Source organism: Rhea pennata, chromosome 13 (genome assembly GCF_028389875.1).
Source record: "Rhea pennata isolate bPtePen1 chromosome 13, bPtePen1.pri, whole genome shotgun sequence".
Classification (NCBI taxonomy): Eukaryota; Metazoa; Chordata; class Aves; order Rheiformes; family Rheidae; genus Rhea; species Rhea pennata.
The window spans coordinates 18,917,930-19,206,287 of record NC_084675.1 but is presented as its reverse complement, the minus strand read 5'-3'; the positions used below and the strand labels follow the sequence as shown (position 1 = coordinate 19,206,287).

General features: G+C 39.7%; 4 protein-coding genes across 5 annotated transcripts; 1 reads left to right on the top strand and 3 right to left on the bottom strand.

The window, feature by feature from the left end:
• Window positions 1-67: 67 nt before the first annotated feature.
• On the bottom strand, window positions 68-10,860 carry HSD17B2 (hydroxysteroid 17-beta dehydrogenase 2). Its single transcript, XM_062586859.1, has 5 exons — window positions 10,620-10,860; window positions 5,914-6,126; window positions 5,388-5,573; window positions 1,547-1,684; window positions 68-426 (listed from the first exon to the last, which is right to left on the bottom strand). The coding sequence occupies exons 1-5, from the start codon at window positions 10,858-10,860 to the stop codon at window positions 68-70; spliced, it is 1,137 nt and encodes a 378-aa protein (XP_062442843.1).
• A 20,544-nt stretch (window positions 10,861-31,404) lies between these two features.
• On the top strand, window positions 31,405-34,111 carry SDR42E1 (short chain dehydrogenase/reductase family 42E, member 1). Its single transcript, XM_062586331.1, has 3 exons — window positions 31,405-31,440; window positions 31,555-31,656; window positions 32,517-34,111. Exons 2-3 carry the CDS (start codon window positions 31,604-31,606, stop codon window positions 33,622-33,624), a joined length of 1,161 nt encoding a protein of 386 aa, XP_062442315.1. The 5' UTR covers window positions 31,405-31,440; window positions 31,555-31,603; the 3' UTR covers window positions 33,625-34,111.
• A 5,699-nt stretch (window positions 34,112-39,810) lies between these two features.
• PLCG2 (phospholipase C gamma 2) lies at window positions 39,811-106,123 on the bottom strand. The gene is made up of 33 exons (XM_062586529.1): window positions 106,043-106,123; window positions 100,431-100,662; window positions 84,899-85,039; window positions 80,660-80,753; window positions 79,414-79,461; window positions 76,140-76,224; window positions 75,349-75,432; window positions 73,849-73,892; window positions 72,547-72,619; window positions 71,290-71,391; window positions 70,999-71,117; window positions 70,581-70,666; window positions 68,845-68,965; window positions 67,453-67,621; window positions 64,868-64,972; window positions 64,565-64,654; window positions 63,358-63,536; window positions 62,356-62,556; window positions 60,947-61,066; window positions 59,431-59,611; window positions 57,981-58,049; window positions 56,712-56,821; window positions 55,836-55,932; window positions 54,862-54,928; window positions 54,429-54,586; window positions 51,730-51,832; window positions 50,283-50,492; window positions 48,695-48,840; window positions 47,515-47,629; window positions 45,605-45,772; window positions 44,798-44,886; window positions 41,385-41,569; window positions 39,811-40,551 (listed from the first exon to the last, which is right to left on the bottom strand). Exons 2-33 carry the CDS (start codon window positions 100,624-100,626, stop codon window positions 40,509-40,511), a joined length of 3,798 nt encoding a protein of 1,265 aa, XP_062442513.1. The 5' UTR covers window positions 100,627-100,662; window positions 106,043-106,123; the 3' UTR covers window positions 39,811-40,508.
• A 34,908-nt stretch (window positions 106,124-141,031) lies between these two features.
• On the bottom strand, window positions 141,032-280,431 carry CMIP (c-Maf inducing protein). Of its 2 annotated transcripts, XM_062586544.1 has the most exons (21): window positions 279,503-280,431; window positions 206,812-206,937; window positions 195,973-196,023; window positions 178,160-178,321; window positions 176,915-176,956; window positions 174,012-174,074; window positions 172,862-172,942; window positions 169,439-169,542; window positions 168,773-168,877; window positions 167,130-167,483; window positions 157,680-157,745; window positions 156,578-156,604; window positions 156,082-156,130; window positions 154,540-154,647; window positions 151,999-152,115; window positions 150,475-150,615; window positions 149,503-149,550; window positions 148,578-148,724; window positions 146,956-147,061; window positions 145,714-145,784; window positions 141,032-142,980 (listed from the first exon to the last, which is right to left on the bottom strand). In XM_062586544.1, the coding sequence occupies exons 1-21, from the start codon at window positions 279,797-279,799 to the stop codon at window positions 142,927-142,929; spliced, it is 2,319 nt and encodes a 772-aa protein (XP_062442528.1). In that variant the 5' UTR covers window positions 279,800-280,431; the 3' UTR covers window positions 141,032-142,926. The 2 variants fall into 2 exon arrangements, with proteins under 2 accessions (XP_062442528.1, XP_062442529.1); XM_062586545.1 differs by lacking the exons at window positions 141,032-142,980; window positions 146,956-147,061 and having other exon boundaries at window positions 145,713-145,784.
• Window positions 280,432-288,358: the final 7,927 nt, after the last annotated feature.

The window sequence follows — 288,358 nt, the reverse complement described above, 5'->3', positions numbered from 1 at the left end:
TAGCAGTGTCTTAAAATAGTGTTTTTCTCAGCTATCTCACCACTCAAGATAAATGCTGATGGACACCTCAGAGGTTCTTGTTTCTAGCTTCTGATGTTCTCAGCGCCCTTGGGACAGGCTCGATACTTAGTGACTTACTAATAAAAAAGTCATACAACCAGAGAGGAAAGTAGCAAAAGATGCAGAGAGGCACATATGCCCCTTTGCCGGGAGTATACAAGCCACGCGGCCTCTTGGCCAGTAAAGCATGCAGAATGTCATTTAGCACGGGGGAGAGGTCAGAGTCACAATACGCAGGCATGCGCAGGAGGTAGCTCTTCAGCTCCAGGAGGTAGTCTTCTCCATAATCTCTCCTCACGCCTGCTGGGAGATTCTCCATTAGGTCCTTTTCTTGTTTATCCCACAGTTCAGACGTGCCTTGTATACCTGCAATAGCAGTCATCACAAGAGAGCAAATGGGTTTGAGGCTGAACTAAAATATTCATCTATAACAAATAGCCAAGAAGGTAATTCTCCATCTCTCATTCCTCAATTTACATAGTTGTCATAAACCCTGTCAATGCAGAAACAAAATATATGCAGGTAGTTACAACTGTTTCTACTGGGGGTAGGAAGGAGGAAAAGAAATCATGAAGCATAGACTATATGAAAAGCACATGGTTTATGCACAGTTCTGTTACCACTTATAACCAAAAAAGCTTTCTCACAGCTAGCCTTTTCCCCTTGCCATTCTGTCCTTATTCCTTTTGCTGCTATTTCTAGTTAATACTCATTAAGAGAAATATGATTGAAAGGTGCAGCAGCAGATCAGCTTGTAACCCGAAGGGACTTCAGAGAAATGTTTATAGAGGTGGGAGGAGGAGAATTTGGATCAGAAGGCAGCAGAAGCACATGGGAGAGGAAGCGAAGATGAAGTCTTAGAGGTTACGTATAGTAACGTCAACAGCTAGTAAGCATGATGAAAAGTATTACTGCAAATATTTTGATACAGGATACAATTTAATAAAGAGAACTGATACTGAGGAGGGTAGGACTTTATAGACTGGAAGCGAGTCCTGAAGTTCTCATGCAGGAAAAGCAAGCCATAAAACTCAAGTCAAACATAAAACAATGCCTGCTTTTTCAATTCCACAAGGCTGGAGAAGGGGGAAGGTACTGGCTCTACTACGGGGAATAGCTCAGCAAATGATTTTTAAGACAAACTGTGACCCACTGCACAAAAGGTATAACAAGGTTTTCAGTATTCGTCAGTGGGGACATTTCCCTAAGTTTTGCTTCATCTCAAAGCAAAAGGAGCTCTCTACTCTGCCCAGGAAAAAGGATGCACTAGTAAACTAGAAGCAGGCAGTGTGGAGAGCTGAAGAGGGTAGTTCTCTTTTTTCAAGAAAAAAAAATGCAGGTCTTAATTTCAGTAATGAAAGTGAAGAAAGAGGGGAAAAGAAAAAAGTATGACTGCTGAGGATTATTCCTAGCTCCGTTTGAAGACGCTGGACTACAAGAAAGATGCAAGGAAGAAACAGAACCATCTGAAATGTCAAATACCAACCTGTTCTGAAGCCTGATGGATGAATTGCAGCAACTTTAATTCCCCATTTAGAAAGCTCTTGCCTCATTACTCCAGAAAACATGGACAGAGCTGCTTTTGATGCACCGTACGCAGCATACTTCGGTAGTGGAATGCCTCCTGCAGGAGCAATATAAACATGATAAAGCTCAACTCCAGCTCTTCCCAGCTTTTACTTCAGTGATTTAGAAGGATGATTATACTGAAACCAAAATTATGCAGCTCTCGCTGAGGTTAAAGACAAGTCAGTGAAGGAATCATTTCTTCCTGGAAGTAACAAAAAGAGTACTCTAAATTAGCAGCTGGTTATCACAATTATGTTCAGTAACACCTGATAAGATACCTTGTAATGCCAAAAGAATAAACTGTATTGCATTTGAGAGTAAAAACTGCTGAGAATTGAAATGACAGTTGGTTTTAGAAACACAGATAATGTTTTAGTTCAAATAAATAGTGAAGTGATAGTTTAATACTGCTGGGCTTTTTGTCACTGCAACAGACTTCAAGCTCCCAAATAAAGCATAGTTCCAAAAGGATACATAATCTCAAATCTAGCTTCACAAAGCCTACTGGTGTTCAGTTTTTCCAGCTAAAATCAGAAAGACCAGAGGTAACAGGACAAGTGTGAGGAAGACCTTTGTGGACAAACCAAAGTTTGTCTAGCTGGAATCACGCCACTGGTGTGCTAGGAATTCCGCACATCCAACTCAGAAGCAGAACCTCTATGGAGAGTTATATCCCCTCCTCTTTGATCTCAGCGGCATTTGTTCAGACGGAAAAGAAAAAAAACAGTATGCATTTTAGTTGAATTTAAATTAAATCCACATGTTTAAAAAACAAAACTTTCCAGAAAAAGAATAAATATTTTCCAGGTATGGAGATTTACTTAGCCTGTTCTTAAAGCTGAAAAACTCATCACTGTTTCAATCTCAGAAAAAAAAAATGTTTTAGGTTGAGCAGCTTTTAATTTGTTCAGTCTCCTTTTAGAAACACAGCCCGTTTTGTCACTGCACAGAAGATTGCTGCCCAGTTCAGAGGGCCTTGCAGGTGTCCCAGGCCAGGGCTTGCACAGTGAGGAGGAGGGATCAGACTACCTAAGTCTTCCCCTCCCCAGGGCACCTCGTTTCTCCTCCAGCCTGCAGCAGTGGTTGGGCTGACACATCCTCTGATATAGCCTTCAATGGGACAGTATTACACATTTGTCTCAATACATTTTTAATCTTTTAAAAGAAAATACTTCGATAATGGCAATCTTTCAGGTAGGCCACTGGTGCTGTTTATTCACTTTTGTACTGCAACGACCAAGATGTATCAGGAGCTTCACGTACAGAATCAGGCCAATTGCACTTTTCTGCTATATGCATATGAATAAGTTTGAATTTCAATTGGTTTGAACCAATTGAATCACATATTCTTCCCCTCTGAGGTCAGGCTAATCTCAAATTCAGTTAAATTAGCTGTACACAGGCAGGAATAGACTTGGCATAATGAGGCATCTCCAACTTTTTTGCTAATGTTTTACCGAAGGACCCTCAGACCCCGCGTTAAGAGGAAGCTATCTACCAGTACCGGCCTGTGTGTAAGAACACTAATGTGAACAGTTATAGTTTAAGCAGGGTCATTATTGATTCCAGTAATGCCAAATTATTCAGGTTAGGGAATCTCTCCATTTATCCCTCCAAGGCAGCTTCGGTATTCATGCTAAGAATGTAAACATCTGCCCAAACACACCTGAACAGACAGATTTCATTAAAACGTTGGCACTGAACCATAAACATAGGTGTGCAGATACAAAACATATCTTTAATAAAAGGAAAAAACCTAAAAACAAAAGATAATATCAAAGTGAGACGGATGCCATATCCTCAAGGTAAGCCATGAACAGAAGGTGATGCCTGCACAAGTCCCCTAGGCAGCACAACAGGATTCAGGTGGGTACAAACATGCCAAAATGAGAATCCAAGCAGACAAGGCAGACAACAATTTTTAAAAGCAGACCATATGACAAATCCTTAAGATTTATCAGATAATTCCTTAAGATAAATCATAGAACCAAAATACCTTCGAGTATCATGACATCCTACCTCTAACAGGTCTCATTTTCAAATGAGTTTTCTTGCTCCTCAGCTGCTGGCTATTATTATGATGATCATTATTGCTTCTGTTTCTATATCTTAGCATTTCATATGTGCTCCTAGAATAGAAGGTTATGTCCTAAAGGCACTGGGGGTTTTTTTGCTGCAAATACAGGATTTCCAATTAATGGGAAATCTGAAAAACACATACCTTTTTTTTTTTTTAAAAAAAAAAAAAAAGTGATTTTATTCAGGAAAAAACTTACCACTTTCCTAGTAAGTTAGAATAAAGTATTTTTCTAAGATAATGACAAAAATATTTCAAAAGAAATATAAATAAATACACACATTCTTCTCTTCCCAGGTTATTAACAGACCAGGCTCTAGGACAGGATAGGCACATTATGCTTCTTGGCTATAAAAATACAAACAGTTTTATCTGTTGCTCAGTATATTGGACTGAGAATAAATGTAGGCTCCTTTTTACTTAATCAAGATCCTTTTTATTTTTTAATTTAAATTTTTTGACTTTTATTAATTTTTTAAATTTATTTTTAATTTCATCTGTGAAGCCCTCATTTATAGAAACCTGCCTTCTTTAGAAGAAACCCAGACCTGTGAGTTCAGGGACTAGCATGCAAAAAGATCTCCAGCTACACAGAAAACTTGTCTTTAAGAACTTTGTTTCCTCTCATTTACTAACTTTCCTTTTTTCATATATTTCATTAACATATCTTGTTTAAAAAAAAAAAAAAAGAAAGAAAGAAAGAAAGGGGAAAAAATGTGAAATGCAACATCACTACCTACATAAGATCCTTCTCCTTTTAAGCCTGGGAGACAAAGAATGATTTTATAAAGTTTTGCTATCCTGTCATCCAAGCAACTGAAGATACACAGATGGCTGATATTTCAATTTTCCCCTGCCATACTCAGCAACTGATTTAGAGCAGCAGCCTGAAAGAAAGCACATGACGCTATCCCTTCCTTTGGAAGCAGGAGATGGCCGTAGCAGACCTGAGCAGAAGGATAGAGTGAAAAATAAAGCTGGTTTTTGTTCTCCAAGAATTAGGTTTTTCTCTTCAGCTGTTTTATCGTTGCACTTTACCACTCTAACTACAGTCTTTGAGCCCTATAAGAATAGCAAAGTGGAGCTGCCCAGCTGAAATATCTACCTAACATTTGTTATAGACAGTTATAAATGGCCTCTGGTTTACAAGTTGCAAAAGTCTCGAAATTGCATGAAAGATATTTATATTCCAATCTGAACCCAAATTATTAAAAAAAAAAAAAAAAAAAAAAAAGTGTTGAGCTGAGCCCTCCGCTGTAACCATCCCAATGGAATACCTGTTTCTGCACAAGACAAACCTCGGACATCTCCACAGTGGACAGGATGTTTCAACAACTCTCAAAGTGAGGCAGTTGCAGTCTTCTGCTAGAACATGTTCTAAAACACCTGTGTTTTAGCTCCAGTCTTTACAGAGCATAAGGCTACCCCTCACAGCATCTATAACACAAGATCTGAATTTTATAATCCTTTCTATTTAATAGTATTTAAAAATAGATTAATCTCTTGTTCTTTAAGGACTGGTTACTAAAAACAGTGTCTCATATAAAAGAAAAAAAATGTACTTACTATCTAGATATAAATTTTGTAGGCATATTGACAGGTAAGACCGACCAACACCTTCATCCACATCTATGCCACAGAAGTTAGTCCTTATTGCACCTGGGGCTTTGTCTCAGCTTACCTGCCATACTTGATATGTTAACAAGCCTTCCCTGGGATCTCCGAAGTAACGGTAAGAAGGTTTTGGACACCTCCACGGCCCCAAAGAAATTCACATCCATGCACTGCCTGTACGTGCTCATGGGGAGCAGCTCACCATCTGCGGGAAAGCCCAGGATGCCAGCGTTGTTCACAACTCCCCAGAGCCCTGAGAGGAAGAGAAAACACAGGGTTGCTATAAGGCAGGAAACTGGCTCCACAGAGATTAAACTGCTGAGCCTGGTGGTCCCTGCAGATCAAAGCTGAGATGCTGTGTAGCTACACACATACAACATGCCCTCTCTGGGATGCCATCACTATTTTCTGTATCCCAGCAAGCAGGAGTCATCAATATAAATACCTCGACTGCCTACAGACAGGAGGTGGGGAAGACCTACACACCTAAGCCATGACACAACTAACAGGTAAGAGATGCACCTAGCATCTCTAGGTACACTAATATCCCAAGGTACACTAGTACACCCATTTTAATGGGGTAAAAGCTATACCTGTATTTTGCACTCTCTCTGAAACATTGAGATAGGCTTCCTTGACTTGGGTAGGATTGGTTATATCCAGCTGCAGGAGGGAAAGTCTCTCAGAACAGGTCCTTCTCAGTTCTTCAGCTCCAGGTCCATCTTTATTCAGAACCCCAGCAAATACAATAAAACCTAAGTTATCCAAGTATTTAGCCAGGGCATGTCCAATCCCAGTGTCACTTCCTGAAAGTATCAACAAAAAAAAATTTTTTTTGAGTTAGAAAGTGAGTCTGTCCTGAACGACTACCTTCTGAAAAGTGAGAGGCGCTTAATGGAAACACTTGCAAAGATAACCAAATAGAGGATGAAATGAAGTCACTCAAATACAGCCACAATAGTAGAAGACAGGTACAGATTTAAGAGGAACTGGACCTTTGCATAGTCAGCAAAGCACTGCTGATAGATTATTTCCTCTTTGCTTTACAAAGGGAATTGAGGACATCTGTCCATGCTCTCCCACTGAGGTATTCCAAGATTTACTTCATACATACAAAGGGAATAAAACCCTGGAATGATTTCATGCAAATATTCAGACTGAAATCTGATAACAAAATTTTTTAGGAAAGACAAGAGAAAAAAAAAAGTATTTTAATTTGAAACATCAGGTGAACAAAGCAGTTATAGGGCACTGGAATTAAAAAAAAAAATCACCAGGTAGTATTTCCTAATCCAAGGAGGCATTATTTTATTCATATCTCTACCATCAGGATCATTCTGTTGTACACTTCTTTGGCCACAGGCTCCTATGAAGCCAAAGCTAAGTAGCATTTCTTTAACTGTAAAGGAGCTCATTGCTTTCAAGCCCTAAGAATTCTTCAGAAGGGCGTTTTTAGACTAAGACAAACAACAGCAGCTACTTAATTTATGCAGACTTGCATCAGAATTTCTCTTATCTTCTCCAGCATCAGACTTATTCCCAAACTTTGTACATACAATGTAATGAACTACCAAACACAGCAAACACCATTAAAGCAGCGCACTTACAACAATCTTCATGGTTATGATTGTGCAATTTCCCCCACCAGTTAAGAACTATGTGTACTTAACAAATCAACTGATTTGCAAGTCTCTGTTCAACACCATATTTTGCTGTCACTATCTTAAGATACTTTTAAGTGTTCTCTCTTCTGAATTCCTCCATCTGTCCATCTACAAAGAAACTTCTTAGCAAAGGAGGAAACATCTCACTTATCTGCAAAGAAATGACACAAGACTCTACCAGAGAGAGAAAAAGGGGTTACAGAGAGTGCTGCAGGAGTTGTGTCAAGTAAGCACCAATGACAACACCAGGAGGAAAACAAGGAATTTAAGAAATGAGTGCTGCTCTTTTGCATCATTAAACAGATGCATAAGCACGCTGCACAACATTGCACTGTAGACTCTATTTTAACTGCTGCAAAAAAAGCTCTTGTATGCTGATGTGCACAGAAATCTGTGAAGCTATCCCAGATTTGGCTTCCTCTTGTAATACCAATTTGTTCTGTAAATGCTCAGCTTCCAAACCATTCTGCAGCATGGCTGGAAACCTAAATGCAGGACAAAGGGCTGGGACTCCTGCCAGCTTTTCACCATTTCCTCGTTTGTGAAAGGCTGCAATACTCCTCACTTACCCTTACTAGAAATCTTCAAGGGTTAATCTGTGATTTCAGCACACAGAGGATATTACAATTGTTATTAATGGGCCTGTTCCTGCACCCTAAATCCTTAGTCAGCAGAATTTGATTACCAGATGGGTTCATCTTAGTTAATGCTAGGTTTCCAATTCTGGGCGTTGTCTTCTAACTGGAGTTTTATTCCTGAAAGACGGAAAAAAATAATTTCCAGGTGATTTGAAAAAAATGTGTACTAAATGCCTATATCAGTCTGTGCAAGATACTGGGGAAAAAATGATTCATGATGTACTTTAAAAAATCACTTTTTGGCATTTCTGAAATCTGCAGTTTGTTGAAAGTGCAGACCACCATATATCATACCTAACTTCTTCCCTCCCCTCTGACCTGAAAGAGAAGGGAAGAGAAAAACATACATTCTTAGGATTCCCTGGAGAAAAATGAAAAGGCCTCCAAGTATTCTGAAGACATAACAGATTTGTAGATTTAGGGTGGGGTTTCTTTTCTTATTTCTTTTTTCATGAAAATCTTATTTCTGGGTCAAATCCTTTCCAGCAAGTACATACATGTAGAGCTACACATCACTTAACCGAAAGTTTTACAGTACAGCTTTAACTTTGGAAGTTGAAAAGTGCATAAGAACTAGGGAAAGCTGTAGCAATTCTGAAAAGGAAATACAGTGTTCATGAGTGCCTACTGCTGGGCTTATCCAAAATTTTAAACACACACAATCTGAGTTTTTCCACTGAAGCCCAGAGAAACCTCTCAACACAACATTTAAATAGTACAAGTTTCCTTCAGCCTTAGTTTGGTCTTCTGTATAGAACAGCTAGAGCATTTCCCTCCCTTACTCCCATATCAAAAATAGACGAACAGTTAAGAGATTTCTTTTAAGAAAGGCAGTCAGTATGACTGTAGCTGAATCATTACACAGAACTCATTATTATTATTATGAACTCATTTGGGGCATCAGAAACACCAAGTCAAACACTAAGACTGAAAAGATGAAATTGCCTGAAAAAAAATTCATCTCACTGAACATGAAGTAATCGAAGCAAGAGTTTTCCAACTCCTTGTACTTTGGATATTCACAACAATTTAATTCCTGGAGATGCTGGATATTGAGTCTATCAGACTACAGAAAAGATTTCCTATAACATTGTCAATGTGTTCATACACCCTGGAGTTGCTGTCTGAATACACCTGAAGCACTCACGCACAGAGAGGATCAGTAGAAATGGGTTATCCACGACTTCAAGACTGCTCACATGCCTGCAGTTATTCATGTGAAAAAGCTTCTGAAAACGGGCAGTTTTCCCTTATTGCGGTGCTGCAGTGTATTGTTGGCTTAAATTAGTAACACACACTACAGCACCATGCAACAGCCAGCCAAAGAGGACCAGAGCAGCATCCGACAAAACCCAGATGAAAAACCAGACGAAACTCCATCCTCTGTTAAAATGCAGCTATCTCCAGAGAGATATTCGGCAGCTCTTTAGAGGAGCACAGCAGTACTCCTCACCATTTCCCATGAAATACCTGCCTCAGGTCTTGTCTAAATTGGAGAGAGTGACACCAAAATTGATTGAAAGGCACCTTGCTATTCTGTACACGCTCACAGGCAAATCCTAGTTAGTAAGGGAAAAGAGTACCGCAGTCAGAGCAGTTTAACCCAGAAAAGCCTTGAGTAAAACTGTTGTTTCAGTTGATTGAGGTTTGATTGATTGCATACCAGTTTGGATTCAAATAAACAACTGAGAAGAGCCTCCTCAGCAGCGTCAGCTGTGAGAGATGTCCAAACTTGCATTTCTTCAGGACAGTTCCACTACAGTTACAAAGAAAACATGTTCAATTGCTGGAATACAATCAAGCATTCTTCACTCATCTATATTGTTCTAACTCAAATTCTCTAGAGCAGATAAGTTCTGAAAGAGCATTTTCTTACTGAAGAAACACTACACTGCATTCTTACAAAAAGCAGCTCAGTCCCCTGCTTCTGCAGGGGAGGGGTGGAGGAGTGCTCTCTTTTCCCTGCTCCTGATACCCATCTGCATTCAATACACCTGCACAAATAAAGCTAGCCAGTACACAGCTGCTAAACTGAGAGGTGAGAACTTACTGCTCATCTTGTCCTCTCTTTCATCTTTGGTATTTAATCCCTCTGTTAATGCTTGTTAGCAAAAAATAAATTGAATTAATTTATGGAACTCCCTATAGAAGGGAATGAAACTCTGAACTAAATAGTTCTATAATCCAAAGACACTTAATTCAGCTTTCTAGAGACAAAAATAAAAAAATGAAAGAAAAAAGAAGTTACCAGAAGTTAGCTTAAAAAATAGGTAGTACTCCGATCTAAATATATGGTTAACACAGACAAACAGCTGTATTCACAGTATTTAGAATAAGCAGGAGAAAAAAAATAAAAAAGAAAAACCCTAGAACTACAGAAATGACATCCCTGCAAACCAAAAGTGGGTTTTAAATAGAGCAGAGTGTTAATACGGGGATTGAGCTTACTGCTTATGAACTTTCACTGCTGGTGAAGAAAACTACTCACTCCTGAACGACTTCATACAGTGTTTCAAAGAACAGACACCAAACCAGTATCTTGAAATATATACACGATATTCAGAGTACGTACTACACATACAGGCATATCAAAAGATAACTGTACATCAGTATCCGTTTAATAAATTGTGATAAACAAGAGTAACAGTAGTATTCTGAAGGCCTCCAAAACTTAAAGTTTGTCCTAAAAGATCAGACCATCGTAAGTATTCTCATGCTTTTTTCACCAGTTAACTTCACAAGCATGTCTAAAAAGCTAATCATGAAAATTAAATAAGGCCCTAAAAATAGCATCCATTAAATTCCTTTCCACTTAATTTCAGAACATTTATCTACCTAGGGGAAAAAAAAAGCTCTGGAAAAGCAGATGAGCAAGAATAGAAGAGAAACCAGCACGCAGCGCCTTTCCTAGATGCTTAACCTGACCACACAAAGTTTTACAGCACACCTGAGAGAGAAGGCAGCCCTTACTTCCCAAAGCCTGGAGCGGTGCCTTACCTGTGATGAGCACAGCCCTGTCGCCCACGGGCAGCAGCGCCCCGGCACCCCGGCACGCGGAGGAGACGAGACACGCTGCCAAAAACACAAGCAGCCCCCCGCAAGCGCCCAGCGCGGCGGAGCACAGCAGCCCCAGCGAGGCCGGCAGCAGAGCCCGCGCGAGCACGGTCCCCGCGGCCGCCTGGCCCCTCTTGGCCGCGTAGAGCCACCCAAGGGAGCCGCCGGCGCCGAGGGCATCCATCCGCACAGGCGAAGCAAGCAGGCGCGCGCGAACCCCGCGGCCGGCAGCGCAAACGCAGGTGTTGCTGAACGCAGCATGAGTTATATAGGGGCAGGGTGAGGGGGTGGGGCAGAGGAAGGGGACTCCGCTCAGAGGGTTGACACAAGTTGCAAAGCCAACAGCCACAAAGCATGATCCCACTCGCCGTTGACACCAGCAATAAACAGGAGAAGCCTTTCTCTTCTTACCTTTTATTTCTTCTGCCTGACAGCTCCACCTCCTGAACAGTATGCTGGCTGGATAATGATTGACAGCAGTGGGAATGGATATGATGTAGCAAGCTCTGGCTCCAGGGCAAATTTAATTGCTATATGTTTTATGTTTATAGTACATTCCCCTGGATAATAATAAAAAACGTAGTATTTCCTTTATGGAAAGTATTTGGAATTTCCTGCCTAAAAAGTGCATCTAGTTTCAGTGGCCTTAATTTTGATGGGCAGTGACAAAAACGAGTCACTGTATTTATTCTCAATAGCACAAGCTCCGTGGCGAGCTTTGTATCTTATCACGTGCGCCACTCCCGGTCCACCCTTCTGCTTCTTCAAAAGGCCAAGAGATACCTTCCCCGCTTTAGCACATACCTTGGGCTAGTTACCTATTCCACACTCCTGGCAATGCTATACTAACCCAAACACGAAGGGGCTGGTACGATCCGGAGAGGCTGGGCTGAGGATGAGAACGGACTTTTGGCAGGAGGCAGTTTGTTTCCACGGGCATTTTGTAAAGAGAACAACACCTGAGATCGAATCTTCAATTGATCTCCAGTGATGACATTAACCTTAGCTTTGACAGGAATCATTGGTTCAAAACCCAGAGCAAGTTGAAAAAAAAATATATTCAATCAATTAACGGTGTTCTCTGAAAGTTATTTTAGCAATAAGAAAACAATGCTTTAAAATCAATCTAGACAGCTTAGACACATTTAACTCTTGTTTAAAAATCCCTGCTAATCAGTTTGAGGTGAACCTAAGTTATCACATAACCAGCTAACATGATTCAGCTATTTTTTAGAAAGAAAATGTACTGTTGACCTATTTGATCTTTAGATAGACATTGAAGGATTAAACTGCAGGGCGTAAACTTAACATGAGATACAAGTACATTTCCATTCCATTATTCCTTTGGGGTTTTATGGGATGGTAAATCTGTTGACTATAAATTTTTATAGCCAGTAAAAATGTTTACCTACCTCTGTATGTAGTTTACATTAGAGATGAGGTCACTTTTTTAAAGGAACATTTTCCTAAAGGTCTGTTTTCTGTTCATTATTACTGCGAACAACTCTCATTCATTCATCCTTGCATGGCAATACTAATGCACAGTGTGTGGACTAATTATTTTCATTTCGCTTTGTTATTTGCTGCTGCTGCTTTTAGTAAGATTATAAGGAGCAATTATACTTGAGGTCAATTATGCGCTGTCCTTGGTTAAAGCTTCTTCTTAAAGATTTCTCTTGGAGACCTTTGTTTTTCCTGGCTGATTGGTCATTATCACATGCTTTCAGCGATCACTGACGTGTTGGCATTTAAAGGGTCACTTCTCACACCGGAGGATACTGCGCGCTGGAGTTTTTGCACAGTGGGAAAAGGAGCGGACTGAGCCACCTCCACCCCGACACCCACCCCGGCCTGCCCTCTGCACACGGGGAGGGCGAGGAGGCGGGTGAGTGCCAGGTCTCCATGCAGCCGTCCCCACGGGAGCGTCTGCCTGCTCCCCGCACAGCCCCACCACGTGCCCTGGCTCCCACCCACCTGCACACGTGCGTGCTCACCCTCCGGCACGCACAAGCCCTCCACACCCCATAGCCACTGCCCCTTCAGCCCGTATTTGCATCATCATCTTCTAGCAACGCTACTGCCCAATCTCCATTTCGCAGAAATACGTTTGAAGCGCACATACGCACACCTCTCTCCCACACGCAGAGCCGGACGGTCGGGCAGATGTACCGCTGGGGATGCTACGTGCACACGCTGCACATGCGCCTGCTGCTGCGCGCTCCCACAACACGTGTCGGCACCCACGCAAGCGCAGAACAACTGAGGAAAGTCTGGTGGAGGCTGATCTGCATCTGAATTCCTACCAAACTCATATTTTGAAAATGAAATGTAAGCACTGAAGGCATGGGGGGGTGCCGGTAAGTAGCGGACCATGTGTGCACCCTGCAGTGTGTGAATAAAATTACATATAAATCCATATATGGTATACACCAGGAGAGAGGTTACTATAGAAAAGGAGAGTATGACCTAAAAACTGTTGAGACGCATTAATTTGGAGTACCCACCTCCTGTAACCTCAGCCCAGCCATTACTCTCAGACTCCAACACAGACAGGTTGCTAGTTGAGGATTTTTCAGTACAATTTTGCAGTGAGACAAGTTTTAATCATTTCATTTCTACTGTCCATCTTTAAAAAAGCATCTACTTTTTATGTCTACCATTTTGGTATATCCCTAGTTCTCACTGCTGTACATTAACACAAGATTGCAATTGAGTTTGCATTATTTCCTGTTTCTTTATAACATGCCTGTTCATGTTATGAATATGCATCCTGATCTCACTTCCATCTTGATAGCTAGGCTGGCAAAGAGGGGGATCCTCCAAATTATCATCCTTTCCAGATGTTTTTTGCTTTGTAATAGGATATTGCTTCAACATGACATCTGAGTTTCAAGCAGGATTGATTTGGGCTAATTGATTTTGAGCTAAGCTTGACCTTCTATTTGTGCTAGGATATTTGTCTTTCTAGCTAGCTTTTCAGAGACATCACACAGTAACTCAGTGCCCTGTCCTTTTATACCCTAGTCACCTACATACTCTACACAAGAGGCTGAACACTGCTTACACAGTCAGGCTATGACAATGCCAAACAGCAGGAGAGAAATGACTCAGACCAACCTCCTGGCTAAGCTGCTCTGTTGTCTGATTACTTACCCTCGGAAAACACTTTGATCTCTGTGCACTGTTTCGATAGTGTTAAGGGCTTTGACTGGGATTCTGCAGAACTCAGGTATGCTTCACAGTCTAAGTCTCTTCACACTAAAAGATATCTTTTGAAAATCAATTAAAGCAATGATGAAAGAACGTGCCTTTCCTGAAGAGCAAGCTTTTCATGGTACTCTGCAGCATGAATATCTAGTCTCTACATGATCTCTTGAGTCTGAATCACAACTTCTTGAAATGCACAGCCAACCTCTTTTTCCTGGCAAGGAGCATTCTTCTGTCTTTGCTTTTCACACCTCCAGTTTGAGTTCCAAACCTTTCCTGCTGGGGTTTATTCATTTAGTGCATGCTTCTGTGGCTTTCTAGAATAGGAGCAGCATCCAGCTCCGCAACTAGGTTGTCCACATGTCTATTATCTTTCCTTGTATCACTTTTCACTTCTTTGGCCAAGCTTCTCTTTTCTTTTTCCAGTAATTTATCAGTCCGTATTTTTCCTTTCAGTATCTTCCCTTCATCCAAAGGTACCATGTGTAACATCCAATACCTATCCAATATGCTTTATGTTGATATTCTTCTGTCCCTGCTGCAACATGAATCACATTATCTGCAAGCACTAAGCATTTTTCTTCATGTCCAATTTCTATCTCAGCTTCCTCTGCCCTTGACATCACAGATTTGTTTTTCAGTTTAAGCTGGAATTTCTCACAGAACTCTTAGTTTTCGATTTTGCTCTATTTTCTTTGCTGATTCAGTCTTCTTCTGTTTCAGTTGTGCGATGCAATGACTGTCACTCCTGACAACCTCTGCTTCGTGTGTGTTTGCAGTTTGAGTAGGGGATCTGCATTTCAGGCTCTGTGGGGAGGTTCTTGGCTTTGAGACTTTTCTTGGAAAATAAAAACAGTAGAAAATAGGTCAGAATTTATTTCAGCAAATAGATCATTAACCAAGTTAGGAAAATGATTCTTAGGAAAAAATATATGTATAAGCAGAAAAAACATATGAAACAATTTACTTGGATTGACTACAGCTTCTGAGAGTGCATGCACAACCTCACACATTTGGATTTTGGCAGGCTTGAGGGCTACACAAACAGTTTTCAGGATATAAGTCCTAGATGCAGAAGTTACTGAACTTGCATACACAAAACTCATTTAGTCAAATAGACTTTGCACTTACAAATAATACTGAACTTTCATACAAGAGTTGAGACAATCCTCTGCCTTCAGACTTATCTATTCATGCACTTAACCTGAAGCACATGAATTGTCCCAGTAAAGGCAATAAAACTATTTATCTGCCTAAAGTTAGGAATGTAGCCAAGTACCTTTGTGAATTAAGTTCTCTGAGCACACAGACCTGTACTGAATAAAGGCAAAAAAAAAAGAGAATATGTGCAACTGAAAATAAAGCTGTGTAACCTCTCCTTTTCTTCAGAGTATACACTTAGGGAAAATAATTCCTGTAGAATCAAGAACATCTCCATTAAGAAAAAGTAAGAAAATATATTTTACCTCTCAGTTATTGGGGATTTTGCCTTTAGAAATATAGTAACAGATGGTAAATTCAGTGATGGGCAATAAATTGTGAAGACCACTTGGCACTGAAGAAATACCTATTGCTCACCTTTTGTCAGTATTCAATTCTGTTAAAATAATAATAGCAATAATAATAATAACAGCAACTACTACTACTACTTCCTCGGCTAAAACTCCTGTCACATTTTCAAGTGTTACAACCTCAGAACGGAGAACATCAGTACTGATGGTCAAACTGGACATATAAATCTTTTGGCAGCTATCCTATACAATAAACATATTAGCATTATACAACCTTCAAAAAAAAAATTTTGCAACTTCCATTTCCCACCTGAATGCAATGCCTGCAGTAGCTGTATTTGTGAAGCAGTAGGCCTCATGTTTACATGCCGTACGAAATAAAGCCATGAGCCATAAGTTATGCGTTGCTATTCACATGAACTCTAATCACCCTTTGTAAATTTTCTGCAATAGACAAAACATCTTAAATCAGAAAAATCATTAAGATTATGAGCACGCCTATCTGCAAGAGATGTTTTCTTCTGTAACTCCACAGATGTCTATGCTTCCCTGAGCTTTCAAGAACAGTTAAAAGTGGACTGCACTCTTTCCAAAATAAGTCATTTTTTATCAACCCAATTGTCACTATCCTCCAAGAAGAGGATAAAATCAAAAAAACTAAAGGTAATTAGTTACTCTTTAGAAAGTTGACCAGGAATCATCTGTAGGCTATTCTCATGAGAAGTGACACTTGCTGCCTTTCTTGTGTCATTTGATAACATGAAACAGCTTTCACAGAACCATCAGTGCTAGAAGAAAAGGCATCAGTTTATATTAGCCCACTTCTAATAGCAATAAACTCTTCCCTGAAGTTTTCTTTGGTACTTTCAACCCTCGTAAAATTCCAGCCCTGCCTGAAACTAGGTTGTAGTGTAGCGGTACCCTAATAATAAGAGAAATAAAGATGTAACTATACATTGGCTGGAACGTTAGTTTGTTTTTCCAACTAGATTTTTATTAGATGAACTCTCATCTCCTTTCCTTTCCCTCGCCTGCAAATTTAACTCTCTGAAGCTGATGGTAGCACCTAAGTGCCCAGAAAACAAATGATTTCCACACTTCCTAGCCCCCAGTCTACACGTTTCTTTGCAGGTGCTTCCTGAAATGCAACAGTGATTTTCCTTGCTTTACTTTTAGATGGCTTCTCCTAACCACATCTTGTACAGACTGTATCTACATCAGTAAAAAAACACTCTTCTGCATCTTATTTCTGTTACTTTTCCTTTAAACAATGGCAGACCTTTCCAAGTAAGCTAGACATGGACCCATATTGTTCAAAGCAAGATTTTGACAAAAGAAATCCTCAGCTCCCAGTCTCTCTGCATTTTGCTCTGTTCCTTGCCAAAAATAATGCCCTTCAAAGGGGGGGGAGGGGATAGACTACATCACCAACATTCATCATTCATTGTGGGTAGTGACAACAATAAAATCAAATCATACACAACTTTGAGCCCCACAGCACTGAGCATGGAGCTCTGCAATGGGGATGAAAGAAAATTAATGGTAGCATCTCCCTATCATCACCTGAGTTATTAAATATGCACGTCTGTGACATGCCTTCCCTTCCATCTGCAAATTCATATAAATGTTTCTGCATCTCATAAACAAAATTCACTTATTTTTAGATTTTCCTCACAGTTATACCAGCCAGAACCTTTGATATGAAAGCTGAAATGAAATGAGATGAAAAATGAAAGATGATTCAAAAAGAATTATCAACCATGACAAAGTGTCACCTGCTCTAAACACATTCTGTTTTCCATGACTTGAAGGACAAGTCCCTCGCTTCTGAAATGTGAGGTCATGTACTCTCCTTGTTGAAGAAGCATGGCTATCCACACACCTAAAGCTAGACAGACGATTTAACACCCTGATGAATGAGGGCTCAGACACCCAATAGGTCAATTCCACAGACACTTACATACATTCTTATGAATAAGCATAGGTATTCACACACAAGTAAACAACAAAATGTTCATATATATGTTTTTAAACGTGTGCATACCTGCAGAATTAGACCCTATCTCAAAGACCCCCCATACCTGTGTTTGAGACTTCTATATGTTAATAGAGTCATCCAAATGACTCCATATCACAAAACTATTTACCTAGCTGCCTAGGACACAAATTTCAAGTGCAATTTTTATGAAATTCTCCAGGTTTTACCATCAGCATTAATATGTTACTAAACACCGGGGGGGGGGGGGGAGAAGGGGGTTATATACAGATAGGCAAAGTTTCTATGGATATATGTATGCACATGCACTTCAAACAAATGACCCTTGAAGGGGATTCTTTCCCGAACTGTGCATAGCTTATAATTTCTTTTACTAATGCTAAACTATCACTTTCAATTTTCATTTCACAACTGCTTTCTAACAACATATACAACAGCCCAAGGCAAGCTTCCGTCTTGGATGTTCATGTGCAAACTTCACTGGAATCACTGAGGGCTACGCACGTGTAGCTTCAAAGGCAGATTGGGACCTATAACTTTAATTCGCCCACCAAATGGAGCTCCAGAATCCATTAAGGAAAAATAACTAGTAACCGTCTGTCTTTATTCATCATGCCGAGAGCAGTTAATCAAACCTAGTGGACATTTTTACTTTCTTCTTTCTCTTTCAACAGCTTTGAACACAGATGCAGCCTTTCCATAATTAAACTGAGCATAGTAGCTCCTAGACAGATTAATTCTGGAGAGCTTGTCAAAAATGTCAGATGGCATACAGGTTCTGTGTCTTGTCGCTGGGATTTATATGTATATATATATATATATATATATATATATATATATATATAAATTAAATTCAGTGGCTGAATTAACTCATGAAAAGCAATGTCAGAGTACAGCTACGGCCTACAGCCTCTCGTTTTAGGGACTCTCCAGTCATTGTAAACTGGTTCACATTTCCAAAATAAGTGAAGCTTCACACTTTTCACTTTATTTCTGAGGGGCAAGAGTTTACTTAACATCACTACCTAAATTTTCTGCAGAACAAAGGGCAGATTCTGGATTCAAATAGTAAAATTAAGAGCTAGGGATAGCCCATACTCTCTACCCTATCGCAATGACAGCAGTGTTAGATAATCCATTCTCTGTAATAAGGTTTCTGCTAAGGTTGCAACTCAGGATATCACTTCTACAGTGAAAAAGTATCTCTAGCAACTGAACTGAAATACAGAATGCAAATGGCCAACAGAAGGCAGCTACTTTTACTGATTGCTGAACGACATTTTTGCTAGTGACTGGAGGGTAAAAAGATCCATAAACTCATTGACAGACTTCAGAATCACCCTGAAGGTGCTCCAAGTACAGAAGTTACATTATAAGAAGCTGGAATAAAATTAAGTACTTTATGCGTAACAATTATTCCAGATCCATGTTTCTCTTAGATATATGAATATTTATTCTATTAATTTTAAGAGGATAAGCATGACTATCCAAGGCTGGTTTTAGAGCTTAATTACTATTAATAATGAGCTCATATGTGTTTTCCATTTCCCCTTTTCTAAATTATAACATTTTAAAGTAGAGAGTATCTGCAATTCTTACGGTTTTTATGTTGCTTGTTAAATATTCTGGTTTTTCAATTTAACTTTACAGTCAAATTTATGGTCTGAAACTAGAATTTAAAAGTGCCAGCCTAGGAGCAATTTTAGCTTCCCTTAAACTGGGTTTTTATTTTATTTTTAAATAAAGGAAAAGCTCAGGTCAAATATATCCTTGTGCCATTAAATTAGAGTTTCAATGCTACATAAAAGTTTAAGTTCTTATCTTTATATCTGGTTACAAAGAAGAGTTGATTAGTATTACATTTGATTAAACAATGAAAATCTGAAAAGAACTCAGGCAAAATAAGAAGAGAATGTCCCAGAGAATGTCATTCAATGACTCTATAAAAGAGAATGGCAGTGTGCTTTCAAATCAGTCACGGAAACTGGACCACATTAAGTATTGACAGAGATTAGCAGATACTGGCAAAACACTATGAGTCAAGTTCTGCCCACGGAATCCGTTTGTGCAGTTGAGGGTATAATTTTGCCTCCACATGTTTAATTGCTAATAACCGGCTCATCTCTCAGTCTTCTATCCCCAGAGATAATTTCAAAATTACAAATGGAAATCAGATATCCAACTATACTTGGAGAAGTAGGTAAGTATTGAGTATCTGTAGTACCCCTAGAAATCAGACAGAACAGCAGAAAACAGATATGAAAGAGTTATGGTGAAGAGAAACTATACTGGCATAATCTCTCTTTAAACGGTATCTTTCCCTCAGGAACGTTTAAGCACTTAGCTATCATAAATACTCCAAGAGGCAAGACAGAATTCCTCCTCCCTCAGTACAGACGAATGAACTGAGGCAAAGAGAGGTCATCTTCTAATTACTCAGAAAATCATAGATGAAAACTCCAGAGTCATGGCACTCAGTCCCGGACCCCGCTGCCTGAATATGCTGCCTTCCCTTTTAATGGCTTTTTTTACACTTCCCGGAATGCCAGTTGTTAATTGCTCTACAGGACCTAGATATCCTACCCACAGAACAAGTCCCGCTGTACTAAAGCCATTCAAGTAAGGAACAAAAAAGACAGTTTCTTCCCCAAAAAAACATTACCAGTTAATTTAAAGCAAAGTACAACTGTCAAAGGTACAGAAGTATACACTGAGAAAACAGTGATCAATCTGATCGGAAGTACTCGTTGAGTACGAGTAACCTAAGGACAATCATATTATGTTTTACAGACAGCATAACAGAGGTTTAAGGTCAGCAGTGAATCACACGGTAGATGCTTACAAACCATTCTTCCAAAAAATGAAGGGAACATGAGAAAAAATAGGAGGATGCCTAGCTGAAATGCAAAAGGTGGGTGCTGGAGACTAGAACTGCAGGCTCATCAGAAGAGGGAATTACCATCTCTATGCTGAATCAGAGATGAGTGTAGGAGATGAAGACATACAGACACAAGTGAAGAAAAATTGCTTTCGTGAAGATGGCCAAGAAAAAAACGTGTTACTACTCCAAGGACATTATGCCAAAGGCCTGAATAAAAAATGTTATTGTATAAAGATATTGCCCATGGGCAACTGCTGATTATGACACACCTGTGTCATTATGGCACACTAGTGTGCTTCACAGACATGTTTTCTGCAGCTACAGACTTCATTCCACAATGAAATACAAGCAATATACTCCTCCTATTTAGTTTTTCTGACATTATCATTCCCACTCACTCACATGTGCTACTTCTACTTTATCACAAACTAAGTTTCAGTTTTGCTGAACCCAAGCGTAATTAATCAAAATTAAAAAAGAGATAAAAAATTACGGGAGTCTAAAAATTGTAAATGTGAGGATCTTACTATTTACTCCTCTGTTTCTGAAAGCATAGGATATTGAGATGTGCTCCAATTTATCAGCAGAACAAGTCTCAAATCCTAGAGCTTCACTCGGGCACAAACGTTACCAACATTCCAGCAGAGCCAGGTACACCTAGAATCTGTGGAAGAAGTACCAGTGAGATGCTAAGCCACTTTAATTTTTTACAAGCTGCCACTTTGCAGAACTGCTACAGGTCCAAACACCATCTTTTAAAACTGATCCTGAGCACTGCTGCACTGTTCGGTACTCTGGTAGGAACAGTTTATGCCCCGCTCTCATCTTTTTTATTTACCTTCCATATGTCTCCCTTGAAGAATCCACTGCTTCTCTAAAGCACCTTACATGTGAACATTCAGTTCTTTGCTTATAAGGCTATAAGCAAAGACAGATTGTAACTCAACTTCCCTTGGCCCTCTCTGCTGTCTATCTGCTGGGCCATGCCAAACAACAGTTCATCTTTTCAAATTTTTCTCCTCAACCAAGAGAGCTAAAAACTGGAAAGTATTAATCAACCATAGGAAGAGCTAGCCTCAGTACTGGGTGTCAGGCATGGAAGACTTTCAAAGTAGAAGAGCATGTTTCAGTGTAGGATGAGAAGGAGCACAGAACTGGCTTCATTTGAGGACAGAAGTCCAGTTAGAAGAAGCTGAGGGGGACTCCTGCCACTCACAGTGTCCTTCACGGAAAAGGATGCCTCATGCAAAATTCTTTGGTTTTACCCAATACAGGTCAGAGAGCAGGTACTCTCTAGAAGGGGAAAGTACAGTCAGACCCAAGTCCCAGCTCAGGCAGGTGAGTATCTTTAAGTGCTGAGGACTAAGCAAAGATTACATGAAACATATGAGACATATGGGAAACTTTAAATCTGGAACTTTAAACTCTTCCAAATCTTGGCAGCATGTTAAATAGCTACTGCAACCTGATGAAAAGGCTAAACCACAGCCAAGAGGGTATACCAGTATATACCAGGGCTAAAATTTACAACTTGTCCTTTAAAATGAAAGTTCAAGCTCACAGTAATGCAAGCCAGAATGCTAAGAGCAAATACCAAGATTTGTAATCAAATTGTGAGAATTGGCAACAATCACTTTCATCCATCCCTTTGAATGCAATTGTATCCTTTTATGTTGTGTTGTTATAAAGAAGTCTCTTTGCACAAATAAAGTTCTATTTTAGTAAAACATCAGAGAACATGTAAAGCTTTTATAAAAATCAGTACTTACAGTAAAAGAACATGAAGACTGATCTGAACAATATCTAATGTTTATACTTGGTACTTTGCCTACAGGCCTACAGCTCAACTACTAATAGATACAAAATTGGACAGCTCCATCACCCAACAGCTTACAAGGGAGTGTAACTTGTTATCATGACCGTCACAACTCGAAGGCTACAAACGCAGCCACAGGATACAAGGAATGGAATTAAAAATAGCACTGTCAGCCTTCCTTGTGCAGACCTCTGGCATGACGCAGAAACAGGCTACAGCCCACTATACAAGAATATTCTGTAGTGTTTATCTGTATTACCCTTAACTTTTGTATTAAATATTCCCCTTTTTATTCCATAAAAGGAGAAAGTAAATTACAAGGTCATACTCATTAGCATCTTCATCCCAGGGTATCTGATTGTGATACCAACTTCAGCTATTACAGCCAGAAGCATCCAGGGGTCAACTTTTTAAAGGAATTTAATAATTCTAATAATCTAATAATCCTAATTTTAAGAAGTCTAAATTATGGAACACAATAATGAGTGCTATTACATCAAAATAAACCATAAAAGCTCAAAACACCAGGGAGATGTTCATTAGGACCCCTTCTTAAAGCTACAGGAATAGGCAGCCTGCTTCTGTATTCAGTCCTGGTTGCATTGCCTTATTTCTTGTTTGATCTTACCAGAGCTACTATGGGGAACAGGTTTGATTTCTAAATGGGAGGAGCGCTTGTAGCATACTTCCACAAGGGCCATGCCAACTTTGAAATTCTTTCCCAAATTAACGATCTTCAAGACATTATGAGAAGTCTATCACTGACAAAAAGCTTACTGAAAAGGCATAAACAGTATGATTCTTTCACAGACAGGACACACAGAGAGTTTGGCTGCCTAATATATCTCATTAACAGTTACAAATTATGAGTCAGTGTGGCTTTTTTAATTATAATTATGAAAGGCATTTTTTCATAATCAGATAAAACATCACAGAACGGGGAACGATTATGTCTGGTGAATTCATAACGTGCATGCTTCGTTAAGTGTGGTTAACTGCCTGCTTTGGTTGATGCCTGTTCCTAGGACAGATTAGCTTTTTTGAGGGGGTAAGGAAAGGAATAGGGATCAAAACCATAGAGGAAGTGCAGAAAGCGAGGTCTGTTTGGCTTTTCTGTTATTAATTTGTCACTCAAGGAATTCTTACTGACCATTCAAACTGCTTCCCTATACAATGGAACTAGAGCAGTGTCAGTAACAGACCTGCACAAAGTATTATACTAGATTGAGTCTTTTCTTGGAAAAGGCTTCAAAGACAACTGCTAAAACAGACATTCTTATGACAATAATGATTGTGAGTTGTTAAAGCTGAATACGTAAATTGATTAAGCAAGTAATTTTCCTTTATATCACTTTAGTCAGCTAAATTATAAAGAACTCCTTAAGTATACAATTATTCTTTTTATAACTTGGAAGATTACGTGTAAGAATTGAGACACTTTCATTATACAAGAAACCCAGTTACTAGAACATGCCGTTCTTCTAAATCATTTAGAAAACATTTCACTTTATATACCTTGTCCTTAATGCGTTTGATGTTCAATTTTTCCACATTCCTAGGATGATGGAAGAATTAAGCTGATGTATGTCCTGGAATTAATCCAGCATTTTTAACTAGAACAAATCCTGTTACGATGGGCTGGATAGTCTCAAAAAGATAAAGAAGTACTTAAATGCAAACTCAGTCACAATTCTTTTACTCCAAGAATCAAACAAAAGAGTCGTATATTTAACTCCCACAGTTATTCAGATCTTGCTTCTCCCTCAAAAGTAGCAAAAACACAGAATTAGTTATAACCAGATGCTGCACCACAACTTCTGCTGAGCTGAATGAAAATTAAGAGCAAGAATAATTTGAAGTAAATTAAGTTACAGCACTTGCACACTCTCAGTTGAGTAGTTCCTACTTTGAACATGTCCTTCATATTACTGTTCCAGGACAAAACACGTCCAAGTAAGATTTTTGAACAGAAGATAAATGTCTGTTTATAATCATCCCTTCTTTGTAACTTCAGTAACTTTGACACCTTGTAGTGTTAACAGATTTATTTTGTTTTGATAAATACCTTTCACCTTCAAAATTTTTGGTCCTGAGCATATCCATTTCGAAAGAAAACTCAGTTTTGTGCCAGAACCACTTGAGTTGAAATGGCTCAGAATTAAGACATACATTAGGCCATAAAATCTTTATGAATTCTGAATTCTACAGTCAAACATTAATTTCCTGGAGTACATAAGCCGTATCACAGATACATAAGAAAATACCAAGATGTCATTAAGTATGTCTTCAGGGTCATTTATTTTAAACACGTACGAAGCAAGAAAGAGCTTGTATCCTTTTCTTGAAGTTGTTTTCTTCTACTTATATGTTCTATTTCTCAGCTACTCCTTCCTCTGCAAAACTAAGTAATTTTTGCTATGTTTTCAAGGTAACAATAGAACTAAAATGCGCAGTACCATTTTTCAGACAGTGTGTGTTCTCCTTTCTTGCTGTTATAAGCACCTGAAAATGGAAGACCACTGCCTAGACCGTGAACACACTGGATCACGAATATGAAAATAGCAGAAGTAAGTCTGAAGATGGAAAAAGTTTGTATGTTTCTTTTCTACCTCAGCAAATACAGCTTTCACTTTGAATCCCATAGAAATGCTACAAGAAATTCAGGCTTCAGTGTTCCTGCTGACACATCTCTTCTCATCCTCAGCACCAGTAGCTGCCGATTTCTTATTCACAGACCAAATATTAACACAGTACAAAATACAGATTAAAGAAAAATTTTTTCCTCAAGTTTATTCAACAAATTGTATAGCATCTGCTGCTTGTGAAGCCAAAAGGTCCTTTAGATCTTTCCAGATGATCAAAGTAGTACATCTCCAACCATCAGTTAGACAATCAATTATTAGAATCAGCAATTCATAGTAGACTGATCTCATCTTGTTTTCACTAGCTAAAAGCAGAAGATCTCTGGAAAACTAGGGATAGCTGAATTCATTTATCAATAACTATGAGAAGCCATTCCTCATTATCAGTTTGGTAAATCAGAACAGTTGGATGCACATCAATCACACTTGAAATCCAACTAGATAATAACTGAAATGTAAGTATATATAATTCCATTCCAAAATAGTTGGCTACTTAACTAATGAGAAGACTAGCTCCAAGTGACTCAGTCAAAGACATTCAGAATTGCATTACAAAAAGTATTCTCCTTCACTTTAAGAAAAACATGCATGAAAGGCTTTTCAAGAATATTTTGCTAGTCTTTCTTAGGATAGCTGAACATACTGACTTTTAAGGCATATAATCCTTTCAGGCACAAAGGGCTCAACAGCTTAGCCCCTGTAGTCTTGTGTAGCTGCTCTGCATTATTGGAATTATTCATGAAATAAAGCAACAGGATTGGATAAAATTTGGCTTTTTAACTATAAAGCACCACAACAGCATTGGATAACATGCACTTTTATACTGTAAGTACTAATATTTGCAACATATTTTACAAACAGATACTAGCAACTAACATCAGGTAGCATATCAGGTCAAATGACAACTTAAAAAAAAATCTAGGCTTAAGGGAGCTTAAAGTCAATATTTTTAAAGAAACCACTTACTTCAGATGCCTAGACTGAAAGGCTTATAAGTAGCTGTTAAGAAGACTTCTTTTGTCTCGATGGAGGTTATGAACGTTAACATCTGCTCATTCTGAAAACTCGGTTATCTATGTATTCTGTAGGGTACCCAAAGAGATGCAGAGTATGAAGAATTATTTTGTTATCAAAATAAAAAGACATAACACAGATTATTCTCTATCCAGTCTTCCAACCACTAACTTGCCCTAAAATATGTAAACTTTCTTTCTTTTCTTCCTTCTAGGGTAAATAAGTAAATGTCACTTCTCTAAGTATGATAATCTGTATTTCTGAGGCACTGCAGAAGGGAAAAGAAGTTAATTTCTGATGACTTCACAGAATGTATGTATCACTTCTCATTTCTGAATAGAACTCAGAATCAAGTTTGGGATTTAAGAATCACAAAGCCATTTCAGAGCCTTTTATAACAATGATTTTTCAGAAATAAAGCACTAAGGATAACCATAGCAAAACCATACCATAAAATTGAAGATAGTCAGGGGAAGCTACCTAGCTTAAGTTGTTCCATCCTGCGAAGAACCACCTGGAAGGAAAGCTGACTTCTGTCATTCCACTTTTTTCCATGTTTACTGATAAAGTACGCATATGCTGCATGAAATGGCTGGTAACCGAGCTGCAAGAACTGACACCATGATACTATGACATATTAACGGCGCTACGTGAGACAGCTGTGTTGCATCAATTCTATGATACAACAGCACCCTTGCTCAGGTCATGATAAAAAATACATAACTGCAAAAAGAATCATACAGACATTTTAAGCAACTGGTTGAGCTGGCAACTGCTAGATATTTCCATCCTACCTGATCCTTCTTCATAAGAGGGACAAAAACCTTTGGGGATTTTGTACCTTCTGAATAGCCAACTTCATCCTTCTGTGCCCAACCACATCACAGGCCAGAGCTGCTGCAGCCAAGTGAGAGGAGGCTATGAAAGGCTCCTGACTGTGCAGAACTTTGAGCCAGATTGCCTCATCCGAACCAGGGGAGAGAGAAACGGATCAGCAAGGCCCTGCACTGCTGCTGCCAACATCACATCTGAGTGACTACACAGGTACTTTGCTGGACCTTTCTGCTAGTCACATATGAAAAGGAACTTGGTAACTACAGGTGAACAGCTATCCCAAAATCTGTATCCACATCCAAAAGGAAGCTAGAACTAAAATGACACCGGTACTTATTTGTTGTTTAATACGTATATGAAGAATTATATAAAGAAGCCAACATATCTTCAGTGCAACATATACCTAACCTCTTCCTTCACAAAAGGATCTCAAAACACTCTGCAAATAGCTTGAGGCGTTGCAAGAATTGTGTTGATTTTACTTTCTATTTTGTGAATTCATTTTTGATAGAGAATCTAATTCTCTAGCCTCCTACCTGCATCTCTTTTTAGTCAGTACCAGAAATATAAACTCGTATCTCCTAAAATGAGAGAACACAGAACAGTTAGATACGGAAAAAGGCATAAGGCAAATGTTTGGCTGAACAAATATCAAGATATTTTAATTATTCCTGACAAACAGTGAATAATATTAATATCAAAATTGTTTTCCTTTCTCAACACAGAAGAGAGAGCATAAGTTTTTCTATTATTGGAACTAACATGAAAAAAACTGTTAAGTATTATGGCTTGTAACTTTTATATCACCAAATGTATAACACTTTCAATAAGCAATATTCTACAGTGAACAGGTATCCTAAGAAGTCAATGCTAACATTTTCAGACAGTGCAATATGCATATTTGCCAAAAATCTGTAAGTCCCCTATATCCGACTTGTTGCTCCATTAATATTTGTATAGCACCTCCAATCTGAGCTTCCAAAATATAAATGAAACAAGCACCACGATAGCCTCATGCAGTGAAGAAGTGTAATGTCACCTGTGTTAGGGAACAGAAATTGATTTGCTCAAGGTCACTCAGGAAGCTTCTGTCAGAGCCAAGAATAAAACTCAAACTAGCATTTTTATTCCTAACCTTGTTCTTCTCCTTTAAAAATATTTCATTTTAAAAAGATTAAATGCTTGATTCCGATTTCAGACATTACAGTTCTCTCTACTTCTCACACCATAGCTGCCATTTTCACTTCTTTAGTACTATTCTAACTAATTGCCTTTATGTTTTTGTAAGTCCACTGGGCGGTTGGTTCTGACCTAGTTTTTAGCCTTGTTCTCTTCTCCCATCCCATTTGTTCAATGAAAAAAAGAAAAGCACAATTAAATAATACTAAAAAGAAATCAATCAATCAACACAAAAGCATTAGAGTAAGATTTATTTCCCTAGCTGAAACATTGCCTTGCTTCCTGAGACAATACTGTTGGTACACTTTCTATTTGCTAGATCACAGAATCACATTTGAGACAAAAATTGATTTTAATAGTTAAGTATTTTAAATCGCAAAGGGAACCAGACGAAGTAACATACTATGAAAGGAGAACTAATGATTTTATTGTTCATTCTTTCTAACTTGTATTGCTCGCTACAACTGCTTATTTAGCTCCATTTATTTGCTAATTTAAGGATTACTTTGCAGACAATTTCAGGTTCATTTCAACTCAGGCTGTGACAGATAACATACCATTTATACTGCAGATATTTCTATCTTGGCACTTTTTGCCCTAGCCTGCAATTCCAGGTTTCAATTCAATTACTTAAAGTGACTATAACAGTTTGATTCTCTGCATGTTGGGATATATGCAAAGCATGCCACAGTATGGCAGAGGTACTGAAATGCTTAGTTCTTTAAGTGCAAAATGCTAGTGCAGACCAGGATTATACATAAAGCAGACTGAAAAAAAAATCCAAGGACAAGTATTCATTATATATAAAGTAAAACTTGAAGTCCATTTCTTTGATGACAATATACAATTTATGGCACATTCAGAAGTGTCTATAAAGTCTTAGGAAGGTCAGGGTCTTACACTGAAATGAAAGAGACAGCATAAACAAACAGATTGTGCAAAACGATGGGATTTGAGAGCATCAAGTTTTAAAGTTGGATACGTCACTGTAAAATGAAGACAATATTTACACACAACTTTCACACAAATGTCACCATTTTAAAGGCACGAATGTTTGCTACTATGCTTTGAAGACAAAAAGGACTATTTTTTATAATGAGAAATAAACTGTTTAAGAACCAAAGCTTTACAGTATCTTAACTACAGCTTTCTTATATTCATACAGCTTCCTTACATTCATTTACTCTGTGAGACAATCTGACAATTTCTTTCAGTGTATGTAACATACCAGACAGAAAGTAAGAAAAAGAAGAATGCAGAAGAAGAGACAGTTCTCAATCCTGCAAACTATGCTGCATGGATAGATCACAAAGCCAAGAGGGAAAAATGCCATACAGCGGTTAACAGAGATCTGTTCAAATACAAGGATTTACCCACACAACACAGAATGCAAGGTCAGCGACACAGTTAAGGTTGCAGAAAGCTGCATGAGCTGCTACAGGAGAGTGCCTGAGCCTGTTGTAGAGTCTCCATCCTTGGAGATTCTCAAAACCTGACTGGACACAATCCTGTGCAACCTGCTCTAGCTGACCCTGCTTTGACCAGAGGGGTTGGACCAGCCACTCTCGAGGTCTCTTCCAACCTCAAACATTCCAGGATTCTGTGGTAGCAGATCTCAGTGAAAATTCAGGACTCTTTTGTACTTTCCAGATGATTACATACTTGAGAAAATCCTGTAAAGATCTTCAGAAAGCGGACTGAGGTTTGAGCATACATTTAGAAGCTACAGGCACAGCTACGGAATACTCATGTTCAATGTTCAGGGTTACAAAAGTGATTTTTCTGCTTCTGAGCTAGAATTCTCACAGCTGTATGAACAAACTGTTGATAATACATGTCTGGAAAGCATTTTAAGAGATGATCGAGAGCTGCCTCAGGACTTTCTCTTCTACCTATGCAGACAGCAGACAGGGAAATGAAGTGTCAGCTGTGATTGAAGTATGAAGTATTGAAGTATGCCGTCCACATCTCTACGTAGACAGAGCAGCTAGGCAGAGTCAGGTTGTTCACACGGTGACCACAACAGCCTCATGCATGCAACTTTCAGGAAGCACGCTCTGCTTCTACACAGCATATGCTCTATGCTTGAGATTTCTATTTAAGAGCCACAGAGGTCCATTGGCAATAAATAATTGCCAGAAATATTATTTAAAGTTTATAGTACTCTTTGTAGAAAATCTGCCTCACTTTAATTCTTGCCAGCTGCCAATCAAACTAAAAATCTGTTTTACCTATTTCTGTCAAGATTTTGCAAACTTGAAACTTCCATAATTTAAGTAGTTTTGACACCAAATTCTTTCTGAGTTCTGAGATTCCCCGAGTGACTCACATTCCTCGGAAGAGTAAAGATACCACAAAACAGACACTGATAGTGTCATCCCACACTGTTTCCCTGTTACTACTCCCTCTCTAGGCACCTTGCACTGGATTGTACGATGCTTAACTCAGGAGAAATCCTCCTGAAATCAGTCCCTGCCATGCATCATTTTCCTACCGTCACTAACACTTTAGCCTCTACATGAGTGGGATGTAATGAACTCTTCCGTTAGCATGCTACATGGTATAGGCTGATAAATGGGCATTAAAGTAACTACATATATATTAAAGATTATTTAGCCTTTGGGGAGACATGGATTGTACTGTTATAATTTAGGATAATTAGTGCAGTGTCAGCTTGCTCTATTTCATATACAGCTCTAATTGTAATAAAGCTTTTCCAGATATGCAACAGTTTAATGATAATCAGAATCAAACAATGTGCTCCAGAGAAAACTGTGACTTAGTTACCAAATTTCTGTTCTCCAACAGAATCATCTTAAACTTACTCACTAGCTGTAGAACTGATCGAATATAATGCACCATATTTATAGAGAACCATTTAAGTTATTTAAATCCTGGAAATTGTTGTATTATTCTCTAACAACCAGCCAGGAGAGGCTCCGCTTACCTCCGGTCACAAAACGGGTTTAACCCGCTCCAAAGCCAGCTCCAGAGCCGAGCAAAGCGCTTGCCGGCATGGCCACTTCCCCCAGCAGCTGGCTACCTTTCTGCCTCGGGGCACAGAAAGAGGCCGCCTCAAAAGTCTCCTGCACACCTAAAAAATGCAGGATTAAAGAGTTCTCCAGGCACAAGCACTCGCTCCGATGTCTCTGCAGAGGTGGGATAGCCAATGCGGGCACTGCACCAGGGGAAATAACCATGAATAAAACAGCAAAACTGCCTATGTTTTTAAAGCCTGCTAATCTATTTGAATATATGATGCCATGCTCTGTCACTCAATGAGGAAGACGACAGGTTCAGCAGAGCTTTTCCAGACTTCCAGGGGTGGAGAAGGGCGGGCTCCTAGTGAGGCTGTAACAACAGTCCATGCTGAATCAGGGAAAAGCAAATGGCTTTTTACAAAACCAGGGCCCAAAATAAAGAGACAACCAGAATATCAGGAAAGAAAAGAGTATTTTTTTATCGTAGTTCCCAAGCACAAACACCGGGACCTGCCAACCTCCCCCCTCTCATGCCTCGATGCCAACCTCCCCTCCATCATGGCGCCGCTTCCCGCCCAAAGCCGCCGCCATTTTGCTGCGCGGCCGCCGCGTGGGCGGGGGGAGGGGACGGACTTCATTTCCCGTGAAGCCTGGCGGCAGCGTCGCCGCCGCGCAGGGGAGGCGGTGGCGGCCGGGAGAGCGGGTGCGGGCGCGGGCGCGGGCGCGGGGCGGCCGTGGCGTGAAGCGAAGTTTGGCCGCGCGGAGCGTTAAAGCTCGTAGTGCTTCTCATCGTGCGTTTTTACTGTGCGTTTTATAGGGCGACTTCCTCACGTAGTGCCAGAGGGAAGAGGACGGAAGCAGGAAATATGGCCAAGGGAACAGTCGTGGTTACTGGAGGAGGCGGTTATTTCGGCTTCCGGTTAGTGCACTAAATAGCAGAGGCATGTAGGAGCGAGCGTGGTAAATGTGGTGCGGGTCCGTGCTGCTGCGAGGCCTGATGTAGTTCGCCCCGTTTTCTGATTGTTCGTGTTGGGTCCCAGCTTCTGGCACGAGTTCTGGAGGCTGCAGTCATGACAGAAGCAGAAAAAAAAAATCTTTTTTTGACTTCAGTTTACTTTCTCCACTGCCCCTCTTCAAGCATTGTGGAAATACTTCAGTTGTAGGAAAGAAAGGGGAGGATTGTCATTTGATTTATCTGTTGTGTAAATAAATACCTGCATTTATGCCTGTGACTTAAGAGTAGAATTTGGGCATATGGCAAAGTATTCATTCCAGTTAACTTAGAAGTATCTCACCTGATACTCTTCATAAATTTCAGGCACAACAGTGAAGACTAATTGCTGTCAGATTTGGAGTGGCACAAAAAGTAATCAGATATGCTTTTTCGTTTCTTTTTTTTTTTTTTTTTTTTTTAATATAGTTGGCTAAGGGTTTTTAACTAAAGGTTTCATACTGCTGATTTGTAGGAGACAGAAGAAATAGATGGGATCTTACAAAAAACAACTGAAAGCACTTCCATTTTTTTGTCCTCTGAATTGCCACCTATCTCCCCCCACCCAGCTTTTCTTTTTAAGTTATACCTGGAGCCTGAAAGAACTGGTTCAGTGCCTTAAGTTTCACAATTGAACCTTCCCTATAGTAAATATTTAAATATTTTTAAAACTGTTTAGCAAAAAAATTGGTACTAAAATAGTTAACAGGCTTCTCTTACCTCCAGGTAAAATGTTTCATACATCATTATGCTATGTATCCTAACATATGGTTTCTATCATGTTTTAGTTTAGGTTGTGCCATGTATGAAAAGGGAGTCGATGTGATTCTGTTTGATGTCGTGAAGCCAATTCAAACTCTACCGGAGGGAGTAAAGTTCATGCAGGGGGATGTTTGTTGTCTCTCTGAAGTGGAAGAGGCTCTTAAAGATGTAATCTGCGTATTCCATATTGCTTCCTATGGAATGTCTGGCAGGGAGCAGCTGAACCGAAAACTCATAGAAGATGTTAATGTGAAAGGCACAGAAAATGTCATCCAAGCCTGCAAGAGCACAGGAGTGTCAAGTCTGGTTTATACAAGTACATATAATGTGATATTTGGGGGCCAGGTTATAGAAAATGGGAACGAATCTCTGCCTTACCTACCTCTTCACCTTCATCCAGATCACTACTCCCGGACCAAATCTTTAGCTGAAATGAAGGTGCTGGAGGCAAATGGTGCTGAGCTTAGAGATGGGAAAGGTGTATTAAGGACTTGTGCTCTCCGACCAGCAGGCATCTATGGGCCTGGAGAGCAAAGACACCTTCCAAGAATAGTTAGTTACATTGAAAGGGGACTATTTAAATTTGTGTATGGCGATCCTCTTAGTTTAGTAGAATTTGTACATGTAGATAATCTAGTTCAGGCTCATATCCTTGCATCAGAGGCCCTCAAAGCCAACAAAGGGCACATAGCTGCAGGCCAAGCCTATTTTATCTCAGATGGCAGGCCAATAAATAACTTTGAATTTTTCCGACCTTTGGTTGAAGGCTTGGGTTACAAATTCCCAACCCTTCGTCTTCCTCTTTCCCTTGTCTATTTTTTTGCATTCCTTACTGAAGTAGCTCACTTCCTTATAGGCCATCTTTATAATTTTCAGCCTCTCCTCACTCGCACAGAAGTTTACAAAACTGGAGTCACACACTATTTTAGCATGGAGAAGGCCAGGAAGGAGCTGGGGTATGAGCCTCAGCAATTTAACCTAAATGAAATAGTTGAGTGGTTTAGATCTCGGGGATATGGAGCAAAGCCGAGGAAGTATACCATTAACTGTCTTGTTAGGGATGGAGGATTGGTCTTGCTGTTGATTGCTGTGTTGGTTTCATGGTTTCCATCTGAGGTTACATTTTCACTCTGAAAGATGAAAAACTGGGTATAGAGGACAATTTAGTTGTTTTTTGCGTTATCTTAGTTTTGACAGATAGTTTAAAAAAAGGGGGGGAGGGGAGCAGTGCAGGGACACCTCTGCCCTCCAGGTACATATCTTTATGGGTTCTGTCCCCAAAGAACAGAACTGTCGAGTAAAAAGATGCTATGTTTACATGCAGTTCTTCCAAGTAAAACTGATCTCCCCATCACAAGCAAGATGAAGTTCAGTACAACTGCAAATAGCAATTTATTTTCAGATACAGCATATGGAACAAATGACCTTTCTTCCTCACTGATGACATTGTACTTCCAATTTCTGACAAGTTTGTGGTACCTGACCCAGAGAATAAACATTTTTCTTGGTCATGTTATAAAACTAAAACCTGCTTTTGAGCTTAGATGCATATATACCTACCTAAGAACCTGGCTGAATTGCTAGATTAACCATTAGACCATAAATAAATGCATTACTTTAAGTGAGTATGTTCTGGTGTGTCTTTCGGAGGTACCTCTGATGACTTATTTTTGGAAAACGCACAATAGTTAAACTAAGTTATAGCAAAGTGCTTGAAGCAGCACAGATTGGTAGATTTTTTTCTAAATGGAAACAATGCCTGTTTAAAATGAATGAGTTAGCTAAAGTGCAGTTGTAAATAACAGCCATTATTTTCCCCACATTACTGAATGGTTAAACAAACAGTCTATCAAGGACATTTGGTAAGAGCTCATGTTCATGTTCTACTGCTTATAAAATATTTTTAGCCTTTATAAATGTGTCTTTTAACACCTGATACCATTTGAAGAAAACTTCATCTTTGTAGTAGGGTGATAAACACTTTACATAATCGAACTGAGAATTTTGTGGAGTGACAGTTTTTAGAACACAGAAAGTAAGATTTTCTTAAGTACCGAGTGCTGCTGTCTCTAGCAAGTCCCTCATCTCTTTCAGTTTAATATAGGAAGAGATGCTGAGAAACTTCGTATCAAAATACTCGATCACAATTATTTTAAGTCGTGTTTCTCAGTATTGCTTGATTATAAAGGGACAGTCTTCCAAGACATTCACATTCTTCTCTCTAAACTTCAGTCTTTACACTTCACTAGCTGAAGCTACACTGATACTAATTTTTATACAAGTTTCAGTTTTCAGTTCTGTTAGGCTCTACTGTGATTTAAATTGGGAAGAGGAGGAGGCAGGGGCAGTACTTCCACTGCATTGCTAAAGAAGTCTCAGAAGAGAAAAAAGACTAAATAAAACCAAGCTAAAAGTGCTCTGCCACTTGTGTTCAAAACGCTTTTTTAGTTAATGTTGAACAAATCCTTTAAAAGGGATTTTAAAAAGGATCTTTTTAAAAAAAGATGCTTTGTGTTGCTTTAAATCTGACTTTCCTACCCTTCAGTCCCTTACCAGTGTGTACCATGAGAAATTTTAATACCAACAGAGGCAACAGACAAAACATGCATTAAAAAAATTGCATGAGCCTGCTGGACAGAAACATAGTACTGGTATTGCATCCTAAGACAGTCTTATGAAAGGCAGACCATTTACTGATAATCTTCTAAGATGTGGAACAGAACGGCCATGTTCCAGAGGAATTTTGATAGTTCTAATAAAAAGCAGCTACTGCTATTCCCAGCTGTATCAATGGAAAAGTCTGTAAGGGTCCCAAAGCAAAGCTAAACTTGTGCTGTTACTGCTGGCTGAGGCTGAAGTCCATGACAGCTTTTCAGATACGACTGGAAAAGAAGCTAGTTGGTGCCAAATGTGAATACAAAATGTATTTTTGTCCCATTGCTTCCGGCCCCCCCCCCAACAAAACACACACACACACACACACACACACACACACACACACACACACACACACACACACAAACAGCTCATCCTTCTGCAGGAGCCGACCACAACACACGAAACTTTTCAAGTCAGCAAGTCAAGGACAGAACTTTTCACTGATAACAGGAGGCATTATTTGTACTAAGCACTCATGACTTTTGACTGAGTGCAGGGTACTAAATTGCACTTAATTAGGAGAAACAAGTAAGGAGCAGCTTGGTAATGGCTATCCCAGGCCAAATCAATAGTGTATAGGTACCTTGTCATTCAGCTCCACCTAGAAAACAAAACAAGAGACCTGACTACAGGAGATGTGAAGAATACTTTCCCTCTTACTTTTCAAAATGAAAACAGGGAAGGTGTGGCTTAAGATACTTTAAAATGACTTGAAAATCATGTATGTACAAAGACAGTTAAAGCTGCCCCATTTTAGGTGTTTTACAATACAAATTCTCTCTCATCCTTTTTGGTTTTTATTATCACTAATATTGCACAAGCAGCTGTGTAAATTAAGGTAATGAATTCAAAGTGTTATGTCTGCTTCAAAAATTTAATCTATTACTTGTTTTCCTGAAACGAATTTCTAGTAATTAATCTAAAAATTGAAAAAGTAGAATTGAAAATACTATTTCAAAATTATTCAACAATTGATATGCGTCTCTTTATAAGGAGTGATACTAATGTTTAAAGTGAACAGTGTAAGAATTTTTTGACAGCTGCTTAATCTCGCATTCATAGCATGTCAATGTACCTTTAATGAATAGGTGGATATATTTAATTTTTAAAATTTAAATGCTAATCACCTGTAAAGTAGGCTGGTTTTCTATAGTCACTTTCTAAGTGACTCAACAAAAACTCTTCTGTGATCTTCACAGAAAAGTATCTTAAACACTGTTAGTTTACACTTACTGTAAGATATCTACGGCCTAAATTACAATTCAGGAATGCACAAGTGTTAAGCAAATCACTTACGCTTTAAGTCAGTTCATGAGTCTCTGTTTTGTTGGACTAGCAGCTAAGAATGTAGATTAGCAATGAGTAGAACTGGGCTTTAAATTCTTTAAAAACTAATAGCTATCCTCATTTATAAATACCATTATGGAAAAGAAGAAAATCTTAGCATTTGACCAATTCAGAAGGATGAATTTCATTGTATTTATCCTCTAATTCTAATGAAGCAAATGGAATTTCAGTCTGAAACAAAGGCAGCTAGTTGGACTGCACTTGGAATGCTGACATTTGACTACAGCAGAAGCAACTCTTCTTTAGTTTCCATGCTGCATTCAGTTTTTCACAACTAGTTTGGAGAATTCAAAGACAATCATAGTGAGACAGCATTAGCTATCTAGCAATTGGGAAGGTTAGTTTAAAAACTGCAAACCTTTTTTAGAAAAATGTTTGCAACAAACTTACAGATGCACTAGTGAAAAGTGAGAACACAAGACAAAACAAAACAAAACAAAAGAGAAAAACTCCACACAGAATGAGACAACTTTTTGGTCACCCTCATCTTGACTTTCAAAGCTCGGACACACCAATATTCACAAATTAATAACCTGATAAAAAAACATTTGGTTCATCCAACTTGACCTCTTGAGTGATCTAGGCCAGAGACAACTCACCTAATGACTCCTGCTCAACAGGCATATAATTTTTTAATTAATTAAAAGACTTGAACGTTTTGCTCATCAGACTCCAAACATTTTAAAAATCACTACATGAACACTGTGTGTTCACCCCAGCACACTTCTGCCCATGCAATTAAGGTGAACCTCATAGGCAGAAAATGTGCCAATATAATTTTATGGTGAACATCAAGATAATTATTCTTCCAAACTACTACAGACTTTGTCTTTGCATGTTCAGACTTTATTGTTTAAGTTGATATAAATCTGATACTCCAGCAGAAGTTAATACTTGTTACTGAATAAGGTAGGTTAGGAGTTGTGAATTATGTGTGACCTTCCACCTTTTTCTTTCCTCCATGCCTGTTTTGTATCCAGATGAAGTGCAATAATGATTTCTAAGAAAATAATTAAGTCAGTTCACCTTTAAAACATGTAAGTGTTCTTCCTCCAAAGGAGACCTCCTCCTCTAGAACACAATGTAACAAACAACATAGCAGACTACTCTTCATTAAGAACTCATACTAGCTGAAATCACTGGTCATTTTAAATTGTAAAATTCAATAAAAAACAAGCATCTTGCATCATTCACATCAGTGTTATCCGAAGTTATATATTAAAAATAACATTTTATGAATTTAAAATAGTCTCTATGAGAATATAATTTAACAATAGTTAACTTCAAAAACCTGGAAATGCTTTTCCTCATAGATTATAAAATTAGCACACACATTCAAACCCTCTTTCATATTAAAACAGTCTCTGTGCTATGGGAAAAAAATGCTACAAAGTTTGCCCTGACAAAATTCAGAGATGTTTTTTTTTGGTAACAGAAGTTAAAACACAGAATGCAAGAAACAAGTAGAGAGTTATTACAGAGCCTCGCCAATTGCTTGCAAGTCAACAAAATGGCCAATGCAGTCTTTTTCCTTCCGAATATAACCCTAAAAAAAAAGTCTAACTGTAAAATGAAACAGATTTTCATAAATGTTGAAGAGTGTTTCTTACAACTTTCAGCGTCATTTATATCCTGAGAAGGTACACAGGACTTTTTGAAGAACTGTAAAATCTGCTAATTCCTAAGTATTTGCACAGCATCAGCAAGTCACTCTCATGTTTGTAATACAGTGGCTGCTTTGTGGCAGGAATATAGATAACAAAAGAAACCGGGACAGGTGATCCACATGGACAATTTAGTTATGTCTGCTCTGGAACTAAACTAAAAAGATGAAAAAAAAAATAGAACATATATTACAGCAACTGTCTGGATGTCTAGGGTTTCCCTAGCCCTAGCATCTTGTAGCCTCATACTTTTGTAATCAGTCTTAACTTAACTGGTATTCAAATGCCTGTAAATTATGTCCCATATGTAGCAACAAATTCAGGACTTTCCAGAGAGGGCCTTGGGCCACCTTGTCCGATCAACACCAACAATGTGATATTCTCACAAAGTCAAATGGGACAGATGGAGGCTGCTGAATGGCACAGATGGTAGCACAGGGACTGATGATATGGCAAACCACCTCCTGGAGCATGCTGTAAAATGTACGTGCACCAAAGATCCTCCCAGGAAGAGCAACTGGAACATCCCATTCCACATGGGTACTGCAGATATTCCCACCATTACACAGCAGTCTAGGTACAATTTTACCTCCTGAATCCACAGCTGATGTAACTTTTTTCTTTTTTTCTTTTTTTTGTTTTTTAAATACAGTCCAATCACAGATGGGGACTGAAGGGATTTCTATTTGGAAAAAGAAAAGCAGAGAGTTACCTTTAACTTCGCCTTCTGGTATTTAATTGGGGGGGCGGAGGGGGAGGAAGGACATTAAAGAAGCCGCCCCATCGTGAGACACACTGATGTAGCACTTTCATCATAAGATAAGCGAGACAAGACTTGTCTCTTCAGAATAACTAAAACCTCAGGGGGGTTCCCTGAACCATCATCTGTGAATGCACAATGGCATCAATTAAGCACATCCTGAAACAATGCAAGTCTGTGTGGGGAGCAAGAGAAACCGTAAACTGCTGAGGCAGCTTCACCAGGCAACGAATCCCAAATCCACAGAAGTCTTCTGTGATCAGAAATACAGTAATATATGTATGCAACATTTTTTGCCTCAGGCTGTCACTTAGACTGAAGAACTGAATTCCTCTGCATACATTTGAAAGGTAAAGTCAAACATACAGGTAGCAAAACTCCTCCCACGTAGAGATAGAGCAACTATGAATTTCATATTAATGACATCCTGCTAGCATGAAAAAACAATGTGTACACATATGACATCTGATTTCAGGTGTGTCATCCAAAGACTTCAGTTCTGCTCTTGCAGGAAAGCAAACTTGCTAATTTAACAAGTTTTCTGATCCGTAACTCAATGCCTTTTGTTTGACTAAAGCCATACGAATGATGTACCTCTAGATTTGTGTATATAATCATTTTTGAATTAGATACCTCAAGATTAAAAATGGACAGTTTGCTAAAAATTCATTTCTAAGCACAGAAGGTGCTAAAAGTATTTGCGAGATGATACTCTACCAAAAAATACATCTTTTCAGAATTTGAAATATCTTTTTCTGCAAACAAAGACTCCTAGTACATACATGAAAACTTTTCTTTCCACTGCCCTGAAATTTTATGCAATACAACGCAGGTTAACACATCTTCTCTTAAACCATTACAGAGTTCAACAAGAAAAACACAAATACAGTCTCAGAGGATATTTAGTTTAACAAAATCAACATTCTCTGGTTTTCAAAAACATAAAAGAAAACTTCTAACAAGAGACAATACAGTATGAGCTATTAGCTGCCCAAAATGTTTTATACAGTGTCGGAGGTACAATCTACTGCCTTGGGTACTGTAACATACATGACAATGCTGGTGTAAGAGTGCTATTACAGCATTTAATAAATTAAAAACTCACCACTAGTTAATCTTAAAGAGCCAGGTTGTTAAAGTGATGTGATTCCACGCATACAAATTGTTGTGAATGTCTTATCTATATCCTACATACACAAATACAGTAGATGATTTGCACTTGTACTTCAGGTATCGATAAGGAGAAGTGAGATCTATTAAAATACATACAGCCAACCACATGTCCTCAGCTTCTAAACATCTTGCTATTTTTTTCCCCATGACTCTAAAGTTGTGGCCCTGGACGCAAATAACACTTTGAATACACAGAAAATCTGGCCTGAACAGAGAGTATGCTTTGTACAGAATATAAATTATTAGGAATGAAAAACATTTTTTTCTTATAACAAGAAATTATTAAGGAAACCCATCTTTCCTCCTCCTCTTCTATTCATTCAGCCTGAAGAGACCTTCATTGAGTAGGATAACCAGGACAAATCAGTATCTCTTCTTGAGTTGCTCCATAAAGCATGCACCAAAGAATGATTGCTTTAAGAGTAGAATTTGCTATTACTGACTCTCTTCTCCTTTAATCTTAAGGGAAAAGAAAAGAAGAGAAGAAAAGTAAAATCTACTAGGCACTTCTAGGAGAAAAAGTGTACCAAGCTCAGTTCGCTTAGATATAAACAGCAAATAATTTATCAGCAGCAAGTATTGCAGTTTTTCCCCAGTAAATGAGAATGAACCAGTAACAACTCATGCAGCTGATCAGCACATATTAAAAAAACAAAACCAAACAAACAAACAAAAAACAGTAAATACATTTAAAGAAAATCTCCCACAGGCTCAGGAAAGACTAAAGATCTGTTCTAGACCTCCTCCTAGTACAGGAAGTTTCTGTCTCCCTCACATCCAGTTTCAAGGTGGCAGCCAAACGAGAAATAACTTTCCTCTAGGCTTAGGATAACATATTGATGCTTAACTGACGGTTCCACGTTGTTACAACTGACTGTTCTTATCTTTTGTGCTTGGTGCACTTGGAACTGTGTTCTGTTCCCACATACTTAATAAGCTAATGACTCACTTCCAAGGCACAACTCTGACCGTACAGGAAGAGTGAGGTGGTTTATTTATTTGGCTGTACGATCTGGAAAGCAAGAGAAAAGAAGAACATAAACTCCCAGGATCTGATCTTTCATTGTCGTTACTGAAACAGATTTTACTGAGCAGACATATCCCTGAGTCTGCTGGCCTCTAGTGGCTTGCAGCCCAGCCTAGCTTCATTGCAGCCCCTTCTTGTTTCAGATATGCTCATCCCACTCTGGTCACTCTTTATATCACTGTTGGTTTAATAAATCTGAGATTTCTTTGCTACACATGATGTCTAGACAGAGTTGCTTTGGAAAGGAGAATGAGTATCAACCCACCTTCGGTTGCATGTCTCTTGATATATCTGTAGTTTGTGCTCATTCACATTGAATTCTTTTAATATAGCATCTCTGTTTGGATTCCTTAAATTCAGATGTGTGTCATAAAGGAACAGCTGGTTATTAAGCTCCTCCTGGCGCTTTCGAAGTTGTCGACATGAGGAATAAAGCTCTTCTTCACTTTCCTTCAAAAGAATATTGGATATCAATGCAACTTGTAGGACATCCCCCAGAACTGTGTTGATTCTGTTTATTTTTGAAGAGTTTTTCTCCCTTCCTGAACACATTCCATAGTATTATAAAATGTTCGTGTGAATGAAGCAAGTAACCAAGAAAATACTGAAAAAATAAAATTCAGCCCTACCATGTAACCAGCCATACCATCTAGCAGGGGCATGCAATTTTTGACTATTCCATCATATTTGCATATTAAGTCACATACTGCCAATCCTGGTGCGTTCCTATTGAAATCTAGATTAAAGGTGAGAAGACTGACCAGTAAATGGGACCGCCAATACTAGCAATTACTCAGCTGATCAAGAAGGAGGGGCAGATCCTTTGCTTCAGTGGAGCTATGGCTATTTAATATTTGCAGAGGAACTGGCTTAGTATTTGAAGATCAATTTGCAGAGGCCTGAGTTTCTGTTCTTGTATACTGCCCAGAGTAGGAAAGTCACAAACAAAATAATTATCAAGATTCCCTTCATGATTTCAATTTTTTTTTAATGCTCCAAAACACTGGATGCACAAGCAATCTGCTCTGTAGAGTTACTAGTGGCTAAAAATATCGGCAAGATTGAAGTCTTAATTTTCACATCAGTAGCAAAACAAGATACTCACCCTACAAGAAATGACACACAATCAATAAATGTAATAAATCTAAACACTTTCAAAGATGGAATACCAATAAGCATGCTCTTTTAGCATTCAGTCCAGACCAAAAACAGGCAGATTTAGCAACATGCCCCAGAGCTTTAGTTTGGGCGTAAAGCTTCAGTTTAGGCATAAAGATCCTTCCCCTACTCTTCTTTTTCCTCTCAAAACATTTTCTGACAGCTCCCTACTGTAGCTCAAAATACAGCCTCAGCTCTACGTAAAAGACTTAGATCAAAAATAATTTTTTTTTAAAGCTTTGCTATCCCAAATCACAGAGAATAAACAGATTGCCAATTACCAATTTGCATGCATAATCAAGAGGCCTAAATATTAATTTATTGTAATATCTTGTAAATAAGTGTATCCACAAAGCTAGACTTCAAAACCCCACTTAAGAACATCCACTTCAATCTTTATGTTAAAAACATATGCACTATCGGTTTCGATAAAGATGCACATGCTTCCCAAAGCAAGTAAATCAATTTTCAAACAAATAAAATATGTTTCTAAATGTCTTAACTTCAATACACTATAACTTCTACAGTACAAAAGACTCTTGTTGAGTATATTGAAGGCCCTACATGATAATTTACACATGTGCATGCTTACTTTTATAATATTCTTGCTTCTCTGAAAAATTCCACAGCCACCTGTAATCTCCTTTATAATTTTCTATTTCATCTTCAAGAGTATGCAGAAGGACTTTCTATATGAACAAGCTTCTTATTAAATTATATCATTTTAAGGAGGATCATCATTTAAAACAGGGCAGAAGAACAGATGGATAAAGCCTTGATCTTTTCTGATGCTTCTCGAATGATCTGGCAAGGGTTCTAAAAGTTGATTAACCATGGCTAGTCCTAGTATGCTGCAGACTGCCAAGCAAAAGGAAAAAATTTTGAAAGTTCTCTTGCTATCGCATTATCACCCAGAAATTGTCAGACATGGCAAAAACAAAGAGCTGTGCTGCATTTTCATTTGGTTTAACAAGCAGAAGAGGCTTTAAGAGTGTGAGATGTGCTGCTGTCAGAGGACTTCGTGCTGACAGATTGGGAGATACACTGCTGCTATGAACAACACTAAGAGACACTCCTGCTCCAGCAAATAATGAGCTGAATTTCTGATGCAGTAGGGATTTGCAATGTACCTACAAGTGATATCCATGCTCAACACCTTTGGTAATAGTGAGTTGTTACGTTTTCTCAAAGATAGCAAGACAAAAAAAGACCAGTTTATCTGGCCTCCTGTATCAGACTCTTCTTCATGGAATCTTCATGGAATCTAAAGCATGGAATCTTCATGCTTTAAATGTTATTTGCTAAGGAACAGACCTCTTCTGCTTACACACATGCACACTCGGTCCCAGCTCCTAGCCTTCTCCCGCTTTCATGACTCCTTGCCAGCCAACAGAGGGAAGCTACCACGGCTGCTAAGACACTGTGATTACATACAGTCATTTTACATCAGGCAGCTTTGTAAAAATCTTGACAAAGGATTTGTCAGGAAAAAGGCTGCTACTTCTCTGTTAAGCCAAGTGACTAAGAATTCAGTAACTTCTATTTCCATTTATGTGCAATTGCAGGTGCAAATCTCTACAGGACATTATGACTTACTGTTAGGAGAACCTAGTGTTTTAATTAAGAAAATACTGGATGATGATGTGAACTACAGCATAAGCCTGAAACGTTATGAAGGAATACAAATAAAAAGTTGAGCATACTTTTTCCTATGCATCTACAGGGGGCTGGAAAGTACCTTGAAACTCCCACTGACTTCCCAGAAGTATCTTTAAACTTGCATCACATAGCCTCTCTGCTGAAGTAGTTAGATTATATAAAATATTATTGAGGCATGGAGAGAGTTTGAGAATGAGCCTGCTTTAAAGTGACATATACAGCAGCACCTGTGGAACATCATCAAATGCTGTTCACAGAACAGACACTTTAATGCCTGGATGCATTGCTATTTTTTCATTGTATGTTTTAAAATATTAGTTCCTCAATTATGTTTTACAGAGGTTCAAAAGAAGCAGACTAGAACTTCAGAAGGAACCAGAATGCGTCTTCCTCATGTTGGTTTGTTGTTGGTTTTTAATGAAACAGGAAAATAAAGTCATTGTTCCCTAAAGGGATTCCTTTTTACATAAGACCTCACAGAGAAAAAAAAAGGAAGATTATTCTCAGAAGTGAAAACATTAATTCAGCTAGCTTTGCATGGCACCAGTGGGTTTTAACTCAACAGGGTAAGTCACTGACCATGCTGTTACAGGAAAAATAGTGGAGGAAATGAGGTTTTTGTTAAAAGAAATTGTGCACAAACATGTGAATCTGTCCAATCAGAAGAAGAGCAACTCAATTTTTATTACTGATCTTCCATAGTACCTAAGAACGAAGTACTAGATGGTAGTACATCAGAAACAGAACAGCAAACTAAATCCTCATTTCCAGATATCCACAAAAAAAAAAAAAAAAAAAAAAAAAAAAAAAAAAAACTAATAACATGTTTTAAGTGCAGCAAATCAAACTAGTGGTTCTCACCAGAACTTGTTGCATTTCACAGTGTACCAGAAGTGAGGCCAGCTCTATATCTTCACTATAGCCATTCTTGAGAGGAACCGATCTAAAACCTGAAAAATCATATACAAAGGACAATTAGAGTGAAGAGAGGATAATCTGCAGTCACAAAAATGGTTTGAAGTGTCCCAAGACTAACAGATCCTTCACTGCTCAACTGTTCTGCTGCTAAGAGCAGACTATATTGTAATGACTACAGGGAAGCAAAAGGCAACCATGCAACACTGAGAAATTATGATTGCATATGCTCTTGAAAACTAAAGATAGATGTAGAGGAAATCAGAGAACTTACTCTACATATGTCCACCTCTAAGGCAATTAATAAAACAAATGCGCTGACACCAAATTATGAAAAAGAATCTTCCTAGATTTAACTCAGATTTACTCAGCCCCGTTGCTCAAATGAAATCCGTGTTTAAGACATAGTAGTCAAAATAAGGATATAACAATAACATTGAAATACTGATCTTATTGCTTTCATCTGAAATAAAGTACAAAATGGTAGAAAAAAGAACAACTGTCTCTTATTGGAACCCTGCACTTTCAGATCAATGAAGTCAATGAAGAAATTTCAAGAGAGGGTGGGAGACATTATAAATACTTACACACAACACACCCAGTACCATAATAAACAAGGGATTAAAGTAACTCAGGTCAAAGGAGCACTTTTGTATTTTGGCATGCAGCTGCTACTGACAGCAAAATCACAATACAATAATGCCAGAAAGCATCTTTCTGACTTGGCCTTTTATTATACCTACTGATTTTTACCTGATTTGATTCCTTTGATGGGAAAAGTGGCATGTGCTAAGAAATTGGGATCACTGAACATATCCTCCTCATAAACAACAAAGCGCAGGAATGCTAGATTTGGATCATAAATTTCAAATTTCACTTGCTCTGGACAAGGCACCCAAACTGGATTAAGGCCATTGTCATCTGTAATGAAAAGGAAACATTTGCAATATGAAGCAATAATTTCATTTCATTCATATATGGTTATGTATCTCAAAATTTTCTGGGGATACAAAGGCCCAAAAATCCTATTTACTATCGCTCTCCTGTTGTAATCTTGCTTCAACAGGTATGTGTTTATTTGTTACAGGGAGGGAGAGATAGGAGGAAACTTGGCAGGGATGGAAATCCAGGAAGAAAAGCTATTATTTGTATTTAAATACACAAAACCTCCTTGGATATATATTTGTAAAAAGCGAATTCATTGTGAATTCATTCATGACCATCATGCTATGCTCCATATCAGCATAAGAGCAGGAAAAGTATTGGGAAAATAACTGTACAGTAGCTCAACTTTCATACTTGTTTATGCAGCACTGAGTATTTTGGCACGTGTTATATAGCCAGAAAATTTGCTAAGGTCTTGGTCACACCTCACAAAAATCTAAAATCATAATTCTCTTCTCTGAAGTACTCAATAGCCACAATGGATATTCTGCTTCTCACTCAGTCTTTATCATCCAGTAGTGTCTATGCCACAGACTTCAGGACTGGAATCCATTTGGAGTAGAGATTTGAGAATCAGCTAGCACTGTTAAAGACGTTTTCAAAAGAGCAATTTTTAAAATATGCAAATTACACAAACTCATGTATAGTCAAAAACAGCACAGAATTTAACTTTTTATGAACTATTAAATTTTTTTCTGAACTTGATATACACTGATGTTTCTCAAATTAACTGGCTCTGAGACAAACAACAGAATATACTGTATGACAGTCAAGAGCAACTGTCACCTTATTTCTCCCTGTATAGTTTGTTGGCCTGTTACAGACATAGAATCATAAAATCGGTAAGGTTGGAAGGGATCTCTGGAGATCATCTAGTCTAATCCCCCTGCTCAAGCAGGGTAACCTAGAGCATGGTAGACAGGGCTGCATCCAGGCAGGCCTTGAAGATCTCCAGAGAAAGAGACTCCACAACCTCCCTGGGCAACCTGTGCCAGTGCTCCACCACTCTCGCAGTGAAGAAATTCCTCCTCATTTTCAGGTGGAACTTCCCGTGGTTCATTTTCTGCCTGTTGCCTCTTGTCTCGTCACATGGGACGACTGAGAAGAGTCTGTCCCCATCCCCTTGACACCCTCCCTTCAGACACTTACACGCATTGGTAAGATCCCCCCTCAGTCTTCTCTTCCCCAGGCTGAACAGGCCCAGCTCTCGCAGCCGTTCCTCGTAGGGCAGATGCTCCAGCCCTCTGATCATCTTCATAGCCCTACGCTGCACTCTCCAGAGTAGCTCCATGTCTCTCGTACTGGGGAGCCCACAACTGGGCACAGGACTCGAGATGAGGCCTCACCAGGGCTGAGTGGAAGGGCAGAATCACCTCCCTCGACCTGATGGCAACATTCTTCCTAAGGCACCCCAGGAGACCATTGGCTTTCCTGGCCATAAGGGCACATTGCTGGCTCTTGGTCAACTTGTCATCCACCAGCACTCCCAGGTCCTTCTCTGCAGAGCTGCTCTCCAGCAGGTCAGCCCCCAGCTTGTACTGGTGCCTAGGGTTATTTCTCCCTAGGTGCAGGACTCTGCACTTGCCCTTGTTGAACCTCATGAGGTTCCTCTCCGCCCAAAACATCATAAATTCATATTCAACCTCTTATTTCTTTTTTTATTTTAGTGCACTGGAAGTATAACCATATCCCCACAACACAAAACTGCAGATACTCACTCACAACGGTTGTCTTGAATTTGTTATTATCGTATTCAGCCCCACAAATTTCTACCTCTACAAAGGGACAAGCAATGCTTCTACCAGGCTTAGGAAGATGACGAGCACCTAAAACCTGTAAGAGCACCAGTAAATTATAAACTATGTCCAAAGGAAACTCATCACCCTTATTTCTGCACAGAAAGTAGCTTACAGAACTAAAAAATAATTCCAATAGAAGAAAAAAAATATTTTAACTAAAATCCACAAGAACACAGAAAAAACCCACACTTCCTTTCTTGACTAAGTGTTGGCATGTATAATACATACGATCTATACCATCAATAATACCACCTCCATTGTTTGGGTGACCCAATGGTTCTCATTCCAAGATATAGTTGCTGACTTTCACTCACAAATGCTTATACACGATATGCAGTTTCACACCAGACTTGTAGAGTTTTGTAATCTTTCCTCAGCCCTTATTACATATCTATTTTATGAGCTGTACTTCTGCTTTACTTTCACAGCCTGTTTACCTCTTTTCTAAACTGTAGTGAAACGCAGTTAATGGGTTTGTTCCTTGATAGCACTTCTCAGAAAACATATTTTTAAAAGACATCTCTTACTGAATAGCAACTGAGAACAGAAACAAGTTCAATTTGCATTGGGAACTAGAAGATAATATGGCATAATTTTCATGTGATTCAAATGATGATGTGTCCCACCTCTAAAAAAATGAGACTGACATTCTGGTAAATCATAGTGTACAAAATAAACTGACTTTTTCTTCCATTCATCATATTATTATTGTTTTCTGCTTATTATCTATATTCCATTACAAACATCTATCACACTAGAAACCTCTGAACTCATATATCTGCTGCTAACCAATCTCTAATAGCACTTTTCTAATGAGAAGTCAGTGGAGCAGGAATGCAAGTTAGTTCAACTGGAATTTTTATTAGTCACTATATAAAATTATCTCAATATTATGTTTTCATTCCTATAGCATGTACTTCATTAGCATGATAAAGATACATGTTTCCTTTCAGGAACTAGTTTTATTCTCAAACACTCTGACATTTAAAAACAATGTTTTGACAGTCTGTCAGATCTTGCTCTGAAATATAATAGCTTTATTTTTAGCTTTATAGATATTTATAACTTGTAAAAAATATAATTTACAAGAGAGATTTACCCTCACTGTCATAATCATCTGCAATTTCCTCCTCAGTTCATTTGGCATTGGGTCATATTCTTCATTTCTCATGCTTTCCGGCTGCAGAACATAGCCAGTTCGTCCATTAAGTGAAAACAAGGCATGGTTCAATTGCATGTATTTATCTAGGGGAAGAGTTAAAACAGTTGTAACAGAAAGATTCCCATTTGAATAAATCTAAAGAAAAGATCAGACTAACAGCTCCTCTGCACTATTCCTTCTGGTCATCATTTTCACAGACAGAGCTGAAAAAGTAACCTGGAAGACTCAGTTCCCTCCAATAGTTGACCTTGACAGGCCATTTCTCACCAATTTTAATCCTGATAAGCCCATCTCCATTCATAACTGGTTTCCTAAGCACATAGTTCTTAGTTTCTAAGAAAGCTCAGTACAGTTTTCCCCATGGCTGAACAACTGCTCATCCACCTGAACTTTACTGTGAATATCTTCACTTGCTTCTCAGGAAGAGATCAAGGTGAAATTAGCCCACTCATTACCTCTAAAAGGTTCATCTGGCTCAGAGACAAGTTAGAATAGAAGGAATTCTAAAGATGAAACTTAGGAGAACTGGTCTGGAATTAGGCATCTGTTGAAAGAGAAAAACCTAAATAGAAGGCAACTATGGGAGAAATACATATAGCCTTAAGCCCGGCAGGGAAAGTATGAAACAAAGCAAGGAGAAGAGCTTGTAAGCTGCTTCTGCAAAGAGCTAAAGAACAAAAAGAGAACTAAACATGGACTAGGGAAGTTAAAAGTAGAGTCAGCAACTGCTTTGTTTGCTGTTCTCCGCATTTTCTTTTCAGTTCTGCTGAAGGAAGTTAAAGAAAACCTGTGATAAATGCCCTAGGAAAAAAGAGGCAACTGAAGGTGGAGCTAATGAAAATGGTTTGTTCTTTGCTGTCTAAGCATTATTTGCTTCATTCCAGACACCTCGGAAAAGGCAGAACCACCGCACAAGGCACTGAGTCACAGCTCTCTACCAGGTCACTGTAAGAACTATACAGGTCCATAAGGGGAACACTGAACTGGCAAGACCCCAACAGAAAGCTAGAGGGAAATTCTGTCAGACCAGACAGGTTATAAACTGCCCGCTGAAACGCATTCTCAGTTGCCATTGAGATGGTCTGGAAAGCTGAGAGTTAGCATAATATGCGCGAGTTTGTAAAACACAATATACTGGCCCTGATTCTCAGCTTTCATTATCCAGTGTCTTTGCTGAAGTGCACAGATGCACTTTTAAACTGCAACTTATGTTTGATGACTTCATCTGCTTGCTGCATTAACACCACAGCTTCCACCCACACCAATGACATCTGGTCTTGGGCTGCTATGCCAGCTCTGCAAAATGGCACATATTGCTTTCAGAGACTGATGTCTGGGAACCTGTTCTATTAGGTGATCCACACTTTCACAAATAAACTTTAGGTCTTTCATCTTTGCTCTTGCTGTGAAGAACAAATAAATAGGACAGCCACAGTGACTGGAACGGCAGAGACCAGAAAGAGCTCATTAATGTTAAAATGAAAGGGGGGCAGAGGATTTAAATCCTCTTTAGAGGGAATATTACCTGGAGTCTGGAAGTTCAGAGCCACCATTTGGGAGCCACAAAGCCAGAGGCGAAATGGGTCATAGTTGGATGAGTCAACTCTCTGTCCTTTAGGGTAGACACGTGTCAATCCCTTCTGGTTGTATTTCAACAACTCAACAGGTTTTTGCTTAATAATGCTTTCTGCCTTCGTTTCCACAAAAGAACGTATTTCTTTGAAATCAGGATTTTCTACATAAGGTAGGAAGAAAAAAAGGGTGGTTACTAAAGCAAAGAAGTCACAATTTATACTGTATTTCCACTAACACTTCATTTTACTTTGTGCTTTAATGCAATAATTGAGAATGTTTTAATGCAGACATGGCAAATTGGCTGAATATGAAGTCTGAAAGTTAAAATTGCCTGCCTGCCACATCCTTTCACCACTCATTGCAGCAGGGCAGATAAAAGTCTGTAGTCGTGTTCTCATCTCATCATCGCTAATAATGTGCTCCTAACCACTACAACACATTTAAATGAGACATTTTTTCCCAGGTGTATACGGGGAGAAGAAAGGGTGACTCCGGGTTAGCCAACGCCTCAAACAATGGCTGTAATTATAATGTCCCAACCATACTGACAGCTTATTAAAAATGTTTGCAAAGAAACTTAAGGAAGAAGGGCATATTTGCTGAGCTCTCCAGCAGCAATGACAAAAGCTGGAACAAGAAGTACCTTTCCAGTGTCAGATTTCACACCGCACTTACACAGACCCCATTTCTCATTTATATTAACAGGTCTACAGACCATTCCAATAGCTTACGAGTCCTTCCATAAATGGCAGACAGGTCCTTACAGTAAAACTATATAACGCAAAAATAAATCTATCTTAAGAGTTTACAAATCATGAGTGTTCAGCTACAGTTTCTCATCTCAAAGAAGTCAGTTGACAGGTAACTAGTGAGCGTCCCTATGAACGTCACTGAGAGGGTGTCTCTGGTTAACTCAATTGGAAATTTGTGACAGTTTCAAAATACATCCTCTTCTAAAGCCTCCTTGTTAAATGAAACCCACTGACCTTGAGAAGCTTCCTCATCTCTGTTACCGTGATTTTACTAACTGCAAAAATTCAACATTCTGGAAAATGAAAATTGGGGTAAGTTCTCAATTGTTCCTGTCTCATTATGGTATTTTGTTCCTCTGTCTCTCATTTCAGTAATTTGATCTACATTTGGTCTCACACGTAAACATTAACAGTTTGAGAACTCAAAACAGTTCTTATAAACCACTAGCTTTTATCTGACACTTTATAATATGAATAGCATCAAGATCTCTCTAGCGTGCAATTCCAAATTTCACTGAAAACCACATGGGTGAGACAGAATTTTATTTTCTAGTACAGAATTTATTTTCTGTTCTAACATTTCAGCTAATACCTATAGACATTAATAGAGAAGGTAGAGTTCAGATGTAGTATTAAAGAGATCACCTAAATTGTCCTTGGTTTTGCTTGTTGGCTTGCAGTAGATTACCAAATCAGATAATTCAATAGCGATTAATTGATTCTTTTCCCAGTACTTCCTCCTGTTCTCCTGTAAAATTTAACAAAGTTTAACATTATAGCTATTCCAAGCATAATGGTACCGTAACTCCAGGGTATACTCTAAGGAAATGACAAAGTTAATACATGCTTTCTTGCACCAATTCCTCTTTGACACTTTAGACACTTGCATACATGTGATATATTTTAAAATTCAATTTGGAGAAAAGATTAATCAAATCTTTTTCTAAGGCAACTGTTTCTAAGGCAACTTTTTTGGGGGAGGAGGAGGAGTCCTATAGTATTTTTAGTTAAGTTCTTCAACCTACACTGCTGAAGTATGCACACACACAAAAAAAATGCAAATTTTAGTGAAGTTTCTCTCTATTTATTTACAATCTTGATCAGGACTCAAGTCTTCCTATTAACTCCCAAAAGTCTAAATTCAAACGCTATGAGCATTGTTCCAGTAGTTCCCTATTCTCACAGCAAACCAGCAATATTAGTATGGAAAAATCACATGCAGTCACATAGGCATCACCAGTAATAACCACTATCTCTCTCCATATTTACAAGTACCTGCAATGAAAGCTGAGCAAAAGTTCTTGCTATCAGGGACTGGAAGCTACTGAAATCAGTGAACTTGTACTGAGTAGAGAGATTTTGGCAGGAGGCTTTTAAGACATAAAAAAGGATTACAGGATAGAACATGTCAGGAAAGTCACATACTGAACTGTTACTAGGATTGGTACAATAGGTTATGAAGTAGCAGTCATTAAGAAACCTTCCAAAAGAATTCCTTCAACAGGATGAAGAAAAAAAGAAAAAAGAAAAAAAAGAAAAAAAGCAGCAGCTAGGGAGCCATACATTTCCAGAAGAAGTCACTGAAACAGAGATACACTGAAGTATAAGAAAAGCAAAGAGGAACACAGCATTAAGATTTGAAACAGCCTTGGGGAAAAAAAAAATGCAAACATTAACTCCGTCATACTTAGTGTTCCATCACCTTTGCTCAATAGCGAGCAGTGCTCTCACTAGCAAAGGCACTTCCAGATGCCATGAACCCATCTTTCGACATAACTCTAGTGATAGTCAAGGAGAGCCAGCTATGAACAACTGTCCCTGGGAGAATGGCAAATATTAGTATTAAACAGAGGTGACAAAGTACATAAAGCTTAGATAGTTTTATTTTTAGCATACAATGGATACAGCCCAAAAGTAAACTGATAAAGTGCCTGTACCACATTGTGGCACTGTGCTGATTCACTATGCCTTTTCCTTCCCCAAAATACAGACTGTACTGGCAAAAAAGGCTTTTCCTTTTCTTTTTCCCCTTCCCATGCAGCAGTCTATAATGTGAACTTTCAAGATGCCACGCTGTGAGAAAATCCTGCTGATTGACAGAAATGAGTTTTAGAGCATCTTTGAATACAGACTATTTAATGTTCCTCTAACTACACAGAGGGAGAAAAAGCTGCCAAGCTCCTGAACAGCCATTGATATATCATGAAAAACATTCCATTTAGAGACACTTCTTCTAGGTCATGTTTCTCTTTGTCTCATTTTTATTTCTGACAAAAACCTGGCATTAGAACCAGCTCTGTCCTCCCCCAACGATAGGTTAACAGCTCCTGTTGTTTCTTCCCCTACTGAAATTACAGTCCTCTGCTTGCGTCACCAACTTGTTTGCTATAAATACAATTCTGATGACCCTCAAAGCACTATCACTCCAGATGAAGGATAAACAGCACAAGGCAAGAAGAAACCAGAACATATTTTGCATCATTCACATGACCCAGTTAATAATAAAATGTGAATAAAAACAACAAAGGAAAGAGTATACTTAAGTATACTTAAGTCATCATAAAGGCTTTTTGGTAATATCAAAGACTTTAAATACTAGAAAAAGGGACTGAGAAGTAAATTAATACATCAGAGCATGAACAGCAGGTCCTGAGGAATGTCCTTTTTTATGCAGCAGTAATGGTATGTGGACACAGAAGCTAAGCTTAGGGAGAATCCTCTAATTCTGAAACGAGCATTTAGAAAGACTGCTGGTGAAAAACTTGCAAATCCAGAATTGGGCCATTAGTTACAAATATATAAAAATACTTGCCAAAAAATTCCCTTTTAGTGCCATTGCATTCACTGAACAGTAAGTACATAGAATTACAAGAGTTTAGGCAAAGGCAGCTCATATTTCACATATACTCACTAGTGGATTCACAACTCTGGACAGAACAGTCCGAGATCTGAGTTTCTTCTGCTTAACACTAGGATTGCCCCAGTGTAATCAGGTGTAAAACAGTAATGGAATCTACTTTGTACTACTACGTACACTTCTCCAATGAGGTGCAGAGTGCAACACAGACAGTACTCTGCTGAAAAACTCCTGTTAACATAAAAACAAAACTTTCTGATGACTGCTGCTCTGCTAATTTATGCAGCATTCCCAAAGAATTTAGGGAACATGATTCATGGTATCAATAAAATGAACAGACTAGCAGCCATATGCAAGAGAGTTTAGGATCAGGCTTTAGCAAGATTCGTAACTGCCATAACAGTATATGGCAGCTAAAGATCAATTCTAATCTAAATTTATAGCATTACATTATGAAAGCCAGCAATAGGATATATTTTATCAATACCTCTTCCGCAGTTTTCCATGTGATTTCACGGATACTTTGGTACCACTCAAATAGTTCTTCTACTTTATCAGTTGCAAACTCAACAGGGGGATCTTCTGGATTCTTGGGTTCCAGAACGAAGACAAAAGGCTTTTTGTGTTTCCCTTGTGCCACTTTCACTGTTGGACAACACAGTAGCAGGAGGTTTATACCAAAATCAAACAGTTCTTCACATTGCAGTAAGCAGTCAGTGTTGCTGACTTATCACAATAGATAATGTTAAAGCTCTGATTATTGTAATAAATCTCCTATGGGGCTGAACACTTGATTCATTAAGTTTCATCATATTATTTGTATTTAAGTCAGTTCCACAAAATCCTTCCTGCTAAACAGAAAAGAGACCTATTCAATGCTAAAGGCTCAGGAGTCCATGCATAAGCATCAGAATACATACCAACATTGTACGTATTGAGTACCAGTATTCCACGACACAGAGAGCCCAACGGATTGTCCTCGATAATCTGTGAAAAACAATGGTTTTAATTTAACCCTCAGTCTTCTCCTCTTGAGCGAATATGCACAGGACAATTAACAAAAATTAACAAATACAGACCATTAAATTCAACCATAGTTTCACTGAAAATATGCCCACTGTAATGTTTAAAAGTCAGTTTCCATTTCAAGAATTACTCATTCTGAGAAATAGAAGATAGCCTCAACAGTGAGAGTCAAAACAGGGAGATGCAGTTTCAGTCCTGACATAACTGCACGTTTTCTAGTCTGTTTTAAAGCTACAATAACCAGAAAGAATGAAAATATTTAATGCAAGTATTTTCCTCCAAAGACTCCAAGCAAACTCTTAGAAGGGATCATGTACAATGAAAGTATTCAACATGTTATTTTTAAAACCTCCATATGTCAAAACTGCTTACTATGTGTTTTTGTTAAACAGATCTTTGCCTAAGACTTTGGACTAGATTTTTAGATACTTTTGGCATTCAGGATAGGGTTAGTTATGCACAAAAGTAGATAATAGAGCATGGAAATAGCTAGAAAAATGTGTCTGTGCATCCAGTCTACCCACTTGCAAACATCTAAGCAGTAATTACAAACGCAAATTAGTTACAAGTTTCAGACATATTATTGTTTCCCTAAGTTACCTGAAAAATCTAACCTGGTATGATTTTCATCAGCAGGAAACATTTATAACCTCCTAAACGCCCATCACATCAGTTATCTCCTTAAGTATCCGTGACGGAAACCCTGCCAAACATACCTAACAGCATAGAGAACAGCAAAGAATGCATTAATTTCTCTATTCCGTGTTCTCTCAAACACAGCATGCACAGTCATAATTCCATAAACCAGACTTCCACTTTCAGCAGGCAGCATCTTCTAGGGAAACAGCAGACAAAGCTTGAATCTTACCTGGCTTTCAAGCTCAGCAGAATTAGCAGATGACATGTCTTCAACATAATTTGATGGAAAATAGTGTTGTACTTTTTCTCCATAATCCCCCTTCCACCTGAAATTAAAACAGAAAAGAACAGAGAGAGAAGAAACAAAGATCTTTAATAGATCATTAGTGAAGCAATAATTCTCAAGAAATACTAGCTTGCCTAGTTGGCTATCATCAAAACAAAAGTGACAGAGCAGCTAAAAGCTCTAACAATGTGATCATTAACAGGTGATTTCAGAGAGATTACAACTACTGTAAACTGGAATTTAAGATTTAAGAGGCTTTTCCCTCCTCCAGTACTAAAAATACTATCATGTGGTTGATAGTCCTGCAGAAACTATAGGGAAACATTAGATTCCCAAGCGTTCTAAGCAACTGGGAAAACAGCTAAGAAAGCAAGCCAATTAGAAAAGCAGACCATACAATAATTAATAAACAAACAAACAAAAACAAAAACCATACTTTGCTCCTTAAGAAGTACTATATAGAGCAAGAAAGGAAATAGTAATGATGACAATGATAATAGACGCCTGACTTCCCAGAAGAAACAAGTGTTCAGGAAGGATGAATGGAAGGACAAGTGCTGGATACACTGCGGTATGGAGACTTTACCAGGCTGAGGTTATTGCTGTAGGGTAAGACAATGGAAAGGACATGAAAGGAAACCTGAGGTTGGGGTTTTTTTGGTTTTGTTTAATATGCTGACATTAAGATTCATAAGGCCACAGCTCACAAGTGGCAATTGGGTAACAGACAAGGAGTTTAAGAACTACTACTCAAAGCTGATTTTTTTTTCTCCTTAGTAAGTCACTAAAAGTTCTCCTAAGAGGAATCTTTGTCCTTACCAGCCTCCAGTCTCCTTTGTGACATTATGAATTAGAGCCCCTCGGCAGAAGCTCAGTTCATCACTTCTTTTGGCTCTGTAGTCATATAAGGCTTTCACTGTTCTCTGAGGCTTTAAGAGAAACAAAGAAAAGAGGTCAGGACAGGGGAAAGGTCATAAAATGATCAATAATATGATCTTTAAGGGGGGGGGGGGTGGAATTAGATCTGTTTTTTCTTATGAAACTCAGAAAGCTTAACACTAAAGTTCCAGAGTGACATCTATTGGCAGAAAGAAGCAAGTGATGCTACTTAACAGCTATTTTTCAAGTATCAGCTGGAAAAACAAAACAAAACAAAAAAACAAAAAAAAACTTTCTTTCCTGGGTGGTACAACGTAATTAGGATAGAACAAAAACAGTGAGCAAAGCTCACAACAGTGAGCTCTATCTTTGTTACCTGTATTCAGACAAATTTGGAGCTTGCAGGCTTAGATGCAGTTTAAAAGCCTCCTCTTCAAAACCACATCAGCTATCTAACTGGTCTAATTTCCTTTAGGAAAAACTCCAGTTTTAACAAGACAAGAAATTTCTTTATCTCGAATTTACTACTAACCAAATTATTCAGTAACAACAAATTCGTTAGTCAAAAAAGACTAAGAAGAATTTATAGGTGAGCTTTTGTGAGAAATTAGAAGCAGATAGGCTCTAACAAAAATTAGACACATACAGACGTTTGCTGTGCCTCTCATTTGTAAAACATTATATACTAACCAAAAACACCCCTTTCATACAGAAAACACAATGCAAATCTGCAAATCCGTTCATGCAAGCAAGCCACTTTTGCTAGTAAAATTCTCAAAATTTTATGCACAAATAACAGTGCTCATTAACAAATACACTCAGGGTTTACGCATTGTAGTCTATTTCCATGAAGATGTGGCATCCTCAGATTGAATCTCGTCTTTAGCTAATTAATTTCTGGGCACATCTGCATAAGCATGCATGCCAAATCAAATCACCTGCATACACTCAATAGCAAAGTGCCTGATTTTATAGTATAGGCAAGTCAATATAGGATTTTTACAAAGAAAACACAATTGCGTGTGCGCAAATGTCAAAGAGACACTGGGAAAAAGTCACACTCTTTATAGTTCTGCTACTCAGCCCTCCATAAATCAAGCAGACTAACACTTATCCTTTTTTGTTACTGCTAGCAGGAAATCGACAAACAATTATCATCTTTTCAGAAGTCTACGAGAAAGTGTGAAGAATATCCTTCCTTAAGCATACCACTGCCGGGGTGATTTCACTGGGTTCCACGTACATCTTGACATCATAGAGGGAATTAATATCTTTTTCCTTAAAAAACAAAATAAAGAAAGTTACAAGAATTAAAAATTATAAAAATACGCACTGTCAACATAACAAAAATTCCTTGTGGAAACTACCTTTCTGACAATACTCAGGCAAACAGAAGAGAAGGGAAGCCAGACACCTATGTTATGCTCCTTTCTACAGTTGAACTCGCAACTTTGGCTTGCCATTTAACCTGTCTAAGCCTCAATATAATCAACATTGAAACACAGTGAAACAGCAATACTTCACAAAGGCATCTCTTAATTCATCAAATGCTTACAAACAGCTTTGAGATTATGAGCATCATTCTGTGTGCAGAAGAGGAAGACAATACACACATTTGATTTCTGTGCTACAATAGTAGCACTTCAGTTCCAGTAGTGGTTTCACTATTAAACAAAAATCCTAAAACATGAGAAGTTGTTTCAATACACACAGTCAAGCTTTTCTTTTTTCATCCTCTCCTTGTGTTCCCAATTGCATATGGTCCTACAATACAGAACCCTAACTATAAGCAATACTATCAAAAATCATGATGTCTAAAAATCCCTTCAATCCCTTTTCGTCTCCCTAGAAAAAACAAACTCTGATTTCCTCAAAGACACCAAATTTGTTTCTCCTGCAGTTTTTAACAGACATATACTTGAAAACAGAATAGAGCATCTCATGCTTTCCAAATGCCAGTTAGCTCAGTAAAGTCTGATCTTGTCAAAAAAATACATCCATCCAGAAAGCAGACATCTACTCTATGCTAATTATCTGGGCTCCTTGTCTAGTCAATGGACAAAGATAGGTACTTCTTGAGGAAATTTTCCTCGTGCTTATCTCAAACAGTGAGCCTTCGAAGGTACCGCTCGCTTCTTAACACAAAAGAGAGCTAAGACAGCATCTCCAAGATGCTTACAGTGAGGTGAGACAAATGTCACTAAGTCCTGGTGGGGAGGTGCAGTAGAATTCTTCATTTTTTCTGAAATGCTTAGTGACTAGCATCTGCGCGATCATTTTAAGATCTATGCCTACTCCAGCAATAGAAGACAAGACCAACTATGAGTGAGGCTATCACCAAAAACATTTTACAGCAGAGTGGCAACCCCCAGTTTCACTGGGCAGCTTTTCCAGTTGAATTATGAGGAAGACAGGAGTTTAAACATAAACAAAAGCTGAAACACTTTACACTTCAGGTACCTCTAACACCTTGCAAGAGAAGTCAGTGTAACCATTCCTGTCTTGAAGGCAAGAAAACTGAGGCACAGACTGAAACTATCTGCCTTAGCTCCCCAGGAGGTCAGTTATGATAGCCAGAACTGATTCCAAGTCTCCCAAGTCTAGATGTGGAATTTTGTCCTCTACAGCAACAGCCACTCAAACAAAGACCATCACTGACCGTGCTGTAGCGCTCCAGTAGCTCCTCAGTCACTGGGTAACGCAATTTCATTTTCCTGTACAGTGGATGCTTCTCATAGTATGTTACCAGCTCGACTAAACTTTCAAAATAGGCTGATGTTCCAAGCACAAAGTGGCGGCCCTCTTGCTGAATTCGGAAGTGCTTCACTTTCCCCTCAGCTCTGTAAAATAAGTTTAGGTGCTGTAAACATGCTGGTCCTCATCCCAGTGAAATCTCCACTGCTGCAAACCAGACCATAACCGCTTTGTGCTTCTTTTCCCAAAGCTTCATTGTATTCATGAACATTCATATTTTTCTGCAATGTACAGAGCCTTGGGTTAAACCCACGTGTTTGCCTACATTAAATTTCCCTACTTTTTTCCCCCTCTATACAAAAGTTTCTTGTCATTTTCTGAAAAATTACCAGAGACTAAAAATAAGTCTCTGGTTAGATTCAGAATCCTTCTGAAATTCACTGTTGCTGATCTACAGTTGTTCCTAAGCAATAAGACACATTCTCCTCAACACTGAATAGCTGTTTTTTCCCTATGCCCTTTCTGATAACTACAGCAATCAACTTTCCAAAAAAAGAAAAAAAATTTCTTGTGTTTAAACACAAGATTCATACTTTCACTGATGACAGTAAAGCCATCTACTAACAACCTTTCTACCCAAAGAAGATTCCTGCATACTTTCCAAATTTGTTTGGAACTTCTTGTTTTCCACTTACTATGAAATGGTTTAGTTGAGATTCTGCAGCTCAACAGACTCCAATATTTACCTTGCTAACAGCAGAAAGATTAAAACCAAAACCTGCAGTGAACTGGGTAATTCTGGACATCTTCAATTCACAGTAAGATATGCAAGTAAGAGAAAACAAGTATTTGCTTTCCAAAGCAATTTTATACATCGCAGAAAGATGCATTTTTAAAGAAACCTAACTTGATTTGAAGGCACAATGGAGACTACCACAATTCTATGTATTTTATTAATGTTGCTACAAGAACCATGGTTTTAAAAAAATATTTCCCCTGGCAAGAAAAACTTACAAGTAGATAGAAAACAGTTTCATTTTAACAGATATTGAATGAACTTCTGTCAGTTATTGGACAGGGTAGGATTCCTACGACAGCGTAAGATTCCTAGGGAATAAGGATTTAGAATCACTGCTGCATCAGCACCAAAAGCTTCAATAGCACCCTGTAGTAGGGAGCTTCAAGCAAGTGAAAAAGGGCCATACACAGGTCCACATAGGAGAAAAGGGATAGTTAGCACACATATTTGTTTTTATAAATAAGTACGCAGGCTTACTCTGGTCACAAATCAACTGTTGTGCATATTCTCACACATTTTGCCCCTGTATGCATCTACTGTCAAGATGCAATCAACCATGCAATCATTCTAATTTGACAAGCAGGATTTTCATGACTCTGGAAAGATCACAGTACTTTTTAAATGAGAAAAACAGAACACTGTGGACCTTGTAGGTAATGTGGTCATATCCATCTTTTCTTACCTGAAAGTCATGGCAAATGAATCTGGTTCATCCCTCTTTCTGATTAGAAAGGCACCATCTCGAGGAATTCGCATCAACATGTCTTCTGCCTCTCCCCGACTCAGGTTACTATAATACCAACTACAAAGGTTAAAATCAAAATGGACAAAAGATTACAAAGCTGGTCAAACGTCATTCAGTAAGAAGAGGCAGTGTTACTAGCACTAGAGTCTCAAACATTACAAGAAAAAATATGCATTATATCTCCCCCTTCCTGCCACCTGTGATAGCAGTTATTACAAAACATGGCAGCTTATTTGAGACAAAACCATCAAGAAGATACCACAACATCTTGCTTCCTTAAAAGAATAAAACATAAATTAGTATTTCTTCCTAAAACAAAGGCACTGGATCCTGCTTTTAGTCCATCATTCTGTTTTCTGTAGTTGATTCAGAGTTTTAACATAGTAGATATAAGGAGAAGCCCAAATACAGACAAGAGAAAACACCAGGCATTCAAATTGTTTGATTCAGACCTTGATTCCATCTCTCACTCTAAGGATGAACCTTGTGTAAGGTGGCTTCAGTGAAGGTATGACCACTTATACTGGCAGTACACTCCCACCTCCACAGAAAAGTTGAAAAACTAATCCTTAAACTGTTCCCTCGCCTCATACTGGCTTCAACAGTCAGCTATGGGTGGCCAGCTTTTTTTCCTGGAACACAAACAAGGTTCCAGGAAAAAAAGAAATTTGAATTCAGGTATGTGATTTCACATTGAAAAGGAGATTTCCTTTTTCTGACTGCAGAGGAAACAGAACAAAAAGCAGTGTCTGCACAGCGTTCTGCCAGCAAACAAGAGCAAGTTCTGCCCAGAATCCACATCTGGCAAACACCAGCTGGAAATAAAAACCAAGCTACGCAGTTTCTTACCAGCATGGGACAAGTTACTCTAACCAGCTCTGACAGAGGTGAGGTGGAGGGGAGGATTAAGGAAACATAACTCAGCTTGGGCTCACCACTCCAGTAATAGTTTCCACATGGCACAGACCATGACCACTTAGTTGCCAGACCACAGCCATCTACTAAATATCTAATCCACCCTGCTGGGCATCGTAAACCACTAAGCAGAGAAGTAAGGAATTAGCACACTTTCAAAACATTACAGTTCTCACTGATCTTCACAACCGCCAACAGCAAATTGCTTTCCCAGAGGCTGTTCCCTGCTTTAACAGGCTCTCAGAGTCAAGACTCTTGCTCAGTGTCTTTCAATGAAGCTTATTCCTACAACACATGTGAGCAAGTAAAACCTCAGGTGTGCTCCAGAACCTGGAGGAATTTTACAGGAAAAAAAAAATCCAAGACCATTTAAGACAAATGCAAAGAACTCCAACTTAACAACCCAGGTGCTTGCCTTCTGCAGTACATACTCTTTAGTTTCATGAGGGCTGGGATTAGGCACAGCATCAGTCAGACGCAGTTCAAACTCAGCACATCGCAAGTGGGCTTCCTTGTAGTGTTGAATGAGATCATAGATGCTATCAAAAGTGAGGTTGTCCGTCAGGTAGTATTTCACGCTGTCCCCCTCGACTGAAGAACGAATACGGCAGTGCTGGACTCTACCTGACCTCCTGAAGAAATGAAGAAGGGACCAAGGAAAGGAAAGATAATGTAGAAGTTTTTCCTTTGAAGGGTTTCCTCATCCATCCATTGTTAACTCTGCTTGGTGAGTTTAGGAAACGGCAAGAATCTTTGGCATCTCTTAAAACAACCAAAGAGAAGGAAAAAAAAAAAGCATAGGACAAAAACTAATAATTTTCAACCCACAATGGTTTAAAACATAGCAAATGTTTACTGCAGAATTAGCTCAGACAACTCTCTGGCTCAGAAATCCATCTGATTTACTGTTACTCATGAAGTCCCAACCAGAAAAGTCACCAAAAATTCTTTATTCTTTTCCCTCCACAGGAATCCTTTTTCATTGAAAAGATCAATCTCTGATTTAAAAAAAAAAAGAAAAAAAAAAAGAAACACTTATGAGACCACCTGTTCAGTATGGATACTAGTAATTTACTTTAAGATAAAAGACCAAATTTTGGCCCACTCATTGAATAGACAACAAATTCTGCATCCTGCCAGAGCACTAAGGGAAAAAAAAAAAAAAAAAAAAAAAGGTAGAGATCAAACTGGTGAGTTCTCTCTTGATAATGCTAACACTTCAAATAAAGTCTGCTTGAACACAACGCACTATGCTTCCCTAAAATTTAATCTAGAAAGTTGTCTTTCAAATCCCCACCAATAGCATTCTAGTAAAGACAGCAAGTCTTTATTCCTATTTCCTTGTTGTAAACGTACACTTAAAAAACAGAGTTATTTTTGTGCAAAGTAAAATAAATAATGCCCATGTAAAATTTTTAAGACAATCACCATACCAGAATGACAATGTGCAATCATTAGGGAAAGCTTCACTTTCCCTAACTAGGAATGTTCCATCCTGGCCTCCCATTTCAGCACAATATTCCTGGAGCAGTTTCTCAGCAGTTGTCCTCCCCTCTTTCATTTTCCCATGGAACCACTTCTCTTTTAAGTGCAGTTCAGTACGTTTTACCTCCTAGACCAGAAGAGAAGAATTTCTATAGTCCACTTCTAATTTTATGGTTTTGATACAAAGTACCGCTTATTGATACAACCATCTCCTATTTCAGGATTTCAGCTTATATTTCACCACAAACTGTCCCTCTACAAATAAGCTGACCTCCTCTCTGGGGCAGTGATCAACTTCAGCCCTGTTCAAGTACATAACTAACAGAAAGCAAAAGAACGCAACAATGCAAACACTGGCTTCTATTTTATAAGCAAAGCAGCCTACTGCTAATCCAGAGAACTTCTATTCTGCTTTCTTCCCCCCTAAGAACTATCTGTGTACTTGCTTACACATCAATTATTCTACTAACATTAACATCTAGGTGAATGAGTATGTGGTTCCACACATGCAGAGAGAAAAATCTCTGAACCATACACATATATGTGTATAAAAATAGGTTCATGAGAATGCATTGGCAAAGGCCCTTTTTAATTATTATTTGCAGATACACTTATCTGAAACAGAGTCTCTACTATTTCAATAATATCAGCACCTGTAAACAGTGAAAAAATCTGAGAGGAAGAATTTGACTTTAAAAAGCTTCTTTAAAAGCTCACCTTCTCCATTTCATATTAAAGAGAAATGGATAACTATTCTCTTGATGTAGGCATCTCACTGCCATCAGCATTAGCATCTGCACCCCAAGAAGCAGATGAGGAAGCGTGAAACTTTATTAGATTGATTTGAATACTTTAGTTGCATACAGACAGGAAATATAATTAACAGAGCACCAGACTATACACTGAGTAAAGCTGTATCATTTTCTTCAAACTTGTTTCATGGAAGCAGAAAAGAACTTCTGTTCAGAAATCCCTAATAGAACAAATCTTTGTGTGGCTTCAGGCAGAAGAAAAACTCGTTATAAAGCTTTCAAAACTAGTGACTTTAGAAGACTAGTTTTAGTTTCTTCAATCTAACAATTGCATAGAAACCCTAGAGTAACCATCTCTGTAATCAGGGAAAGGAATACACTTAAACAACAAAACAGTCATCACCTTTGATGAATCTTCATCAGCGTTCTGTTCAATGTCATCACTGAATGAAAGCTTTTCATCAGCAATAGCGCAGTAGTGCCGAGTCCATTTCTAGAAGTTAAGACATATTAAAACTATTACCAATAACAATCAAACACACTAATTACAATTTCCAACAAGGTCTAACAACAAAGTTTCTTCTTGCCCTCACTCATATCAGTTCAAGTGAGGGTATTACTTACAAAAATATTGATAACATTCATATGCAGCTCTGATATTACACATTCTAATAACAAATTGTTGCAAATGTCACATAAATTCTACCTGTTCTATTGTATCCCACATGTAAAGTTCTCCTTGTTGCTTCTTCTCTTCCTTCTTGTCTTCCAGGTTCACATCAATGTCTCCTTTTGGCCCCAGCTTCTTATGCTTTAAAAAAGTGTATAAAATTAGTCAAACTATCTCAGCATAACTCAGTATTATTGGAAGTAATTTCCCTCCATTGCCACCCTTCTTCTGTTACTACCACAAAAAATACCATTTCCACAAGGCTTTACATAATAGGGGCGGAATTTATTGGCTCAAGATTTAAAACTCATGCTAAAGATTGAAAATTTAGTAGAGGTATCATTCAAGCAATGAGGAAACAACTGTGTTGACAAGAGCTCACCATTCTTCAGAGGACAGAAAACACGAAGTGATGTTTGTCTAACAAAAAGTAAGGCTAAAACAAGAATCACACTGAAGAGAAGGACATAGTTCTCCTCCATAGGAAGGAGGACAAGTTCTACTTTGTTCTCCTCCCTACATTTAAAGCCCTAACTTAGGCAGAATATTACAACTCCTGTAGAAACAGAGAAGAGGTAAATTCAGGAAAGACCTTGGCTCTGTCACACAACTCATGCAACATCTATGCAGCAGTGTGAAGGATACTAGAAGGATGGAAGAAAGGGTAGGCTACTGCAAAGCCAGAACAGTGTCACTGCTTGCAGGAAAGGGATGACAACTATCAATTCACAGCTGCTGAACTGCATGTTTTTTGGGGGGCAGGACACAGTTTGCTTGACAGAAAAATATAGGCTGGTATCCCAAAGAAGTAGAGTTGCTGTGTCCTGTGTAACAACTGCCATAACACACCGAATAAAGTCCTCCGTTACAACAATAACAGACTAGACAATTTAGGCCATCCCAATTCATCAGTGAAAACTTTATGACAGGACATGACAGGAAGGAGCAAACAGAACAAGCTATAAAAGCCCACAAAGCTAATTCTTGCAGAAAAGGTTGAAGAAATTAAATGGCTATAGTTGGGCTATTCTGAAAGCAGACTTTAAAAGAACGAGGCTGGTCACAGCACAGAGACCAAAATAGTTAAGAACAATTCTTGTTGCAATTTCGCAATTTCATTATTATAAAAGCATTCCTTCTTTAAAAAGTATGCAGGTAATGTTTGTAACCAATCAATGTTCTTTCAAATATGCTAGCTGGTATTTAAATACAGGTTGGAACAGAAAGATGCAAGGTATGTGAAAAGGCAAGACTCAGCAAAGCCCCCCTTTAAAGTACTCATGATGAATAGTAGTTCAAGGGGTTAAAAGTCAAACTTCAAATACTTAATCATGGGATTAATCCACTCATAGCTAGTAGTCCTTAAACATATTCAGTTCTGCACACCTTACTGTAGGAAGATTCCAATCTTACAGACTTATCTGAAAAATATCACAGGCACCTAAAGCAAGAGTCACCTCTGACTGCTTACAGACAACATTTTCCAAACAAAAGTCAAACAAGACAACTAGCTCACCAACAGGAGCTGTCTATTTGTTAAGACTCTTCAGTGCTCTTTTAGTATAAGAATGATATTGATACAGGTGTTCTCTAGTGCAGAGTCACTGTAATTTGTTATTCCCTTTAAAACAGCTCTGCCTTCTTTTTTTTTTTTTTTTTTTTTTAATGGATGTGCCTCACAACACTCCTATGCTCTACCAGCTGACATCAAACTTTTTGGAGAAAAATAATTCTAAGCACAGAGATTTAAATTCTCTACTTCCTGTTCCTCTGACCTCCCAGTGGGGTGCTGTCATTTCCAGTCCTGCATTAAAGAACTGTGTGCTTACTCGTTTCTTTTGTTCAGAAGTTTAAGATGTATGACAAACTGTCACGGGAGCTAGAAAACTGAACCCTAGACAACATTAATATTTTGCTGAAGGGATCACACATAGTCTTCAGATTCTCTGCCAAATTTTGCCCTTCAAAACACTCTACTCCAATTTCAATCTGAGAAGTCTTTCTTATCTGCCACATGTTGATATGCAAAAGCATAGAATAAAGCATCTGTATTGCATCTGTAAGAAACCCTTACAGTGACTGGTTCCTATGAGTAAGACTTCAATTTTCAGGAGCAGCTGTCTAAATTGCACATATAAATCGTACTTTCTGTGTACGAGTTACTAAATACCCATCTATATTTGCACAGTAATCAATCCTGACAATTTAAGTCTGCAGCCTGCGAAGTACTCTAGATTTCACTAGAATGAGACACATTATTTGAAAGACCAGTTTTACAGTACGCTGTTACTGTACAAGGAGTCTATGATAAGCATCTACACCAGTGAACCCTTGTGGAAATTCAGCAGTGACATTTCAGGAGCTGGAAGATCCTTAGAAAAGAGCTGACATTTCACCTGGCACTTGAACTAGCAAAACTAACTGCAAAGAAAACCAACAGCAAGCAACTTGATATGCATTTTAACAGAATTCCATAAAATGTTGCCAAATTACTAGTATATGGATTCCTACCCCCAACAGAAACCAGCAGCTAAGCTGTGAAGCCAGAAGTAGTACTCCCGGCTCCTGCTCTTATTTTTTTACATTACCTACCAGGATACAATGCAAGCTTGAAAACCTACCTTGATGATGATTTTTTCTTTCAGTTGAGTTGGTGATGGCAGCTGATCTGCACTGGCTTCAATGGGCTTCATTAAAAGCTGATCCCCAAATACCTCCTTGAACACTCTGGCCATGTGTCGCTGCTGTTCCACACTACAGTGCTCTTCAATTGACAGAATGACTGGATATCTTTGATGAAGTAAACAAAGGCGAAAGCAGACAGTCAGCTTCTTTTCGCTACAACTGGCAAAGCAAGGCACTCACATTCCCTCCCAAATCGAAAGAAACTTTTAAAGCAAACAAGAAGACAGAAGGCAAAAAAAAAAAATGTTCATACACAGCAGATAACAAGTGACATGTAATCATAAAATCATTTAGACCAAAAGGGGACCTCTGGAGGGCATCCAGTCCAATCCCCTACTCTGGGAAGAGTCAATTTCAAAGTTAGATTAGACTTTTGTCCAGACAAATTATGAATATCCCCAAGGACAAGAGATTCCACAGGCTCTCTGGGCACAGTTCCAGCATTTTTCTTTACTGTGAGAGTGATGGAGCACTAGAATAGGTTGCCCAGAGAGGTTCTGGAGTCTCCTCTGGAGATCTTCAAGGCCCACCTGGATGCAACCCTGGCTAACATGCTCTAGGTGACCCTGATGAGCAGGGAGGTTGGACTAGGTGATCTCCAGAGGTCCCTGTGCATGCAGGGGCACATATCCAGAAATATCTCTATATCCCTCTTGAGTTGCCCATCCCTTAACGCATGTAGGGAAAGCATCACAGTGCATTCATCATACTGAAACTGTCAGATCCTGTCCCACATGAGAAAAGAGCACTTCTCCTATATGTCCAGCTGGTAAACAGGAGAAGCAGGGAGCAGAGGAAAGAGGAGTCTGACAGCCTTATCTCCTTGCCAATTGATGGGTCATACTTTTCATGTTAAGATCTCAGCACAAGGCTTAGAAGAGCACAGCAGAGATAGATTTAAACCCATATGACCAGTTCAGGAGGTATGCTATAAATTATCTCTCCTCTCAGCTAAGGCCTCCCCTGCAATGCAAACACTACCTCATAGATATTTTTCTTATATTGCACAGGGTGGGGTTTGGCGGGGGGGAGGGGGCTTAAAACATACTTTTCAGAATTTGAAGTCACACATTTCAGTTTAACAGACAAATACCCAAGAAAGGAAACAGGAATGACTTTACGGTACTCACTATCTATCTCAGCAGCAAATTGTTATGTAATGGGACTCTTCCTCAAATTGAATCTATTAAAGAACTACATCTGGACATTAATGAAGAGAAAGTATCACTCTTCCCCCCGATTCTTTTTTCCCTAAATTGATGAGGAAACAAAAAGTTCAGGAAGGCTCTAATCATTCAAACCAAGCTTAAGGAAAAATCAAAACCTACTCAGATGCAACAAAGGCATGATCTTTGATTGCCTGTACCACATCATCAAATTTGATCTTTGTTGTCCGTGTCCATCCATGATAAATGATTGGTTTCCCATCTGGACCATCCCAGCAATCCACTAGGAAAGACAAGCAGAGGAAAAAAAAAAAAAAAAAGACCAAGCAGTTACTCAAACTATTCCAGTAGAAAGAATACAATATACATCTAATTCTTCAGAGTGTTTCATACAATGAGTCATAGACTTTTATGTTCTATTAAATTATTCTAGTAGGTAGCTTCAGATCTCTCATAGAGGACATTAAATTCACATAAGTAAGGGCAATACAAATAAAATACAATATAAAATTTCACAAAAGCATTCTGATTAAGGAATCTTGAAATAATGAATTCAGGCTGCTAAACTGTCAGTTAATTAGTTTACATTAATGCTCCAAGCGGTAAACAAACTTCCGCAAGCGATATGTTGACAGTTTATATATTTTGTTGATTATAATCCCAAAACTCTAATTTGAGATACATTTTGTATTAACCAAACTGAGCAGGGCCTTTGTGAATTACGACAAAAGTTGATCAGCCAACAGCAACTGGTTTTACAAAGTAACTGGGGAAATAATATGAAAATCGAGTCAAACCATGAAATAAGACACACAAAGACAGAGAGGAAGAAGCATACACAATTAGTGGAGAACGAAGGCACAAAAATAGCAACTGATTTACAAGCGGGTTAATGGGATGGCAAAAAGCAGAAAATTGTAAGAAATTCAAAGACGTAGTCTTGTCTGTATGAAGAATCATAGAATCTGTAAGGTTGAAAGGGATCTCTGGAGATCATCTAGTCCAATCCCCTTGCTCAAGCAGGGTAACCTAGAGCATGGTAGACAGGGCTGCATCCAGGCAGGCCTTGAAGATCTCCAGAGAAGGAGACTCCACAACCTCCCTGGGCAACCTGTGCCAGTGCTCCACCACTCTCGCAGTGAAGAAATTCCTCCTCATTTTCAGGTGGAACTTCCCGTGGTTCATTTTCTGCCTGTTGCCTCTTGTCTCGTCACATGGGACGACTGAGAAGAGTTTGTCCCCATCCCCTTGACATCCTCCCTTCAGGGACTTATACACATTGATAAGATCCCCCCTCAGTCTCCTCTTCCCCAGCCTGAAGAGGCCTGGCTCTTGCAGCCATTCCTCAGAGGGCAGATTCTCCAGCCCTCTGATCATCTTCATAGCCCTACACTGCACTCTCCAGAGTAGCTCCATGTCTCTCTTGTACTGAGGATCCCACAACTGGACACAGTACTCGAGATGAGGCCTCACCAGGCCTGAGTAGAGGGGCAGGATCACCTTGTTTGACCTGCTTGCAACACTGTTCCTAATGCAACATGAATGAAAGTAACTAAGCTTTGTCTTATACCTCTCTCCACATATACTGCACATGTAACAGGGGTTTGAATCTTATATTCTCATAGCGTAAATCAGTGATTCAATTACTGGTATATGATGGAGATAAGATTTAGAAACATCTTCTGGAAATTCCAAGGAAACAAGAACCACAGCAAGCGGACAGGGTAATAGCACGGCATAGGAACAATGATTTAAAGAACGAGCATTTCTGAGATGAATAACTTCAACTTTCAAAAAACAAAACAGTTCTTGATTTCATTTCTTTTTTCTGTCTTAAATAGGGGAAACTGCCTATATGGGGAGCATGTTACAAAGCATTCCACAAGCTCATTACTCACACTCAATACATCGACATCCCATTCTAAGGCACCTGATATAAGCTTCTGTGGAGGATTCACTTCGAAGCTGGTCTCCTGTCAGGTATCTAAGGAACAAAAGGAAACTGTAAGAGAATATAAGCAGTCAACTTAAATAATTTCCCACTTACTCATTGGAGGTCATTTTTCCTCCTGCTATGAAGACTTTGCATGGTTTTTTTTTCTTTTTTTTTTGGGGGGGGGTGGTGCTGTGAAAGACCTGGATTTTGCTGAACCAGATGTTATCACATTCCAGGATGGAACGATTTATAGAACATTAAAAATGCTCAGCCAAGTCTGACAGGTTTCTGGAGAGTATGAAACATACCCAAGCTTCATCATACTGATGGGAAATCATGTGTTTGAATACAGATAGATAATGAGACTTTTGGTAACTTACGTGTTATGAGAGGAAGAAATCCAGTAGTGGGACAAAGGATTATTCATGTTCTGCACATCTATTGATTCATATTTCTCATCCCAAATACTGTTCTCTTTTGCAAAAAGGTAAGTGAGAAACTAAAATATGAAGAGAAACCAAATTTAAACACTTTTGACCATACAAGGCCAAAAGAAATCCCACAATGCAGCAAGAGCAGCCTAAAGAATCTGCCATCCAATTAACAAACTATAAAGTAGCAATGAAAGCAAAACGTCCTTGAGAAACTATTAGAAAATATAGTTATCTCACCTCATCAACGAAGAGGAAGGGTTCAGCAGTTTCTCTCATAGTGTCATCAATAAACTTTGTCATTCGTTCTCGGACTTTACTGAGATCTTGTGCCCAAGACTCCTAAAAATAATAAAGAAGCAAAAAGCTTTAGATGCTGTGATACGCTATATAAAATTAAATGGAGAAGAGAGAGACCTACAGATGTGATGCATTAAAACTCTCTCATCTGGCCATTTAACTGACAGTACGTTTTACTGCACCCACACATTTTAGTTTCCTATGTGACATTTAAGGGGGAAAAAGAAGTTCTTTGTGCAAGTACCTCTATACAGATTGGAGGCCCAGAAGATACACACCAGATCTGTAAACACAGGCATGCACACAGTAAATAGGTGGCCTCTGAAGGCTAAGGCTTAACAAATAGTCTTCTCCCTTCTAAATGCAATCTGAAAGTCATTTTAACACAGTGTAACAGGGAGCAAAAGAAAGGATCAAGTTCATACAGGAAATGTTGATCTGAGTTTTGATAGTTATTTGCAAATCTGCAGCTTAGCAGTGCCTAACCAGTATCACGAATCTAAAATGCATAGGAAGTAAAGAATTGGAACGCAGATAAATTCAATGAGCAATCTCAGAAGCATTCCATTACATTCTATTGTGAATTTCCACTATATACTATTGTGACTGTCTATCCTTAGAGATTGGCCTATATAGCAAATTATGATTTTTTTCCATGGTGTCTGTGCTAAATAAGATTATATACAATGGTGAAGACAGCTGCAATCCCTCAACTCAATCCTTACCTGCTTGCTAACACAGGGCACCGAACTGTCTCCATTCAAGAGAAAATTCCGTTTGACTCAAACTGCAGCAGTCAGCTTGTGTGCTTAAAAAAAAAACAGCTGCTAGAACAGGGCCATGGCCAAGGTATTACCCCAGATGTATGTGCAGTGACAGCTGCAACTAGGTCACGATATCATCTTTGACAAACATGTAGTGTTTATTTTCAGGCTATCTATTTATCTACATGACTAAATAGAGATCTGTTAAAACCTTATTTACAGTATCCTCCTCTTCTGATTCACCCTCAGAGTCTTTACATGGATGAAAAATAGTAATTCCTGTGGCCTTTAATGTCAATGAATAAGAAAAAATTTTTCCAAGACCTCCTGTCACAGCTGACATCAGTCATATTCTATGACACATTACATTTCCTGTAAGTATATAATTCTGTGAGACAACCTCAAGAGCTCCAGATTCCTATAACTTTCTTACCTGCTGCTCATGTAGCAGGAATCTCTGAAAGTCATGGAGATGAACTGCCGAAGCATCTGGACGGTCAGTGTTTCTTTTAAAAATAAAATAAAATAAGTGAAGCTAAAGAAATAACAGAGCGTGTGTCATCAAATGTTATAGCAGAAAGTGACAGGAGGTTGTATCTTGGATTTACAGTATAATCCTACTGCTACCACTAAAATCTTTTATAACTTCAGTGGAATTTAGATTAAAGTTGTAATACTGAGTTATGTAATCATTGTATTTCAAGCTTTCAAATAAGGTCTCCTGGATCCCTGATCCATTTTTGATAGCGATTCATTGGGAAAACTGCCAATTCTGTTTCCTGCTTTATAGAAAAAGAGCAGCATTCATTTTACAAATGTGTTGTTAACTTCAGGTAAGGCATATGGATATATTCTTATATTAAATTATGGCAGAGCCACCTTTCGACAAGTAACTCCTTCCATGTGTTATTCAGACGATCTACAGCGGCAAATCAAAACCTGAAACAAAGAGGCAGGATACAGCCACACTGACAGAAAGGAGCACAGTTGCATTCCCTTTTGTAGGATGCACATGGTACATCATATAGCACTAATAAGATATTTACAACCCACTCATCTTTGGTAAATCTATGGGTTTAAGTAGTCTCATCAAGTTTAATCTGTATGAGATGACCAAAGACTTAAAAAGAAAAAGAAAAAAAAAGGGGGGGGGAAGTTGTACACTCAGAGCAATTTTTTTTAAAGTAATGCACTAGATCTGTTAGTATAATATTCAAAAACTAAGATAAACTGGTTTAGTTCATGTTCAAAATATTACAACATGAAAAAGGAGGTCACAGGCATTGGTATATATCTTACTTTATTCTCAAGTCCATCAAGTAAAAATTGTTGAAAATGTTTAGGTCAGCTCTGTACTTGTACCCAGCCAAAGCCTGTGTGCCACATCATTCTCCAGACTGAAGGTAAAATTTCTCCATCAAATTCTGTCCTTTAATAGTTCTGTTCAGCTCTTACTAAAATCAAAAGGCAGGCGAATTTCCTTGTTGACATCCATGCCATTCATGCAGTTAGGAGGTAAAAACATTTAGCAAATGATAACCAGGACTTGTTTCTATGATAAATTTACCTTTCTGAATGCAACAAGGTGTATCATTTTTTTTTCCGCTTACCAAAGCAAAAGTACAAAAAACAGCGATGTAATTACAAACAAATAGGGATCTGTAAGTAGACTGCAAGTTCTCCAGCACTGCAACCATACATACATGTGAAAAACAATACAAATGAAGAGTCTCACCCAAGAATGAACACAGAGGAATCCTTTTTGAATTCATCAAGAATCTTAAAATAAGAAAGAAAAAGGAGCAGAGATAAATAGTAGAAGAATACACAATCCTCTATCTAGTAACAACCATTGCTTTGTGAAGGGGAACAAACATGAATTTCTACCTTATAGAAAGTGCATACAAGTTGGCAACATACATTTTGAGTTAAATTAATAGAAAAAAAAACATACTGTAAAGGCTAGCAGTTGCACTTCAGGCCTTTCAGGATGAAAACATACAATTCTCAGGCAAGAAACTTGCCATTGATAAGGCACCTTATGCACACAATCAGTCAAGTTACCAGGGAGCTTTTATTGCTTGATAGCCCAGAAAAACAGGAAGTATTTATCTTCCATCATATTTATTCATTGCAGTGTAAAATCTAAATTGCTAAATCTAAATGCTTGCAGCTTGGATCAGCATAGCTACAGATTGCGGGAAATTTATCAGCTGACCCACAAGCAGTTGTTGAGCAAACTGAGGAGTTTCTTCGAAATGATCCAGAAGGGGTGATAACAACAGTTTAAGGAAGTCAGATAGCCTCCTTATTCTGTATTTTACTCTTAGGTAACTTTGTGCTCAGGCTAATTAACTAGATTTTCACGAGCAAAAATAAAACCCAGACAGTAATGGAGATTCTTTACTACCTCATAATAATTTCATGATCACTTTCAACCAGAACAAGAAAGTCCTATTGACAAAAGAAACAGTACTAACTTTCATTATAAAAGCTTCTACTTTAACGACTTAAAAATCCAATCAACAATGCACAAATGTCATCAATTAAGACATTTATGCAAGTAAGTCCACATTAGGTGTTTTCACACAGCTATAAAGGCTGCTGCATTTTCAGGATCACTAAATATATGCAGGTGCCACCAACTTAATGAATCTATGTAATGTACACACGGAGAACAGTAGTCAGGCAGTTGCCCACAGAAATTAATGAAATGTAATTCTGCTGCATTTACGCACCCACAAGGACTCTCTAAAGCACATCATGCTGTGGACTCATCATTGGTTATCTCTAAGCACAGGACAACAGCAGCAGCTATTACTTGATGGTCAAGGTACATTACAGCACAATTTACTTAATGTTCTTTGTGATACAAGACTAACACAAGTATGGAAAAACATTGTTTCTATCAGTAAACAAAACAACCAGACCTGATATAAAGACACTATATACTGAACAAGCTCACAAGAAAAGCTCTTTGTAGTAGAAACTCCATTTCTTTTGTGCATCTTTATACTACCAACACATGAGAAGCAACATTAAGGACTTACCTTCCTAAATCAAGTACTGATGGTGACTGTTAACTAAATGTCAAGTACAGTAATATGAGAAAAGCCCTTTTTATGTTACAACAATGGGGAAAAAACAACAACAACAAAAAAAAAAAAATCAGCATTCACTCTTTATTCTGACCAAGTAGTTTAAAAGTATGGCAACCATTTATGAAAAAGCTTACCGATTTCTGTTGTTCAAACATAATTTTCTTGTAGAACAAATGAAACTGTTCAAAACTAAGTTCTTCCTTATGAGCACCTATTTCCTGTGACAGAAAGTAGCATCCAGTGAATTTAGAATTCTCTGTATCGTGTTTGTATAGCAAACAAGTTACTCCCATTCAGAGTGCAATCTTACACATTCTGCTCTACTTTATTTTTTAAGAATACGAACAGGTGAACAGACTCTTAGTTTGCAACATACTGCTGCCAGCCCACATTTCTAGCCTTGCATTTTACATCCTGACTCTATTTCCACTAAGTTACTGAGGGTAAAGTAGTGTCTCAGTCAGTCATTGTTAGCTGGAGCAACAAAAGCAAGAATGTATGCTTTAAGGGTGGAGAGCTGGAAAGTAGGAAAAGGTGGGGATCTTTACAATTCCTGCAGGAATAGAAAAAACCTTCAGAATATTACCACAAGTGGGAGGGAAAAGTTATTAGTTTGATCATATTGCAAAAGAATTCTTACTTAATAATTCTTATCTTGACTAATTTCCTATGCATCTGTACAGTTAGCAGCAGAACAGATTCAAATCCCATTTTGTTTTTAGGGAACATTCAAATGAAAAGTACGAACATGTAAGTCTGTATTTTCTTAAAGTCATGGTTACACGCAAAGCCAAATTTGTAAATTAAGTGATATCATTTACAGTACATTTAACTGTAGTGAAACAAAAATACAGACCGTATGCTGAACAGAAATAGCAACACCTGTAAGATAATATCAAACAGATGTAAGTTAACAGGTAATTACCACAAATTTATCCTTCAAGAACTTCATGCTGCTCACTTTGAAATTTACTTGGGGAAGGATAGCTTTCAGCTCCCTAAGACTGATACTGAAAAACAAGAGAGCAGAAAAAAAACACAACAGTTCTATTGCATTCAGTCAGCTACTGAAAAAAAAAAAAAAAAAAAAAAAAAAACAAAAAAAACATGTATTTTCTATCAACACAAAAAAGTGATGGTTGAAACATTTTAGGTAGGATTCATCTCACATAACCATACACCTCTATAAACATAACATCTACATCTAAGCAAGCTAGATGCGTTTTCTAATCTGTGGGGAGAAACAAGCATTTCACATATTTTGGCTATACATATATGGACAAAATGAATAGTGCTGCAGAAACTCTCATTTCTCTCCACTAACTGTTGGCCAGATCTAGACAGTCAGCTCAAATGTAGATGTTTAAACGTAGTCAGATGAATCACAGCCTTTCTTCCATTGTTTCAATCCCACTGCAACAGTAATCTAGGCAGTGAAAACATTATACAAACAATATACAAAGAAGGTGAGATGAAACAGAAAATTAAAAGCTCAAGTTTTCTATACCTTTGTAATCTTTAACTCCAGCTGTTACTCACTCAGATGGTAAAGTTGATTATCAGTAGTAAGAGATTGCTTCTGCAATATCTGAACATGACCTCATCTTCCTTACATAACCAAGTCTCCCCAAAGAGGACTACCTTCAAGATCTGTCTACCTAGACCTTCTGAACCTTTTCATAGTTTCAGAACATCCATTGATAAAACAGCATAAGCAGAACAGTACTGACTTCAAAAAAACAAAGTTTTCCAAATGACAGTGAGACCTTTCAGATAAGACACATATTTCAGACTTTAAGCAACATAGTGCTTACAGAGAACGAAGTCATGCTTTTATTCTACAAACTGTCCATGCAAGTAACTGCTCTGTGAGATATTCTCATCCCCATTGTGTAGAGAGGGAAAGAAGCAAAGCAAGAAGCAACTTAGCCAAAATCCATGCCAGAGCCAGATTAGAACTCAGGAAATTCCTGGCTTTCCGCCCTGTCGCCAGACCTCTGAAAAAAAAACAATTCTTTGGGGAGCAAAAACGAGCACTTTATTTGTACCCTAAACACTGAGAACAAGCAATTTCCTCCGGTCAGAGAAGCACAAACTAAAACAAAGAGCTGGGACATCATTACCACTGGCAAAAACTCCACCAGTTAAACAGGACTGGCCTGGAAGCCTAACCTTTACAATTAACCTCTCTACAAACTGCAACACTAAACACAATGAAACTCAGTTCAAAGTCCTTTCCTGAAATTTTCTAAAGGTGTGAATCATCTAACAAGAAAATGAAAAACTGCCATCTCCACAGTGCAAGTCCCCTTGCACCCAGACTGCCTTGTAGTGATAGAACAACCTAAAGCATCAAAGAAAAACTCAACAGACATACACTGTCAGATAGAGCTTTTCTACCCTAGCATTTGTTTTTGCTTCACGATGCCTCACTGCCATTGCAGAACTGGCTTCTAAAAAGGTATCAGCAGGCGTTAAAGTCAGAGGGTACTTTGCACTTCCCCACTCCAGCCAACTTTGGGAACGCTGTTCCTGAAGTTCTCTCTGCTCGCGCTGAAGCCAGCTGCACAACACCACAGCTTGTTTGCAGAATGGTGTTATTTCCTGCCATAACATGGCCTCATTCACACAATGAAACATTATGCCTTATTTTGCTTTTAGGAAAAGGCTTAAATGAGAGGAAATGAGTATTCTTCTCTCTTCTGAAGCACAGCTTAGAATGTTACAGAAAGTTACAGAAAGAGGGCAAAATCGTGGTAAAGTAATATATACATGGTAGAGGAGGAGTTAACATTCTCCTCAGTGTTCCACAGCTTCTGGCAATTTTAATGAGAAGTGTGCCACTGAATTCATTAAAGAAAGTCTCCTGTGTTATGCAAAAGCTACAAAAGCACTTCGCATATGGACCTGAAACCTACTACCGAAACTCAAACATACAAGGCTACACAGCACGGGGGGGCTACAACAGAATGGGGCTTCTTCACATGAGAAGCAGCAGTCCATAAATGGTTTCTTGGCTTTGGTCTCTCAGAACACGTCAGAGAGAGAAATCCATACAGCCAGGCCAATTGCACAAAATTACATTTATCAAAGCAAGAACTCAGGAAATAGTTTTACCCTTTCTTCCAAACCATTAACTTTGCTTCCTCCTGCTTCTATCCTCAAGAGATGTCTTCCCTTTCCCACTGTTAAAATAACTCTCTTACACTGTACTACCCTGTCATACCAATAGTCCTTTCTCTTTGGTAATATCCTCAGCTATCTCTTTGTTATCTCCTCTCCCTCTAAATATTCTGTCCTCTTCTTCTCAGAGCTCTGGTCCCCTGCAGGAAAGAATTCATGTTACTACTGGGACAACCCTACAACTGGTATGATTCTATGATTCTGTAGTCTCCTTCTCTGGAGATATTCAAGGCCCGCCTGGATGCAGCCCTGTCTAACATGCTCTAGGTGACCCTGCTGAGCAGGGAGGTTGGACTAGATGATCTCCAGAGGTCCCTTCCAACCTTACTGATTCTATGATTCTATATCTAGAGTAGCTGCTGTGACTAGTTTCAAACTAGTATCACAGCTATTAGTCATGTTCTACCCCATCAGGACTGAGACCAGAGAAGACTAACCAATCAAACATTTCACTCTGGACCTTTAGCAACTCAGTTCTGCTTTTGCAGCTTGATTGAGCATGAACAAGCCTTTAAAAGCTGGTTTGCATTTATCTATGTTAGACTGCAGTCGCTCCAATACAAAACTGCTTCAGCAACGAGGGAAGACGTGGTGGCACAGCCACACAAGAAAACTAAAGGCAAATAACAGTCCACACTGCTGGGCTCCAACTTGACTATCAAAGAGCAAAGACTTCTGTAAAGTAAGCAACCTAACATAGCTGCACAGCTGAGTGGTAAGAGCACAAGAGGACAAACTCCTTTCCTTATACAGGCAGGGTTATTTTAGACTAAAAAGCAGAATGGTTTATTTTTCATTTCCTACTCCATTATATCACATAGGAACACGAGTGAACGTTATGCACCTTGTGTGTTTATCAAAAGGCAACAAATAAGTTGTCAAAGCAACACCAAATACAATTTTCTGGAGTCTCTCGTATTTCCCATCTTGGCCAAAGAAGGGAACGTTCCACATTACAGTCTGCAAGGAAAAGTTCGCTAAAAACAAATCGAACATGAAGAGGAAGAGCTTCTTACCTATTTCTTCTAGTTTGATCAACAGAATAGATCTGTTTTCTCAGCCAGCTTGGGGAAAAAGGAAAAAAAAGATTTAATCTGAGAATTAAAAAGAAATACAGCCAATGGAATATCAAAATCCAGAGATGAAATTCAACAGAAATATTTTAAAATTAAAAAATATGCCTTTTAATAAAGCAAAAACATTTCCAGTTGCAACATCACAGCATTCAGCCAGTTTCATAACACTACTTTTATTAATAAATACTTTTCTGATGCTTAGTACTGCATTTCCAAGCCACATAACACAGGAAGGGGAAAGGCAAGGCAGAAAAGAATGAACCGCCAGCAACTGCAAAAATGTAAGTGGATAGAATGAGTCAAAACGTCAAGCTAATACAAACCAGAATAACTCCATGAAGTCAATGATTTACTCAGCTGAGGCTGCTGGCTCAAAGGTCTGTTAGATGCATAAAATTAAAAATTTGAAGACGGAAAATAGAGAATTTTTAAGAAAAATCATAATTAGAATGCATGTAGGTTTCAGGTGCACAGCAAAATAATACTAGCAGTATCAAAAGTAAATTTCAAAACACACACAATTTTGGTCCAAATGATGATCACAGCATGTCACTAACAAGCTTATATTCTGTCTCCAAGGGAGTATTTTGTCCACTGCACAAATGTAACCACCTTTGGAACACAGCACTTCGTGATGCAATATTAACAGATAAGGGCAGAAAGAGAAGAGTACTTTTTCCCTTATTGGAACTGCAGGTAGGTAAAGACAACATCAGTATCAAAGCTGCAATTTGGACAGTTAGCAAGAAAGGACTGGGTATATCCTCACAGCAGCCAACAGCAGTGACTTACCACAAGCAAAAATGTCAACAGCGATAAACAATAATCAAGTACAGACACTAAATTAAAAGCTTTCTGGAAAATTGGAATTCTGGGCATGAGCAATTTTGAGGGTAACATCCTCTGGAGCACTAAGGTTGCATTTTCACCATCATTTGGCTGGCTGCTGGAAAGTAATCCTCAAAAATATTCATTTTTCAGCCTAACTCTCAGAGTCAATTGACCACATTGCCATATGATACAACAGTACCAATACAAAGGAGAATTGCAAAAGTGCACCTGGGAATTACTGAGATGCAAGGCTGGCAGACACCACCTCTTGTATCTTAAAAAAAATGCTTCAGGTTTTCCACCTTCAATTCCAAAGAAACATCAGGTCTCACAAAGTGAAAGAATATCCACATACCTCTCTATGATTGCAGGTGTGGGAGCACTCATGACGTCCTGATACAAGATATTCAAGCCACACAGCCATTTATCAGCATCATCTTTAGAATCGGCTGGGGGGTGGAGGGAAGAGTATGGTTTAAGAAACATCCATGCAAAACCAAGACATAATTTGTTGTGTTGCAGGTTAACCTTTCTCTTTGATAAATATCATGGCACAGGCTTCATGTTGCTAATCTAGAACTAACAATAAACATTGTAAATTTAGGGCTGGGAGAGTTAATCCTGGAAGCTATGTCAAAAAATACATCCTTTTAAAAATTAGCCTATCAGAGTAGGTGAGTTTCAATATTACAGCCAGAAAACTATGGAACTATTGCTAAGCTCTTGTAATAACACAATTAAACCTTTTTTCCCCCTTATCTTTTGTCTCCAAAGCAGCCAAAGTCCAGGGCTGTAGCCTGGACCTACAACAACTAGAAGCAGGCAAACAAGAGAACTCAGTATATTGCGTTGTCACCTCAGTCCATAATATTCCAAGCAACCTACAAGAAGATTTCAAAGCACCAGCTTCTGATGGACATTTACCAGCTCATGTCTGTCATAATCACACATCCAAATACAGATTGTCCCAGACAAGATTTAGGCAAAAAGAACAGAAGGAAGCAAGGTACAAAAATCAATGTAACTGATTTATAACACATTCTAATGCAAGGTAAGTTCAGAAGAGTCTAAAAACTGCCTACCCAGCTGTAACATCGTAGAGTTGGAAGGAAGATTCACCTGAACTCTAAACTGGCTTACTACTGCCTTACTTTGTTTCAAATTTAGTTTGCCTTTACGTTTCCCAAATTAGAAGAGTCTTCTGCGTAATTTATCATGATCACATTTGGTAATGCTTCAGCTCAACAGAAGAAAGATGATGCACTGCGTGCCCGGAACAGCCTTCTCTGGGGAAGACTGGTTAAAGCTGAAAACAGGGGTTTTTTTAGCCTTTGATGAGATGCTGTCTTTACAGCTTCCAGTTGGCAAGGTCCATTTCTTTAGTGTGCTGGTTCTGAAACGCATGAAAGCGTTCTTCAACTAAGCCAGTTCTGAAAAATTATTTTCACACACGAGCTCTAATCTGGCTAAATTCTTTAACTGTCTTCAAAGCAAAACAGTCTCTCAAAAGATGAAGATTACGTTTTATTTAAATATACTTTAAAACAATGCTGTATTTCCCCAAGAACGAAGCTAGAGGCTAGCCTCGAATCCCCATGGAAACATTTTTCAATTAGTTACGTTTTCAGAAAGAACACCCACTACCAGTGCCAAACCAATTCTTTTCCCAAGGCAATTCAGCCCTTTATGAAAGCTACCATTCCCTTCTAAGTAACAATTATTTTATATTGTTTAAAGAAACCATGACAAAGTGTTCTAACAAGGAAAAGGATTTCCCCCTTAATTGAAACTTCTATCGGTCATGCTGTTCTGCAGTTCAGCATTATGGCGACATATCTCCTGGTACTAAGTGTTTTAATACCTCCTGGTACCAAGTGTTTTAAAGTACTGGCAGAGACCTGTTTTCCAGAATTGCCTGGAGTAATGGGAGAGGCCAGAGGAAACCAATCTAAGGTACCTGGCACAGTTACATTTAAAGCACAGTGATTTGCTCAAAATTTTCACAGACTTCATCCAACAATGGTAAAATTTGTTCTGAAGTTAAAAAAAATCTGTCACAGGGGGTTATATTGTCACAAGCAGTCTTTAATTTCCAGTGCATCAGACCACAAAAACAGGGTTCTAGTGCTACAATCTATAAGCAATTAATTCTCACACACTGAAGAAACATTTGCTGCTGTAAGTAGTACCTCACTTCTACTTAAAAAAAAGTCACAGAATCATAGAATCAGTTAGGTTGGAAGGGACCTCTGGAGATCATGCAGCCCAACCACCCCGCTCATTAAGCAGGGTAACCTAAAGCACATTGCACATGGTTGCGTCCAGGCAGGTTTTGAGCATCTTCAGAGAAGGAGACTCCACAACCTCTCTGGGCAACCTGTGCCAGTGCTCTGTCACCCTCACAGTAAAGAAGTTCTTCCCTATACTCAGGTGGAACTTCCTGTGTTTCAGTTTGTGCCCGTTGCCTCTTGTCCTGTCTCTGAACACCACTGAAAAGAGTATGGTCCCACCCTCTCAACACCTCCCGCTAAGATATTTGTGTGCATTGACAAGATCATCTCTCAATCTTCTCTTTCCCAGGCTAAACAGGCCCAGCTCTCGCAGCCGTTCCTCAGAGGGCAGACGCCCCAGCCCTTTCATCATCTTCGTAGTCCTACGCTGCATTCTCTCCAGCAGTTAGTTCCATGTCTCTCTTGTACTGAGCAGCCCAGAACTCCAGACGTAGCCTCACCAGGACTGAGTAGAGGGCAGAATCACCTCCCTTGACCTGATGGCAACACTCTTCCTAATGCACCCCAGGATACCATTGGCCTTCTTGGCCACAAAGGCACACTGCTGGTTCATGGTTAACTTGTTGTCCACCAGAACTTCCAGGTCCTTCCAGGTCCCACAGGGCTACTTTCCAACAGGTCAACCCCCAGTCTGTACTGATACATGGGGTTATTCCTCCCTAGGTGCAGCACCCTGCACTTGCCTTTCTTCAACTTTATGAGGTTCCTCTCAGGTCCATCTCTCCAGCCTGTCCAGGTCTCTCTGAATGGCAGCACGGCCTTCAGCTGTATCAGCCACTCGTCCCAGTTTGCTGTCATCAGCAAACTTCCTGAGGAGGCACTCTGTCCCTTCATCCAGATCACTGATGAGTGAGTTGAACAAGACTGAACCCAGTACTGACCCCTGGGTGATACTGCTAGCTCTTCTAGTCTAGGCCTCCACCTAAACTGTGCCACTGATCACAACCCTCTAAGCTCTGCCATTCAGTCAGTTTTAAAAGTCAATCTACCTCACTGCCCACTCATCTAACCCACACTTCCTAAGCTTACTTATAATAATAATAAAAATAATAATAAAGAGGTCTATTGTTAGTGCTAGAAAGCTTACAAAGCACTCATAACTTCTCCCATTAAGATTTTGCATTGAATTTAATGTTTATGAAATGGACAAGTGTATTCCTGCACAGAACAGAGAGAAATGCCATACCAAATAGGTGGTCTACATGACTCTAAAGCAGGGATCCATCAACAACTTTTAAAGAAGAAACTCTTCTGTAAGCTTCACTAGGTAGAAATTGCATTCAGCCTGTACTATAAGAACTTACATTCTTTTCCACTTCAGACTTGTTGTTTTTGCAGCCCTGGACAATCTCACCTGACATAAAAAGTGTCTCGAACTTTTTCACAGATATAGCACATACTTTCCTCTGTTGCATATGTACCTCTTTATTTGCAATTTACAACCCTTTGACTTCATTCATAGTCCCTTGATCTCCTTTAGAAGATATTTAATATTATCAGGTGACATGCATACACAAGCAGAAAAAGGGCTTAATTTTTCAATTTAGTCTGTAATTGCTCCCAAGTGATATAAAAGTTTCCATGACATAGCTGTAGTCTAACTCTTTATAGCTATCATCTCCAGAATCATTTTGACAAGACTGAAATGCCAGGCCAAAATTCTGGCTGCAGAGAAGATGAGCAAATCCTCTGCTGATTTTAGAGAGGAAAATATTTCACCTCTGCTCTTCAGTATTGAAAGCCTTACATGAGATATTTAACTAGCAAAAGCTTATGTAACTGCAAGAATCCAACTGCACTTTCTCTAATATTTCTGTTAAAGAGGTCTCAGGAAGGAGTGTATTGAGAGAAATGTTTACTACAAGACTACATTAGCTCTTGCTACTTAAATTGTAGCAGTCTTGTAGTGAGTGACATGCATTTACCTTCCTTAAACATGCCGCGGTGTTGATCTGCAGAGCGTAAGACCAACTGCAACAACTGAATCATGTACTACACATCTAAGTTACACAACTGTTCTGTTTAGACAGCACAAGGAGAAAAAACTCTCATATAAAACACTATTTGAAAGCAAAACAATCAAAATGCAGCCATTCATACATATTAAGGGCCTTAGTAAAAGATCTCTCTCAGCTTTTAAATATCTATCGCACTGTTGAACTGTAGGAGAAGTGAAAACAGCGTTATGCTTTGCACTACTTTTCCATCAATGTATTTGATTCCAGAGTTCAGTAGTTAGGTTTAAAGAAGAAATAAAGTTTTGTTTTTTTTTTTAAAAAAAAAAAAAAAAAAAAAAGTAGTACCTGCTAGACTTAAGGTGTTGAGGACAAACTGGGTACCATAAAAAATAGTAAAGCAGTGTTGTTCTTTTTGCTTTGCTTTGCCACGTTCAAAGTCTTTCGAGTTCTTTCCCGGGCGAATTTCCTTTATTTCCATCAGATCCACTGAAAGGAAACAACAACAACTCAGTCAATACAACTGTGGCTACATTTAAGTCAAGCCTAAAACAACAAGAAGAAAATCTAAGAACATACAAAATTTACTTACAGATTTTTTTGGACAAAAAAACGCAAATCACATTAGCCTGCAATCCAAGTCTTATCTGATGACTATCTAAATGTACTATTGACCAATAAAGAAGGATCAGAAGAAGAAAAATATCTTGTCATATTTTTATCATTTGATTATCACTATCCACCAAATTTATATACATAATCTAGGGGTTACATAGTTTAACAAATGACATTTGCCCGAACAAAAAATTTCCAACTGACATGCCAACTGTTCAGAGATGTAACATATAACTTTATGCACCTAAAAATCATACATTGCATCTTAGCTAGTTAGCTAGCCTCCCAGCGCAGTCACTGGCATCTGTAAGAAAAATATTTTAAATTATATTTAAAATAAGTATATTAAGCACCATCCAGAATCTAAAGAGAGAATCCAACCTCACAATTTATCAGCCTTTTCCTGATCAACTCCAAACAGATCTTTATCTTTTGCATAACAGAACGGGAACACTGTGCTAGCACATATTTTCTGGAGTCAGTTCCCTTTTTATCAAACCCTTGCTATACAGCCTGCATACTATCAGTGAGGCAGCACTGAAATAGAAATATGTGCATTCTCAAGATAAGATACTTATTAGAAAACTGAGGAAGTGGTTTTGTTTTGCCTGTGGACCAGACAAATACACAGTTCTTCCCACTTCAGGACAATCTTGAGTTATAAGCAACACGAGGAAGAGTGAAGAAAAACATTTCATGGCTGTTCTCAAAAATGTGTTTATCAGGCCTAACAAGACCCACGGAAAATGGCTGAGGGCTTCTGTCCATGTATTCAACAACTCTACAAGATAAAAAACATGTTTTAAATGAGCACCTCATCATAATAGAACAGTTAATAATGCACAATGAAGAAAGAAGACTTCTAAGAGAGGTAGAGCTGAGCACTGTTTAAAAGTTAGGCTTGTGGAATGCTGTATTTCTGTGGCTATTATGGAAGGGAGGGAAAGAAGAGCAAGAAGTTTCCTCATCAAAATCTAGACAACAAAACATGAATTTATCTAGGAATTTCTTTTTCTTTGCAGAGTATTCCAGGACAAACTTTCCATCTGGCACTTATTAACCCCAGCCATTAATCCAACTCCCCAAAGGAAAAATGGGACACTAGTGGTCAATCTGAACTTTAATGCACTGTACAAACATAAAACAAAAGGATTATCCTAGGACACAAGCATCTTAATTAAACTTACTTTTCCTGGTATAATTATCTTCAAGGTAAAACATGTAATGTCTCATTGTCTGTATCTGAGTCCACCAGGAGAACATCATCTACAATCTGCGTATCTGGATGGCTGAAGTTAAGCCTCTAAATTTAGATGCAAGCTTCTAAAACAAATATATGGCATGATTTTCACAAATGGTCTGCAATCAAAAGCCCCAATGATGTCTTGAATCCTCCAATAATCAAGCCTCTCATTTAGATCTGAAGCTGTGCATCTAGATAACCACCCCAAAATGCCTACATCTGAAAACCCACTTCACCCCAAGAATTTCACATGAATCTCAGAGAAAAATCAGGATGCAGAGACAGAAAGTAACTATCTGGAGAGAGGAGGAGGTGGCACAGCCACAATAAATAACATAGTATTGTGTCCCTCACTGGTTCATTCCTAGTGACAAACAAAAGCAACCTCAGCCATCTTCTCTCCCTTCCTTTCATCCAACAAATGCCTGCTGGGAAACACAATTTTTAACTTGGAGGTGAAGCATATCTTGCATTTCAGACTCCCATAATTCTATACATATGAAACAGCATAACACAAAGACCCTCTCAGAGCATAAACTTAGCGGTGACAAGATTTCACAACCTTCATTGCTGTTTTCACTTCAAGTGGCTCTTACCTCACAGTGACCTCTGAAACTAGCACACAAACTTGCTTAATGTCTTCCCTCATTACGTATACACTCACTATACTTTTTTCCTTGCACTATAACGTTTCAAACCTACCATCCTGTTCTCTTGTTTGAATGTGTGTATACACACATACATGTACAAAGACTTTTGCACACACAGGTTTCACACTGGTGTTGCTATTCTCATATTCTTGTTTTATTCACGCTGCTTTAAGTACTGGACCATGAAGGTAGATGCTGTTAACAAGAAGTGTAAAGTAACTGTAACTTATTTTCCTTCCACAAGTTAGTAACCAATTCAAATAAAATTATATCCATCCTCTGTATTATATTACTTCTGTATAGTAATAATGAACTGGTAACATTTGTGCTCATAAAAAGGCTTTATAGGAACTCAATTGCTATTACAGGATCTCTCATTATGTACACTTTAGAATAAGTCCAATTTCAAAGCACATCATAAGGCAAACATATTGTTTCACTGACTTGTCTTTGAAAAAGAGATTACTATACCCTAATTGCTAAACATTCGGTAGACTGAGGAGTGGTTCGGTAAGAGAACAAACAAGCAAAAACCCTATCCAGATGAGAGAAGACATTCTTAAGACTTTGAATTCAGAATTTTACATTCCTGTACTTTTTAGGCAAAATTCTATACGGAGCTGCTCAACAAAATTCTGGCAAAGTACTACTACACTTAATAAAATAATTTATGAAACAGATATATGTAACTGTATGAAAATATTACTCAGATTTTTATAGTCAGAAGGATGTAATCCCATTTTCCAGTTTCACAAAATGAATAGAAACTACTGGTATACATTTTAACTTTATTTTATAAGGTGTGGTTTAGTATGTATTATTCTGTATTGCTGAAAGGAAAGCCAAGGCTGAAAACTGGAAGGGGGAGAGAGACATACAACACGACCATAAAACCATGCTCCGGTGCCAAGCTCTGCTGCCTCCCCAAGGAGGTTCCAGTTGTCCCACACTCTTCACACAATGCACACGAAGACTAATATTTAGAATGGCTGACCTATTTGAACTGAGAAAGGAACAGCCAGGAAAATCTGCAACATGTTTCAGATTCAGATCAGTAAATATCAAGCGAACCAATTCAGTAGTTAAGCAATTACTGTGGACTTTTTACATGAAGTACTGGAACCTTTTTTCTCAACCATGTGTTCAAATTGCAGAGCCATATTCTTCCCTGGCTTCGAAGACATATATCCACGAGGCTTGATACATCTGAAAAAGTGCACACCTGGACATACATAGCTTGCCAAGTGTAAGGTCATGTCCCATATGCTTGCAGGTGCAAGTTCCATAAAACATTAACAGGTTAACACTTTTCCCAAGGAAACATAAATCAGAGTAAATCCTGCAGAGAAACTGATTCACACCCAGCAAAACAAAGAGGGCATTCCCAACGTACTCTGTCCCCATTCAACTACCTAAAAAGCCTAGTTATGTTCTAAAAACCTGAGGGTGCAAGTTTACATTTCATCTACTCTGCTAAATGATTTCTTTAGTCCATTATAAGGATCTCCTTGGCAATCTCATGGGTCATCTACTGGTTCTGACAACTGCCTCAAGAGACTGGACTCAAGGCACCTTCAACTACTATGCTGTTCCAAGCTCAGAGCTAGATGTGCAGTATTAGTGACTTACAGAGGCAGTCCAGAGCCTGAAGTTGCTAAACTTCAGCTTTTGCTGTTGGGCAAGTCAGCTAATTCAATGGATCATTACACTACTACATAGCTACTTGCCAAAGACTGCACAGATTAATTGCTTAGTGCCTTCCAGAGCACCTACTAGAGCTCTCTACTGCCTCAAATTTTGCAATAAATTTTTGATCCTTGATATCTCTGCTGAACTCCATTGAAATAACTTAGCAACAGAAATCACATTTAGTCACACCATTTTAAGTATGAATTACTAGTACCTTACACTTATACTCAGAGGCAGATTGTAAAAGCCTGGATTCCATTACAAAAGGTGCTTTGCAAGCTAAGTAGAAGACATGGCATAAGGTAAGCACAGGCAACAAGTGACGTGATTAGGAGAATTACAAACACTGTATTGTTGCATATAACAACACTATGCGGCTCATTCCATGAACACTGGAACAAGCCAGCACCGCTACTCCAAGGGAGCAGCTCTGCCTCTGCCTGCGGTCACACAATGCCCATCCCTTAGAGGTGCAAAATCATTCAGCAGCCAGACAACTGGGCTAGAAAGCTGACCCTGGTTAACGCTAACCAGTACCAGTAACAGAACCGCTTATGCTACCTGAAAGTGCCCATGTGAGTTCACTGCAGGAGTGAGTGTTTGTATAGATCAACTTTGCTCCAGTCAGGTAATTCTAGGCTGGAAAGTCATGTAGACTGTAAATAAATGCAATGAAGTCAGAAAACTTTACAGGCTACCAACCTAGCAAATTACCCTTGACAGAAAAGACCTAATAAACAACACAAAAGAGAACTGATAGTGACATTACAGACTATTTAACAGAGTGCTGTAAGATATGGTTTACAGAGCTAGAAGTCAGGCCATGAGCATTATCCGCTTCATCAGGTATTTTCAACAACAGTCTCAGGAAAGCAAAAGGGAAACTCCTGGCAATATTTTAGAGAAAATAAGGCACATTTATCACCTAAGTAGTGTAGATTGAGACATAGGGTGGGAATTCTCTACATTAATACATTCATGCTCTTATTTGTGTCTAAATAGTAACATTTTGCACAAGAACTAGTTTTCAGAATCCACTTTTTTTTCTTCAACAATTTGCATTACAAAATGTTCTGAAGCTTTCATTTTGAAATAGCAGAAACTGAACTGTGATACTTAAGCTGTGTGCAAATAAGCCCCCATTAAATGAAGAAAGCCTTTAATTTCCTTTTGCAAATGTACTTCATGGTGGTTAATGGGGACAATGGCTTTGTTCTCACTTCTGCAAAACTGATGATTAACTATCCAACAGTTAATGGCAAGGTGTGCCTTATCAGCCTGTTTTATTCAAAACAGTGATGAAATACGGATCTTGGGTAACTGTAAAGGAAACAGGTGAGGCTTCTCTAAGAGAAGGGTTTGGTCACACGAAGGCAGAAATCTCCCATAGCACATGAGTACAGATGGGATATGGAAAAATGATTCAATTCATAGAAACTGTGAAATTTAGTGAGACATTCAGTGGCCCAAGGAAGTCATTACAAGTAAGCCACAACAGTATCTGAAAACATAGACTTAAAAAGCTGCAACATGAGAAATGGTACATCTTGAGAAAGAACACATGACTACCTTTCCAAGGGGTCCTCTGGGGATTTAGCTGTGCAACTGACAAAAGCTTCAGAGAAGTGTACCATGAAAACCCACACGGTTCTAAGTAATCAGGTCACACAAAGCTGTCGTGTACAGAAACAACAAATTCCCATCTTACCAGCTATAACTATGTTTTATATCAACAACTTTTTTCAGCAGAGCAAAAACATATTACAGCCCTTCCCAGTTTGATGAACTCAGAATCAAAAAGCCATAAATCTCCAACAGCTATGGGTATCATATCGAAAATAAAAAAGTTAACTGCACAAGAGAAGGATAAAGTCAAATTGACATGTGTGTCCATAAAAGTTTAAATTCTGTCCCATGAAACAAAAAATTTGATCAATCACATTTATGGTGAGCGGGGCTAAGTTCACGAGCTTCTCCTCCTGGTTCACTGCCCGGCCATGACAGGAAGTCTCGTCTTCCTACACACTGCAGACCTGAGCTGCTAAAGGGAAGAAATGGTTTGAGAACAGCTAAGGGCTACACACGTTCATTTCTTCATTCGACCACAGAAACCAAGCTCCAAATACTCAGCTGAAGACTGGCACACAAAGAACTTAAAGATACCCTAAGAAAGAACTGAAACACATCAGTTTCAAAACAGAAAAAGGTGAATTTTATTGTCTGTTCGAAAAGATTCTCCATAAAGAGCAAAACATGAATTCACTTTTGCAAAGACATGTTATTTCTATTGTATTCTGAATACTAAAAAAATAGTGGTAACAAAAAAAAAAAAAAAAAAAAAGTTACTATAGAAACCAGTAATGTCAAGTCTAACATTCAAACCGTAAATAGCACTTGTTTCACACTTCTCAACAGGAGAATATGCAAATAACCACTGCTTCTCCCAGAAAGATACAGATGCAGTAAATGTTTACAGTAGTTTCTCCAAATGGACAGAAATAACAATTTCCCACTAAATAGCAAATTCATACTGCCATTAAAAATTTTACTATTTAAATGACGTAGTTACTTAACCTATTGAAAAAAGAATCCCTCAGCTATATTTAATAATGTAAAACACTTTCATAAATAGCTGCTTAGGTGTTAGGGGTTTTTAGACTACCCAAAGTATCTGAGAGCCAAAAAGATGCACTGAATCAAAACTTGTTCTCCCTTCAGCAGGCTGTTTTAGTAAGGATTTTTAAAAGTAAAATCAGCAAAATGAAATTTTGGGGAAAACATAATGCAGTATAAAATTCAAAAAATACATGGATCAACATTAAATAAATACCTTCCTTGTTATCTAGAACAGCACCACCTGTGGCAGCATGCATTAGACTGCCGTTATATATCCCTGGGTCTCGCTTTACTCTGAAGATTGCCATGTGGTCTGATCTGTTCTTCTTACTGATTACCTAATAGATGCACTGCAGCCCCCAGTTTCAATTATAAAATATCCAAGTGCAATATTTTGCAGGAACGTGATTCCTACTTGGCAATGTAACCCAATACGGAAACATGAACACAGTGCAGTCCTGCAGATCTGGTAACAGAGCAGAACCCACACTTTCTATATCATGAACTTGCAAACTTAGTTCTTCATTTCAATTCACTCTCTTTCTTAATGCACAGCTTGAAACATGAAAATTCCCCTTGTGTTTTAGTTTGGTTTTTTGTTGTTTTTTGTTGTTGTTGTTTTTTACATATTCTAGAAGACAAATTCAGTAAAATCTTTTTTAAGCAGAAAGAAAATCTCAAGTGATCTGAACAATCCTGGACAACTCCTATTTTCATAGGTCAAAGGAATTATCAGTAACAGCAAACAAATTTGAAATGCCAAGTGCATTTTTAAAAAAATGGCAGTCATTTTATTCTACAAACTTCTGAAAAAAAAATAACAGAAAGAACAGGAACAGAGAGAGAATGTGAAATTAGTAGCTCATGTTAATAGCAAACTAAAATATTATGCAGTTTCATCACACCTTTCTATTAAAAGTGAAAAAAAGAAAGTATGAGGTAGACCCACCGCATTAATGTAGGTTTGGAATACAGAAAGAAGAAACTGTTACTACACGTTATACTAAGGCATATCGTTACCATTAAAAGCCTCAATTCAAATAGTTTTTATTTCTGTACTTAGTAATCTTGCCATTAATTAGAAGTCTGAATCTCTGCCACTCCCAAACACAGGGACTTCGTCCTCCAAGGGAAAGAAGTTTTCAGAATAAATTAATATCAATACATCTATTCATTTTTCTCTTTCAGCCTCACCAGTATTCTAACCTCTTGTCCATAAACAGGAACATTTTTACATCTGATGTGTTATGACCACTTTTTCTAAACATTGCTCTCCAATTTCTTAAACCTACTTCTTGTTGTATGTTCACACAACCAAAAGATGACTAAATTTGCAATAAATCAAGGACATCAAAAAGCTAGGTTACCTTTCTTTGCCTAAAGAATAAGGGATTAAAATATAATTCAACTCATTTTTACAAAAGGAGGTCATCTCTTTAGATACAAAAATTCCTAGGCAATCAAAAAAAAAAAGAGAGAGAGAGAGAATTAACCATGTCCTCAGCAGAACCTTCCTTGAAATTTGTATGGATTTATTACAGACAAATACACATTTGCATGTTTAGTGAAGGCACCACTGACTTCTCAGAGCATAAACTGTCATGGCTGTGAATCATCAGATTATAAGTAAAACTACAGGGATTCATGGAAGAGATGCAGAAATTTGCATGTTTTCCAGTGACTAATCAGACTCTAGTTGCCACAAACTTTCCCTTACAATTCTCCTTAAAGCACTTCACTTCTGATACAGAATGAAAGGCCTGTTACACACCAGCCTCCTGAAGCTTTACAGACTGTCAGGTACTTGCTCTGCAAACATAAATACTGTAACTGCCTTGGGCCTTAGTTTACTCATATGCATATAAGTGTATGTGTCATAACACGAGGAAATTTGGGTGGCTTATTTGGTAGAATTGAAATGCACTGTAAGTTAGCAAATCCCAGGCGGTGGTTCCACAGACTGTCTCTTAGCAGAGTACTGACTGAAGCAGGTTGCACTCCTGGCCACTCCTTGCTTTCCCTGTTCCTCTCACTACTCTGCGGTAGTTCCTCCACTGCTAATACGGTTATGACAATACATTTGTTTGAGCTGTTTTGTATCCTAGCAATGAAACAACACAGCAAAACGGCTGGCACAGAGGCAGAAATGACCCCCAGAAACCATGGAAATGTGGAATCCTCAGGTTTTGTGCAGTCTGCGACAATTCAGAGTGGGGGAGAAAGACCACGGAGCGGGACCTGATGGTTGCCACACAGAGCCACACACAGTTGCAAAGGATATGTACAGAATAAAAATATACAGCAGGAAGTTGCAAGAGTAACAATACATTACAAAGCTATGCTAACGTGCAAGTCACAGCTTCACAGACAGATTATCTAGCATGCACAAGTTAGTTTCTGCAAAAAAGAACAAATTAAACAAGCAAATCAATTCCCTCTATCATGAAACTGAAGCCTCTTTGTCTGATGTGCTGATAAAGCAAATGTCAGTTTAGATCTGCCAAAGCTGCCAGGAACTGTAGTTCTTAAATTGCAAATCCATGAACTCACAGTGGTGAATTAGACCTATGGGTAAATGATCCACAGGCCCATTTGGACTAGGTTATCACTAGATCAGAAACACCTTCCCACACAACCTTCATTCCTCTGCTACGTGACTGAAGTTGCCAGATGACCTCCCTAGCACAAAGCAGGTTATAAGTCAGACTGTGCTATGACAAAGAAAAAGAGAGGTCTGGGTCAGGGAGGATGTGGAAGACTGTGGTATAGTATGGCCTTCCAGAAGATTTGTTAAGTTGTCCAGTCGATGGTATCTGGTACTAGCTGCATAACTTGTGTCAGGGGTTTTAGACCCATAATCCAACAGCAAGTATTCCTACATTGCAAAAATACTCCCTATCTTTTTTCTCAATGCTGTGTTTTACATTCAAAATTCCTCACCTTATCTCAATATTTAGATTGCATTTTTACATTGACAATGTTTTGCAACAGAATACACATTCTTAAACAAAATGTACAGATGAAAAAAAACGAAGCACAAAAAGAATTCACACTACCCAACTGCCTCACAGTTAGGAAGCTGGTCTTACTATGCTCCTTATATATTCAGTGACCAGAGCAAGCAACTCCGGTGTACAGTAATTCAGAGCAGGAACCTAACTTAAGGACTCCAAATTTTGTTATGGAAGAGCCATTCACACTCATAATTGACTATACGGATAGACAAGTGAGCCTAGTCTTCTAAGTTATCTTCTTAATATTAGGCTGTTTAAAATACTATCTCAGTTATTTCACACATACCAAGAAATAAAAATAAAAATAAAACAAGGGTTTCAAAGCAAGAGTGATCCCATGAAGTATTAATACTACACTGCAACATGCAAAGCACAACAGAAAACAAAACACTCAAGGGAAAAACAGTTGCATCAAAAGTTAAACCAGTCTTTGGTCACTGATGACATAGGTAACTTAGGAGTGACCATTCAAGAGGTTCTGAGCCCCTTGAGCAGTCCCATAACCCACTTAGCAAACTTTAGGTTACCTTCACCGATCTAAAATGATGGAGGACAATGCAGAACAAATAAGAAATAGAATTAGTAAGGAGGAGCCAAAAGTGAAGGCCCTGACATTTTGCAGTCAGCATCTACAAATATTTCCCTTAGACAAGCTTAAGAGATATGAGAGCATCTAAAATGTCTGTGTAGAACAATAGCAAGATGCCTAGAAGAAACTCAAGCAAGGGTGAACACATTTGCATAGTTCTCTGCAGTCCCACTAAGGAAGTAGCAATAATTTTAATACACAAATGGAATCCTGCATGCTTAACAAACTGTAATAAAAGCATCTTTCTCAAAGGTGCACTGCTTCCTTCTGTCCATTTGGGTTTTGCACCATGGGTTGTGCTGGATCCAACAGAAGTAGGAAAAGCATATGTAAAGATCATAAGGTCAGCAACGTGCCTTTGCAGCAAAAGCAGTCAATGGTACCCTGGGCTGCATTAGGAGGAGCACTGCCAGGTCAAGGAAGGTGATTATCCCCCTCTGCTCAGCACTAGTGAGGCGACATTCAGAGTGCTTGGCTCCTCAGTATCAGTAAGACATGAACTTATTGCAGTGAGTCAAGCAGAGGATCGCAAAGATGACTAAAGGATTGGAGTATCTCTCATAAAAGTTGAGGCTGAGAGAACTGGGCTGTTCAGCCTGGAGAAGAGGAGGCTCAGAGGGAAGGGGAGGGTCTTATCAATATGTATAAATATCTCATGGAGGGGTCAAGGAGTAAAGAAAACAGAGCCAAACTCTTCTCAGCAGTGCCCAGTGACCAGATGAGATGCAATGGCCACAAACTGAAACACATTAAATTCCACATGAACACATTCTTCATTCTTTACCATATGAGTGGTTGCACACTGGAACAGGTTGACCAGAGAGGTCGAAGACTCTCCACCTTGGAGATATTCCAAATCTGACTGGGCACAGCTCTAGGCAACCTGCTCTAGATGACACTGTTTCAGCAAGGAGTGGGACAAGATCTCTAGAGATCCCTGCCTGACCAAAGGGAGCTTGTGATTCACAGAGGTTTAAAGAGACAGAAGATCACAAACTATGAAGAGGCATCAGAGAAAACAGAAGCCTTGCTATAATTATATATTTAACAAGCACAGAGCAGAATCACCTTTATTCTTTTGTCAGTTGCTTCCCAAATTATATCCACTGCCTTGGGCATGCTGAGCTGTGCATTTTTGAGCAGTACTGTAAATTTAACAGTAAAGAAGAACATGACACACATGCAAATATCTAATATGCAGTGATAAGTGATTATTGCATGGAAGGTATAAAGCCAACAGCAGTGTGAAAGTTTGGCAATTGTAGATACAGTGAAAGTTTGGCAATTGTAGATACAGTGAACAAGCTACTGAGAAAATAAATATTATACTGGCTGCCTAATTCCAAGTTAGATCCCAAACACCATAATATAGTTGATTTAATTTCTAAAAGAACAGGAAATACCCCAGGAAATACCCTTTTGTAATGATCTTACAGAGGAGCACTGTTTATTGTCATCATATCTGCAGAAATGCATAGGCTATTGTTTAATGACCTATGCAAAAAAATGCTGCACCTCTGAAAACATCCCTTTGTTTTTAAACCAATTCTCTTAAGAAGGTCCATGAGCAACTCCACTTGTGTGTTCTTGCTACACACTACAAGTAGGACTATATTTATACAAAATATTTGAAATAATAAGTTTAGGTACAATCCTGCAGAAGCAAACTTTCATTACAGTGAATTAGATTTTTACTTCAATACAAGACTGGGGGAGGGGGGGGAAAGCATCCTGTATCTCTGCCTCCCTTCCATATGTTTGAGATTTTTCTCATTGCAAAATTATCAGTTTCTTCTTCTTTTAGAACCCAGTGCTACCCCACTGAAAACAATACAGAAGTTCCCCCTTACATCAAGGCTTCTAATGCTAGAGATGTTTTTTCAACAGTTTATATCATAAATTTTAGAGGTATTTACTATTTTCGTGACAATCAAATGCATTTTGCATCCTTGCAATGCACAGTACTGATCAACCTGCAGTATGAGCAGCTATGGCTTAAAGGCATCTGAGTGTCCCTCCTCCATCTATAGCTTACCAGCAAGAAATTCAGTATACGATACCCAAAATTCCCACGGCGCACTACACAATGCAGTTAGACAGAGAGTGTGTGTGCACGCACAGGAGAAAAGCAAGAGTTTTTTTCCTCAATTTCAAAAGGAAGAGAATTACAGCAAATTATAAAAGCTGGTCTCCATCCACCCCATTAGCGGTCTATTTTTATGTCCCAAAACTTAAGAACTCTCTCTTATCACTGTCTGATTTAGAAATACAAACCCTCTAACAGGTGGAAATGTTCAGTTTTCTGCCTTGTATAAAAGGGTAGTTGCCAAACTTGAGTTAAAATTATACACACAACAAGAAGCAATCTTATGCTCCCACCCATACTCAGTATCAATTCCTACTGGACTGTAGTATGTGGAAATAGCAACCACTACAATTATATCACTAATTAGTTCTTGCACAGCACTCCTCAGTATCAAAACACAGCATATTAAACAACATTATTATGAGACCTCATAATTCTATGCACTTAGCCACTAAAATGTTTCAAATATGTAAGTTTTTTTATTTTTCAAAGTCAACACAACCTACAAATGAACATTTTGGGTCACTCATATATACCTTTATATACAACCAAAACCAACTTTTCTTCTAGTACAAAGTACGAACAACTTTTTATCCAGTCCATCCATTTAACTATCAAATATGAACGGTTTGGATCCATAATTTTTCCACTCGTCAAGCAAAATGGAAATCTGAATCTCAGTCAAAAGAATAGCAAAAAAAATTTTAAAAGCCAAAAAACAAAAAAAACAAAGATTTCCTTCCTCTTCTGCAAAATCGCTGGCAGCAAGTTAAAGCTGCAGTGACTTCCATTTCAAGTAGATTAAACACAATTTACCATGAACAAGTGTTCACATCATACTCTAAAACAGTGCCTTCAAAGTATGTCCTGGTTTGGGAACGTTTCTTTGCTTTTTAAAGCAATAAAACAGTATTTTCCATACTCACCCTTCAGAGTATGACATATTATGCAGATCTGAAGCTTTCATTGTTACAAAGGTCACTTAAAGATTGCTAAATTAAAAATAACTACTATAGAACTAAAATTTATGGAAAGAGAGGCATATGGCCCTTCCGCTAAACTATAAGTGTAAAACAGTATTTTCTATTCTGACAATGACTGCTTGTATAATTGAAGGCAAGTCATTACCCTGCTGAATTACCCAGGTGTAAAACTTGATTTAAAATATTTGCCCTTCCCCTTTTTTTTTTCTCCTGAAAAAGTGTTAACATCTATGCATAAAACAAACTTTAATTAGTGGTCCTTATTACTATACCTCCCTCCTCCTAGGAAGCTTTGACAAAAGATTATGATAAAGTCAAGAACTGAAAAAGGTTTGCCCTGAAATCTGGAATGCAGAGTCTGTACAGCTTAAATCTGGCCCCTTTGTGCAAATGGTTATGACAGTCTTTAAAAACATACTGTTTTTGTCACAGGACTCTAATGCCTCATTCACTCAACGGGCAGTCATTTTGTATTTTGTTTTAAGCTTATTGTTTAGGGCGTCACCCCAGGCCTTATTTGCCAAGTGCTTTCAAACCATGCTTTCATGATCGAAATATTCATTTTCTTACAGGACTTTTTTTTGGGTAAACCTCACTCCAGGATCTGAGTATATCAGAACCAGTAACATTCACACGCATCATTACAGGAAGTGATAACTACCCTCATTTTAAACACAGAAAACTGGAGCAGAACTAGAGTATGATCCTGAGTGCCCTGTTAACCAGGGTGCCCAGCCCTGTTTGTGTGTCCTCAGAACACTGCTCATCACCAGATTCTTACCACCAATAATAAAAAGGTCCTACAAATAACCTGGTCCTTCATTCCATGACATGTCCTGTCCCGGCCCAGTCTGTGCAATGAATGCAACAAGATCCAGTGGAAAACATTAGCAACTGGAGATTTATTACTTCTAAGTAAGGCACATGAACTAAAGTTTCACAGACTACCCCAAAATCATCCAATTTCTCAGTACTTGCCTTTACAATTTTAAAAACAGAGGCATTTTTAACTTACTATGCATTTACATTAAAAAAAAAGAAAAAGAAAAGAAAAAAGAAATCCACCAATCAATGGACAAAATCCATTCTCCCCCACCTTCCCTGTTTCTATGATGTTACTTTTTATTTACAGCCAGAGAGAACACCAGGAGGATGGCTCCTGCCACCTGAACTACTAATTGGTGCCAGTCACAGTTGCTCTGGATGTGGACTAGCACTGCAATAGTATGATGCAGATTTTCCTACTGGAATTCACATATATTTAGTCAAGACCCAGAAATGCTACAGGAGGAAACATCTGTTTATTCTCTGTGTCTGTGATGTTTTTCACTTTAACTAGTCTCAGTTCTACCTCTTTCTCACATTCCTTACCTCTTTCTCACATTCCTAACCTCTTTTTCTTATCTCAACCCTTGATCTACTTGCTTCTCACAAAAATCCCTGTCTCTGCTCATTAAATTCTAATCTCACCTCTGTAGGTTCTTCATGCTATTTTTACTCTTATCTCAATACATTTGTTCAGCCTTCCCAGTTCCCCACCTCCAAATTCCATTCCTTATCACAATTTCTTTTCCCAAATAGCCACAAATAAATAAAACGGATTAGTTTACATACAGTCATACAGTCATATGCAAGCACAGTAATTACACTTTTTTTTTTTAATAACTATAGCACTGTGTATCCCAAAAACTGCAAGCTGAGCTTGCTTGACATCAACCATGTTCAGTAAGAACTGATAGTTAGTTTCACTTTATTCTTCTCTGTATCTTTCACAGGCCCATGTAGCTTTTTCATCCTCTTCTAGAAATCTCTCAGCTGTGTTATAAATAATGGTTTTAGCCAGTTCAGGTATCAACTAAAGAGACAGCATCAATGCAGGATCTTGAAAACATCTCTCATAATGCACTGCTTCATCCTCTGAAGTCACTGGTACTTTCTAGCAACAGTCCTAAATACTGAAACAGTAAATTCCTTAAGAAAATAGAAATTTTAACTCAGTTATCTTGTATTTAGAGCTTCGTCTTTCTGAACAAAGGAGGGGTAAAAAAGTCTTAATTTACAAGACAACTTGATGGTTGATGATGCAAAAGAGCTCTCACTCAGTAGCAGTATTCATATAGAACACAGGTAGCATCAGACTCAAAGATGAAAACTCTGAGAACAGGGTTCAGGGAAAAGGATGTTAATAACATACGTGTAGAGTTATTTAAATAACTAGTGAGCCACAGAAGATTCTTCACCTACTGCAACAGTTCAGAATACTCCTTGGAAATTATCAAATCCTTTTCAGTCAAAAGTATCACTATATTAATGTAAAGTATCACTAAATCAATGTTTGGCAATTACATTAATTCATTAGTAATTCTAAGTTCAGGTACACTTTGTAAATACTCACAGAATCCTTCAATCTTGTCAGCTGTCTTGCTCCATGCTACCTGCCTGGTTTCCATTATGACTTGAATAGTCCTCCTTTCTGGATTACTCTTCTTAAGACTGAACACTGTCATAACAGTTCCCAGCTCCAGGGTCCTTTTGATCTGGCTTTTCTCATACTCTGGCAGCACTCCATAGTCTATACTCTTTCTGGGCATTTTTTTTTTAATCAAACGTTTATGGTTTTCAGTGTGCTGAAGAAAAAGCAAGGGAAGAGAAAATTTAATATTTAAAACAATACTACTTAATTTTTTTAGAAACACATTTGTATAAATAAGTTAAAGCTAGCCAACAGTGATTCCATCCCATTCAAAGACAATAGATACATGGTGAACACTGACAGCAATTTATCCTGCAAGAAAGTAGGAATAGGCTTCACAGAAGAAGGTGACAGTGATTGCTGACGTATTGTTACAAGATTTGTTAAAAATGAGGAGTTGGGCAATGTAGCCATCATATATAGTGAATTAGTTTAAAACTCGGCAGCAAGACTAACACCTTTACATTAGCAGCAACATACTACTAACTCCTGGGTCTTGTAACACAGCGTTATGCCATGTTCGAGAGTAAAATACAGTGAGCTAATGTCAGCTTAGCCCAAATATGTAAAATCACATGAATCAACATACTCCTCTATATGCAATTTTATGCATGCACACCTTCAATTGTATATGCACACTCACCACTACAAATACAGATTTCCATCTTTAAACTCTCATCAGCACTGCTACATAAAGATATGTGACACAGGAAGAAAATAAAAGAAAGAAGATCAGTAAGAAATACGGAACATAAGTACAGCTAACTAATAGGACAAAAGAGCAAAAACTATAAAGAATGCAAAACATCAAAATCCAAGTAGAACAATACCTGGATCATAATAAAGAAATTAAATCTAACAGTAATTAAAAATAAATAAAACTGAGGAACACATAGGAAACAAGAAAAATTCTTCTGTTCAAACTAAAGCAGAATCACGTCTCTGATAGCAACGTTCAGTGAGCCTGTAGCATCTTCTGCAACATTTTCTACATTCTTTGATACCCCAAAAAGTGGTGTAAATGCAACTATATGGCACAAATTGCTTTTATCATGACAGTTTCTCTCTCTCTTCGAGCCTCCACATTTTTTGACAGTATAATCAGTGGCCAAATTAGGATTACTCAATAGGATAGTTGCACGAGCCAGTCTTGAACAGTACCTGAAAAAGTACTTAGTTTAACAATGAGTAGAACCCTTTTCTGTAATACCTAGCAGGTTTACAATATTAAGAATATCACTTATAAACTATACATGCACACTAGATGTAAAATGTAAGGCTAACATACCACATATTCTGTCCAATGTCCTTTCTTTTACCAAGCACCTTGCAGTACTAAAAAGGATGAGCCTCTGAAGTCTTTACACAGCCATACTGTTTTCTCTCCCCCACAGAAAACAGCAAACATTACTAGTAGGTTCAATGTAGAATGCACTTCCTTAAACAAAGGTCAAACCTTGAAGATACTCGACTTGATGACTTTGAGAGTCTCATAAAATGTCAAAAAAAAGGATCAATTCAACCCTACCAAGTCCCTTTAAAACACCTGAACTTTTATGTACCATTAAATCCTTGCTCGTGGAGATTTTCTCTAATTAATATAGAGAGGGAAATGGCTCTTATTAGAAATGACTGTTCCTGTAAGATTTGCTGATTGTTTTAGAATATTAGGAGAGTTATGTTCCATAAAAAACCTTGCAAGTTCTACGTTAAGCTGGAAACACCTTTAGTTCTTGAAATTGAGGATAGTTCAATCTCCACAACTGTAAGAAATATCTGGAAGTCGCTTTTGTTGTTAAGTATTAACAATCTAGATATCAATATGGGAAATAGGTATCTGCAATGGATTGGAAGCACATTTGAAACTGGAATAGATTGCTGAGAGAAGTTGTAGAGTCTCCTCTGGAAATATTCAAAACTCACCTGGACATGATCCTGTGCAACATGCTTGAGCAGGAGAGCTGGACTAGATAGTCTCCAGAGGTCCCTTCCAACCTCAACCATTCTGTGATTCTGTGAAGTATTTCTACTCTCACAGGCTTTTTTTTTTTTTTTTTTTTTTTTTTTAAAAAGAAACATTCCCAGTACAAATGCTATCTTTAGACAGTCAAATTGCTGTCCTCACAGAGAAAAACTGCAGCAGGTATTCTGTTCTTGCTCTGTCTTACAACAGAAGCTTTAATTTGCTGCCCGAAGAGACTTCTGATATCTGGGAAGGCTCAAAGGCTCTGGAGCCAGTGTTGCCATTTTCTTCTATTACATCAAGAAGAGTTGAGAAGAAATGCTAATGACTGAGACCAGGCAACTCAATGACAAGAAAACGCAAGAAACAACGACAATAGCTTCTGTAAAATCTTTGGGCATTAGAACTACACTGACCTATAAGGACATTTAAATAAACTGACTGTCTTCCTGAGAACTTTAAAGAAAATGAGGGAAAAATACGAGTAAATACAAATACTGAAAGAAAGAAATGCTTGCTATGTCTAAAAGTATCTGTTGAAACACTTTTAAAACTTCATAGCTATGTGGTAGTTTCTCCCGTATAGGCCATTTTTCCTTACACACAAGTCAGGTGGCAAGTATTTGTGCATATATACTCAGGACGCATCTTGGCAGACAAACTGTCAGAAGATGCATTTGCAACAGTTGTCATAAACATTAATACTTTTCTGTACTTCCATCTCCCACACATCAATGCATCAAAGAGCTAACTGCAACCTTGAACACTCTTCAGCAAGATTATTTACAAACAGCATACCTTGGAAGCTGCTCTTTCATCCAAGCACAAAGTGATATAATTTTCATACAAGCAGCCAGAACTGCTGCCACACAGTTCCCAACCATCCCCCTTACCCACTTCCTGGAGCTGGACAGGTTTAAAGAATCTCTGGGCACATTCAACCACGAGCCACAGCAGCTCTTCCTCTCTCCTCAGTCCACTGCTCTTCATCACAAGCAGTTTCAGTTTCCGTGCTGATAACTAGTTCAACTGTGCAGCTTCTCGCTTCCCCTTGGTGACTTCTTCCAACCCGCCTCCCCCTCACCCCATGTCCCTGTCTCCTAACCTGCTCTTTACTAAAGAGTTCTCTCTCCTTTCAGCTCTCTCTCATTAATACCACAAAACTGTCTTTCATCATTGTGTCACTCACTGCTTCCACAGTCTGATCCATCAGACTTTGAAGCTATCCAGTACAACTTCTCCTGTCTCTTCTTCAATTCCACCACTTCACAAAAACACATTTTTGGGCACACAAGGCAAACGACAGTCTCTTCTTACCTGTGGCATGGCCTTTTTTGCATTGCCTACAGTGAACTTCAACTGCTCTAGAGCAGGAATCATGTCTTACTCCACGTTTTGCAAAACATTATACAGTTAATATGGTGTTCAACATCTATTACTTTGTTACCGTATAAGGAAAGGGTACTCTGCTTTTCTATTAATACTGAAAAACAATTATATATGCCAATCCTATGACTGAGAACTGTAAATAAGTAGTGGGTGATAAGTAATGGTAGATTTTAGCCAGAATGTAACTGATTCTTTTGACTCCATGGGACTAAACAGAAAGTTATTTATATGATCATAGATTTGCATCTAACAAGATAGTCACAGTCTCCTCCTCATGCTACAACATTTTGTAATAGGAGAAGAGCAACTATGAGCGGTTCTTAAAAATAATAATAATAATAAAAAAATCTTTGATCAGTGTTTGGTTTTCAAAAAAAAAAAAAAAAAAAAAAGCCTGCACACCTAGCATTCTTGCTTTGCTCCCTTCATTTAGAATTGTACTCAAATGAACATACTGAACATACCGTAACTTAGAACAAGGCTTCAACCATTTCATTAATACCTCAATTGCAATAATAAAACTCAACCTGTAAACAAGCACAGTTTTTTCCAGAAGAATATAATAAAATATACATCTGATCTGCCTATTACAGGACAAGGTGTAGCTGTAAAGTGAAACATCACCTGGATCAACATGAAAAGGAATTTCTAAACAAGAGACATTTAGTAAAAGGCAATAAAACCTTTTTTTGAGAGAGATATGTAGTCTCTTAGCACAAAGGAACTGCCTCTCAGAGGTGGCTTCTTAAACAGCTTCCGCTGAATATAATATATTGGACTTCCCTTTTTAAAGCAGTTCTTTCTTCCGAAAACAGAGTGAACATTTTTTTTAGTCCTAACTTAAATCCTAAATTAAAAACCAAATTTTTAAACTTACTGTGAAATGATGTTGAAGCTGAGGATATCTACTTCATCAGTAAAAAACAGAATAACTTTAAAAAGGAAAAAATGTTTTATTATTTGATCCATCTAACAGACCATTCCTGTATTTATCCTGTATTGACTTACAGGAAAAAAGTTTAAAAATAATTGTGAACTGGCATTACAGCAAGTTTCCTAACAGTGAAATATACGCAGCCTCTCAAAAGGACTAATGGAAACCCTTGATATTAGACATAACCTTTATAGTAGTCACCTTACACCCACCACTGCACAACTATTTGAATCAACAGTTTTTTCAGCCTAGCAAAACCTTGTTATGACCCTCATCAACACAGCATGCGGCTACCTCCAAACCAGCAGGGTATGACACCCTTACGTGGAATAAAAGCATCACTTCTCTTGTACGGAGGAGGCACTGAAGCCTCAAGTAGAGCAGGTGAGCATCACCGGAATGATTCAAGAAGCGAGCTGCTAATCACAGAAACATCTCCTAAGGTCTAGTTTGGACAGACACCAATGCACAACTCTATCAGCACTTTGGGAGCAAAACTGCGGTGGCATCTTGTCTCACGCACAGGATTGCAACCGCTTGTTACTGCCTGTGCAGCAGCACAAGAGCAGTTTCTACGTTTCTTTTATCGACGAGCCTGCCTCGGACTAGAAAGGAAGACGCGCTGCCAATAACCAAGTGAACGCGGATACTGGAAGAAGACCTACTTCCTTAGTTTATCCTGCTTAGTTTATCCAAAGAACTGCACGTTTAATTTTACTGCATTATGGTACTTCGTAACTTCAAAAACACGGTCTTCTTATCTCAGGATCAGTCCGCAATGCTTACCTAGCAGACCTCTGGTAAAAAAAACAAAACAAAACAAGGAAAAAACTTACAGCAAAGGCGAGCTGCGAGTGAACAACGCGGAGAGGCGCTGCCGCATCCCCGCCGGCACCGCAGGTGCCTCCCAGGACGAGGCAGCGCTGTCCGAGCGACGCGACCCCGTGAAGCGTTTTCGGCCCCGGCGCACAGCGGCCGCCGCCGCCTCCCCGGCCCCGGCCTCGCCCCCAGCGGCGGCGCCCGCGACCAGTTCACCCCCCGTGAACCCCTCGGGGCGGCGCGCCAAGGCGCGGCTCCCCGCTCGCAGCACGGTCCCGGCAGCGGCCTGCGGCGCGGCCGCGCTCCCCAAAGCCGCCCTTCCTCCTCCTCGGGCAGCGCGGCGGCCCCTCGACGCCGTGTGTCCCCCCCCCCCCCCTCGCCGAGCGCCCGCGGAGCCCTCCCGCTCCCTCGGGGCCGCCCGCCCCTCACCTGCGCAGCCCCCGGGAGCTGCCGCCGGTGTCCGCGCCGCTGCCGCTGCCTCTGCGGGCGCCGCCGCCCCGCGGCTCCCACTTCTGCTTCTGCTGCCACCGGGAAGGGGCCGTCACGTGACACCCCACCCCCCGCCGCGGCCACCTACAGGCACCGAGGCGCGAGGAGCCCCGCGGCGCCGGACCGGACCCGACCGGACCCGGCCGGAGCGGAGCGGCCGTTGGCGAGCGGGCGCCCCTCAGCTCCCGCGCGCCGCGGCGGCAGCGGCTCCGCCCTGAGGGCCGCGCTGCGGCGCCTCGACGGCGATCGCAGCCAGCCGCGGCCGCGGGGACGTGAAGGACGGGGGAAAAAAAAAAAAAAAAAGAAAAGAAAGGAAAAAAAAAAAGGTGAGTTTTGTAAGTTTAGATGAAAGGCGAGCGGGAAGGGCTTAAAAAAAAAAAAAAAAAAAAAAAAAAAACTTACCGTGACTCGAATTAAATTTTTCCCGATTAAACTTGGTTCATTTGCTAAGGTCCTCTACAAAGCGCATTGTATCGCAGCACCCTCAGCTGCGATAAGAAAACGCAACACCCTCGGCTCATCTCTAAAATACCAAAAATACTTCCCAGGTTGGAATTTGAAAGATTTGAAAGAGATCCTGACGTGCTGCATTCTCGCCAAGCCTAAATACTGCCGTGAAATTTGAGGTTATCTATCGATCATGGCCCAAATCTATGTGATATAGCTGGGAAATGATTAAATAGGAGTGGTTTCCTCATTTTGTGTTGAGTTGAAACTATTTAGTGGAAATACAGTAGCACATTCAAATGCTTTCAGTAAATTAATTTGCACAGAATTCCGTAAATCCTGAGATGCATCCGATGGAATAGACAACTGCTCTCATCTACCAAATAAACGGACCTCTGTAGTCACACAATCCTTTACACCATTAGGTGCCACGCACACGTGGAGAGTAGACCATCTTGCAGACATTTTGCCTAACAACTCTTTGGTTAGGATTCCTAAATTGATAAAGAGAATCGCAGAGTCATTGCACAGAACTACTCACATCACACTCTGAAAAATGAGTGCCTAGAAACCAAAGCTAGAGATGGCACAGTATTTGCAAAACAAAGTGTACACAGGAATGGTCAGACAAACGAGGCTAAACAGTAATCAATCATTATTTTTGTTTGATATTCCCCCCCCCCCCCGGTGAATGCAGAAACTACTGAAACAGAATAATGGTTGTAATGGGGTCTCAACAACAAGTTCTGCAACAGTCCCAACAATGCTCCCTTTCTGAACAGAACAGGTAAAAACATTGTATACAAAAAAGCTAGGAGCAATTTGGGAAACACTTCTCAAATCCAAGTTAACAAACCTTTTTCACAGTAAAAGGCATCCAGGGATTTCAAATGAGCATGGCTTATCAGAATCAAAACTGAAGAGTGCATTCAAAATACGATACCGCAAAAGGAAAAAGCCTAAAACCTAATTGCTGTGAAGGGTGTGGATACAATTTCATCATTGTTTGCTATTTCATGCTAAAGACCCTTTGCAGTTTCCCAGATGCAAAACCAGGAGAAAGTTTCCCGCTTTGTAACAGCTGTGATAGCTACGAGTTATCAGAACAAGATTTTACTGGAGACAGAAGACTGAAAGGATGAGAGTAGCAGAATATAAATTGAATTTAGAATCAGTCACACCAATGTGACCGTCTCACCCGTCATTTATTTTTTGTTATTAAAACTTTCAAAGGCACATTGAAGTTGCCTTTGAAATTACACGAGCAATGATAGAACGCAAGTGCAAAGTGACCAACTTCCCCAGCTGCAAAAACTGAATACCAAAACATTTGTATGGTCAAAGCCACAAGGTGCATGCTGCAATACCATAGAGAGCTAAAGGGTGCAGGTAATCGCAGAGCTTTTTACAAATAGGAGATAACAGAATAGCTGTCAATACCATCTGTCAATGCCAGGATTAAATCTGGATGAATTGATAGGGAATCTAAGTCCCAGCACAACTCCAAACTCAAGTTCAGCAGCCCCTTGTTCTCTTTCACTAGTCCTGGTACCAACACAGTCTCCTCATCAGTTATACAGCATAGCTGCAGCACAGGAGCCACCATGGAACAACCTACAAGCCACACAGGGGTGCAGTTGATCACTACAATATACAGAGACTTTGCTGCAGAAGCTAAATGCTGCTACAAGGTTACTAGACTTTGGTCTAGACATACCACAGTATAGTAGTGCCTAAATGCTGTCCTGGAGGTTAATACGTTTCTGCTCATGTGAAGTTGTTATTTGGATTCACACATTCATTTAAAAAAACATCACTTTTCCATTGCTCTAGGCATAAGCAATCCTCAAATACAAACCAATACAGTAGTAGCCTTGTAAACACCCACTAGCTATTACAGCATTAGCTATTACACCAAAATGGAAGAGGACTCAGATTCCCTGGCAATCACAACAGAAGAGTCAAAGTTACTGTCCGAATCAGCAACTCCTGGCATCCAAACTTCAAAACTGAAAAGTGGGACCTTCCAGGCAAACACAGAATTTTCTGTACAGAGTATGGGCCTCACAAACAGAGATAATTATCAGATAACATGCCCAGTCTTATTTTCCATTACCTATATATATATATATATACATATATATATATATATATATGCATGTGTGCAGGGGGGAAGAGGTGTGAGGAAATTTGTGTTCTGCGTTGAAGAATCTGGCCTCACCAAAGTTTGCATGTTTAAAGATGAGAATAAACTGGAATAAAATGTTCCTCCCCCCCCCCCCTTTTTTTTAAAAAAAAAAAGTTTAACTTTCTTCTTGTAGTTTTAAAAGCCTCTTTGAATTGTTAAAAAATAGTCACAATTCACACTCTTAAGATCTGAAAAGATAGTTTGCAGCTGGGAGTAGATTTTTGCATTTCAGTCATCGATCCCTCAAAAAAGAGATTTATAAGGTTGATGTCAACAGTTTCTAATTACAGCATTGGAAGCTTCAGCCTTGTCTTATTATCATATTTGGTAATGAAGTGTTGATTACTTCCCCTGAAGAATCAAGCACTCCATGAAAGAGAATCACAGGACTGGCTAGGTGGCCTCATGGATATAATAAATAATGGTCACAAACCTGACGCCATTTTCTCATAAGTGCTACAAAGAAAATACAGCTTTTGTATAGAGGACTGAAGTTGAATAGCTCTATCCTGTCAATTCCCACTTGTAAAACAAAGGCAGTGTTAAAGAGTCATTAGTCAGGAAGAACAAATATTTTATAGACTGTCACTGATAGACTATCTAGGCTAAGTATTTACTCACCATCATAGTATTTGAACTCCTTAGCAAGATGTACATTAGTTCAACTAGATTTTCTGATTAGTGCTGCAAAACCTATAAGCGGAGGTTTTACTGAGAATGCTTCATTTTCAAGCTGTTCTTCTCTGAACTTTTCATATACAGGATTCTGAAGCATTTTTTTTTTTAATATGTTCCCCAGAAAATCTGCATACCACAGTCTTGGGATTGTATGTCAATCCAGTTTCCTATGAGAAGGCAGGTCCCAACTTGTGAAGGGAGAAGTGATCATTAAGGACTGAAGTCGGTTCCTGTTGGTGAAGCCATACTACACGGTAAAATTGTTTAGTACTTCTTCAATAGACAGGCAGTCTCACACTTGCATGCACATACATACAGACTGGCTACTGGGATTCTAGGGGCCAACAAATGGAAAGAATGTATTCCTGTTGTATATCTCTTGTTCATCATATACATCTTCATTATCTCAAAGTTTTTCCTTCATCATAGAAATTGAAATTGCTTGTGTATAGGACCTAGTAATCAAGACCACTTCGACGCCTCAGCAAATTGGGCCATTGCCTAGAGCAGTGGGTTGCTTGCAATGGCTAAGCAGCCGTTGCCCAACTGGCCTATTCCAGAGTTGAGATGAGAGGGGACAGCAATTACTACCGGTTGGGGAGGGGGAAGGGAACGAAGATGATGCCCCTTCCAGCAGCTGCTGTCACTGTGCTTTTGTCTGTCTGCCTTCCCAGGAAGAGTAGGAACTGAAGAGTTTGCAGGGTTTTCCTTCCAATTTTCGAGTTGGCTGTTTGCCTAGTAGGAGTTGTGTACTGGGCCCTGATCTTCATGGCAGTACTTTCAGCTATGCTTGGAAGCTTTAATCAAGTTGTAGTTACCACATTTAGTGTCCCAAAATGCTTTTGTAGCATGAATCTGAACTTCAAGAATATTGTCTAGCTGTGGCAACAGAACTCAAGTAATGGACTTCACAGAGGAGCCTCCTGCAAACACGTTCCTAGGTATACTGGTTACAATGTTCTCAGCACATCTTCTCAAAGAGAATGGAGTCTGGGCTCCTTGCAAAGTGGACTTCTAAAGAATGGTCTAGGGTTTACTTGGCTCTACATTTATCAGAGTTTCATTTTAATTTTGGTAAATTATTGCTGCTTAATCATAGTATTTAAAGTAAACATTGATTTAAAGTAAACTACTCAAGTAGTTAGTAGAAAAGTTGACATGAAGAAAGCGAGGTTGTACTTTTAAGTAGCTTATGTGTTGCCTGTTGCAACATATGTCTGAGTCCAAAAATGTTCATCTACCCATCAGATCAATCACCTAATCCCTTGTTATTTGCAAGCACCATAAACATTTGGGGAATTACTATCCTTTATATATACGTGTTTCTCATACACACAGTGTATGAGAAACGGAGCAGTAATACTCCATTTCTGTAACAATTTTCACTTGTAGAAGTCAAAACTATTTAGAAAAGGATGGTAATTGTTATTTTACATTTTCTAAGGAGTCAAGGCACAGAGAGTGAGGCGATGTGCCAAAAGTCTCACAGACTCAAGACTCAGAGTCAAGCCTTGGTCTTCTTAGTTTTATACTGGGGTCTTGTTTTAGGAGTGGTATGGTCACTCATAGCGAAGCTATCTGTGCCAGAAGAGAAGTTTTTATTTGTCAGAATTATTTTTTAAAAGTTTCAGTTGAGCAAAAACTCCACCACATGATTTGGGAATCATATAAACATTCAAAATAGATGTGAGAACATTTGAACTGAACGTTAGAGAAAGAGGCTTTTAGTTCTGTTTTTTAGTATACTAACTACCTGATTATTTACACCGTGTCTTGGACAGTTTTTGCTGGCTGCACCAAACCAAACTGTATGTATATTAGAACTGCAGTCATACCTTTGGCTTAAATATGAAATACCACAGCCACTGCACCCACAGTGGTAAAATGCCAGCAGCTCTTGCTGCCTTGACTATTTAAGGCCTCTGTGCAGTACCATCAACAGTGAGAAATTCTGTTAACAAGGCCTCAGCAGAGCAAGAAAACTGTAGCTGTAGGGAACCAGGTACGCTTCCAGGTACACTTTTCTCCTATACTTTTTAACTCAATAGTGCAGCCGTAAATGTGATGGCAGGTGGGCAGCACTGAAAAAAACAAAGCGAAAAACAAACAGCATTTAGCAGTAGTTTTGAAAGAAGCGCATTGTGACTCTGCAAGAAAAAGTCCAGATCTTCCATGCAGTTATCTTTCAGTCTTTCATTTCTTTCCCGTTACACAGCAGCACCACAAGCAAGTTACAGATTGAAAAGCATTCTGTTAGCGTCTGCTTTAGCCTCTCACTCATTATCCCTGTAAGCTCTTAGAGCCATAAAGAAGGATAACTAAAGGCAGGCTGGGCACTATGATAAACAAGGCTAGGCTAGAGCGAGTACTGATACAACATGCTTTAGCTGATCATTTTTTATTTTTCTGTAGTTCTGCTGAGGTCTTGTTAAATACTGACTTTGCTGCTATGAGTGAAAGCACTTCTGGGACCATAACACAGACACAGCCCAGGCTTTCTCTACACTATACATGGCTGAGTGTGGGGATTTGTTATTGTCTAAGGCCTTCCCTTAAGGCACACAGGAAGGGAGGAGAAGTTTGTTGCATCTGTGTTCACTCATGCAAAGATCGGCTTTAATCTGTAGCACACTGCATGAGAAAAGTTTAGAAAAAACCCTCTAGCTAATCAATGTAATAGAATTAACTGAAGATTGTTAGGACCAGTGTGCTCTCTCTCTCCCTCTCTCTCTCTCTCTCTCTGATAAGCATGTAACCACATTAAAAAAAAAAAAAGTCAAAATCTCACTGACATCAAAATACGAGTGAAAAAATGCACGCTATACACTTGAGCAATTTTTTCTGAATAAGGATGGAATGATAGATATTATTCTGGGATATGCATTTCAGATGTGTACACCTTGGAAGAGAGTCCATCTAGTGTATCTCTAGGATCAGCATATTTGTATAGAGTGCAAATTATTATTGCAACTGCTGTTATCTTTATGTACTGTAGTCATAATTGATTAAGTTATAAAAGGGTCAGAACCTTTTGTTCTACTTTTTATGATAAGCATCTTTTTAACATACACTGTTGGAGATCTTGTGCATCAACAGATAAAGTTAGGAGCTGGTATTGGGTGAGGTACAACAGACCATTGGCATTAGGGGCCAATCTTATTAAAATATTTGTTAACAATTTAAAAGAGAGATATAATCAAGGAGGAGGAAATGCAGATAATGTATCTACTAACAACTAAAATCTTGAATAAATTAGATAAGTAGGACAGGCTGCTCAAGTTTTCTAGTCTCTCAAACTGCCTTCTAGTTTGCAGGACAAAGCAAAGTAGCTGTATTAGAGTCTGCTGTGTTTTCTACTCCCTGGCTGGCTGGCAGAGAAGATAGGATACTACGATCTGCAAATTCACTGAGGCCCATATTCTATAATATGGTATTTGAATACCATGCTGAGTAAATTTAACTCTGCAGCTTCAAAAGTACCTCTGTTTGCAAAGGATCCATTCTTTGGAAGTTCAAACAGATATCAACTAACACATAACATGCTCTGTTTCTCAAACACGTTTTCATCTGTAGGTGAAATACTATTATTTCATTTACCATATTAAAAACTATAGATAAGCAGCCCTTTGCTACTTGTATTGAATTTCACAATACTTTTGCAAGTACCAACTACCAACACCACCTCAATCAATTGATAACATTTTACTCAAAATCTGAACTTGTACCTCATATAAACTGTTTTAAAAAGAAACATAAAAATCTAAACTTTTCCAACAGAGAGAATAACATGGAAGAAACAAACAAGCCACCTTTCAACGGAAAGTTTCTAACAGGTCTCATTTAACACAAGCCAATATGTAGAATGAAGGAAGAACCTAAGAATGTGAATTTGCAATCAGTTACTTGACCTGATCTCCAAATTGGTATGAATTAAAATAGCTCAGTTATCTTCAGCTGAGCATTTGGGCCGTGTTTGTTTGGGTTTATGACATTAAAAATTTCACACAAGTGCACAGACACATACACAAATGTTTTCTCCACTTTTTTCTTTCCCTGAAAATGGACTAGTGATTTTAAGATACCTCCTCCTCTTTCAAGAAAAATGCCTTTTACATTTCTCTTAGGATTTAGAACGTGCCTTTATTCTAGACCTAAGCTACAGAATACTTCTATTTTACAAAAGGGAAGAGAAAAGGCAGAACATAGACAGCTTTGACAGGTAATTTAAACCCAACTGTCCTGTCTCTAGAACCTTTTTGCCACATACAGGATTTTTAACCCCATTTCTGTAAACAATATCTGCCCTGCTGAGTTTCAAAGGCACTGACAAAAAGCTTACCTTTAATCCTGTGCAGAACAGTGAATGATATATCTGAGATTAGGGAGGCAGTGTCAAAGATTTCTTCCTCTTTGTACTCTGATTCCACCTAGGTAAAAGCATACTGTTAAGACTGTTTAAGCGTACAAAAGCTCAAATCAAGTTTTAGCCAGCCTAGGCCTTCAAATTAATACATTAAAAAAAAAAAAAAAAAAAAAAAAAACAAACAAACAAAAAAAAAAACTCACCTTCAATGACGTTCCCTTCTCCTTCACCAAGGACACATTTTGTTATGCTTTACTTATGCGCTAACAGAGCGGGGGGGAAAAGGAAGTTGTAAGAAAGAAAGTGTAACACTAACTCTGAAGTATGTCACTTCTAACCAGCAATAATCTCTCCTCTTCTACCATCTTCCAGGGCCAAGATTTCTTCATGCTGTGTCACTAGCCTCCTGCATTAATAATGCATTAAATGCCCCCACCTGAGATAAACACAACAATTGTTACAGTTTCTGGTTCATCCAAGACAAATTTTAAATGCTTTACTTTCTGATTTCTAAACCTTTGGGATGGCCTTACTTCCTGTTTTTAAGATTTCTCTGAAACCAAGGGAATTTGTAATTTACTTCTTTTAATAAACACTAAGAGTCTCATGGACTCTGCTGATTCCAGCAGCTGGGCTTCAAGGAAAGCATCCAATGTATTTAAGCCTTAGAAAAAAACATGATAATTGAAAGTGCTCTATTCTATTTCCATATATGCATTTTTAGAAAGTATATAGGCACCTCACATTTACCCAGATTCTGTGGGCACACAAACAGCTTACACATGGAACCTAAAATTTTAATGTTAAACCAGAAGATAACCCTGATTTATTACCCCACATGGAAATAGATTAAAGGAAGGACACATTCAGCAATGTTGTTGATAATTTTAACTAACATTTTTGCCCTATTAAAAATAATGAAGATGATGTATCTGAGTAACAAGTTTTCTAGTGATTTATACTCAAATAGTAATCATAACTTATTCATAGATTTATAAATAGAGTATATATAAATTTATAAATAGATACAAATTTTTAAACAGATTAAAACAAAATCCAAATATTTATATCAAAGCCAGGGTGTTCAAATATGGAAAAAACAGAGTTAATTTTTTGCTGGTATTTCATGAAAACAAAACAAAACAAGAGAACATTTTGCCAGAAGTAAAATACACAAAACTCAAAAAAAAAAAAAAAAAAAAAAAAAAACATGAAAAAAAAAAACATGAACATATCTGGAGAAGGGGTTCATTATAAGCTCTCTGGAGAAAATATGGAAGACCAGTAGGTGACAGGCATCAACAGCTTCCATTGGTCTGGCAGCACAGATGGAAGTAACATGTAGAGCTGCCAATTTGATGACAGAAGTCATCAGAGTAAAGAGGAGACCCTGGCTACTCTTATGAAAGGAGGGACTTGGTTACAAAAGCAAAGAAAGTCAAGAGCTGAAGTTGTTCATGGAAAATTTGTATATTCTAACAGTAGCCAGATTGCAACACATTATCCACAAAAAATAGTATTGTTACAGAAAGGATATATTTTCCTAAATAAAATGGCCAAATTAAACATGCAGCAAAAGAAAATCCTGACTTGTACATACGGAGCAAACAAGAGTTCTTAACCTCCTTCTACGATGAACATCAGAGAGGGACTTCGATGTCAGGGAGGAGACCAGTCAAAGGAATCAGAAAAGACTAGCGCTGGAGAAGCAGATGTCTCAAACTGTTTGTGTCATGCATTAAGGATATGCTGTGATCACTAACTTCTCTACTTGGTTGTAAGAAGCAGCTTGCTGCCCCCAGAAGATGAGAGATGAGGTCAATGGGAAAGCTGTTTTTTTTTTTTTTTTTTTTTTTTTAAGAGGAAATAATGTGTGCTGAGCAGCTGTGGCTCATACTAGGTCAGTCAGGAAGTCTAGGGCTGGGTTTTAAAAAGATACATTTTATTTCATTTTGTAGGAAAGTTCAGATTGTTTTTCTCAGAGAACAAAAGAACACGCAGAAAAACAAATTATCTGAAAAAAATCCAAAGTTATAGTTCACTTACAGATAGCTAAGTTATCAATGGATGTCATGTTTCACGCAGAAGAATGCAGCCTGTAGGTAGAATGATCTGCAGCTGCAGCTGCAATTGTTTTAGAAGTGTACAAGTTTTTAGCTAAAACAAGTGTGTCTTTGCATCTCTGTATGGATAGTAGCAGAAGACAGGACAGGAAAATGGCGGGAGATTATTAACTCTGCTCACACAGATGAAGAGCTGAGGCACAGTCTGTTTAAAGCTGAGGTTTCACATACTTCATCCAGCACTTAAAACGAGAAATGATACTCCCTCCTTCTGCTGTCCATGCCAGCTTCTTTCCATCTCTGCCCTACCCAGCCTCCTGTGCTGGCACAAGTATTCATGCTCCACAAGCCTCGTCAGTACTAACAGTACTAACAGTACTTTACTAACAGTAAAGTAGCTGATAATCTTTACTGCTGTGAATGTTCTTGAAAAAATAATATAACCAAAACACTCAAGAACTCACAATAGTCTTTAAACAGTAAAACTGGCTGAAATATCTGGAGTTTGATCTGCATATTACACTGGTTGGTTATATCTGTTTTCTAATGAGGGAGCTGAGAAAGTGCTATATGACTTCGTAATTAAGCAAAGCAGTAAGTGATTTCAAATCTGACTATGACTAACCCACCCCAGCCAGTTAATGACTGATTCCTATGGTCACAAGCAGAAAAGGAAAAAATCCATTTTGTCAAGACATTTAAGAATACTTAGAAATACGTTAAACTGAAAATGCCACAGCTGATTTGCAAAAGAAGTGAAAATAGAATAAATAATGTGTCAGTGCTATACTCCTTGGAATAGACAATTTTGCAAAAAAGAATCACCAAATTTTGTGAAAACCTCCATGACAATAAAAACTATCAACACTAATAACTTCTATTGAAATACTGAAGTAGAAAAACTGAGAGAACAGTTACTGCCTTGGAAATTATATTTTTTTGCTAACAGGTACTGTTCAATATTTTTTTAGTCATTCAAACATCAGGCCTTCATTTATATGTGACAAGAACAAATTCACTGCGTCCCCTGGGCAGTCCAAAATTGTGTTTAATTATCCTATCAAAAATCAGACTTTTCAGAAAAAATTGGATCAGCTGAAGATAAAACAAATTGCAGTTGCTCCTCATTGTGTGTGAGTTCATGTGTCATGCTGGTTTAACATTACTTTCTTTTCATTTTTACTGTTTAAGAGATAAATGTTTTTACCAGGACATAATGAACATGTCTTCTAATTAGGCTTCCCTTGGAGTGGAGAAAACAGTCTTTCTGGACATGTTTGAGTTGAGAAAAGATAAGGCAAAAAATGACCGTTCTTCTTGTACAACAGTTCTGAGTGACTACAGTAGGAGAAGAAAGCCCAGCAAGGGTGAAAATTCTAGTTGATTTTACAGAAAAATTTTTGTTAAAAAATCACAGACACATTTTTAGCAGTTGATTTGCAAAAACTTGTTCAGAAAATATCGTCAAATTCCAAACAGGCATTCTTTATTTCTGTGGATTTTGCTGTAGGCCCTTGAGAACAAAGATTATAATTAAACAAAGGACGTAACTGAGGCTGTGCTGTGGTTTTGTAGCATCAGGTCAAATTTTGAACACCATCTGAAGTGCTGCTGTTACGTGACCACTGCTGGGCCATTTATATGTGTATGAGAACAGTGGTGGCTTATTTGCTTGTTCATACTGCTCCTTAGTTAAGGCCGGAAGCTGGTATGTTTAAACAAGACTCTTGCAAAGCATCCAGGAGAAAACAGTGAACGCTATGGAAATCAGGCGACAGTTTCTATTTTCTTTTCTCATTTGACCTCAGCTTTTTGGAAGGCAAATACAATGAACATTGATAAGGCTGCAGCAAAGAGGACAGAGGAAGTTTTCTCCATACAAGGAACAGCGCTGTATATGGATCTAGAGAAAACAGCTGCACCCCCCAAAAAATGAGCCCTTTTTAAGGGACTCAAAACATTGCATTGCAACATGGACTTCCTAGTCACCACCACAGCCCCTGCCCAGGTGCAAACAGGTCTGCACATGCACAGAGGCTGTCTGTAGCTCTGAGTTTTGCATGTCAGGGCAGACTTCGTCTTGGGGCACCAAACACAGCTGCACTCTTCTCTGCACCACAACTGCTCTGCTCCTCGATGACTTTGGGCAAGGCTCAGTACCACTCTGTGCCTCAGTTTCCCCATCTGAAAAATGGAGATAAGTATTTTTATCTTTCCTGAGATCGTCTTGCTTCAAGACAGAGGAAGAAGAGAAGGAAAGGCACTATTTGTGCCTACACTAGATAACAACAAGAAATCAGGGCTAATATTAGATTATCATTACAATTTATGCCATTATTATTTTACTACTGGAATGGTATCTACAGTAACAAAAATTACGCTGATATGTTTGGAAAATAAATCTGTGCAAGCACGGCATTAAAAAAACAATTTGTACTTCTGAGGTCAATATACCAACTTTACTTATCTATTTCCAATTTCTCCTATACCTTATGATGGAATCATGTTGGCAGAAGAAGAAATATATATTCAAAAACATCAGTTATCAGTATCAGTTATGGCAACTTTAACATCTTCTTTACTGTTTTCCTGAAGGCAAGGGACAATGTAATAAAAAGAAAGTCAATATTATAGCATTGGGTTTGAAATTAGTGTGATAGATTGAATTTTAAAACAACATTGGCCATATCATTTACTTACAGATAATAAAACATAACAGAGCAAGTGACTTGTAGGAGCTGCCACTGAGAATATAACACAGAAGGAGCCTGCCAAAGTAATATTCCTGTTCATGTATCTCACATTGCATTTGTATGTCCCCTTCGTTGCCTTTCCACAAGCTAGCAAGCTGTTTTGTGTGCTGTAAGCCTCAACGGCTACAAGCAAATTTGCTTTAGCAAATTCATAATCATAACTTTCAGTTATGATTCTTGGTACTATCACCTTTAACCATATCCCTGGAAGAAGGCAGGTGAACTTTTTGCTAATGTGATGTTTTCCTTGTTAAAATGATGTGAGTTTGGATTTTTGACTGGAGGAGAGGAACGTAAGCAAAGAAATTACTGAAAAATGTCAGGGCACTGAGCAAATATTTTGCAAGTCAGTCAGCACATAGATAAATATCATCCTAGTGACACCCCCATATGCTGGGGGACAAAGTTCTTTTTGATTATCTGTCTTGGCAGTGCAGGTTTGCTTCACCTCATGCCACCTTCACCAGCTTTAGTGCACAACCTTTAACTTCTGGCAGAAGAGGCGTCATAGCAAGGCAAGGAGCAGAGCCCTCCCCCCAGCCCTGCCTCACCTACTTGAGAAATGACAGCTGTAACTGCTCACCGCAGCTCTAGTATGTGCCTAGCTCAAATTGGCACCCAATAGGACTGGAGCAAAGTGTCTTCACGATCAACAGCTTTGAATGAGCTCCTTCCTGCTGTGATTTCAAGCCAATGACCCAGAAACACCAGTGAGCATCTTTGTTATCTAGATCCACATAGTTCTCCCCTTCCAAGCAGGTAAAATAACATCTGTGCTATTTGCAAACATACAGACACTTGTTTTGTCATACATATCAGGATCCACACCCTTTCTTTCAGTGCCTTCTGTGTCATTCTCCCTTCTAATCATAAACTAATAATGGCTCTATGAGCCCAAACATACCAGGTCAAGGTTTGTTATTAAGGCTGTGTATTTCTGCAGGTAATGAAGAAGGCATATCACTTCGGTTCACAGGAGGAGTTTGAAGGAGAAGGAGATACTGGACTGCTTTTCTTCTTGCCAGTGGGGACTGCAGGACAGAGAGAAAGCAACACAAACTCCATTGGCAAATGACTTAATTTTCATAATCTGCAGCAAATGGTCATTTTCATGATTATGCATGGATATTGGAAACAGGACACTGAAATACAGGCAGGATCCCCAACCTGAGAATAACCTCACCTCTGCCTCTGATCTTTATTTTTTGCTGTGTATAATCATCTCATTTTTTCTCTGCTACTTCTTCTGTGATACTGTGATGCCACTCACTGCCTTCATCCAGTATTAGCAGACTTTCTACTCAGGACTGATTTAGTGGAAGCATTGCTGCCTCAGCAGAATCATACAAGTTTCTGGCCTGACTCCTAAGAGCCTTTTTTTTTTTTTTTTTTTTTTTTTTTTGGTACTGCACACCCACTTCATCTTTTTGACTACTCTCTTTCAAAAGGGAAATAGAATTTAGCAGCTAAAAATAACTGCATCAGCAAAGTCACCTCCTGGCGCACAGTATATGCACCCTGACAGTCTCCAGTGCAATGTCTTCTTCAGCCCTCTGACAGCTATAAAACCTTACAACACCAAAACAAAAATTTCTTTCTTTCTGTACCACAGCCATTCATTCACCTATATAGATGAAATTGCACAACATGATCAAATACAATCTTCCCAAGGAATTCCCAAATCCTTTTCTAATTACATCTGCTCTTCTCAATGATTGAATTCCTCCACCTAACTCTCTTTGGGGTAGAAACTAGAAACAGCCTGACATGTGTAATAAGACTCTCCACAGCTGAAAGAATTCTTCCATAGAACTTAACAAAAGTGTCCAGGGGGTATATTTTTATTAAGCAAGCATCTTTAGGTATAGAAGCCTACCCATCCTAATCTAGAGCTAGTTTAGGATCACAAGCCTGCTTGCATTTTAATGCAGCTGTCTATTAATTCGGTTTAAAATGAGATCTTTAAGACCTTGGAAAAGGTAGTTACTCAAAGCATCCTTAAGAGTCACAGAAGTGTCACGGCAAAATAACTCAATTTAAACTGGAAAAACTCAAGAAAACAGTGATCTCCCTTACTACAAGCAGCTCTGTTCTGCCTTTCACTTGTGGTGACACAGCATTTGCACAGACACACAGTGAACCACTTCAGGAACTAATCCAGATTGAGATCAAACATTTGCTTGTCTGGAATCATGAAAAGGGAGCTATCTTTCTTCTGCCTTGTACTTTATGCAATTATGCAGTTATAGTAGTTTTTAGGTCTCAAAAATCTTGATTTTCTCAGTTACTTATAGTGACTTCCAGTTCTTCCGTTTAAGTCATCTACGTGTGCCACTTACAGCTTAACAGTATCTTTCTAGATAGTTTACAATAGTGCTGGATTAAAGATCACATTAGCTATTAGCTCATTTTTTTTAGTCTATCATCAGCTTGACTATATCCCAGAGATGGGCCAGTGTAACAGCTTATCTTTTCAAACCTACTTCTGCACATGTGACCTATGTTTGAATACGGCAGATATCCCATGATATGGTGGTTTTAGTGCTTTGCATACTAGCCATTACGTTACTAGCCATTTTACAACAAACTTTTTCTGGTGTCTATAACTGCTACAGCGTGCCCACACTTGTATATCACATTGCAAATATTATCATAGGATTTAGCAATGGGCAAGTGAATGGCAAGGAAAATCTTGTACTAAAATTAAGCTAAAGCAATAAAAGCAAAGAATTACTGAGTTACAACTAGAAATGGATGCAGGGTACTGAGAGATTTTAAATGTACTTTACTACATTCAGAGAACCAGAGCTTCTCACAAATGAGAAGCAGGCTGAATTAAGATCTATAACTCTGATCCATAATTTGATACTTTTATAAAATACAATGTTTACTAGCAACAGCAGGAAGAAGAACCTAATGCAAACAAAGTTTTCACTATTACCATTAGGCTTAAATGCTCTTTTTTTTCCTATCTATCCAAAGTAGAGCTGGAGGCTAGTTTTTTGCTTGCAGGATGAGTAATATTTTCACAGGTAATAGGCTTCTGGGAGGCCTAACCAATTAGCATTTTGATAACCTTAGATGGAGGGCATTACTGAAGAGCAAAATGGTGTTATAAAAGAAATGCTTAGCAAAGAGCATAGCAGGACCCAGTCTATGGGCACACACAGTTTGATAAGTTGGTTTATTAAGTATATTTTTAAGACCTTTCCCACAGAGTATGTTGAAAGGTCAGATTTTTTACTGTACAGGACTCTGAACGTGCAAAAATTCAGCAATGATCAATTTTCAGTATTCTTACTGTGCAAAGCTTACCTTTCAGGGATCTATCACCATTTGCCATAAATCAAAATTAAAAGCCCTAAATCAAAGACATCACGTTCAAAACATGCCTTTGAATTTGTCCCCAAAAGGCCCGTTTTACTCGTTGTGCCACGTGAGGGCAGCAGAGCTTGCAAGCCGGGGAGCAGGCTGCCCCGTGCGGGCTCCAGCTCTCGGGGAGGCTGAGGAGCTCCCGCAAGGAGGCTCCCCAGCCCCATGGATGCAGGCCCGCTGCCCCCCGCACTGGAGCCCGCTGTGGCTCTGCCTTCTCCTGCCTTGCCGGCAGTCTGGGCAACAAGTTTCCAATCCTTGCTTGAGCTATCTATGCATTTTATGGGAGAAAAATATTGGGAGCCTCCCCATACCCAGGGCAATGAAACCACGCTCCAACACAGCTCCCAGAAGCAGAGACCACGCTCACCGTTACAGAAGCTGCAAACCACCCCACAGCCTTGGCATTCCTGGCTGCCGGAAAAACCTGCAACAAGACTGCCGCAATCTGTGCAGAGACCGCTGCAGTGTGTGCTAAATACCTCACAGGGCTGTGTGAGCCTGTGTCCAGAGAATGAGATAGCTAAATAAGTCTGTACTGAGGCCACAACATTTAAAATTTTTGGTTAAGTTCTGATGGAAATAGCAAGAAGCAAACACACCATCAGTCTGTTCCTCAACCTGGCAAATTTCCTGATCCAAAACATGAGTGCTAAAGCAGCTGAAAATAATGTTTAAAAACCTGTTTTAGCACAGAGGCACATTTATTTCCCTCTTATCTTGTTTCCTGAAGCAACTAGTATATTTTAGTGGAAAGTTGCTGTAAAGCAGACATTAGGCCTGAAAATTTGCAGTTTCCAAACTATTTATGAATAATTTCTTATGAACATATGAACATAGAGTATGATATTGGGAAGCATTGGGTAGCCTTTACCATGGGAAACTGTACCCACCCCACCTATAAGGGACACAGGAGAAATGATTTAATGCATCCAAAGGCTGCATGAGTTTTCCACACCTCATACAGAAAAAGCACAAGACTCAGGTTTCAGCTGCACCTGAACACTGATTTTCTGTCTCGGTCTCTGTCATGTAAAGGGAGAAGAGAATCAGTTAAGAGTCTGTTTAATTTGGTGACACTCAGCAATTATTTTACAAAGAAGGAAACATGTTATTCATCATCCCATTAAGCCCAATAGTGTAAGTCACAGCTGTAATTCTTTCCTTGCACATTTGTGTTGCTGCCATGAGGTGGAGCACTCACCAAATGTCAGCCATTATTAAATGACTACCAAGAGCTTCTTAGCTTTATTCCACTTAGCCAGTTTAATCCGAAACCTCAGTCCAAGGTCAGCTGATTGCTGAAAATCAGTGATAAATCAAGCACAAAATGCTGATTATAATACTGCACATTACTGATTTTGTAGTATGAGTGATATTCAGAAAAGGGTTATCTGTCTCCACTAGTCACTAGGTACAGGGTCACCTCAAGATACAGACAGCGAGAACAGATCCAGTAAGATAATGTTTGGATTTTCTGTTTCAGTGGCTGTACTGTGTTGTCCTGATGGTACTTGGAAAGACAAGTTTATTCTGCAGCTTGAAGAAGGCTCCATTTGACTGTCCAAGTCTGAACAGGTAACCGCGACATGAAGAGCTGGCTACGGGTACTTTTCCCTAAGCTGCTACTCAACCCTGTAAGCATATTTTCCCCTACACGATGAATTTTTCAGCTTTTCCTATAAGGTATCAGTGGGCTTCCTTTTACCTCTGTGCTCAGGCTTCCCTTCCAAACTGCATCCCCAAGGTACCCTGTGTTTGCTGGCTGCTGGGGGGTATTGCGTTGCTTCATCCAGAGGAAGACAAGTGCATTAGGAAGCCAAACCTGTTGGAGAAAATGGTGGGGCAAAGCATCGGAACAAAGTCCCCTAGGTATGACAGCAGCACAAGCAAAGATGAGTTGATATTTTAAGCTGATCAAAATCAAGCACTGTGCTTTTGTTCTGTTTGGACCATTTGACTTTGGAATGGATTTGCTTTTCCTGTTATAAATTTCTTAAAGGAAAACTGGGAAAGTGCAAGATTTTAGTTTTCCAGGAACAACATTTTCCTTTTAAAGACAAGCACCTCGGGAAAATTCCCAAGAAGCTCTGAACAATAAGGCTGTAATACTGACAAGTAAACCTGTGGTTATATGCCCTTCAATGCCTGTAGTCTACCAAAGCTATAAATCCCATCTGGTACACATGCGGATGGCTATTGGACATCCTGATAAGAGAGGTGTGATTTGTCTGTAAATATATCATACAATAATTTTTTTTAATATTTGGTGTAATAAAGCTTCCTCCTGTAAATATTGTCATTGGTTACCTCACTGATTTGTAACTTTCTGCTGGCAAATCTTTCACAGTAAGGTTATAATAATATCACTCTTTGGCATCTCTGCCAGACACTCAACTCTTTATTTTCTGTTCTGTCATATAAGCTGAGTAATTTATATGCCTGTTCAATACAAAAGGTGGTTATTATATGTTTGAAGAAAGAGATTTGACAATACCTGCCTTGTAAGAAACACCAAGTAAGAAGAACAGTGTAAAGGCAATGGAAAATGCTGTAAATCAGAAGATGACAAGGCAGTTTTCAGATGGAAGATTGGAACATTGTTAAGAGTTCCACAAACATGCTGTATTATAGACAAAAATCCTCCTCCTAGCATTTATCCCCTGTTGTTGCAGTCCTTTTTTGGGCATAAATCCCACTGAAGTCGAATCATGTCCATAAACTAAATTCCAAAGTTAATCCATAAGTAGAATCTGTCATAGAAATGCATATTATTAGTTTGATTTGTACAAGATGTATAGATATGTCAAATAAAAGCAACATTATGGAAAAAAATTACATCAGTTGCCATTTTGTCTGAATAAGGACTGCGCAGTATGAATACACTCCCAAAATAACACATCTGCAGTGATCTAAGCTAAGCTTAGCTAACATTTCTCTGCATTGTATTTTTACACAGGTAATTTTGTGCGAATGGTTAACCATAGCTCTAAAATGACATCAGTCCCCAAAATGACAGATGTGTGCTGTGAGAGCACCTTGCTCTACCCAGAGAAAAAGAGCACTAATTGAACTTGGCCTGATATCAGCACTGCTCTTGAATCCGTATAGAGATGCAAGTAGATGTGTTTTATCTGATGGAATAGAAACTCTTCACAGTTAGCAATTGCCCAGGAAATATGCCAGCACAGTTCTACTACTACCATAGAGGCAGGCAGCAGGACACACAGCTTGGCCAGCTTAAATAAAGCAACCACTGCAGGTGACAGAAAGCCCATTTGTGTCTGGGACTGGATGGCGTGCAGCTGACAGCAAGTGCAGGAAGCCCACTTCTCAGGTGTGCTTTCCAGTGCATGGCCAGGGCTGGTGAAGTCCAGGCTAGCAGACAGCATTCATACCACAAAATATCAGAGTTAGTAAGCTGAGTGCCAAGAACGGGCTGAACATGGGAACTGCCTTAATCCTCCTGAACAAGGCAAAAGAGCGTGCCTGAGCAGCGTGGGAAAGAGCAGTTTATTGTGGATAAACCTCCATGTTGTCAATCTAAGGCTGAACTCATCTCAAAACACTCTCACAGGGCAAGACCACTGTGCTTGCGCCAAGGAAAGAAACCTCTTTCCTTATCGTCCTTCTTTCCAGAGCAGCACTGCCCTACCAGCAAGCTTCCTGGCCAACTCCTTGCCAGCTCATCTCAGGGGGTTATCCTGGATCCTTGCGATGGTGTCCGAGGGGCACGGATAGCATCCTGCACTCTGCCATCCCTCGGCAGTCCCAGCAGCGGGGCTGGGTCTGCCTCCTGGGCACCACTTGGCTTTTGCAAACTTGAAAGAAGGAGAGTAGACTGAAGAACAGGAGAAGAAATTCATTCTCCATTAAGCTTGCCCTTGTAAGAGAGACTTCATTTCCCCTCTGAGAATGGAAGTCCAAACTCCAACCAAGAGCGACTTATCATCAACTCTCAGTTAAAACCGAAAGCCACTGAGGATGAAAAGGGAAGTTCCCAGTCTCAGAGCAGTCCACTTAGAAAAGAAGAACCACTATCACATTGCACTGGGGAAAATAACTCAGGTGGCTGCTATTTTTTAAGAGGTCATTCTAGTAGGATTCTGTGGAAGTGGATGTAATTCTTCCTCTAGAGGAACTGCTGAACTGTGAAAATGCAGAAGTATATTTCCAAGACTCATAATACCTGCTGCCTCGAGTGACCTACTTTTCACACACTGTATGAATAGGGTTAGGCAACAGTTAATTCAGTGCTGTAAACTAAAACTGTCGTGCAAGGACTGAAGCAGCAATTATCACATATCTGATGAGCCCAGTGGAAAACACTGCTGCCCCATGATAGTGATTACTTGGCAATATCCCATTTCAGACGTATGTTCTGGGTACATATCTAGCAGGAACACAGCTATTTTCTAAATTAAATAATAATTCAAATCAGTTTATCAGCTCAAACAGAAGTCTGATACTAAGCATAGCATATTACCAAATATATAAATTTTAATATTATCTCATAGATCACAAAATATGAAAGGCACTTTCATACTAAAGATCCAAACAGTCACGTGTCTCTACAAGCAAGACTGAGAAAGACTGAGAATGAGACTGTCAGCAGGATAAGCCCACCAACAAAGTCGGGTTTTCTGATAGCCTCACTGCATATCACAAATTGTAAGCTATAAAATACCACTGTTAGAGCACGTATCACTGTTTGCTTGACCTTTTGCTAGCAGGTCTCTCAGGAATCTTTTCTACTATTATTTCCTCTTACCTGAGTGAGAGAACAGTGAACTAAATCAAAACTGAACCACTGCTATTTGAGTTTTCACTGAGATTTTAAATCTTTATCATAAAGAAAGGAGAATCGAATTAACAAGTTAATCACTCTTTTGGACTTTTAATTAATTTCTAATGTGTGTACCAAATGACTAAAACTGTTCTAGAAATTGGGATTTAATATTATATTTGCTGACGCTTTGACTTTATAAAAGATTTCTTTTTATTTTTTTAAGAACAAAAATCTGGTTTCTGGTCACATTTGCCAATTAATTAAATAGCTATCATCAAAACTGTTTCAGGTTACCAGCAAGAGAATTAGCCATAATGGCTACAGCTAGGAAGCTCCGTGTATTTTTTATCCCTTCTTCTCCCAGAGTGAGATCCTGATTCACACGCAATAGACCTGTTCTCCACAGAGGGTCGCAATCAAGTCAACTCTTTCTCTTGCAGCACAAAGGAAATCACATTTCTTTGAAATACTGAGGAAATCTGAATGTGTGTTCCTGTTTAGTATGATTAAGGTGTCATATAGCACTCCCACGCACCCCGACACAGAGAAGTTTTTGCAGGCTGGTGATGTCAAAGCAAATCAGCTGCAAACACTGAGGGGTTCTGAGAAATACAATTAGGACACGTTAGGCAGACTGTCAACGAGCTGTGTGACTTAGTAGGGCCCCAGAAACGTTGCCGACGATCACCAGGCAGGGAACAGGGATGTCACACTAACAGAGCCCCACCCCAGCATATTTTTAAGATACTTATCAGTCATGAGTCTTTCACAGTGTAAGAATTTCTGCACATGAGCTGCCCATTGCTGGTTATAAAGTTCTATTAGGCAACAGTGCATGTATTTATGGAAACCCATAGCGTTTGGGAACATCAGATAAGCATACTTACTTCTCTGCTTTTGGATTCTTCATTCATTTTCAAATCCTTGTCAGTGTTATGTCCTTGGATGTAGACAACATCAGCCCTGTGACGGGAGCTCCTCAAGATCCACTTTACCCACAGGACAAAACTTACTTAGACACAGGCAAACGTGACTCCAGCTGATGGGAATTACTGCTCTGTCTGTCTGCAGCTGTTGCCCTTATGGTGAAGAATATCACACTCAAAAATTGTAAGGTCAGAAAGTGCCTGTTTAGAGCTGTTGATCTAACTGTCTCTTTATGATGTTTCTAAACCCACTGTTGCACCTCCATCCCCCTGCTAATGACCGTCTCCAAGAGTTACACCAACCTCATGCTGAAGGCCTTATTTCTAAGTTGTTAGACATCTTGAGTGCAAGCCATTCCCCTGTGAGCAGCAGAGAAGGGAAAGCCTAAGTCTTAAGCAATAAGCAAACTAGAAATAATCCCATCAAGATTTGTAGAGACCAGTGGGGAGCAAGTTCTCCACATCACAAGGCCTTGTTCTTATTTTCTTCTCCTTCATTCCCTTCCAGGTATCCTCAGAGTACTTGACTGGAAGTGCCTGGAGAAACTTTCAATGCAGGAGGACATGGACACTATCTCGGTGAGATTAAAAAAAAAAAAAAAAAAAAAAAAAAAACGCATACCCAGGGCTTTAATAATTCTGTGAGGGAGACAGAGTAACAAGACAATTTAGACAATGATTTAGAGACAAGGAATGCAGACAGTTTGACTAAGGCTGAGAGGATAAATTCTCCTGTGATGTAACATCACTGAAGCTAAATTCTCATCCATGTCATTGAGCCATGCAGCTTGTTTTCTTTACCCTTCTCATTTTGCTGATTTGCTGTTCCTCCAACAGCATTTTAGCAGAAAGGTGGTGTTTTTTTTGTTTTTTTTTTTTTTTTTAAGGGGTCAGATAAGACACCCATACAGGCTGCAGATATCACCTGAGGGCAGCAGATGTTCATTGGCCAGCAGAGGAAGGACTTGTACAAGGTCTGCAGCTTCACTCCCACCACCAGGCAACGCTGCATCCTCTGGTGCTTCCCGCACCCTGGGGCCAGGAGGTTACTGCGAGCAGAGAGAAACGCTGGAGCACAAATCCCAGCTTGTGGGTCCAGTGATCAGGCAAGCATGAGAGGGTGTGGGCACCCAGGCACTGCCTCTGCCTGCCTCCCTTCAAGGGTTTGGCTCAGCACTCTCTGACGCTGTAGATCCAGCGGTGCCAGCTCCCAGGATGCAGGGCCTTGGCTCATGTCACCCACTGAGCGACCAGCTGCTGGATTTCAAGTCTTTTACTTACCCCAGGGTTTGCTAATCACTTGTGGCACCCAATGACCAGAGACCTGAGGACTTCCTGTGCCTACCAGTTTTGAAGCACTTGGATGCTGGGAAGGAACACAGTGCCAGCTGCAATGGGCTGTGGACAGAAGCCAGAGCAGCGTACTATATAGGCACGTAATTAAATAGCAAGAACAGACTAGGCAATCTCTGTGCTTCACACTGACAAGCTTGAAGGAAAGAATAGAACATATAATCAAAGGGGGAGGGGGAATTCTTCACTTATTTTGAAAGAAAGACAATGTCACCTCAATATAAGACCTGGTATAACATACCACCCTGAATATTTCTCTCTTATAGGCTTCAGAGTAAGACCAAGACTCTTACTGAAGCCCAAGGGAGCAGTGGGGAACTGACATTCCTTGGGAATTAAACATTCAATTTCATTTAATGCCCATTCAATATCTGTGTTCCTCTGTTTGGCCAACCTGAATAAGAACACATTTGGCTCTGTCACATTCACAACCTGCAATCAGAAAAATCACCTGTAATACAAACTTTGTTCCAGGAACTAAGGAGTATCTACACAGTCTTCTTTATGGCAGATCTGGGTAAATAAAAAGCACAGAGGCTGGATTCACAGCCTGGTATCAGGAAACACTTAAGACTTCCTGCTTCTAATGATTTCTGCAGTGATATTCTTGCTGAGTCACTTGGAGCAATGTCATGTGCCAGTGGGAGCCACAATAAGGAACCCACTGGAGCAGCTGCCCTGCGCTGCCAGCTGTGGCACAGCTGTCAGCAGGAGACATGAGGAGCCCTTGGTACCTCCTATGTGTCTTCCTGGCTAGAGCTGCAAGCCAGGATTGGAGTAACATTGCAGTACAGAAACATCTGACCTATACAGGAGGCTTTTTTAGTTGAATTGCTTCACTGGTTTAACAGACAGCTAGATATCTATCCATTATCCACCTACCCAGCTATTCCTTTCCCAGACACTGGGAAATAATTAGATGGTTAAATACTATTCAGGTGCAAGTAATGACACCTGAAAATTTTCCTCAAGCAATTGATTTTAGATGCATACTTGGTTTAGATGCTGTGAAAAATCTACTCTTTATTTTTTTCTATATGATGCTGAACACATCAAAATGATTTAACAATTTCTGCAGCAGTGATCTGGGTTACCCTGCTTTTCGAAACCATCCAGACAAGCCAGGCTCTTTGCTTTTTGAGTCACCCTTCCAAAGTGATCTGCAGAGATAACCTCAAAAGTGAGAATCCTCCTACTGAATAAATGTCCCCAGGCTTTTAGCTGTTACAACAGTCCCTGCAATCAGCCTAGCATCTTCTGGTTTAGTGCAGACCTCCTGCAACATGCAGGACTGCAGATATCCTGGGCAGGACTAGGATTCCTGGCATAGGTGCAGAGCAGCATTTTCCCCTAATTAGGAGAATGCTGGTTAAGCTATATGTGACACTACTAACTGGCAGTGTCGTTTGCCCTGACACCTTTTCAGTGGGAAGGTAACTCATCACAGCTGAGATGTGTATGCAGTTGCCTTATTTACTCTCCTGGGGTGGCATGAATCAGAGTTGAAAAGTGCAATATGTTGAAGCGATCCCATATTCCCATGATGTGTGAGCATGAGTCACACAGAAGGGAGATTCTGCCAGGGTCCCTCCTGGATGACCCGACTTCATGTTAAATGTGCTGGAAAATCCGCAGATAAAAACAGCCCTGGTGACGCACAGGAGCTGAGCAGCCTCTGTGCCTTTTTTGGGAAGCTTCTGAAACACCGATGTTTCCTCTTGATCAATAATCTGGCTGGCAGGCTAATGCTTTGAAGCACTACAGGAAACAAAATTTCTTCTCACATATTCACTGCTATTTCTCTCTGGGAAAATCACTGGCGGGATAACTCCAGACAGAGGCAGGGGAGTGATTTCTGCCACACATATATCTCTGTGAGGACCTCTTCCTCACAGAAAGAATGCATGATATGAAGGGCTTTCTGTGGCAGCTTTGCCTTTGGAGCAGTTTGGTTTGCCAGGGAACCTGTGGTTAGCACTTTCATATCTGCAATAAATATGACAATGTGTAAAGAAATATTCCATCCCAAACTCTCAGAGCAGTAAAACAAACTCAATGGGTTTCTTTGCTGTTGTAGTTTGGCTTTGCTTTTTCCTTTCAAGCCCCTTTCTGCCTTCCCCTCCCTGGTAAGTACAACTTATGGGGTTAACACAGGAACTGGTGAGCAAAACAGGACTGTGTCCTGCAGCAAGTCAGCCTGAACATTCGTACTGGTGCTTTCTGGCCTTGAAAGCCACAACTTGGCTATTCCTGTGCTTATCCCTGGTGGTTCTCCACTTTCTGCAACTATCACAATGAGGTCACCATTTTGCTCAAAGATGATTTCCACACTATTGTCCTGAGTTGGACTACAACAAAGACACTAACAGGAACGTTTCCAGATAAGTATCTCATTAATTTCAACTACAGGCTGCCATGAGTCACTTCCCCTTGACTACATTGATCTCTTGTGACCAGAAAGTATACAGTGAAGATCTGTTTCTGTGCAAAATTCATAATTATTTTGAAAATGTACCAATAAATTAATAATTAGTTTAGAAAATTTGGGCCTAAAATCCCTTCAGTTTCTTCAGATATTTGCCACTAATTAGTCTCCTTTGTTTCTACCACAGCCCTATAACAACACCAAATAATTTCACTCCAAAACTGTTGTGTAGCTACTTGGATTTTTTAAATGTGTTTTAGGGCTCAAATGGAGGGTCTGGTGATGCTGAAACTATAGTTCTGTCTTGGAGTAAATTGTGACTTTTCTCCAAGCACAAAATAAAAATAGTTTGCGGTGATGGTCACCCTTCAACACTCATTCTCCTGAAAACTAAGCAGCAAGTCCTTGATCAGATTTGTCTTTCTGAAGCCATACTGGATCCCACCCTGGTGACTGTGGCTGCCCTGACGTATCATGCTTCTCCCCCGCTTTTACTTTCCTTTCAAACAACCAGTTCGACTCATTTGTGTTCTCGTCCGCGACGTGACTCGGAGGTTGATTAATTGCAGACCCCGAATCCTGCAAGCCAGCAGCTTCCCGCTTCCAGCAGATGGTTCTCCTTTAGACACATCAGGTCTCTTTTTTTTTTCTTTTTCTGGAACAACAACAGCTTGATGAAGATCCAAAACGTCATCTTCTAAAATAAATGTAAAGCAATAGCCAATTGTACAGACAGGCAAAGAGAGATTCTCACATGGGGCTGTCTCCTGCCACGCTTGAACCGATGCAGCGGCATCATTCGCCATGATAAATTACTGGAGCCTCTAAACTTGTGCTCAATATCTACTTAAAAAACAGAAATCCGCAGGCTGTCTGATGAGCACTTGGGCCTGCCTTAAACTACACTAAAAGAGAACCTTCGCAGCAATCTGGGTTACGCTTTTTCACTGGAGCCAAGGTCACCGCAGACCAGAGCGACGTGGCCAGCAGCCTCCAAGCAGCCACATGCTGGAGTGGCCTTTGGGATCGGTTTGGGCCAATTTCTGGCAAAGCAGGCGCAGGAGCCTGGGGAAAGCAAATCAGGATGCTCACGCTTAGCCTGGGTGCAGCAGGAGACCGCAGCTGGGTGTGGCGCTGAGATCCTGACGGTGCTCAAATCCAGACCTGCTGGCCCAAACGCTTTGCTCACTTAGCAGTAACCAGGCAGTCGTTTTGACCAAATCAGGAACTGCCTGATCACACTGACAGCAAAATCCATTTCTCAGGTACGTTTCCAAGGCCGGGCAACAGTGTGGCCTCCCTGCAACAACAAAGCAGCTGCCCCATGGCTTGATTTGTACTGCGAGTCAAGGCCATGGTGGGATGCAGAAACGGCCCCACCACCCACCCACCCATCCGCCTGTCCTTGCAGCCGCTGGCTGCCCCAGAAGCAGTGTCTGGCCGCGCAGCAGGAGCTGGCCACTCTAAAAGGCGCTACAGAAGCAGCCTGCAGGGATGTTGTGTGAGATATCACCAGGTCCTGTCTCCTGTTGTCGAAGAGATTCATCCCCGGCGGGAGAGGGGACTGGCAGCGCCCCACGCTGGGCTCGCTGCAGCACACGAACCCGGGGTCGGGCAACACCAGACCACAACAGAGAAGTAACTTCATTCATTAGCAAACAGAGCCTGGCATCTCTGAGCCTCCATGAAGACTTTCTAGTTCATTAAAACTCAAAACGGAGGGGATATGAATCACGGGTGCCGCTGCCAGCGATGCCAAGGAGAAGGGCCGTTGCCAAGCTGCCGAGCCCCACGCTGCTGGAGCCTATTGCATCTATCCCTTTTTATCCTCGGAAAGGGAAGGAGCTGCCGGGACAGTAGTGCGTACGAAAAAAAAGCAGATTTTGCCAAGTAACTTCCACGAGAGATGCAAGGTGCCTGCAGAAGGCCAGAGCGATGTCGCGGCCTGCAGCAGGCTCTGGCAGAGCAGGGCCTGTGGAGGGAGGAGGAGGAGGAGGAAGGTCCCCGGGCCCGGTGCCCGCCCAAGGCCGCGGGGAGCAGGGCTGCGGCGGGTGCTGCAGCACGATGCTCCCTTGTCACTCAGACGGGTTTCCTTGGTAGCCGGCCGGCTAACGGCGCTCAGGATGCCTAAGTGAAGATTTTGTCACCATAGCAACACTGATGTCATCAGCTTTGCTGTGAGAGCAGCGTTAACCTCAAGTGTGACTTTTTTTCTTTTTTTCTTTTTTTTTTTTTTTTTGCAAAAAAGTTCAGAAATAGAGAGGCTCAGGCAGCAGCAGCCGAGCTGCGCTGCTGGGCGTGAGCTCCCTGCGGGCCCATCGCGGGGACCAAGGGCGCTTCACTGCCAGGCTCACACCTCCGAAACCTCCACGCGCCCCCACAGCTGCCGGCGGCACGGCAGCTCCCAGCCTTGTGGCCACGCATGTGCACGCACCTGCCCGCCTCGGGGCACGTTTGCAGCCCTAACATCAGCTTTGCAGAGCGCCTCCGCCCTGGCACTGCTGGACCGGGAGCATCTGGGGGCAAGGGAGGGCGGCCGCCACCACCACCACCTCCCTCTGCCTCCTGTTTTGAGGACGGAGCGGTCAGGGCCAGGCTCTGCTCTGCGCACACCACCAGTTTTCCATGGTCCACACCCTGACAGACTGTCTGAAATTATTTATTTGTAAGAGAAATTGTTTGGACGCTCCGAGAGAGGCCAGCTGACACGTTGCAGAGGTGAGCTGGGGAGAGCTTCCTGCACATTTAGCCCCCCAGGAATGCATGAGATCTGCTGTCAAACTGCTTTAAGGTGGATCTGCTGATGCTCCATCTCCATTCATGAACGCGTGAGTTGGTCTCCGAGGGCAGAAACCTCCAGGCTCCGCAGGCAACGCTGCGCCTGGATGCAGAGCTGATCGCCGTGCGGGGATTCCTTTACATACGCTGGGCCGAGCTATACATCTGCAGCAGGGGCGATCCCCCCGCACCCACCGCCCCTCTCCCGCTGGTCTGAGCACCCACTGTGTTTCCGGATGAAGGCAAACACACATAGCTCCAGCCCTGTGCCCCGGCACGAGCTCTCCCAGCCGGAAGGAGCTGGGGGACCCCACGGAGTAACTAATATGACTTTAGCAGGGAGGAGCTCATCCCCTGGGTCACATCCATCTCCCTACACGTTGCTGAAAGAGAAGCTGGGCCCTGAGAGAGTGCAGGGTCAAGCTGCCCCAGCGCAGGGGGCCCAGCTGGGGCTGCCGGAGGACATCTGCCACCAGCAGGGCTGTTACCAGCACGGCCCCAGGCCGCTCTGCAACAGCCTTTGGGATGCTCCTGCCAACGGGGTGTTTTCCTTTACTTGATCGCATCCAGCTGATGTGTTTTAGTATTACTCTTTAAAAAATAAAAGAAAAAGAATCCATCTTCAAATGATGCCTTTCATGCTTTTTTAGAAGAAAAGAGTAGTTTCGTTGCTCTTGGTATTCAGTTATCTAAAGTACCCAGCGCTTAGGCACAGCCTTGGTGATTAGGGGAGAAGCAAGGGAATTTCACTGCTCATTCTCATCCAGGGCAGCTCAGCTGCAGCCGAGCTGGGGAGAAAACAAGGGGCTTCTCGCACGAGAGGGCAACCTTGGCTAAGGCTGTGCTTAAACCCAAAGCTGTGGAGAGACCACAAAAAGGAAGGGGGGGGGTAGCAGCAACGCTTCCTCTTTCCCAGTGAAACCATTTTTCCAGGCAGGTCCAAGGAATCAGCACAGCAGCTCGTACGACTGTCTCATGGTCTGGATTTGCTGCAGGCAGGACTCGCTCCCGTGCGGAGACCCAGAGCGAGAGGCGGCTGCCGAGAGCGCTTCACTGGCGGTCGGGGATGGAGATCTCCCGGGCCCTGCCGCAAGGGCTTCGCTGCGCTCAGGCAGGATGCTTCTCGCCTTGGCCAGCCCCCGCTCCAGAGGCAGATATAATCCAGTGCAGCAAATCCTTGAGCACGCTGGAGCCTCCTTTAACTTCCCTGTGGAGAGGCGTTTAGCATGAGCAGTGGACTGCTTGCAGAAGTCTGGGTCATGCTGTTCTAGAGGAAAATACAATAAATGTTATCTTGTTCACTGTGATGTTAAAACAAGCATTTCATACATCTAAAAACACAGGAGTAGTGTTACAGCTGAACTTGGATTTCCCAAATAGCCCCTCTTGTGCACAGCTTCTGTAGTGAATTGCTGTGAGTTTTATTTCAGCCTTGGCTTTGCCTAGGATTTTTATAAACATTTGCTTTTTTTCTGTTACAGTGGTACCAATCCTAGCTCTGCGCCAGCTCACTGTTCGTATACAGCGGTACAGCTGCTTCCCTTTTCCTTTCAGGAAAAGAGGACCTTGACGAAGGCACGTCCCTCAGAAGGAGGATGGTGCATCATCCGGTCAGAGCAATAATTTGTGTGCGTACAAGACCTGGACTCCACAGAGTAAGTTAGCTATGCTTCTGCTTTAAGGAAAAGACGCTTTCATGAACAGCCTTGTGTGCACGTGTGTGTGCATGTTTGTGCGCACACGCAGGTTTATCTGGCTCTTTTAACTTCTGAGTACATTGCTCAGATTCTAACTTAAAAAAAAAAAAAAGAAAGAAAGAAAGAAAGGAAGGAAGAAAGAAAGAAAGAAAAGCAAAAGCCTCACAGATACAAGCTTTCCATGGGCTTCTTGAAAATAGGCTCCAATAGAGAAGACAGACCTGCTTTCTGTTCCCTCTATGGCTGTAGCAGATGCCCAACCATCTTATTAAACATCCGAGATTCCACAGTCTCAAAACACTCCTACAAGACATTGGTCTTCCCTGATCCTAGTGCTCGTTCCCACTCCCGTAAAGTTTTGCAACACTTTGCCCAACAGTTACAATCATCTTCAAAGCTACTGTCACGTGGGAGCAGAGCTGCAGCCTCACGGGCCCCTGGCTTCTCTGCTCTGCTCCCGCCGTGGGGCTCAGAGACCCCCCGCACGGCGCTTGCTAGCAGAAAGTGCCACGTGGAGGGGACGTGGCAAGTAAGACAGGGTGAGAGAACTGCAGAAATCCTAGTGAATAGATCCCTTCTGCAGTATATTTCTCTCTTGTAAATGAAAAATAACCAGCGGGAACTTGTCTCTTTATAACACAATGCTTAAGCTGATGTTCAGTTTTCCTGATAAATAAGTTTATACCACTGTCAATGTTCACATAACAGTACAAAACTAACCCTTAATGCAGCAACAGTATTAATAAGAAAATAAGAAAACCTAGCTTCAAGATCTCAAAGCACTTGGCAAATAAGTCACTATCTCTAATGTCATCATAGTTAATAAAATACGGAAATAGAATTATCTTTAGCCCAGTATTTCTATATTTTAAATATAATGAGATATAATGCATACCAAAGATGCTACTAACCCTTTGTTGAGATGAGACAGTCAGCAGCTCTCTGACCCCATATTCAAAGTGAGCTTTTCTTGGTTTTCTTTGAAGAACTTTACATGATTTAATACAAAAAATATTGATTTTGTGGTAAAAGCATATATAAGAATGGGGGATTCTGGGTGGGAGATATTTTGTACTACAATTTAAAAGCATCTCATTTAAGGCTGTGAACATTTCAAAAATTTGATTAGAGACCAGCCCCTATATCAACTGCTGGATCTGTGAAGCAAACGTGTTAATTTATTCTGGTCAAACCAACACAATGCCAGTAATGAACTGAAAATGAGCTGTGAACTATCTTCTGATTTATAGACCTTTGTTTTAATCTTTGTAAAGATTGGTAGAAAAAGAACATATATTTACATTAGCCCTGCTATATTGACAGAGTTCTTTCATGAGCAGTAGGTCACGTTGAGATTTGTGTACATATATATTTAAAATCTGATAGTGTCTATTTTAAAAGTACAAATATATTACAGTATTTGTTCCATCTAGTAGGCTCAAAGCATGAAAGTGAGATCACTTAAAAAAAAATCAGATATCACACTAGCAGGAAAAATATCTGCATATTTAGTATTACTGGTAAAAAGGATATTCCGAGATCTATTATTAACTAAAATGGCTTTTCTCAAATATTTATTTAAGATACTCCCCAATGAATAGAAAAGAGAATGGAAAAAAAATGGATGTTAACATCCACTTAAAACAAGTATTTTGATGCATGTACTGTATTTAGTTGGCAAAAAACAGTAAAAAGTCAAGACACAGCAATGTAGTTGACTGATACCTTCTAATGAGTACATCTGGCTGGTTTTGAAAAATGCTGAGAGAGGTCAGCATTGCCTTTAACATGAGAATGATTATAGTGCTATGCTCTTATGCTTACAGATGTAAAGAAAGTTTCAAGGAGCTCTTTTCTGGGTTATAAATCCTGGTACATTTGAGGCACAAGGTCCTGCTCTCGGTCATCAGGGGAGCAAAAATCTCAGGAAGGGAGCAGCTGGGGCTTTTGCTACATTATTCAGAAGACACAGTGGTGGCAGAGTTTGCATACATGCTGCGCCCTTTTAAGGTCATCGTTATTATTTAATACATTTATTGCATTTAGCGACTGCTAGTCAAGAATCCAGTCCCCGCTCTGATAAGTGCTGTGCACTGATCTACCAAAACAGCCATTTTACTTGCTCCAGAGACTAAACTGCCAAGAGGGTTTTCACCCCAGTGGAAGCCTGATGCTCTTTGGGAAACCTAAGGCAGCAAGAACATCAGAGGTACTTTACGAAATCTCGTCTCACCTGCTTTGCATGGGACCAGGTGGGGCTGAATTCAGAAGATGACACGGCCATACCATGCTCCCTAGTAGCCAGTCTTCTGTGCACCACCAGCATGGAAGCTCAGGGACAGGACCAAGTGGCTACATCTCCTCTGCTTAGTCAGAGTGGTCCTGATGCTGTGTCAAGGCTCATCCAAAGCCAATTCCGACTGCTTACCTGCTCTGGAGACACCCGGCTCGTTCCCGTGCAGTCAGGATGTGTGCGGACCTTCCCAAGGCATTGAGGAAGCAACACATCTACCCACAGCATCCCGTGGCCAGGGTTAGGCCTCACAGCAGATAGGATTTGTAGATAGCTTGGACTCAGCCTTGATTAAAAGGCCCATTTGAATGGGATGTCCCAAGTTTTAGAAGCACCGTGGACTCCAGGACCAGTCAATTTGGCTACAGAAGCTATGATGTGCACGTGACTGTCTCATGAAAGGTAAGTGAGTGGATACATGGCTTAGGATCTTCAGCATGCTGCTGAGCCCAGCCATAGATGTCCCTTATGTCCTACAGAGCACAGATGAACATTTTGGCGTGTCCAAGTAGGCAGAAAGTCCCCACAACAAAAATCCTGTGTCCCCATTAGTGGCATCTGAACCAAAGCTGATGTTTTTACTTGGTAAAAATACCAGATGTAAATCTTCAAGTCATCAGCTGTTTCAGCACAGCTCTTCCTCTGTCTGTTGCTGCCTGTCTGAGCTTCCCTCCAAGCAAATTAGTACTGATTTATCAGGATTTTAGGTGCATGTTTTACTCTTTGAGCAACAAACATGCTCTACTCATCCATTTTGGAAACTGGAAGCTACTGGCACTCCATGAGATTTTTCTGTGCTTAGCTTCTAAAACTCAAAACTTAGCTGGGAACAGTGGGAGAAGCCATAGAAAGGCAGTACAACTGCAGTTTTTTAATGAGGGCATGAAAGACCTGCCCCTGAACCACTGCAGCGCTGCTGCTGCTTTGTACTCTTTGGCCTTGAATCAGAGCTGCTGCACTCGTTCAGGTTGAAAGTCAAATTCTGCTGGTTAGACAAACCCCTGGTGTTCGTGGCCCCTGGGAAGACAAGCTGCAGCAACCTCCCAAATGAAATTGGGCAGCTTTTTAAGGGCTTATATTATCAGCAAGCAACAGCTGGAAGGAAAGCAGAAAGGAATCATTACGCAGGTGAACCTGCAAGGGCACTTTACAGGCGCCGGTATGAGAAAAACCTCAGAAAAACCTTCCGGAGCGCAGGCTGAGGTGCACCGCCTCTTATTACAGCACGTGTCGAATCCTCCCATTTTGTAACCGATACGAGAATCCCTCATCCGGATGCAGCATCTCTCCACAATTGCCGCTGGCTGGATGCCAGAGGCACCTGGTGCAAAACTAGACAGACCACAAGCATTATTTTATTTAACAACAGATTGATCATTTTCTAGCTAGCTCCAATTTTGCTTGGCCTGTTGCCAGCGTAGGGACAAAAACGTGATGGTTCAGTACTTCAGACAGACTTAGCAGGAGAGGGAACCACGTACAAAGAATCAATGTGGTCAAGGTCACCCAAGACGCCTCACGGAGGTCTTAGGGTTTCTAGCCCAGGAGCACACTCTGCTTCCCTGCTCACTCCATGTCATTCCCCCTGCAAAAGTTTCGTAAAGGCCGTGCAGCGCCAGAACTGCCTGCCGTATTGCAGAAGACAGCTCAGACACAGCAGTGACCACCTAGGGGGAAAGCCCTTGAAGTTTCACAGCCTTAGCATTAAAGTAGTATGGTTTCAGCGGGAAAAGATGAAGAAATGTTTATCTTCTTCATCAATGGCTGTTCCTGTAAGCATTTCTCACCTTGTCTGGAAATACACTATAAATGCTCGTGTTTCTGTGTCTTAAAGTCCACTTTGTGGAACAGGACAGAAATACAGCTAAAAATGCAAGTTACACAGGTGATGAAGAAGGCCCTCAGAACATCTAGTGGAATTCGTTCAAAGTGGGGCCTGTTTCTTTAAAAGCTAAAAAAAGTTTAGTAATTTTCCAGGCATGGAAGTGCAGTTGTGGAGCTACAGTTGGATCTCCCGCTGGCTGCAAGCCCCTACGCTACAGTGCTTTATCAAGGGCAATGGGAAAAACACAAGAGGAGCAGATTTTCCATTTGGCCACTGCTCTGAAACTTATCTCAAAATATACAAACCCCTCTGGAGTCCAGAAACATCCCAGTGTTTCCAGTACTGCCCACTTCAGGCAACCAGCACAAACCATCTGCCAGGGAAGCAGATGTGTAGATCATGGTGAGCTAGAGGCCAACTTGCTCAAGGTGCTAAGGAGAAACAGCTTTTCACTCTTCAGCCAGCAGCTCATTTTCAACAAAGGCAGCAGCTGCTGCACCCACCATACAGCAGCTCTCTAGGGTCCTAACATGGCACTTGCCACGCGATGGCTCCTTCAAAAAAACCCACAAATACAACATTTTTGATGGCAGATACAACAATTCCTGAGGCCTGCAAAGGATTAGGAACGATGCAGAGAGAAATGCTCTTCCCGAGGGATGCAGGAACTGAGTATGTGGAGGCTCAGCTGCCCTCCTCCTCCTCGTCCCTGCAGGGTTACGGCGTCCGAGAGCCCGGGGGCTGCAGGAGAACGCCCACGACCGCTGCTGGCTCTTCCCTCCGCGGTGCAGATGGAGTCCCAGCTCACAGTCGCCGTGGGCAGCACCGGGCCGCCGGTGTGCCGAGCGGAGCCGGCTCTTTGCGACACCGTCCTCAGCGAGCAAGCGTCCTCTGTCTCCGGCGCCTCTGATCTCCCAAAAGATCCCCACAGCATCAGGACGCTGAAAGTTTCCTTCAAAGAAAACACAAAGCACGCAGCTAAAAGATATTCACTTACAGTTTATTTTTGCCTGAAATTATTTCACATCTCTTTGTACACAGCTACAGAACAGTAGTAGTAAACCATTGGTAAAAGCAACAGTGCTAAGGAAAATGTTGGCATAATTCTTCTTCTTTTTTTTATTCTTTTTTCTTCCCATACTGCATCCTCATACAGTTTGGGATTTGAAGGGGAAAAAGAACCTGGCACACTATGTGAGTTAAGACTCAGTTTTGTTTCATTTTGTTACAAAAAGAAAAAAAGAAAAAAAAAAACATGATTTGGGTAGGGGTGGTTTATACAGCAACAAAGTTTTTTAAAAAAAATGAACAAACAAACAAAAGCTTGGCTTCCATTGAATAAGATTAAATATATATATATTTATATATAAAAAATTACATTGGCTGTATGTGAAACCTTGAGGTGCTGAAGAACAAAATAAAGGTGTTAAACAGAAGAAAAAATTGTTTTGCCTTTTTCTTTTTTTAAATAAGCAGCTCTGTACAATGAAGGCTCATTATGAAAAAAAAAGTCAACAGCATAGTTATAAAAGAAACCACAATTTTTAAAAAATCATCTTCTAAGCAGTTGTGGAAGAAAATTTGGAAAATTTAGCAGTCACATTTACAGGCAGGTCAGAGCGATCAGATCAGCCACGTTATTTTTTCGGTCTCCCCAGAGGAAGGTGCAGAACAATGTGTGCACAGTAACAGGTACGGGAAAGGGAGCAAAGGAGGAGAAGAGAAGAAAAAAAAAAAAAGGAAAAGAAAAAGCCTATGCACAAAATGGAGGGAGAGCTTTTTTTCTCTTTTTGAAATATTGGACGTAAACATAAAACAACAGAGGCGACTTGTAAAATGTAGAGAGTTTTGTGAATATCCCATTGGCAACATAAACACTGCATTTTCCCTATCCCCCACGTTTAAAGCTAACAGGGCTTAAAAGACTAAAGAAAGTTTTCAGACTTCGGAAGGAAATTTGGATTATATTAAAGCCTGCACCCCCTCCCCCAATAACCATACCCTTGATAAACATTTTCCTTCCTATTTGATAATGTTTGCGGCATTTTGAAATTAAAAAGACAATGCGATGAATGTTGTGACAGAGAGGGACTATAATACAGTATGCATTACTAAAAGGCAATTCTTCAAGGACAGTTCCTTTTTAAAAAAAATAATAACAACAACAAGACAGCAAACTAGTTTATACAGTACTATACGCAAAAAAAAGGGTAAAAGAATTAACAATTCATAAATAAAAGACAGGTCCCAGACCTGTTATTTGTGAACCATTTTCTTAAATAGGTGCATTATGTAAATCTTATGTACAACAAAATTACTTTGCATAACAACTGCAAGGACATGGGAGGGAGGTGAAAATCATTTCGGTTTTGTTTTTTTCCCTCTCTCTTGATATTTCATAAGTTTGCTTTTCTGGAACAAAGCTGGTCAAGGAGAAGTTCTTACTGGATGGGTCCCAGCCAAGGAAACCCAGGCAAATAATGACGAATGAATATATTTTTTTTTTCTCCACACGGCATAAAACACAAAGGCAAATAAAATCCACAAATGGTGGGTTTTTTCCTCTTTATAATCCTCTTGCTGCTACAAAGTCTTTTTTTTTCTTTTCAATTTAAATTATGTTCGTTCTGAAATTACAAAGCTCAAAGAATGGGGCAGGGCCCAGGCCCGCTCAGTCCCCCCCCCGCCCCGACACGCACACCACGCGACTCCTCTACCTCACACCACAACTCCTATCACCAAGTCCCGGGATTCACTGCTCTACACGTATTAGCCAAAAGTGTTTTTTTTGTTGTTTTTTTCTTTTTCTGGTTCATTTTAAAAATCTTTTTCTTCTTGTCAGAAGCAAAAGAGAGAAACAGAGACAGGGAGAGTTCACCATGCTTCAGTGTAGCGAACATCCACTTCTTTCAGATTGGGTAGTTTAGCCTGCGCAAAAGGGGAGGAAAAAGTCAGAATTAATTACAAGCGTTCACGACTCAGCAGAAAGTTCCCGTGGGGTCTGTGCTGCAGCCTTCCCCGTGCGTGGTACGGGCGCTGGAAACCCCGCAGCCCTGAGCCGGGCGCTTCGCTAACGTTTGAAGCCTGCAGGTACTGGACATGGAAAAGCGAAATGCTGAGCCTTAAAGGCAACGCGAGACTAAATTACACCTGTGGCAAGGCAGAGCGGCTCTATAAAAGGCACCGGCACTAGTAATCAGGCCAGTAGCAGACCCCAGACTTCGAGTCCACTGCTTTCACCACTGGACCTTGACAAACAAGCTTTGCTACCTGTCCGTATGAAAAATAAAGTTCAGTAGCCAGCCACGTGATGCTCTTTTTTCAGCCTCCACACCACGTCATCGCTTAATTTTTCCCTCCGCACGCTAAAATAAATGTAGAGAGCATTCGTAACTGCTGGCCTTGGTGCGGTTTCAGTCCCGCAGCTCCCATGCGTTCGGACATATCGTTCCTGAATTATCCCGTGCAAGACGGACCAGAACCAGGCTCTTTGCTCTCTTCTTGCTTGTCACTTCCACGGTCCCTGACCATAACTGTATGACTAATTCTCTCCAAACACACACACGTTTGATTAGGCTAGGGCATAACTGAGGAGCTGGAAGTTTCTAGGAGTCATTACTACCTCACTGCTCGATTTATGTGCGTGCATATTTTGATAAGAGCTAGTCGCAATCCTACAGACACTGCCAGCAAATAATTTTTCAGTTAGGCAATAATGACTTCAGTAGTGGGTGTTTATTTATTGTCTGGTTCAGCCTGCCTGGTACATATGTGGGTGTCTGTGTGTGTGCAGGCGTGTTTCGTGGGGTGGGGGCTGGAGCGGAGAGGAAATGTCATCACTGGCTTGTACCCTGAATGCTCCTGCACACCAGGGGGAGGAGGAGGAAAAACTTGTATCAAAAATACTTTCTTTGAAATCTGAGCTGTTCACAACAGACCTATAACCACCTGTCCCAGGGGAAAACAACTTACTACCCTCCCTTTGAATGTAGCTCCCTTTACATACACACAACTCTAAAAATGATCACTAAGATTAATCTAAACAAAAGAGGCGAGAGGGGCAGATGTGACACGTGCCTCTTTTCTCAGCTTTTTCAGTTCAGGGCAATCATCAGGACTTTGCTCCTAGCCAGTTTTGCTATTTGCCCTTGCTTGTAAGGTAAGGGCTGTTAGTGAGACCAGAGCAGGGGGAATCAGTTAGGAAAAGATGAGCTTCAGCCTGAAGTTAGTGGCAAAGGGGCTCAGAAGCAGGAGCAGGAGCAGAGGATCCTTTCAACAGACTCGATGTCAGAGCCCTGGGCCAAATTTAGAGTTGACCTTGATTGTCTGTAAGCGCTTGGGGCCCGATACAAGCTCCATTGTATGAAACCCATCTGCAAGCCAGCTGTTAATTCCAAGGACTTTTCTTTGCATACACAATTGTGACACAAGTTTTGAAAAGCTGACTTTGAAAAATCTGTATTTAGCGGCATTGAAACTGAGTCCCCAGGAGAACCCTGGCTCCACAGCAAAAACTGAAGATATACATTTGGAGTGAATTTTGAAAGCAGTTTCAGGACTTGCCTCAAGTTTGAAACTCAACCCAAGGTTGTGACCTTTTTGAGTAAACCTGGCACAATCTAAGGTTTCAACACACAAGACAACATAATGTGGAGTTTCATTCTGAGCGCTTGCGTTTATAAGGTAAGACTCTGGGACATGTGACTCACGCAACACCAGAGTGAAGAAAAAGTCCAAATGAAGTCATGAGAGCCAATGCATCTGAGACAGTCTTTGTCTGAAACCACCTGGGGCCGTTTCCCTCCCACAGCTACGTTCTAATACAGCGTTTCGCTGAAGTGGTTGTAAATTCACAGTACAAATAGTAACACCAGATATCTTAGACGTCAATCCCCAGAGAATCAGGCCTTTGTGCAGGTGTTTCTGTTCAAAGTTGAGTTCTGCTCCAAAAGGCATCAAGACAAACTTACACCTACCTCAATGCCTTTAATTTTCTGAATCAAAGTTCTGTAATACTGTTCATTCACATTACTTTGAGTCTTGTTAATGCTTCAGGACATGTCTTCAGAGATGTGAATTAGATATTACCTGGTTCGTGTTTCACCAATAGGAACAACTGATACACTTTCATTTAAGAAAGCCTCATTGTCGATAGCACTAGTTAAAAAAGTTTCTTTTTCCATCTCATACTTTTTCATTAAGTTGATTAAACATGTCATGAGCCCATCAGCGCTAACAACCTCGGAATGCTGTTTTCAGCCATTTTCCTTAAAAAGAATCCAACAACTCCCACTCTTTAAAGTAACCTTGTTTCTTCCATACTTTTGAATGTATTTCCTTTCATTATAGATGCTCTATAAGCTCCTCATGAATATATGATCCTTATTTGGAATCCCCAAACCAGTTGTTTCTGCCCTGTTGGGGGACTAGGGCTTTCCCAAGCAACTAAACTTGATCCTTCCAGTGAGGACTGCAGAAGGAAACTACAGAGGTCAAAGCCAACTCTAGAGCCAGCGAAAACCTTTGCAGATCACTTTCATGCTACCCGCTCCACTGGGCCAGTCCTCTCTGCACTGGGTGCTACTGCACTGCATTTGCTAAATCTGCTCCTGCACCAGTAACTTCTCTTAAGGAGTAGACGTAACTCAGAACTAGAAATACCTTGAGATCTTCGTAGGTATCCGCTGAAAGTTTAGTGCTGTTCATATTTAAACTACACAGGCTCTTCATGGCTAAAAGAAAACACACAGATATATATTTATGATTATGCAGTATTTTCTTAAAATATCAAGCTTACAGTAGGCCAAAGCATAAACAAGACATGACTACATGCAGCACGGTCAGGAAAAAGCTGAATAGTGTAAAATACAGAACTACAAATGGATAAACAGCTGCTTGGGCCCACATCCAGGAAACCGTTCCTATTTAGGAAGGGCCATTAAGCATATGCTGAAGTCCACTGACTTCAAAAGAGTTCGGGCAACTTTTCATAATCAGTTTCCTGCATATTATTCTGAATAATGTCAGTTCTTAGTGCTCTGTTTGTTGTATGCGGGGGGCATGCTGATCTAGCAATCCCCTCTCCTCTCCCCACCCCACCATTTCCATTTTGGGCTCCAGTACTTAGCAGAATAGTTTCCTAAGATGAGCCGTAACTCCTGGCCTGTCTGGCATGTCTGTATAAGATCAAGCCTATTAAAGGAACCCTTTAAACCCAGTATGTGACGTTTATAATACACTGTTGGATGCAGAAAAAGGATCTCATTCTGGCATGTCAAGCAGTTCTTTGTGTGCAGGGAATCTTGAATATGGCTTATATGGGCCCACAATGGCCCCACTCTGCCTTGTCCTATTTAACCCTGATGTTAAACCAAATAAAAACAGAGTTTCAGCTCCCCAGAAATCAGGAATAAAACATACCAGACAGAATATGAAACCTGTTGTGCATGTTGCTAAATTCACTAGTAAATTACTACACTGTTTTGCAATCTTCCCCTCCTCCACCACAAGATCAGACACTTCCCCAGAGAATACGCCCATAGGACGGAGTGTGAAAAAAGCTAGGAAGTCCCAGGGCAGCAGGTCAGAACGTGAGATCAAGACAAATGACATCAGTAAAGTTAGAAGCAAGGGTCAGAGTAAAGTTTGGGACAACAAGTCCAATACTAAGCCAGTAAAAGTGTAGGTAGGCTCAGATCACAGTCCTGCTTCACAGTCCTGAAGGTAAATGGTCACTCAAGTGGGCAGAAAGGAGGGAAGTTTAATCTGAACATGGTCATGGCCTATCCTAAATCACTGCAGAAGCAGCTCTGTGGTAGCCAAAAAATAAATCTTCTGTTTGAACCCACATGAATTCCTCTGAACCCACATGAATTTCCTCTGTAGCTTATTTTGGTCACTTACAACTAAGTGCCAGCAGCCCAGCATCTGTGACAGGAGTCTCGCACAAGTTGAGCACTTGCAGCATTGTGAGGTGTTCGGACAGAAGCCGCAACCCTGCATCTCCAAACTGTGGGGTGCAAGCAAAGTTGGTTTCAAACAGCGCACAAGTATTGCTGTGCAAGTAACTCAGTGCAAACAGGGAACACTTAGAACTAGGTTTGCAGAAGAGCCTTGAAAGCCACACTCAGATTATTTATTACAATCTCAAATAACAGGAGAGAAAGAAAGTAGTGTTATCCATATTTTGCGGATGGGGAACAGGAAGATTTAGCAACTTGTGCAAGGTTCTAAATAATTTTGTGCCAGATTCTGGATCTGAATACAGGTCTCCTTATTTGCAACCCAGTGCTTTAACCATGGGGCATCATTTAACCAAAAGTGGTGCCTTTGAAGTCTGGACTTATATATAAGACAGCTCCTACCCGGCCCATACAAGATGGTTGTGAGGGTCTCAGCCAGTTCCCAACCACATCACAGAAAACCCTCAATGCAAGTGGTATTAATTAGCTATTTTGGTCTCAAGAACAATGTACTATTGATTGGTAATTGTTCTATTGCCCCATTTCATTTCTATTGTTTCTAAATTCTTTATTAATGAAAACTAGGACATCAAAAAATAAAATGAAATCTAAAATTTCTTTTAAAAATTTATCCAAAAAAGCAGGGTCCTTGTCCAGTAATATCAAACTCATTTGGAGCAACAGGCATCAATGTTTTCAAATACAAAAAGTTACGTTGTTAGGACAAATCTAGAGGAGATGCAAGACAGGACTAAAACAAGCAAGCGATCATATTCTACTTCACATTCCTCACACAAAAAGAGGAAATTTCTGTGATACAAAAGTAGTTAGAAAAATAGGTCAAGATATTTAGATGACATTTCAGTGAAAAAAAGTGCTGCTTTTTGTAGTTGTGATAGGAACAATCATATTTTCAGTGAGCACTACAAATAAGTGCTAACAATACCTGGGGAAAATTTATTCAGCAGAGAATCCTAGAAACCCAAACGAACAGGGAAAAGTAGAAGAAAAATCTAATCTTAAAAGCTCTTTCAATTAACTGCTGAATAATTTGTTCATGTAAGTTGGCCTTTTTTGCTTACAGAATAACCGCATTATCACTGTAGCTTCCTTTTATTTATTCATTATTTGACTTTTTTCTTTGAATTCTAGTTAATCAGCATTCAAGACAATTTGCTACACAGACTGCAAAGACTGCACGTGTTTCGCTTGATTAGATAAGCTGCACAGCATTATTTTTTGTCCTAAAGGAGTGAAAGCATAACCACTTCTCAGACAACCACTGGCACATGTACTGTAAAATGCACAGTACCAACAACGCCTAACTAGAACATTCAACCCAGGACAACAGCAATCTTTCATAACATGGGGTGGGGTGGGGTGGGAGGGAAGATCAGTCTCCAAGATCAGCTAGACCATAGAAAGACCATGTAAAAATAGTACGAAGAGAAATTCACTCTAAGCAAGCCTCTTCGCACATTCTTCTTGTGCTGACGTAATGCGAAATTTCAGAATTAGTCAGCGTTTGTTCCTGCTCTGAGTTTCGCTCTGCAAAGCCCTTACCTGAGTTGACCACAGGTTCAGCTGCTTGAGTGAAGGCAGTTTAATGAGGTGCTCAGCACAAGCACTTGTTACATTGGTAAAGGCCAGGCTGAGATTTTCCAAATTTCCAAAAGATCCCGAGCTTAGTAAGCGGGCCAGGTCTGCATCCTGAAAGCAAACACCAGATTGATAAGCAAGATAATCACTTCTTCAGCCTGCAGTCATCTGCAGCGGTGTTACTGATACTGCTAACCAGCAAGAGTTGCACAATTACACCACTTGTTTACAGTAATAGAGAACCACACAGAGAAGTTTCTGTTTGTTTGGCAAGCAGCTGGACTCTTGTGGCAGCATTGCTTCACACACCCTGGGAAAAATATACCCAGACATTAGGACAAAAATTTTCTTTGCGTGTGTATCTTTTCTTTGTGTGTGAGAAACGGAGGCTTTGCTGACAGAACAAATGTGGGAGATAGGCCTTTTAACTTAATGCATGTTCCATTACAAATTCTAGATCCAGACTATGCTCTGGCCCAGTAACTGCCTTCAGTGAAGTCAGTCTGGGTTTACACCAGTCTTAACTGTACTAGTGATACTGTCTTTTCAGCTTTAATGTGCAGAATTCAGAACCGGACATTCTGAAATCTGCTTTTTTCAAATGTAAAATCCAGTTTCCAAACCTACCATTGAATTCTACTGTAAATTTCAAATCCAAGCACCAATATAAATCTGTCAGCCTGATGCATGTACTCGCACTGGAAACAGCTGCACAGAACTAAGAGCAGAAACGCTCCATCACGTGTGTAAACTCCAGTTTTGAAGAACAAGCAAGTGCAATGGCTCCCCTCTTGACTGACCAAAACCACTATATCACACGGCCAAACAAATCAATAATGTTTAAAAATAAAAAGAGAAAGCTTTTTTTCTATTGACATGATTAACTTACTGTTGACTTGGATGGCAGTGTTAACCTTGTGGGACCACCTTTTCTTTGCTGTAAGAAAGAACATATTTTGCTTACACAAGTTGCTATTATACATCTCTGATCAACTGAAGTATGGCAAGCTCTTTACTAGTACAAACCCTGCCCTGATTTCCAAGCTCCCTCCCAGGCTTTCCACCTCTTCCCTGCTTTTTCTGCAATGAGAGATTTCTTGTGTATGTGTGCTAAATGCAGGCCTATTGTTACCCAAGGGACTTTACTCAAAGTAGTTAGTGGTCTTCGGGACACGGGTCAGCATTTTGTCTGGTTCAGGCTGCCAGGATTCGGTTACTTTCACTTTAAAGGAAACAGCCTTAAAATGCTGGACTAGGGTAGCAAATGGGGTGAGACCATGCAGCTCAAAATAATTTATTTGACTTTAAAAAAAGCATATTCTTTTTGAGGGGGGAGAGGAAAAGTGCGAGAAGGAAGAGACTATGGGTATATTTGCATCAGTAAAAGTATGCTAATGAGAGCAGATTTACCTTGAAACTGTAGACCTTGCCTTTAAAAATCAGGAAAAATAAATTTCTCAGAGGCCTTTGCTCTGACCTAAAAAACCTCCCAGTGAAATTGTGTGCAAATCAGAGTATTAGGAAATGCTGGCCAGTGCTAGAGCCATTTGCTACTCTTATGTCAAAAGGTGGCAGGATTTGACAAGCTGACTTTTAAGATCTAAGACAGTAGAATTTCACCTTTGTTCTTTCACACAGATTCTAAACAGGTTATTGAATATCATTCAGGAACATAGTATGGGATCAGACACATCAATAGATAGCACACACAAGATATATGCATAGTAAAATCCTCTGAATACTGCTCCCATCCTGTTGTTAACTGGGAATTTCACACCCTGCTTGTCTGTCTTTGTATCTCCATTTCTGGGGAGTACAGAGTACAATGCACTATGGCAATACTGCAAGCAGGGCAACATACCAGCTCTTTTAACTCCCTCTGCCTGTCACACAGCTGTTCATACATTCTCTTTCCCACGTCTGTGCTCTCCAGGGTAGAGATGATCTGGAGCTGGGTGTCATTGTTATCGATGATGTTGTATTCCAGCATCAAACACAAAATCTAGCAGCAGAATGATAATGAAGAGCGGTCACTACAGTGCTTATACTCAATTTCTTCCTAATATTTTATTACTCTGGGCATCCTATTGTAAATTAATGAATAATTTTTTAGAGTATGCATTATGCAAGCTAGATTAGAGGCTTTTAGCAACTTTTACTGATCCTCCAGCACAAAAAACTAAATTTTTATTGGTAAAGAATGAACTCTACTCTCTGAAAGTCAGCCTATCTATCCCGTCCTCCATTAGTGCCCACTGCTTTGGACTGAGACGTGCAATTACTTTGCATCAGTCCTGGCTGACGGCTTCGTGTCACAGCCCTCTTCTGAACACGTACAATCGATCCAGTGTCTCCCAGGCGCGCCAGGGGGACGGCAGAGCGGCAGATTCTACACACGAGCGTTAGCGCCACGCCGTTCCTTAAGCGATGGATTTTCGGTGCATGCAGAATGCATGTTAAGTATATCCGTGCTATGAGGGAGGGTGGGGAAGGGTCTGAGAGACTCCAAAAAGGAGGATGACTCTGGAGTCAGCCACTGTGGCCAAAATAGCCTCTTTCTCATTGGGAACACGCCTGACTCACCCTTGGGCGAGGGGCTGCCGGGAGTAAGTTAGACCCTAATGGTCCCAGTAGCTTAGGCCACAAGCTGGCCTCTTCACACTGCCTGTCATCTTCAGCTACATACATTTGATTTGCAATGACATGGTAAAGATTTTATTATCTCCATAATTTTTATGGCTTTTTAAATGAAAAAAAATCAAACAACATTATATTCTAACTCTGTAGTACACACCCTCTTATTTATTGTATTAAATTAGCATGCAGAGAAATAAATCAATGAAAAATTGTAACTCTTTCCATTTCTTTAGGCACCCAGAAAAATAATATGCATAAACTGCTAGTCCAAGAAAGATAACCTATCCCAAGCACTCAAAATGCATATTGATGAAATAAACTGTTTTTTATATGCACTTTTATGCACTGCTAATTTCACAGGTGGACTACAAAACTTTAAGACAAACATCAGGCATTTAGCTGTCAAAAGGCCTCATTGTTCTGTATTCTGATCCCTTGCTACCGCCCATACAATCACTGCCATTTCTTAGTGAAAAACTACTTAACACCATAGTCTCTCCAACTGAACAATGTCTGTCTCCAAAAAGACCTACACCCACCTTTCTTGTAATTCATACTTGTATCTGTAGAGCAACAGTATTCCAGTCCACTTAATCAAGAGGAACATAACTTCCTGCTGCAATTGTTTGATCTGACACCAAGCTGAACTTCACTTCTCTAGTTCCATTACATTTAATTCTGGGAAGGGCAGTACAAAATTCTCAGCACAGCCTGTAAACCTACATGACTATTTATGCTTATGCCTTACCTCTACCATCGTTTGATTACCCCTCAGAGCCAGCAGCATGCAGGGGCCTAGCTTATTTTCAGCCAGTGAAAGCAGAAACTTCTTTGTTTTATAGCAGGATCCCATTAAAATATGAACCTATTTGAGAAAGAGAGATAAGATTAGAGGTGTAAGTCTAAGAAAACATATGCCTCTGGAAGGGATATCGTTACAGTCAAACAAATAGAAGTATTTTGCAACAAAACTAAAGAAAAGGATATCTCCATCACTATTACAGCTGCAATCTCTCAGCAGCTTTAATGCTGACTGGAGATGACTTTTTGAGAAAGGTGATGCCTAGTGTGATCTGAGGGAGCAGGTCATGTTCCTCCTTGAAGGAGTTCAGCTGACAGCACAGAGCCCTCACAGAGCGTCCCCATGGAAGCCTCAGAGTAGCTGTGCAATTGTCCCAGCTCCTGGTAATAAGACGAACCCTGTGCCAGGGGAACCACAGGAGAGGCAGCTTTCATATCTGTTTGCAATTCAGTTTCTCTGGAAAGCGCCAACTGGAAAACAAGGGTTGCATGTGTTGGATGTCTGAGTAAAAGACAGTTGTGCTGGCATTCCGCTGTTGAACAGTAGCCTAAGTTAACGGCGATGAGGGACAAAATCACCTGTTCAGACTGAACAAAAAGAAGGTGACTGGGAAAGGAACAAGTGCCTTAAGAAAATCCAGCGGTCCAGGCAAGAGTGCCCTGAGCCCTAAGTCAGGGACAACTTCATATGCTTTGATGCTCTTGGAGCACTATCTTGCTTTCTCTTTTGCTCAGCTTTCCCTGAATGGAAAGACATGCTGAGAACATCTCTTTATTAAGACTCTTTTGAGTCCACTGACAGAAAGGTTCTACAGACACTTTCATATCTCCAGAAAGCATCGAATGCTTTCTGCACATAGTAATATCTGTAGCAGAAATGCAAAGCTGCTCATACAAGTTAGATGTAACAGTCTATCCTCACAAAAAAGGCTGGCAACCTCCTTCCCCATTCACAAGCACTGGAGATTAACTGGATTTCTGGTTCCTAGCTCAAAGTCTCTGTTTTATGTCCCAGGCCATTGATTCACTAGCTTGCTAGCAGATCCATACATGAGAACTTTTAGTTTCCAATGACCTAGGCAGTTAAGGGCTCTGTTTTGTGAAAACTACATTGTTACTACTCTACAAGAAAATTGTAAATATGTTCATTGGTCTGGTTGGTCCAAAGTATTGCCTGAACTATGTTCAAAACTGCTGAAAATATTACAACTGTCCCCTAAAAGAGTCAATTCTATGCAGATCATTCATGCTTCATCACCAGCAAGGCCTTCATAAAAACACAAAATCTTTGTTCTTAAACACCATCTACTCAGAAGCTTTTTTTAAAAAGTGAGCTTCAAATCAAAAAGGATTTCATGCACTTGTTATCATCAAACTTTGGAGGTTTTCTTGAATGACAGAAAATACTGACACTAAGATTAGTGTAAGGCCCTTCTTGGATGTTTTTCAAACTTTATGATTAGTTATTAGCAGCTTTTAAGTATTTATTGACATCATTTCAAAGGGCATGGAATACTGCATATGTGTGTTAGCAATGTGCTTTCTCACGCGCACCTTCTCGTGATGCTTGTAAATATCTTGGACCACAAAAGCTCTCAGGAGAAATGTTTTAATTCTAGATAATTTTTCTTTTTTAAAAATAAAAATACATTGAATCAGTTAAAACAGACCAACTTTTCAGTGAACAGTCTTTGTACATTATCTACTTCAGTGAATTTCAGATAAAGAGTATAGATCCCACTGAAAGTCACTTCAGTGTATACCCAGATATTTTTTACTCTAACCATAGCAGGGAAGCAATATAATTCCCATCTTACTTGACATATGGAGAATTAAGACACACTGTGACCTATGTGATTTGACATAGGTTGTATAGGAAGACTGTGTCAGCATCAGTGATTGAAATCTGTTATTTTCTGTCCAGTCTTCCTAATAGTTACAAAAGAAATAAATGGGGAAAATAGAATGTTGGTCTCTAATTACACCTTCCCGCAGCAATGAAACTGAGCAGAGCAACTGCTAAAACATTTTTATGCCTGTCTATGCTCTGAATAATTCAATGTTACTGTTGTTTTTATATTCCATGGTAGCCTACAAATAAAAACTGTAGGGATGCATATGAAGAACAATCTCCCCTGGCTGCTCATAGTCTCTAAGGAGTTTTACATATATATAAAAAACACATAAATACAAACACACACATACACATACACTCATATACATGTATTTATGCCCAGTTTGGTGCATTACATTACTGTTAAAAACAACAGACCAAAGTTTGAGAAGAGAAAGTTAATCAAATTGCCACTGCAAGCAAGTTCAACAGATTTTATTAGATAAAGGTTTAGATTTTCTGGTAAGCACTTGTGATTTACAGAACCATGATTTTCATATCTTTTTTGACAAAAGCAAGTACAGCTTCTTATCACTACAGATCAGTGACTTACTGCAAAGAAGTTACTAAACTCACATTATTGCAGACACGTACCATACTGGCAAACAGCTCTCCATCATCATCGCATGCCACTCCTCCAGGGCTGTAGAGCTGGAACCAGCCGTCCTTGCCAGCCCGCACACTCAGCAAACATGAGTGGACCTGTGAAAAAGTGAAATAGTCAGGGTTAGGGTTCCTGCCAATAATCACTAGCATCTTCCAACAGCAGTAACTCTACAAAACTGAGGACTGCCGTCAGTTTTTAGGATTAGTGTTCCAGTTTACAGAGCTTAGGTAAATCATCACTCACAGAATCAGTTTTTCAGTACAAGCAAAGATATACCATTACTACATGCTAATTGCATGGCCTTTTTAATTCCCTTTACACAAATCAAACACATAACAGCTATAATCTAGAAAAGCTCATTTCTCTTGAAAATGACAACTACATAAAAAAGACTCAAATTTCTGAGCTTCCTCCACTTTCCCTGTCATCCCAGCATATGTGTCTATACTTCTGATGTGATTCGAATACTAAATGCAGCAAATGATGGCTCACTCATTCTAATTAGGCCAAGTTATTATTATTCCTGCTCTAATAAAAGTTGACCAGCACCAGCGCTAAGAAAAACAGTAAGGAAAATTTAACAGGGACAGATGAGGTAGAAGTTGCACAAAAGAATTTGAACACATAATCACATGTGTAATCATTAGTCTAAATTTTGCATACTGTAGGGATTATATCTAGTCCCACACTGCAAAAGTGAAGTCACTTTTTTTTTTAAAAAAAAAAAAAAAAAGGACACACAGATGTTGTTTCAATTTTTCAGGTGTGTGTGGGAGATGCAAAAGTTCATGCTCTTCCATTTTGGCACGTAACACTTGTGATGAATCAAACCCTGGTGCCATTCTAAGACAAGAAGTCTCAGTTCAACTGACAAGGGTGACTTTTGCTCACAGAGACTATAACAACAAAAATCAGGAATTCTGGGCAATGATGACAAGGCAGTCTCCTTATCCACAGTTCAGGGTAGCTTTTTTCCCTCTATGCTGACACTGAAAATTAATGTGGATGAGAAGCCTCCTCTGACTCAGCCTCTGCTGATTATATTGAACAAGTCACACATGCAGCTCTGACCCAGTCAGCCACCAGGAGACAACAGCTATGTATTCATTCCAGTAAGACACCCCCAACCCCTTTTTCCTCTGAATTCATGAGAATTGGGGTCATTTGCATACAATATAACTGAACATTGATAAATAAACCCCGTTATTTTTTTAAGATCCACAGCTTTTGCTTCTCTTTTTCATAGGAAAGATGAAAAGCTGGGGGAGAACCAGAGTGAGAAAATCTTGCTAGTTGCAGTTTACTGCAAAGCAAGGACCTCAACTAATCTCAGACAAGGCATGTTTATACATAAGGCAAGAAATTATAGTAAGACAGTCTGTCCTGAGTAAATATTACTCTCTAAAAGAATAAAAAACTCAGCAAAACCACATCATGTTTTGAAACAAACTACTTAAGAAGTGATCTTCTGAACAGGTGTATGTCAGTCGCTCCAACTAACACTTTGAATAAATTGGAAACAAACTCACTTCTTGTCTTGGGTCTTCCGCAAATCTCTGAATCACATATTTCAGCTCCCTGGGAAAAAAAAAAAAAAAAAGAAGAAGAATAAGCAGTTACTCGTTGCAGAATTCACACAAGTGTCACTTCTCCTAGATTACACTTTCAATAATATATATTAATGCACTTCAGAGAGAAACAAGTTGAACTGCTTCCACAGGAAAGAAGTAGGAGGTCTAAAAATCATACCAAGGACAGTGTCTACTTAAAATAGGAAAGCTTTCAGATATGTGCAGTAACAAACTGATTTGTAAATTCCATCAGTGTTCACTGTCTTTAGTCCTTGGGTTCCTGTTGCCACAGTAAATTACAAAACTACATGTTTTATTGCAAGAGAATATGCTCACAGCCTCTCAGATATAAAACATTAGAAACTCATATTGAATAACGCATTATCGTACTGATTAGTACAACTATTATAAGTAATCATCCTCCTTAATAAAACAAACAATACTACAAACTTACTTTGTGAATTTCTCATGCGCGAGTGCCCTGAAATTTAAAGCAGAAGAGTATGAAGATTTACAGAGGAGAGTAAAGAACAAACAAACAAACAAACTTTTTAATCCCCCAATTCTTTCAAAATAGTAGAAGGATTTCCTAAGCAACTGCAACACACAAGACACAGAAAGAACGATCTTTCCAAAAAAGAACAAGAAAAATCTCATTTATCTAGGAAACAAATGGAAAAAAAAAAAACAGTTGGAATCTTGTCGCTCTTCCTGACTCCCGTCTTAGATAAGGCTGACTAACCTTGTTGGGAGCTTTAGGTCAGAAGAAGGTAAGTGAAAGACTTACAATACAACTAAATAATTACAAACAGAATTTTAGCTACCTCCAAGACCAGTTGAATTCTTAATTGCAATGCAGTTAAGGTACGGTCACAACTAATTAACATCATACATCAGTAAAGCAATTAATGGTCATTCTATGAAGTGCATTGCATCATGATATGGTTTACACCTCCCCCAGGACCTAAGTTTGACTTCAGTAAATGACGCCCCTGTTGCCTATTTCCAAGTCCTTGCCGTAGTCCAGGTAACCTGGCACAGAGGATTAGACCTTTCTGATTCAAGACACCAGGTCATTAGGGGATGCGATAAGCTAGCAAATTGTACAATTACAGGTTGTAATGTTTGTCCATAGAGGTCTGCATTTTATAAACACTACTGTTCATTAATAGGTTTCTGAGGGAGCCTGGCTGATCCGTAGCGTAGCTTCTTCATTTAATGCAAAATACAAATGGTTTGAGTCCCAGTGACGCCAGCAAAGCATCCTCCTCCACTAAATCTCTCATTCTACTCTCCTCCTTCCAAGCTTTTCTTCCTTTCCTGTCTGTCTACTTAACCATTTTTCTCTTCAGGATCATCTTAGAAAAATGGAGAAGGAAGATGAAAATGAGGAAAATTCCAGGTTTCTCTACATTAGCCAAAATCAATTCTCATTTCTAAATCAACAGGAAGAGCACAAAGCTTCTGGTACCACCAGTTTCACCTGATGTGATATTTCACCATAAACCAACAGTAACAAGAACAACCCAGTAAATACTAAGACAGTGCAAGCTTACTCTTTGGGGAACGGGATAGGTTGAAGCAAGCTGGCGAGGGCTGGTCTCCAGTCGTCATAGTCTGACCTGAAAGATGAACATTTTGTTAACAGCATAGCATGTACTGAATAAAGTTTGTCAACAGTTAGTTCAAGGAGTCAAAAGCTTTTTACTGCAGGCAGCAACAGCTCCTCTGTTTTATTGAGACATTCTGAAGATCTATGGTGACATTTTCCCTTTCCATTTTCAGCACATTCTCCAGTGAGGCACAATAAATCTGATATTTACAATGAAACACTTGACCTCCAGAGAGGCCTTCTTTATGTCAACTTAAAGACTTCTGCTGTTTATGAAACCTGTTGACATTTAATAACTAGGTAATACTTTCATCTAAGTAGGTACAGCAATTACCAGGCCATCATTATTTACAGCTCTGCTCTGAATTTAATTGGAAACTTTTTTCCCTATAAAAGGTGAGCCCATTTGTAAAAACAGACTCCCCCTCCCCCATTTTTGACCCACACATACCACATACAAATTTACAATCTGATTTATAAAGCAATTAAACAGCACTCGTCTGAGGGGGGTTTTTTGGTGAACTTTATGCAGAACTTTTCTGCCCACTGCTGTGCACGTTCACAACTCATCAGCCTTTTCCTCTTCCTGCCTCAAAGACATAGCCACTGCACTCCTGCACACACAACAAAGCACAGGAACAAAAGGGTGTTGTCTCCACTACAGGGATCAGCACATGCATGAAGAAGAAATTCAAACATTTGGCATAAATTAATGGGTCATTACAAAGCTGTTAGATTATGAGAGAAAGTGAACAGAGAAGTAAGTACAGCTGTTCTCCATGACTCAGTTCAAAATTATTAAAGAGTGGAAGAGGACAGATGAGGAGAGCCACAGCAGAGAGCTTAGGCGATGGCCCCCATACACAATGTCTCCTTTCTGAATCATGTTCCCAACATGTAGGCCAGCTGATGCATTTTGGTTTAATTGCTGCTTTCAACATACAGAACTGTTCTTACAGGAGGAGCAGTCTTGTGAACTGGGATAAAGAGAACACTCAGCTTTACAGCATGCACCAGTCATTGCAAACAGGGCAGCACATCATTTCAGTCCACCTGCAGAAAGCCAGCTTCTCAAAGCAAGTACAGCTTCTCATGCAGGAATGACATTTTGCACACTGAGACCCTGCTCCTTCAGAGGATCGCAAATATTTATTAATTATTTAACATCAATTAACTGCAGTTACAACAGACTGCACAAAGCATATGATCATTATAAGATGAATAAAGTGAGGAACACTTCAGAGTTAGTGTGAGGAAGTGAGGAATTTGGCAAGTCAGCACCAAACCTGTGAATAGAACCCACCAGTGAATGTCCAGACACCAGCGTTATCTATAGGCCACTTTCACTCTGATTAATACTAATGAGCATGCACAGGATTAAACATAGTAAACTTCATATGGGGTCAAACACCTTGGGCTATCTGGAAAAGATAGCGTAGAAGAGCCTACAGCCCCCCCTTACTGCTGTTATCCTTGGATCAGTGTTTTAAAAGCTAGATTATTGGCTGCAGCATTATTGCAAACTTGGCACAGAAGTATGATGTTTCTTTAGGAAGGAACGAAGCATAATGTTCTAAAATGGACAGCATCTCCTGATAGCATTGGAAACAGACAACATATGCACAGGAAGCCTTCCAACATAATGTATTTTTTGCAAAGAGACAGTTCTAGCAGAGAGAAATTGAAGATGGCTGCATTTCCAAAAATCTCATCCACATTTTGAAGCAGAACCAGATAAAATAAAGGCTTCCATAAACTAAGACAGACAGGTTAATATGCATCATGTCGGACAGTTCACCAAGGCATCTTCATGGACACCCAGAAAATTTATGTGCATAAATTTTTAAGAAAAAACATTTGGAAAATTTTAATTTGAGAGATAATCTTGATTTAAATCAACCAGAGAGACACATCACTTTCCCAAGAGTGGTGCGACACTAAAATACATAAATATGTAACACCCCACGCATGCAAACAATCAGTATTCAGTAAGAACTAGCTGCGATTTGATAGTAACCTAATACACTAAAACAAACAAACAAGCAAACCAAAACAAAAAAAACCAACACTATAGACAAATGCAATATGGAACTGTGGGATGGCTTAGCAGTTCTATGATTCTTCTCCCACACTAATGTGCAAAAGTCCCAAGTTCAACATGTAGGCTTTTCCTTTCCATGCCACATGTATCTTAGTAAGAAAAGGAAAAGAAAGGGCAAAACTAAAGGCCTATAGTTTCGCAGGTAACTTCAGCAAATAGTTTTATCCTTTTCACAAGTGCATTACCAGTTAATCCTAGTACATTCTTTCCAGTCACATCCTGAAACCTCCCTGCCAACAGGTCAAGAAGCACAAAATAGTGTTGAGTTCAGGGAGATTTCTTTTTCCTCACCTGTAGTTGTTAAACAACGATCAAAGAACTTGGATACAAGGCTGGAACTTAAAGGCAGGCAGGGCAGTCAAGCAACTGAGATGGCACAATCCAGGCAAAAATCTCAGCACTGGTTCTCTTCAAAACTCTAAACAAACAACATTTGAGAATCTTGGCTATGTCCCCTGATAAATACAACTTGTTTATTTTCCTCTCGTTATCTTTAGCATTCGAGGTACAAAGCATATCGCATGTCAAGCTATAGTAATCCAAAAAAGAAATCCTCATGCCTATGCCCATCACTCTAAAAGGCATTGAGCCTAATTTTCTCCTCCACCAAAAATTTTGTTCTCTGTTCTAAATTAGGAGCAACTCCTCCAAGGTACAGGAGGCTATGCTAGCCTAAAGCGAGTGTAAAGTCCAGCACTTTGTGATCTCTCATTCACAAGGTTCCTTCCAGAGGCAAAACAAACCTTGCCTGCTTACAGACACTAAACAAATAAAGACGACCAACTCCATCTAATGCCTCAGAACAGCAAGGCACGAGGCAGGACTTTATTAGGAGGGTTTGTTTTTCCATTGTCTCTACAGAAGTGAATGCTGTGAAACACACGAGGATGGGGCTTGCCATATAAACTGAAATAAAGTCAAGGACAATTCTGACATGCTTTAAGATGAGCTCTCTGGGCTCTTTTAACAAACTCTTGATTAATTAAGCCTCGTTGCATGGCTATTTATTGTTTCTGGCCTACAGATGAACTGAATGGGTCAGTGACAAAGAACAGAAAAGACAGATTCATTTAAAAGTTTCTCGCTTACCTACTAGGTCTCTGTACGAGGCAGACAGAGCAACAGCTGTAGCCATGAGAAGTGCCAGAGGTCTCTGACCCAGACAATCTGGGTTTCAGTATGTTTGTTAGGTGTGAGAACACAGTCCAGACCACAAGAAGCAGTCTGACTTGGAACTGGCATCATATTGCACTCAAACATTAATCTCTGTACTCAGGATGTTGTTTGCTCTCTTCGTTACCCTTTATACCCCAGAAAGAGGCAGCCCAACAGTGATGTTGTGCCTGGATCTGTGCTCTGCCCAAGCCTCAAGTTACCCTTCCTGTCACAGTCCTGCTTCTTCTTGCAAGTGACAGCTGGGTGCAGCCTGAATATTGACCCTGGAGAGTCCACGCATGGACCTCAGTGCCTGGGTTTGATTCTTCAAAGAACAGACAAATCTAACAAGGATAGTCTTTTTCTACATACACATACTTTGGAAACTGCTACTAAACCAGCAGCTAATTTTACTCTAAATACAACACATTTTCGTTGTTGGATGCAATGCAAACAATTTTAGGAGCTGAATTTTGAAGAGAAGAGAACCCAGTATCAAAAGGTTAGGTTAGGAAATTCAAAGGTGTTTCACACCACAGGAGATAAAGCACCTAATCTTTCCTTGCAGAAGCTGAGACTCACTTTGAGGCTTAGTTCCCATGACATCTCAGGTTAAGTTTTACAGTAGTAAAATTCCTCCTTAAGCAATCTGGAGAGTTGCGATTAGGAATAATGTGAACCAGTCAATTTTTCATGGCTGGTCTTCAAAGGAAATTGTGTGATGAAGAAAAAAGCTGCTTTGTAATAGAGTAACACTGAGTGAGGCACTGCCGACAGAATTAGACACTATCACTCTCTCGCTTTTTTGTTTAGAACTGGAGGTTAGCTACTGCATCTGTTTGCAAAGTAAGGTCTGTGAGAGGGCAGTGAAAATAAACCATATTCTGTTTTCCTAGGAGAAGAAAAAAGGAATAATATACTTTTGCCTGAAACACACAGAATTTGGACACGTGAGTGGGACCTGAATGTAAAATCTACACAACCTCTAATCCCTTCAATCTGAGCTAGCAAACGTGAAACAAACATAGCAAAAGAATAAAACTAAACTACTTATTAAAAGCCTACGGTGTTTCTTCTCCTCCCACCTATTCCCTCTTCAAAAGCGTATTCTCTGTGTGTGTGTGCTCATCTCAGTTCTCTGCACTCTTCTTTCATTTCAAACAGTTGACTTTTCTTTTCCAGTCCGTTCAAAGCTCTAACACAAGATAGACGTGTTTGAAGCAGGGAAAGAAAGGGAGATGGATTAGTTCTGGCTACAGCTAACAACCACTGCAAAGGGCCAGACAAAGAGGCCATGCCAGGAGAAGGATATGCACAGAGTTACAGGAGGAACTCTGAAAAGGGCCTATGACAAAATTCCCTTTGGTGCTCTTCAGAGAGTGCTGAGCTGAACACTCACGCTAATCACAAAACTTAAATTCCAGGATTGGTTTTACAAAAATAGAGGAGGAGAAATATTCCCCAGGGTACACACTATCTATGATTTTTGCACGATTCAGAATTCAAAGTGAGAACTGGCATCAGCAGCACAGTGGTTAAGCTGCAGTCCAAGCTACGAGTTCATGGGAAATGAGTGCTAGGTTAAGTGTCAGAGTGCTAACCATGTGAAGGCTGTCAGAGCAGTCACCTGCTGCTGCAAACAACTTTACTTACCCAGAAACATTTCTAGGGGGTTGGCCAGTATACTAGCCAACCATAATAATTAAATAATCCCCGACTACACCGAATTTGCCTTTGGGCCATCGTTGCTACTGGCCTGTTGACATAATACATTTTCCTTCCTAGGGATCACCTTTCACCAAAATGAAAACCTGCCCGTATGTCATGTGTGGCACAAACAATCCAAAACATATTAGCAGCCCAGGGCAACCCTGATAAACATGACATAAGAGAATCCACTTGGGATATTCAGAGTATGCCACTGACCTATTGGGGAATGCAGAGGAGGCAGGGGAAGCTCCAGTGGGCATTTGTGTTTAGAAAGCTGTTGGTTTTATCACTGAGATACTGCAAGCCCCAGTCCTCCTTGTTTTTAAAGGACAAGAGATAGATAGGAAGCAACTACTTGACAGTAGCTTGTTTCTCTAGACTGAGCAGTTCTACAAAATCAAAAAAAAAATCTCTTCTTAGATGACTTCTTTGTTATCAGACAAAAAAAGATGGCCAACCCTCCCCAACATACTCCCTTATTCCTTCCTTTTTCTTTCCCTCTGTCCAGATCAAGCTCCTTTGAATTACAGCGCACTACGTTTAGCTCAGGGCTTTAGGGCAGGGGGCCATGAAAAATGGCCCCTCAGACCTTCTCTCGGCTAAGGCACAAACCTGCAATCTGTAGAAGAGCTAGGTGTCTTTTCGTGTTCAGCCTTGTTTTGAGCCGGGTTTGTTTGTTTTTCAAAAGAAGCAGATTTAGCACCGTTGAAAGGCCAGGGAAAGCTCCATGAGTGGCAGCTCAGGGCAGCCAAGGCCTCTACTGTTCACACATAAAATGGCAGCATAAGAAACAGCTACACAAGTTTGCCTGATGTAGCCAGCTTTTTTATGGTCACACGCAGCCCCACACAGTGGTACAAGTATTTGCCACTTCTGTATTTGTGAGGAGCCCGCTGCAGGCATCCACAGCAACAAAAAATACCACAGAGAAAGGAAGACAGCTTAAGAACTAACTGCATCGCAGCCACTGCCTCCCTAAGACATGCCTGTTCTTGTGCCAGTTTAGTTTTCTATTTGGCAATCCGGATTTTACCACAGATATAATTTGTAGATCATAACTTTGTCCCATATATGCTAGGTTGTGCCACGGGAACCAAAGGGATCTGTCCAGTTACATGCAGATTTTGAAATTTCTCAGTCCACGGAAATCGAAACACAGCCCAATTTACCATAAATTTCTCTAACCACAGTTCTGCTGTACACGCATAACATTAACATGCAAGCAGGAGCTGAACAATGCTAAATAGCTCCCAGATCCTTTAATTTAATATGCTGAACAGAAAGATTTCAATTAATTTAGTATATTTTCTAAGTACCAGTTTAAGATTTGCAGCATTCAAGAGGCACCAACTGGCATCAATAACATTATCAGAGTCCAGAATGCATTAGAGAATATTGACACAAAAGTTTGATCCATCTGAATGCAGGAAAAAAAATACCATGTTCCACTAGAGTCTGTGTCTCCTTTAAAATCTGTCCAGACTGTTGGTCATCTGCCAACATCTTTAAAACCATGAATTTATGTTTTCCTTTAGTATGCAATAATTGTGTTTTGTTACTCAACTACATTAGAAAAAGGGTCAAAGATATTCTTAGTTCTATGGTAACAACCACAGCAGAACTTTCTTAGAGCTGAATTTTCCAATTTGCATATTTAGCCTTCTACACAGAACGTGAGGTATCACAGCAATTACTAAATAATAATTGCTGTTACATTTTAATAAATATTAGAGGCTTTTTATTCAAAAGTACATATTGCGTAGGAGTTAGGTGAACAATAAGTGTCCTCTGCTGAAGATATCATTAAGAATTCTTATTTGCTAGACTTGAATAATTAAAATTTGTCTAAATAAATGATTCCCTGCTGCCCTAAGTTCATTATGTAAAAAAAGATATCATTGCTGGTGACTCTCTTGTTTTGATGATGATACTAAGTCAGACACCTAAAAGAACAATTAAATTCAATGCTAACCAAGTTACTTATGTTTTGCTTACCACTGCTATTAATAAGAACATTATTTTAGTGACTGCCTGCTGAGCTCTGCTCCTAGAGAGCTGTTTTCTTCCTATTGGCATGCTCCCCAACTTTCTCTTTTCATATTGGTTTTTCAAGGTATGGTTATAGTTTTTAGTGCATCAGAAAATCTTTGTTCAGAAAGAGTCAAAGGGGGAAAAAATCAGCATCACAAACAAGCACTATCTAGCATTTTGTTAATAATTACTAGCACTTTTGCAGTGCCTTTCAGTCACTGATCTCAGAGTTTTACAGTGAGGTCCCGTATCATTACTCAGCTTTACAGGTAAGGAAATGATTCACAAAGAAAAGAAGCAATTTATCTAAGATTAAAAAGTAGCAGGCCTAGCAGGCCAGTGGCAGAATTGGGAACGGAACCCATTTCTACGCGAATGCTTTATGTTCAGAAAAAAAAGGAATAAATGGGAACAGACAGGATCCAAATCAGTGGCATTAGCACAATTTACACCGCTTGTGACTCTGCTTCAGAAACTGTCCTATAATCTCATTTCTTACAGGTGGTGATTTCGCAAGCAGTGTGTGGATTCACTGAAATGGCAGTCTGAGGAGAGTTGCACCAATTTCGTAATACCTTTGGTCATGCACTACACGTCCCGCGAGTTTCATTCTTTAGAATTACCATTGTACAAGCTGCAAAAGGACTTGAAGTTGCACACCTATAACCTCTGCTACACAAATTCCCAGTTTTCACTGTTGCTAATGAAAAGCTTGATTAGAAAAAGCAAGCAATCACAAGTGAAATCGGAGTTCTTTGTGCATGAAATTATATGGGAATGGAGCCCTGGCATATCGATCTTTTAAAATCTGGAGGGACTAGGAGAAAGAATATGCCCATTCGTGAATTTGTTTATAAGTATGTCAGCTGTATGATGAAACCAAAACCATCAATGCTTAACGAGTCAGCATCCAAGCCAGCATCGAGACTGCGAGAGTTCATGGTGTTTATGGAAAACATCAAGAGTCAAGGGGATGGGAATAAATACACAATGTGTTTAATGCAGCATCTGGGTGCACAAAGACTTCGAAGCCATCAGATAACACAAAATCAGGTGCTGTGCTGTTCTAATGCAAACATTTTTGAAGACAGACAAGGCATGTTCAGGTGAAAAAAAATTATCCTTCAGCAACTTCCTGCTTAAGAATCTAATGGGAACAGTATTTCAGATTCAACTCCAAGCCAGTAAATGTCTTACTTCCAATTTTAAGTGTGTGCTTACATATGTACTTCCAAGCCATCTCAGCAGTGAGTGAAAGGATATGTTGAAATTGGTACTACGTACTTTGAAAACACTGAAAATGTGGGAGAAAACTTTTACAAAATCCTCCATAATGGCCACTGAATTTCATTTTGTCCCTAGAGAGAGCACACCTACATTTGCATTTAACTTCATTGTAGCCAGTACTCATGATTTATAACAGAGTCCAAGTTTCATACACTGCATCTTATAATATAAAAAGACTTCAATTATTTTAAGTCTTGCATTGTTAAATACTAATTAACGTAGAAATATCACATTTTGCCCACAGACATACTGCAAGTCAGTAGCAAAGCCAGCCATGAAAATCAACTAAGTTATCTTGAGTTATTTTACTGTCCTTCATGAATGTATGTTCTATTATAAACTTCTGTTCTGCAGTCTACCTTTTCTGTTTTCTCCTTCATTTCATTTATTTATCCAGGTGACATACGAGTTTTTCCCACACAACTCTTTATTTTACATTCCTTTTGAAGGTGTATTCATCTCATAGGATTTACCTTCCAGAAAACCATGGGTACTCAGCCATCATTTAGTAAAGGATGTTTGAGCATTCCCTTACCAACACAGGTTTCACTGTACCAAAGGGGCTGCACTGTACCAAAGAGACTGGTCAAAAAAATAGAGGATCCACTATACACCTGAACAAGTCATAGAACTTCCAGGATCAAAAATGTGAAGGGAGAACATCTAGGTGAGAGACACTGACCTCATCGAATTCCTCCTAAAGTCAGAGGAGCGGAACTACTTATCACTGCAGAAGCTGTAAGCCTAGAAGAAACATGCCTTTTTCTAGCTTTGTCTTGGGCAATCACAAGGGCTCAAGGAAATAAATGGATTTTCTTTGGTGGCTAACAACAAAACAGAAACTGTAGGTAACAGTATCCCATCTCATGTAACATGCCCGAGGCTCACGTACAAATAAGTTTTAGGTTTTCATCTTCCTAACACTATTTTAAAAATACATCAGTAGTGCCAGAGGTCTCTTTCACAGGCTGGACTCCAGTGATGCAATTAGATTTGTAATTGTGTGTTTGCATGTCTTGCTGGCCACAGATGCTGGAGAATAGAGACCTAGGAGAAAAGCCCCCCTTGTTAAAAAGACATTGTTTAAAAAGCTATTAATCAGTTACTCACAGCATCTTGAGTATTTCAACATAGCAGCCAAGAATCCTGTCTGCTTGGGTACTCAGCTCAATGCTCATGGTGCTGCAGGTAGGACTGACCATCAAGCAGTCAATCAGGTTGGGTTCGCTGTCATTGCCAACATTAGCTGTCATCTTCTGATTTGCTGTGTTGTTGCGCTCTACTTCCACATGGATCTCATTTGAAGTGACAATGACTGGTTTGAGCCGGGATTCAGTCAAGGTGGCCTCTTGAGAGACCAGGTCAGGACTCGTGTGAAGAAGGCGGAGGGGGAGATTAGGCTTTCGGTCACATTGCTGCTGGCAGCCGTTCCGAATTTCCTTCAGGCTTGGCGAATTGTCTCGACTGAATTTTAAAAATAAACAAATAACTTCAATAGCCAGACATAACAGCAGAGAGAGGGAGAGCAAGTGCAACACTGAGAAGCCAAGATCTTTAGTAATTTCCCACTGTATTTCATCCCAGCTCACTGAACTGCTTTCTCCCATGTAATCTGATTATTGAAATCAATGAAAAATATTAAGAGTCTCCAGAAGGACTGTTCTGCAGGCCCTGTTCTGCAAAGGGTTGAGCTTTTCATCAGTCTAATTGACACATCAGTTTAGTATAAAGGTGAACCTTCCCATCCAAGTTGTACAAAGCTGTAACAGGATCCATGCCCGAGTATGTATCTGGTTACAGTACATGCCTAGACGCTAGTCTGCAGTCCTCACGTCTGGAATTTTTGTTGGACACTAAGCAGCCACTGTCTGTGCCCCACCATGAGGAAAGTTAGATAGGCTTAAACAAACAGGAAACAAAGCAGAGGGGAACCCTCAGCGTCTAATGGAAACTGGCTCATGGGTCAAGAACTATAGCATCTATTTTGTGGTAAATCACGAATCAGATTTTCCACAATAATTGAAACATCATCATGAAACCAACTCATCTTCAGAGCTATAGATACACTGGGTTTTAAACACAACCCCGTCTTCTAAATTTTATCTTTCCTTTAGCTTTAGATATACACACACTTCATGTGCCAGAAAGGGATTAAAACTCACACTGTTCTGAGTAGTTATTGCTTAGCTCCCAAAGACAAAGTTCTTGTTGAGCTTTCTCATCTTTTCCTGTTCTAAAAAGGCTAGTCATGGCTGCAGTCTGTCTCAGAGGAATATCTCAATGGTGGCTAAGATCAGCATGCAGCTGAGTGTTGAGATTCATCCTGGAAGTTACTGTAGCTTGCTGTACTTACACATTGGGAACTGCTGAGCTTCTCAGCTCCCTGCATCACCAGCACTGCCCTAAGTTACATGCTTGGGAGCCAAAGGATGTGTAGTAATGATATGCCATACTCGATCCCTCAAAATATGCCACAGTGAGTACATGAGATCAAAGATTCAACATCCTCTTGTCCTTCAGATTTATAAACACGTAAAGCTTCGCAAATACAGTCACTTATCTACAAAAATACACACACAATTGAACAGAACACCAAAATGTAATGCTAGCAGTGAGCAGAGTGAGAATGAATGTGTGTTCATATAACCATATTCATGCACGCAGAGATCTCGTTTACAGCCTGAACGAAGACTCTTTGACACCACGGGTTTGGAAGTGAGTTAACATGTGGTCAGCTGAGAATTCATACTGACCTGTTGATAAACTCCTCGTAACACGAATAAATGGCTGCTAAGCAGACAGCTACAAGATTTGGCAGGACCCTGGGATGGGGGCACTGTCCAGTTGGACCATGCATGCTGAAAAACAAAAACCAAGATGACATTATTGTGATGAAGATTTCTGTGGGCAGGAACAGTCAGACTGAAAGAGGTGCCAGAATAGGATAGACAGCCTTGGCAAATCTTCTAGAAGGGCCAAAACAGAGTTGATTTAACCCTGTAAATCCCCACCACATAGTCCTTTTTAAGAATAGGGCTAAGCTGTGTCCTTAGTTTATCTTATGCTGCATCTCTACAGTCTCCACAAAATCTCACATGTGACTGAGCACTATGTGGCCTAAAGTTAACAGGAATCTCTCTGTAGAGACTCAGATTCTAGATGCGTAACAGGAATGTATGTGCAGCAATATCCATTCACCTCCAGTATGTAAATAGACAGAATGTGCCAGCCATATTTGAAAATGAGCTAAAAAAATGATTTCAGCAACATTGCCTCATGGTCTCTCTTATCGTTTGCCAGCACCAAAACCCACTAGCTACTACAACGGCTAGTAAAGAGATGAGTAGGGTTGAGAGAAGTACCACAGGGAAGCTTACGTATAGAATTACAGATACTCCATAGCATTAAATACAACTAACCTATGAATAAACTTCTTGACCACCTCCATTCCAGCATTCAGCTCATTCAAAGCCAGAATGTACTCCTGAGTAAACAGACGCAACCGAGGGCATTTCCCAAAATCCTGTCCAAAAGAAGAGAGACTCGGTGAAGATGGTGAAATGTGCCTGCAATATACCATGTGTTTTCAACAGAAATCAACCCAAACACAACTGAATTCACCTCATTATTATGCTGACAGCTTTTGAAGAACAGTATCACTATATACTGAAGTAACGTGCTATTACTAATAATGGCATGTTTTCCAATTTTCCTCTCTCTCTCTCCCTCCCTAAACCCACATTCAAAAAAAAATTTTTTTAATGTAGTGAGAGTGCATAAATTTCCACCTGCATTTACAACATTTTTTCTGTGCCTTCATTTGTACCTTCATTTTGAAATACATTTTGTTGCTGTTTTGCAATTGCATTTTTCTTGCATTCATAACTGCAGTTTTTAAAAGTGCAACAGAAGCGTTGATTTTAACTTTTCACATCATAACTATTCTACTTTTAGAGAAAAATCAATCTTTTCTTTGACATGTTATCAATAAGCATTAAAGTACAAAAACACAGATCAGTTCCCTGTCTAGCGATTTGTACTCAAAGCACACCATGAATTTGTCAGGTGAGCTCAACAGTCGTTTACCTACTATGAAGTAGGAAAAATACTTACTGACCGTAAGCCTGTACCTCCTCAGATCAGCTGCTATTTTGAGATGTGAAAACAGTAAAATCTTCTATCTGCTGCTGAGTGTTGTTCTACAGCATATTTATTCAAATTTACACAGACGTAACTTTATTATACAGGCATTACAGAATTAAAAAGAATTAAATTAGCAAGTGGTGAGCAAGGTCCACTGAGTAGAAATGAGCCTTCCCAGTTATCCCTAAACAGTTGACTTTAGAAGAGTCATCTCAAATAAATAAATGGCAACTGAAATCTAACAAGAAATGCTGGAAATAGTAATGAACCAGGGGAATGTAAAAGGGAAGATACGTTCCCAAAGCACTGATATCTTCTGTTACTTATTTTGGTTTTAGAGACACTTCTATAGCACAAGTTATCTTAGCATAGGTTTTACACCTGGAAAGATTACTGAAAACGTGAATACAACCCTAGGAAGAACAATGTCCTCTAAGCTGAAGCACCATTGCCTGGTAACTTCACCCCACAAGAGGACTTCTGGCAATTCCAGAGCTGGTATTACAATTTAAAAATCATTGAACATCTAACAACTCCTTCTGGCAGAGGCACACACACTTGGTTCAAAGCATGAGACTGTATGTGCTTCATGTACCATTTGATGCCATTTGACTTCATGAAAACTCCTTGCCAGGTAGTTTACATGGTCACAGTATTTTTAACGAAATTTTTTGCTAAGCATCCTAACTGAAACGACCAGGTGGCTCTAAAACAAAAAACCTATCTAGAAAGTAGTGTGACACCCTATTACTATACCAATGACAAAATAATACATACAACCTATATTGTCTGCTCCTAAAAATATAGCAATAGGGCTTATATTCAAGTATTTGGCTGAGTCTAAAAACAGCTGAGTTTGTCTTGAATCAAACAGTTCTGAGAGGGTGCTGAGCACTATTGGAACCACTCGGCATACAATACCTTCAGTCCTGCAGGTAACCTGCAGAATCAGTAACATACAAAGGTAGCCGATCTTTTCTGAAATTTTAAAATGATAGTTAAATGAAGCAGTCCCATTTCAGAGGTGGGAAACTGTGGAACAGAACTTGTCATGGACTTATCTAAGATCACAGAGCAAATTAATGGTATAGGTATGAATAGAAAACTAGTTTTCCTGCCCTGAGCACAATGAATTGCTTGTGGCCTTCTAAGGTTATGAAGTTTACTGCCAATAATATTGATGCCCCTAAAAGATAACTAGCTTTATTTACATGTATGCATACACACATACACAAATAACTTCTCTCTCTCTCCCTCTCTAAGATTATTCAGTACAGAATTCCCTAGAGAGATGTAAAGTGCCCAAATCCACTCCAATTTATAAAAGACACCATAAATTCTCTGACTACACACTGTGGTACAGACATGTTGATTTTCAATCTGCAAATGTTAAGTATGGTAAATATACCCAATTCTCTGAAGCTAACCAAACACAAGCATTACACTATGCATTTAGATTTTATTTGAGACCCCTCAAGAGCTCTGGATTCTATAAAAAAATAGCCTGGAATCCAAGAATAACATTTACAGAATATTTCACAGAACACTACAGAATATTCAAAAATGTTTACATGTCTGGAGAGTACAGGCACAGAGCCAAGAATACGACCTTTTAGACATCTTAGGCTTTCTAGCTAGCTCTGTAAACTCCAGGAGTTAAATAATAATACTGTCGTAAAAATAAAATATGAAGTGTTTTCTACTGGATTCATGCTGTACACAGGAGTACAGTGGATGGTCTCTAAAACTACGTTAAGTTAGTGAAAACAAGTTGATTGTGCATTTACAGAGGTATGAGACCCATCTCTGAGATCACAGACAAATGAATTACCTTAAAAATAATATTTATTTGTTACTGCTTGCCATAGCTTTGTGAAGCAAAATCTCTTTGTGCAAATTACAAACTTCAGCTGGAAATTTTGTACGTCTCAAAGGATGGAAGGCTTGTAAACACTCAGACCTCTCTTAGGAAAGGAATACACATCATCTAAGAATTTCCTCAGATTCAAGGAGGAGAAAATTTGATACACAGGACAAAGCATGCAAAGTTGTCAGGCATTCTAGCATCTTCTAGCATTTATTCCAATCACTACCAAGGAACTGACTAGCAAAATGAAAAGGGAAGGCAACTTGGGTCAAAATGATCATAAAATGAGAGAGTTAATGATTCCTGAAAGGAGAAAGAAGGATAATAACAGAAAAACATATGGCAAGTCAGGAAATTTCAGCAAGAACTCAACATAAGTCTAAAGAAAAATGGAATTCAAGACAGCTGGTGGTATCTTAAAGAAAAAGTGTTTAAGGCTTAAGCTCAAAAATCAAGAAAGTCCCTGTTTTGATTTTGTTACTGAATTGTTTTTTAATCAGATTCATGTTATAACTACAAGGACGGCATGAGGGAAGTAAACAAGGAGGAAACGGCCAGGTAGGACAGAGCTGGAGCTCAATAAGCTGGCAGTGCTGCCTAAAGAAATATTCATTAAATCATGGTTTTGCTTAAACACCTTTGAAAATCCCACGGAAGGCTTACACAGTTCTGCATCTACAAAGCAACACATGGTTACATGCAGCATTCACACTTGAGAAGTTTAAATATCACAATGTTTTGTGCATTACAGGCAAAAGAGTAGGTAATTATACAAGGTATCATAAGAAGAAAATCTCCAAACTGACCAAGTTTCCATAACATAGATACTCACCATGTTGTGTTTGAGAATTCTCTGTACCACCGGGGTGAACACTTCTATGACAACCATCGACCGAGGACGCTCTCGGCAGTGCTGTAATGAGCAACAAGTCATTTTATGAACTGCAGGAATTATGGAGATGAATCTCCTCTGGCATCACATCCTGTGCATGGATTATGCCAAGATTAATAAAAATCTGAGAACTAAGTAAGCTTTCCTGGGGTTGGGATACTTGCAACTCTGCTCTATCCTATGGACTTGCTGGCATGTAATAAAAGATTACAATGCAAGCTCACAAACTACTTGAATTCTTTCCCAACAGCCCATTCTTCACAAAACTCACTGAAATGTAATATTTCTGAGACTTCTGCCCCTTCTGTCAAATTTGGTTGAAACTGGCCAACAAATTTAAAAGTAAAGGGGTTGGGGATGAAAAGATGCAAAGACACACAGTGTGATGGCACAAACCCTGGGAATTCAAGCTAAAAACCTACGGTGGACCTTGGAGGGTACCAATAAGCCACTCTCCTGTCCATACAGCCTTAAAACATTGATCAAGTAATTTAAACTGGAAAGGAACTTTGAAGCCCCTCAACTCAAAGCAGTGCCAACTTTGAAGTTACATTAGCTGACTCAAGGCCTTGTCCACTGAGTATCTCTGAGGAGGGAGATTCCACAACCTGTAATCACAATTTCCCTTGCTGCAACTAAGCGCAGCCCATCCCATATCTTTAAAGACAATTAGGTACCCATTCCTGATGGAAATCAGAGGGGGAAAAAACAGAAATAAAAGCGCCTGTATGTTTTTGAGGATGAAAGGCTGGTGGTCAATACAGTATCTTGGAGGTATTTGAGGCTAGAAATGGATCTAGGAATGGCTTATAAAAATGCAGGACAGGCAACTTTAAGATTTTAACTGTCACAGTGTATTAGTACTATGCAGTCTAGTCTACTAAGAATATGGATCTATTTATCCTAGTGGTGCTATGATTTCAAGATCATTGGTTGATGACCAAAATCTGAGATCAACTTGGGCATGACATAAAGTGTTCAAGAGAAAAAAAACCAACAACTCCTCTCCTCCCCCCCCCCCCAAAAAAAAATCAGGAACTAAAATCATATCCGACTACTGAGATTTCACAAGGCAAGTCTGTTCTGATACCTTGCAGAAGAATTCACAGAGGTCAGGAGGAGGATGGTTGTTTTCCAGCAAAGGTGCAATTGCCTTAAAAAAAAGGAGAGGAGAAAAAAATGTAATTAAGATGGCTGGAGTTAGGGAAGAAAAAGCTCATTTTACTTTTAAAAAAGAAGAACAAAAGTGTCATTATAACAATTAGTTTGTGGGTTGTGTGTGTGTTTGTTTTACTTGGCTCAAGCACATCCTTGCTATGAATCGTCTGAAAAACTTTGCTTTTTAACTACATCAGTGTAAATTCCTCAAAGACAGTGAAGGAATGTAATTTTTATAATGATTTAAACAGGATCAGACCCATTATTTTAAGATGAAACATAGCAGGGACGAATCTGGCTTGCTATTTCAGTAATAACATCTCTCTAGATGAAAAATAGAAACACACCAAATAAACATATGTCTTTTATAATGACTTCATCCTCGCATACAGCCAATACCAAACAGGCACTTTTATAAGAAGTAACTCATCAAAAGCGATATAACGCCGTTATTACCTTTAAGGATCCTATTTAACAAAAATCAAGCATCTAACCTTGTGAAAGTTGAGCTCAACTGTTCCTTCTTTGTTGCTATGCAAACCAATCTGGTTATGCCCAGTAAATATATTACAGGTCATACCTGCCACCGAGAGTGTAATGAACTTATGTTGTTATTTCCTTTGTAAATCAAAAAATGGTACTAGAACAATGTATTCTCTCTATGTGATGGTACCTTCAGGCTTTTCCAATCTTGAGCTAAAGGGATTCCCAGTACCCATTTAAAAGTAAGACTTTAAACACAGCAGCTGGGACATTTTGTATTAAGTAACTGAACACCAGATATTTTATCTGGATGGCACCTGGAGTTTTACTAGGCAGCCTCTTTTGTTTTTCGCTTTCCCTCTTTTCTCCTCAAGGATTTCAGCCCAAATGAGTCTGCTGAAAATGAGCATGTTTCATAACAGCCACTTTCACACACAAATAGGTTGAGATTAATGTGAATTTTAACATCTGCAAAGATCTGCTTGGGTTACACACGACATTTGCGAAATTTCTGTTCAGCATATTTCTGCCACCCGTCTCAAACTATTTACTCCTCTTCTGGTGGTGATCCAGCAACAATGCCTGCTTTTTACTGATGGAGAATGCAATATAATTTCAATGAAACTAGAATATCTTTTCTACCTATTCAACACCTACGCTAAAGATCTTCCTTGAATTCATCTTTTTGCTATAGCACCTGCCAAACCACAGCAGCCATGTACTGCAAAATCATCATGTGTTTACAGCTGTCCAGAAACTGACAGGAGATCAGTATATCAGAGATATAACTGGCTGGTTGTCAGCCTAAGAAAATCAGCTTTATTGTTTCTGTCCAGTCCCTACTGGAGGCAGGAAATAACCGTAACACACACAGTCAAGCAGATCATGGCTCTGCTTATACAGTTAGCGGGGAAGAGAGACAGAATGAAAGAAGCTTGTATTTTCCCTATTTGCTCTGTGGTTAAAAAGAGAAACTTGTCTTGTGTTGCCCAGTTATGGCAACACGTGCTTCCCCTTCCTAAACAGGAAGGGATGAGATGTAATATTGGTCTGTTCCAGCATGATCTACAGAAGGAAACATGGTTCCATCTGGACAGCAAATCACTGTGTACTTTTATGATACTACATAAATACACAGTAATAGCAATGCTTCCTAAGAATAGCACAGGTTAGTTCTGTAACAGCAGTAAGCTCTCAGTGTCCAGAAGCTGCTGTCCCTTAATGCTCACGGCACAGTCTACAGAATCTGGAAAAAACAAACAAGGGCAGGATTTGAACTGAAGCAGCAATCACAGAATAATTCCAGCTGAAAGGACCTTTGGAGACCATCTGGTCCAACTTCACTGCTCAAAGCAGGGCTACCTTACGTCTTTTATTAAAAAAAAGTCCTTCCTCTAAAACAACCAGTTTTAAATGGAAGGCTGAACCAACCTTGCCACTAAAGTTTATAAAAAAAACAAAACAAAATAAAAACTACAGCAGATCTCAAAGTTAAGTAAATGCCACTTTAGAAACTTATCTCAATGACTGATTCCTGCTAAAATGGTATCTTAAACAGCAGTTAAATGCAATTCGCACCTACTGGCAGCTGCATTCTTCGTTATTCTTTTGCAGAAAGATGCACAGAGATGTGATATGATCAGGTGGTGGTAAAGTTCTGGATTAGATTACTGGGAAAGTCTCCTGGAAATTGCCAGTGACTGAAATTAAATTACAATGATGGGGAAGCAATTTCTACTCTCTGATAAATTGTTGAGATTTTATATTTTGTTGCATAGGGAAGAGAGCTGCCTTTTGATTCCCTTATTTCTATCTATAAATGAATGCAACCTACAAAAAAACGTCAAAAGTAAAGAGAATATTTTTATAAATCATGTAAATACAGGGTTAATCTATAGTGACAAAAACATATATCCATGCTTGCAAAAAAAATTGAGCTATTCTGCATATGGTAGCACCAGCCCTTCAGGAAACTACTAAGCCAACAGGTTTTACAGAGCACATCCTGAAATGATGTTTTTTGACTATTTAAAGTGCACATGCAGATATGAGCATTGCACTGTGCAGCCCAGTAAGGAGGCCATTTTGGGAGAAGATTAACCCTAAACATGCTGTGCTGTTTCAAATATACTGATGAGGAAGCTTTACTGTTATTCAGAGATGAAACAAGAAAACAGGAACAACAAATCACACAAGTAACAGGCCAGATGGGTTTGATCCTGTCCAAATTCACCAGCACTGATGGAAATGCTTTCACATCTGCCCAATTTCAATAGAGCAGAGACAATCATTAATAGAAGTATTATCAAACAATACAGATTTATCCCCAGATTTTGACAGAAGGATACTCACCACAATAATGCTCTCATGGTCTTGAGTGGTTAAATTATTGTTCTGAAAAGGTTGAATAGGAAAAATAAATAAATAAATAAATAAAACAATGCATAAACAGTCTTCAGATTTGATATACTGGCATACTCTTAGCTACCACCAGACACAAGAAGAAAGGCTCAGCACTGCAATTGCTTGGTTTTAGAATAAAATTAATCAAATTAGAACTGTTCTCTTAAAGAAGGTGATACATCCTTTGCTATGCGGGATTGTGCCAGCTTCCGCTTTCTCCTCAGATCTGTCAGATTCAAGCCACTCCAGTCATGGAAGCTGAGCACACAAACATTAAGATGCCAGAGCAGATCTCAATCAATTGGAAAATTAAAGCTTATGCTGCATTTCTTGAATACATTTTCTTAAGCCAGTCTCTCTGTTTCTAAGAAAACTAATAAAAGGATTACGGTGGTGTTGGGAAGTGGGAAGTACACTAATTGCTGCACTTTTCCTGAAATTCCTTCTTCTAATATGGAACGAGTGAAAGTCAAGAAACTCACAGGAAGTCCCCTATGCTATCTCAGTTTTCATCAGTGAGAGTCTGCCTTTGGCTTTCTCAGCAACATGATCCATTCAGAGGCTTGTTACAACTTTCTACACCACTAAGACCTCAGCATACTGAAAGAAAAATCACTAGCAACTTTTTTGATCATCACAAATCTTTGTATATCAGAACTAGACATGAAAAACCTTCTTTGCATTGTATTTCCTGTCCACAGGAGGTTAAGTATTTGAAATAGACATAAAAATATTGATAGATATTTCTGAAGAAGGAAAATAGTTTTCTTTGACAGAAGTGGTAATAATGAAATAGCTATGTAATGAATGTTGGTATATACATATTATTGGCCTGCTACAAGGACGATCAATCATGCAAGCAAAGCCAACGAAAGTTAATGGAAGTTTTACCACTGACTTGAAATAAGACATCAGTTAGACCCCTAATAAATTTACCATGAATAATCAGAAGAGAAAAAAGAGTCTCAAGACAAAACAGTGTTCTGTTTTGATTCTAGAAATCTACATAACATGGGTCAAATTCTCTTTTTCCCCAGCAAGTACAAATTCCACCCAAGTCAGCAGCAGTCACGAGCACAGTTAAAGAAGAATTTTGAAAACTCAAGTTAAAAGAAAACCCATCCACAAATTTTTAACTGTTTGCTTTTCATTTCAAGGTGACACTGGCTTGCAGGAACACTGCTGAGCTCATACCTCTGAGAGCAGCTTTGAGACAATCTCCAGTGGTGCTTGGTGAATAGAATCATCCTGAAGTGGAGACGTCAGCGCCATGTCCACCAGCGTCCTGATCTCCTTCAGCACCACCTCCCAGCGGCTGGGGTTACTGAGCACTTTCTTGTACTTGTAGATCTTTTTCTGAAAGAAAATGAAAGACAGTTGCAGTGACACCACAGTAAGCCCTTGCAGAAACTGCTGGGATATGGGCTTGCTACCTGCAACTGCCAAGTGGGCTGCTTTTTATGTTGAGTTTTGCCTTTTCTACTAGTTAAAAACTCGTACTTAAAATATTTAAATAGAAAAGCAAGCCTCATATATATCTAAACCAATTTGTTCTGTAGAAGCAATGAAAATCTGCGGCTTTATTTTTTTTTTAAGATAAGCTTTTAAACTTTTGTGTATCTTTTGTTCATCATCTCCTCTTGCAAACACCCTATTCCTCAGTTTAATAACAGGTAACCGCTATTGTACTCTTTCTAAAGTTAGAAGTCCTTTTATGCAGAGGTACTCATTAAGAAATAAAGAAAGAAAAAGAGAGAGAGCCCATCAAAACATCATTTTACAAATACTTTATTCTACACTGCTAACTGATGAATTAAAATGGGATAAAATAAAATTAATTTTGCCAAAGTGACACATTTCAGTTGATCCACAGACTTTTTTTAATTTTCTTGAAGAATCCTGAAATGTTGTGTTTTCACTCTTCAGTTATCACAAAAACAAATTTAAAAGCTCCAAGTCTTCCATGTAACAAAATTTCTGTTCTCCAAAAAGCATTTCTGCCCAAACACAAATGACTTGCTCTTCTGTATTCTCCAGCATTATTCCTGGTAGTGTCTAAACTATTTCTTTGATTATCTAGTAAACAGGCCAGCTGGATAAGCGAAAGACAACTCTTACCTCCTCGGCAACCTCGTTGCCGCAAATGACTAGAATACAGGCTACTTTGTATTATAAATAATATTCTTTAGAGAAAACCCATCCTCCCAAATTCCCAGAGGTAGCTTGATGAAACTCTAGAAGTTCAAGGAAATGATGACGAGAGTTGAAATGCCACTCCCGACGACAACACGAAGGATACAGAAGAACTTGCCAAAACAGACAATTCTCAAGTCGCCACACAGACACGGAGTTGGCAGGGAAGGAGCTCTGCTGGCTATGGGAATGTAATCGCCAGGACCACAAATTTTTGTTTAGTTCACGTTTCCTTTCACTCATTTCTTTTTGCAAATCTGATCCCCTGATCAAAGGCATGAACACCCTCAGGACGAGAAGCGGTGCAGACACACGTTCAGGTTTATGAAACGACACAGGCCGGGCAGCTCATCGGTGTGCGTAAAACCATCAGTGCTTTGCACTAAAAATGAATCTTACATTCCACAGTAGCATTTCCAGAGAAACCTGCAGAATTGCTCATTCCAGGCAGTTTGCAGATTCAGCAGCACCATTTGGACTGAACATTATCAGTGCAACAGGGGCAGAGGACTTCACCAAGGGGTGCTCTCTTTCGGGTTGTTCTGCTTAGAAGCTTTGCTGTTACAGGGCATTTCTCCCTTTCACTCGTCCAGGGCAGCCCCTTCTAGAAGCACGCGAACAGACAGGCTATCTGCTTATCCATTGCTTCTTTCCCACTGTGGTGGCAACAGATCTAATGTCAAATAGAAAATACAGTCACCTCCCTACCCTAACCAAGACACAGAGGGAAAAAAATATATAGAAAAACACAGATTTCAAATGTTTTGTTTTTTTCTATGCTATCTGGGGTCGGGGGAGAAGAGGGCGGCTCTAGGCTGACATGCAAAGCCTGATAAAGCAATCCAATTACCTTTTCAAATAAATTCTTGCAAGTACAAAAGCACTTGCTTTTAGTAGTTCACACTTCCAGTGCATTTTAAGTCATGGAAAAGCTAAGGGAACATAAAACGCATGCTTGCGGATGCTATCAAATGTATTTTGGAATTCAGAATGGAGCAAGAATCTTTGCATCTTTAAGATCCCTGGAGCAGCAAGGATCCACTGGAGTTCTTAAGCTACTGACACTACTTCTATTACCATTGCAGATTTTTGGACTCTTTAGAAAACTTGAATCATAGAGAATTTATTTTATTCATGTAGTGCTTTTTTTAGTCTTTTTTTTGTTAGACCCACTCCAGCACTAAATAAAATCTAAACTTCAAAGTCAATCAGCTGGCTTTGTAACTTGAAGCAACTCCTTTCTGACTAATTGAGGACACTAAACATAGCTAGCTCAACAGATAGGTTTCCGTGCTGAAATTTATTCCCTGGTCCTGTACTACAAACAAATGAAATCAAAGTAGAAACTAGAGTACTTCAGATTAAAGGGGGGGGGAAGGAATGTACCCACTAGATCACCAGGTTGCTGTATCGCTGCCAGCGCAGGGCTGCCCTTACTCAGGCAAGCTATGGTGTGACTTCGGAGAGCAGCTCTTTCTAAGGGACAGCTACTGAACAAAACCCTCCTGTCCAAAGGGAGGCTGCTCAGACAACCTCACCCCAAATATCTTTCTTCCGATCTCAAATCCACTTGGGCTTGCTGGCAGGGAGGAGCAAGGGAGGTTTCCTTTGCCTTACACGGACATCCATTAAAAATTAAAATTCTGTTGATGCTGACACACACAAGACAGAAGGAGCTGCACGCACTGCTACGCAAGAAAGGCCTAAAAAACTGCTGCTTGCACCAGGCAGACAGCAACTCAAAGGAAGCATCGAGGCAGAGCTACCTTTCTGCACACGCTGAGCAAGCCACAGGCGAAAGCCCAGACCGGTGTCTCCACTTCAAGTTTTCAGCGCAAAGGCGTGTGCTACACTGATACACTGGGCTCTGATCTTTAAGCAACGTTACAGGACTTTTGAATGATGGTGGGAAAGAAGTGGAAAATAAATAAATAAACCAAGAAGCCATCCCCAAGAGGGTTGAACTCTGCTGTCCTGAACCCTTGCCCATGGTTACGCTGCGGTTTTTCTCAGCAGAATGCTATTCACCGCTGAGCGCCTTGCTGAAAGCCTCAATTAAAGCTTGAAACCTATCAGCCGGCTACAGGAGGAATTTGCTTTGTGTCAGCAAGCACTCGGCCAGCACTGAGCCATCTGCTCTACTCTACCTGTGCTGACTCCAGAGCAAGCAGAAACGCTCACTCGGGAGCTGACGGGCAAAGCAGCCCCCAAAAGACCCAGATCAGAGACCAGGCACGTCAGCTGGTGCGAGGAGCTTGTGCTCCCCACGTATCGGTGCGGAACATGCCCACACGATATTCATCTTTAATGGCACGTGCAAGAAATGCACTGGAATGGGAATTCGATCCCTCGAGGATTTCACCAAAAGGAGCGGTTCCTGCGGCAGTTTCTGCGAGGGAGAGCAACGCGCGCCCAATGGGGATTTAACCCTTCTCGTTACTGACCAGCCAGAACCCCACCGCTAATGCCATGCCACAATAGTGCTACATTCATTTTAAAACCAAAACCACGGAATATAACAAGTACCAAGCAGCAGCAGCATAGGGAATAAAGGACACTGACAGGGCAGCCTTCATTCTCAATTCACTATGACTGAGTCTTGCAGAAAATCGAAAGGCTTAAGTCTTAATTCTCTTCTGGAAGAGGAGGAGTAGGAAATCCTATGAGAAAAATTACTTTTCCAGTGTTACCAAGCAAGCACGTGACAAAGGTCTGCAAGCACTGGCTTTTGCCATCAGTGCTCGAAAGCCCTTGGACACTGCTGAGAACACATTCAGGAGAGCCTATAGCACCAGAGACTTTGGGCTTCTTTAAAAAGTCGTCTTCATCTGTTATTCTAGCCCATAACGGCCTCACCCTGCAGCCTGTGTTCACACACTACATCCACAGACAAAAATGGAGACAAGAGTGATAGTATTTTGGTAATCAAGATCTTAAAAGAATGGACTTCAGTGCAGAAGAAGGGAAGGCACTGCACAAACACCTCCTTCAATCTTAGCAAGATCTTCCAAGTTAATAGCATCTTAAAGCAGTTGGCACACTTGATATAAAAAGGGCAAGATGAAATTAGCTTTCTTGATGACCAAATTTCACCCCCGCTTTGTTGCTGGCCAGGAAACATTCCACATTCTTGAGAACCAGTTCTCCTGTCACCAAATACCAGCTCCGTTACGTTAAAAAATTTATTACCAACCCTAATCCAGAACGGCCGGTTAAGTTCCAGCTCTCTGTCCCCAAGCCTCGCAACAGCACGTGACTGATTGCTTCTCTTGTGGCCATGCTGGAGCGACTGCAGAAACGTGCATCGACTGCACGGGCTGCGCGTGCCAGCAATTGTTTACTTCTTGCTGAGCAACGAGGGCAGCTCCAGCTAAAGGGAAAAGGTCAACTCCCCGCACAGAGGTCCTTCCCAGCCGCTGCGGGGATGGCTGAGTCAAGCTAGTGTTACAGTTTAACCTTACTGCTGAGACAGGGCTTATATGAAATGGAGGTGTCACTCGCTACATGCAAATGGTTAAGTACAGAGAATAGGCACTGAAATAATTTTCTTCAGCACAAAACGTTGTTAAAAATACTATGTGATAAGAAACAGAAGAAGTTACTTGTGATGCACAATATACATCCCTGCCTTGTCCTACAAAATTCAGGAACTATACTACATATTCTTGAGCATCACCTGCTGGCATCTTGTCTATTAACAAATTACCTCCATAAATACTAAGATCCCAAAACTCATCTAGATTCATACTCTGTTTCTAACACCAGGAAGCATCTGGTGTTTCAAGGTATTCTGGAAAATACGCAAGAATAACAAAAGCTTCCATTATAGTCAGAGGTGGGCTTAAATCACCAGATGGATCCACTGAAAGCCTTTCAAACTATGTTCTGATCTGCAACATTTACCAATACCAGGAAAAAAAGCAACTTGCCTGTACAGACTAAGCCTCCAAAGAGTCCCATTCCAGGCAAAGGACTGAGGCCAGGGCTAGATTTACAAACTTCTATAACTCAGAGACTTAAGGCTGCTCATGTTACAGCATCAAACTTCACAACCCTTCAAGGGTTTTGCACAGAAAGACTAATGTGCTGCTCTCTCAAGCAGCTGCTTAACAGCAGCAGCAGCCTTTTGCACCCTACAACATTTTCAGGCCAAGGGACTTTCTGCATTTTAATTTTACTCGGTGTTAAATGCTGAAGTGCATCAACTTCTCTGCTTCAGTTGTTTCTTAGAATGCAATCGCCTTGCTCCGGGCTGACTTGCCTGCAGGCTCCTTTCCACAGTTCAGAGAACTGGAGGGAACCGATAAGCTATAGACTCCTTGATCCCCCCCTCAGCTGAAGTCTACAAAACATTTTTTTTCTGATGATTCATTTGAAAAACTCCTGAATAAATCACCATTATTTATTGCTCTAAGATTAGTACCCATGAATCGAGGGCTTGAATAAATAAATATATCAAGTAACAATCTCTGCCCTGACAGCTCTTAGTCTTGATGACTAAAAGCAGGAAGGAGCAAGAGTAAGAAAACGAAGCGACTTCCCTGAGGTTATATGGCAAGCCACGACGAGAGCCAAGACTGAGGTCTTCTGACTCTCACACCTCCGTGCTAACTGTTAGACCATGGCATCTCTAAATAAAAGCACCATTAGCATGAACTGGGCTGTAGGGAGCAAGCAGAATACTGACACCCTGCTACAGGGCTTCCCATTCAGAACACCTCTCTCCAACTCCCCTTTTTCAGTCTACATGTGTTTACCTATCTCCCCCCCTCAACACACACACACACACACACACACACACACACTGGTGTCTACCTGCTTGCTCCAGATCTCAGGAACCCCCAAACATTCAAATCAGTACTGTTTCAAAGCTACCAGAGTTCAACAGGTTCAACACACGGTGATACGAGTTCAGTAGTTACTAATACACAGGCTGGAATGAAGGAACAGATGCTTCCCACAGGCATGGAGTTTGTCCTTTGCTCGGATACCACTGGGACGATACCATGGCAAGAACGTAAGAATGCTGAAATAAACAAAAATTTTAAAGGACAAAACAGATTCCACTTCGGTTTGGACCAACAGAGGTGCAAAGGGGAAGCATAAACAGAGGTCCCACAGGACAGCCTCCAGCACCTCAGTCACCCACCTATGTAACACTGGGCGGCTGCAAGATTAATGTATGGAAGAACTTACTCAAAAGCAGATATATACGTGTGTGTATATATGTACACACACCACACACATATATATACACCTATACATAGGCGTACGCACACACCCCCCATCTCCTTTGCCCAAAGCTGTCACCAGACTGACCACAGCCCTGGGCTTGTGCTCTCAGATACGCACAAGAATACTGCTAAGATATCTTTTGGGAACAAAACAGGATGAGAGGATAGAGAGGGAGGCATACTGTATCCAAGGGGAAAAAAACTAACATTGGGCAAACAGGCCTTCAATTTGTGGACTCCGCTGCAATTTATTGACTCCGCTGAAGAAAAACCTGCGTGCAATACAGTATGTGTGCCTCCAAAATCTTAACATTTTGAGTCAACTCAAAACTTGTGGCTTCCTTTTAGCCCCTGTGTGGAGAAGGAATGGGTTATCTTTTGTATACCTTCCCACTATTAAGCAGAGAAACTGAGCTTTATCTTTGCTGATCTCCCATTCTTTTTCTCAAATGCTTGCACGCAGCCCTTGGGTCATAAAGATACAGAAGCACAGCTGGCAGATCCAAAACCAGATCTCCCTAGCTGTGCATTCGAGATGCTGTTCAACAGCTAGAAACTGCAAAAGGCCAACTGTGGCTCCAGCTGCACTTTGCATGGGCTAATGCGGTTACTATCGTAATCAGACCTGTCCACAGGGGAGACGTTTTTTGGCAAGGCTGGCTTTGATGCATTCCCTGAAACCCTCCATCCCTGCTTCCATTTCCTTTTGGCAAACACTTCCATTCTTCAGGCCCCAGTTCCAGCACCAGCTTTACACTTCAGGTTGGCAAAACATCAGCTTTCATCCTGCACACAGCAACTGCTGTTCCGTATTTTTCATAACAGAGCCAAGCTGGGGTTTGTTTTTAATGTTGCTCTGGCTATGCGGAATTTCACTATGACGGTGGATACGCTTCTAGGAGAAGGACAAGCCACTCCCTACTTGCAAAAAAACATTCGTAGAGACACAGCTGTGTGCTTGGGTTGCAAATTGCATGTAACCTCTCCCCAAAAGAAGAAATACTTTAAATCATGTTTTTCAAACTAGGTTGACTATGGCTTGTTCTGTTTTGTTTTTAAACAGAAGTCACACAATGCTTTTTCCTCCTGATCTCAGGCAGGAGGAGGAACTTTAAAAACTTCAACAGAGTTGCCCCACACTGCACAGAGAAGATATGCCCTCACTGCAAACCAGTGGTGTTTACAAACTTTAAACTCTCATTCAAAACGAGCAAGAAAAAACTCCAAATAGAGATTACTAGAGTCAAACAATTAGGGCCCGAGACACACATCCTGCTTAATCTACATCGCTAACAGCTTCTTACTCATCATCAAAGAGAAGGTTTCAAACATGTCTAGGCACAACCATCTAACCGCCTCCTCTCTTGTGGGACCTTAGTGCTTGCCAGCTGCAGGATTTTGGGCCCTTTTCTCTAGAACAGCAAATGCTCAACAAGGACACTGTCCGGACATAGTGATCTCAATGTTCTGGCACGACCTATAGTTTCCAGATAAGTGTGAGCCTGAGGTGCTCCTATATTTGAGATTATGCAGTACGAGCTGGAGTCAGCAAAATCATGTTCCTTAAAAAAATAAAATATAAAAGAATTTTTAAAAAGTAGACTAACAGATGAAAGGATGTGTGCACCATACACACTCTACTCTTTCCACAACCTTCAGTGGACTAACTGCATTGCAGTGCATGAGTAAAAGAAAAAAAATAGTACTAAATTGGTAAGCTATAGTAGGCACTGTTTGACTGTGGAGTTTTGCATGCATGAAACAGAGAGCAGAAGACACAAAGCACTGTGACATTAACTACGACATAGGTACAGTCCTCGCTGCATGCTTCTCTGCGTAGAGACCTAACATTACTGACTACCCTACGGACTTCATCTAACATGAAGCTGAATTGATCCAGGTTTCCAATACCTTTATATTCAGGCACTTTATATTCCACACCTGATGGCTGTGTCTGTGGAGTCTAGTCCTTGACATACACCAGCTCTCAGAGTGCAGTGGGAATAAATGACTTCGTCACTGTACAGAAGAGATAGTGTGTAGGAAAAAAAAAAGAACACATACAATCTTATCATCACTGCACTTTGACCAGGTCTGCCAAAGAAAAAGCTGTGCTCAAGGCCACTGTGGAGAATAGCCAGACAGTATACCTGCTGCGCAGAAAGCCACCCCACTCTGACACTACACCCTTCAGATCCCACTCCAGTAAAAGAAGGCTGTTCATCACTGGGAAAACAGGACGCTGTCTCAGCTGCAAGGCTGCAGAATACACACCTGTCATTTCAGGCATGTAGGAATTCTGATGGTAAGAAATTGCTACTTGAAAAATGACCTCAAATTAGTATTAAGTGGTTACTAATTCTATGTATTTCAGTAACTGTTAACAAAAGATAATCTCCAAAAGAGAATCCATTCCAATTCTATTTTCCAGGAAATCTTAGTAGCTTCAACAGCACTGAGTAGCATAAAAAGCAATTACTTCTTCCCAGATACACAAACCAGATTAAAAAGCCACGTCATCCCTTTTCCTTTTCACTCTGCACTGCTAGTAGTGAGCCCCCTCACCTCTTTCCTACCCTCCTCCCTACCTTCCACTCAGCAAAACCTTCAAAATAGACAGTCATTTACCCACCTGTTTCACTTTCTCCTCTTTGGCAAATGTATTATTTTGCTGAGTTTCTTGCACTTCAGCACCATAAATGGCTTTGAAATTGTCTTCTCGCTCATGTGCACCTGCATCATCAATGTCGTCAGCAAGAGAGATGTGCACAGCTCGAGGAACATGTTTGTGTCAGAAAGCTGCTGCAGAGCCTTAGGGAGAGCACAGATGCAGGCTTGCAAGCTTCTTAAAAGGGACTTCAGAAAAGCAAGGTATTTCTGTCTCCGAATCACTGGAATCTGGAGCTCAGAATTTCCCATTCTCTCACTGGGAGACATCAGATTTCACAGCAGCATTTGCATCTGAAACAGTCCCATCACTTCATTCCATGTTTTTACATCCCATCTTACCACATCAAATCAGCAAAAATCCAAACCTATTGCAACTCTTTAGCCTACTAAAATGTCAACAAATCTCTGCAATTTGCTTGTTTTCTTTCTCTTTTGTATAAATGCTGCTTGGTGTGCAAGACTGAACCAAGACCTCCCATGTTCAGGCTTCTGATCTCAAGGTTAACGTCTCTGTTGAGCATCTGAAAATTTTGGGGTGCTATCAAAATTCCCTTTCAGAGACAAATGCAGATAATTGCATGTAACAACTGTGTTGTCCTTGATTCATCTGATCTGGTCACACAGTTTAATCTAGTATTCTCATTTTAAATATGATAGTAAAAAGCACCAGCGAACAGGCTGTGGCAAATAATTGTGATGCAATGGCATCTGAATGAAGACAGTGGAATGAAAGGCATAAATGACTTTTACTAGCATTTTCTGCTACTTCTTTTCTAACTCTGAAAGAAATATTATTCTGGGAGAAAAAAAAGAAGGAAGTGCAACAGACAAGCTGAATGTGATTTATTGCAAGAGCTAGGACAGATGACAAAAGCTTTGACATTTAGAACATTCTGTTTCAGAGTTTTTTTTGTGGATATTACCAGCAATTTTATAATCCTATAATATGTTAAGTATACTAGGCACTAGACAAACAGTAATTTTATTGGAAGAATTAAATGCACACTCTGCAGGCAAAAATGTGCAAGGTAGGAAAGGGAAGTCTAGAACAGCACCTAGATCCTCTTTGCTACTTCAGGCTCATTTAGGTCTTCTGCCACCAATGAAGTAATTTGCAAGTGTCCTTCTAACGTCAGTAATGCCGAATTGGTCCCGGATGCACTGGCTTAACAAGGCACTTAGCATCCACCAACTCCCAGAGTTAGACATTCACACGCAATGCATTATGTGAGAAGGATAATTATACCCCTGGCGAAGACTACCAAGGCAGGTCCTGTAAGAAGGCTCCTAAAAAAACCCAGATTTTCACCTTTCTTCTACAGATAGGCACCTGAACGAGAGAGTAGTTTTGGTGTAGTTCTACATTATAATATTTATAGAGGAGAAGTTGTAATTTGGTGAAACTCGTGGTCACTACGACCTCAAAGTCTTGAATTGTTAAGAGTTAGTCATCAGGTCGGCCTTGGAATAATGCCTAAGAGCAATTCACCAGCACAAAAAATGAGGATCCCTCTTGGCCTGTAGTTCAGCATTCCTGAGAAGCAACATACTCTAGCAATCGTATTTACTCCTCTTCAGAGCAGAGACCTAAGTACACAATAAGCTAAACTGGCCTGTTTATTCAGCTGTTTTTGACACCCCTCTATCTTCAGGCCTAATATTAAGTTTAAATATGATAGTATCCAAGTCTAGAGGGGAAATCTAGAGCCGGTTCTGACTTAGCTAAAGCACGATAGAAAATAACTGTCCAGTTTCTACTCCGATTTCACCACTAGGCCATTAACTGGCTTGAGCTCTGTCTCTATAAAAAAGCTTGTTTTGGCAATGCAGGAGGCAGCTAAGGGTACACAAACCACGTGTGTATATGGCTGCAAGAGGACGGAGCAGCACAGAGCAGCAGCTCTGCTTCAGGCTGGCATCTCAGTATGTTGCCGAGAGCCTCTTTCGGTTGGACAAAGTGCTGTGCTGACACAGCTACGCAGCTCCCAGATCTCCACTGATTCACACCGAGCCAGTGCAGAGCGCAGTCTGAGCTCAGCCTCCACCTGGTCTAACGTAACCCACAAAGAGTGAAGTATTTTCCTAATGCAAAGGCAGCTGAAGTGATTTTTTTTTAAAAAAAATTATCTGTTCTACCTGTTCCACTTCTTAAAACATCACCAATGATTCATAAAAAATAAGAGAAGAAACTTTCTGTCTAGAGCCAATCCTGTCAACATCTTATCTGTTTTTCATCTATTCACTTCACCTCCCAAATTGAGATTAATGTCTTTCTGCAGCTGACAGCACAGTTACTTCAAAAAACTAAGATCTCAGAAACAGAAGCCAGGGCCAAAGTTCTAAAAGTGGCTTCTGATAATAGTTGGCCTAAAACTGATCAGACTTGGGTGGGAAAAGGAAAAAAACTACCCCTGTGCTCATGAAACTGTCCTAAGCAAAAGAACTACAAAGAAACCAAACATTACATAAGTAGAAGGCTCTGCAAGTAGGACAAGATTTCCAATGAGGTAGCTCCTGAATTTGCAACGGGATTGCTTAGACTTATAGACTGGGCAGTATTACCAATCACTGCAGAAGAGTGAGGGAAGGCACACAGTAAGGCAGGCGCACACAGCTGCAACACATATTACCTTCCAAATATAAAAGGACAACAAATGTTAAATCCTGACAGTAAGTGTTGCCTAACCATAAACTGAAACCACGAATTGAAAAATGCTGAGATTTACTTTTAGCTCCACTACATTCACTAAAAAGCCCTAACACGTACAAGTTTAGATCCATGAACAGCTATTTACTCTCTCTCCCTACTGTAGGGAGTATCTGCTCCCTACAAAATATAAAGTCCAGTCTTAAACTCTTCCCTGCAGGCTTTGAACATCCTGACAGAGACTTCAGCTACCTTAAAAATCTGCTTATGGTCTCCCAGAACCATATGGTGATATCCATGCATTCTGCTGGAAGAATAAGACCACCAGCCAAAACCTCACTTCTTCCATTTATTCTGTCAAAGGAAGAAACTTGCTCCTTCAAAGTACCTTGTGAGTACCCAAAGCCCACAACGCTTTCAAAGCCCTGAGGCTTTGAAAGGCAAAACTTAATTCTACAATTTAGCTTCTCATCAATGTATTATTGACTCATATACAGACAAAAAAGGGAGGGGGAACCAGTCATTGGCTTAATTATATGAAAATTATTTACTGCTTCTTATAATAGGAGAAAAAACACACAGAAAATGTGAAGTTTTCTGTGTTCCACAAATATACTTCAGGTTTCAGCTAAAGAAAGCAAAGAAATGGCCGGACAATGGCAGTTGCGCATGTGCTGTGTAACCACCAAAGAAGGGCTGAAGTCCAGGAACTACCATTCCAAAGAACTGTTGAGCTCTTTAAATAGTATTTTCACCGTAAAGTACAGCACAGGACTTTTCTTCATTGAATTGTCACCGAGTATCAAAGCTTTCCTCTCTCAGATCATAAATCAGGTGATTAAATACAAATGACAGACATGGACCTTTTTAACCATAACTGATGTGATTTTTTCCTGCTCTCATGGTTTTAAGACATGAGTTACTGAGATTTAGGGCTATAAATTTCTTTAATGTCATCATTTAAGTTCTATATAAACCTCACTCCTGTATCAGCACTATTTTTAATCATTACCATGGTGACAAAACCGTAAAGGTGCTTTACACAAGGAAGGCTTTACCACAGTTTCAAAAACACTTTCTTTCAACTTAATATTTTGCAGTTTTAAAACACAGAAATATAAACCCCTCCAGATGTTCACTGTTAGATGTGGATACTGATACTCACAGAGCTCAGCAACTCACCTATTGTATAAAAAGCATTCTATATCTACAGGCAGTGAATTCATAAACTGGACACAGCAAAGACTAGATAGAGCTATCATTATTCAGGTCAAGTATGACTTTACACAACAAGAAATCCCTTTGCAATTAATAAGGTTTCTTGGGCATTAAAGTATTTCCTGAAGACAGAGATACAACAATCCCTCAGGGAACCACAGAAATATTAATCCAAAATTAAAGTTTTTGAATAAAGGCCAACATTTCTTGTTTTGGAATTCATTGCAAATGACTTGCAAATCCCAAATGACAACATTGTTCTAGTTTCCAATTCATGGGAATCAAAACATGGAATCTGTTTGGAAAATGAATTTTTAAAATAAAGGCAATTTAATTGCTGACCGCAAGTCAGCAGTGCATGTTCAGTACTGGGCTGTATGAGCAAGACTGCAGCCAGAAGCTTGAGGGAAGTGACTACTCCCTCTGTTCGGCACTTGCGAGACCGTACGTGAACGCTGTGTGCAGCTCGGCTTCCCGGCACAACGGTAAGTTGCAAAGAGACCACAGGAGGGGCACTGAGATAATATCAGGTATGACAGAGGCTGAAGAATAAAAGGCTAAGGGGTGATCTAAGAGCTGCATTCAACTATCCGTTTGATGGTTACAGAGGAAAGAGAACTAGACCCTTTTCAGGCGCACAGTGAACAAATAAGGGCCAACAGACCCAAGCTGCAGCAGGGTCATTCTGGTTAGAGTTAAGGAAAACCTTTCTGCAGCGCAGGTGATTAAGCACTGAAGCAGGAGCCCAGAGAAGCCGTGGAATCTCCATCCTTGGGGATAGTCAAAACTTGGCTGTACAAGGCTCTGAGCAACCTCACATAACATCAAAAAAGACCCTACATGGAGGAAGGTGGGGGGAGGACCTGATGATGTTCAAAGGTCCCTTCCAACATAAACTATTCTACAACTGATGAATTCTCATTATCCATGCTAGCAGAGAGGTTAAAACCCAAACCAAACAGCACTGCTCCTGAGAGGACAGTATAAGACTGGTTGATAGCATCAGCAGGAAAGATAAGAGACAGGCAAACATTTCTAGAAGACAGAGGTCAGAGGCAGGCGCACAAAGCTCAGCTGCAGTCATGCTTCACACTTTACTGCACAAGATCTAGGTCTATTATTTCTGAATGGTGCCAACTCAGGACATTTCCCCCAGAGCCTTCAGCTGACATCTTTCACTGCTGCATCACTCAGCTAACTAAGCAACTCAAGTGGCCAACATCCCATAATGAGGGGGATGCTCAGAATTTACTACCAGGCATATTAAAAAATGCAGCATGCCCTGTGTAAGCTTTAGATGTCTTCTCCCCCTCCATGTGAATCTGTATCTGCACTGCATATCCCCAGAGAACACCTGCAGACCCCCTGAGAAGACCTCCCTGATGTCTTTTTGAATTCAGTGCAACATGGAAAAAAAAGAAAGAAAGAAAGAAAAAAAAAGCAGGTCTTTTCATTAACAAAAAATCATTACATTGCAGGGGGGCTCAATGCTTTCTAAGAGGATGGGTAAGGCATCCTCTTAAGTGGCGCTGGGCTTTAGATAAATACATAGACACAGGGCTTTGGTCCAAAGGCAGTAAGATATAAACAAACAGCATATTAGACAGACACTGTCTGGAAAAATGCCTGGGGTACCTATCTTGTTATTGGTGTGCATCCCAAAGAAGTCACAAGTACCCCTCAAGTTTAGGTATATTCCCCCCACAGTATGGGTTGGTTACCACCATATCTAGTCTAAATCCAGAACCAGTCATAAACTGCATGTGTTACTCGCTTTTGTATATTTATGAAAGGTGTTGTTATCTCTATTGATACACTGTTATGACTTACTAGCTTCCAAATAGAAAAGATTACATATCATGGTTTCAATCCAACCTCCCTGGTTGAAAGGAATGTTTCCTACATCACAGATTAATAATTTGTTTATTTTTAAGTATCTCTACAGTTGTTAATATGTTCTGTTTGTTCTCTGCACAAAGACAGTTTGGCTTAGCTGTAACCCAAAGGAAATCAGGATTTCTAAAAACAGGCTGAGGCGGCCAATAATCCTTTAGGAATTGCACACTGATATACACTGATATTCAGATTCATTGAGGAATTATGAGTAACCCTTAGCAGGAGTGTATGAATCTAACAGAGCACCCAAAGAGAAATGAGTACATAAGGAACAGTCTGCCCCTACCACCTCCAGACCCCCTTCAATGAGCACAGTATCGAAGCTTCCCCAAATACTTAACAATACCACTATTCCCTAGACCTAGCCCTTATCCACAGAGAGCTCAGACAATGTGCAGGCCAACGTTCAAGGCTTGAAACATAGGAAAAGGAAGGGGAAACAGCCAGAAAGACGTTGACAGAAGATTAACCTGCTCCCACAGTTGTAATTTAAGTATTCCTGTTTAAGATCAAGAGGCTATGGCTGAGGCCAATCCCCACTGCTGGGAACTCTCTGGGTCTCGATTTGCCATCTGTAAAAGGGGGTCCTTCAGTCTGGTTTATGCAGTTTGTGGGCAGTGCAGGGGAAGTGAAGTCCTCCTGCTGTATCTCTATGCAGCACCTCATACAGTGAGGCTCTGAGGTCAGCTGGCTGCTGTAGATACTTCCACCACACAAATACAAGCCATAGGAAGCTCATCTCTGTCGGGTATCTGTTCTACCCTGATTAACCGCTTTGGCTATCTGCACCATTTTTCATCTGTGCTCTACATCCTTGCAGAAATGTTCTGACCTATATTATTTATGAGACCACTGGACAAATATATCATTCATCAGCACAACCACCCAATTATAATACAGCTGCAGAGATCTCTCTGTCAGCTGGTGCTTGGTGTAAAAGATCCATTCCAGAAGAACAGACTTGACACTTTTTGTGGGTTCCCTCACTACCTGCTCATCATACAGATCTCAGTGTAAGATGCACATTGGCACCTGGCTCTCAAAAGCTGTGAGTTATAGTGCTAGTAAAGTGATAAACTTCACTAGGGTTACCCCACATAAACATTTTCCTCCATTCTCTTTCTAGATACACTGATTTTCTTGCCACTGTTAGTTCTGTTGTGATTTCATTTAAACCTGAAAAGTATTCTTTAAGGTAAAGAACAGAAAGCTACATGGTGTTCTTTTTCTGAACTACTAGGCAATAAAAAGCATCAAAATTGTCTCTATATTAGCAAAGAGACACTTGTTAGTGCAAAATACCTGGGCAATGACAAACTTTTCTATTGCTGTTATGGGAAAAGGTTGTTTGCTATTCTTGGTAGAAGGAAGGTCTTTCAAATCAAGATAATGTTTCACTTTTGTTTTTCAAAAAGTGAACTTAAGGGGGGGAAGGAGGAAAGCAAAGAAGCAAAAATAAATTGTACTTTGCAACAAGTTAAATTACTCAGAGTTTCCCAAAATGAGAGGCTTAGTCAGAAGAACTGGAAAGTTTAAGAAATGCTCCTTTAAAAACAACTCCCACAAGTTCCCTCCTCATGACTGAAAGACATATGAGCGAGTCAGGTCATTTTGCCTAAGCTTTTTCTTCATAATTTAATTGGGGGGAGAGGAAGTGGGCATATTCAGGTTGTATTTTTACACTCTTATCTTTTTTCAGAGCTGCTCCTCTGCCCTAATTTTCCCCTCACTGCTGGAGGAAGTGGGTACATGCCAACAGCACATCAGTACTTTAGGCATCTTGGTTGGGGGCTAGGCAGAAAAAGAAATTCTAACCATTCTTTGTCCACGCTTTCCCTGAGCAGCCTTGCTTGCCGAAGCAGGAGGGAAAATCAAGAGCCGCGTGTAGAGACCGTCTTTGCATGCTTTAAGCTTCAATGCCTCTCTGTTATCCTTGGGACTTGCAAAGGAAGCAAGACAAGAACAAGGAAGCAAGGAGCAAGGAAGAACACAAGCACTGTGTTAATGACACGGTCAAGAGGCCAGGTAAAGTGCCACACCACAGTCCAGCCTTCTGCTATTGCTGCCACTGTCCCATGGTCATTTAGACAAGTAGGATAATGGACTGGAAAATATGCCAGCAGTCTGGAAAAAAGAGGTTTTAACACTTGGCTCTTACTGATAAGAACCTGGATCCATTCAGAACACAGCTCTGCCAAAAGCTGATGTCTATACAAAGTACACAAATATTGTACTTTTGCCACATAAATATTTTGCAATAGCAGTACTATCCAAAACACCTACACTAAAACCAGTTTGGTGGGAGAGACTTCCTTATATTTTCACATGCGGTTGTTGTCAGCAGGCCGAAATCTTGATAAGCTACACAGCCAACCTGGCTGACTTCTCCGAAACACTTCCAAAGAAAAGTCCTCAGCTGGAAAGTTACTGTTTTTGCTTCCTACTACAAGACAGAGAATACAACCATATTCACCATCTGGCCAAAACTTATTTCCAGCTTCATCTCGGATCCATACAAATTTCATACAAAGGTTAATAGCTACATTTTTTTTGTGAGGAATGTTCTGCTTCCGAAACACAACATTGTCACTGTGAGCCACTTCCCCTACTCAGAGCAATCAATCCACTGTTCCCACTGAAAATGAGAAACGGCTTGAGATTTCTGAAATGGAAACTACCTTTAAATCCAAATCATTACAAAGAATAAAAACAGACTGATGCATAAGACAGCGATGTTACTTATAAAGCAACTTTAAAGGACACCTTTTCTCCCTAGTTTCTCAAAAAAAAAAAAAAAAAAAAAGGTAACCTAAGAGCTCAGAACATATTATTAGGCTGCAGTTGTTCTCTAAAGCATTACAGTTCACAAGTACAAAAACAAAAGCATTCAATCTCTATACTGCTTAATACTAAATTTAGTTGCTAGCTACTCTTTGAAGCCAACCATGTGTTGATAATACTAGGCTATGTAACAAGCAAATTTGTCCACTTAATTCAATTCATGAACAAGTTGAAATTGCATAAGTATTTCAATTCAGCATTTCTAGATGAAAAAGACTTCCTCCGTTCAGGTTCTTACAAAGTAGTAATGGTGAATGTTAAAGTATTCTTAGGACAATACAAGGAAAACAGTAAAGTGGAGAACTTACCTTCCACTGCAAAGAATGGAACCACTGATCCCTCAGGTAACTGTTTGCAGCCTGCAATAAAAAAAAGTTACAAATAGAATCATTAGTTTCTATCAGTGTTTCAGATCAGTGAGCCAAAACCAAGCAAATCACCCATGTGTTCTTTAAAACCAGTAATGCACTCATTGTATTCTCCTGACCTTGGCTAACTTCAACCCCAGCCTCATCAGAGGGAGGGAAGCTCTTTGCTCAAAACTACAATTTTACATTATAACAAATTAATTTTCTCAGAAAGCAGTGACGCAAAGACCTTGCTGCACATGTAAAACAGTGAACCAAAACTGTCCAAAACATAAATCTCCCCTAGAGTAGTATCAATCTAAGACTGTGAAAAATCCTCATTGATTTCAGTCAGGTTTTGTTCAGATCTTTAACATCTGCAGGACATTTGCCTTCTCCATTAATCACTACAAGCAGAGTAAGAAGACACCTTGACATTTTGCAGGCAGGTTGCGTATTTTCCATGCACTAGTTTCCCTTCTTGTGCTATTCCTCAGCTGGCCACGAAGCAATTCAAATAGCATCTTAGCTCTTTTAGCAATATTAAAATAGAGCGAAAAGCTTAACGCACAGACGTGCACATACATGCAGAGACCATCTGCAGGAACTGCACAAATGTTGCAATAATCATTCCCAGTGATCACCATTTTTTGTCTGTATTAAGCCCAGCTGCCAGAAATTCTCAGCGTGAAGCAAGGTTCATAGCCAATGAAGGAATAGTTCAAGACTCTCAAAGGTCAAAAAGCTCAGTATCAAAAAATATAAAAGCATCTACAGTGACGTAAATATGCATGCCTTGACAAGGTGACATAAGTTTGAAATATTTGAGTGGGTAGACATGCCCTTTGGCTTTTCCAACTCTATCTCATTTAGTCTCGGCCAGCAGGCAATTTTTACTTACAATTCAAAATGTTTTATGTGACCAGTGAAAATTATAGGACAGCCCTTGCACTTATGTTCAAACAAATGGTTAGGTTCTTCACCAGAGAAAAATATAGATTTCTTGCAAACTGAAGCATCCTTCAACAATTTTTTTCTCTCCAACACATTTAGATATGTATGCAAAATCTACACTGCAGAATGAATTTTATTTCCTGCAAAAATCACTGATAATGGCAAGAATATTAGAAGTAAAAATGCTGTGTGGTTACTAGAATTCTGTTTAATCTCCAGGTTAGATACTGATTTTACAATGACATGAATTTGGACTAATTTCTGTAAATTAAATGGAGTAATTCTCTCTCTCTCTCTCTCTCTCTCTCAATCTCTGCATACATACATTTTACATACATATATGTATATAAAATACTTATACCTCTATACTTTTTATACCTCTATATAAAATACTTACACAGTATATAAATATACTATCTATAAATACTTACATATTATAAAATATGTAAATATATATTATATGATTATAATATGAAATCTACATGTGCAATATGTTATATAAATTATACATAGAGGAACCAATTGCTCATCCAGTAGATCTCCAGGCAAGAAAACCACATAAATCCATTGAGAATAGTCTTGACTGACCACAGAGTTTATCAAAAACAGACTTTTCATTTCATGAAGAATGCTGACATATCAGAATATGAATTGACAGAAATGAAAATAAATATAATAAATCTAAATTACTATATTTAATAATTTATATTTATTGAATTAGTAAAAACATTATAAAGGTGTAAATTTTTTTTGCCTGCAATAAAAAATTATAAACTTCAGGATACTTCAGTTTGTCACTATTTAAACATTTTCTGTCTACTATTTACATAGTATTTTATGTATGCATATCATAATATGATAAAAAAAATCTTTTTTCTATAAATGTTCTACAACTGAATTTCAATTCAATATGGTTTTATACTATATTTGTATATAACAAATATAATAATTAGCCACAATAAAGCCTGAATAACATTTTTGACACTGTTAAAAGGCATGAAGTAAATATGTTTAGATAGTTCTTGTCTTTCTCCAGACAACATATTAAAAAGAAAAAAAAATCGAACACATTTTCCCGTGAAAGAATCAATTTTAAATCAAATTGTACTTTTGAACAGAAAACCATTTCACAGAAGAGAAAAGAATACTGGCATCGGTTTTTGGACAAACGGCCCTGTGGAACCGAAAGCTCAAGGTGACACCAGCTGAAGTTTCACATCGTGTTGTAATGGAGTCAGCACTTGCAAGACAGAAACATCAGTCTACAGGAAGACCAAGACGCAGTTCATGTCTGAAAACCTACCCAGCTGCGCATCTCCAGAAGAGATGCGACCTGAAGACATCAGGAGAGGAGGAGGGCTCTGCTGGCTAAAGAGCAGCAACAGAAGTGCCCAGTGCTCAAGTGTCGCTATGTCACGTGAAATGATCATAGGCTCCTGTAAAACTCTCAAAAAACCTGCTAAAATTGCAACAATTGGTATTTATACTGCTCTTTTTATCAGGAATTCCAAATCCATTAACAACTTTGTTGGAAGAAACTGTTCATTTTTTAAAATCTCAGTAACCAAAGTGAGGCCAGGAACTCCCAAGCTGTAACTCTGAGCCACATGCTCCTTCCAGTAGAACAACATATGTTCCCTTAGGAAGCCAGAAATACTCCGTTCTGGAATCCTTTACCTTTCTGGCCCTGATGAGGCTAAGGACTGTTTTTGTCCAATGTTTCTTGGACTCCAACTCTTACTTGAAACTCAGTATTCTAGCAAAAGAACAGCTGCCTATTCTCATCCTTAGATGGTGGTTTTCCTGATTCTCAGTGTTTGCATGTCACACTGATAAGACTTCTTCATTTTGAAAAATCGTATTGAAGGTCTTCAAAGAGCAAGTAAAACTGTGGCAGTTTTTCAAGGACTGCGTACATATATTATGCAATGGCAGGAGTAACACTGCACACTATACATCCACTATTTCCTTAAAAAACAATTAAATACTGATTAAGTATACAACAGCTATGCTAATTTATTAACTAAGATCCCTAAGACAGTTGTTTTTAAACTGATAAAATGCAAAATATTGTATATTCTAGCTAACACCAGGGAGATGAAGTACTTCTCTCAAACAGGCAAATACCAACCTGACTTACATCCCTGGTCTAACCATGGCATGACTTAAACCAAAGGCCAGCCCAGTCTAAAGTGAGAGCAAACACTGAAGCACTAAATAGAAATTGCTGAGAACTGTTAACTATTGTCCTACTTTGAGGCAGTCAGTAATTACAGACTGCAAGACCACAATAAATACCCAGAAAATACTGCATGTAGGCAGATTTTTTGACCGACTTTGCTCCTAGATCCTATGTTGGAGAAGAATTAGGAACTTCCATGTAAGTGGATTAGAGAAATAATTGATAAGGACAACAGCATCAGGCTGTGGTAGAGATGTGAGTGGAGAGCAAATACTGGAGGAGAAAACTAAGAATGACATAAATGGTGAAAACAAAAGCAGCAGAGAAAAGAATTATGGAACTTGAATACAGTGGCATATAAATACCATCTAAAACATAAAACTAATAGAGTGACCAGGCTTCAATTGTGGGACCAAGCAATGTCTACATGTAGCATGGCCTATTGCAAAGAAGGAAGAGAGGTCAAAAACACCTGCATCTGGATCCGGAGTCTGAACCACTCTAAAACTAGAAACTGTCAGAGCTTTCACTCAAGAACACTCCCAAGAAAGAAGAATACAAAGATGACAACAGTTTCAAACGAACACAGAGGAGAAAACTAACCTTTAGGGAATGCTAGCAGTCCCACTAGTGATCAGGAATCAATGGTAAAAGGAACTTAGAAAGTCAACGGTCATTTCAGCAGTACTCTTCATACAGTGTTAAATGCGGTTTGGCCAAACCCATCAAGCCTGACCACCGCTATCTCCAAGTGGCTGCCTGACGCGGGCTTTCCCCTTTCACCAGGCAGCGCAAGCTAATCCTTCCAGTGCACCCTTCCGCCTGCCTAATTCTAGCAAGTTGCAAAACCGCAGCTGCGAGCAGGAAACGTTGGATCCTTTGCAGAGGGGAACCGCCACCTCACTCTTGCACAATATCTCATCTTCCCCCCTCCTCCTTTCCAAGCTCACACTGAGAAAGGGACTAACTGGGGTATTTCTTGCCTACCAAAAGAACTGGGATTTTCACAGCGTGCTGGATGACAGAAGTGCCCGTTCAGACTGTTGTCCAGCTGACTGTCACCTCTGCACACACGGACTTACACGTACATAAAATTTCTGAAGTCTAAAGCAAAGAGTATCAAAGTGTAAAACTGTAGAGGGAACTGGAATTCATCTTTGAATTGATGACAGTTTCACCCCAAATCAGAGTAACACCATATAGGCCACCATTTTCACTCTTTGTTTCAATTTTGCAGGCACTGTATGCAATGGTTTTGCCTATTTTGTGTTTTACTTACTCCTCTGTAACTAGGAACAGTGATGTATTTCTACTCAAAGTCACGTCACAAAATGGAAGCCTTTATCTATGAAATGCCCCTTGCTGAACTGCTGAGAAAAGCCTTGAAACATGAAACAGACCCATCATTAGGTTCTTCCTTCACCTGATCCTTAAAGCAAAATCATGTATTTTAGGGTTGGCTTCTGCTTGAGTTTGGGCCCATATCCCTCCCAGTTTCAATTTCACACATATACAGAGTTTTGCAGGCTTAGGATTTACCTATCGTGCACTCCTAAACTCCAGCACTTCTGCACTAAAGTCATCACTTCCAGTGCAAGGGCACCTACATCCTTTCACTCAGCTGACAGTATCTCCTACTGTATTTATTCTGCTCTAGCATGCAATAAAGAGGAAAGAATGAGACACAGAAGACTTTAAATAGGCTTTGATGAGATATTTAGGCTGCACTAGAAAAGATTTTTTGTTGTTGTTGTTGTTGTTGTTGTTGCTGTTTTTCTTTTTTTCATTTTTGCTGTTGTTTTTTACTCTGTCTTGCCTGCAGCGTGGGTCCTGCTCTACTCCAGTAATTCTTACAGGTACATTTTTCAAGTTAAAAAAAGGACTCAGCCTGGAAATGTTTTGCCTGCTATTACAAGTAGCCATTAAGACAGGAATGAAGCACATAAAAGATTTTGCATATATCTAAATAAAATGCAGTTTGGGTCCCTTTGTAGGCAGCACTTCGAAAAACTGTTTCACATTTCCCTCCACTAGCCTGCTAAGCCCCAATTCTGCTAGAAATTTTGTCCTCCCATCTAATGGCTTTAGCTGCATGGTGGGTGGTACCAAGGTCTGTTGGGAGCTTTTTGCACAATCCAGACCTCCCACTGGTTTTTGCACAACCACAACACATAGTGGAAAAGCACTTTAGAGAACAGAAAAATGTAGCAAGAAAACCCTTAGAAATCATGAAAGACTCTAAACTGCTTGTAGTTTATTTATTTATTTATTGTTCCAACAAGTAGGAATACAGTGTGCCTACTTTAAGTGATCTTTTCTTGAGGTAGGCTGATTGTGAGGTTTTACTTTCTAATTTTACTTTTACTTTCTGATTTTTGGGGTGTAAATGTTCAAAAAGCCCCTTTGGACCTGAGAGGACACCAACTTTACTCACGGGATTAATTCCAATAGTTTCAAACAGACTGCTCACAGCAGGAAAATTGTGCAAGAGAATAAATGTCTGCATATACAGAGTTTTGGTCAATATGAATACATTTATAACTTTGCTCAAAAAGGGAAGTATTTTTCTCTGCAACCCAACTACTTCACTTCTTAGTCAATGAGTAGGAATACACTTTTTCATTAAAACGTAGTGAACTTCTAAAAATGAGATTTTTTTCCTAACAAAAATAGGAACCTGAACAATTGTTTCATGCCACTATTAGAGCCTCTGTGATAACTTCCATCCTGGTGAGAAAGAAACAAAACAGAAACCTGGGTGCTCTGAGAAACAGAACCCCCCCCCCCCAAACTGTGCAGGAAGCAAACTGTTCCAGAAATGACGCTAAAGCTCAAAGCTAATATGAATGCTCGAAGCTCCACTGATATCAATACGCTTACAACAGCTTGCATCAACAGATGATTTGTCCTTTCCACCTCTACGGCCGTGCTACCACACTCCTTCAATGGCAAACTAGCCCTACTGCGCTACCACAATGCTTTTTACTGGCACATGCATTACTCAGAGAACTACAAGAACTGCCTTGTCCATATAGCAAAAAATGCCAATATTTGTGCTTGCCGTCCTTCACGCATATCCTCCTAAGGAACTCTGCCATCTGAAAAGAAGTGGCAATAAGAACGGGGATTTGAAGATCCAGGTTCTAAGTTTTTCACCTCTGCCTGGTTGTACTGTGTATTTCTCTTTCTTTCCCTGCATTGCTCTCTAGTTAGAAGAATGGGTTTTTGTTACACTTTCCTCCAGCTGATAATCATTACCGAGACTCATAACACGTTGCAGGCTTCTTTGCACCAATTTACTATCAATCAGTTTGACTCAGCTCCAAGATCTCCATGCAAAACCTACCGCACACGGGAACAAGGGCAGAGAGCAGCCCCTGCAGATTCGCTCCGGACTGCAGGAAGTTGAATCCCCGTGGCGTGCACGCTGCTCTCAGCTGCAGTCTGTGCAAACTTTGCATCTCGCTCGTGCATGTCCCAGAGGTGAGCTTCTGTTACAACTGACAGACCCACCGTTCAAGCTTCGAGGTACACACAGAGTTGTTGGTTATTGCTAGAAGAGCTTTTCGCTTCATGATGCCTCAGGAACTGTACAGGAATATTCCTTGTCTCTTTCAGTTCTGCGGGATTGTGGACCGTGTATGGCTCTGCTGTACCAGCACTGGCTGGACTCATATTTAACCAAAAGCTGGGTTCTCAAAAGAGAACTCTATCCAGGCATTTTTTTTTTTTTTTTTAACCAAAAAAAAAAAATCCAATGGAAACATTTACCATGGGGACTCCCTGGCAAAACAGTGTGCTCAAGCACCGAGCTGAACGTGCGAGGGCTATGTTTGTCAAGGCTTCCTGTTCTGTTTGTTTTTCCTTCTGACTGCACCCGATTGCCACGAAATGAATAAAATAACACTAGCGTTAGGGTTGGAAGAAGTAGCTTTAAGGCATTTAGGACTCATCTGAAAGAAAGAAAACCTCATGGGAAAAGCAGGCAGGTTTGCCATAAATGAAATATTATCTTCCTCCTGGGACCCTTTCTACATTCGGTGCTAGGCAGTTTATAAATTTCCATCCTCCCTAATTTCTTCACTCACTTTCAAGAGGTTATTTCATTTTTTTCATTATCAATTGCTGCATCCTCTTCATCGTCATCCACACAATACCAGGAATGTATACAGTATTTTATAAATGGAAAGCAGGAAGACCAAAGTTTAGCATAGCACAAAGAGGTTCAGTTATTACCAATACTAAAGTGCTTACACTTTTTCATAGCCTAAATTTAGCTCCTATTTCCTGGCCTAAAGAGCTTGTGTCCTATGAACCTTTTTCCAGCAAAACCCTCACTCACACCTGGTTGCGTGACAGGGAAAAAAGAGAGAGAGAGAGAGAGAGAGAGAAAAATCTGTGAGAGTTCACTCCTCCTCACTGGAACAATCTGGAATCAAATCATTTGGCAATGGAAAGAAAACATAAGCCATCATAGCAGCATGTCTAGAAAACTGACTTTCCATGACTCCCACAAGGGATGATGAGAATTCCCAACTGCTGAAACAAACACTGTGCTTTGAAATACGTCTCTGCTCAGACAATTGTGCTTATACAACAAACACTGAGTGGGAAGCGCACACACGAAGACGACTTTTCAGTGTGATCCCCGTCCAGATTAAGCTATTTGCTGCCTGAGAAAAAAAATCCTCCTCTGAAACCCAGGTAGATGCATCCTGTTATCATGATCTGATTTCCTAAGAGAAGCTGCATCACCTCCGGCGCTGTGTGTCAAATTTCATGCGTTAAAATAGGTTGGGATGGGTCAGTATTTCTATGGGAGGACATGAGGATGATGTAAGGAAAGGTAATGGCACTCTTCCTTCTCTGACTCATTACTCTGCAGTAATAACCCAGAAATAGACCTTGGTGACAGCAGGCAAGGGGATGAAAACTCAAACATGGAATATAACTCTCTTGTGGCATTTATCATGCCTAGCACAGGCAAAGACATGAAAGATGTCCTAATACCACATGCTGACATCTTGTTACAAGAATTGGTTGGAAATTAATTTCCATTCTGAGGGAGATTCCATCAATCTGAAATCTATTTCTGATTTGATCAGAAATAAAAGTAGCTGGAATTTTAAACTTTTCTGCAAAATAAAAATTCTGAAAAAGCTATGATTCAGCACTACTAAAATGCTACAATTTATGTCAAATTGTGACAGTAATATCACATGGTACTAAAGATCTTATGATAATATACAAAAACATATTAAAAATATAAAACTGAAATTAATCAGAAATACAAAATCAGAAAAAGAATTCAGTTCAAAATAGTTCATTTAAACATATAACCTCATTTAGATGAAGTATTTAAAAAAAATCATCATCATCAAAACTGCACTTCAGAAGGAGCATTATTGAGAAGATGTTTTGGACTCTTTTCACTCGTTCCGCTATCCTACGCTTCCTGATTCCAGAGTCTGACATTACATGGCAGTATGCTGCTGCTAGGGCTGAATGATTCTGTAAAAGATCTGAAGCCCCAATTTCCCATAAATGCATTGAAGTCTCTTGGAAATCTGGAAATGCTTAAGTGTGCAAGAGAAAATTTCTCAGCATCTGTTGCTCAGAGCCTCAGTGAATGTGTCTTTTGCATACTTAGATTCTTTGTCACACATACCAAAGACTGTCTTCTGAACTCGATCAGTACATAAATCTAGTTTTTGTATCTTGATTTCTTAAGTATACTTACATGATTTTCAATAACATTTTGGTCTTATTAATACACATTACAACTGTACGTGGGAAATCTGTTTTTATACTCCCTTTGACATGGTCACATTTAATGAATCCAGACACTACAAATGAGCAACTCATACTAAAAACATGACTAAAGTTTGTATTTTCAATTACACTGAAATACAGTCAAATATAAACATAAGAGAAGCCCAGCTCACTCCATTTCTTTATCAGTTCCTATGAGGTTGCACAAAGATCGCAATTTTTTCAAAGAAAATACCAAAGCATCCACGTTAAGATGTTCATTTCTTACAAATGTAATCATTTGTTTTTTTAAAAAGAAACAAATGACAGGCTGCTCCATTTAAAAGTCTGCACGCCCTAACACATTCCCTTTAAACTCAGCAGGGAGCCATGGGTTCAAACCTTCTCTTGTTTATTATTAAGCAAGCCAGTAAAGGTGGCCACCATAAACTATGAAATAAAGACTCCAACAGATATTTTAGAAATGCAAATGTAACTATCTGGCTGTTAAAACAGATAAAAACGTAAATGCTAGCACCACTAAGCAAATTTAAGGAAATAAACAGAGTCAAAATTATCTCAAGGAAAAAATCAAAATTGTCCAACTCAACAAATGAGTTTCTCTCTTAATAATATAATTAGCAAATTATACGAGGAAGATTTTTACAAAAAGGGGACCTTAATCTAGCTTTTGGGAAATCAGAGTTCACCTTCCTGCTTCCCCCAAGGTCACACACGGTAGAGGCTTTTCAAACCACAGAATCAGGACTTAGGTGGACTTGCAGCAGCCTGTCTGAAATTCAGATGCCCAACACTCCCTGGAAGCACCAAAAAAATCAGTAACTCATTTTGAGCCACAGAAATTTGCCAGGCACTGAGCACATGTATATGCTCAGTGTGGTTTTGACCACATGCCTATGTGCCAGAGACATCTGAAAATGTACCCAAACCCTATGTACCAGAAGAACCCAGTAAATCACACATTCTCAGATTAACCCAAGATTACCTGAGCTCCATTGTTTTCAGATTAAAATGGGGGAATGACTGCAGCCCCCTTTTGCAGGGCTGCAAGCAGCCACACATTAAAACTAGCAGGGACCCTCTCCTCAGATGGAACCATACAATTTTCAAAATCCTCGCTCACAAACTAGGCAAAACCCCAGGACTAGACCTGCAAAGTAAGTGAAAAGGAGCTACACATGAGTCAATTCAGTCTTTTCCAAGTTACAACTATTCAAAATTCTTTGGGAGTCAAACAGCTGGGTTTTCAGTTGCTTTTCTTTTCTTACTGTAATGTAGCTTCAAAGGTCAAAGTATTCTTCTGTCACTAAACTTGGAACGATCTCAGACCTGCAAAATCTCAGAAGTGCAGAAGAAAATCTGGAGTAATGTAAATACAATGCCTTCTATTCAAAAACAATTCTAAGAGGACTGAACACAGCCTCTGTATTTATCTGTATCTATATACGTATCCAGCCTCAAATAAAATGAAGACCAGGTATCTTTAAAAAAAGATACCCATTAATTCCCCTGCAAGTTACAGATTTCCTGTAAGAGCTGGAGGATAAAATTCTTGACTTGTTTCATACGGCAATCAGACTATATTAATACAATTGTTCCAGACCTTAATCAGCGCACCGTTCCACGAATGACTACTCAATCACAAAATCAGCAGGAAGATTAAACCACTGTGGTGCAAAATTCTCATTCAATATTCTCAAACAATATGAAAAGTTTCAAAAGTAACACCCTGAGCAAATTTGCTGGCAGGTAAGCAACCTGACAGCAATAAATTATCTGCCTTTTCTAAGTCCAGCTAATTAAGACTAAGACTTCATGAACAGCAAACAGAAATTCAGAGAGACTCATGTAAGAGAGAGAGAAACAGAACTGTAATGCTGTGTTTACAGTACCTGTAGTAAGACAGTACCCCCCGGGATTGTGAGCTGTAAACAGTACTTAGGGGCGTTCTCCCAGGACAGCAGTTGAACATCTTCAATAGCACTGTAGGAAATGGAGTTTTCCATGTAACCCGTTGGCTGCAAGAAAACAAAGGAGAGGAAAAAAAAGTGTTTACTTAGTCATCAGAAGCTTCACAATTTCAAAGGAAGAGCAAAAAATCAAAATTATTCTTGGTGTTGAAAATATCTGCGTAATGTGTAATTGTAAAATATAAAATTCATATATAGGATATTCAACAAAGAGATTGATCCACTCACTTCTATCCAACTTGTTCAACTGTAAAACTTGAACAATAATCTATAAGCAAGATAAAACGAGGATGTGGTGCCTGGAATACTGAAATTTCACAGACTGAATTTTTTGCTATTGTTTTAGACCAAAAATCAGTAGTTAAACAGAGATATGAATGCTTCTGGCCATGCATATGCAATCACATGCGGGAAGAAATATCTCAGTCATACAGACAGAACAGCAGTACATTATATGAAGATAGTTTTATTCCATACATTCTTGTTCTTCTCTCTGTCTCCAAAGGTGATCAAGCACATCATGAAAATCTAGATTGCTGCATTTGACAACGGTTCTTGGGACTCTGAAATTCAGCCTTTGGCTTTCAAACTCAACCAAAACAGAGTAACCAACCTACTCATCTCAGCTCATAGATAAGTACCAGTTTTCTGCAGAGAGTGCTGATGCTCGATTTCAAGTAAAAAGTCACAAATAAAACATAAATAAGTAACTACACATTGCAGTTACATGCACAATGTAAATTGAGAGTAGCAAGAAAACAAAACTAAACATGAAACTCCTTACCAGTATCCCCATAATTCTTAGGCATTATAGAAGGGTTTTTGTACCATTATCTTCGAAATACACATGCTCATGTGCAAGCACACATAATTTTATGTTCTCTACACCAATGCATACACACAGTGATACAGCTGTGTATCTACTGAGTATGCATCTGCAGACACAAATCTTTATGCTTTTTAAGTAATTCCCATACTTAACAGAGGTCCTCGAAGACTTCATTTATTTTGCTTTGTTATAACATAAACAAAGCCATTTGTATTGCTATAGCTAGCACAAAAACGCTGATTAATCCTGCTATGTGGATAAGCCCTCACATTGGCCATTTTTTTTTGCAGGAGGAGAGAATTCATTATATTTATGAATTATTTTCTGCTACGCTTTACTTCTAACTTAAACTTCTAAAACTTAGTCCCACCGTCCCTTACAAAACAGTTTTTTTTAACTGACAGCCTTGCAACGAGGAAGAAAAGGGAGAAAGCACATCTGCCTCAGGGGCAAACAGGGTCAGCTCCTAGAATCACAACACAGGATTCCCGGGGGCGAGTGCAAAATAAGCAAATTGCTTTTGGAACGTCTCTACTTTGTATTGGTACAACTTTCTTCCATAAGTTAAGTAGGTGGTGCATCTGGAAGTCATACTCTTAAGTAATACACTTTCTGTGTTCACAGGGCCATAAACAGCCACTGCCAAAACGCTATTGATGGTCCTATAATAAAAATTTGCTGCAGCAAAAGAGTCAGTTGTCTTCTCAGTAAGAAAAAAATAAACAAGTCTAGGAATTGGGGAGGTGTTCACCTTATGCTAGCCGTTGCTGAAAACGATTTTCACTGTTGCTTTAACAAAAAACTTGTTATGCAGGAAGTATGATAAACTTCTGCTTATTCATTTACCCACAATATTGTTCTACACTAGTGACTGGAATCCCAGTGGCTTAATGCTGATACTGTACGTCATGCTTTGCCTACTGGAGAGTAATTATCTTGTTCTCACAGGAAGCCAAAGGCCCGAGATCCTTTGGTAATCAGCATTACAACACTCAGGGAGAAACATGAAAACAGCCAGTATAAAATCTAGTATGCTCAGGAGGCAAACTTATCAAAAACATGCTCTGAGAGACTGGAGAAGGGAGAAATGCAGGACTAGCAGATGCACAGGTAAAATGAAATGAATCAAAGCAATTTAAATTTCTCTCTTAACAAGATGCTGACTACCCTTAATACCTCCATTAACTTCAAAGAGGATCTGAAGAATTCTCACTGAATTTGTTCCCAAGGGAACCCTCTTCTACACCTTAAACTGCCCATTTAAACATCCTTAAAGATAACTGATCCCGTTCAATTGCAGCTCTGTAGCCCTATAACAAAGGGGCTAAATACTGCATAAACTGGTTCTCATAGAACAGTTTTTTTCTTTAGAGAGAATGAGAATAATACAGAATTCTGCTATCTTCCTGTTAGAGGATGAGAGTACTACCTAAATTGTAACATAAAACTATATAGATGGTTAATTTCTCCAAATTAAAGCATTATTTCAATAGGGTAGTTTATATAGCACTCATATGATCCCAACTCCATAGTCTACCTAGCTAGTCAAGGCTTAGTTATCTACAACACAGTCGCACCTCGCACAAAACTTTACTACAATTCTGTTTGCTTTGCTATCTCACATGAAAGAGAATAGCCCAAATCTATTTTAATCCCTAAAAATCATGCAATATGTATTACTTCTACTTTCATTAAAAACATCATGTTCTAGAAAGTGAAGTATTTTCAGAGCAGGTGATTTCAAGCTTGAAACGTATGTTATAGACAGTTTCACCTCTACTAGGCACCCGAAAGAGGCTAAAGCTAAGTGATTTATTATTCTGCAAAGCTCCCCAAAATGGTGCTTTTAGATGCTGTTAAACAGCAAAAACCATATTCCCACATTAGGGTTGCGCAAAAATGCTTTAAAGAAATACTGAAACAGAGCTGTGCTCAGACATGAGACTTCCTAGACCTCATGGGAACTCTGTTATTGAACCCACTTTAGTAACAGCAAAGCCTTCATTCTTTCCTACGCAGCACCACGTAGGACAGTGAGAAGCTCCAAAAAGATGCTCCACACAGAGACATAAAGATCATAACGCTGTCCTTTACCTAATCCTTGCACAGAGACGCAAAAAGAGCGGGGTTCCCCTACTGCTTTCACAAAACCAAGCGCAGTTCAGCCCTTTATCGGGAAATGGACGGAGGTAAAACCACAGCCTGAGTCATTGGTTCCTCTTCAAACACAGGCTATTTTGACATTCAGGTATGTGAATGTCAATCAGTTGTGAATCACTCTGGCTGATAAATAAGCAGTGTGAGTGCCGAAAGTTCTTGCTTTCCAGTAGGTCCAGCTTGCATATATCCCTAGAAGATGCATTCTCCCCTAAAAGGTTGCTCCATGGGAAATTCAAATCATAAGAACATCTATGACCAGAGGGATCTGGACATTTGAAAATACCTTAAAAAATAAAAATGTGAGACCAATCCTGGGTGGTTTACTATGAAGCGTTTGGCATTAATACTAGTTTTACATTTTATGTAGCAGTCTCCCTTCCATCCTACTCCACACTCCACCCACTTTGTGTCTGCCAGAACAAATATTTGTCTGGCTATGGTGTTAGGCAGATCAGGGAACTTTAAAAAAATTATTTTATTTATTTTTTTTTTCACTTTTGCCAGCTTATTTTTTAGCTGGTTCAGTCTGATTTGTCACACGGACACAGAAAGGGTTACGCTAACTTAGGGGACAGCATATCATGGGAAGGGAATAAGCAGTGAGGACCAGAATGCTTCAATCTAATGTTAGTACGAGACATTTCATAATCAAAAAACACAGCATCTTTGAGTAGTAATACATCACACTCAATTGTAAATAGCTTTATTTAAGAAAATAATAATCTTTATTATTATTATGCCTGTCATTTTTGACGGGAGATCTATATTACTTGACTAGGTCTGAAATCTTTAAAATGAAGCAAGAAAATTCACTTCTCTTATTCATGCTACAAAATTAATCATAACTTAGGAAACTTTGGCCAAAGAAACTATGTATATGAGTTTACAGTTTTACAGTTCCAGTTTTAACATCTGACTATTTGCTGTTGAATATGTTCTCAAAAAATGCAGGAGATTTTTAAATGAAAATAAAATTTATTACAACAAACAAAAACCTTAAGTCAAGGAAACGTTCTTCTCTTCACCTTGGCCTTTAATCTCCTAACAAAGCATGCAACTTTTCCATTAGAGAATTAGATACATTTTAACCTCAGTGAAAATTTTGACTTTTTTCAGTTCCATTAAGTTCCCTTCCGTTAACCATGGAGCTTTGAAACAATTTTATTTTTTCCACACAGCAAAAGCTATTCTAAATCTAAATTTTAGGGGAATAGAATGCTCTTAACATTTATGCTCACGCGTAAAACTGGTTTTCTCTTAGCATTTCTGGGAAAAGTCAGCAGCAGCAGCAGACTACTCAATAATGCAAAAATCTGCCCACTTGTTTCCATGGGAAATTCTAAAAGGAAAGAATAAACATGACGTCCATTGTTAATGAGGCTTGTAAGCACTTACTCATATAATAATGTATTAAATCTTCAGCTGCATATTTTCCAAAGAAAGCATCTAGAAAAGATGAATTTTACAAATATAGAGGGTTATCTGCATTATAACATATTTAGACAGACTGACATAACTCCCACCAGCACAATAACAATAAAGACTGATTTTCCCAATTATATATTCCAGATGGGGGGGGGGGGGAGGGCTATTCCCGACTCTCGCTCTTCCACTAACAGGTGCTTATTTCTCTCTTGGTTGTTCTCAAGAATAAAGGATGTCACTGTAGCCCACCATGATGAGCGTGCTGTATTACAAATAAGTTCAGCATACCCAAATAAGATTCTCTCTTGCTGAATAACATGTAGGAAGAGTTGATTGTTCTTCAAACTTTGGTGGAGGAGGAGAGTATTCAGTCAGTGCACTGATAGGTAATGGACTCTGAAACTGCCAAAAACAATGGATGATTTGAAATAAATCTCTTTTAGAAGACATCCATGGCTCCAGAGAACGCCCCTGCAAATGTAGCTATTTCAGATAACAGCAATTAACATCTTTGTTCATTAACAATATACCCTATCAGAAGACATTTATCAAGTTAAGCAATTAGTAGTACTATGCCATAATATGCAGCGCAGTACAATTTGTCTCTCTCTTGATACGGAAGAATTTACTGCCAAGCACACTTGTCATGAAGACTTCTAAGGGTTTAAAGTCAATGTTAATCTCATGGAGATTATCGTGATAAGAAAACAGAAAAAAAAAATAATAGCAGACACACACGCAGCTCTGTCCCAAAGCTATACACAAGAAATCCTAAGCGTCCTTGCAACAACTTTTGCATCCAATCCACCTTACTTTCTGTATCCCTCTCCTGCCCATCAGCACCATTCCCTTCCTAGCCCCAACCGATAAGTAAGACATTACACAGGTTGCAAAGGGGAGAGTCAAGAAGAGACAGGGGAATTTGCTTGTTCTGTGTATCACAGGGTAGGAAAAATATGGGTGAAAAGGGTGAGTAAGCAAGGGACCACGTGGAAGGGACTTATTTTTCGGTATACAAAAACATAACAGAGATTGTCCTACGTTCATAGTAAAAGTTCAATCTCAACATATGACCCCACTGAACTGAGACAGGCCACATCTCCAGCTGAGCTGATCATCATACATCCAAAGTTCAGGGGAACTGCGCTGACCTATACCAGCTAGGATTTTAACTTAGAAATTCAACTCAATCTAGCTTTGCAGCTAAAATATGCATAAATCTTTCTTCTCTCTAAATATTTAAGACAATGAGGACGCTGTAGCATTGGTAGCATTAATTAACCTTACAAAACTGATAAAAATGTAAGATCTGCCAGTAAGAATCAGATTATTCCAGACTCTGCAGAAAGAATTTTTCCAGGCCACAGCAGGGTGGAAGTAACAATTCTGCAGAGCTACAGAAAGTGCACAGGGCAAAACTGTTCAAAGAGCTGACCAAAAAAAAAAAAATGTTGCTCTCAACATTAGGACATAAGAATTACAAAATCTGAGAAAACAGTGCAGTAGACACAACCAGAGGAGAGAACTTCAAATTAAGTCAGATCTGAAATAAGTTTAAAGTATTCCTGTTTATTGGCTTTTCTGTCCATGTACCAGGACAGGAGAATCAAATAAGTGGGAAAAAAATCTGTAAATTATGTCACTTGAAATGCAGTAGAATATTTTTATGAATAGATTCTGCTCTTTTACTGTTAGACCCACCTGAAGAATCATTTGTGAGTACTCAGTTCTTTTCTCCTACAGAACTATTTGAATTTTGGGGAGTAAAATAAGATATGCATCTTGAAGACCTTGTAAAGATGCCCATCATCAAGACAACACTGTCTAAGTAGCCCAACTGCTTCTCTTTGTGGCAAGCTTAGCATGACAAAGCAACACAACCCAACCGGCAGTGCTGAATGCTTATCATCTGCAGAGCTGGTGTCCAAAAAGCTCTCTTATGTAGCATCTACATAAGAACTTGTCTCTTGTTTTCCATCCCCTGCCATGGAGGATGGATCAGTCCTTCCACCAGGCGTGTGCCTGACCCACAGCAGAGCTGAAGGCTGACCACGCTTTGTCATGGAGACAGTCAACCACTGCCAAGTCACCACCCGCTGATGGGAAGGCAGCTCCCACACCAGTGGGCAGGAGTAGGAAGGGGAGAGAAATCATGTCTGATGCTACCTGCTGGGTACAGCAAGACTTTCTAACAGTGGCACTCGCCTGACTCACTGGCCATGTGGGGAGCCTGGTGCCCAGAGCAGCCCTTCTCCAAGCTTGTGCTGCAGCCTTGAGCCCCCATTGCATTCAGTGGGAGGCAAAATGTTTCACAGCTCAGAGAAGGCTCTGAAAGGGCACAGTGACAAAAAGGGATTGCTCATCACCTAGGAATGTATGTCTATATCGTGCAGACTGCCAAACACTTTGTAATTACACAGTACCCACCATCAAAGGAGAACAAAGCACACAACTTCGAATATTAGCCTTCTAACGAACTTAGGAGACTTTAACATTTCTTTTACATGAGCATTTCATTTCATTCCATGAACATTTAATCATTTTGCCCCCAGTTACCAACCAAGAAGAAGAAAAACTCAATTAAGGCTGTAAACTCATTACGCTCTTGATCATGCCTTAAGCAATACTAGAAGTCTGACAAATGTTGGAAAAGAACTCCAATTTCCTGAGCCTAAGCATGTGAATCGGCTTCAAACACATCCTCATCCTCCAGAATTATATAACTGATTCATAGGAAAGACCATTCCTTAGAACAGTTCATGTTCTTTATTCCTTTTCATATGCCATTGCACTCTGTGATGCTTGTTTACTCCTTCTGGGGAAGGAAAATTCAATAATCTTGACCAGATGGGTATGTTGTCCAACTTTCTTGAAATTACTTGATGAAGAGACACCACCAGCCATAATACAGCAGGTGCACAACTTTTCATGGAAACAGGAATAAGTAACAACAGTAGCAGGGACATTGCAGAGGACTACATACATGCGTGCGTGCACACACATACACACACTTCTGCGAAACAGCTCAGCTTACAGGAACATTGAAAAATCTCTTACTTTTGCCCAAAGCACACAGCATCTAGTGACTGCTAAAGAGACCACTGCTAAGTCACCATAGCAACTGCGATGTGACAGAAAACAAAACTGCATCCACAAACCATTCTTGAGTCAAGGCTGCTCTCTATTTTCAATTCTCTTTCGGTAAGTCAGCCTTGCCACATACCGTGAAACGTATCAAATGCTGGCAAACCAAAGATGGGAGAAAGGGCGAGCTGTAAGGATTCTCAGACCAAGCCAGGCATCATCTCTACTAACCTAGAATGCCCACCTTTAGTGACAGCTTTAGCAGGGACAATCCTGAGAGCCAGGAATTAAAGACCAGCTGATATCAAATGCAACATTAGCATCTGCAAAATAATCAGTCTGCTAAACATTTTGAAACACGGCCATACTGATGAAATACCTTTACGACATAAGCAAATTTTCTGTTGTGTTTTTCAGAACCGGTCTCACCTTTTAGAAATTACTGGTTTAGGTAATGGCAATTACATGTTTTTACTGCGTTTTGTCCTTGCAGACACAGTGGCTTCTACTTTTGGTTTACAAGCCTCCAAGGGCCTGTGGCTCATTACTTCTCTTAGGTCAACAAAAGGCAAAGAAAGAAACCAAGTCTGTCATCAATAGGGTCACATTCACTGTGCAAGAAGCCGTACTTCTCATGGAAAATTTTAGGGCTTCACAAATGGAAAAGGCTGAGGGCAGCTGCAAAGGAAGTAATACATCCATGTCTATGACCTGTGGGTATGAATTTTAACCTGAAAGTGATCTAAATATAAAACACTAAAATGGTGAAGGAGCCAAGTCATCCTATCTGCCACATCCCATTAGAAATTTAGGAACTGACTCACAGATCTCAGCAATCCTGACAAATCTCACTGCCTTCATTGCACATCCTAGCTTGTTTCCTACTACATTTTATTTATAACATCCAGAAAGTACATCACTGCAAAACTAAATATAGCATAAATGTGCTATATATATTAAGTTCGTGTTCTCCACTTAAACAAGCATTTTCCAATACTACTTATCACCTCTGTGCACTTTACCTGTAGAGCCAAAACACTGTTAGACATATAGTCAGATGGTCCCTATTTAGATTTTCTTCTTTTCTTTCCTTTTTAAAGCACTTTTAAATCTGCCATTTCCAGGATGCCACAATCCGATGAACAAGTACAAGAGAGGGACTGCAGCCACCCCAGCTAAATTTCCAAATTCCCAGCAGAGGAATTTGCCCCCACTGTTCTTTTTCACAGATGAAGGATGGGTAGGCCTAGAGTTCCCAGCAGATTATTAATACCAACCTCTGCTAGTTTGATGGCCAGATGTTAGATAAGAGAAAGGACACCATAGTGAAGTCTTTATAAAAGCTACAGATGCTCTGTGTTGGGTAATCTCACTAAACTCCCTCTATTGTTAGGAAAGAAAGACAGGGACCTCCTGAGGATCAATCACCTTCCAAAAGATGGTCTCCTCCCCTTTTCTCCTTCTTCCCTTTTCTTACAGGAGGAGGTGGGAAAATATGGTTAAAGTTCCAGTGTTTTGTTTCAAATGTCTTGATTTTAATAATAATTTGGTCACCTCTAGGTAATTTTAAATTGTATCCTGGCGCTGGTGTCTGCAGCAGTGATTTCCTCTTGATTTTGTATCTCTCCCAGCATGACAGAATTACACCTTGCCACTCTAACGGAAAGCGTCCTTTTCTTTTCTTAAGCAGGAAGTCTTCTGCAAAATTGTGCACACACACTCCAGGTCCCACCCATAACCTCCCTCACCGTTGGTCTTCCTCATTGTTTAATGACTGACTGACTGTTTGTACTGGAAGGGAGTGTTGCTATTTAAATAGAGGGTTAGCTGAAATATGTGCCATAACTCCATGGAAGAGAGATGGCGAGGAAATGGAGAAGGAGAGAGCAACTGCAGCAAAATATCACAGCAAATATTTGAGGAAAGTGTCAGTTGACTGGTAGATGCATAGTTAAGAGGAAGTAAAGCACCCATTAGAGCCTAAGTTATATCTGTGAACTCCTTTACTACGCAAAAGAATACAGAGGGACATTTAAAGTGCCAGTTTCTCTTTGCTTAAGAGGAAAAAAAAAAGGGAATTAAATATTTAGCTAAAAATCATAAAAGCACATGCCCAGGCAGGATGAAGTTGTATAAAACCAGCAAATTTCTCGTTTCAATACAGTATTTATTAGCCCAGCAAGTTGTTTTTCAAGATTATTAAATAAAAGCTCCTTAAAATAAAGCATTAGGAAAGGTGTCATTACGATCCTCTCAACAGATAAACTTTAAAAAAACAACCCTACAACCGTTGTCTTCTGAAATTGCCCAACCCTCTTAGCTGGGCGGTTATTTAAAGGCTGGAGGAAAATTCCAAGGAAATTCCTTATTCTCTCCAGGGATCAAGATCAGTAGCACTCCAAAAAGATGCGTTTCTAGAGAAGACTTGTTTAGCAGAAGTTGATGCATCATGCACTCTTCTCTTTCACACTGTTTTTGGAAAACAAAACCACCTTACTCCTCCAAAAGTATTTTCTGTTCCAATTAGCTGTTTCAGTCCTCAGCTAAACACACCCACTTACTTGCTTTGTATCTTGTGATGTGTGATGCAGAACTCACACATGGGCAAGAAAACAGAGTACCTGCCCTGCCATCAAAGGGATGCCCAGCCCAGCAAGGGCTCTCACAGCACAACAGACCATGCAGATGTCCCTCAGGGTGATGCTGTTTTGGGGGAAAACAGCTGCTTGCCCAGACAGCAGCTAGTGATGCAATTCTGAAAGTGAGAAGGAATAAAAGTGTTTCCCAGGCTGACAGAAAAATCAGTGTTTTCTGAATTTCTTCTCCCTATCTAGCTGGCCTTACTTATCCCCTCAGACCGTGAAGATTACCACAATGCTACAGTTTAAATGTAAAACACTATGTGGCACACTACCTGGCAACACAGAGATGGCTTGTACAGTATCACTTGGTATTGTTATACGATCAGTGAAGAAACATCTCCCCAGCAAAGCAGCCCTGCACACCAGTTGCCGTTCCCCACCCCTCCCCTTCCCGTTTCCTATCAACCTTGACCTTCAGGCTGTGTTGGCGCATTGGCTGCAGGGATCACTCGCACCTTTGGCAATTACTTTTTCAAATTCAAAAACATTGTCAAGTCAGCTTTCCTGTACACACTTCTAAAGCAACATCTCTGTGCTCTGTCAAGATTATTTTATTCATTTATCTACTGCATCTAAAGGAAATGGCTCATTTTTATAAAACATTAAATATTGTAACCACGATTTTGTAGACTAAATTTTCCACCCAGGGAGGAAAGGGTGAGAGAATTTTACCATTTCAGCACTTTGACCTCAACAACTGAGCAGCTATTACTATTAGTCCAAGAAATTTCTACCAAGGAAATCTGAATGGCCTTCAGTGAACTGTTTGCCCAAATTGTTTGCCTGAAGTTAAACTGGCCTCAGATTTTCCAGCAGAAAGCTATCAGAAAGCCAACACTGCTGGAGAACATTAACATTTAACAGTAGATCTCAATCCAAACCACAGCGGACTTGCAACTACCACTGAGCGTTACGACGCAGACTCCACGTATTGATGAAAACGGGCTCGCTTCCTGTCTATGGCACTCTGGCTTTAATAGCATCCAAATGCTTCCAGATTTGAGGTGTGTCTGAACTCTACACCTGAACACACATCATGGTTTTTGACTGCTTCTGCTTGCATCAGCTTTACCCAAGGTAGGAATGGGAAAAAGGATAACTGCTCCTGTCCTCTATGTAATTCAGAGCCACAAATACCACCATGTCGCTGTATAACACAGCCACTGTGCAAAACAGAATCATAATGGCGACAGAGAAAAAATTCTATATTGCAGAAGTCAGGCCCTCTCCACTTATGCAGAACTCGTGTTACACATTTTTTTACTTCTTCCAGCAGCAGCAGGGCAATGACACAACAGACCAGCCTCAAAGTAAAAATCAGCCACCTGCTCTGAGCTGCATGTGGATTTATTTCTCAGTTTTCATTTCCTTAACATTTTATTTGATGCATTCAGTTCTGATTAACCATGGCCAAGCAAAAGGTATACATGAATTTACCATTAATACCAGCTTTCCTCCTTCTGACTGCTTGGCTATGTATTACTACAACATTACCACAATCTCATGGATCTATTATGACATTCGCAACTCTGGAGAAAATTCTGTCTTATCAGAAAAACAGTCAAGAGCAGAATTAGCAGGAAGAGCTGAGCACTGTGAATGCTCTAGCTTCATTTTCTTACCTGTACCTTCCCGGGTAAAATTTTCAGAAGAATGCTTAATATAGAGAGTGTTTACCAATTGTTTCCTCAGAGATAAGGAAACAGGTTAAATATAAAGCATCTGAAAATAAGACACAGGATCCAGGCTATCCTTTGAAAATGGCCCAAGTTATTGGCAAGCTTCTAGTAAAAGTTATTAAGACATTTTAGGGAAGTATTATTATTGGAAAGGAAATAAAGCTTGCGTAATAAAGTACCCTCTTTTTCCTCTAACCTTCACCCTGCTGAGAAAGGCCTTTTTGCTTACTGTTTCTGAAATATATTACACCTTCCTTTAATCTCTGAATTCCAAATCACTTTTCTTGTTTTCTCACAAAAAAATTACCAATTCTTACTGGAAAGAGGTAAAACATAAAGCAAAACCAAGTCCAATATTTGCAGAATAAAACTGTAACACATTATTTCCAAATATTCCAACAATTTTGAAGATTACTAAACCCAACTCAAAAATTCAGAGAACTTAGAAACATACTTTTCTGATCTAGATTTCAAGTTCCAACCCTCAGACTTAAATTCCCTCCTTTGCAAAATAAAAAATTTAGATTCCGATCTCGAAGTACTGATTCGAAGTTTCACTTTGACCCATATCCCAACACCCCCACCGCCAATTCCAGTAACTTTCTGCAGATACCTTCCTCAAAGTATAGATCAAAGGGTACACTGTAAATCATTCATGTGATGCAAGGATTAGGCATGAAGAGAGTGTTGTATTTTCAAAAGGTGCAGCAGCCTATAAACCTATCCTGTGCATATCAGAGTATCATGAGTAGAGCCACAAAAGGCAGTGCCAGACAAACCACACCTCTGAAATTCTTGTCCTGTCTCCCATTTTCTTTTTAATCACATCTCTCCAAGTACGCAGTCTCTACATGCCCAGTTACATGGAAAATGCAACCAGTCATCAGCTCCTCTAATGTTTTATTTTTATTAATATTTTCATCTGGTGAGCTACTTCCCAGTGTATCATTCATTCAGGAGGTTATTACACGGAGCTGGAAACACAATGTTCCAGCCTGCTGCCGTGACCTCTGTGGGAGGCAGCGATGCAGCAATAATGCCGCGGTGGCAACAGATGTACTGTAGATGTCACCGAATTCGAGCAGCGCTCCTTGAAATACAGCCTGCACATGTAATGCTGGAAGTAATCTAGCATTAAACCAAGCACTTTGTTGTCAGTCTAGAAGTATTATACATCTCTCTAAGTATCCAGTCATATATGCAGACCATATAAAGCAGCACTGCATATACAGTATTGTCTTCAGGACGAATAAAAACCCTGGCACATTCAATAATGAAGACTACATTGTAAAGCATCAAAAAATTTTTTTGTTGTTTTGTTTTGTTTTGTTTTTTTTTGTTTGTTTTTGGTTTTTTTTTGACACATTAGGATTTACTCATGTGGACAAAGTGAGACATAATTCTACTTTTTTTTTTTTTTTTTAAGCCCCTATAGAAGAAGCCATCCTTCAGTAACTCATTTGAGCAGGTCATTAAGAAAACTGTTGGTGCAGTTTAATGCTTATGTCTTTTACAAGTCCAGATCCTGCAAAGGCCTTTTAACACAAGTGACCAGTGGTTGCAAACACCTTCACCATATGAGTAAAAAGAACTAAGATTCAAGCCCTAAATTTGTGATCTATTCCCTCACACTTTCTTGAACTGAATGAAAAGCTAGCAAACTGTAAACCACAGGTCAATGAAGAACTCCCTAGATGCTGTTTTCAAGAATTCAAATTAGAGAATCTCAATGTTTTTTTCTCAGGCCTTAAAAACTATGGTCATTAACTAAACACTACATCCATTTCTGTTTTCCCACAGAGAAAAAAAAATACTAGGACAAAATAAGAATGGCTATGCATTATCCTGCCTAAGAAGTGCTACAGGCACTCACCACTGCCATGAAAAACATACAGAGCTCTTGACAAGGCCCTTTAGGAGAACTGCCCATCAGCCTTATGAGGCACAAAAGCATAAATAGCCACGTCAGTCACTTGAATGCTCTTACAGCCTTCAACTCCATTCTGAATATTCTGACCCAGTTCACACTTTCTGGAGGTTTAAAAAAAATAAAATAGAGAGAGAGAGAGAGAGACTGAATTTTAAGGAGTTTGTTTTTTCCCTAATAATCTACATCACTCAATTGCTCTCTAAAACACCTAATTAAAGGGCCTTTGAAATTACAGTTCTGCAAGAATCTTTGATGTAAACCATCAGACCACTCCCATTCAGAGATGACTCCAGTTTCTATCCAAGTCAGGTGCAGAAGATAAGCAGCTTTCTTATCTATTATACTTGAGGCTGGGACTTGTTGAGATCATCAAGTCCTCTCATGAACCATTTTATTAATTAATGACATTCATTAACATGCACTGTCATTATTTGGGGACAAAGAAATTAGCATGTGCCTGCGGCTCAACCCTCAACCCACCTTTAAAAAAAGTACAGATTGGATCAGGGTGAGGATGGCAGATGTCTCAGGTGGTGCCAAATGTGACTAGTCAGAGGCTGAGACTTTCGCCTTGAGCAGATACCAAGACTAACGCCCTCCTCTACAAAGCAAAGTATCAAGGATGTGAATTCAGACAAGGGACAGAATTCAAGAGCCTAAAAGATGTCCCGCTCACTTATGTAGATATGAAAGTAGGGTAAATGGAGTTGAGTCACATGCAACTGCATTATAGAAAATACAAAGCACACACATCTGCATCTTCCTTTTTCTACTGCATAGCTCAAAAATGCTGCAGGGATATCATTTAAACCATACGTGAAACTTGAATATTTAGTAAGAAAACATGAGTCCTCATTTCCCCAGTTCCCATGAGCGACCCAGTCAAACCTAGAAAAACCTAGAGCACAATGAATCAGATGCTAAGACCCAGAAATCAAGTACCCTGGTGTCTGCACTGCGCAGAATACTGTACTATGCAATAAAATCCTTGCATCTCCCCCTGTCATCCAGTAACAAAATTCAGCCATATCAATGTCCAGAAAACACAGACATTCATGTGGCAAAAGCTGCACTGCTGATCTAACTTGCTACGTCAGCCAGCTTTGTGCGCATCCTTTAATGTTACCTATGTATAGATTCCTATATGTTCATATTTAGATCTTAATAGAAAAATCTTACAGAACGTAGGGGTTTTGAGATAAAATTGCTTTTAGCAGAATTTATCCTGCAGTTTACAGATTCACTGAAAAGCCTTAGACAACATTTTATTTCCATTCTACAGAATTCTCTAAGTTGTAAAATTCCTTGAAATATCCTATGAAATGTTACAACTTTTTCTTAGAAGAGATTTTTAAAAAATATTAATTAGTGCCGTGTAATGCACTGGAGACTCAAATCTAACAGTAATCACATCAGAGGACATACAATCACTCTGCTGCTCTCAGTCAAGATCTGCAAGTTCTCAAAACACAAAAACTTACCAATTGAACCTGACCATTTTCACAAATCTCTTCTTTGACCACATTTATCTGAAACAGTATTCAGAGATGAGTTCAGTGCTAGCCCATCAGAAAAATGGTGAAATCAAGGTCAAAAAAAGAAAACAAGTAACCAAATCAGAACGTTCCTCTAATTGTTGATTATTTTCTAGCTACACACATCACTATCAAATGGAAGAGTGCATTTGCAAATCCAGTGGGACTGATGAGAAATTGCACCTTCACAGAAGTTGGCAGGAAGTCATCAAAAACGTGGAATAATATCTCTTCTATCAAAAGAAAGTAATTAGGACACCTTTCTACGGCCACTGTTGAACTATAAGCCTTAAATTCCAGAACAGCACAAGTAACACTAAAAAACTGAAATCACTGATCTGGCAAACATAATGGCAGGTCCTTCACGCTCTTACTCTATAATGCTGCACTGAGTAAGTTCAAAACTGGTATTCACACAAAACAAAAGTGTAAAAACACCGTACGATGACAAGGAACAGAACTGAAAATAACCCCTGCTAAATGTTTTAATCCTCTTCTGTTAAAATAGTATGTTTGTATCATGCAAAATAATTAATTATGTACCTGCACAGACTTATCAATGATAAGATAATTTTTTCAATACTGGGGAAGAGAAAATGAATTGTCTTTCCTGCTCCACTCAACTTCTTTTAATTTGTTCTCAAAGAGTAAATGAGATTTTATATTTCAGTTGTATTCCAACACGATCAGAACTTATTCCTTCTTGCTTAGAACCTCTAACACTCATTTTAGGTACTATTAGAAATGAAGGGTGCCAATATTTTATCTGGCAGTAAAACAAACCTTTGCAGCTTGATGTCTACAATGTCAAAAGACAAGCAACTATAGAACATGATTTGTGCAGATGAACAATTGTTTAAAATCAGCAAGGAAAACTTCAGCAACACCCAGTGAGAACCTAAGCTCTATGAACATATTCCAGTAAATGATTCCACTTCCAACCAGTACGTGCCTGTACACAAGGATGCAGGCTTGAGATAGTGACGGTAAATACACAAGAAAGGAGTTCAATATCCACTCTCTACACGACTAAAATGAATGGAGGGGGGAAAGCACAGCATACTTTTTTATATTTCTCTGTAATTCTGGAGCGTCCTTCTGAATGATCACTTCTAAAGCTTGGGTTTGCTGTGTTTGGCAGTCTCTTTTGTGTCTTTTGCAACACTGCACACACACACATGGCCTGTGGTTTCATGCTTTGCTTCGCATTTAAAACTAACACTTAAACAGTAGCACTATTTTTGTTAAATAAAGGCATTTTTTCTGAATTCTGACATCCAATATTAGATTTTTTTTATTTTAAAAGTCATTTTTAGGAATAGAATTCTGTTTTCATCGTTTTGATTCACCAACTCTCGCTTGTGCCGTTCCTCAATGTTTTATGCTATTTTCAACAAACACAACGAGACCAGATAGCATAATTTGACTTCGGATCGTCTTGATGCCTGATATATACTATTTTTGAGATTTCCAAACTGCAGAAAAGTGCTTAAATAAGGAACATATGAACACACACAGATATGCTTTTTTTTTCAATATTTTTACATTCAGGAACAAAGAGAAAACAGAAGATTTCTATATATGACTGCAATCCATCTCTCCCTGAAGGCAACAGATTTTTTCATTCACTTGATGAAGCCTACATGGTCAACAGTCTGGTTCTGGTCAGCAGATCCCTCGTTTCATTTGGCATACAAAAAAGCTAGCTGGCTTTGTGCATTCAGAAGTGCTCCCTTCCCTCACCCAGTCAGCTTTTTCCTTTCTCAGTAAGCTCAGGCATCAGCAAGCCTGTAACAACAGCCAGGTAACACTGCCCATAAATAAGGCCAGCAAAACAGAAACAATCTCAGTAACACACAGATAACTGCTTCCAGTGCTTGACTCAAGAGGCAAGTTCCTGTGCAGAGAGAAATCGCGCACGTTTTACACACCCACCAAACGTCCACATTCCAGCAATATCGGTTGCTTGCGCCAATAAAGCAGCCAAGGGTGGAGGGAGACCAAGTATTTACTACTCTGGTATCAGTGTTGTGATGCGCGACTTCTGGAAACGTTTCTTTGCAGTGACGTGGTCTGCCTTCCTACCAGAGATTATGAAATCACTTTCAGCTAAACAGAGTCCTCCCTCACATGGCCTTCCAGGCCCTAGCGAGGGGAGAGCTGAACTCCGCAGCTCGCGCTCCCTCATTACTTCTACAGAAACTAACAGATGTCAGCAACTGGACTTTCTGCTCCTTATTCCCTGAGAAAATTCCCTGAGACAATTCACAGAACACAAGCCCCTGATCACAGGTTTTGTGTTAAAAGCTGCCTGATCTTTGGCTGGTCATACAAATTCGATAAAGACTGACCTTGCATGCAGCAAGCTGTGCTTCCCGAGCAGAGGTCAGCAAGGGTTACTTCAGCAAATGCAATGCCAGTGAATGTACTACGAGTGCTACTGTAATCGCACAAACATCTGCAACTAAAAACAGCCCAGGGGAAGAGGCAGTCTTCTTGAATAACCAAATTTGAAAAATCAGAAGCTTTTTAATTGCATGACAGTGGAGAAGTTGCTGATTGACTGCTATGTTTGACCGGCATGATACTGCATTTCTGGCATCTTTTCCCAAGCTTCCAGCAATCTATCCCGCTGATTTTAACAGGTTGCTTTGACCTTTAAGTCTCTTGATGGAGTCTGGGTTTCATACGCTTTCCTAGGTCATAGCCTATACCACCGGCTACCCACAGACTTTCTTACTTGGGTTCACTGTAAAATGTTTTAGATACAGAATCTGCCTTCTCTTCAGAGCTCTTCTTTCATTCTCTGCCAAAGGAAACTATGTATGTCAAATATGGGGGGGGGGGGAGATAGCTGTCACACAGAGATAGCTGCTTTAGCTTTAATTTAGACAAAATAATGAGAAAGGCACTGCCCCAACCTTGAAGAATCTACTGTCAAAGTAAAATCATTTTAAGGAATGAATGCATGAGTACAGATGTTTTGTCACAAAGTAGCACATGACAGCTGAGGCCGGTCTGTTTTGTTAAACTGCTTAATTAAGTTTGCAAAAGTAAGAGCAGCACCGTTCCCATGTAGTATCACACACGGTGATACTACATGACGTTTTTAGAAAGCAATCACCTAACCTATGTGTTCCATCGCCTACAAGGCACAGCTAATCCTAAGCCTCCTGAACAAAATTGTCCAAGCACTCACCAGCACAGAGAATGTTTCTTTAAAACCTGCAAGGGCTGCTGAGACTAGCTCTGTGCAAGAACAGTGCAGTGCTGTCAGAGTGCAGCCTGGATGTTAAAGAGTAGATACCAGCAATATCCAGAACGTATGGAATCTAACTCACTCCTCCTGCATGCCACTACTGCCAATATTTCTCTAGGCCACTTACTACACCTCATGCCAAGGAACAGAGCCCCTTGTTTTGACCAAGCAGCAAGAGGACTAAGGGCAAATGAGTTCAAACAATGTTAACAGTTCATCTAATTCAACTGCAATCAGGCCATAAATTGTACTGGTGTCAGCTTCTGATTAAGTACAGGATACTACGCCCTTGGAACATAGAAGATGAATGTTCTAAACAACACAATACACTGTGGGTACTGTGCCTGCCGATTTCACACAGGCAGAGCACGAAGCACGTTTCACTGTATATGACATAGTGTTGGAGAAGCAGGGGAGAAACATATCCCCCCAGGACCGGAGACACCATTCCTGCTCTCGATCTGAAAGCTCGTTACAGACACAACACAGTGGCTTTGCAAAGCGACAGCTGGCTATCAGTGAACAGAAGGAAAGCAATGTCATCTAGCTCTTTGCCTACCCCATTTAAGTTCTTTGTGCTTGAAATGTTGGATCACAGCAAATGCAAAGCCATCACATATTCTCCTTTGTAGAAAAGAGACTGGCCATATGTACTATCTAGCACAACCGTACTTGGTATCGATTGACAGTGAGAAGCAAAGTTAGAAGGAAGACCAAAGGAAAAATTCGGCCAGGAATGTTAAAGCACCTCTGACCTTGCACGCTGACCCCACTGAGCAAGGGATGGGATATGCAGTAGTGGCAGACTGTATTGTTGATACTCCAGTTTTGTGGAACAGAAAGATTTGATTCTGGAAGAAGATACACAAACATCTTTCATCAGACCTAAAATAGATACATTTTACAGCAATGAGCAAATGGCACTGAACCCTACCAAAAAAAAACTCTTTCAATTTCAATTTCAGAAAAAGATTAGCTTACATACTGCAAAACAGTGTTGCAGCTAAAGACTACTCTGCATTTAGACAAGCAAAACCTTGCCTAACCATGCATGGGATTATTTACCTATGTCACATATATGTAGGTCAGTGAAACCACTACTTTACCAGTCATTTTTTGAAAAGACTCATTATAACTAAGCTATTGCTGCAGAAAATTAAATGCAACATGACTGTCTTTGCTCTCCTACTATCCTACTGCCCACCCTAAAGAAACTGGGAGACATTAGAGGCATTAAGGGAAAAATAGTCATCAGAAAATATACAACTAGTTTACATGTAACAGCAATCTGCAGAACCATAAACTATTTTGTTTTAGTCTTAGAATGAAATTATGTACAACATTCAGTCAGTCAGCAGAAAAAAAGTGCAAGACAAATTTTTCTGGAAAAAGATGGGCATGCAGTTACGCCGTATATAATAGGTGTGAACGAAAGTAATCAGTAACTGCATGCACTTGTGCAAAATACAAATGCCACTCAGTCCACTGGACTTGGAAGAACTTGCTCGCCCATGTAGTTCCACTGCCATGAGATGGATATTCACCTCAGTTCTCTATGCCTCCGGTTCCCCATCAAATATGAAGGAATGTTCTTTGTAAAGCACCTTAAGATCTACAGATGAAAGGCAAGACAGTAGAACTAGGTCAGACAACGATAACATACACAATTATCTTTGTAATTTACATGGCTGGCAAGTGTAATTAAAAATCCAGACCACTTTTCTCAAAGGAAGTATTCAAAATAAGACAAGGTGGTTTTTATTTCAAAATATAAAAGATATATATTTATGCTTTGATTTGAGTAATTAAACAACATTTAAAGTAAATGCTGCATTTTAAAAGAAAGTGGAGGATAAATCTAGGGATTGGCTACAGTTGCATCATTTCCTATGACCTACCTATTACTTTACCAAAAAAATTTTTTTTTAAACACGACAAACTTCCTGTACTCTGACCACTGAATGAGCAAGCACAGTTACACTTAGAGAGATCCTCTAACTAGCTGTACTATTGCACAAGCCACCGCATCAGCACCCAAACCCAAATCCCAAGCTGCCAGTTTCTTTCAGTACCCCTCACTGCAAATCTAAAAATACAGTTGCACATACCAGTTACACTGCTCCAAATGATTTCTCTTGAAAGGTGTAAGCAAGTCTATTGATTTCATAGTGCAATGTAGTGATAATACAACATATATCTCTCTTCTCTCTTGTTACAGGATCAAATCCTCCAGTTTTTCCTGAATCCAACTATTAGTAGACACAGCATAAAAGCCACCATCACATTTGGCACTAACCAGCGTCCTTTCAAACAGGCTGTGTGGAGCAGCCCAGCAATGACTGGCCCGGCGTCTCTTAGAGGTGGTCTTGCCACAAGGGCAGAACTCCGCGGAGAAACTTTGATTTCCCTCCCTCTGCCCTTACTGTGCACAGATGACATCACTCTGCAAAGCTGTCTGTACAGTTCCTTCACCAGCACTAATTTCAGCCTTAGGAACATACCAGCCACTCATAACCAAAATTATCAGGCTCAACCTCTAATGCAGCAGCCAGCATTGCCTTTGAAGTGGAAACTGAAGCCCAGGGCTTTTTCAGTGTATAAGTATAGTGTAGATAAACAGAGGCAACCTTGATTCCTGGAAGAGGGGAAAGGAGTGAGGGAAGAAATACATGACTGGGGAGGTCTGACATCTGATTCATCTCAGCACTTGGTCTCTTCTATTTGCATACCTTCAGACAGGATGGAACTGGGGCAGTGCTGGTATGTTTACAAAGGGCACTCGTTGCTCACCGGAGGCATGACGGAGACCGGCAGCTTCTTCTCAGGAAGTGACCAAGAAAAGCAGATGCTCTCAGAGGTGGCTGTCACTTCAACCTTGTTGTAAACGGGATGTGCTTCTCTCTCTGCTCCTCCTCCCCCCTGCTCCCCAAATTTCAGGACAAGATACAGCAAATGGAGCAAAGAATGTTGTTACTATCTCTCTCAAAAAAAAAACCAATAAAATTAATTTAAATTAAAAAGAGAGATTTCAGCATCAGCAGCGTGGTATAAAGTATATTTCTATACAATAATTAAAACAACTATGGAGAAAGTAAGCAAATCTCAGTGAATGCTCCCAGAAGTTATTCATTTCAGTGAGAGTGTGGCAACACTCACACAGACCTCTTTTTCTTGCAGTTATATGGGCAAAACCACACAGGCAAGGACCTTTTACAGGCTACTCATCTGTTGAACACTTGGGAAATGGATACAGATAATTAATTACACGCTCTTCCCTACCACCCAAACGGTTATCGCTAATCAGGATAATTTCCTATTGTATCAAGATGATCTCCTCAAGACGCAAAGGCTGTGCAGAAGTCTCTGCTGGAGCCCTCAATATTATAGAGTTTTTTCTCCTCTACCTCCAATATGTCAGTTTTTACTGGGATTTATTCATTAAATGGCAGCAAAAGACCACATAAGCAAAGAGAGATAACATAACAACATGGGAAAGCATATAAATCCATAACAGAGAAAAAAAGTCTGTCTCACTATTGATCCACCTGAACTTCCCTGGTAGCAACTCTGATGAGTTAAGGTATCATCACCGTTTCTTTCGACAGTGAAACCAAGGCACAAAAGGCAGTCATCTGCCTCTTCTTACGTAACAAGTCAGTAGAAAAGATAAAAGGCTGTCTTGCTTAGAGGTACCCAGGATCTTGCAACTTCTATGACTGAACTTTTCCCAAAGCATTTTACATGCAGGCAACCGAACTAAGCTCAGGTGGCTTCTGCCATTTGAGACAGTAAGATCCAGTGACCTCTACAGCAAGGCACCAATATAGTGTTTGTTGTCACATCTGCCAGCCTCTTCTGTATATCCTAGATATATTAAGGTATAAAAATGGTACTATGCTCTTATGCACACAAAACTGAATCACATCCTCTTTAACTATTGTTCCATAAACAGTTATATAACTGTTTAAGACTGCATTTGCCTCTTTTCTCCTCCCTATCTGAACACCATTACACTCTAAAGGACATTAAACTAACCGAAGACAATAGAACAAGGCTTTCCTCAAAGAGCTGGCACCAGGGAAATGAAAAATAACCTGCGAGAGATTCAGTCATATGCACCAGCAGCAAAAACCGCCATTGAAATTCTCTTTCTGTACATTTGGCATCTGTCAGAGAACAAAATGGAGAGGGGGAACGCTTACTCTTTAAAGGACAGAGCACTCTCCCAACACTAGTTATGGCCTGCCTCTTGTTAAAATGTTTATTTGTGTTGATATATTTAGACGGATCTTAAACACAAATGCTCCCTTACTCATGTTGATCTTTCATGGAGTCCACTGGTTACATCTGTTAGTATTTATATAAGAAACAACAACAAAAAATTTGCAGCTCTTGCAAACTCAGGCAACCAACACATTATCATGTGTGTGACTGTGGTGCATTTATACATTCCTTGTGGAGGAGATGAAAAGGCACAAGGCAGCAATCTGAAAGCACTACGCAAGACCAGCTGCTCTAAAGAGCTCAAATGTCAAGAAGTCTCTGCTGTCTCGCAGGAGCTCAGTTAAGTTCTCTCTGTTCACTGGAGTCTGAGGTGCAGCCCACAGCACTTTGGTCCCAGGAGTCAGCAAGCTACTCATCTCTATAAAGGTGACACACTGCTTTGTACCAAGCCAAAAGAGCGCTCTCTCCAATATCTCCTTCTGACTCAGGGCAGGCGCAAGCAGGGACATAGGGATCTGTTGCAGTTTATGCCAGTGACTGGCTGGCCAAGAGGGAGACATGGCATTAGTACACTCTATCAGTGAAGTTTGCAGGAACATTGTGGTCACACCCCAAGTTACTTAGGAAAGCTGCTCAATGCCATAAACATTGATTTTAATTCAGGGAAAAGGCTATATCAGAAAGGGCTTTCTGTGTTCATGCAAATCCTCAGAAGAGAGCCTACACCCAGGACTCACGTCCTGGGTCACGTCAAAAAACAAAACTACAAAATTAGAAAGGACCAGCACCCGAGTCTATAGCTAGGACTACAGAGAAGGATCAACTATGACCATCTTCAAGTAAGTCAAGATTCGTAGATTCAATGGTGTACGCTATAAGTATACCACTGAGGGGTACATACTCTGCCATCAGGATGGGACACTTCTCTACCATCAAGTTCAAGAAGATCAACCACAACAGACTCTATCCTGACTCACCACTGAGAAGAGAAGAGTAAAAAACAAGGGCAGAAACCTGCCCTCCCCCACTCATTCCCGGGAAACCTGAGCCACAAAAGCACAGGTCAATTTGTGAGAAGAATTAAAAGGTAGACCTCATGAGCTGGAGTTGGTTGCTGAGGAACACAAGAATCATTCATAAACATGGCTGTTCCAATAAAGGGCCTCTAAAGTGTAGTCATTGTATATTTACACAGTTTCTTTATCTAGTGTAGTTAACTGTGTTTGCTTCAGTTTTTAAAAGTACAAAGTACCCAAAGGCAGGAGCACTACAGTGAAGATATATCAAATAAACAAACAGAACCTAAAGAAAAGTTCACAAAGAATGAATCTGCTTTACCTAACCTGTAAAAACAGTGTGGCATGAGCAGAGCTGAAGTTCTCAGGTCTAATCCTCCTGCTGCAGGACAGCGATCAAATGCCACTGACCATCCTAAGAAACATCCTGTTCCCTGCAAAAGATTCAAGCCTGAAATGCTGGCAACACACTTTATGTCTAGCTCTACATTTTGGGGATGCCTTTATCGCGAAATGCTGTCATCCTTAGAGTTCAGCTTTGAGAGAACAGAAATTATCTGAGGATCACCACTAACTGTAAGTAATCAAAGCAAGAGAGACCCACACCAGAAGACAGAGACATGTATTAGGGTTCCCACTTGCACACAGCTGCTGCCTTTAACAAAAAACAATTGCTTCACGATGGGAAATGGCTGTGTATCTGGTCAGTGAACACACAGTGTGGGTGTTGCTTCCTGCTCAATGTGTTGTCAGTGGTTGATAGGCAATTTTTTGTTGTTGTTGTCGTCCTTGCTGTCAACCTCTAGCAAAACGTTAACCAGGTTTTCTGTGCTAAAGATGAACAGGTTCAAATTCCATATGTTAAAAATTCCCAGTAGAAACTTCAAGATATGGACAAAGAACAATCAAATGAGCAACTGGTGTGACGGAGACAGACAGAAGACTAGAAGTATAAGAACATCCCACTTCCAGGCCTACAGCTAACCAAGAGCCTCACCTCAACTCCTAGAATTAGCTTTGGTCCAAAAAACTACTGTCAGCCTGTAAAAAAGGAATGCGTGTGCACATGCATATGAAGAACCAAGAAAATACATCACAGTAAACAGCTAGTTAAATTGATTACCTAAGTCATTCAGTCTTCTAAAACATAGATTAAAAACTCAAATAGAAAGCAGAAAGAACAATTTGTATTTAACACACAGAGTTGTGTTCTATTCGCCGATCTATCGGTATTTGAGATATGACCAAACACAACATAACAAAACACTTTCAAAATTTCCAACTAATTCTGAGTGACTGGTCGGATATGCTCATTTCAGCCTATAAGACCTGGACATACAGGTTCTGAACTCCTTAAGTCCCCATCAAAATCATTTTTGGCAGCAGATACATAGCTCCTTTAAAAACAACTTAACACAGTTACACAAAACTGGAGGCAACCTAATAGTCAGTCACTTTTGGAGTTTATCTTTCAGCAAATCAGTTTCCCCTCAATTAAACCAGGCTATTAAAGCTTAACTGTAAAAGGAGCTATTCATTAAAGTTTTGTCACATCTTTGGATGAAAATGCATGAAACAGATGTGAAGAGTTACAAGATTTGCACTCACAACCAAACTAAAAAATGAACATAAACAGTTATGGTACATTTTGCACACAGAATGCAAGATTTCCCCTCGTGCTATCTCCCTTCATGCTCCAATGCTCCCTTTTCAAATGATGGCAGATGTTAGTAAAACAATGAAGGAAACTAGAGTACAAGAATATTTACAGCAAGAACCTAAGATTAGATCTCAGCAAGTAATTTTCTCTCTCACTTATATAGGCTAAGTATTCATGCACATAGATACTAATATATATGCACAAAGATTTCTGAAAGAGAGGATCTTCAGCATCATCTTCATCCTTACAATCATAAAACCACACACTCTTAGTCAAATATTATTAGAAACGACTAGATGTTCAAGTTCTACTTGTAATTACTATTTATATAGCAAACAGTAAAACAATGATAGTCTCCACCCAGCTCCTGTATTGGTAACACATGTCATAATAAAGGACATAAACCCTTTAAGTGCAAGAAATACTGGATATGAAAAATTTATTTCTAACGCATTAATCCAAAATGAATGTTCTAGCCCTGGTAAAAGCTACAGAAAATGGTATAAACATTTTTTTGAATCAAAATGGCATTTTACAAAGTATAGTTTACAAAAATCACAGCTAGAAAGGTATGTGAAATGAAAATATTAAATAAATCTTGTCTGCTAGAAAACACACCTCACGACAATTTGTTGTACTTTAAAGGACTGAATTCAGTATGTTCCTGACTATTATAAAAGTATCTCTTTCAGTAAATCTATTTTATCTAATTTTCTGGAAAACATGCTTACTCATAAAACACTTTCTTTTAATGACTTACAAAAATTACAGCCACCAAATTGAGTAAATGATGAAAATGATGAAAAACCTCAGTAAATGTTGTCTTGAGCAGTCATAGAGGACCACTTGCATTTTCTGTGCACTCTCTTCAATGTTCTCAGTGTTCTCTACTCTTTGCTTGCTACTTTACAGGTTGTTAGGCTGTAAATTCACAGTCCATACAAGACGGCAAACTGTTCCAAAGGATTCTACAGTCCTGACAAATGATATTTCTTTCCATCTCTGGAGATTTATTCACATCACACACTGTCATTCCTGCTAAATGTTCTCCATTAAACACAGCTATTTGAATGGAGACCGCATGTCAAGAAGCTGGAAGACCTACTAACATACTGTAAGAGAAACGTGATGACCAAGAAAAACAAGACAGGACCCTGCAATATTCCTAAAGGCATTCTGTACACAGGGGTCACCACATTCAGTTCTTAAGTAGTTTGTACCACAAAGGCAGTTAACACTGGCTCTCCCTCTAACTTTTCCAAGATGATTTTTTCCTTTCAACAAATTAACTCCATGGAAAGTCATCATTAAAGAGATTTTCTTCTGCAACAGAAGCTGCTGCTGGAAGAAAGTATCAGTCAGATAATCAGAACAGTTGCACCTAGAACATGTAGAGCAACCAGAAGCTTTAGGTGCACACAGATGTCCTCAGTTACACACCAAGAACATCCTACCTTTGTCATTCTTCCTCACACTGAGAAATGAAATAATTAGTTGGAGTAAAACATAATCTGCATGCTAAGACAGAAATATTTTTCCTGAAAAAGTATCATTTGCTGTCTATACGCAACCTGTGTGCAAGTCAGAGAACCTTCCCATATGTAGCTATGATTGAATCCATCTCCTGCATGCCCTGAACTGGTTAACAGCACGTGACATGAAGAAAGCACAGCAGTAGAAACTAACTGGATTGAAAGTGATGCTGAGTGGCATAACGAACATAGCTGATGAACAAGTTTAATAGTCCCCGTGCATGAGTTTGCTTGGGAGATCAATTACGCAGGTTGTGACCTTCATCAGCCCAGCCTTTTATCAAAAGCCATATTATGAGAATGTCAGAGTGCCACACCACATTGCAGCATTCACATCAAGTCATTTCTCTTTGCCTCTCTTGTTCAAGAAAATGAAAACTTCACACAGTGCTGAAGAGACTGTGAATATTTCTACAGTCCAGCAGATACTGGAATATGGAAAATCAATTTTCTGCTCCTATTTCAATGGAAAGATTTCCCCAGAGTTCCCAAGACAGGAATCAAACATATGTAGTGTGATACTAAAATGGCTGAAAAGTTTGTTCATTTGCCTAGATAGGGCCAGAGAAACAGTAAAATATTCCCTGCCTAGGCATGTCTTCAACAGTGTGTTTAGGCCATGGGTGGTCCTGCAGAAGCTGATTTGTCTATCTGCAGTAATTAACAACTCTTCTCTGTTCTTTTGGTTTTCCACTCATCAGAGAGTCCTACCCAGTGAGGCAACAGTTCCTGGCAGCTGATGCTGGCACTGAAAGCAAGAATACAGATGCCAATTTCTCAGCTCAGTGAAAGATGGTATGATTAAAGCCAGATAAATTAAGCTGTCTTGCTCTGAATATTCCAGTGTGAGGTCTCTCCCCAGCCCAGTTCTCTTGCCATCAGGTAAGCCATTCCACCTTAGCAAAGTACTTTAGAAAAATAAATAAAATCACCTCTCTGTGGAAAAACTTTATAACATTGCCTCATCACAGACATCAGATGAGGGAGAGATCCAGCGCACTTTCCCTTTCATGAAACTATAGAAACTGATACTCGTTGATGAAGAAAATAGGTCTACTTGGGCCTAAACTCTGCAAATGTTCGCCAAGTATGACCCTGACCTGTGGTAGATCCTACTTACCTTGCTCAGAACAATGACTTGGGGACAGGCAACCAGAAGGAAATCATCTTTCTAAATATGCACTTACTGGCCAATCATTTACCTATTTATGACAGAAACTTTGAAACCTTCGTGTGGTTCATGGCTCTAGGCTTAGAAATGTAATATAGTATCTGTGCTCACAAGCCAAAGAGCTCAAATATGATCTTATTTGTACTAGCTGTATGCACTAGTGAAACTTGCTGGTCTCAGTGTAGGTACTCACAAGTAGACTTTGCAACAAAGAGTAATTCATTTCCAAACAACGAATAGTGGAAAACATTCATCCTGACAAGGTTATGCCCCCTGGTTTTGTAATGATTACTGTCTCTCCAGAAACTGGAAGTATGTTCTTCATTTGGAAAATAAATAGAGCTGGTTAGTAGTGTCTGGTAACATACTTGTTAAGGAAAATGGAGATTTTAATATTAAGATTTTAGTTTTTCATCTAAAAGCTAGCATAACTTAGGAAGTTGGTCTTAAGCATCATGTAGGGTATTTTAGGATTAATCTACAACTGGCTCTGTGATTTGTAACTACAGGGATGTGAAGAATTTTCTTCTCCTGCAGTGCTGAGAGGAATCCTTAGTCTGATATGAGCTAAGCTTTAGCAGTAAGGAGACTTTCTCTGGGATACAAGGTCACAGACCTAATTTTCCATTTTACCTTCATAACAACGTAAGACCTGACAAAACAGCAATCTTGAAAGCTGATTTGACATCAACAAGTTAATCCTCTGTAATTGCAGTTTTACTTCAAAATTAGTATATTACGTGAGAAAGAACAAAACCTCTCGCTCACACATATACACACAGAGATTGCACCACACAATTTCCTAGCAATATTGCACTGGGAGGGTACGCGCATTTTAATTTGCCTAAGGCTTCAGCGTGCAATGAAGTGGTATGCCTAGCTGTAGCATGCTAGTGGGTGGCTTACTGGTTCCATGTGCTTCACTGCTACTTGTGTCCCAATGGCAAACGGCTGAAGAAGTGACCGATCAAGGAGGAGAAAACCCCCACATCATTTTTCAGTCATCCTTGGTTAAGACTTGTTCTTTTCTTTTCTTTTTTTTTAAGGGAGATAAAGTAAAGTTTTAGATCTAAAAATCCCTGATAATAAAACTGTAGTTATCACAGAACTCTAGTTAATCTATAATCTTTACAGGAACGGTATGGCAAGAACATAAATCTATACTGAAGTTCATGAGGTTGAACCTGTCCTAACACAGTCAGGACTGTATGAATGCTAGGTAGCCAAGCTCTATCCCCGCTCCAAGGCTTAAGGGTTTTAATGGGCTTTAAAGGGAATTTGGTGGTTGGAAAAAGAAGGTGACAGAGCCACTTCTCTAGATTACACGAGCCAGCACAGCATAAAATAAACCTCTAGCAGAGAATCAAATCTTGAAGTACTTTATTTAACCTGCTCTCAGTGAAAACGGATTATTTCTCTCAAGCAGAGTGGTGGTCTAACCCGTTTCTTCCTCCTGCATCTCATTACCCTTATCATTGGGTTAGATCAATCATTTATGGGGAAGGTAAATGGAATCAGGGAACCGATCCAGGCTAAAAATAATTCCTCCCCCCCCTTTTTCTTCAGCTCTGATGCATTTCTTGATCTTGCTCACGACATTGCCTGTAAACAGCTGGACCACCCAAGCAAAGCAGAGAGTGGGGGCGGGAATGGCTGGTCAGCCGGCCTAAAGTGCTTAAGCCTGCAATTATACAGAGACAACTTTTCAGCTGACAGCTTTTGTCAGTGGAACTATGGCTTTTTCCAATGGCTGAGAAACAACTTGCTCCTCTTGAGACAAGGAGATCCCTCGATTTACACATACTTTTTTCAAAACTTAATTCTTAATTTTTAAGCCCAATCTCATTTCTTTGCATGCTTTTAAACCAAGAAAGATATCTATTTATAATCTAATATTCTTTCAGAAAGCACTTAATTCTCAAGCATTTGATTTGGCTTCACAAGACATGCTAGGCTGGTTAGCCAAGAAAGAGTTCAGGAGCTGTGACCTGTAGCATCCATCCTTGCACTGCTTCAAGAACGACCAGGATTATTTTCTCCTGAGCAGAGATTCAGAAAACAATAAATACACAAATACACTAGATTTCTATATAGATATAGAACCCGATATTGAAGATTGCTGAGCAGCCACCAACTTCCAATGGCAACAAGGGTAGTGACAGCATTACAGACGCTTCTGGAAACACAGCCACCTACTTTAGGTGCCTGCACTGGTTCCTGTAATTGCTTAGCAACTCTGAAAAGACATAAATTAAAACAAGCACTTTGGACAGCATTAATTGCATATGGCTTCATCTTCCACAGCTTCCATTGAAAGTTGGCTGCAGGTCAACTACATTTTTTGACTACTTATCCCAGCTGAACAACCAGATGCAGTGAAGTCAATGAATAGTTTCAGCTTCACAGTCACACTATCCAAAATACCTAATAACTCCCCAATTTTACCTGAATTCATTTTCCCTTCTATTTTGTCTTTATGAAGGATCTCGATTTACAAATCAGGAAGAAAGCCAAACACATCAAGCTCAGCTATGTGCAGAAGCACAGACCACAGTTAACAGCAGGGTACTCCATACCATTCAGCACTGGCAGCGTATTACTTCTCATATTACTTCAGAGAGCTTTACGTAGGTAAATGATGAAAAGTAAACCGAAGCTGAAACCAGAGCACAAATACCATACACAGTGATCTCTGCGAGGAGGCTGTGGAAACCATTTGGAAAAGCAGTTGCTTTCCTCTATGGTGAGGCCTGGCTGTAAAGGAATTTTAAGTGTCACGACCTATTTCTGTGTTTTATCCTTCCCAAGCCCAACAACAGCTGAGAATACAGGACCTGCACTCCTCAAGCGATAAAGACAAGTAAACTCTCTATCCAAGTATCTCCGGGTTAGTCAGCATAGTTCGAACCTCAAACAGCATGATGCAAAGATACAAGAGCTCGTTTAAACTGCTGTTAGAGCCAGTTATTGTGAAAGTAAAAATTCCACAGAGAAATCTGAGCTCATTGCCTAACCACTTTTTAAAGATAGCTCTACTCTGGTTTCCACTGTGTTACCTGTGTACAAAACACATGTATTATCTGGTATTTCACACAGATCATTTAGACATTGTTTCAAGTGTAGCAAAGGAAACTGTTCTTCTTATGCTGCTGATACTTATCTCTGTCCAAATGAAAAATACAAACAATGTTAGTATAGTTTAGCATCCAAGCAGGAAACTGGAATAGTTTTTAAATATTATCTTGCTTCAAACTATGTTAACAGATAGCAGCTCTCAATTGTTAGTAGCACAAATTACATTTTCATGGAGAGTGGTGTGTTCTCACAAATGTACATACACGCTCCTCTACTCTTTTCAGCCACCTTGAAAAAGTGCAAATGAAAAGCACATCTAGTAAATGTTTCCATTCAAAATGTCTTTCACAATACATTTTTTTCTTTCTTTCTTATTTTGGGAGAGAGGGGAAGGGTGTCTAGGAGACATTCCAAAATATTCCAAAATAAAGACGCTAAACTAGAGGCCAAATTTAAGAAATATTGAACATTCAGTAGCATTCCTCATTACCATTTCAAAGGAACATTTGTTTAAGTGACTAACTTCAGATTTGGTGAGGGAGATTAATCAGTCGTAGGGACACTCAAACCATTAGCTAGGTCACTTTATCTGCCATTCCCTATTAGCATATTGAGGCACATTTGGTTTCAAAGACTCTTCCCTTGTGTATTCATATTGAAGTCTTTGCATTATTTAATAGAGACCTGTGAATACATATAAACAACTGCTGCCTGCTGACCTACAATGAACTTGCAGACATGTTGATTTTATCTGTTTGACAGATTAAGTTTGCACTGACAGATGGACAATGCTACTGTTAAATTAATTAAAAAATGAATACCATTAACGTTAGATAAGCACAAAACAAAATTACCTTTGCGGTAAGATGTTTTCAAATAGTAGGGAAAAGGAAAAGAAGTTAGAATAAAATAGATCCTGCTACCTTTAAAGATATTTACTTCCAATTTTTCCTTTTTCCTTCCATTTTTCTTCTTGGCAATGCTTTTATTATCCTGTACCCTTGTATTATCTACTTAATTCGTGTTAGCTGACCACTAGTGCACTTTCTCAAATTTATAGAGCCTAATGGCAAGCCGAATAATTTCAAATGTACCTTTCATTGAATAGAATGTACTGGTCAAGATTTAGAGAACTATTAAAAATATATCCAATCACTCCATTTTCTACCATTAGCTTTCTGCTAGGGAAAAAAAATGAAATTAGTATCTCCTTCAGTTTTTACTAACTGGTGTTCTTACAAAGTCCATGGATCACTTCAGTTCTCATTCCCATTCTCCTTGCATTTCTGAGGCAGAAGATTTAGACTTGCAACTTGGTAAATTTTTCCGACATTACTACTCATACAATTTTGTGAGTGCATCTGCTTAACCACTGTTTGCAAGCAAGTCTTAAAAATTCCTAGTTAGGATAAAAATTTTCACCTGACAAGAAGTCAAACTAAGTGTCCACAATTCAATTAGCTACAAATACCACAGCAGCAACAAACCAGTACTTCAATTTCTCTTGGCATGTAACTCTTTATAAAAACTCTTTTGTTACTGTTCAGATTTAAAATAAGTATCGTCTCCACTGCATATATCTGATATTGGTATTTTTTTTGAAGCATCTTGCCAATAGAAAGATGAGTTACAAAGAGAAAAAAAGAGATAAGACTTGTTATTTTAAATCTGAACTATAAGATCAATTGCTAATGTAATTATAATTTTTGCACTTTTATATCCAACAATGAAGAATTAAATACATAAACAGAAGAAAATTGTTTCTCCACAATGAGATCCAAATATTAGAAAACTCATATGGATTACAAGTCTATAATGTAAAGAAATCAAAGAACAAAACTTTCCGGCCACTATGCCGGAGGAAAAAAAAAAAAAAAAAAAAAAAAAAAACAATACTGGCTCATTACACAAAACCTGAGCAGATCGCAGATCAACCCAAAGAATGGAGAACCAAGTTATTTAAAAGGCTTTAATGCATACAGATGGTTATTCCTATTGACTTCAGTAGCTACTCTTACATGTGTAAACTTTGATAATAAGTATAAAGAGTCTGTCAGAGAGCAGACACATTTTACATTTATGATGATTAAGACAAATTGGCAGTAGGTTGCAGAGTTTTGTGCATTTTGGCCTCAGCTGCAAAATCAGTTGGAATATAATGTTTCAGGTTCAAAGTGGCAAAGGAACTTGTAGTCCACAAGCAAGATGAGGTACTGGGTGGGAAAGAACAGCAAGCAGAATGTGGTAACTGTGCAAAGTGCAGCAGTTTGATAGCCACATCCTCATAAATCTTTACATACCAGGATGTTACGTGAAATTTTAAACAGACTTCTGCAATCAGTTTCCATTGCAAGGACAAGTGACAGACTGCCATTTGGGCATCAAGTGAATACGTAACAACACAACTAGTTTTTTACCTGTCCATATATTATTCTGATTTTCTGTGTTTCTGCTCAAAATTGCTCAATTTAAGCACATTATTCAGCACAGCATTTAATTAAATACATTAAAATTATTGTCAGCTTTTTCTCTGTCTTTTCATGCAATTATTTTAGTCAAAGTTTGTATAAAACCCTCCATTTTATTTTTTCTGCTGGAGGGTAGGGAAGGGGGAGAAGAGGAAAGACCAGCTCTCTCATCTTGCCTCTGGTTTCTGTAACATTTCTTCTTCTCACTACCATTTTCCATTCGCTTTCTTTGGCTTGCACTGCTACTTCTCTGCCTTTCAGGCATGCACAGTCCCACCTCGTTATTGCCCCTAGGCCCAAATGTTCATCCATTCAGTCCAAAGCAACAAGTCCTCTCCATGGCACAAGCTCCACTGATACACTAGTCCGGGAGGGCATCTAAAATGCTGCCACTAGGGCTCTTCCTCTGGCCTCCTTAGCGACTGAACTACTTATGAACTTTGTTACATTTGAGTTTTGCTACACTGAAAAAGAAAGACAGAGGTTGTTAAACATTCACTTTGGTTATAGTTGTCATAGCAGAATTCAGACTAGTGACTTGGTTTCAAAGGTGATCTTGAGCAAAGGTATACACAGGTGGAAGGTGTCATGGTGATGTCACCAGCCTGTTTCACCACAGAACACACCCCAAAACAGTCATACAGCTCAGGCCATTCAGTCTCTTCTGGACTGAGTCTTGCATCCAAGGAACGGTGAGCAACGGAACCCTCCACTGACTGTTTGTCTCTTGGCCTCTGACTTAAGTCGCCGATAAGAATACTGATAGTTGCTGCAGAATCAGAGTTATCTGACATTTAATTTGAATTTTTAGATGGCACAGGTACTTGGGGACAGACTCGCACAGGGCCTGAGGCAATACGATTCTGCAGCAGCTAGCTTCGGGGTGCACGGACGAGGCCTCGTCACGTGGCACACCCAGCACTGATCCACATCTTTGCTGCCTGCTCAAAGTATGGCAGAAGTTCAGACACCTCTAATCAAATGGTTCCCGTGTGCAGAAAAGGCATTCCTAGACAGAATAAAAACTACATCAGATGTACAGATCAGATCTGTGTAGGTCAAATGCTAAAACATATTAATATGCCACCTGTGAAATCAATTCATTCACTTACATCCTAGATGCTTAACATTTTCCAGGTAGTTACAGTGAGAAAGGGTAAGAAAATAAATAAATAAATGTTATTATAAAATAATCAGCTTTGCTGGATCCTTAGATGTGCTAAAAGCCAGACAGCCATCAACGCCAGCAGAGCTCAATACTCCCACAAAATAATGCTATGCTATGCCTAAAAAACAGAGTGAGCAGTAATAGCTATCCAACACAAAAACACCCTACTCCCTTCAAGAATAACTGTGTGAATAGTAGCAATGATTGTACCATACGTGTAAGTAATTACTGTCAGGACTCCATCTGGATCAAAAGTTTGGCAAATGTTTTACTAGCACAAGAACTTCCAACTTAAAACTGAATTCTGAGTTATGAGCCAGTATCTTGCTTTAATTCTCCTTTCTCTACAACTAGAGCACTCATCAAAGGATATTCTTTTGATTTCTTCTCATCTCCCAAGAGAATTCTGATTCACCTGAGCAGTTTCAATTCAGCAAACACGCAATTTAGGTTTCCTTTTCTTGGATGGGGAAAAGGAAAAAGAAAAAGAGAGAAAAAAGAAAAAAAGAGGGCAAGCCCTGGACAGCTCTGTAACTAGAGCTTTCAGGTGAAAACAAGGAGATTCAGGTTCAAGTCTTGCTCTGTCTAATTTCCTGCCTTTTATAATGGCCTCATTAGTGACCAAAGGAGATAATGCAGGAGGAGCTGATTAACTGTACTTTCATACCCTAACTTATTCTGTAAGTTTTCCATATAATGACCTCAGAACGGAAGCTCTAAATCCAGTTCCTCTCAGCCCAGAAGACTATCCTAAGCAAGCTATACTCTTTTAGATGAGTTCTTGCCCCATATCCATTGCTGGAATTGGTCCCCCTTAGTCATCGTCTGAGAAGGAATATAAGAAAGCCCCACTGATAAGCTCAAATGTCCGTGGAGCCAGCCTCCCATCTCCAGTGCCATTCAACAGTGGATCTCAAGTGAGGAGCATAAGAACAAGGCAACCCAGGGATGCTCCCCAGAATACTTTTCCTGCCTTCAGAAACTTGTGGCATTCCTGGAGAGAAAGAAAAACTACATAGCCCAAGCCCACTAAAAAATGTCTCAAATTAATTTGAAGAATCACAAGTAGATGGTAAAAATCAAGGTCCAAAGCGTAGCTTTGCAGATTTGACCAGACTTCTATCATACTTCAATTGTAAGGTCTTTATTCCTTTTAGCAGGAAAATCATCTTCAATGTCAGATTTACAACACCCAGCAAACTTGGGAAGTTGTATACCGCACAGTCAAAGGAACAGTCCACAGCTATTGAAAGAGCTTAGACAGGAAATGACAAATGATCGTTTTTCTTTCATATTTCTACTCCAAGCATGGAGCTTTTATTTTGCAGCAGTAGGTTTCAAATGAGTATATCAAATTTGACCGAGAGCAGTTGTTCATAATAGAAACTATATTAATTGCTGCTTTTTTTAAAAAATGCATTTTCATCTTTGAAATTAACTTGGGAACAGCTGACTACCTTATTGCAGTTCAGATTTGAAACACAGCAAGAAGCAGAGTTCTGTAAAATAAGTTGAAACAATGCTAAAATTCTACCTGTATAGACTTTTTATCACACTTGCAAGTTCAAGCTGTATCTCAAGTTTCATCTTAGCTCAGTAATGCTAGTAACTCATCAACCACTTCCTGCTGAGCCAACCTATCTGCTCAGCCAATTCCTTTGCATAGCTCCTGGCGTTTCACAATGCAATCGCTCTCTTACTCCATTTGAGTACCACAATATGGGTGTACTCATTTCAGTGACTGCTGCACTGATGTTAAGCCCAAAAAGGCACCGCAAAAATATTAACTGATTAGCTTTCATAACCTCATTTTGCAAAGAGTTAAAGATTAATGTTGTTTTACACAGGAAGAAACTGAGGCAGAAAAATACCTTATCCAAGACTATTCATAAAGTCAGCTGCAAACTAAAAATTCCTGGTCTATCACTCAATTAAACAGAAACTTCTTATAATAGAGCATCTGAACCTTAGTTACATCTACAAAGAACAGGTTTCTCTATTATGCCAATATGCTTTGCATATATACAGAATTTTGTATTTGGAAAGATCAATTGCAGGCCTATTCAGAAGATTCACATTCAAAACAAAATTAGTAATAATTGATTAACCTAAAACTGATTTATTAGGTGAAAAGAGTCACTATCTGAGAAATCACGATTTAATTCTTCCTATACATTGAAGATTTCATACAAAATTATTTTCTTTACATGTCTCAACAATTCTTTCTTTAGCCCTCTAGCATTGTTTTTCATTGAAAGCATATTCCATTGCTGGTTCATCTAAAATTAAATCAAACAGGAAATAGTGAACATGTGTCTTTGTTACAGACTCTTCAGCACCTGAGGATGTATGACCTAGAGTTTATAGCAATTATCAAGACAGGAGGTTTTCAGATGAGCACTGTTTGTACAAAAGATCAATTTAAGAGACTATACTGTTTAGCAAGTGCCAGCACCAAGAATTCAGGATTTAGACAGCAGAGGGACAAATCTGAGATTGCAGGTTCTTTGAGAAGGAGGGAGGATTGTTTTTCAACCACCTGTCAAGTGACCATGCAGGTCAGTATCTATGAATCACGTTCTAGGATGTCACATCAAACCTGTTTAGTAACCCTATACTACACAGGAATATAGTATGAGTGAAAAGGATTTAGCAGCCTCGAGTTTACTCCTCATCCAAAAAAAATTATTCTGATTTCATTCCAAAGGCTGATTTGCTAACTATCACTGTATCTTTAGCGGTGTAATTTGGTATAGCTTTCCCAGTAAAATAGGAATAATATCAGGATTATCTCGTGTTTTCATCAGAGAACTATCTGCAAAGTTAAAATTCGTTGTTATTTATATGGCACAAACAACCTCATCCAAGGACACTTATTCTTCTATAAGAAAACAATCAGCCTCCAAATAGAAGTAGGAAAATGCAATGTCAGCATCATATTGTTTCTTAAACTGTTCTATATTAGGTAATACATTATTTTCATCTAGGATATACCTAAACACTGTAATTACCACAATACCTCTTCTAAAAATGGGAAGACACCCACCCAATGTCTATTGCTGTTCCAAGAGAAAGGAAGGAAAAAAAAAAAAAAAAAGGCAGATGTATTTTTCCAACAATGCTATCATCTTCATGATTTTTCATATCTTACCATGGATCTTTCATATCTTACCTGAAACAAATAGCAAGCAATCAGACCAAAAGCCTAGAAATTAATCTGAGCAGCTGAAAGAAAAGCTGCATTCAAAGGGGTCACAAAGGGTGAAGTGGAAAAGAACAAAGATTAAAATAATAGTGAAAATATAGTGGTGCTATTATATCATACTGATCACTGTTTACAGAGGATTAGGGGAAAAAATCCCTATGACACCTTGCCTAAATTAACTAAGCTATCACTGGTTACTCTGATTACAAAGTCTCTGAGAGAAGGGCTATCCTTGTGTTCTGCATTTGTACAGCCATCAGTGCATGAGAGAATTATTCCCACATTAGGACCCACAGACACACCATGATATGAGTAATAAAAATATAAAAAGATGAAATATTCTCATTCACAGTACTGCTCTGAAGAAAGGAATCTCAAAACCGTATGGAAAATTCAAAGGCTTCAGATACAACTAGAGAAGTTACTTCTAGCATGCAGGTCTGCCTCATATTAATCTATCATTGCATTAGTTGAAAAACAAAATCACAATTGTGCTGCCAAATCTGAAAAACATACACTAGAGAAAGTTAAACCTTGAGCAAAATCAGTTTGTGGGAGGCTGAGGGATTATGAAACAATTCCAGTGTGTTGAGATCTTCCCAACAGTCCAAAAGCTATTTCATAGGCAAGTTAGCAGATTTGTAACCATCTGTCAAAAGGGATCACCCAATGTACAGCACATACATAAATATATCATACACATAAATCTTTTATGTAAAAAAAAAATCTTTGTCATTTACAAAAAAGAGGTTTTTATTAAAAAAAAAATCTATCTCTGTCATTGCAACTTGTGCTCTAGAAATCCCATCTGCATGGCTACCATGGTAACTCTGCAGTACTGCTCATTTTTACAAATAATGATCCAGCCACAAAAAGGGCAGGCACTTCAGGCTTATTTTTAAGGCCAGTCTCAAAAGCCATGAAGGGAAGAGGGAGGTTGGGACAAAAAACAACAACAAAACCCCACAACAGAATCCCAACAAATCCAGAGCCAGACAACTGTACATTTTTCAGCATTATCAGTGAAAACTGCAAGGAGCTCCTTCAAAACAAAACAACAAACAAGCTTATGGAGTTAATTACTTCTTCCCTTCCTGCTGTCAATACATACAAATACAGCCTGCTGCTAAGGCCCTCAGTCACCTGCCATATGTAAAAGGCCAGAAACAGCAGGGGAGTTGCACCACATAACTTCTAGTACTTCATCCTTTCGCTTTCACTGGGCAGACTGAAATCCTATTTTAACAAAGACACTAAACTGGCTGAAAAAAGTCCGAGGTTTTGGAATGGGCTTTTAAAGCAATCGGTTGAACCCTGTGTAACATCAGTCATACTTCATTTCTGACATGCACAAAGGTGAAAAGGCCTTTGGCTGGGGTAAACTACAAGAAAAGTTACACTTTTGCTGCATTTATGTCTCTCCATTTAAAACACATAATTGTTTTAAATGGCCTCTTGGTTGCATGTTGGATTCAAACTTTGGTCATTACACTTGGGTAATGAATCAAATTCCTAAACTATGTTGTTCTTGGCATGTGTTTTTGCATAATTATTTCTTTTGTAGAGAGTATGCTACCAAATAGAGCCTTTGGCCATAATATAAACACTGCTTGCCTTCTTTTTTTTCCTAAGAGTTGTTTTAAATTATACAGTTTTCAATGTACATCACCCACCAGGATCACCTCCATTAAGAAGTGTGTTTTTAAAGTATTATCATGTGAATTTACTGAGAGCAGTTCATCATTTAATGATACCAAGTTAAGGGAGCAGAACTGTTCACCATGTTAAATTACTTCTCAGTTTTTTGGCTAAGATTAAGTTTAGTGTAGAGTTGGATTTACAATATTTCCAGTAACAAAAATATAGCCAGGACTCTTGAGACGTCAGCCCAAAATATGCTCCAGAACACATAAGTTATTCTCCCCAGCAGCTAGGCTTCAGGGCTGTTTAAAGAGAAATTCTATAGTATGTTTGAGGTTTTATTAATTTGAGCTCAGAAAAACAACACTCTAAAGGGGTCTGACAGACAGCTAAGGGGAGAAACACCTGCCAAAGCACTGTCACCTTCCTGTAGTGTCCCCGTTAAAATTTCTCAGATCAGCCCAGGAGAAACCTTCACCAGGCTAGTCACCAGCCTGCTGAGACAGTCAGTGAAAGACATCACTTTTGGTGGCATCTCTATAATCCGAATACTGAAAATTGGAAAAAGACTCCCAAACAAAACTCATGTAACAGCTGAACAGTCTTCAAAAGCTACTTCCAAGGTAGGTCAGACTCAGAGTGGGATACAGTTTCAAAGCTTTATTAATTAATAATTTCCCAATCTCTTGAGGTTTTCTTACTGTTTCAAACTACCTCTTTACATAGTTTAAAAGTATACTTGTCTCACAATGAACTGTCCTGCATATTTTATAAAACCTCAGTTCTGTCAGTTTGTCTCCCTAAAATGCTTTAAGTTCAGCATGGAGTGCAAGCAACTACTAAGCAAAGCAGCTGCACATGCTACATTTGTAGGTACTCAGTATTTTCAAACCTGTAACCTCCCACGCACTTGCATACACTAAGGCCAAAAGGAATGCAACATGCGAGTCAAATTACAGAAGTCCTATAGTATCTAAATCTGTAGGTTACATACACTTATCAGGACTATTACTGAGAACCTACAAAAGGTGGTCACTATAACCAGTGTTTCTTGAGAATGTCAATGCTCCATAAAGGCCTTATTTGAATCCCTATTAAATGACTGCTCTTTGGGCACTAAAGGCTTAAACCTGAGGAGTATGAATTACTCCCAGCAGAGACTGAAGTCAGCTGACAATAAAGGATTGTAGCAGACTAGTTTAATCCAATGCCTAGCTTTAAATTGTTAACGCCAAGTAAGTTGAATTTCACCCCAACTCTTTCATCTTGGATCAACTATCTGGCTAAAGTAAATGAGTCCACAGCCTGAGGAAAGAATGAAGGGAGGAATGAAAGACCAAATATTCTTCCACCAGAGATATCAAGAAAACACTCACACGTTTTTAACTTTTAAAATAAACTTAAGATTTACACTGTAGGCTACTTCCCTGGATTGCCCCATAGCATCCATTAACAAGGCATGAAAGGAGTAAACCTTGATTTCCACAGGCCTGTGGCAATTTCTACTTGAAAAAGAAACATGTAGAAGAGTTGTTATCAGGGAAGATAAGCAAAAGTCATTAAGCACTTAAAAACATTGTCCTTTAAGAGAAACAGGCTTGGGGCAAAATAATGAAGTCTTTGGCGGATAGTAGGGCAACAAGCAGAAGGTTCCAAACCCTGAACCAACTGGGGTTGTAAAGCTGTAAAGAACAGTGTGATTTCTAAGCAGCACTACCAGAGAACACTGGGTAATAGAGAAAAGCAAGAAATTCTGCTGCAGGCTTCTGAACCCATGATCAGCAGAGCTGGCGTTCAACGTAAAACGAAGCCACATGAGCAGGACCTGCAGGTCTGTACAACAGCCAAAAAGGGGAGAGGGAGGGAGGGAAGCAGCAGGGATCACATTTCAGCCCTTAAGCATCTCAGCTCTTTGACCCTCTGCATCTGATTCCAAGCTCAAATACAGTTCTGACGTCCAAGGTGTCACCCTATCTCCAATTAATCAAAGGAGAGTTCTGTTTAAGTAGCCCCCTCTCAGGAATCCCATGGCCTGGCTTGGAATTTGATCTCTGTCATAGCTGTCAACAGATCCACTTCTTGCTTTTGTTTTTTTCAAAGGCAGCTCAGTAAGTCTGAAATGAAACACGCACAGACAAAGCAGAGGAATACTGGGGCTTTTTTGCAGGAACTAAGCATTGGGGTTTTTTGCTACAGTGTATAATGACTAGTTCACGCAGGTGCTGAGGACAGAACTGCTAAGGATATGTTAAATGCTCTTAAGTTACCACTTAACAATGCATCACTCTTAAAAAGGGAGCAAACATGAAGCTTAATTAATCCTAACAGTCAAAAAAGAAATCTATCAGGCTCTGTTTCATGTAGCCTAGTGTTTTCTGATCTAATTGGATTTTTTAATTGTTTACCAATCTATCAGCAAACCTTCCCACAGCACCCACATGAACACAGAGAATCTGATCTTTAAACAAACTGTCTGGAGAGACCGGTTTGATAAGCAAAAGAAGTAATTATGCCATTCAGAAATCAATTTAGTTTCAGGAAGAAATGTATTGCAGTAATTATCTTAAACATGGGGTGAAGTCCATGCAAAATCACTGAGCCAGACTTTAATACAACACCTGATTTCAGTGAAATACCAGAAAGTTGACAGTATTATCATCTCCATGCAAGAGATTAAGAATGAGATCGACAAACCTTTTCCAGTGACTTTTGATCAAAACATGCATAGCTCTGTAGACCAAGGTCTCGTGCTACCAGATAGCTACAGCTTTCAAAACCATCTTTAGGAAATCAATGTCCAGCCTTTTCAACACACACCTAACCTTTGTCCAGTCATTCACGGCCACGCACCTCAGATAAACACCATTTCTTTCCTTAAAGGATACACCCATCACATGCAAACTGCTGAAATAAAACCTTCACAGCCTGAAATTTTGAGAAATTATTTTATTTTTTTCCCTTTATACTAGAAAAGCAGGAACTCACCCCCCTTCTCCTCAGTAATCTACCCAAAATATCTCACTCTGATCTAAAGTTGTACACTGGGCAAATCATCATAGCACTTCATGGTCTAACCCTGCAAATCGCTGAGGGCTTTCTGCAAGGGCCATGTATCCTCCACTCCCACTGACTCACAACGGAATCTGAGACACTTTAATTTCACAGTTTAAACCGAAAACAGATCTAAGAACTAACCTCACAAAACAAATAAAACAACAAAAATTCTTCAGATGGATCACATCCTAAATCCAACTCACCGTGCAGCTGTACAATTAAATCAGGTGTACAAGGAGGATGGGAATACCTGGCAATCTGGGGGAGATGCCCCTGTTGGTGCCAATATGAACTAAGACAGACTTACATTAAGCCATAAAATTGCATCCCTATGAACTTAATTTAAGTTTTCAAGCCCAAACAGTGCCTGAGAGTAAACCAGTACTGACAAGATCATTTTCCTTTAAGGCTCAGCTCAGTACCATTAACTGTCCTTTTCATGCTTTGGTTCATTATTTTTAATCTATGGCTTCAAAAAACTTAACTCAATGGGTCAACATAGGATGAAAAAAGAATAAAGGGGGAAGACCACATTAACCCTAAAAACAATGTATTTGGATCTAGTTCTGATCAACTACTAAAATGAATACACAAGGTAAAATTTTGCCCTGTATCACCCCCCTCATGGCGATTCTGTGAACATGCAAGAGGTCTCCTAATTGAAGTCTTGAGCAACATCAGCACTCCAACTGAGAGGAGAGACAAAACAAAATTGGGCTTCTTACCGTAGCTCACTCTAAGTCTAATGAGCTATTATTTTTTTAGACAGTGGGAAAGAGATGGCTGTGAATAAGACTAGAATTAATCTCTCAATTTGAATATACTTCCCAAGTCTTGTGACTAATAAACCTTTCACCTCACATATCTCGCATAATAGTTCACAAAGCAGAAAGCAGAGATCTACAAAATGAGAACTAACAGGACTAACCCACTTCCTCTCTCCTGACACCTCTTGCTTACAAGCATACACTTGTTCAGACATACATTCAAGAAACATTCTCGTTTTCTTAGCTGTCAGAGGAAGAAAACATAGTACCCACTCTTACATAGATTTTAATTAAATTAAATTAGAGCAGTTCAGTTTTCTCTTCTAGTGCTGCATTTTTATTTGCAGTATTTTCATTTATTTTCCCTACGGAAACACTTTGTTTTGCAAAAACACAAGAAAAGACTGACTGAAGAATTTCTAGCCAGTTCATTGCTGAGAAAAAGCAGGACAGCTTCTTCAGCCTCAGTTTCCTCTGCTATTTGTTTTGGAAGTTGTTTTTCTTTTCCCTTATTAGTTTAAGTGATTAGACATGGAGAAAGTGTCTCCATTTTACAGATGGGAAAACCAAGATACTAAGAGTTAACATTAAGTGATTTGTGTAGTCAAAAAGAACTTGGCTTTTGTGGCTGCCAAGCTGCTTTGCTCCCTTCCCACCATTTTCCCCATTCATCTTGCAGAACACTACAGCACATGTAGTCTCACTTCTGTCACATTAGGGAGGCACAGTGCATATCGCACACGGAGGTCCTGAAGCCAAAATACCTCTTCTGCAACATTTGTCATGGTGCAACTGTGAACCCCTAGTACAGTTCTCTGAATGTGCTCCACAAGAAGTAGGTCAGCTGGCAATATCCCCTCCACTCCTGATCTCTCAGAAGGATAGCTAGTCCGGTAACAGCAATCCACTGGAATGACAGAGTTAAATTTTGTTAGAACAGGACATTCCCCTCTGTAAAGCTGATTAATGTGCTGAAAAACCAAAGCCAAGACACTAGGAATGGGAAGTAGAATTACCGAACGTGCGTCACCAATTCTAGGTTCCTCTTTTCTCCTGTTGTTGAATTACTGAGGCTTGCATGTTTTCAGGACCTTTACTTGAGTAACAATACGAATTTGATTCTCCAAATCTACTGAGCTGAAGAACTGCCATCATTTTTGGTGGAATTTCACTGATCAGTTGATTCAATGAAAAGAAAAAAGGCAACTGTGGCCATTAAGGAATAACATACACTGCAGCATTTTAATAAGCCAAGTCATTATAACTTGCTCAGCAGAAATGTCAAGAGGTTTTGTTTGCTTAAAAGGAAACAGTTAAAGTAGCTGTTACAGTATTTGCAGTGACTCTTTCCCCAGACTCTGAGCTATTAATGACTGTAATTCTGACTAGAGTATGATTTAGCAATAGTCACGTTGACCCTGTACAGCATATCATGGGACCATACAGCTTCAAAACACTCAGCAAATATTAACCTGGTTATTCCTGAGGACACAGAATTTTTATTTCCATTTTTCAGGTGAGGAAACTGAGACCCAAAGAGAAATGGTACCACACCAAAATATCAAAAGATGGAAAGACAGAATTAATTCTGGGAACTACTAGACCTGTAGCTGATGCAGGATCTGTTCTATAATAAAAATGTCAGATTTTGATTGCAGCACAGCAACTTGCTTATATCAGTCTTGGTACTTCAGTAGTACTCACTGTCGCGCTTATGCAAACCAATACTAAAGGTCAGTGTATTTAACAGCACCATAAAGTTGACACTGTTTATTGAATGCTGCTAGCCTAATGCAGCAAAGAAACACAAGTAAAGACACAAGGATTTACTCAGGATGACCACAACTACAGACAGCAAAACTCTGTTTAGAGTGAAAGAGAATGAACACACTCAATTCTTTAAATAATACAGTGTCATTGAATGCAACTCTGGTTACAGCAAGTTTCCCACGTGTAGTAAAATTCTTCCTGAGGAAAAAATGGCTTCATTTTAAGAAGGTTCCAGTCCCCATGTTTATCATTCCTCTGCTGCTGTTTGAAAGACCCAGACAAACAGAACAAAAATCTGACTCACTGAAATGGAAGAAACATTACGACTGACGTTATGTTTATTCTGTGATTTAAAGCAACTTTTCCAACAGGAAAAAGAATCACTATCACTTTCACTCCTTTTTGTTGCTACTCCTATGTATATAATTTCAGGTAAATATGCCACACTTGCTTTGTTACTGTCCCTTCAGCAGTGGGAAGGTTTATTATTAATTTATCCTTAGCTATTACTAAGGGATTTTCAATTTATTGCTCAAGGAGTAGAAACGCAGACTTATCAGTAAAAATACTTAGGAAATAGTCAACATCAATCCTCATGAAACGTAAGAAACTTTTGTCTGGTACCATATGGAAATTAATAATAATGTGTTAATCAGACAAGCTGAAAACTTGCTTTCTAAAATGCATCTCTAACCTCCAGAGATAAAGAAATAACTGAATAAGTAGCAACAACTTATATAAATTATGAACTGACACGGAAGGCGTTTTACCCATCTTCATTACTGGAGATGGAGATACTGACTGATGCTGACCTATTTTCCTGGCCTTTATTATATGTTCATACATACGACTGCTAAAATAACTTTGTACTGCCACACAAGATACAAACAGAGGATCACAAAATAACTTTGCCACAGTAGAACGAAAGTCACTCATAATTAGGAAATACATTCCTTTATTAGAAATGTTTTGGTCCATGAAATTAGAAAGAGAAACGGTTGAATGAGACACTCAGTTAAAGACTAAGCCTTATTTTTCACTACTGTGTAGTTAAATACTTTTGACTACTTCATGCTTGTACAAGGATTTGAAGATATAAATCTGTCATCAAGTACCAGAATTATTTCTCAAAAAAAAAAAAAAAAAAAAAAAAAAAATGGGTGGAGGGGAAGAGCCTGGGGTTGAACAGTTCAGTAAAATTCTTCAAGCTTTTCCAGGAAGAAATATTCTTTCAAAAATAGTTCATCAACTTTTTATCTTTGTACAATTCAAACAACTTGACTTTAAAAAAACTTCATCATTAAAGGTCTGTCTGCAGTAAAGAAGTCTGGCTTGCCATGTTAAGAGGGAGCTATTCAGGACTATAACCGTATAAGACAATTCATCTGTATAACCATGTAAGATGACCTTTCTTTTGCGTTTCTTCCAACTCTAAATATCTTCTTTTTTAATCAAAAATGAGCATTCATTTAGCTAAGTTATTTAACTTGGACTTCAGAAGGTTCAGAGCATTTTTTACTCTGACATAGACTTTGAATTTTTTAGATAGAAATATACAGCTTAACTTCCCCAAAGACATGCAAATAATATTACCCAATCATAGGAGTGTATCATGAGAAGCATTAAATCATAATTTTTTCCTGTCTCATTTGAGGCAGATTCCTACAATTAGGAAAAGAAAATGGCCCTTTCAGAGGACTTCCTGATCTCTGGTAAATGACTCATCCAGCGAAGGTACTTCTCTTTTTCTCTCCAGACTTTAAGGGACTGGGCTTCTGGCTTTAGTACTTCAGCTTAGGAGAGATGAATCCAGGCCTCACATACCACACTAAAGGCGGCTATTCAGGTCATAAGTAGTAGTTAACCACGTTATGATTTATGAGATTCACTAGGATAACAGTCCACAATGGGTATCTTAAGAAGTTGCAAAATTACATCAGACAGTCTTAATGACTACTAACAAATGTCTCTTTGTATAACACCACAACAGTAAGCAATTTGTCATTTGCCATGTACTGTACACAAAACTGCTAGAATATTTTAGAAATATTCTTCCCTGTAAATAATACTTTCCAACAGAAATACAAAGCACTCTCCAATAATTACAACTTACAAAAATCATGCTCTTTAAAGTATACTTTACTTGTACATTAAATAAAGGTTTTCTTCACAACTAGAATTTCAAGATTTAACCCTAAAGCCACTGGAGCCAGTTCAGACTCCCCCCACTTTAAGCAGGTTTTGCATCACTTACACACTGCAGTTGTGCACAGTTGCAGCTCAAGATCAAGGCATAAGGCTTCTGTAAGCATCTGCTATCACAAATAGCTCCATCAGGATGAAACGAGTGTTTGCCAGATCACTTCCTAGTGTAATCTACCTTCCTTGATAGCTTCTTGGCTCAAATATTGCACATTGCACAGCACACACAGTTTCCAGTGGAATGTCAGAATATGCATTAACTTGCAATATCAAGTCCTGTGTGTCCTAGCTGTTGATTCCTCAAGATTTTAAATTCAAATTTTAGAGTATTTGACATCTACAGGTTCATTTCCACTTGGGAATGCTGAAAAGCAAAGTCTGAAATTAGCACAAATCTACAACAAGCTGATTTTCTAAACACGCATCCCAAATAAAAACAAAGAAAATATATCCATTAAAATTCCAATAAAATAAAACCATTTCCTCAACATTTCCAAAGCACCTTTTGTCTTCACTATCAACTCACTGCCTTCATATTTTCAGTTTATATTTCTATAATTCAAAACATTTTGCTTTTGTTTGGCAAGCTTTACAAATTCAATTCAGTAAGTCATCAGATGAATATACAAACTGGGGCTTCCTAGTGGCTTGCTGTTGCTATTTCTATTACTTCAATTCCTTTTTATTTGACCTGAGTATCATGTAAAACTCACACTAAAACAATTTTACAAATATAAAATTGCAAGGGATAACCTTCAAAATTCCTGGCTTTTTGCCTACTGGTCTACTTCAAGTCATTCGTATGATTGTAGCACAGCTTTTTAAATACTTAGATACACTCTCTTTATACTTCAGTGTCACAACTGAACTGGTCATGTTAATCATTTTTCAAAGAGCGACTCTGAAAAATGATGTTAAGCACAGTTAAAATGGATCAATTTGTGAAAACTGCTGCTAGTACACAACATTGGCTCTCCATGTTTGCATCTTCACAACAAAGATTTTCACTTGTAGTGAATCAAGTGAAGCAAACTTAAGAGTTAACTGCAAGACTCTCAATAGAGTAAACTAGATTAACATGCATTTAGATTGACAGGTTAAGATAACCATCTACAAATTCTCTAAGATCAGACAGAAAAAAAAAAGTATTAAGTTGACTTTTAGTTTCTCTTTTACATTCAAAACCTGAAACAGCTCTCTTGTTATCCTGTCAGTGACCCCCATATACTGTGGCAATGGCTCTGTGGGCAGAGGTAGGCTAAACAGGGTATCGGCATTACAATTTACTATCACTGAGATGACTACACGTGTAAGAAGCGCATTCTTCCCATCACTGCACTTACTCCATAAGGAAACCAGAAAGGGCACCAGGCCAAAGTCTGGTAGTTAAGCAGACACACTATCAGGTTTCCCACATTCAAAAATCTTCCTGCCAGGGAAGCACGAAAACTGCTTCCTGCAGCCTGGGTGGCAGGAGAAGGAAAACAAAGGGAAGCCGGCCTAGGCAAGACCATTATGCTGCTGATCTGCAGAGGACACACTCTAAAGATTTTTATCTATCTGAAGTCCTGGTCTCAAGACATAGGAGCTCCCTCTTATCACCCAGCAGCTCTTTCATTTTCAGTCTCAGTATTTTTTTTTTTCTATCATTGCTCCCTGACAGAGCTTTATCTCCAACCGCCCTTTCTGTGAAGCCAATTAAGATCTCCTAAGCAGTTTTTATCTGTTTACAAATACACATACACAGGTTGCACTCACTGCAGCCTTTCTCCCAGCATCTCTGTTAAGCTGTTTCCAGCAAGAAGTTCAAAGCAGTACCTAAGGAGAAAAAAAATTCTGCATGACAGACGAACCTAAATGGATCAATTTGGATGGAGGTGGATCGATGTGGATGGAGGTGGTACATACCACCACCTCCTCGGGCAGACAGACTCCCCAGTTTCCCACCCACCAGGGCAGAGTGCAAGGCCTACCTTTACCTTTATGTTCCTGCTGAGGTGAGAGAGCAGGGAACTTCATTTCACATATCCTGATAGTTTCTTATGTAGGGTATATTAAGCAGTTCACAGTGTCTAGGCTGAGAGCGCAATGATAATTTACCAGCTGCAGAAAAATCAGGTTAAGTCAGGAATTGTTCATTTAAAGATAGTTTTCTGATCCCATGCCAGAGAGCTTGCCTGGTCAGCCCTGACAGAAGGGTCACCCTTCAAAACAACTGGGTCCAGCCCCTATGCAAGCAGCCAATACACAGAGCAGAGAAGCTCTAACGTAGATTTCAGACGAGGTCCCATTTAGCTATGGGACAGATCTTGGCACAGTGTACAAAAAAAAAGGAAACTTAGGGTGACTGGTCAACCCGTGCCTGATGTTTCAGGAAAAAAGCAAAACATGCCTGAATATCCTAGAGATTAGCAGCAAACATGGCTTCTCAAAGGAGACAAAGCCATGTCTATACAAAAGCTAAGTGATAAAAGAATTACAAGACATATAACCGCTGAAATCATATTTTTAATGGCATTTCTCTGTATGGATCTTATTCACTGCTGTCCTCAGCATTCACTGCTGCATAACAACTTTGTAATTGCATCTCAAAGTTCTACAACATAGCAAGTGAAAGTGCCTGTAAACATTTAACTCAGCTTAAAGAATTCATTATGAAAAATATGAATTACTTTTATCCACTTAGCTGTTCTGGCTACTTCTAGAAATGTAGATTTTGTGACACCAAGGCAGCATCTGTAAGTCACCCATTTCATGTTTATACAGAATCCAGCCAAAAAAAAAAAAAAAAAAAACACATACTGGCTTGAAGACCAGAAGGAATAAAACTGATTAATAAAAATACAAGGAGTAATCATACTGGCCCAAATAAGCAGTATCTTCCTATAAGTAAGTAAACCTTCCTATCCATATTTCTGCCAAACAGGGTCATTGCTACTCCCTTGTTAAAAAAGACTTTGTTTTATTCCATCAAAAAGCTCTGTATTAAGTGTTCCCTGAGTAGTCATACATACACACACAATTGCTGTGGGAACACCAAGAACATGAATTCTATACCTTTGTTGAAAGCTGTGATCCATACCTGTTTTAGAATAGGTTTGATTTGGTAAGAGTATTTAAAGTATTTGTGGCCACTCGAACAGGCGTTTTGGTTGTTATTCTGCCTGAGACTGGTTGCTCAACCCAGGTACGAATTCCTAAAGCATCTTGCACAGGACAGACACTTTTCTCACCAGAGAGTGGTGAGAACACATGCCGGAACTTCATTCCCCAATGCAAAGGCAGCTGTGTCTAAAATGCCTCCAGACTTCTGCATCCCATTTGCTTGTGAACCTGCCTGTACAATGATACACCAAAAGACCTGGCAGATCATACACATGAGGACCTAGCACAAAGTCTGTTAAGTTAAAGGAAAGTTTTGCATTAATTTAAAATGGAAGCTGGGTGTTCATAAAGGGTTGGAAGACAAGTATGGTTTAATTTAACCGAATATGGTCAAGCAGAAGTTAAAAGCTAAGATTAAACTAGCAGATCTCAAACCTGCTATGTCCTGCAACGAACATGTGTCACATACTCTTAATTCTCCTTATTTCCAGCAAATAAACTGCTGTAAAAAGTAAATACTTCTCCAATACTATTTTTTCCACATAGCTATGCTGTCACTAGAATGTTAAACAACAAGAGGTGGTCTATTTAGTCACAATTTATTTGCACAATAGGCCAACTTCAATGGAGTACTTAAATACAATGGAAACAAGTGCTTGCACAAGGAAAGATAAACAAGGGTCAGTTTATCTTAGAATTTGCTTTTGATATGTTTGGGGGGGGGGTGTTACTGTTTTTATTCCTAGTGATAATTTCTAAGACATTTAGACAGCAACATTAGCAAAAGAGGACTACAAATTATTGCCTTTGGTTGTTATCTGATTGTTGATAAAATACACACCTCCAAATAAATCCTTCTCCAGTGGGGTTGGAACATGCATCGTGACCCCACAACAGGAATCAAGATGAAGAATCACAGGGCTGGCAGACATCACTGGTGTTTTAACAGGCATCAAGTCCCAAGTAACGCAGTTGCCTCAGCTGCACGGATGTCGCACAAGCCGTCTGTTTAAATATCGCAAAGTGGTAATCTCCTGCTTTTGCTACTTTGAAACTGAGGAGGCAAAGGAAAATATTTGAATGTGCAGTCTTGAGGTCAGAGCTAAAGTTTGATTTGGGTTGGTTTGGATTAAGGGGAAACATCCAAGAACAACTCACTGATTTACTTTATTTCAGGACTTGGCACACAGATTGGACCAAGTTCAAAATCCAACTACGCTGCGCCAGAAAATGCTACAGAAAGAGCAGAGATAGGAGACATCTGGACTGTGTTACGAACTTAGAGCCATAAAGTCCTTTAAAAATATTCTCTGTTCATGTTGGGACTTCTCTTGTTTTTGTTTCAAACAATTCAAATGTTAAAACTGTGTTTCAAATTAAAAGTAAAAAATAAAACCAACAAAACACCCAAAGCCCTCCTACCCCAAGAAGGGCAACCTAAGCCAATTACAAAAGTAAAACTAAAAACAAGATAATTTTCATGATCTCAGATGAAAAGGGAACACTCCTAGAGTGAAAATGGTAATTTCCAACAGCACTACAACAATGCTCAACAGCGACAGTGATAATTTTCAATAATATTGCATCACTGCAAACTTACTAGGCAAGTAAAACAGTATATGTTTTTGTTTTTTATATATGTTTTAAATACAGCCTCTCTGGTCATTCACTATTCTTCTTAATTGTTACATTTACTAATAAACAGTGAAGTAATAGATTATGAGTTTGTCCTTGCCTATAATCCAATCCAAAATCAATGAAAGTCAATGGCAATATTTGACTGAGCCATCAGAATTGAGGGAACAAAATACAGCAGCTATTAGAACTAAGCTTTGACAGTGTTTTAACCTATCTAGAGCATACTGAAAACAGTAGCTCTACCTGAAAATTTATTTCTGTCTGAAATGTCCTAGCCTCAGCTCTAGAATATAACTGATTTTTTTTCTTTGTTTTCATTCATTTAATTGTTTCCACCCTAACGCTGTGCATTTGGCAACTGATCACTTTCATAGCTCATTAAAAAGCGTCATCTGCAGTGTCGTCCCTTTCTGGGAAGGTTCTTATAAAATTGAATGAAGGAGAAGGATTTGAGAAAAGATAACGTACATTGTTCATTATTGTGCATTTTCAGGATTTAATACAAAACTAGAAGAAGGTAGGACAAACTATTACAGAAAAGCTCCACCAGAAAATTGGGCAGTCCTACAGATTTATCTCAAAAAACTCCAGTTGATGATGCCGAATTAATTAACCCTTAAAATAACTACATACAAGTCTGTTAACACCATCTTTTGAATGGGAAACCACACAGTGCTGTCAAGCACTTTGCCAGACTCGCACTGTGAGTCAGTGGCAGAGTTGGAAGAGCGCTGGAGCTCCTGGCTCCTCAGACTCCACTAAGTTGGCTGTCCCTTGGTGGGAACCAGGAAATAGAAGTCATAATTCTGGCACTCCAGTTACTTTGGGTAAGTCAAGTATTTCATTTCTATGCATCACTTTATTCATCTGTAACTTCCTAATTCATTGCAGTTACGTGACAGTTAACACTGGTGAAGCACTGTAAGATCCACAGCAAACGATACGTAAGTAATGCTCTAGCCTGCATATAATCGTGTCTCAATTTACTGTAATGAATGATTCTCTTTTCCCCCTCCAAAGATGAGATCAGTTGACAGAGTAAGGTCTTTTTACAGGGTGCTGGAACCTTTTAAAATTCCACAAAGCAAGAGTCAGGCTAGGAGAAAAGGATTTCTGTACACATGAATTGTGCTTCCCAAAGCTTTTTACACGTGCAAAAGAAATCTTCTTTCCCTAAAAAAATAAAAAGTTCTCATTAAAATGTAAAGCCATTCTGCCCCAAATCCATCTTCCAACATGAGTTAAGCAGGATGCTTAAGAGTGAGTAACAAGCAAAAATAGAATATTAGGAGAAGAGCCTGCATAGCTATATTTAACACTGTGACCAAAATCAAGGCTCAAACACATTCAAACAGGTCCGAGTGGTAAGTCATTAAAAGCATTTTTCAACAGTGAAAACTTCTGGAAAGGCTGGTTTCATTTGAAAAGGTATTAGCTTGCACTTGTTGGGAATACTTTATTTTTTTAGACAGCGAGTGTTCCATTTACTCCATGTTCTTCATAGTTTTTGCCCATCAATAGGCTACAGTATCTCATTCTTCCAAGAATGCACCTTGGTTTAGCAAGGACTGTTCTGCATTTCACAACATGCATCATTTCCTGGAGCTCAGCTCCAATAATCGAAAACTAAGGAGAGCAAGACAGACAGATCAACAAATCATTTGGATATCTGAAAACCCTGGAGATATCGCAGTTCTCATTTCAGAAGGCATCAAAGGAGCTAAGTGTAAAATGACAATGTCAAATGTAGATGAAAATACTGAATTGATGGGCTTCCTGGAAGTACAAATAATTCACAGAATTATGCTCATAAGCAAATAATCCAGGGACTGAATCCTGGAAAGGAAACTTTTGCCTGCACTAAACCACTCTGTAAAACATAGTGCATTACATTTGTTGACTGCACTACTTTTGCTGAAAGCTCAATGACAAAACCTCATTGAAGATTGTGAGCTGTATAGTCTGCAAATTCTTTGGTATTTCACAGGTCTGATGCTGCTTCTGTCATGTGCAGCTGTTTGAGCCAGCAAAATTTAAGTGCAAACTTCTACCAAACCTGTACTATAGCATTTTACATGGCAGTGTAGTAGATAAGATTGTCAGTTCTTGTTCAAAAAATTTTATTTCAAAAGAGTAACAGAAGTAGAGAAATGTTCAAAAAAATGACTTGTTAAAGACTGCACATTAGAGAAGCACCTCTACCATCAATTAACCTCAGCTGTGACACAGTCCTGCAAAGAAATCTAGGTAGGAAAATTTTTCCGAACCATGGAGTTGAGCCAATATATAATCATGCCCAACCTCCCAATCCAACAACACACATACACTCTTTACTCCAGATAATCTTCCTTTTCTATTTTCCAATGATAATTCAGAAATTCAAAGCAGGCCTGAGCTATAAAATTCAGATTCCATTTCTTATCATTCTCCTCCCCCAGGAGGTTCAGGAGTGTTTAGATTCTGGGCTGTGGTTTAAGTCCATCTGTGTTCCTCAAGTATAAACATCTTCATTGAAACCAGACTCATCCTGTACAGCCATTCATTTAGTGAGCTCATCTGTGAGAGACACAGACTGGCACATTTCTATGACAACGAGGAAAAAAAAAAGGGGGAGGGGGGGCCGCAGGAGAGAGGAAGCTTGATACAAATTACACAGTTTTTTAAAGCTTCCCCATTGTTCCTGAGGCTGCTTTCCCTTCCTCTTGCATCTTCGGTTATCTCAGATGTACTGCCCAGAACGTCAGCTCACCGTGAAATGGATCTCTTTCCAAAGGGGAACAGAGGCATTTTGTAAGATTTTAATGTGGAGTACAACATTCTCAACTAATTAATTAATGCAAGTGAAGCACATCCTGTCTAGTATTAGATTGAATCAGACATATACATATCCTCAAGAGACAACCCAAAGAAAGAAAATAACCAAACCATAAGGGTCTAAACAAAAAGTGTTCCAAAAAATTCTCCCTTCCATATCAAATCCAAGTAGCTTTTTGTTTGTTTTTAAGTAACTTTACTGCAGATTCACTGTTGATAAGAAAGAGTGACTTTCCCTCCATCAAAAACAACAATTCAAAGACCTTTGTAAAAACATAAAAATAAAAGTCTTGTTTTTCAAAAACTACCATTTTTCATTTGCTGGATCTCTATCTACCTTCTTTGCTTTTTACAGTAAGCCATCCTGATTAAAGCAAACAAGCAGCAAAGACAGTCCACGTGCTAGGGCAATTCAGCACCAGATAGATAAAGCAGTTCTTTCTCTGACATATGCTACCAGTCAATGCAGAATTCACACTGTACTTATGTTTGTTATTCCATCCTCTCAAATCAGTGACTGCCAGCTTACACAATTCACTAATTATAAGTAGTTAAGATTGTTTTTACTAGTAGGGTACAGATGCCAGATCACCACTCTCGGTGATTCCCAACAAAAGAGAAAGATGCTATGAGTAAAAACAACGGAATGGACTCCTAGGATCTACACCCGCCAAGCCACAAATAATGTGAGGAGTTTTTTTTTTTTTTTTTTTTTCCAAACTCACTCTCTCCACCTCTACTTTTCTGGACCTAAGTCTTAACCCAGACTTTGCTGAAACCAGCATCATGCTAGGATCTTCCTCTAACATTCTTTGTGTTCACAATAGCTAGAGCCATGCGACCATAGGAACAGTAAATCACATGAATAAAAAAAATTTAAGTCACAGAAACCGCAAATGCAACGTTTGTCTACTACGGTCATTTTTTTTTCTATTGGCATCACTAAAGGTTCCCCAGTCACATACAGACTGCACCCATCAACTCAATGACTTTCAACTTGACAGTGTTTTGACTTGATCTTTTACGTGCAAGTCATTTTGTTTAATTTGCTTCAGACATTTTTCCATACACGATTCAGAGTAGTGATACACTGCCAGGCAAAGTACTGAAACATTCCCAAAGGCATAGATGAAGGAAAACTCAGTTATTAGTGGATCTAAAAAGGTACTACTTATTATTTAACCAGCTTGCCATAGACAAAGGAATGTAGCTAGTGGATTATGTCTGTTCACAGTAAGCGTGATCTCAAGTCATGCAATTGAAACTGCTGAGACCACCTTGTAGAATTAGCTGCTAGAGAGCCAAAAGATATCAGAGTCCAGCCCTAAGATGTCACTGCCTCTCTCAATACTCTCAAAATGCAGGCTGACAGGAGCACATAAAGCCATAGCAAAAGGCATCTCTTTCCCTTGAGCAGCTCTCTGTGGCTGAGGAACAGATCACAAGTTGTAAGATGCTTCAGAAATGCTTTATGCTTAGAAATTCAGTCAAGATGCAGAACTAATTTTCTAGCCAAAGTACAAGTGCACCCCTTTTCTAACAAGCAGCAAATAGTGTTAAACAACATTTCTCTGTGTAATGTTTCTCATGGCATAAAACTGCTATACAGATAAAAGTTCAAGTTGAAGCAGCGTCTTGAGAGCCCAGCTGATAAACTGTGGCAAATGCCAAGGGACTCATCACTTACCAGCTCTCATCTGAATCTGCAATGGGCAAGACAGTCAGAAACACAGGCACTACTTACTCCTAGAGCTAAGATATCAAACAAGGTAAGGCTGATTTCCATAAGTGCAGCATATTCCTTCTCCAGTTTAAATCTGCAGATAGTGGGCTACACTGTTTTTTTTTTTTTTTGCTGCCCACAGAATACATCAGATCTGCCTACTAAGAATACCTCACTATCTACACAAATATGTTTCTCAGAGATACATATGTTTCCATCCCCTCAGGAACAGACAAAGACCACACAGTATCATGTTGCATTTCCAGCTCTCTGCAGGGATATCCTATGTCTTGTAGTCTCTCATGAATACAAAGATATGCCACTTCTTCTGAGACCAATGTAATTATCACAGATGGTAATCAGTTATAAACAGGAAGTATCCATCCTTCTGCTGCACTTCACTGAAGAAACAGGCAGCAAACAGTTCCCTCCTCATCTCCATTGCTCATTTCTGTGCACTCAGAAATGCATGTCTTCATACACAGCTACTTCTGACTCTACAGCCGACAGAATGGCAAAAAAGAATTCAAGTTACATGGTAAACAAGTCCTATACAGGACAATATATTAGGTAATCTATACCCTCTTCTTATGAAGATTTACTTAAAACCCCAAAGCTCCTGCTCTTTCCTGTAAGGATAAGACTTCCAGTTTCCTGCAGTGATGTGATATGAATCCCTTCAGTTACTGTATTATGCACAAAGGTGACTTCAGGGAATTATCTGCAACAACACTGCCAGGTCCCTGAGAATGACTCACTTCAACTCTCATATTCTAGATGCAGGGAAAGAATTAAGGACTATTCCAAGTATTTGTGAGTCAGGCTAGCATTGGAACCATATGTTGAAATTACCTGCACAAAAGCTTAAGTAGCGTTATCTTATTTTCTGCAAGTATCTATGCACAGTTACCTTCAGCTCCCCACTGTTAATGTTGATCAGACCTCATGCTATAGGAGATACCATCTCCATCTAAACATCAGGGAACAACTAAAGAATGTGCCATACTCCACTTGGGAGGATGGCAAAGAAAACAAAACAGCATCAAAATAGTTCATGGATCCTGAATTGCAGGAGCCTTGCAAGCAGCAAATCTCCAACGCTAGAGCTATGTTAAAAATCAATAGCAAAGGTTTACTGTCACGGGACAACTAGTAGTGCAAATCCTAAGCTGTAAGAAGAAACAGGATAGAAAAGCCTGAAGAAGCCAGTATCAGTAGATCATTCTGGAACCCAGACACACGACCAAGCTCTGCATCATCCCACAGTGAGGTCCTAGGGAACCACTGTCATTTCTGATACATAAGTCCTTCCCAGAAAGTCATAGGGAAGCAGAAGTGGGAGGAAGAGAGCAATACACATCTTGCTGCTCTCAGTCACATGCAGATTGAGAAAGGTCAGCTACTCCTGCAACAGGGCTCTGCTAAGCTGCCAAACTCCTTATTACAATACTATCCCAGTTTAGAAGAGACTTCATGATTATTAAACTGGTTGCCGGAGGTGTTAATGTTTTTATTCATTTAGGGATACTCCAATTTTTGTTTAGAAAAAAATTTACCAGAAGAGGCACAAAAAATGTGTTATAACTGTATTCAAACTTGAGAAAGCCTCTGTTGTATACAGCCTGTAGCCTGTATATGCTTTGTAAGGTTTTCAAACTAGAAACACTGGAATTTTAGGCGAGGAGGGTGTCATTGACTAATGGGGATTCTCCCTTCTCTCCGGAGTATAGGTTTATAGAGAGAGAGATCATGTTCTCCAGGCAAGTTTATATGAAGTGATTCATCTCTAGCCAGCTGCAGTCAAGACATCTGCTTGTTTTCACTTTGCTGTGGGAGATTCTCCCCATCCCCCCCACCCAGCAGGCTGAAATTATGTCCAACCACAAAAAGAAAACTTCAACAATTTCAAAATAAAATCTAAGAAGTCAGGTAAATTAAAGAGAGGCTACAGATACACCTCTGCCCCATTTAAGGCACTCTTAAGAAATACAAAGTGAATATTAACCGATTAAGTACTATTTAATCAACAGTCTATTCACATTAACACAAGGACATCACCTCTGTATACTGTGGTTTGCATACAGATCTGAGCAAATATATGAAGGTATTTCTTTGTTTTGAGAATCTCTCACACATTCCACATGGGATCATGCAGACAGTCTTCACGTGGTCAAATAAAGGTTGTGAACCCATGCCTTTATAGCTTTTCCATATTAATCTGCACTCTGGGCATATATCCAATTACAAAGCCTCATGTATAGATCACTAGGTTACTAACTGGCTTGCATACTTGGGGGAGGGGAAATAACAAGCTCATGACTGCATAATTTAACACTGTATGTGCTTTCCCTTTTACAGGCACAAGTCTTTTTTAATCTAGTCTTAACACAAATAAGAAGTAATAACACCTGCTAAAGAGCAACTCAGGCCCCTGCATTCTGGAACACACAGCAGTTAATGCTGAATGCATTTACATTACTGCTAATTCCAGTGCAAAGACAACAAGGTCTTTTCACATGCTACAAAAACAGGAAGCAAAGGGGAAAACTTTGCAGTGTTTGGAAACAGCAGAGCATTGTTTGTACAGGCTTTTCTTACAAATGCAAAAAAAATCTGGTAACCTGAAATCTGAGCACAGCACGAGTCTTAGATCACACATAAGAGTCTCAAGACAGCAGCTCTCAAAAGATCTACAGGTACACGCTGTACAGGCGGAAAAATACACAAGTTAGTTTATTTCTCCTATCTCTGAACAGAAAATTGAAAAACAAAGAGACAACATTCAAAACCCTTGACATTAAATCTAGGCAACATAACACAACAGCACATCTTTATCTCAGTTAAAGCAGGTATGATAAAATAAAAGGCGCTAGGAAACAGGCAACTCATCAAATTTAAGAGTTCCCATTATTTACATGATACAGATTTCACAAACACTGAGTTTCTCCAGAAGGACATGTTTACACCATATTAAAAAGGTACACTGTAGACTACATCCCTACAAGACGAGTCAAAAAGCCCCAGTCATAAGCACGCTTCAGCCACTAACTCAAAGACTTCCCTTTTCAGCTGGAGCATACAGATGTAATGTCTCAGTTTAAGCTGCTTTGTTTAAATGTTTCAAACCATGGCTTCCTTTCCTTCCCTTCCCCCCATCCAAGTCCACCCAGGACCTACTGCACTAGCAGTGAATACATGCAGCAAGCACAACATGTAGAAAACGAGTAATAGTTAATGTTGCCTCAATCCAGACTCCCCACAGGTTTAAAATCAACCAACCTTCACTGCAGTTAAAGAAACAGCACAAGTTAGAGCCAACAAAGAACCCGTCCTATATTTGGCAAGACCAAGAAGGGCTCAGTACTTTCCCAAGTCATCTATCTCCATGAGGAAACAGCTTTATACATGGTCAACTCCCACGACAGATTTGATTTCACCAAATTTAAAGCACTCTAGGCAACCTCAGTCACTGGGGACATTTGATGCTACTTACAATACATCATAAAAGATTAATTTCAAGGGAGACAGTGACAGCATCAAAAAAAATATTACTATTTCTCAACGCCAATGATTTTTTGCCACAAAACTGAGTGAGAAGATATTAGAGTCTTCAGGGAAATCCTGGGCTCCAAAAGTAAAGCGGTTACCTAGATGGGGCATGTTAATATGTAGTACAAAAGCTCATGTCTAATCCTGTACATTTCATTTAATTTCAAGCTCTTCCACCTTTATTTCCCGTTTCATTCACAGCAATTCTGAAAGGTGAATTTTCTAACCTTAAAAAATTCATTTTCAGTGAGACAAGACACGTTGGCTGTGTATCTACCTATCTTCACCTTACACAGCAAAGTTCTGTGCCAGTAGAAGTTTTACGTTTTCCTCAATGTCCACATTACTTTGTTGCAAAGTAGACACCATTTTTAGTGCCAGGACTCTATTCAACCTATTTGTTCCTCTAGGCTGTCTGTTGTTTCTAGGTATCAGGCTACTCTTTAGCTAAAGACGCGAACACTTTCCTCCAAAGTCACTACAAAAGCAGTGTGAAATAGAATACCTGAAAGAGCCACAAAGAGTTGAAAGAAAAATTAAACAACGTAACGATTAATTTGCACTTTCACAATAGCCTTCATCAATGCTCCTTGCTTCCATATACCAGGGATAAAAATGTCTGATTCGTATTTCGTAATAAAAAGGACTGGGAATATTATTTTGAGCTGCTACTACACAACTGGAGTTTGGTATTCCTTTTGTAAGGAACAGGCAAAGAAATATTCTTCCTGCACTGAATAAATCAGTTGAATCTCCTTTTCCAATCACATAATCATGCTACCATAACCTGTTTAGTAAAGGTAGCAGTTTACAATAATTGTATAGATTTTTTTCATTTATCATATGATAGCTTCTCCTCTTTCCCCAGAGAGACAAGTCACTCTGAAAGACATGGTTCTTTCATTGAACATGTATCTTCCACAAAAAGCCACACATAATGCGTGTTCAAACTACAGGCATTTGACTACTGAGCAATAAGGCAAGGCCATTGGATGGATCTTATTCAGTACAGTCCACTGAAGTAGATGGAAATCTCCCATGCTGCAAAAGCAAATGCTGTTTTTTCTTGAAAGGATCAGTGGGCTTTTTGCAGTTCTGGTCTCCTCCTTGCATTCTTTCTCAGAGACAACAGATCAAGCAAACTGTTGAAATGACAGGACACCACAGATACTACCAGAACATCATGAAGCCGGAGCACCCAATGAAACCATTCAGTCACTTCTCTCAGTCACTGACATCAAATGCCCAGTTTGACACTAACAACTAGTGCAAAGAAATTTTTCCTTGTACAAATGTGTTTTCAGGCTAACAATAACTCTACTGTCAGATCCTCAACTAGAACAACTGCATAGCTATAGGAAAAATCAGCAGAGCTGCATCAGTTTACACCATCCGAGACCAGCTACAAGTCAATTATTTAAGTGTCCACATGACTTTCTACTGTCAGTTTTCTATCTTTTCTACAGTTTGTATCACTATAGATGGAAATGTGATATTTTGAGGTACTTCTGTAATCATATTCTTCTCAAGTGATTCCTAAATTTAAGGGATCAACTGCAAAATACTCATATATTAAATCCAGGGTATGAGAGGCTATGGAGAACCAATGATCTTTTTCACAAATGGACCACAATGCCCTGCTTCTATAACAACTTTGCAAGATTGCTTTCATGCTGAAAAGTTTCAGTGTAGTCAGAGCTTCCCCTACTTACTCTTTACTTCCAAAATCTATCTTAACAGCTACTAAAGCAAAAGCAAAGCAGTAGGCTGTCAGAAAGGACTATTAGGAGAATATACAAGCACAGCATGCACAAAGTAGAAAGCAAGAGACTTGAACCAACTGGTACCCGGTTCCCTGACAGGCATTTTCCTCGCAGGAAGACTGCAAAGCAGTAAGAAGAAAATAGCATCATGGACTGCACTCTGCTATCAGCCACAATTTCCCTGATCTCAAATAAACCCTTAAAACGACAATGCAGCCTGGTAGCTGGCCAGAGCAAGGCAACTTTGTGCTCCAACTCTGTCACGGTTTTATTGCGAGTATTATGGCAAGACACTTAAGCTACTACTATCAAGAGACGCAACTGATTCTTGGTGTCCCACCTGAGACACTCCATTGGGAATCATATATACTGCTTCCAAAAAGAAATTGAAGGCATACCAACAGTAGCAGACAGCTGAAAAGTCTCATCTCCATTTCTTATTCTCTCATTTTTCCCATGTACAAAACACTGACTATAAAGCATTTTGAGACTGTTGAACCACACTGAAGTTGAAATCCCAAAATTTATTGAACAAAATAATTAACCTGTCATCCAAAAATAGTATTTTCTGATCATTTTAAAAGCCAAAACCAAACCCTGTTCTGTTCACAGAAGGTTAAATAGGTGCTCATAATTTTGTAATAAAATTATAAAAAATACACATATCCTTTGTATTTTGATTTAACAAGTTGATTCCACTAGGCACCTTTCAGAAATGCTTATTTTAAAAGCAGTTTCTACTTTACTATTAATAATGTCCTTCCCTAAATACAGCTAACAAAGTCATTCCAGCCTTATTTTAGATACTTGCACAGAAATAGCAAAGATAGAGCCTGCTCACAATATGCACTAACTGCACTACAGCGGCAAACAAAAACCTCCATAGTACAACAGAACCCCTTTATAACAGGAACCAGACATGTTACGAGACATCTGCTGATCCCAAAAGCTTATAATCAAAATACCCAGAACAGATAAAGACTGGGAGAAATGAACATTGCCATATAAAACATAATAATATCACAACTTTACCATTGAGACAAATCTGTTCTACATAGTTTAAAATATTCTGCTGGGAACATGCCATGGTTATCTTCAGGAAATTTAGAGAAACAAAGATTTATTCTAAAAATTATCTAAACTGTCTACCTGCAAATGCATTTATCTAATTTGTATGTTAAGTTAGATATTAAGCAACCATAAAGAAATACAAAATGAGATGTTTTTTGTTTATAAAATTCTTGCCTTATATTTGGCTTAACATCACCAAAAATCTGATCTACAAAAATGCAAATACAGTCATAGATCTGCATACTTCAAAAATACATATAACTGATTTATAAGAAAAGTAACATTATTTCTGATTGTCTCTTGCAAATTCAGTTTCTCTTTAGGCCTAAGAAAAATATACAAAATTATGTATTCTTAAAAAAATATATATAATCTCTAACTTAATCTCAGCTTTCTTCAGACATTTATTGCACCATGCTTGACATCTTTGTAAAAGAATCTGACAAAACCCAAATCCATTCCTATGTGATCTAAGATTTGCATTTAACATTTTTAAAAGGAGAATATATAGATAGATAGATATAGATATATTATTGACATTTTTTAAAGCACCAGAAATCCAAGAAGCAAAAGCCCTTTTCTGACAGTTTCAAGCATTCAAAATCCCCATCCCTAAAATTATGAAATTAGCTTAAGACGTCATGAGTCTGAAGTAGTGTTAGATACATCTTTTCATTTGTCTTTTTTTTTTTGAAGCCTTGGCTATTATTCTTCTCCTTAGCAATAGCAAAGGCAATTTCTCCTTTTAAATTTTTCAACTCAAATGAGAAAATCATGCTCTCTCTCAATTACAGGAACTAGAGCTTTAAAAAAATTGTAACATACTCTGAAAGAGCAAAAGCTCTTATCTCTGAAATAATTGATAATTCTGGGCAGAAAAAGGAAAGAGACACAAAGAGGGCCCATACAAGGCTTATCCCATCTTCAGCCTCCTGCTTTGCCACTGCCTCCCAAGTGAAAATGGCTACATATGCAAACATCAGGTTAAGACAGCAAAAGCAACAGCACCAGCAAAAGTATCATCTTGCTGCACTTTTCAGGACTGAGGAGTAGCTGCCCCTCTGGAAGATTCCCCACATGCAAGCCTCAGCTAGGACAGTACACCACAGCAGATTTTCTGCTAATTTCAGCATCAAAATCACATTCCCTCGACAAAGCAGTAAGAACAGAGTAAGTACAGATGTTTCTATCAAAGTAGGAGAGTAACATCAATCTGCAGTGAGTACCTTTTTTTTCTTAATAAGCCTCTATTTTCTGGGGAAGAGAAGGCAGAAGGGAGCTAGAGCAGACCCAGCAGAGCCATGGCAGCTGGCAGGACCTTTCCGGGAATCCTCAAGGAGACAGGCATGCACCTTGGTACAGCCTGACCCAGGGCCACTCAGGAAGGCAGACTGCATTTCACTGAATCACCGATATCGGCACAAGCTACAGCTCTTAGCTTGCCTCACTTTCGCCTAGCTGTACCTTGACTTTTTAAGCTGTGTTGGGCCATGAATTAAACAGAAAACTTGCTCTATTGGTAATTACATTTGCTGACCTACCACAATCCTTCTTGATAATTAAATGTTAATACACTGCAATAAATCATGCATACATGTTCTTAGCTTCACTAGGTATGAAATTCCAGAAGAGGCAGAGGGTTCAAGGGTCTCCCATATCTTGAAGATGTTAATTGCTACCCATGCCAGAGCTATCACCTGTGGTGAGTAGTCCTCATTCATAATTTCCTTGCCTACTAGTCCACAGTTTTCTTCATAGAAAGAAGTCATACCACAATCTAACTTTCCATCAGGACAATGATGTTCAAATGCTAGCATAAAACAGATGCAACAGAATCAGTACACAGGCTGTTGCTATCTAAGAGGGAAATTTTAAGCAAGCCCATCTCTCCTAAAAGATTCATTCATCCAAGCAAAAGCTACTCAACATCTAGAGATCTGCCAATGCAATAAAGAATTGAGGATCTATTTTGCATAGACCTGTATGAACAAGGTAGAGTCAGTCACCTTCACCAAGCAGTAACCAATCTGAAATCTGTACAGCGATCTTTTAATCGAACCTTTTCAGCTTTCTGAGCATTATATTCTGTCATACACAGGTAAACAAGGAATTGTAATACCCTTCCTCAGATAACAACACTGCTTTCAACAGAGCAAGACCAAGAATGTATGTGACTAAGCATAGCTCTAAATCATATTTCAGTCATTGCAACTTGACAGGTTTCTTGAGCTCATTTAGTAATAGGCATACATCTATCCTAGTAGATGCACTTAAATTCGGAACAGCAGAAGCTTTTCTGCTGAGTATCTCAAAAACAGGAAGAAGATTCAGTTATTTAAAATCATACAGAAAACTCAGATCTAAGTAGGGAAAAACTGCCTTTACCCTATTCTCTTACCCTGGACTCTGCAGCCTGTGGTCTACTGTATTATCTGCTTTTGTATTCCCCATCTTATTGGCCCTATCCCATCAGTCATGTGATGGCCGAGGAGGGAAAGTAAAGGAAATCACTGTAAATGCTAGAAGTCCAAGTACTAGTAATTACAATGTCCCACAAATCCTGAGCGAGAGCCCCTCCTCCAAAACCTGAAGAATATTTTTAAATTTTCATAATTTTAAGCCTATAAAGTGATGACCTTTTAATTTAGCATCTAGTTCTGAGTTTTTTGGGGTTTTTTTCCTGCAACTACAAGAGCTAAAACTTCAGCCAGCTTTGGCACGTTCAGTTATAACGTATACTTTTCAATTGTCCTTTCCTTTTCCTGGTATTGCCCTTGCATTCTAAAATACTGTGCAAAACAGGAAAATTTTATGCAGTGATTTAATCACACATTGTTTTTAGCAGCAATTCCAGCCTACCAAGTTGCCCTCTCCTTTCTTCAACAGTTTGGTGGACTATACAGTGAAACTGATCAGTTCCTTGATCCAGTTAAAAGAATGTATCGATCATCATCAAACATACAACTGTATATGGAATTAAACACTACGTATCTATAATCATCTACAGACACAGGACAAAACCAATGCAGCTAGCAAAGCTCAAAACACTAATAAACATGCCACAATCTACCCATGTTACCCACAATTTAATTAGTTCTAAAGATTCTAGAATGCTTGAACTATGTGAGGTAGATCTCTTCTTTCCTAAATCCTATGTGGGGAGATAAGTAAACACCTACTTAACTCAGTTATGCTTACTAACATAGAACATACAAGGAAATCAGAGATTCTGTGTTAAACCTTACTTATTTACAAACATCAAAAATGTAATCAAAATAATACACAGTAAACTAAATAATTCCAAAAATCATTCCTCCCCAGCATATTAACTTACCATCTCTTTCCTTCAAAACATCCCTCAACATACACAGTCCTGCCAGTGACTTTGGTGGGACCAAGACTTCAGCCTCTGCCTTTCCACTCTTCCTAACAATTCAAACTTAGGCCTGTAGATCAGAACATAACGCATTTTCCACTCTCACCTTAGCCTTTTACCTCTGAAAAACTAAACATTCTTTTTGTGATGGGAACACCCTTTCATAGAAGGGCCATACTCCATCCTACGTGATCTAGCAAACTCTTTCCATAATCTTCTAGTATATATATATATATATATATATATATATAAAAACAAAAAAAAAACAGAGAGAGGGAGAGAGAGGGAGAGAGAGGGAGAGAGAGGGAGAGAGAGGGAGAGAGAGGGAGAGAGAGGGAGAGAGAGGGAGAGAGAGGGAGAGAGAGGGAGAGAGAGGGAGAGAGAGGGAGAGAGAGGGAGAGAGAGGGAGAGAGAGGGAGAGAGAGGGAGAGAGAGGGAGAGAGAGGGAAGAAGCAGCTGATCTCACAGGTCCACAAAGACCCAGTCCTGCAAGGGATGCTGAGCTCCTTCAGTCTCTGCTCTGACAGGGAATCAGATTCCAATTGAGCACAAAAGGCAATTTACAAACTTCCTCAGGGGGACTATTACCACTATGCAGTGGCTAGCACCACATCTTTACTCCACAGCCAGAAAGAAAAATGAAGCAGAAGTATTTCTGAGTATCCTTTTTATTTACGGTCCTAAACACATAAAATTTACTGGCTGGGTGTTAACACTAATAGCCTTAAGAGCCCTCACTCTATCAATGAATATAGCTTCTGTTTGCATATTTTATATAAGCTCTGTGACATATAAACACATACCTTAACACTAATGACATAAAAAAACTGTGCTTTTTGACCACTTTAGGAACTATACACTCAATAGTATGTTTGATAGGCATTAAACAACTTTAAAGAATTACCATTCTATTTTTTTTCTTTTTAAACACATAGTTATGGATTAATACAGCAATAAAAACAAGTTTGTCACAACAGAATAATATCCCATTAAATCCCGAGTTTTCAGGAAAATATGGGTTTTGTTTGTACAGATGTATGCCATCCTTTAAAACTGAAATGGGAATCTAAATTTCAACAACATAAATAACAGGGAGTAAATTGGCCTCAATTTGCAAAGACATCTAAATTATCATGAGTTGTGTACAAATTACCACATTAAATGCTTTTTCTTATATGCTTGAAGAAAATATTCGATAGGTGGCAACAGGGTTACCCATATTACATGATGCTCAGAAAAGGCAAAAACACGTACACCCAAAATCTACATGTACTAATTTTATCGAATAAGAACAAGCAGTTTAAGTACAAAACAAAGAGAAAATATTATATTTAAATTGTAATATAGCATTCCATTTTTTACAGTGGATTGAAAAGAAATTCCACTAAATTGCTTGGTTATTTATGTGTTCACGTTTATTTGTGTGTGTTATGAAAGGGGCCAATCAAGCTAGTTTTAACTCACATTCGTAGAGTTCAATCAGAAGCATAGGACTAACAGTCAGCATTTGGTTTGCTGAACAGATTGTTTATTTTATTACTACTACTACTACTGGAAAAACATTATCATTTTATTTAGAATCTGGGTAATGGTATGGCATTCCTTTTCAGGAAAGCTTAAAAAAAAATCTCTTCATAAGACTGTTTTGAAACTTGTGAGTTCTGCATAATATTTCCCACTTGAGCTAACTGTTTTTCAAGGGAAATTTAATTTTAAAAAGCATGTTTCTTTAACTAATGGGAACCTGTGCTAAAGTAAACAAAGGTCTTGCTTGATAGGAATTTTTGGTCTATCTTTACAACAAGAAGGAAGGAAAAGAACATGTAATAGTACGCTGAAATACGTGCAGTAGCAGAATTGCTGGAATTTTTTAAAGTAATTAGAAAATGATTCCCTATTCTACTTGTTTTATTTAAAAGATACTGCCCTGCCTCATTTAATATTGTGTATGATTTTTTTTTCAAGGAAAAAAAATGCAGATCTCTTATCTACTCACATTCTTATTTTAGAAGTATTTCTCATTAGCTATTTTGTCAATAAAATATTGCCCCTGTACATTATTTTTGCATAGAAAAAGGTTTAAAAGACACTCAAAGCTTTTTAGGGCTATCATTAGGGCTATCAGCTTTGACCGTAGCATTACATTATATTAACCTTACCTGTAAAGGCAAAGCCAAGAAACACAAAAAGGACATAAAAAACCAGAAGTTTCCACCTCCTTGAGGGATATTAATGAGTAATTTCATGGTCTCAATTATGTCCTATCTTCCTAGATGGGAAATAGAGAGGTCATCCTGAGCTAGCAAAAATTAATTGCTTATTTATTCTTTTTCTGCTGCACATACATAGCGCAAGCCTTCCTTGTGATCTAGTACTTTAAAACCCACTGTCCTAAGCATCTACCTCCAACTGGTGCAATAAACAGAGTGAAAGAGAAAACAGTAGAGGCATGAATGGGACAAGGCAAAAGGATACTAACAGCACAGAATTTCAGGTATGACTGCCACATTTGAGCTATTTACACCTGAATTTTTGCATTTTTGCTGAAGACAACAACAGCTTCCTCATCACACAACTCACAAAAGGAGTATTAAAATGGATTTTATTCCCATCTCTGTTTTTACTATCAACTGCCCTTCAAGCTGTGCAAGGACAGATCCTACTAAAAAAAATTGACAAGGGCACTACATTTGGATTTGATAAGTGTTTATAAAATAAACATTATTCCTCCCATGGGGGAGAAAGTCAGGTTCATCCGTAAGTAAGCTGTTGTTTAGCAAAGTTTGTAAATACCAAAACTTCCTACTGGGAGTTTGGCGGGCAGGGGGGAAAAGAAGGTTATAAAACTGTATATGCTTATAACAAAAAAAACCTTTGCCAGCACCAGAATAAAAGCCTATACAAGATGCATGTGTACTGGTGAAACTGTAATAGTGAAATTGTACTATGTTTAAATAATTCATTCTTTGAGAGGTGAGAAAACTGAAGCAAACAATAAACATGTAAACCAGCTCAAGTCCGAACACCTAAAGTAAGGCATTCTCCACTGTAAGAGCTAATGTTTCCGTCTATTAGTTGAACATGAATACTAATTCAGAATATAATTAATAACATCTTTTTTTTATTATTCATACAGGTTTATTTTAATTGAAATAGTCACTTCTGAGAAGGTTAGGAAAGACATTGGTAGGGAAATTTATTTTTTTCTCCTTAAGTTTTGCTAAAATAAGATGGCCTAAACATTTCTTCCTTTACATTCTTGCACAGTGATTCTGCTAAGGAAAACTATCTTGTCAGAAACAAAATATATAGCTGCCTAATAAAACAACGGAAGTCATTATCTCTTACAAAAGAAGCTGTAGGTAGGGTCTCATTAATGATATTTATATGTGGGCACTGTGTCTATCAGTGGAAAAAAATACATATGGATAGTCCACACACAAACTAATGCTAATTCCTATTTTGCAGCCCAGGCATGACAAGAAAGAACTTGAGTAGAAAGACTAATTCGAGCATATGTATCAGATGTCCGTACAAAGGATAGCAAGTATCTAGAATCAACAAATAACTTATCCACAGTATTCACAGACTTAACTTCCCAGATGTAGATTTAGCTGTCATTACAACTTTTGCTTTCAAATGCAAACAAAGTGATGTCATTTTCCTGTTCAATTTTATTCATGTTGTACAGAATGCAGTAAAACTCGTCATGCCAGAGGATTTGCAAAGAGATGATGCGAAGATTAATTAGTGGTTGTTCATAAAGCACCCTGATCGTGGAAAGCACTATGTATAAAAATGACCTTGTTACCAGAGCTGCTGAATGTTCCCAATGCTCATACTTTCAATGGAAGGTATGGGTATTTTTCTACAGCTCTTGAAAACCAAGCTAGTTATATTTAAATATCAACCAAGGCTTTCAGGAATTTTTGTCGTTGCATCCATCTCCCAGTTATGGTTTGTTTGTTTGTTTTTTAACTACCATATATTCTGCTCAAATCACACCTTTACAGCTCCAAGAGAGAGTAAAAGCTAGGTATCTTACATCCGACGTCAAAAAGATAACAGCTTAACATATCCATACATTCAGGCAACAAGTGAACATGGATCTTATCCTTGTCCCCTAGTTACTCTCTGGAAATCGAAGACTGTACTTGAAATAATAAAGAATAGATATTTCTGAACAAGCCTATTTACTTGGTGAGATGGCGCTGGGAAAAAAATGGTAAGGTGCAAGCATAAAAAGCACTGCTCAAAAAAATGGAGTCTACACTGGTACACACAGTGCTTTAGTATCTTCTTGCCACTCATATACCCAAAATAATTAGGAATGAAAACACACTACATTTTAATTAAAGCACTACTATATAGGACTCCACTCAGAGAGTGTTTCTTTGGTGACAGCTTTGCCAGACAGCAGACTTTGAAGTCTCCTGTACAAATACAACTTCATGTCTAGTATTGCTACATCATAGAGATTAATGTCTGTAGCATAATCCTACTTCTCTCTAACAGTATCTTTTTCCTCCTTTCTGAAATAATCAGCTATGGCTACTGCCAGAAAAATGCCTCATCTCCGCTGATACCATCAGTGCAAAGAGGAAGTTGAGTATTTTAAAAGAATCAAGAACTACAAAAACTACTTGTGCTCATGTCTTTTCAGGTATTCTCCAGCAATATCTCATTGTCTAGTCCTCATCCCTTTTTACAGTCGTTCTTCCACAAAAATATTCCCTGGAAACATCCTCAAGAGTCCAGTGGAAATAGTAAGTGAAGTGAACTGTGGCTGTTTTGCAGATACTAAAGAAGAACTCCGTGAGAATAGGCAGCCAGCCTACCTGAAGGTTAAAGCAGCTCCCATCGAAAAATCTCCTTTGAATTGTCTGTAGCAGAGCGTGATGCAGAAAAGGCAGTCACACATATATGTGTCTCCATATCAAAGTGTAAAAAACAAACAAACAACAACAACAACAAAAACTCCAAGCACATTACAGCCTGGCTCAAACCCATTTAAATTCACCATTAATAGAAACCAAAAAACATAAAAGTCAATTTGCACTCTCATGTCATGAGCATCCTATAGGAAGGCTGTAATGCAACTATTCAGAAAAATGAGATATTTACATATAAATCAAAAAAAGAGCATAACCGAAGTTCTGTGTGGTTATAAATTGGTGTAAAACATGTTTTGTGAGCTGTGTTAATTGCTACCAGACTAAATCTGGGTGTAGTCACACCACAAACTATAAATGTTCCAGTAATGCTGCCCACTGAAATTTTAAGTTATATATGTAAATATAAATCACATTTTTAAAGATTGAATCTGCCTTTGTACATCTCTTGTACTGTTGATATTACTGTCTTTCATTTTTCCTTTAGGGTTTTCCTTCTAATGGAAAAAAATGCAAGAGAATCTCCATATTTTAAGATCACATTGTCAGGGTCTGGGCAGGATATGCGACTGCCGTATCAGGACCCAAAACAAGGCCTGAAATATAGCAGCGTAGCTGCCGTCCAAAACCCAAGCATTTGCTTTCGAATTAAAAGCATCTTCTACCTTTCTCATCTCCAACTTTGCCAATATGTCAGTGGACATTCACAGACTTCGGTTTCAGAAAGGAATTGCTCAAGCCTAATTCCATGTCAGCCTCATGTTGCCAGCAGGGAAAGGGAGGGAGGAGGAAAGCAATTAAAAAAATGGTTTACTCTTAAAAAAAAATCACTTGGATTATAGAGATGAAAAAAAAAAACACACACAGCGTTTCAGGATTCACCCAAACGCAGGCCCCCCCCCCCCCCCCCACACACACACCCGCACATCCCTCCACACACACACACACACCTCAGGGGGAGGGACACGCACGAGGAGCGCTCGCAAACGGCAGCCCGGCAGAAACGGACACAAAGAGCACGCATTTCCCTCAAAGTTACTATCACACGCACGGAGAGGCAGGCACGCACCCCGCTCAGCACGGCGGCCCCTCAGCGCCAACGGCCGCCGGCGGCCCCTCAGCGCCAACGGCCGCGCGCGGCCGAGCCCCGCGCTCCCGCCGCCGCGGAGCCCGGCCCGGTGCCTACCGTGGCCGAGGCGACGCTGTTATCCGCCAGGGTCAAGTGGTGCGGCTCCCACCGCCGCAGGAACTTGGAGGTGAGGATCTTGCTGAGAAATGTCCGGGGGTGCCGGATGACGCACACCTGGATGTCCCCCTCCTGCAGCAGCTTGTACCTCATGCCGTTGCAGTGGAGCAGCGCTCGCCGGCACGGAGCAGCACCCATTTTATTCCCCTCCGTCGCAGACATTTCACCCAGCAATGGCTTGCTCTCCTCTATCTGTCTGTGATCGCTGCCCCCACCAGAGCTGCCGTTAAAATCCATAGCAGCCTGCGAGTCTGTATCTTGCTTAATGCTAGCCGCCTCGAAGAGGAAGGTTTCTATAGGTAGGAGAGCTAGCTAGCTAGCTAGCTGTAAAAATAAAATCCAACCCCACACAGCAGATTAAAAAATACTGAAGGAGGAAAAAAAAACTGTCAAGGAAGATGGAGGAAGGGATTCAGCCACACAGAAAAAAAAAACGAAAAAAAAAAGGAAAAGAAAAAAAGGGAGGGGGGAAAGGGAAGCAATTAAAAAAAAATCCTTATTCAAACTTCAAAATCTGCCCTCCGGCGGGCGCCCCGCTCCGCTCTGCCCCGGCTCCTCCGGCGGCTCTCAGAGCGCCACATCCATGCTGCCGGGCGGCTGTCCGCGGAGCGGAGCGGAGGGTGGGCTGGCGGCGGGGGCAGCAGACAAAAGCCGGCGGCAGGGGCTCCTGGCGGCGGCGGCTGCGGGGCGTCCGGCCGCGGCTCCTTCCTTCCCCCCGGGGCGTGTGCGCGAGTGCGTGCGGCGGGCGCGCGTGTGCATGTATGTGGGTGCGTGTGTGTGCCGGTGTGTGCCTGCGTGGGGGTGCGCGCGCGTGGGGTGTGTGTGAGTGCGTGTGTGTGTGAGTGCGTGTGTGTGAGCGTGTGTCCGTGCGCGCTGCCGCGGGGGGGGGGGGAGGAGGAGGAGGAGGAGGAGGAGAAGGAGGGAGGGAGGGAGGGAGGGGTGCGCAGAGCGAGCGCTGCCGAGAGACTCTCGCCGCCGCGGCTCCGGCCTCGCCCCATTGGCTCCGGCGGCGTCACGTGCCGCCCTCCCTGACGTCAATGGCCGCGGAGCCGCCGAGGGCAGCGGCGGCGCGAGGTGCGCGGGAAGCGCCGCGGCGCGCGGCCGTTGGGCGGCTCGGCCCGCCCCTCCCCCCACGCGCCTCCTCACAGCGGCGGCGGTGCCGCGCCGCGGCCGCCGCCGCGCCGGGGAGGGAGCCGGAGGCTGAAGGGGCCGCGCAGGGCTGGGGGCAGCGCGGCCCCCGGCGCGCAGGAGGCCGGGGGGAGCCGCCCGGGAAGGGCGGAGGCGTGCGCGCACACCTGCGCGCCCGCCCGCCGCCTCCCTCAGCGCCGCGCGGGCCGGGCGCTCCCTCGGCAGAGGCGGTTTCCAGCTCGATGAATCTCCCTTTTCCCTGGCCCCCGCCCTGCCGGGGGCCGGGGCCGGAGGCGGCCGCCTCGCCCTCGCGGCCGAGGGGGGCGGGAAGCGCCGAGATGACAGCGCCTCGCAGGTCGAGTCCTGAGCATCCTCGCTGCGCGGTGGCTCCTGTGCAACCGCTGCGGAAAACAGCAGTGCAGCTCCCAACCTGCCAGTCGCTGTAGCTTCGCCGGCGACTCTCGGTGGTGTTTTCCCCTCCCTCCAGCTTTAGGAGAGGACGGGGAACTGAAACGCTGCCCTGAAGCACCTGCCGCAGGGACCTGCGTGAGGGTCCAGGATGAGCGGGCACCAGGGAGTGCTGCGATGAGCAGCGTGTTGAATGGCCTCCGGTAATCCAAGAGGCAGGACGATTAATTTTTTCTTTCTTTAAAAAAAGAACTCCCTTTAAACTGTTTAAGAGCTCTGTAATGCTGTGTGCAATATGGATGCCATACAAAGAGAAATTATTTATTCACTATTTTTCTCTCCCCCTGCCCTGCAGGTGAAGGTAGTAATGGAAATCAGATCTCATTTCCAAGTTCCTGATTTGAGCAAGCAGGTTGGGACCAAAAAATGACATTGTATAAAATGCATGTACGTGTTATTAAACTGTGGAACTCGTTGCACTGGCTATTGCTGAGGTCAAGAATTTAGAAAGGATTTACAGGGCTGTTTTACCTAATGCTAGCAAAACATTTGGAGAAAGTATAAAACTTTGTACTTCAAAATTTAAACCCATCTCTAATGTAGAGAGACTGGGAAAGAGATGGTACCCATGACAAGCAGATCATTGCCCAGGGTATACCTGCAGCTGAGTTCCTGGCAGCTTCTTTTAGTGCAATAGTTCTCAAATGAGAAATTCTAATGCCAAGAGAGGTGCCAGCAGTTACGAGTGGAGTCATGTGCCTGCCCAACAGAAAATGCTTTCATCTGATGTTCATGGTAGTATTTGGAGTCACACGAATTATCCGTTTGAGAGGTGAGCTGTCACTGGAAGGCTTAGAGAGTTTTTGCCACAAAACCTTTTGTACTGAGTGCTGCCAAAGAGAATGCATGACTGGATGGACCGCAATTCCTGTGAGCACGTCCATCACGTGTTACTTTATGAAGCTGTGGTGCTGAAATAAGCATGCATTTGACAGGAGAGTAGCTCTTTAAACTTTCAGGAAGGAAGATTTTAGTAACCTATCAATTGCTTATCAAATTCTACAGATACTTTTGCTGACATCAAAATTATTTATAAAAACCTAGGAAGTCTGCAGAGTAATCACAAGTGCCAGTTTATAGTATGATGCACAGAAATAAGCAATTTGGCTAAGGTTAGAAGAAATACACTCATTTAATGACAGAAGTGATGCAACCAACAGTAAGACAAAATTCTTTTGTATAAAGCTCTTTTCAAATTGTCACTATTTCATAGCACTGGTAATTACTTGCCTTCTGATCTTAAGCAAACTGACTGGTCATTATGCACTGGTCATTATTACAGGCAGTTCCCACAAAGCTTTGTGTATCATACAACTGCTAGGGATGAACGACAACCACACACATTTACACTGAAATAAAATCAGATCTACTCATACCTGTAAATAAGTCTGGATCTGCAATTAAAAAAAACCACTAAACTTTAAAAGGACACCTTTATTTTGATGTAAGACATTTATTGCAGGAACTGGCTGTTTCTGTGAGTTCTTAGGATGCCTAGTACAAGGGAGACCTGTTCTTGTTTGATCCGAGGCACTGTTCTGGTACAAGTAATAATAGTGACAATTGTAGTAGTATTCGTGTGCACATGACCTGTACGAACACTTCAGTAAGTGTGAACTGGTGAACTGCAACCAATGTAATTATTTTGGCGAAAGTCTGTGCAAAGTAGCCACCTGTTCAAACCACTGCTTTAAATCTACTGTAATTGCCATCTTTGACAGCTGTTTGCTAATGGGAGGACTGTATGTATGTGAAAAGTCTGGTGATTTCAAGTGAATTTCCTGGCAAATTAGCACAGATGTTTTCCAACATACAAAAAAGCAAAGCTGTATACAGTATAAAACCATCAACATACATGTGTTACCCAAAAGGATCCATACCTCCTCTGGAAAGAGTGTGGAAGTGTTGAAATCCAGTGAGGTATTACAAAAGCACAGAGCACACCAGGCAGTGCCACTGCTAGCAACCCTTGTCAAGGACAGAGGTCCAGATCCTCAGAGGTACTGAGGATTTGCAACTCTCACTGAATTTACTCTCTCAGGGCTGCAGGTGTTCTCTCTGAAGTAAATTCAGCACATAATGATATGATCAAGGTAAGAAATTTCACATTGCCTGCCAGAATGGGGCAACCAAAAACCCTGTCTAGACAAGTGGAATTGAAACACGCTGTTTGCTGCACAACATGCTGAAATGCATTTTGCCATCCAAGGTGCAGCAAATGGTTGGTATGTAACCCAAGCTGAACGTATTAAAATTAGTACCCCTTCTCATATCCTGTGTAAATTACACCAAGAGAAGGTGGATGAATTGCTTTTCTGGCTTTCTGTTCTTTCCAAACTTCCTCTTCTGGCTCCATCTAGCCCTGTAGACACTTCAGGTATACATACTTGGCTATATTTCAAGGTGATGCTTGGGGGAATCTAATTTTTAAGAGCAAACACAATCAGAATTTTATCTTAAAGGAGGGGCATACTTCATTCATATAATAAACACTGAGCAAATAATTCATAATAAATAGCACATAAATGAAAATTTACACCTTTAGCTACTCACAATGTATTTATAGGAATGCTATCAATTTTGAATAATTCAGAAATTTATGAGTTTGTGAACTATTTCATTTCTGTGCTGAACAGTCCTGATAATTATCATACTTAAACATTTGCCAGATGCTTAGAATAGGGGAAAAAAAGACTTTGAAAAAGAAAATTGAGTGGTTTATTTATTATTGTTGTTATTATATACCAAATGGAAGCTCTACCTAAGTCGAGGCTCATCGGTACAGATCAAATTTGGAAAGGGAGAGGGAGAAAGAAAGAGACTTCTATTCTGCAGAAATATCAGTGTAATCAGACCAAAACAAGAGTTTTGGACTAACAGGGAAGCTGGTGGAGGTGAAGACATTTCCTCCTGATGGGAGGTCAGTGGTGGAAAGAGACCTCAGATGTGCCTGCCAGTCCAGGGTCCCATTCGGAAACTTTGCCCTCTCATTTACAGTTCTTTCTATCTTGCTCTTTTTTTCTTATTCACTCCTGTTTTCTTCTAAATGAGCGATGAATAAATAGAAGCATCACTTACTGAAAGAGACTGTAGACTGGAAAAATTGGGATATCCCCACCATGCAGTTTTAGCTAGAGAACTGGCAATAGGTCAGCGATAGAGAAGTAGATTCAGACTTCTTTTTTCCTCCTCCTCAAAGTGAGTTAGGCTATGATCTGTATTAGAAGGAAGAATATTCATCTGCTGAAATTAATGGGTACTTCGCAATGCCCATCCCACAGGTTGCGTAGGAGAGGGGGCTTGGAAAATCCTTGAGAAAGCATGTGAGATGCCAGAACCTACACAGGAGAGAAGCGTTGCCTAAAGGCACCTTGCATGAGAGTAAATCCATGCAGTGGCATCATATGACACTCCAAACGAGTGGGGGAGAAGGAGCAGCTGTGGCAAGGATGAGGCACGAATATTGAAACGCCACAGCTACAGGGGAGACATCTCTCTCCTCAAAGGAGATTAGCCCAAGCTGGGCTTGTTTTACGCTTTCGGGGGGGGGGGGGGGGGATAAAATAAGCCCTTACTCCACCTTCGAATTACTCCTAATTTATTTACAGAATGTTACAATACTAACATGTTCTGGTAAACTCTTTCCCCAATCTGATCAAAGAGGGAGAAAAGAAATCTGCTTTTATTGTCTCCACTGAAAATTTCTCTCAGAGGCTGTAAGGGCCTACCATATTAGTGCTTTCTGTTAAAAAACAGAAAAAAATTGCTATTGTCTGGCCAACATGTCTCTGAGAGATGTCTGTACAGAACTATGAAATATATTATTTTTTCCCAAGCAGAGAAGTGAGCACCAGGAATTCCCGACTTGGATTCACTATCCGTTCACATTCTTATACAGAGATATTTTGTGCCTCTGATATTTGAATCCTTGCTGCATATTAGAGATAATGGAGCTTTCTTCCCTTCTTCACAGAGGTGCTGTGCGCATTACGGGATTCGTTAGTCAATGCTTGTAAATTGCCACTGTTGACTCAGAGCAAATTCCTGCTATCAGACTCACTAGTCAGCTCATTTTCATAACAATGCTGCATTGTTAAAAATACTTTAACACTATTGTTTGCTGAAAATAGGGAATACAAAACATACAAAACATAAAAGAGATGCTGCATCAATAATGCTAAAAGGCCTGCAATTGTTCATTGCATTGTGTCAGGAGGATACATACAACTTTGGGAAACCAAATTGTTTCCCGAAGGGATGGACATTTTAAACCTAATCTTAAAAAAAAAAACAAAAACAAAAAACATAAGGAGCAGTTTCATAGACACTTTATGGGAAGGAAGAGCTTGATTAAGGCACCATTTGACCACAGACACTTAAGTTAAGATTGCATTTACCAGCATCTCTTCCTTTTCCCCAAATTTCTCATCACCTCACTATCTGAGCCTAACATATTTTATTTTGGAGGAAATCTTCACAGGTAGAATAGTGAAGATGGAAATCAGACTTGGATGTGAATTTGTAAATCGCAGTCTCTGACATTCAGATTTCTGCTGTTATCAGTACTACTCAGCCACTATGTTCCTGTTTTCCCATCCGATACACGTTACTTTAAGGGACTAAATGCACTCCACACAGACTCTGGTGACAAAGGTATTTTTGATTCCTTACTGGCATAATGCATACTTGTAAGGATGCAGAAACCATACTTCTTTTTTCCAGCCGTCATCATCAGATGTTCTGATACAGGGATATGTAGGATGAAGCTGATGGTATCAATTGCTAGAAGGAGCCTGCCATCTGCTGATCTGAATAGCTCTCCCTTCTGACTTTTACCTGATCTGATACTAGTACATTTTGTGAGGATGAAGCACTATACAAAGTAGGAAAAGTATATCTGAATACAGGGAGTATTAACAGACTTGCTGGGTGAAGGAATTTATTTAAGCAGAAAGAGGAAGTTTGAAGTCTGTAATCTCAAGTCTAAGTCTGAATTAGACAGACAGAAACACAGAGGCATCTGAAATAAACAGACAAGTGGATTGGAAGGAAGGAAGCAGAAGATGCAAAGTGAGGGTGAAAAGCCTGAAAAGTCTTCTCTGCTTTGCTGTACCCTATTAGTGTGGCTAAAATCCCAGCTGTCTTCCCCAAGCATTCACTCTTAATGACAGCAGCATGAGCGGTAAACTGCTTCCTCACCAGTCTCCACCAATATGCCCAGGTGTGGAAAAAGCCCTGGAAAAAAGCTTCCACAAACCTTGTCAGGCTCCCATCCCCCTTCCCTTTAGTGCTTGCTTCCATCAAGCTGCATGTGAGAAGCTTTCATTTGGCTGCACTTAGTGAAAAGTCACTATTTCTGTTAAACTGTTTGCATTATTGTTACCTCATCTTTCCACCCTTCAGCTAATACTTGCTGTTTCAAGAGTAGGCTACATCCTACCAGTCATTCTCAGTAATAAGTGCTCTTCAGTCCAGGAAGCACTATTGGGACTCAACGCTCATAAAACATCTCCGTAACACAAATAAGAATTGAAAGACAAAGGGAAAGGGGAAATAACGCAGAGCTGTAAACTTGTCATAGCAAGGTGAAGTTTTTCCAAAACAGAGGAGAACCAACTAAGAAAGGAAAAGGTAGTCCAAGAATTAGGGAAGTATATTTTCACTCACTGAAACAACACAGCAGGGAAGTGAAATTAGAAGTGGATGAAATGCTGAAGGACTTGCATTATTTTTGAAAAGATCAGGAAAAAAATACACAGATTAGGAAAGAACATCAAGACTGTCAGCAGGATTAGTATCCACAAATTCACTGGTGAGGAATTGTCATGGAGCAAGAAAAAGAAGATAAAATGACATCCTTAATTCTTATTTTTGAACTCCCATGTTACGATAACTTCAATAAAGTATGTTACTCAAAAGGCAGATGAAACTCTCCCACCTGTCCTCAGTCATTTTCCAACATAAACTTAATATGAGCAGTGCTAAAAAGTGAAGTATAAACTCCCACCCAATGGCAGGGCACAACATCTAGTGCTCGTCGTTTGTTTGTGCCAAGAACCTAATGCCTAAATGTAAGATAGTCCCTGGCCTAAGAAGTCTAAGGAAACAAATATAAAGGAAGCACCAGTTTAGCATACTGTCATCTCTCATGGTTTTTATGTTCCCAGACACAACTAAAGAAATTGGTTATTTGAGTATGCTTTGGTAATCATACACCCTAGTAGATTAACAGTTTCCACCTGTCCCTCAGCTGAGCATGGCTAATTTCTTGGAAGTGTAACACCCTGGGAGGCCCTGCAGTCTAAGGGGAAACAGCAAATAAGGGAATGGCAGTGATTTGCTTGGGATAGTCCCCAGATGACAAGCAGCAGAGCAAGAAGATGACATTCGGAGAATTCTGCGAAGAAAGCAGATGGTCAGTAATGGTAGCTATCACCCACATGGACAGACTGTACTATATATCTAGAAAAAAATGCCTCAAACATCATAACCAGAAAAAAAGGGGGGGGGGAGGAACAGACGAAGAAATATATACAGCTTTGGTATTGCCCAAGGCTGCATCTGACCACAAAAATCAGAGTTTCTGGGCCACCACAAAAATGCAAAATGGAGACATTTTCTATGATGTATTAATTTGCCTTCTAGCATATAAGGGTATTTTTTCTTAGCACAAAAGCAGTAGGCTAAAAGGAGTACCTCTGGATTGAGCTTTTCATTGATACTGTGGAAAACTTGAAGATACAACTACAGAAGAATATAAGATTGTAGACAAAGAACCACCTATCCAGCAGAAGCTCTTGAAGCCTTTAATAAGACCTTGAGAGTATTAGGGATGGTACAGCTGTCGGTGAAAAACAACTTGTGTATTGGATAACTCCATCAGCAAATTGCACCAACGCAGATATCAGTTGACATTTGTTTACTGCATCCACACAGGTGATGGGAAGAAAGGGAGGAGCTGCGGGCGCTGGTCCCTGCAAGGCGCAGCGCGGGGCCGGGCTGGGTTTTCGTTCCCAACAGCGGCAGTTCTCAACAGGGAACATGGTGCACAGCAGCTCTTGCTCGTGAGCACAGCCCACTGGCACTTGGCCTCTCGTTGGTTCTGCAGCCAAGACCAAATATCAGAACGGTTCTAAGCAATATCCAAATTTTAACAGCAGGACAAGAAATGAAGAAACTGTTGGGTGAAGTTAGTGGGAC

Coding starts and splice junctions, on each gene's coding strand:
- SDR42E1 (XM_062586331.1), top strand. CDS start 31,604: ATGGCCAAGGGAACAGTCGTGGTTACTGGAGGAGGCGGTTATTTCGGC. Junction 31,657..32,516: donor GGCGGTTATTTCGGCTTCCG/GTTAGTGCACTA, acceptor ATCATGTTTTAG/TTTAGGTTGTGCCATGTATG.
- PLCG2 (XM_062586529.1), bottom strand. CDS start 100,626: ATGCCCAGAAAGAGTATAGACTATGGAGTGCTGCCAGAGTATGAGAAA. Junction 72,620..73,848: donor TCCTCTGTGTTCATTCTTGG/GTGAGACTCTTC, acceptor TATTTTTAAAAG/AAACACTGACCGTCCAGATG. Junction 59,612..60,946: donor TCATTTGCCATGACTTTCAG/GTAAGAAAAGAT, acceptor CTTATTTTACAG/AGCTGAGGGGAAAGTGAAGC.
- CMIP (XM_062586544.1), bottom strand. CDS start 279,799: ATGGATTTTAACGGCAGCTCTGGTGGGGGCAGCGATCACAGACAGATA. Junction 168,878..169,438: donor GTCAAGAAGTTTATTCATAG/GTTAGTTGTATT, acceptor TTTGTTTTTCAG/CATGCATGGTCCAACTGGAC. Junction 154,648..156,081: donor CGGAAGACCCAAGACAAGAA/GTGAGTTTGTTT, acceptor ACTTTTTCACAG/GTCCACTCATGTTTGCTGAG.
- HSD17B2 (XM_062586859.1), bottom strand. CDS start 10,860: ATGGATGCCCTCGGCGCCGGCGGCTCCCTTGGGTGGCTCTACGCGGCC. Junction 1,685..5,387: donor TAACATATCAAGTATGGCAG/GTAAGCTGAGAC, acceptor TTGCTCCTGCAG/GAGGCATTCCACTACCGAAG. Junction 427..1,546: donor TCCATCAGGCTTCAGAACAG/GTTGGTATTTGA, acceptor CTGCTATTGCAG/GTATACAAGGCACGTCTGAA.